Source organism: Chelonoidis abingdonii, chromosome 14, assembly GCF_003597395.2.
Source record: "Chelonoidis abingdonii isolate Lonesome George chromosome 14, CheloAbing_2.0, whole genome shotgun sequence".
NCBI lineage: Eukaryota > Metazoa > Chordata > Testudines > Testudinidae > Chelonoidis > Chelonoidis abingdonii.
In genome coordinates this window covers 10,445,126-10,703,514 of record NC_133782.1, presented here as the reverse complement: position 1 = coordinate 10,703,514, position 258,389 = coordinate 10,445,126, and the positions used below count along the sequence as shown (strand labels likewise).

The window sequence follows — 258,389 nt, the reverse complement described above, 5'->3', positions numbered from 1 at the left end:
TTGTTATAAAAGTGGATGGGTAGGGTTCTGTGGCCTGCTTTGTGCAGGAGGTCAGACTAGATGATCATATTGGTCCCTTCTGACCTACGAGTCTATGAGTCTATGAGTATAATGGTGCTTGTTTGAAAATGCATCAAGTGGGCAGTGGAGGCTAGCACCACATGGTGGGACCATGCCTCTGCAACCGTCCACTTGTGTTTGCGCAGGCTGTTGCGAGCTGCAACGACTGGAGAGATGGTAGAGGTGGAATCAACAGGGTTTTGCCATGAATGACAGATTGCTGGGAAATAAGAGAGCAGGGTATGGCCAGATGGCCCCGGGCAGCTCAGTTTGTTGGCAAGTGAGACAAAACCTAGAGTTTGTTACTAATCACACTGCGGCTCACGTGGCTGAAAAGGAGTTTGGCCACCCGTGATGATCTGTGATCTCAAAATGTACTGGTTATCAGATACATCAGAACGTTCATCTGATTTCCCAGCATATGTATTTGCTTGAGAACAAGCTGTCTAAATATTTTGTCAGTTTCTACTGCAACTGGCATGAGGACAACTTGGCTTTATGATGCCTCCTTGCATTAGATCATCTTAAAAGAGCAAGGAAATTAAAGTGGTCAGCGGATGTTTATATCTTTTTGGAGCAGCATTTCTACATCAAATCATGATTGTTTCATTGCATGATTATATTTTCTGCTTAACAATTACCATATCTGAAATTCATGCACTGAGGAGATATCATAGCATCTAAAACTTCACAGTTACTGAATTAAGTTTTACTGGACAGGGAAGAAATAACTTAGCAATTGTTCATAGTGTCAGCAATCGAGTCCAAAATAAAGACCATCATGAATGGAATGTTCCTTTAAAGAACCTGAAACAATCAACCTGGTATTGTACATACATGCTCCTATTCGTCTATATAAATCTACCAATTTAAGAGCCAAAATAGTTTTTCCAAAGGTCATTTGATCAACAAATTATAGCCCAGTCCCGCACAATAGCAGAAATGGAAAATAGTTGCACAATCTCATCAACTACTGTTTACCTCCTTCTGTGTACATTTCAGTTCTGGCACACTTGTATCCAAAAGGCCAGTCTGTTTGCATATTGCGATCTCACAACTGGTGTGAAATCATTTAAGCCAAAATGACTTACTAAGATAATCATTTTCTCAACAAATTTTAAAATGATAAATACAGAGCTCAAAAGTCCATTGCATGGGACGCCTGTAGTTATACAAAAGAAGTGTAAGACCTTTGTAATGGCTATATTGTAGGCCATATCTACAGAGACACTCAGGAAAGTTAAGGCGAATCAACAAAAGGCGAGAAGTCAATGCACATAATTTAAAGCATATTAAACCCTTGTATAGATGGAAAGTGATCCGAGTTCACTGTAACTTAATCCTCCTATGACAAACTTGCATTTTTAGTACCTTTACATACACTTGGTGATCAAGAAAGAAGCACCAGGAAATTGATTAGTCATAAAGAACAAGAATAAACACGCTGTGTACTAAGACTGTTCTCAGGCAGGTAAGAGGACACTGACATTGGTCTTTCATCTGAAATCACTTAAGGACTCCCAAGTCAGTTATCTGTTTCCCACCATTCAGAACTCTAACAACTTGCACCGGTTGTAGCAAGTTTAAATCTTTTTTTCTCTTCAGTTTAATAATTATATTTGATGACTCAAATGAGATACATTTTCCTACTCTTGCTCGAATGTTATTAATTGTCTTTTCATCTGGGCTCTATAATACTGTACACATTCCAGAGAATGACAAACACAAGTCAATGAGCTTTTTAAATTAGAGCTTCACTTATTAATGCAGAATTAAATTCATTTTCCACATTATGCCACGCTACATTCATAAACACAAACAGATAGCAGCAGTTATTTTGTTTCCTGTACGTCTCACACTTTCCTGGACTAAATCCCCTGCTGATATAAATGAGTGTAGCTCCGTTGACTTCAGTATGGTTTCAGCCCATGTAAACCAGCAGAGAATTTGACCACTGTTTTAGAAAGCTTCAAGCATCTTTTGCTGAAATGTTCTTGATCCAATGAGAGGAACACAAACTGGGGGGACTGAATGGAGGCTAATGAACTTCTGTATATTTAAGAGACAGTGTTTGACATCAGCTCAAATAATTGCTTGGTGAAGTTCAGCTGAACCTTGTTTGGAAGCTAGACAACACAACAAACGAAATTCTGAGGGGGTTTTTTCCTTAAACAGATGGAATTTAATAAATTGCTTTTTAAAAACCAAGACCAGATCATGTTTCATGGAAATCAGACACTGTTACAAACTATGTCTCTGATCTAAGTCTTCTAATAATTAACTACTCTGTTTCCAAGGCCAGATGAAGAATCAGCATCTCAGAAACATACCCATTTGATAGTGCAGTTTATAGGAATAGGGTAGCAGCCTTTTAAATAGTGTGAGAATGCCACTAGAGGGCTCACAAGCTATTTAAAGGGACACAACCCTATACTTATACTCTACATATAGTTATTCCAATTTAAGTAACAATTCTCCTTTAAGGATAGTTCCAAGCAGCAGTTAAAAATCCTGATATATTGCCCAAGTTGTAATCACCCTATGAGAACTGGACAAGGATATGGCCTACTGGTTACAGCACAGGACAAAGAATTAGGACTGCTGGATTTTATTGCGAGTCTCATTGTTTGACCCTAGGCAAGTAAGATAACAGTCTCCCTTTCCTTATACATAAAGAGATGGTAATAGTACTTCACAAGGGTACCAAGAGGCTGATTAGTATTAGCCCAAAGGTTCCAATCAGGATTAGGATTAGATTATTGTTAATATTTGCATTACAGTATCATTTAAAGACCTTAACTGAGTTCAGAGTCCTATTGTGTTGGTAAAAGTAAAAGTAAAAGACAGTCCATGCCCTGATAAACTTACAGTGTAATGGGCAAGGCAAACAATTGGTACAGAAACATAGAGACGTTAAATGACGTGACCAAGGTTACCTAGCAGGTTAGTGGCAGAGCCAGGAATAGAACCCAGTTTTCCATACTCCCACTCCATGTACTAATATGCCACAGTGTACAGCCCCACAGGGCTTACAACATAAAACACAAAACAGCTGAAGGGTTAAAGATGAGGATACGACAGGGGGTTAAATGTTTGAAAAGTGTGCTCAGTTCATCCGCAGAGAGGTGCTATAAAATCCTACATGTTATTGCCATAAGACCACAGTTAGGAAAGATGGGTAGGACCAGTTTAAATAATGATTTATGACACTTCAAAGAAAGCTGAAGAAGAGCTCTGTGTAAGCTTAAAGCAGGTCTCTCTCACCAATAGAAGTTGGTCCAATAACAGATATTACCTCATCCACCTTGTCTCTCTAATATCCTGGGATGACGTGGCTACAACTACACAAATGAAATGACACTTACTGTAGGTTAACAAGACAGAATGTATAGCATTTAATCAAGTCTGGAGAAAGCTTTGGCAATGAATTATGATGCCAATTATTTGCATGATTTCTTTTTCAAAATGAGTATTTATTTTTCAGTATTATAAATAAAGAAGGGGAAAGAAGAGGAAGCATTTAGATGTTCTCAAACCTAAAGATGAAAAGGACACTATCAAATGCTATTCCCAAACTCTAATGCCTTGATTCTCTATTCTTCTGTTCTTTTGCCAAGTACAAGAACTGGGGTGGGAGGTGGGAAGAGGAGAAAGTGGTGGAGGCAGAGGTGACTTTAATGTACCTTTGTGCCTCTTAATCCTCAGTCTTTCTTAGGGGCAGTCTGGGATTCAGGATAAATTAGAGCAGGCTCAGGACTGCTCTAATTTACACTCTGCCTGCAGCAGCCCCTTAGGGGTCCTCCCCAAGGTGAGACTATTTGGGGCATAGGGCAGTTTGGCCATATCCCTCTCTCTCTCCAAAGCTCATCCTACATCGAGGGATGCCAGGGTGGCGGTAATGGAAGATTGTACTAGCCAGGGAATGCCCTTATGCTGGGGGCCAGTTCCACTCCCTGTACATCCAAGTGAAATCAAATGCTGAATATTTAACTCCACTCCTCATTGTATATAACAAAAAAACCTAAGATCAATGACACAATTATAATGCTAAATTATTATATAATTTTACACAGAAAATGATGCATCTGTGATGGGTTCCCCTCCCCTCCCCTCCCCTTTCAGGGTGCCACCTAGGTCTGGGATACCACTGAGCCCACCTGATCTACCAGCCTGGGCTCCCTTTCACCCTGTAAAGCTGTGACAAGCTGCAGACACGCTCCTGGTCTCACACTTTCACCAGCACATGGATAGGGACACACCCAGTTGCAGAAACACACAGACACTGAAATCAGCTCTGCATAGAAGGCTCAGCTAAGGAGTTGCTCAGTTCTCAAGTGCACACATCCCTCTAGATGGTAAACCCAAAATTGTACCATCTTGCACTGCACAGAGAACAGTACAACATAAGCTCATGAAATTCACCCCTTTCCTCAAAGTGGAGAGGGATATACACAGCTTTCTGCCCAAAGTTATGATTTCCACACACACTGGTTTTAGACAAAACAAAACAAGTTTATTAACTACCAGAGATAGATTTTAAGTGATTATAAGGGACAGCAAACGGGTTAAATTAGATTACCTAGCAAATAAAACAAAAAAGCAATCTAAGCTTAATATACTAACAAAATTGGATATGAGCAGAAAATTCTCACCCTAAATGCTGTTCTAGGCATTTTGCAGAGAGTCTTGAAGGCAAGCTGCACTTGCTTGCAAGCTTAAAACTCCAGATATTCCATTCACAGGCTAGATACCCCTCTAGCTTGTGTACAGCCCTTCCCCTAGTTTGGTCTTTTTGTTTCTCAGCTGTTTCCAGCAGTCTTCTTTCTTGGAGGAGGAGTCAGGGACGAACCAAGCACGATGATGTCACTCCCCCGCCTTAAATAATTTTTGCATATGGCGGGAATCCTTTGTCTCCCCGTTTGATTCCCACCGGTCAGTGGAGAAACACTAGTATTATCTGGAGTCCAGTACCAGGTGACTTGGTCACATGCCCCCGGAGCCGTAACTCAGAGGTTGTTTGCTGCACCCCCAGGAAGGCCTCTCAGGAAGGCTTCCCAGTGGGCGATTAGCATCTTTTAAGACCTACTGCTCTCCCTAATGGCCCGTTCCCAGTGAGCCATCTAGACTGACTGAATTCTGTCTAGTGGGTGTTCCCTGTGTATAAAAACATGTGTAGTAGATGTATAGGCAATATTCCTAACTTCAGATACAAAAATGAGACATGCATGCAAATAGGATAATCATATTCAGTAAATCATAACTTTTTCAATGATATCTCACATGACCCATCTTGTATAAAACACGTCATAATTAGGCCATAATCATATCATAACAATATGAAGAATATGGGGCGTAATGTCACAGCGTCGTCTGCTTATACTTCTTTCTATCCATAGACATTTTTCCATACACTTAACATCTCTTGTGTCAAAGTTAAACTCAGGACTCACAGTTTATCAGACCACTCTGTTTTATTAGCACAGAGTTCTGCTAATACATCCAGATAATGTGAGCAGCCATGCAAGGCCTAAATAGTCTTATTTATACAGATAAAAGAGCGGGAATTAGACAAAGGGACAAAGAACGCAAAAACAGTAAAAATCACCTGGGCTACAGCATGCATATCCCACTTCCTTACTAACTGTTATCGATCTAAGGCTAATACTTCACCAATTGCCCTTAAATGGTGCAATTGTTCTATGTTAATGTCTGTATTCCTGACACCTGGATTGCAACATTCCAACAATTTTGCTTAAAGGTACAGACAACATTTCTTTAAACCTTTCTATTCTTATAATATAATTCATTCTACTTTCACACTTGCAATGGGAACTCTGGGAAAGGATATTTTATTGATGGCAAGAGGGCAATAAAAGGGCCCTCAAATCCGTCTTATTCCTCTCTTGCCAAAATATGCACATTCCCTTTGGCGTTATTTATCTCCCAGCTTATAAAAGTTTTCCTCTATTATTAGAGCCACATGTATTGTCTCCTTCATGCTATTCAAGGCAACAAAATAAAAACTTTCCTCCATAGCCTCAGTTGTATCACAAGTTGTTTTTATTGCACTGAAACAGCTAAGTGGGAGCCATTTCTCTGGGGGAGGCTCCAGAATGAGCCCGAACATCTACACTGCAAATAAACAGCACCTTAAGCCAGCTGACATGGGCCAGCCGCTGGTGTCGAACTGAAATGTAGACATACTCATGGAGAGCTGGGCATTGCTGCCCTAAAGCCAACCCAATTGTACTTCCATTGGACAGACAAACCTAAATCACAAGAGATGAAGAAAGCTTCCTTTGCCCTCTGCAGGCCATGCGCCATTCTGTCCAATGCATCAAGAAGAGAACATATTCCTAAAATCAGCTTGAGAAAGTCAGCATGGTGCCGTGCAAATACTGTTCTTGTCTGGATCTGTGTTTAAGAGTTTCAGTTTACCAGGTATCATAAAAGGAAGTGGGCATATTGGGGAAAAAAGTCATAATTCCATCACAACAGACACATGTAAGGCCAAATTTTGAGCTTTGGTGCTTATTTCAGTGGCAAGTCAAGCTGCTGGGGATTTTTTTTTTCTACTTAGGGCTAGATGGTGTCCTTACACACTGCCCCTTGTTCAGGGCTGTGCCTAATCTGCGCCAGTTCAGGAGTAGTCCCAGGAGACACAGAGTGAAATCTTGGCTCTATTGAAATAAATGGGAGTTTCACCATTGACTTCAATAAGGGGTGCCTTACAGATACCCCTCTGAGTCCCAAATATTTCCCTGCTTCCTCTTTTTTCTGATGGAGCAGGTAGAGAGGTAGGATGTACCGCTGGCCAATATCAGCAGAAAATTATGATAGTTCCTGGGCAGACTCAGCTGTACTTAGCCAGCAAGCTGGGTAAAGATCTCTTGTGGAACAGGCCAAAAGAAATGGAGCAAGCAAAAGATATTTGGAGTGAAGGAAAGATAAAAGAAAATCTGCATGTCTGTCACAGAACTTCTCCCCAGGATTATAGTCAAGAGTAATAAAGGAGAAGCTACCAAATGATCTCTTTGTGCACACCAGGAAGAGGGGAAGACTAGACTGTGAATATGTTACTTATATTGATAAGCATTTTCATGCAAAAATAGACCCCACTGAAGACAATGGGAGTAACTGTTCTCCAGTGTGAGAAAGGAGTTCACTACCTGGCCCTTTGCAACGTACAAAACACAGACTGAAATGCCTGTTGGTTTATATGCTATGTTTAAGTTTAAAGTGGAATGGAAACCCTGCCTTAATAAAAAACAGGCAACCTGAACAACCCTACGGTATTCCAAGGAATCAGGCATTCACAGAATAGCACCATACATGAAGGAGGAACCTCTGGCTAACACTGCACAAACTCATCCTTCATAATTTTCTGTCTTGTTTTACCCCAACCATAATCAAGCATTCTGCAACATTAGAATGTTTTTTTATTAGCTCTACTAATAGTTGCAGCTGGCCAGTGACAACAAAGACTAATTCAATCCTTTTGTAGTAGACTGGCAGGAAACTTGCCTTGAGGAAAAGCAGCAAGAAATCTGTTACACTGCTCTCTAATGAGTCCTCTGGCCATTTTTTGACATAGGTCCAGCCCTCCTTGACCATAGGGATGGTCATCGGGACAGAGTTCTTGAGAGTGGAGGAGAAGCAGAAGTGGGGGATTCCATTTATATTACTAGCTAAAAATAAAGAGTATATCCTCGAACTTTCAAATCAGCCATTGGAGCCAAATCCCTTACAATAAACTGCATGAATATTTTTTAAATAAATTAAGATGTGGTAATTACATCCCTTTAAGATTCTAATGTGATGCACAAAACAATTAACAGCATGTTCCTCATACCAGGATTGTGTGTCAGAACATGGCTCATAATAAACTGCTCTTTATCCTCTGGAATTACTAGGCATACCCAATTCTCAGCACTTTTGAAAATTGGGCCACCTATTTAGATGCTCTTATAAGGACTTAAGAGCCTATCATTTTAGGCACACAGATTTGACATTGTTTTCTAATGATCACCTATCCTAACAGCCAGTAAAATCTGAGTCCCAATGAGCGTTCTTCCACATTAAATTACATAACAGTATTGAGTCACCCTACTATAAAGCCCTAAATAGCAAATTCCTGGAATAGCTATTAACATATTTAGTAACATAGACTAGATTCCCTTCTCCTTTGAGCTACCAAAGCGAACCTATTATCTTAGCTTAAGAAAAACCAACAACCCAACAACCTTGCTCTTAAAAGGCTTGGCTCCGACCTGTTTTCAAAGGGCATTTAATCTTCACCTGCAGCCTGGCACTACCACTTCCATGCGACTTGTCAACAGGCTCACAGTGTTTGTATTTTTAGAAAGAGAAGATTATCTTGTTGTATATTGACTGAGCTGTCAAAATGGTTTTTCTAATCTCTCCAGTTAGTTATAACACTACCTCCAAAAAACTCTCATCAGATTTTTCTCAGAAGAAATGACAAATGAAACATGATCAAAAACCAAGTTAAAGGGAACGTTATTCTTGGCTTCAACTCCAGCTAACAAACAGAATACTCATTTTAAATTCACCATGTAGCACTGAAGAAAATCTACTGGAAATCTAAGGCCCTGATCTTTTATTTTGTTCTTGGGAAGTTCCACCTAAGACAATAAGAATGCCCGCATGGGTAAAATTAAGTGTGTGAGTCTTTGCAGGATTACAAACTAAATAGGTCAAATAATTTTGACTTGAGTACAGGGATTTAATTAAATCCAATAATTTCTTTTAAAATTTCTGGTAATTTTTATTTTTATTCATTCCAGCTAATATAGCTGAATTTAGGGCCTGATTCTGCTGCCTTTATTCAAGCAGTACTGCCAATGACAAGCCTTCAAAAATTGTGAGTCCAGCCCCTGAAACCACAAGATTGTCTTAAAAATAATGATGTTTTTAAAAAAAATTGAGTTTTTATTTGCTTCTCCCACTCCCTTTTAGACTTCATGTTTGAAGCTTTTCTCTGCAATCATGAAGGCTAGAAACTCATTTCTTTATTTTTTAAACAAAGATGGAGATCATCATGTAATCACAGGACTCCAGGAGCTGGAATTTGAATATGTACATTTGAGACTCATGCTAAAACTGAGGGAGCTGGCAATACTACTTTGCCTAGTACCCTAACTCCATAAGGCAGTGGTTCTCAACTTATTTATCAGTGTGGGCCACATATGTATTTCACCAGGTGGCAGGGCAGCGGCAGCCCGGATCCTGAGCCCAGACCCCCTCCACGTGGGGTGAGCCAGCTGCCCGCCCAGGCCAGCCAGCTGCCCGCCCCAGACCCTGAATCCCCACCGCACGGGGCCAGCCGACAGCCCTGAACTCCTGCTGTGTGGGGCCAACTGGTAGACCCCGACCTCCACTGCAAGCCGGCACCCTCGAAAAAGCAGTGACATCCTCTAAGCACCAGCTAAATTTTGGAGTATGTTAAAGCTCTTTGGGTCTATTTCAGATCACCAGTATGCTTGAGAGAAATAGTGGAAATAAATTATGTCTAGCACTCGCTACAACACAGTTTACATATTTAACTTCACACGCATCTCTACAATGATCAGAATAACAACAACTTTAAACAAAACATTTAGGACCAAAATTAGCATCCAAAATTCGATCATTTTTCAAAAACTCAAAAATTTTAAGTCAGTCTCATGAGTTTTGGACGCCTGGTTCATGATTTTTGATTTTCGGTTCATTTCCTTTGTGTCTTTAGAATTTTTTATGAGAGAACAAACAACAAAATAAGAGCCCAATCCTGCAGTTACTTACTACTGAACACCATGCTTACTCTCAGAATAGTCCCATTGAAAGTAATGAGACTACTCACAGTTGCAATCTCTGCACTTGATAGTAAGATTTCAGCTGGACTACATAGATCAGGTGTCGGCAACCTTTCAGAAGTGGTGTACTGAGTCTTCATTTATTCACTCTAATTTAAGGTTTTGCGTGACAGTCATACATTTTAACGTTTTTAGAAGCTCTCTTTCTATGTCAATAATATATAACTAAACTATTGTATGTAAAGTAAATAAGGTTTTTAAAATGTTTAAGAAGCTTCATTAAAAATTAAATTAAAATGCAGAACCATCTGGACTGGTGGCCAGAACCCGGGCAATGTGAGTGCCACTGAAAATCAGTTTGCATGTCACCTTCGGCACACGTGCCATAGGTTGCCTACCCCGACAGATTATCGAGCACCAACCCCATGGTCAGGAACTGCAGGAACAGGCCATATGATGCTAACAGCATTAAGGAGGAGGATATCATTTCTAGTTCTAATGTTATAATTTTACCACAGCTTGTTATCCTAGTCAAGAGTATACACAGATCTGAGATCAAACATCTCGTTTTCAGTAAGCCACCTGGTAAATACTCTACGACTTTTCTGGAAGCAGTGACAGAATGTATCTTTCCTCATCTCTCCAGGAAAGACCACCAGGCAAAGTTTCTGTTTTACAATGTGTTATGCAAAATTCCCTTTTTTTATTTATCTTATTTCCTCTGAGGAAGTTTAACAGGAATTCTCTTAAATCTTAGGGTCTGATTTTCAAAAATGTTTGGCACACATGTATGTGCCTAATGTGCATATGAAATTACCACAAGAAATGTGGGGCAAGGCTGTAACTGCATGCAAAAACCAATTAGTCAATGTAATTTGTGTGTATATTATTACTACAAGGGAAATCATGGTAATTGCATGCTCAGATCAGCACAAAATTGTCCCCCTAAACAGTCTTTAATATCATAGACATATAAACAGGTATCCCGTGTTTTTGTCCAATTTCGTCTGAAGAACTTTAATCTTTGGGGTCAGATTCAAAACAGGTGTTGCTCAGTACAGAGCTACCTGAAATCAAGAGTACTGCTGATTTACACCAGCTGAGGATCTAGCCCTTTGTGGGGTTTCCTGTCTAACAGATTGTAAAACAAAAATCTTGAACAAGCTACTCTTTTTAACTAGTCTGGAACATGTGAAACGTATCCTCTACCTTTACTGCAACAAACAGGTGGCCAATGAAAACTATGGCCGTAGCCCTCCAAGCTCCTCTGCGTTGAGTTCAGTGGGCCACCTCATAGGCGAAGGGTCTGGCTGAGTGGGTCATTTTTCAGGATTGGGGCCTGTGTGTTCAGTAGATGATCTTGGACTGGATGCAGAGTGGCAGGTCAATAAAGAGAGTTTCTGCAATCAGCTTGATCTTCTCTCTGCCCTCTGATTCTCTACTTGTAATCCACTGTAGGTTGGAGAAAGGGTATTGAGACCCTCAGTGCAGGAAGCAGGACGCAGGGATAGGGATGAGGAAAAAAGTGCAGACAATCAGAAGAGTCAAAAGAGGTGGCTGAGCCCCTCACAGTGGCTGGGGATGGTTGTGGTGACTTTGTCCAGTCACCTATTTCTTTAAACATGAACCTCCAGAGGAAGGGATGGACAGAAGAACTCAAAGACAACTACACTTTATCCACTCTCCCGTTCTGTGAATCCCAGCCCTGAATCATGACCATGAAACCTCAACCTCTGATGGCTTCTGTCAGGTCAATTGAGTCCTCCTCTAATCTTTCAGTTCCCCATCTCTTCCCATCTTGTATTACCATCTCTTCTGGCTCTTTGCTCCTGTTCTCCCAAGTCCTTCTGAGATTCTCTCTCTCTCAGTTCCCTTCAGAGTGTCTGTCTCTCACTGTACTCCTCCTACTAAAGCTATGTTCTTTTCCATCCTTGCAGTTCAAAGCACACAGACACTCTAGACAGTTCTTAAGTGGGGGGTAGGGCAGCATGAAGAGAGGATCCAGAGTAGTAGTAGTGTTTTGTTTGGTTTGGTCCAAAGATGGATTTGTAATACATCAGCCCTTTGGAGACTATGAACAGGGTGGACAGAATTTTCAAACATGGGTGCCTAAAGCCAGGCACCTAAATCTGTATTTCAGCAGCTACCCAGTGGCCTGATTTTCCAAAGACGCTGCACATTGATTCCCACTAACTCCCATTACTCCTATTGTGGAAGTTGGATGTTCTGCACCTGTGAAAGTCAGGCCTTTTATTCAAGCGTCCAAATATAGATCCAAGATGCCAAGCTTTTGTCACTCCAGTATGATAATGCTGGCATATATACAGCCACCTATTCTGTGTTAGATGTGTTCTTGTACTGCTCTGAGCACCATGGTATCAAAATGCTGAAAATTCATTTGATTGGCAGTCTGGAAAGCCCCAGTGTGTTCCAAGGGTTAATATACCTTATTACATAAGCACATCATTTTGTCTGTGATAGCATTATTACAAACATCATCTTTGCTCCCATGACAGACCTATCTACCATAAGACAATCCTGCTGGTATGTGTTAATTTAACTGATAGTAATAGTTGAACAGACAGGAAGGAATATAACAGGATGCATTGAAAAGAACTGAACGGTGGAGTTCACTATATCTTTCTGTTACACTTAGCCAGAATTACCCTGTTTTACACTTTTACGAAATTGCACTTATTTAATGACACTTGGCAAAAGACACACATGGGCCAGGACATTGAAAACTGACTAGTGACTCTGGGTGCCTCTATTTCCGGGGGCACACCTTGAGCCTGATTTTCAAAAGTGCTGAGCACTCTCCCTCTGAGAATCAGGCCCCTTTAAGGGTTGCCAGTTTGGGCAACCTCAAAAAACGGAGGGATCCAAGAATCACGAGTCACATCTGAAAATCTCAGCCAAGTTATTTACAAGGCTACCAGACTAACAACTATTCCCCTTCTGTACAAACAGAAGCCAGACAACAAGTATCATGGATAGAGAACAAGATGTTTATAGGCATAACAATGGACACCAACAAAAGGTCTGAGTAAAATACTGAATCACAGCAAAGTCAAAATACATCAAAAATCACCATACCTTAAACTCCTCTAAGCCCTTGTGCACAGCTCCCTTGGCCTCCATATAAATTCACTCTGTAGTTTAGCTAAAAGCATTTATAGCAGACCTTAGTGGCAGGCACCTGGGATACTCATGCTTTAATAAACTCCTTTTCTAAGTGAAATAAGAACAGTTCACAGAACCATGGATTTATATTTCTTTTTCACAGTTATTCCATGCTCCTTTTAAGCATTTATTTTCCCTGCAGTTTGTTTTTCTTTTCAAGGTATTTGTGGTCCATTATTTTCCTGCCATATTTTGCCTTTCTATTTCTTCTCTATACTTGGGTAACAAACCACAGGACCTAGTGGAACAACATACGGTAATTACTGGACCCTGGCCCAACTTTCACTCAAGCCAGGGGTCTTACAAAACCCCCACCCACCAACCCTGTCAAATTCACCATGGGGTTATAAAACAGCAGGATCCTCCTTTAAAGGAGAGTGCCAAATATCCTCCCCAGCTCTCTAACCCCTGCTTCCAAGGCCATCAGGTAAAGTGGGGCAATAAATAAGCTCCAGTGACAATACTCCATCCTCAGAAGTTCTTTGTATTTTGAAGAGGCCTTCAAATCTGGCACGAAGCTATTGGTGTAAATAATTCACTCTCAGGAATGGATTGTTTTCTCCACGTAAATAAAAGCAGCCCTGCTATGGCAGCTGTAAGCAAAACCTCTTCCGCATTGTACTTATGGTGTGGCTTCACCATTTACAGCTTAGAACCTAATCCCCTGTGACTCAGAACTGCCCCCACCCATATACACACTACTGTCACATAGTACACAAGGCTAGTGCCCAACTTTCCATATTGCCTGGAAGGATAACAACCATTACACAAAGGACTTTATTTAAAGGAAGTAGATGAAGGGGATCCATGTACAGATTAGGACTGGAAAGAGAACTCTCGGAGCTTGGCCATCACAGGATACTTCCCACCCCAGGCGCAGGAGTCCTCTGGGATCCCTATCATGAAGACCGCACTCAATGGTAAAATAGACTTCGTGCCACCTTAGGCATCCATATAGCTGCAGTCCAGCCAATGTTGTTCCAGATCAGCACCATACAAAAGATTGCGTGTGCCAGGAACAAATTCTGTCCTCAGCTTTCCTCTGTGTGGAGTTCTGCAGTGGTGCTATCCCGGCACCCTCTCTCGGTGTAAATTTTTTAAAGCCCCAAAGGGGTTTGGAAAGGCAGCCTCTGAGCCTGTGATGCAGCTCTATGCCCTGCTCTTTCAACGGAAGGAGGAGCACTTAGGGGCTTGACGCTGACTTGTCCCGGTCTGGACACTATATGGCTGTGCTGCACAGAGTGGGCACTGCCAGTCTTTCCATGACTGCACTCCACAATGCTGCACTGATGGGGCTTAACCCCCGGCCCCAGAAATAAAAGCCAGCCCCCCTTTCCCCCTCTCCCCACTGCTGCTATGTCCTTCTGGCTGCCATAGATTTTGTTGTTTAAAGGAATAAAACAGAAGATTTAATGGGGGAGGGAGTTAGCCCTGAGTGCCCTTTGTGACCAGCCTTTGCTGCCCACTGTCTCAAATGTGAAAAAACGATTCTTAAAAGTGCAGAACATCACACGTGATTAGAGAGGTTGAGGCTTGAGAACCAGAGGCACCTCCTTGATGGAGACTGAGACTAGTGCCATTGGGAATAGGGAACTGACAGATACACATGTTGTCAGTGTTAAAATTATATCTGGGCTCAGCCAGGGTTATTCCAAAGGGGACCCAACTGTACCTCTGTGACAGCAGCTCATGCTGTATGGGAGAAGGATATAAAAGCTACTTCTAATTGCTAAACGTCAACACCGATGGTAACTCAAATGTGTTGAAGCCTCAGCGTAATTATTGGTACTCACTGAAATATCAGCTTGTAATTACTAAAATAACTTGTTAGGTTTGTCCTTTTTTCTGGACACCCTCGTCTCATATGAATACGTCCCCATTCTCTTGGCACAGTCAGTAAAATGTAACCTGGGTGATTCCCACCCCCAGGTGAGTGAACAGAAAACAAAAAGCAGCAGTGTGCTCGGTACAGAGAAAAGCTCTTCCCCTGGCAAGCATCTTTGTTGGTTTTTGTGCTGAGGACTAGCATCTCATTCAAAGAGAGGCCAAAAGAGAAGAGCAGGTGTTGCTAAAAAGGTCTTGGAATAATTGTGCCATGTCTGAAAACGTGATCGAAAGACCTGTGCAACGGGAAACCCTGGACCTGTAACTGAGCTTATCAAGGGCCAGATCCTCAACCTCTCACACACCCACCTTGTGCCAAGCACTGCTTTGATGTGCCAGCCCTGCATGTAAATGGTTTTGCTCCCTACACAGGGAATCTAGCAAATCATTTTTTATCCTTCTAGATGCAAATCACAAGCATTTAAACTTCTCTTGAAGGATAAAAAAATGTGGTAACAGTCTAGGGTGACCAGATGTCCCAATTTTATAGGAACAGTCCTGATTTTTGGGTCTTTTTCTTATATAGGCTCCTATTATCCCCCACCCCCAACCCGATTTTTCACATTTGCTGTCTGGTCACCCTATAACAGTCAGATGTGCCACTCCCTGAACAGAGGCAAGTCAGGGCAAAGAGAGCAAAAAGATACATCCCTGCCCATGGAACAGGCTCAATGCTGGTCCATGCATTGTGTGATCCCAAGGATGCAGATTCTGCAGTTCTGCACCATGCTCAGGGCTAGTAATATCAAAGGGCAGTGGCAAGGGGATAGTTTTCTTCTATCATTCCCTACCAGCCAATGGAGCTGTCTTTATACCATGGGGTGCACATAGCAAAGGGGATAGCTGCAGCCACACTCCTGATTGCTCCCCGAGATACCATGCCGGCCTCCCAGCTCCAGACAGCACAGTATTCTCAAATTACAAAGAGACAGGCAAATTCTTCAGCTGGAGTAAATCAACACAGTTTCACTGCACTCCTGTGGATCCGGGCCAGAGACCAACTCACGGTGCGGAAAGGAATACTGCTTCATTACTTGTTCATTGTGCACAGGGGTAAGCTGAGTCACATAGGGCTAGAACAATAATTTGACGCATCTAGTCCTTTTCAGCCATTGATCAGAAAGCACATTAGCCTGCAAAGTAAGCATCATTATTCCTATTTAATGGACAAGGAAACTGAGGCGTGAAGCAGTAAGGTGCCTTGACCAAGGTCAGACAACAGATCAGTGGCAAAGCCAGCAACAGAATCCAGGTTTCCTGATCCCTATAACACTGTTCTCTCTACTGTGCAACAAAGAGAACAAAACCCTTTCTAGTAACAGATGTCTCCTCTTCACATCTATATCCCTCTGAAAATTGTGCTCAGTGCTTGCAGATAATTGTATTTAAGTAGACCATGATCCTGAAAATGTGACCTTGTAATCTTGAGATCATCCCAATTTCTATGGAGGAAAAAGGATGTTAAGGAGTGTTGGGTTAATACGTACAGTACACAGTTCCTCAAATTGATATTTTCATGGTTTTGTTTAATTAATTGGACATACTGGTTTCTACATGTTGTAATATTAATTGCAGCCTTCTTCTGCTTATTAATAACTATTATAAAAAAAAGCCCCTAGGCCAGTGGTTTTCAAACTGAGGGTTGTGGGCATCAACAATTTTATTCAACTGGGTGGCCAGAAAAAAAGTTTGAAAACCACTGCCCTAAGCTATGTAGGTAAAGCTTACAGCATTTAAAAATACCTCCCTCTCAATTAAGTATTTAAATAAACAAATGATACGTTTTAAATGCTAATTATTTACCCACTGGATTTTAAACAGCGCCTGTCTTCCTTGCAAAAATTTGTTCCTGCTCTCAATAAAACTTTATGAAATGTTACGTCAAGTCACTATTGTGGATACACGGTAAACCAGTTCTCAGAATTTAACATTTTTCTTTTTCACCAGCCAAGGTACAAAGTAAACACACAAAAAAGGAAGAGATTATTTGTATTTCCTTTCAGAATAGCTTCACTGGCAAGTTAAAAGCTGAAAATAGTTGGTGCCAACCTGGCCTGCAGTGACAGTGCTTTAGGGTTGGGGGAAAAAAGCCCTTTATTGGTTTGTTTCTTTTCCCTTCATTTCTTTTCTAGTGGTCATGTGATAAAGGGGCTATTCTCCATCTCTTTGCTGAGTCCAAAGGAAAGCAAGGTATTTAAATCCCTTCATCTTTCCTTCCTCCCACCATTCTCTTTGTACTCCCCAAGACAGTATAAGGGCTGTTCTTTTCTCTTCTGCTTCTGTCCTCCCACGATGTAATTCAGTGAGCCAGATCTCATCTTGCTACCTGGTGATCAGGAGGAGGGAGATGGGTATACCCGGATCTTCAATTTATCAAACCCTGGTAGCTGGCATAATGCCAGTTGGGACACTCAAAGAGCACACACAACTAGTGTACCTGCTTACTGGCACGTGCAAGTGGCTAGACAGATATTAAACTAGTCATTTGGCTGCACACAATCATGACAACTGCCTATGCAACTACACACATGTGCACGTATTTCTGCAGGTGGACTTGGCCCCTTGGGGCTTTGAGAATCAAGCCCTAAGTTTTATACAACCTTTAGAGTTCACCTTTTATGTACAACAAGCACTTCAAGGGCCTCAGTCACACTTCGCACTTGCACACTCTTGAACTTTTTAAAGAGCCAAATGGATGTGGTGTGCAGGGCTGAGCACCTGCAAACCAGGATTCAGCCTTCAAAGATGCACATAAAGAGGAGTTATAAAGACAATACTTAGCTCTCACATAGTGCTTTTTAGCCACATCTCCCAAAGAAGGATGTCATTATCCCTATTTTACAGATGGGAAAACTGAGGTGCAGACAGGTTATAGCAAGTCAGGCCTAGAATACTGTTCTCCTGATTCTCAGGCCAGCACCTTATCCATTTGTCATTACAAACTGAACAAATATAGAAGTTATTGCAGCAATATTAGCCAGCACTTATCTGTTGATCTCAAAGTGCTTTAACAGAGGTATTATTATCCGTTTTACAAATAAGGTAAAAGAGAAGTGAAATGATTTGCCCAATGCAGGCCCAGTGACAGAACCAGAGATGGAATCCAAATCTCCTGAGTCCCATCCAGTGGCCCTATCCATTGAGCCTTACTGTCTCTCTGCAAACTGACAGATACTTAACTATAGTCACACAAACATCGCCTTCTCAGGGTGTCCTTACACAAATCGTTAATATTCCTTGCAGATTAACCTACTGTCCTTCAATGGCTCCCCAACATAGATAGGTACAAGAAGGGCATATTTCATGCTATTCATTTTATAGGGAATGTGACTGGAGTTCCAGGAGAGCCAACTGAGGTCACTCAATTAGAGTGAACTGCAAAGAATGGGGCAGACAATCCCCAAAGCTGGTGGATATTCCAATGCTTAGATTTACCAAGTCAGCACAAAACAGCTTCTACAATACCTTACTGGCTATCCAGAAGCCATCAACACAGTTCCCTTAAAGTAACCCAGCCTCATGCCTCCCCCAGAGACCCAAGTCAAATATGATGAGGATTACTGAAAATCTTATTCCTTATATAAAAAACGTCTACCAATCCCAAAGGATCGGACACATTACCTCCCAGGTTAATGACTTTTCCAGATCTCACCCAAGTACATGCTTACAGCCAATTCTTATTGACTAAACTAAAATTTATTAAAACAGAAAAGAGAGAGTATGGATCAGTATACATACAGACATGAGTACAATCTTGAGATTCAGATTCATAGCAGAGACGGTGAGCTTTGCAGATGCAAAGAGTTCTTTCAGAAATAGTTTGTAGGTTATAGCCCAATATTTATACTCAGGGTAGTCCAGTCAGGACTGGGATCTCAGTCCTTATGGCTTAGGCTTCCTCTGCAGGAAGCCTCAAGCAGATCTGAGATAAAAAGGATCAGGACCCAAGTGTCTTTTATACAGTTTTCTAGCAGCCACTTGACCATACAGTCCTGGTGAACAATAGGCTTTTGATGTAACCTTCTGTTTCCTAAACCTCACCGATAATTAACTACATGGATTAACATATGATAATTTATCCATTAAGCAGTTTATCACAAACTTTAAAGAGACACCTAGACAATGACATTATTGCATGCAAGATTCATCTAAATGTTAATATTCTCTTTTGATCTCTGAATCAACAGTTATAGTGACAGACAGGAACTGTCTGTTTACATGGCGAACATTTAACCAGCTATAATTAAACACATACAATTACTATCACCTTTAATTCTCTAACAATACAGATTTGCATTTCAAAGTTCTAGCCAATCTAGCATCGAATGGCCCTAATTACCATTCACATACTTTCCAACATGTCTTTAAAGGTTGTCTTTGGGTTAGTTAGCCTGCAAGTTGTTGAACCCTTACACTTTGTATAAGATTTGTTGCAATTATATAACAGTGGTAGCAATAATGATTTGCATGATTATATTTTAATTAGATAACGTCCCAGGGAGTTGAAATTTTCATCCAGGTTTAGGGTATTTCGAGAATCCTTGTAATCACACTGGAGACCATTTAGCCATTATGTCATCTGGCAGAGTTTCTGCAGTCTTATTAAATTGACATATCTCTCTCACTGACTTTATCTCCCCCCTGCCCCCAGTGTTATCAGTAGGATGTAAAGCTCCATGGAGGCAAGCCTGTTAGCATGATTGAACAGGGTTCACGTATATTTGACCGTGTGTGTATATTTGATACATAAATCTTAATCCTGGCAGGATAAAAAGAACATCAGCAATCAAACAAAACCTAGTGTTCAGTCTATGGACATTAATCATTCAAAAACAATCGCAGTCCTAAGATAACTCTCTCTCCTTCCCTCTCCCACCAAGAATGACATGCACAAAAGTAAGTTGGAGTTCAGTCACTGTAGAGGGTGCCTGAAAGTCTCTTGCAAGAATTCCCAAGTAAGGAAAGGCAAGGCAACCCTGATTTTCCCTTTACACATTTGAAGACAAATTGAAGTGAGAGCAAAAGATACACAAGGGATGGACCAACAGCACAGATATGTGCAGATAACAGAACATCTGCCTTAGTTAACATTTCTCCTGGATTGCAGATGTGATAAATCTCTGTAAAAATTTGGTTTCAGATCTTTCCCACCTGTATTATCTTGTTGTCTGCCAAAGAAAAGACTTGTAAACAGGGTCATCATAAAAAGGAAATAACTGCGAAGATACAAAAACTTGTGCTTTTCTGGTATTTGACCTCCTCTCCAAAAGTTGAATGGAATGGAGAAAAAATGGTTACTAACCTTTCATAACTGTTGTTCTTCAAGATGCGTTGCTCATGTCCATGTGCCACATGCACTGGTGCTGGAAGTTTTTCCTTCAATGGTTTTCATAGGGGACCAGCTCTGGCACCCTATGGAGTGGTGCGCATATGCGCCGGCATAAGGGGTGCTGCTGGGCCCCGCCTTCCTGTAGTTCCTTCTTGCTAGAACTCTGACAGAGGCGAAGGAGGGCATATCATGGAATGGACATGAGCAACACCTCTCAAAGAACAACAGTTACAAAAGTTTAGTAACCGTTTTTTCTTCTTCGAGTGATCGCTCACATCTATTACATGTTAGGTGACTCCCAAGCAGTATTCCCGGAGATGGGTAGGAGTTCATGGATGTGTCTATTGCAATACAGCTCTGCCAAAGCCAGCATCATCTCTGGCCTGCTGGGTGATGGCATAGTAGGTCATGAAGGTAAGCATCAATAACCACGTTGCAGCCCTGCAGATATCCTGGATATGGACTTGCACCAGGAAGGCTGCCGACGATGCCTGAGCTCTGATTGACTGGGCCATCACTATCTGCGGAGGTACAACCTACGCCAGCTCATAACAAGTGTGAATGCAGGTGGTAATCCAAGACTAAAGCCTTTGAGAAGATACTGGGAGGCCTTTCACTCTGCCAGCCACTGTGATAAACAATTGAGTCGATTTACAGAAAGGCTTAGTATGTTCTAAGTAAAAGGCCTGAGCTTGTCTGATGTCAAGGATGTACATACGCCTCTCCTCATTCGATGAGTGAGGCTTCAGGCAGAAAACCAGAAGAAATATGTCCTGGTTAACATGGAAAGTCGACACCACCTTCAGCAGGAAAGCCGGATGGGGATGCAACCGAACCATATCCTTGCAGAACACAGTGTATGAGGGTTCCAGTGTAAGGACTTTCATCTTGGAGACTTGTATCATGGAAGTGATAGCCACAAGAAAGGCAACTTTGCACGATAGATGTGAAAGAGAACAGGAAGCTAACTGCTCGAAGGGAGGGCCAGTGAGTCTAGAAAGGTCTAGATTGAGGTTCCATTGAAGTTCAGGTTCTGGATCAATGGGAAGAGCCTTTCTAGGCTCTTAAGGAACCTGATCATCATCTCATGTGAGAACACTAATCTACTCTGGACATGGGGGTGAAATGGTGAAATGGCTACCAGGTGCACCTTGATCAAGGAGAAGACTAGGACCTGATGCTTTAAATGAAGCAGATAGTTTAGAATGGACTGCAGAGATGACTGGATAGAGGAGATCCACCACTCCAACGCCCAGCAGGAGAAGCGTTTCCACTTTGCCAGATAAGTCACTCTAGTAGAGGGTTTTCTACTTTCCAGCAGCACTCCTTGGACTTGAGTAGAGCAGGCCTGCTCCTCTGGGTTCAGCCATACAACATCCATGCTGTGAGATGGAGTAAGGGGAGCTTCGGGTGCAGTAACCTCCCAGCTGTACAGTCAGTCAACACCTGAACCACTTGAGGGATAGTCGAGGAAGGAACGCCTTACAAGCCAGACAAATGGCTCTGAGCTTCCTGATGTTGATGTGTAGTGTGAGTTCCTCCTGGGACCACAACTCCTGGGTCTTCAGTGATCCAAGGTGGGCTCCCCGCAGCCTAGGTCAGATATGTCCAACACTAGCACCTTTGTGGGTTTTGGGGTTGCAAAGGGTTTTCCTTTGGAAACATTTATTGGGTTTGACCACCATTTCAGAGCAGTAAGCACTTGCGACGGAATTGTGAGGACTCTGTTTGGTGGTGCCTGGCCGGGACGTAAACCAGCACTTACCACATCTGGAGGGGCCTGAGCCATAGATGTGCATGGCGAACTACATAAATGCATGCTGCTATATGTCCTAGTAGCCTGAGGCATACCCTGCCTGTGGTGACAGGGTGGTGGTGAGTTGGGTGATGAAAGCTGGCATTGCCTCAGATCTGGGCTCCAGGAGAAACGCTCTGGCCCGTGTCGAGTCCAGGACTGCCTCTATAAACCCTATTTTTTGCACTGGCTCTAATGTGGATTTTTGTTCATTTATCAACAGGCCCAGTGCCTGGCATGTGGCTTGTACCAACTACGGGTCTATGTTCTTCCCTGGATGTTCCTTTTCCCACACGGGATGTTGAGGAACACCCTCTCCCTGGGGTGCTTCCTTTGCTTCTTAGCCAGTACCAGCCTATGCCAATCAGCAACATTCATCAAAGTTGCTTGAAGAGTTTGGAAGAAGCTCACATTAGCAATAAGTTCGCATTTATAAAAGCTTCAAGCCCAGAACAAAAAGGAGCAGGACATAAGACAGAGCGCTCCTCATGGAGTCAGCCCTCATGCCGGTCTCTGAGCTGCCGAAATCAGACTCTGCTCAGAGTACAGCGGCATCGATGTGAAATGCATCTTTCGGTACTGGCCTCACGGTGCCGGTCCCAGTATATGGGGGGACACTAAGCACACTATGTGTGTCTGAGAACTGCAGGTTCCTTAATAACTTGTCTTGCTTATGCACCACAGGCCAGATCCTCAGCTAGTGCAATCCATAGCTGAGGATGTCACCCATTTAAATTTCCTATATAGAATGACACCACACACACTGACACACAGCAAAATACAGCCAGGCACACCCACAACAGATCCACTCTAATCCAGAGCAATGATTGGGCAACCCACTGCAGGTTATACAAATATTTCTAAATCAGCTAGTTTGTGAATAAATACTATTATAAAAAAAAACATGGATACTGCATAGCACAATGCACTATTTTTAATTTATTCTGAAAAGCGTAGTTTGGTTTAAATTATTTAGAAACATACTTCACAGGGGAGTAGTGATTATACTGCAGATTTTGTATACAAAAATCTCCCCAGTACGAGACCTCAGGACAGCTATTTCCTATCATGCTTGCTGAGAAATAGGGCAAGTTTCTTTTTAAAAGAGAATGATCCATTTTGTAAACAGCTCATTGAAATTTGCTGGAATTTGATTTCTCAATGAAACTTTTCAACACAAGTTTTTCTTTTTCACTGAAACAATTCACCAAAATCAAACACAAATTCACAAATGTTTCGGTTGATCATAATCTGTATTTTTCAGTGAAAAAAGAATTAGGGCTGAAAAATGCCACCCAGCTCTGTTTCTTACAGAAGCCACATCCCTAGTAGTTTGTTTCCCATAAAGGCAGAAATCTTGTCAAATATCACAACTGTGGCATACCAAGAGGCTGGCTTTGGAATGATTTCCTAAAACAGAGCAACAGCATGGCCATATGAATCAAATGTATATCTAGCAATCTCTCATCCATAGTGTGTGCTGCATTTGGCTATTGTGCAAATATAAACGATGGATCCATCAACAAGATGTTTTACTTCTATTTATTGCTAGACTGACTAGATATGATTTGCTTCTAGCTCTTGAAATCTATTGCTTACAGCTGAAGCTATGTTTTTCAGCTGAATTGTTAACCTGACCTAAAGCTTATTTCATTTCTGAATAAAGCCCTGCAAGGGTAGTGATAAAAGCAAAGGCTGCGAGAGCAGTCACTTACTCCACCAAGTAACATATCTGTACACTCTGATCTGTCAGCAAAATACCACAAAGAGCCAAAACACTGGCATGTTGAGATTTTTATTAATATGCTTCCACTGTCTCTTTCAGAAGAGAATATTGCAGTCAGGGACAGATGGTCTCCATGAAACTCAGATTCATTCTTTGGTTTCAGCTGGGAGCTCTTAGTGGTCTGAATACAGTTCTGAGAGCCATGAAGTCTTGAGTTCTAATCCCAGCTATGCCACTCATAGGCGCCGACTCCGTGGGTGTTCCGGGGCTGTAGCACACTCGGGGAAAAATTAGTGGATGCTTAGCACTCACTGGCAGCTCGCCACCCCACCCCAGCTTGCCTCTGCTCTGGCTCCGCTTCCTCACCTGAGCACGCCGTGTGCCCACCTTTTCCCCCGAGCTCCCAGCGCTTGCTCTGCGAAACAGCTGTTTCACGCGGCAAGCGCTGGGAGGGAGGGAGAATGCAGCATGCTCAAGGAAGAGGTGGGGCTGGGGTGGGGATTTGGGGAAGGGGTTGGAATGGGGGTGGGGCAGGAGTGGGGAAAGAGTGGAGGCAGGGCGAGGCCAGAGGCGGAGGGGCACGAGCACCCACCAACGCCAGGGACAGTTGACGCCTATGATGTCACTGACTTCTTCTGTGTTCTTACCCATACCGATCAGCCTCTCTGCCTTTGTTTTCTTCACTGTAAAACAACAGGGTAACATCCTACTCCTATTATTATTTGTTATTGGTAATGCAGTTGCACCTAGGAGTCCCAGTCTTGGACTTGAACCCCATGGTGAAGGGCTGGCCTTACCACGAGGCGACCACCTCAGGTGCCGGACCGTGGTGGGGCACCACTAGGACCCAGAGTGTAGAAAATTGTGTGCTGCTGGTGCATATGTATTCTCTCTGCTCTGGATGCACAGAGATGGTGGAGTGCTGGGCTGGAGGAAGGAGGGCACAAGAGACATAACGGGAAGGCAGGAGAAAAGGTGAGAGGAAATAACAGAAAGCAGCAGGAGCTGCAGGGAGAGAGAGGAGGAGGAGCCTCTTATGTACCTCTCTAGAACCTCCAGGAGCGTGGACTGATTCACACCAGCTTCTCAGAGAGCTTCCTGTTTCCTGCTGCTTCCCTGAACCCACTTGAGGAGAACAGGCAGTCACCTGAAGTGGTAGGAGCCAGTTAGGCACTTAAGACGCTGATATCTTCCCTCACTCAGGCCCTGGTACCAGCCTACTTATTTGTCCCCTTCAGCTGAGTGTTGAGAGCCGCTATAGCTGGCACAGGACAGCAGTCATGAGTGAAAGAAGAAAACACCCCTCTGGGGCAGCATTCAGAAAGAGAGAGAAAGCAAAAGAAGCTTTTCTATCCAAGCAGGAAGGAGCTCTCCTGAGATACATAGACACAGATGTTCACGGTGAGCCTTCTGGCCCCAGTGAGGATCTGAGTGGTGAGGAGATACCTGATCTTCCAGTTAGTCAGAGTGCAGGTGACCTGGCAGCTACTGCAGCATCCGTATCTCCATCCCAAATGGATGTAACCATGCACATGCCTGAAGAAAAGTGTGGATCAGAGAAGAGTGTGGTGGGAGCACAAGAAACAGCTGCTGCTGAGTTTAGTTCCTTAAGAGTAGATGATCCAGGACTGTGGACCCACATGAGCAGTAGTCCGAGGGACTTCCTTGCACTGCATGGGCCACAGGAAGTGAAAAACTTCATGTTCCCCAAAGACAATGAAAATAGAAGTTTCCATCCAACACATTCCTGGCATGAAATCCCCAATGATGACGAAGTGGAGAGGCCATGGCTTATGTACCCAAAAACCTCAGTTTGCCTCATGGTAAGGCCAGTCCTGCCCTTCAGCTTTTACAGCATGTCTGCCCAATGAACTTCATTTCAGGGCCAGACTTCCCTTGGAGATCATTATTAACACTGCAGCGCAAACTCCTGTTTCCTAATCTTGCTGCTCTTGGGCGCAGCGTTTTTACTTCATGTCAAGTTATTGCTACTTCTGCCATAGAATGGTCTGAGAGCCCACAGCAAACCCTCAGCACAAAGCCACAGGTCCTGTACCCTGGCTGTGAATCTTTCTCAATCAACAGACCCCAAGAACTAGTTAAGTATGAAGAAGAATAGGCTTGAGGGTCACACAAGCTTCAAGACAGCTTTAGTGGTCTAAAGGGAAATGTATAAACACTGTTTATCAAGTCCAATTAAGATTCTGGCTCCATAGGATTGGCAGAGGGAAAACAGAAAATATTTTATGACTTGCCAGAGCATGCATTGTATTATATTCTGGAGTCTGAAAACAGAATTACATTAACTCTTTAAGTTCATGGGAGTCAGTTCTTCTCAGCTGAGTTTGCATTCTGACTCTTTGCAAGCAATTTCCAGCACTGACGCCAGTATTCTGAATTGCTGCACAAAATCACAAAAATACTTCTCAGTGGTTAGTATTTAACATAGTATCAGCAGAGCTCTGCTGATATCACTCTTCCTTCCCCACCAGTACCCAGCCCATTATTCTTAGGATCCAGCCACACTCCAGAACTGGGCTCCCACACCATACACAGCAGGGTGATCATATACTTACTGTTAGAAAGGATCTCACTTTGAACAGCCTGTTTGAAGGATGCCATCTCTACCCACTGCTCAAGTGACAGTTAAAGCTCCCGTTGACTTTTCAAAAAGAGTAGGGAATAACTCTGCAATTGCCTAGCCAACATTCCCTCTTGCAATAATGCAGGTAGTATGCACATACACAAGGCCAGTATTAGCCATACATCCAGTGCCGGCGCTTTCATTTAGGTGACTTAGGCAGTTGCCTAGGGCGCCAGCATTATGGGGGGGGCGGCATTTTGCCGGGGGAGGGGTGGCAGGCGGCTCCGGTGGAGCTGCTGCAGTGGTGCCTCTGGAGGGTCCGCTGGTCCGCGGCTCCGGTGGAGCTGCCGCAGTCATACCTGCGGACGGTCCGCTGGTCCCACGGCTCCGGTGGACCTGCCGCAGGCATTTCTGCAGACGGTCCGCTGGTCCGCGGCTCCGGTGGACCTGCCGCAGGCATGCCTGCGGCAGCTCCACCAGAGCCGCAAGACCCGCGCACGAGGCGGCGAAATGGCCTGGCACCTAGGGCGCCAGAAACCCTGGCGCCGGTCCTGCATACATCTAGACGATTCTTCAATTTGCACACAAAACATAGCAAATGACCATGCAAATTAGGAGCATAACTGCATTCTCCTTTATGCTAAAAAAAACAACTTGAAACATTTAGCACACTGTATGTATGCATGTACACACACACACACACACACACACAGCAGACCTCAGAAAAAGTCATCTAAGTGGGACACTGGAGACCATCTCTCACATGATTTTGCTCCAAGTCTTGTGATAAACTAGGGAAACACGATAGAACCTCAGAGTTATGAACACTAGAATTATGAACTGACTAGTCAACCAAACACTTCATTTGGAACCAGAGGTATGCAATCAGGCAGCAGCAGAGAGAGAGAGAAAAAAAGCAAATACAGTACAAAACTATGTTAAATGTAAACTACTAAAAAAAATCAAAAAAGATTTGACAAGGTAAGGAAATGGTTTCTGTGCTTGTTTCATTTAAATTGAGATTGCTAAAAGCAGCATTTTTCTTCTGCACAGTGAAGTTTCAAAGCTGTATTAAGTCAATGTGGCCTGGAGCCAGCCCTGTTTATCACCAAAAAGAACAAGGAGTGTTTGTGGCACCTTAGAGACTAATAAATTATTTGAACATAAGCATTCGTGGGCTAAAACCCACTTCGTCAAATGCATGCAGTGGAAAATACAGTAGGAAGATATACATATACGGAGAACATGAAAAAATGAGTGTTACTATACCATCTGTAACGAGAGTAATCAATTAAGGTGGGCTATTATCAGCAGGAGAAAAAAACTTTTGTAGTGATAATCAGGATGGCTCATTTCCAACAGTTGACAAGAAGGTGAGAGTAACAGAAGGGGGGAAAAATTAGCATGGGGAAATAGGTTTTACTTTGTGTAATGACCCATCCACTCCTGGTCTTTATTCAAGCCTAATTTAATGGTGTTTGTAACTCTGAAGTTTTATTGTGCAACCTAGATGGAGCTTCTATAAGGTGGGTGCATAACTAGTTGGAAAACCGTTCACAGAGAGCATTTATCAATGGTTCACAGTCAAGCTGGAAGAGCATATCAAGTGAAGCCCTGCAGGGATCAGGTCTGGGTCTGGTTCTGTTCAATATCTTCATCAATGATTTAGATAATGATATAGAAAGTTCAATTATAAAGTTGGTAGACAATACCATGCTGGGAGGGCTTGCAAGTGCTTTGGAGGATAGGATTACAATTCAAAATGATCTGGACAAACTGGAGAAATGGTCTGAAGTGAATACAATGAAGTTCAATAAGGACAAATGCAAAGTACTCCACTTAGGAAGGAACAATCAGTTGTATATATAAAAAATGGGTAATTGCTGCCTAGGAAGGATGACTGTGGAAAGGGATCTGGGGGTCAGAGTGGATCACAAGCTAAATATGAGTCAACAACGTAACACTGTTGCAAAAAAAAGTGAACATCGTTCTGGGATATATTAGCAGGAGCGTTGTAAGCAAGACACGAGAAGTAATTCTTCTACTCTACTCTGCACTGATTAGGCCTCAACTGGGACACTATGTCCGGTTCTGGGCGCCACATTTCAGGAAGGATGAGGACAAATTGGAGAAAGTACAGAGAAGAGGAACAAAAATGATTAAAGGTCTAGAAAACGTGATCTATGAAACACTGGTTTTATGTAGCCTGGAAAAGAGAAGACTGAGAAGGGACCTGACAACAATTTTCAAGTACGTAAAAAGCTGTTACAAGGAGGAAGAAGAAAAATTGTTTTTCTTAATCTCTGAGGATAGGACAAGAAGCAATGGGCTTAAATTGCAGCAAGGGCGGTTTAGGTTGGACATTAGGAAAAACTTCCTAACTGTCAGGGTGGTTAAGCACTGGATTAAATTGCCTATGGAGGTTGTGGAATCTCTGTCATTGGAGATTTTGAAGAGCAGGTTGGACAAACACTTTTCAGGGATGGTCTAGGTCAGGGGTCGGCAACCTATGGCACGTGGGCCAAAGGCAGCACGTGAGTTGATTTTCAGTGGCACTCTGCTGCTGACCTGGGGTCCCGGCCGCTGGTCCCGCTCAGCCTGCTGCCAGCCTAGATGGATGGAACCCTGGGTCAGCATTGGGCTTAGCGGGGCCAGTGGCAGGGACTCTGGCTGGCAGGGACCGGCAGACAGAACCCCAGACCGGGAGAGAGCTTAGTGGCTCAGCCCGCTGCCGATCTGGGGTTCCATCTGCCGGCCTCTGTAAATATAAAATGTATTACTGGCACGCAAAACCTTAAATTACAGTGAATAAATGAAAGGTTGCCGACCCCTGGTCTAGGTAATACTTAGTCCTGCCTTGAGTGCAGGGTACTGCACTAGAGATCTCTTGAGGTTCCTTCCAGTCCTATGATTCTATGATATTTGGTGTTTTTCTTAAAGTCCCCAGTCCTAGAGTCAGCATTATGTGAGAATCACAGCTTTAATTTTTTTTTTTTTAAAGGAAGTTTCTAGACCTCAGGGTTGTGGAGAAAGACTCGAACACCCCCCCAAACCAGAAGGCAAATTTAAAAAAGGAGCCAAATTGTATTATTTTTAAAATATGATTTTGGGGGTCTGATTCATTGTTATTGAAGGTTTGGGTTGGAAGTTCTGCTTCCCCATTTTGGATAGCAACAGTCTGAGGTAGATTCTTTTTCAATAACAACAAGGTCTGTATTCCTTACAGTGTGAAAAAATAATATTCCCAGGGAACAGAAATTTTCTGAGCAAGTAACTTTGCAAGAAAAAAAACCTGGCCACAGTTTCTGAAGATAATAAAGTTGTCAAGGATAGGTGTTTTATTATGGCTGTTTTAACTTTGTACAGTTATTTGACCTTCCCACCCATATTCCCTCGGGGTGTCTCCCTGAACTACAGACGCCACACATTTTTGCTATTACACAATATAACCATCTATCCCAAAATGTGTGATAGAGAGTTCCTAAAAAAACCCAAACCAATGCAAAAAAACAAATACAAACAAACAACAACAAAAAACCCCACCAATCAACAAACCCTGGAAGTTTATGTTCTCAGAAATAGCTCAAATAGTTTTTGAGAGAGTAACTGGGAATTGTTGGAAAATAATGTTTGAAATGCTGTAGCAGCAATTCCATACCCTGAAATCAAAGCCAACACTCTAATCCTCATTCTTACTAGGACCTTATTGCCCTCTCCACCTCAAGGGATAGAGGGGATGATTATTCTCATGACATGGATGAGGAGGGTAGAATTCCACAGCACAATGCCCTCTTGCCCCAGGCCCTGTGGAGCTTCTCTTTGAGTGCTCTACTGAGTTTAGGTTGGCCAAGGACAGAGCATCTCCTCCCAAACCCATGAGACTCTAGTGTGAAGTTAATGCTGAGTGTTAGTGCTGCAAGGAAGCCCATTTACACATCTTCCTATAAGAGAAAGATGCAAAAAATAATGTATGGCTTTTATATTGATATTCAGGAACAAGTGCTGTCTCTGCATTGCACAGCTCACAGGAACCTCGCCCAGTTTGGGAAAACTTTGCGAGTTCCATACTCTCATGCTCAAAGTTAGGCCTGTGGGCAGGTATCTTTCGGAATCACTGCCCAAACGTGCAAACTGGACACTGTTGCACAGGGGCTTCGTGTGGCTATGTTTCTGGAAAATCAAGGTCAGACCATTTTACCTTCCTCAGTGAACATATGAATAGAATGTATTTATATACGTGGGGAAGATCTATGGTCTGGGTTACCCAGGAGGTCAGACTAGGTGGTCAGAACTGTCTCTTCTGGCCTTAGAATTTATTAATCTATACATGAACCTAATTTATAAAGGAAAGCTCATTGGCTTTCAGTCTTGGTGCTCTTGTGTGTCTTAAGATTCATAAGACTCAGGAATCACAAATAGTGATATAAACTCTACTTGTAGTACTTTTGGACATTTCTATCCTTTATTCTGTTTAAGATACTGACATTTCACTGCAAAGTCTTTAAAGGGCTGATTCTGTCATACTAATACTAATGAGAGTTGCACCACTGGCTTCAGTGGAAGGAGGATCTGGCCTCAATTCATGTTTTGCTAGCCTGCATGCCAATCAATGCGCCTAGGCAACGCCTCACAGCCAGGCTGCATGTGAGTCAGGCATGTGCAAAAGTGCCTTTTGAAGACTTGGCCTCAATGCCTTGTGGATTTTTTAGCTACTGTGGGATGACATGGACTTTATTCAACTGCCTAGGCTTTGTCAGTCATTTGCCCCTAACCTGAACGGTATTTATTTTAAGTAGCTTGAACAAATTGTCCTGGGCCTTGATTTTTTGTAATTTTTGTCACTTGGTTTAAACACAAGTAACACTTTCCACATGGCAAATGACTTCCTGACTTTGGCCTTTTGGTACTGAAAAAGCAAATTTAACTGTAAACTCCTACCAAAACATGTGCTGCAATGCAGTTTCAACTGTCACTTTGCCGTATTATACTCTTGATGGTCTGAGTTTATTTAAAGTAAATAGCTAGTTTCTTTAAAGTGTGAGAGATAGGGTACTTGGAGGGCTGGGCAGCTTAGTGGTTAATGTACCTGACACTCCCCCACTCCCAATCCCTTGCCTTTCTGTCAGGGCAGTAGAGGTGCCTGGTTCCTGACCTCAAGCCAGGGATCTTCTGACCTCAGAGGTGAAAGTAAGCCAGTCCGGTATGGTTTACTGGCTCTTGGCTCAGACAGGACCGGCTTCCGCGGCAGTGATTTAAAGGGCCCGGGGCTCCAGCTGCTGCGGGGAGACCCGGGCCATTTAAAGGGCCGCCGGAGCTCTGGCAGCTGGGCTTGGGTGGGGATTTAAAGGGCCTGGTGCTCCTGCCACTGCAGGGAGCCCAGGGCCCTTTAAATCCCTGCCGGAGTTCTGACAGCCGGGCTTCGGTGGGGATTTAAAGGGCCTGGTGCTCCGGCCGCTGTGGGGAGCCCCGGGCCCTTTAAATCTCCACCGAAGCTCCGGCAGCCTGGCTCCCACAGTGATTTAAAGGGCCTGAAGCTCCATGGAGGCCAGAGCCCCGGCCCTTTAATTCTCCCCTGAGCCCCAGGACTCCCAGCCATCTCTGCAGCTGGGAGCTCTGGGGTGATTTAAAGGCCCAGGGCTCCCAGCCACAGCCGGAGTCTCAGGGCCTTTAAATCTTGAAAGGCCCCACCTCTTCTGGTTGAGGCCATGTCTCTTCCAGTTGAGGCCACACCCCTGCTCAGGACGCCAGCATACCAGTAAGTCCTTTAACTTACTTTCACCCCTGTCTGACCTTCACTTGCATCTGGGCTTCAGCCCTCAAGGAGCTGTGGTTGGGGACCTAGGTTCTCCCTGTGGGAAGCCACGCTAGCAGGGTCCCTCTTGCAAAGAATGTGAGTCCACTCCCCTGGGCTACTTCCGACCTATATATCCCTTCATTTGGGATGTGGCCCCTATAGTCCAAACAATCAATCGCTCATAAGTGTCCAAGAGAGCAGGGGCCTGCAGGACCTGCTGGTTCTCAAAGAGGTGGGGTGGTGGTTACAGGCCCTACCTGCACTGTGGGTCCCCTTCTCAGGCTCAGCCTTCTGTCTGGCTTTCTGGAAAAGGATTCATCTCTCCTACTGCCCCCTACCACTCTTTGCCTGGGCTTCTGAGCTCCTTCTAATCCACTGCTCCAGTCAGAGCATGCTCAGCAGGCACCAGGGGGTGGGGTGGAGGAAGGGCTACCTGGGCCCAGTATTGCCTTGTAATCCCTTCAGGCCCAGCATGGGGTTGGTGTAATGCATCACAGTGTGGTTCTATGCAGAGAGGCGACTACAAAAGCAGCATCGTGGGATTCCAAGCTTGCATCTCAGCAATTCCAGGTCAAATTTGCTGAGTTTACAAGTATAAAGATGGTTTATCTAACTTCCAGACTTGCAACCTCAGTTTGGGACCTGAAAGTCAAGCTGAGTTGTTTTTATTCTATTCTTTCTGGTTCTTATGCCATGCCCACCACCAGGGGTTCTGCTTCCAACAACACCAGCTTTTTCTCCCTAAACAGCTAGTAAAATCATCCAAAGCACAGAACTTGTTGGTGATGGGGGACTTCAACTACCCAGACATCTGTTGGGAAAATAGATTAACCAAGAAGTTCTTGGAATGTACTGGAGACAATTTTTTATTTCAGAAGGTGGAAACAGCTACTAGGAGAGAAGCTGTTCTAGATTTGATTTTGACAAATAGGGAGGAACTGGTTGAGAATTAGAAAGTGGAAGGCAGCTTGGGTGAAAGTGATCACGAAATGATAAAAGTTCATGATTCTAAGGAATGGTAGGAGGGAGAACAGCACAATAAAGACAATGGATGTCAAGAAGGCAGAGTTTAGCAAACTCCGGGAGTTGGTAGGTAAGATCCCATGGGAAGCAAGTCTAAGAGGGAAAACAATAGAAGACAGCTGGCAGTTTTTCAAAGAGACATTATTAAGGGCATAAGAGCAAACTATCTCACTGTGTAGCAAAGATAGGCAGTATGGCAAGAGACCACCCTGGCTTGCCCAAGAGATCTTCAAGGATCTAAAAATTGTAAAAGAGTCCTGCAAAAAGTGGAAACAAGGTCAGATTACAAAGGATGAGTATTGTGTCTATTTCTGGGCACCACATTTCAGGAAGGATGTGGACAAATTGGAGGGAGTCCAGAGAAGAGCAACAAAAATGATTAAAGGTCTAGAAAACATGACCTGTGAGGGAAGATTGAAAAAAATGGATTTGTTTAATCTGGAAAAGAGAAGATCGAGAACGGACATGACAACAGTTTTCAAGTATGTGAAAGGTTGTTAGGAGGAGGAGGAAGAAAAATTGTTCTTCTTAATATCTGAGCCTAGGACAGGAAGCAATAGGCTTAAATTGCAGCAAGGGAGGTTTATGCTGGGCATTAGGAAAAATTTCATAACAGTCAGGGTGGTTAAGCACTGGAATAAATTGCCTAGCAAAGTTGTGGAGTCTCCGTCATTGGAGATTTTTAAAAGACAGTTAGACAAACACCTGTCAGGAATGGTCTAGATAAAACTTAGTCCTGCCATGAATGCAGGGGACTGGACTAGAAGATCTCTCGTGGTCCCTTCCAATTCTATGATTCTATGAATAGTAACATTTCTACAACTGGTCCTTGGCTAAGAATTCTAAGCCAGAATAGAATCCAGCATATTCTCCTATGGTACCAGTGCTGATAGAACTAGCAAAAACTTAGTTACACACTGGGAGCGGAGTTAAGTAAGAAGATACCATTCTGCCATAGGCACTTTTCTGACAGTAGCCACACTGACAGTCTGCTGTGGCAGTGATATGTTTTAACTGCAGGTCTAATGCTGAAAAGTTTGAACTCTGTAGCTGCTCCTTATCCTTAGAGGACATGCCCCTTATGCTAGCCATTGCAGGACTGCATACTGAATGCTACAGCCCGTCCTTGATCACACTAGGTGATGATTTGACATATGGAACTATACACAATCAGCAAGTCCGCCTTATCTTTCCCACAGCAGGGAAGGATTTTTGCCCCCTGACAAGCAAGGAACAATTTTAAAGGGATAGGACATAAAGTTATCAAGCTCTCACTGTCCGACAGCTCCATTTCAGAAGTTAGCCAGGAAAAGACAAAATAAAAAGCCATAGATTCCTCTACCCGCAACGAGAGGGGGGAAAAGGTCAGTTTTGCGTGACAGGGGAAAAAGAGATGGACCCAAACTAGGATTCTCCAGCAGCTCCCCAAAACCATAATGGAAACAAGAGGGGGGGAGCCCGATAGTGCTTAGACCATGAGGGGTAGGAAGGGCTGAATATATTCAGACAGTATTTTCTTTTATCCTTCAAAAGACATGAGCTAGCTCTCAGAGGTGGTAAACACATCCACAGTGATTCTGTCCCTGCTCTTGCTGAATCCTTCAGATGGTTTGCCATTGACTCCAGTGCCAGAAGGACTCGGCTTTCCATGAATTCTCCTACTTAGGACAGGCAGTAAGTTGGAATCCACCGAATTCGCTAAAGATTTCACCTCCAAATGGGAAAACACTGAGTTTCATGAGGGCAGGACCCCACTACCCTTCTGTGAAGTGCAACCCAAAGAGTAGTTCCCGTCGCTCAGTCTTTTTGTGGAAAAGGCCCATGTACACTTACAAAAGAACAGCAAAAAAACCACTCATCTTTACAAGGAGCTATTTTTCTGGCTATGATACAGTTTCTTGTGAAACCCTTAGAGTCAGCAAGGACAAAAATGTTGATATGCAAAGTCTTCTGCAAGGGTAACACATTTTGGTATTCAATATAAAATCCCTTAATCGCTTTGGCTGATTTACGATATCTTGGGCAAAATGATGTGCAGAGAGGTCTTCCCTATTTAATTTCAAGCCTGTACGGTTAACATGCCCCTGTTTGGGAAAAATACAATCAAATAGTGCCCTCTACTGGTTTATCGTAGTATTACCCTAAAGAGTTTCCCAAGCTGTAAAAAGACTGGCTATAAAAACCAACACAAGCAGATCAAAACGTTAAACCATAAGTGACTGAAACACTCGTTGTCTCAAAAATGCAAAACCACTACCGCAAATGGCAATTCCTGAATATCAACTCACTCTTCAAGATAGTCCCACCAGCTCAGAGCTGAGACACATTGCCAAGGTACAGCCCGGAATTCTGGCTCTTGAATATCTTGCTCTGTGCACATGAACCAATACAGGGCTTCAGTCTCCAGGCCTGCTGACCCTATGTCTTTCATAACCATGAACAGGATGGTCATCAGAACACAAAGGGTTTACACTCTCTCTGAATGCAAGGAAAACAAAGACAGTAACTGAACTCTTAACAGCTACGCAGAACTTTTTGGAAAGGAACAGAAAAATGAAGAATCTTTAATAAATGCAAGCTTACAGCTTTGTACAGAGTTCTTTAGGTGACCAGCAACTGTGCCATCTTAATGAGAAATGCTCATTAGCTAAGACCATTGCAGTTGAGGACCTGAGCTAAGATGCTTTTGTGCCCTTAAGCCTGTAGTATCTGAGCACATCAGAATTATTAATGTATTTAATCTCAGAACACTTCTGTGAGGTAGGGAAGTGCTATCCTCTCCATTTTGCAGATGGGGAATTGAGGCACAGAGAGACAAGGGCACGTCTACACTACAATAAAAGCCGTGTGGCACAGCCCCAGCTGGCCTGGGTCAGATGACTTGCACTTGAGGGGCTCAGGCTGTGGGGCTATAAAATTGCAGTGTAGATGTTTGGGCTTGGCCTGGAGTCTGGACAGTAAGATCCAGTGAGAAAGGAGGGTCTCAAAGCCCAGGCTCCAGTCCAAATCCGAACATTTTGAGCCCTTCTATTTTGAGCCCTGCAGCCTGAGCCCAAGTCAGCTGACCTGGGTTCTGAGACTTGGCACCGTGTGTTTTTTATAGCAGTGTAGACGTAAGGTAAGTGTGACCATTGGGCAAGTCACAAGATGTCATTGGAAGAGCAGGGAACCAAACATAGGTTTCTAGAGTCCCAATCTGAAACCTTAACCACAGGCCCCAAAGCCCACTGGAGTCAAGAGCAGTGCTTAATTTGCACCAGGGCTTGTCAGGGCTGAGCCCCGGCAGCCCTCCGGGCCTGGCAGTTCAGAGCCTCACCGCTCCTGGGCTTGCCACGTCAGTTATGAAAATTAAAAAAAAATTACTTGAGCCCAGCACCTCTTTCATTACAAATTAAGCACTGGTCAAGGGGAGCCTTTCCAGTGACTTCATGGCTTTGGATCAGGCCCACAGTACACAGTATATACAGATGGAACATACAGACTGGAGAACTATGAGTCTATGTATCCCTCTCAGTTACACTAGTGTAAACCCGGTGTGAGAGGGAAATCAGAGAGTCCCTAAGAGAATGGGAGCTTTACTGTTCTACAAACCCAAACACTTCTTTGAAAAACAAACATGGATTGTCACTAAAGGCTCTCCAGACCCTCTAAAAGATCAATCCACCTCGCTCTCAAATCTGAGGTGCTCTGCTGAGAGACTCCCCCAGCAGATTACTGGTTCTTTGAGCAGATCTGGCCCTTTCTTCCTCTCACCTGGTCTTCCTCCCAGATGAGGCAGTCCAGGCAGTTACCTTGCCTCTGACTCAGCACTCTCTCCTGCTGCCACCTCTGGGGCTGTGAGACACACGTCCCAGTGCTCCAGATCTAATCCAAACTGCTGACAAGGCTATATTGCAGCCTAAATTTGCCTCTCCAGCTGCCAGCTTATGGAGGGTGAAGTGACTGCTCCAGAGAACACTGCTCCTTTGAGGGCATTTTTCTAATGCCCATTTCAACCTTATGCAGCCATGGAAACTGGGCTCATTCCTAGGGACCCAGTCAGGGGGCTAATGTGAACGAGGCTGGGAATTACACAGACCACGGTCAGTGTGTTCCTTATGCATTAATACAGCTGATTTCTGGCTCATGGAAAGCTCCTTAACAGTCTTCCAGTCAGGCCTGAAGATTAAGAGATCAGAATGGCCCTGTGCATAGAAATCCTGAGACACTAAAGCTCCAGTTACACTCTAGTGCATTCAGTACATAGCCAGTCGTATCATGTTAATATCCAAATGATACTGATGAAACTCCTCACTTCTGCTGTGTCTGGGACAACCTCTCTGTGCCATTATGTCGGGTATCCATGGGAATATGGGGGACTCTCCAGGAAAGTTCAGACAGCACATGCAGCTGACAGGGACCTGCACCCCTGCCCCCACCTCAAAGGCTAAATATATTTGGGTCTAAAAATAGCAATGTTAAAGTTCAACTAAATCCTTTTGTTTATTTAAAAGGGTGGTTTTGTAAAACCTTTTGTATGCAGTGATCTACTTGGCTGTATTTTGAAAGCTAAACTAAATTCATCTCCAAAATATTTGTCTCCCTGTCCGTATTTCACAGCCCATTCCGCTCCACCAACACAGACAGCCAGGACGAAGCAAAGACAAATTCTGGGTATGTCCAAGACAACCATGTTTCTAAGAGTGTTCTAGAGCGAGTCTTCATTTTCACTGACTAGCTCACATTCCATTATACCGCCAAGCCAGAATAAGAGTTTAGGGAAATGGACTTTCTGAAAAAAACACCCTCCATTATTTTTAGAGTAATGCAACACTACAACACAAAGAAATGGGGCTTCTGCAGGCTTACGCGGCACTTAAGCCTGTGACAATAAAAGTAAAGGAACAGTAAAGTGCATGCTTTTTTATATTGACTTTTTTTACATTGTTTTATCTTTTAAAAAGCTTGAAAATAAACTCTCTTTTCTTACAGTTTGTCCTTCATTATTTTTCCTCCCTTTGTTTCTACTCCCCAGCCCAGTCTTCATGCTTTGTAAAATAAACCAACGCTTTGGAACACTTAATATGAAGAGATTTCCTTCAAAATATTTTTAAAGTTTTCCATGAAAACTGGGATTTGTTTGCACCCAAAACCTCTGCAGTAGTGGAAACCCAAACTCCCAGAGCATTCTGTGTAGAGCATGATTCCCACGATGTGAACCTGACTAGGGAAAAAAACCACAACCCAAGTCTGAAACCAATCAAACTAATTTCGTTGTTCCAGGTGAGTGAAATAAAAAGTGAACAAACAGGATATATCTGGGGAGGGGAACCATTTTTAAAATACTCTTTTCATTTTAATAAAGAAGGTGCTTTTATTAACAGAGATAAGGCTTTATTTTTGGAATATAATTTTTAACTATGCTTTCCACTTTGTAAGTTCTTAGTTGATGGCCCACATTTGGGGCCTTTGAAAAAGATGCAGAGAGAATTTGAACATTTCGTTCCTATAGGACTGGGAGTTAAATTTCTTCATGTGATTTATTTGTAAAATAACTGGGCTGGAAAGGATGAGAGGAGCCAAACAAAGTTCTCACTGCTAGAGGTTAACAAAGTCATCATAATATCTTTAGCAAATGAAACTGAAAACTACACAGTCAGCTGGGCTTGGGCAGCACTTTAAAGGGCCCAGGGCTCCCCGCAGGGGCTGGAGCTCCAGGATCTTTAAATCCCTGCTAGAGCCCGGCTGCTGGAGCTCCGGCGGTGATTTAAAGGGCCCGGGGCTCCCCACAGCGGCTGGAGCCCTGGGCCCTTTAAATCACTGCCGGAGAAGCCGGTCCAGTCCAGCGCGCCACACCAGCTCTTGCTAGTACGCCGTACCAGACCATACAAGCTTATTTTCACCTCTGTGAAACACTGACATATGCATGAATAAACCCCATGTGCTATATATCTAACTCATAAATAACTGCCAAGTATTGTTATTATGTAGTCTTGGGGACGGAAAGGTAGGAGATTTTATTAAGTCTCACTAAAAGGGAAAACGGTCAAGGGGAGACCCAGAAGATGGTGCTAATTTAGAATATGTGTGTGTAAAATTGTTGGGCGGTGGTGAGGTGAAGTGGGTTTTCAGGAGGAATCGGAATGAAGAGAACATGGATGCCCGGGATAATGGCACAGGAAGGTTGTCCAAGACACAGCAGGGGATGGGGGTTCATCAGCGTTTGGATGTCAGCATATTAGGCCTGTCCGTGTATCGAATACATTAGGGTGCAAGCAGAGCAATAGCTTCTAGGATTTATATGCACATGAGTCATTCTACTCTCTTAATAAATAACCTGCATCCTTTAATCTGATTGCCCAGTGATATCTATGTTAATTTGCTGGCGCCAACTCTCACTGTCAGCCTCCAGAGAGAGAGAGTTTATGTTTAATTCCATCCATCTTTCAATTTCAGACAAAACTATTTATTGTTATTGGCATTGTTCATTTCACTGTGCTCCAAAAGCCAGGCCAATTGCACTTAAGGAAATGCTTTCAGTGTTTCAGGCAAATTAATACAATCTAACCTCAGAAAACTGGAAGAAAAGAAAATCAGGACAAATGAGGGCTTGATCCTGGAAGAGACCGAAATCAATGAAGGCCCTCAGCACATCACAGGATTGGGACCCATAATTTAAACTGAAGAGGCATTAGTGTGACCTGACAGGATGTGATTTGAATCAAATAATTCCTTGAATTGTTTCCATGCTATATTTTATTTTCAGGTACAGTAATTCCCCACTTAATATCCTCTCACTTAACGTTGTTTCAATTTTACGTCTCTGCTCAGTTACAGAACATGCTCCATTAAAAGTTGTGCAATGCTTTGCTATAATGTCGTTTGGCTGCCTGTTTTGTCCACCACTGGCAGTCCCCCTATCAACTCCCCTGCGCTCCCCTCCACAGCGCCTCCCGTCAGCCGGCAGACCCCACAGAATGGCGCCTTCCCCCTCCTCTCCCCGGCTCCTGCCCGTGGCAATCACCTGGCTTGCAGTGTTCAAGAGGGAGGGGGGAGGAGTGAAGGACAGCACACCTCCCCCCTCCCTCCCCTGCATCTGTAGGCACCTAAATATCCAGCCTCTCTCTGGGCATCAATTCTCCCTCTCTAATGTGGGGATAACTGCACCTCCCAGCCTCGCAGGGGTGTTGAGAGGACACATACCTAAAAGATTATGAGATATTCAGCTACTACAGTAATGGTGGCCATATAAGGACCTAAGATAGACAGACAGGTTGGTGACCTTCTTAAGACACAGTATGGGCGCTTGTGTGCCAGGTTAACATAATTAGTCTGAAATGGAATTAATATCCTCTACTAGCACAGCCTGACATGATTCCACAGCTATTGGTACATTAATGTTTCTATTTTAAAATAGCCTAAGAAAAATTAGGGTTGAATATTCACTACTTTAGATGTTTGAAATAGATAAAGGTTAGATGGCAAAATTACCTTTAAACCAATCAAATAGTTTCCTAGGGCTCCCTGATGGCCATTTCACTAATTTCCTGTGGACAAAAACACTTCATAAATGTATGCTCACAGTTCCATCTGATACCTGCACAAATAGCTGTGAAGAAAGCCACTACAGAGCCCTCGCTGTATCATCCATTAGCCCCTCAATTTTCTTGACAGCACAAAGGACCATATTGTGTTGCTGATATTTAAGCAGCGCCTCCCACTGATTTTAAGTGGAGGGCTCCATTGATTCAAATAGGGAGCGTTGCTTTAAAAAAAAATCTATGACAGAATATGGCCCCAAGTAATTCCATTTTGCTGAATTTGGGGGGAAAATTGCCATAGAAAAACTGAAATGCTCTATGAGGTGTTTGTATTTTGCAGTATGCACAGGCTGTCAAATTCACATAAACTGACAGCTGGCTCCTTTATTCAAAAAGTCCAGTAGGGGGTTGCTATCAAAATTTATGAAGTAAATTCTGTATCATTCAGATGCTCAGTACATAACCTCTTTTCAAACGGAGAGAGAGATTCGTTTTGACAAGTTCAGTTCCTAATGCATCAATAAATAGAATTTTTACAATAGCTACAGACCCAACGGTGGAGGAAAGGAGAGAAAGGATAAATGTAAAAATAATTCATGTCTTCTGAATGATTCTTGAACAAACAAGAATAACTCCATTAATCCATCTAGTGGTCTCCTCTGTGCGTGACATGATTAGACTTGCAGTTTTCCAAAACTGATAACATATTTAAACTATTTTTTCCAGTAAAAAATAAGTTTGGCAATTAATTGGGGGAGAGTATAGGGGCCTGATTTTAAAAAACAAGGGGCATGCAATCACATGTGCAGTACGGGCATTCAGTCACAATAAATGTGCCCACAAATGACCAGTAAATTTTACAAGAGCTGATTTCTGTGCAGAATAGCATGCACAAGTTAGACATGCAAATTATCCCAGGTCCCTAAATCCCAGATCAAGTTACGTGAAAATGTTACATTTTAAATCTGAAGATAAAGAATTAAGACCCTGATTTTGCAACAGGACCCATGCTGCCAATTTTCAGTACTGGGGCCTAAAATATTTATGGTTTATCAAACTTATTAATTTGATTTTTATAATACTTTCCCAGCGTGCCGGCACTCAGGTACCGTGGCGATAGAACAGACAGACCGAATTCCAGTCAGATCTGTCAAACAGCACAGAATTCATGCACAGCCATGGCAATTGTTCTTACAAGTTAGATTAACAGTTTTTCCACGTGCAATACTAAATTGGGCTTAAAAGTGTAAACCTGTAGAACACCCCAAGGGCAAACATCAAAGGGCCTGATTCACAGCCCATTAAAATCAGTTGGACTCTTTCTATGGACTTCAAAGAGCTTTAGATCTGGGGTAAGTGAGACCTCTTTTTTTCTTGTGTAGCAAGGTCCCTTGGTTTTAACAACATTTTTGTAATCTTCCTACCGTGGTTGCTAATGTAAATTAGCACTTCTTATTAACTTAATACAGCCTTAATTTTGTACAGTGTCATTCACCCAATAAATGAGTTGGGTACGACTGAAATACTGAGACTTTACAATGCATGTTTTACCTGACACACTCTACTGAGACAAGTTTGGAACTATACCTGCATGTCGCTTCTTGCTCAGGCTTTGCACGGGATTATGCAATGGCCATAAAATGCTAGACACAATTGGAGCTTTTGCATGGTAGGCTGAGAGTTCCAAGACACATCCTCTTATTCTTATGTATACATTTTCATAAATATGTTCCTCGCTAGTGCATTTCCAGGGAATTATGGCACTTCTGAAATAGGTAAAGCTGTTTATTCCTATGTGCTATAATGTCACTTACATGGTGTGTTTACTAGGGGAAAAAAGTGTATTTTTAACTTATTTTTAACCCATGTTGCAATCATAGTGAAGAAAAGGCAGTTGCAGTTTTTACCCATGTTAGCTAGACAAGGTAAACCCGAGCAGACAGATTAAGGCTTACCTCGACCAGCTAACATAGGTTAAAACTAGAACTGCCTTGTCTTTAAGGTTGCCAGGTGTCCATTTTTTTGAACAAAACACTCGGTCGAAAACGGACCTTGGCGGCTTTTATCAGCACCACTCACCAAGCCAGTGAAAATCCGGTTGGCTAAGGCAGGCTCCCTGCCCGCCATGGGTCTGCACAGCTCCCGGAAGCAGTGACTTGTCCCTCTTCTGCATGCTGCCTTCAACCCAAGCGCTGGTTCCACAGCTCCCATTGGCTGGGAACCGCGGTCAACGGGGGCTGCGTGGGCAGTGCCTGCGGATAGGGCAGTGCATAGAGCCGCCTGGCTGTGCCTCCTTGTACGAGCTGGAGGAGGGACATGCCACTGCTTCCAGGAGCTGCTTGAAGTAAGTGTCGCTTGGAGTCTGCACCCTGACCCTCTCCTGTCCCCCACCTCTGATCCCCCTCCCACCCTCAGAACTCCTCAGTCCCAGCCTGGAGCACCCTCCAACACCCCAACCTTGTGCCCCAGCCCTCTTCTGCACCCCAAATCACTCATCCCCAGCCCCACCCTACAACCCACAGCCCCAGCCCAGAGCCCATACCTCCTCCCACACCACAAGTCCCTGCCTCAGCCTGGAGCCCCCTGCCATACTCCAAACCCCTCAGTTCCACCCCCCCGCCCAGAGCACTCTCCTACACTTCAAACCCTTCATCCCCAGACCCACCCCAAAGTCCCTACCCCCAGCAGGAGCTCTTACCCCCCTCCTGTACCCCGACTGCCTGCCCCAGCCTGGAGCTCCCTCCCACACTCTGAACCCCTCAGCCCCATCCTGGATCCCTCTCCTGCACTCCAAATCCATCATCCATGGCCCCACTCCAGAGCCCACACCCCTAGCTGGAGTCCTCACCCTACCCCAAATCCCAACCCACTAACTCAGCCCAGAGCTCCCTTCCACACCCTGAACTCCTCATTTCTGGCCCCACTCTGGAGCCTGCAACCCCCCAGCCTGAGCCCTCATCCCCTCCCACACCCCAACCCCCTGAGCCATCCCGATGAAAATGAGCGAGTGAGTGAGGGTGGGGAGAGTGAGCGACAGAGGGAGGTGGGGATGGAGGAAGGGGGGGACAGGGCCTCAGAGGAGGGGTGGGGCAAGCGTGTTCAGTTTTGTGTGGGTAGAAAGTTGGCAACCCTACTTGTCTTCATTAGGTTTCTAAAACGTTAGGTAATCTATTAATTTAACAGATTAAATATACACCTTTTCTCTTAGTGGCGATTAAGGCCTTACTGAGCTTCCCACTGGGTCATATAACTTAATAACCCCTAATAATCACTTCTCCACCAAGCACCTCAAAGCACTTTACAGACATTAATGCATTAAGGACCACAACCCCACCCCACGAGCAACGTGTCTCTCTTACCAACAGAAGTTGGTCCAATAAAAGATATTACCTCACTCACCTTCTCTCTCCAGTACCTGGGGACCACCAGAACTACAACAGCAGCTGTGTATATCATCCTCACTTAACAGTGGTGGAACTGAGACACAAAGAGATGAAGTTACTTGCCAAAGGAAACATTAGCAAAGCTAAAAGCAGAACTTGAGTCTCGTGTTTTTAGTTTAGAACCAAACCCCGAACAACGTCCTGTTTCTGCTACTTTTCAGCACACACGAATCAAAATTTTACCTCTTTTTCTGAGGCAATGGAAATCTTTCCCTAGAAGGTTTTTGCACCATGGCATCTTAAAGACCACACCAGAGGCAGCTCCTACTGCTCTCACTGGGAACAAATAGCCCCTTGCATAGCCCCATAGCTGCATTGACAAGGTCACTAGACAGCTGCATCCAGTCATCCTGAGTTAAAGGAGAGATCCCTCAACACGCAAAGGGAGAGATTTAGAAGTAGGGATTGCCAGAGATTCAAAAGGCTTCACACGTACCAGAATGGAATGTCAGACAATCATCATCATGATTTATGCTTTGGGGGGTGGAAAAATCACTTCACCCATAAAACGCTTCCACTTGGAATGCTCAGCATATTCTGTTCTATGTGACCTCCCTGAATCTTCCTTGTCTGCAGCTTGTTCCATCTCTAAAGCTATTCTTTTTCTGAGTACATTACGTACTGTGCAAGACAGCATGAAAGGATTACTGTACACATTTCCCCTGCAGCCACTTAAAGGGCATCCCAATATGTCAAAGTATTGAAACTGCTTTAAAAAATATAGCCAAGGTTGGTTCAGTGACAGATATTGGCCAGTTGTGTGTCACATTTCATTTAATTTCTTACTGTCCCTCTGCGGAAGAAAGTTACATTATATTAATTTATTATTATTAATTAATATTATTATTATAGCATTATAATAATATGTTCTCTCCCTAAGGCAGAGAACAAAAGAGAGGAATCAGAAAACAGAAGCTTGGGGGTGTTTGTCTTCCAGAGCACAGGCACAAATAGACTGACACAGTGCATTACATATATCAAATACAAACTATGATTATCATAGCTCTGTTAAAAAATAGCAGCCAACACCTTTTGCTTCGGGAAATGTGCATTTGCTGACAGGATTAAGACATTTTGGCTCTGTGTGTGTGTGCACGTGCGCTTGTGCATGTGTGTGTCTCTCTCATGTAATTATGATTGGGAATTGGGTATTTGACAAGCAGATTGGAAATCAAACTCCCAGTATCATAACTTGCATCTTTATTCTGACATGGTTATCTTCAGTACGGGAAGGGGCTTTGTATTGACCACATGAGTTTAGCTCACAGTTCCCAAAACAATAGAGGTCTGTCAGGCAAGAAATGCCTCTTGTCCTTGCTGCTGATGGTGTCAAGAGACCTCTATGTATTATGCATGAGATCACAGCATCCAGAAACACAACAATGTAACCTGAAAGTGTTTGCCTAACTGATTAGAGTCAGGTCTGTTGTCACAAAGCCGTCTCTGACACAGGGGTGTGTCTAACAACGGAATTGCTGTATGGATGATGTCAAGATGACTGAACTATTATGACTTCCCTTTCAGTGATGCTACAGTCCCCAGCTTAGAAGTCGCTGACTGGGGGACTCAGCTGATTCCATTTTGAACCAATCCAAAGCTTTGTCGGTTTGAAATTTACTCTTGGAATCAACTCTTGGAAGAAAAGCTGTTCCACAAACATGTTTCCTTTCAACTGCGGATGAAGCCCAGCTTTCCAAGTAACATGGCCGTGTGGCATCAGCACCATCAAAAAACCAAGCACATTTAACTGAAACACACTAGACTAGAAGAATTTTCTTTTTAAAGGAAGTTTGTTGTCGTGGCAACATACACTTCAACTGTCCTTACGCTATTAGTAAAAATGTTACCGTTAAAAAACAATTGAGTTCACTGTGTTTCTATTAAGGCCAAAGGCATGCTTGTTTCTCAGTGAGAAGTAACTATGAATTGTAAAGGGCCAGCAATACTTACTTGTATGCATTGTCCCAATCCTCCTGTGCATGCTCCTTATGTGGTTATATTCCCCTACTAAAGCAGACTTTACCAGCACCTTTAGGACTCTTGAGAGTAGTGGCTATTAGTAGATGGGGAATTCAGTCCCTATCTGCTTTAAAACTGAGCCGGAAATGTTTAAAAGTTGTTGTTAACTACTCCCCTTCCATCATCAGCTGTTGCACGAGGGATGGGGAGTGGGATCTGGAGTTGGTCAAATAGTGGGAACCAATTTGAGGTCTGTCCCCTCCTCAAAGGTAGATCAGGAGCCGGAAACACCAGACAGATAAGATGACATATGGTAGGAGTGGCAATGCTAGCGCTGAGACTTAGTGTTAAAGACCCTCCCAGTGATAACAGACACAGTAGGCATCATTCTTCTCTTACAACAGATTTGCAAAAGTTTATCTCCATTATCTCCACTGTTTTACCATTTAACTGAGCGGAGAATCAGATCAGGTCCTTCTTAGAAGTCATTTTAAAAACATACTAGTAAACTGACAGCACACAGGCTGCTGGTTTAATCCTTGTTAAGGATTCTGCTCTGTTTCTATCCTTTTGGTCATCAATCAGCTGTATAGATTTCCCACCTTCGCTTCCATGAACTTAGACCTCACTCAGAACCCAGTCCTGTAAGGTACTGAGTGCCTCTTTCCTGTGAGGTGCTGAGAAACTCTCACTCACATAGTCTTTAACGGGATGTGAGGCTGCTGAGCATCTTGCAGGATCAGGGTCCCAGAAGCCCCAATGTCTGATCCTGCTCCCACTGAGAAAAAGGAAACATTGCCATTGAGTTCACTAGGCATTAGATCAGGTCCCCAAGGCAGTTTGACTCTACAGGAACATAACTTCTAGTTACTGGGCTCAATGCAGGAATAACTAGGTGGAGTTCTGTGGTCTCTGTTAAAATATATAGGTGAAATCGTGACTGACCTCACTGAAGTGGGGAGCAAAACTCCTACTAACTTCAATGGTGCCAGCATTTCATCCTATGAATCTATGAATGTTGTATCAGAAATTCTACAGCATCCATCTAAGTAGCACAGAGCACCAAGTTTTTCTTCCCTACATGTGATGACAATTGACTGACCTTTTCTGGATTTAATCTGAAAGAGATACAGGTTAGAATTAAACCAGACTTGATAGCAATAGGATGTCAATCAGCAAGCATCACATAAACATTACAAATAATAAAAAGAGAACAAAAAAGGACAAATCTGATCAGGGTATAAATACCCACTTATCAAAACTGTGTCCTGCAAAAAATGTGAACACTTCAACATAAAGCATCAGCAAAATAAAGTTCATTTTAATCCTTGTGTGTGTATGTTTTATTTCCAAATTAAATTTACATGCTCAAAAATAGTTACTCAAAAAACGGGAATGTCTCTTTTATAAGTCAGCTTAACACTTGCAACCAGAAATCAAACATCCCTGCTGTAATTACAATATGTTTCTGTCTGTCTGTCTTACACCAGGTGCCCATAGCAGATGAAATGTCAGACCTGCTGCCGTACATGTGTGTGTGAGAGAGAGAGGACGTGTCACCACCTAGTGACAGCAGCTTGCATATGACAAACTAACACTACTGCACAAATACAGCTGGTTGAACTATGGTGAAAATCTCTTGCGATAATGTTAACATTTCAAATGTTCAGAAACAAAAAGTCAACCGGCTCTATATATCAGCAGGAGTGTTTGATTGGTTATCACTAGTTAAAACGTATTTTTATGTATCTGATTTCCTGAGCTACTCACCATTCTGCATCATAAGATACCCTCTTTGTTCCACAGTATACAGAGTAAAACAGAGAATAATCAAAATAATAAAGGGCTAGATCACATCCATGAGTATTCTAGATCAGTGTTTTCCAAACTTGGGACTCCACTTGTGTAGGGAAAGCCCCTGGTAGGCCGGGCCAGTTTGTTTACCTGCTGCGCCTGCAGGTCTGGCCGATCGCAGCTCCGGCCGATCGCAGCTCCCACTGGACGCGGTTCACTGCTCCAGGCCTATGGGAGCTGCTGGAAGCGGCGGCCAGTAGGTCCTTCGGCCCGCACCTCCCACTGAACTGGAGCAGCGAACCGCGGCCAGTGGGAGCCGTAATCGGCCAGACCTGTGGACGCAGCAGGTAAACAAACTGGCCCGGCCTGCCAGGGGCTTTCCCTACACAAGCAGGATCCCAAGTCTGGGAAACACTGTTCTAGATGATGAGAAAGTATGTTTTCCATTTCAGTTAGCTCACCAGAATGATCTTAATATGATTGAAAAGCTCCTTAACATCCATGTAAATACAGTAACACATTCACAAACGTGTTTAGTTGGTCATGTTGTAGCCTAGAAAGGAGCTCTCCTCAGGGTGGTCAGATGTCTCAATTTTATAGGGACAGTCCCGATACTCGGGGCTTTTTCTTATATAAGCACCTATTACCCCACACGCTCTGTCCTGATTTTTCAGACTTGCTATCTGAGCACCCTACCTCTCCTCCTTCTCTTTTCCAAGCCACAAATACTTTCCAGTATACAGCATTCACACATCAACATATCCTGGGATAGAGCATTCACACACCAACCCTTATTCAGGTTGAGCCTAAAGGCTCAATCGAGTGCAAAATAAACAACAAACCAAACAAAATTTATTCCAGTGATAGAAGACTCATATTTCTATTTAACCAGTGGGGCTATCTGATCATTCCACATTGCAGACTTTAAACAATCACTTTCATTTCTCCTTGACTGGAATGTTTAAAAGACCAAATTGCAATGTGTAGAAATTAACTCTCTGGTTTATCCTGGTAGGATAGAGTCATTTTATGATGAAGAAAGTTAGCCATAATGAACAGGGCTACATTCAGAAATTGTCAGATGAAATTTGTGCTTAAATTCCGAGGATGATTATTAAAACTGGGCAGATTAGTATCTTTGTTTGATACATCAAGCTACATGTACAATTCATAAACAACAAGACCACTTCATGTCAGTGTCCATTAATCATATCGAAGAACGTAGGCATATATTATCATAGTAGCTGTTATAAGAATAGTAGAGAGATGAATTCTTTGCAAGGTATTCAGTTTGCCTTCCTGATAAGTTCCAGACTCTAGCTTTTCATCTGCACATAAATAGGATATATTTGAAAAATCTCAAGTGTTTTTAAATCAAATTTCCATGTAATGCAATACAAGATTTTGACCAAAACAGCCACATTTATTGGTGGATAAAAGCAGGACAATGTTCATCCTTAAATAGTATACAAAACTTGATCTTCTTTCTGCAGCTCTTAGTGCAGAATTCTGTTGATGTTTTAAATTGATTTACTAACTACCGCCAATGTCATTTCAGCTGCCTACATGAAAATGTTTCCTGAGTGGCAACAACTCAGAAGATTGCCGAGGGTTATAAAAAACAAAGGTCTAATAAGGAATCCAATATAAGCATCAGCCAAATTACTTTGGGAGGGGGAAAAATCAACTGCTTTCAGTTTTCTTAACATTGCTTACTTACAAACTTGCGAGTACTTGATTGATTTTCATTTCCTGGATGGAAAGTACCTGAGTGATGGTAACAAAAGCGTAAAGGCAATGACACCATGTAGTTGATGCTTAGAAGAAGATAAGTCCAAGGGGCTTCAAGAACCTAAGAAGTTAAGAGCAGGTGGTAGTTTAAAACCAGTAGTCATTGGCATAAGTGACGGTCACGTTAACACCACCCTATACCAAAAACCCACCAACAGCTATGCCTACCTTCATGCCTCCAGCTTCCATCCTGGAAACACCACACGATCCATTGTCTACAGCCAAGCACTGAAGTACAACCACATCTGCTACAACCCCTCAGACAGAGACCAACACCTACAAAATCTTCACCAAGCATTCACAAAACTACAATACCCGCACAAGGAAATAAGGAAACAGATCAACAGAGCCAGACGTGTACCCAGAAGCCTCCTACTGCAAGACAAGCCCAAGAAAGAAACCAAAAGAACTCCACTAGCCGTCATATATAGTTCCCAGCTAAAACCTCTCCAATGCTTCATTAGTGATCTACAACCCATCCTGGACAATGATCACTCACTTTCACAGGCCTTGAGTGGCAGGCCAGTCCTCGCCCACCGCCAACCTGAAGCATATTCTCACCAGTAACTACACACCGCACCACAGTAACTCTAAATCTGAACCAATCCAAGCAACAAACCTTGATGCCAACTCTGCCCACATATCTACACCAGCGACACCATCACAGGACCTAACCAGATCAGCCACACCATCACCGGTTCATTCACCTGCACGTCCACCAATGTAATATACGCCATCATATGCCAGCAATGCCCCTCTGCTATGTACATCGGCCAAACTGGACAGTCTCTACGGAAAAGGATAAATGGACACAAATTATATATTAGGAATGGCAATACACAAAAACCTGTAGAAGAGCATTTCAACCTCCCTGGCCACACTATAGCAGACCTTAAGGTGGCCATCCTGCAGCAAAAAAACTTCAGGACCAGACTTCAAAGAAAAACTGCTGAGCTTCAGTTCATCTGCAAATTGGACACCATCAGGTCAGGATTAAACAAAGACTGTGAATGGCTAGCCAACTATAAAAGCAGTTTCTCCTCCCTTGGTGTTCACACCTCAACTGCTTGAAGAGGGCCTCATCCTCCCTGATTGAACTAACCTTGTTTTCTCTAGCCTGATTCTTACTTGCATATTTATACCTGCCTCTGGAAATTTCCACTACATGCATCCGACAAAGTTGGTATTCACCCACGAAAGCTCATGCTCCAATATGTCTGTTAGTCTATAAGGTGCCACAGGACTCCTTGCTGCTTTTATAGCTCCAGACTAACATGGCTACCCCTCTGATAATTGGCATTACTGATATCCTATGATGACTATTCCAGAATCTTTGGCCCTGTGATATTCGAATGACTCTGTACATCCATTTTACCATGAAAAAATTAAGGTACACCCCCTGCCCTCCCAAAAAAACATTTACTACTAGTTATTCATAGCACTATCTTGTTCCCATTGAAGCTAATGCCAACAACTTCAAGAGGAGCAGAAACAGACCCATTTGCAATTAACTACTTGAACATTTGAGAAGTGAGCATCACATAAATGATGGTGGTTCGATTATCAAGTGTAACATTTTGTATGTCCCTTGCATATGTGTGAGCTGGACATGTACAAAATGGCACCTTGGAAAATCTGAGCCAAAAATCATTTGGAAAAGAAGCATTTATGTAAAGGCTAATGTAGCATCTGGGATGAATGTTGCCTAGGATGCAGGGCCACCACCTATTCCCCCCTCCCTAGGCCAGTATCTATCAATCTGGCTCTCATTCTTTAATAGCCTACTCATTTGTTAAGTGGAGCACTCAAGTGCATGACAAATTGAAAGCCTGAAACTGAACCTGTCTTCTTGTTAATAGTAAGGTTCATATAGACCCGGGGTTAGCAACCTTTCAGAAGTGGTGTGCCGAGTCTTCATTTATTCACTCTAATTTGTTTCGCGTGCCAGTAATACATTTTAACATTTTTAGGTCTCTTTCTATAAGTCTGTAATACATAAATAAACTATTGTTGTATGTAAAGTAAATAAGGTTTTTAAAATGTATAAGAAGCTTCATTTAAAATTCAATTCAATTAAAATGCAGAGCCTCCTGAACCAGTGGCCAGGACCCAGGCAGTGTGAGTGCCACTGAAAATCAGCTCGTGTGCTGCCTTCAGCACACGTGCCATAGGTTGCCTATCGATATAGACCCTCTTTTTCTAATTCCAACATAATTAGCTACTATAGTCAAAAACTCCCATGGGGCCTGAATTATATGCCCTCCGCTTCACAGGGATGCAGTGCAGGCAGGAGAACTGTAATAAATGGAAGAGCGGGGAGGTGGCTCACAGGAAACCTTGAGAAACATTCCCTCTGGGAGCTCCACTCAGCTCAGACAGCTGGAACGTTATGCTGCTTCTGGGCTCTTAAAAGCCTGCACTGACTGGGAGAAGGTTCCGTTTACTATACTGTAAGGATTTAACTATCCCAGTATTTTACCCAGACATCAGTCCCTACAGGACAGGGAAAACAGCTGCCTTTCTGTGCATGCAGAGAACTAAGTGCCTATAGGCTGCACTGTGCACCTGGCTAAAGCCTTAAGAGTTGCTATTCCCAGGCTTCTTTCTCTGGTTTCTCCCACCCGTGTGCCCCACTAGTCCGATGGATAATTTGCAGAGGCGCCAGGATGGTTATGCGTAGTAACAGTAACTCGCCAGGCCCTCTGAAGAGCTTACTGCCTCCTTCCCTGTCCTGGGTGCCTTTTTCTGCAGCTCAGTTCCCCGTCACACCACCATAGTGAAGAACATCAGTCAACTCTTCCCCCAAGACCTTCTCTACTGGAGTCCCAATTAACAATAAACTTGATATATGTGGTGCTTCCAGTCTCTTTGAAAAGCTGGCCCAATCCTTAACACACTTATCCAAATCGTAAATGTGACAGTTGCAAAGCTCGCCTCCAGGACAGTCCCCTTTTTAAGCTCTCCCAGTTGGACCTGCTACACCTTAGTTACAGAACCAGTGTTCTGTCCAAAACAGCTATTTTATCCCCATTCCCATGACTCAGTCTATAAGCAAATAATTACTACTTGAAATCTGCTAATTTATACTCAGTATTAACAGTCGGACAATACGTATCAAATGTCTATTATCCATAGGATCTAAATTAAAAACCAACATTCCATTTCATCAAATACTCTCTGAAAGGCAAAGACAAAATGGAGGCAACATTCCAAGGCACGCTTTTCCAAACACAACCAGAACTAAATGCACATTATTAACGATGTGTCTTCCTGAGGTAAATCTACACTGCACTTGATTAACTAAATAAGATAAATTAATTCAAATTACAGTCAGCATTTTAGGATCTAAATGAAGTGTAATAGAGCTCCAATTATCTAAAGATTTCAGATTCCTCCCGCCCCTATTTTTAGGAGCCAAAGAAATTACCCCTTGTTTCACAGATATGGTTAGAGAAGGCTCTTTTGTAATAGCTACAGTGAACATAAAATAGAAGTCAAATCTGCAGAGAACACTTTGTAGAAATCAAAGTATGGAAAATTAGCAACTCAAGATTTTTCTCGGGCTTTAGCTTTTTGTCCTAATGCTCTCCAAGCACAGCTTAGTGAGCCTGAATCTCCTCATTGTTCCACCAGTTTTACATTAAGTTATACCCATGGAAAGTCGGTAATGGAGAGCAGACTCAGGCACTATGCACTTGTTTGCTCTTCTATGTGGTTTGAAGGTGTTAGGATCTACTCCATCGTTACTTCAACTATTATGACAACCAAGATATTACATTAACATATAAATTGGTTGGTATGTAAAAGCATGCAGATTACAGTCCAGAGTGGGGAAGGTAAAAAAGGAAAATGTGACTAAAGGAGGACCAGATAAAGAGAGTGTGGCTGGAATATACACATAAAACCAAATCCAGCAACCTTTACTCAGGTAAAACTTCCAGTGGCATCAAGCCTGCACCTTCCTCTTAACTCATTGAATTCAGAGGGAGCAAGACGACAGCCTTAACGTGGTGCTCCTGTTAAATGCTGGTGCTTTTCATACTTTGTGCAAATTCACTAACATTCCAGTGTCATCAACTGGCTCCGGGATTTCGCATTGCTGACCTCCCAGTGAAAGTAGCATCGAGTTCAGTGGGAGTTTTCCAGAATAAAAACTGCAGGATTTAGTCCACGTGCGACAAAAGGACAATGAATTAGTTTTAATTACTAATAGAGCTTGCTGATATTTGCTTGACGTAGCTAATATTAGAAATTATTTTACTTTATCCAGGTTCTTATATCTCAGTGGTTCTATAGGAACCTAAAATCATCTAGCAGTTAAATCACTGGTGGCCTGATACAGAGCTCACTGAAATCAGTAGGAATCTTTCTGTTGCTTTCAATGGGTTTAGATCAGCCCCTAAGCCTTGAGTACTGTGCAAATATTTGTGGTGGGATTTAATTATTATTTATGCAGTTAATGTCTCCACATCCATGTGTCTTCCTTATTGTAACAGAAAAGCGGATTTACAGTGTTTAATGTAAAATGTTATCTGTTCCATTACAAGATTTTTCTTTGTGCAATTCCATGTTGTATATATACAAATGGGCCCAGTTCTTCTTTTTATCTGTGGTCTGGTCTCAAAAGTCATGTGTTTGGTGCGGTAGAACACAGAGTTTGTTACAATGAAGGAGACACCTTGGATACATACACGGAATTCCTACTCATTGCAATGGGAGCTGTGTGCATGTACCAGAGGGAGTTTGACCTAGAGAGTTTATAATAACCTAATTAATTAGTTAATGTTCCCACAGTGTTTTGATGAAATGCGCGATTTAAATCCTATTATTATTGCTTCAGCAGAATGATGAATTACACCGCAGTAGCCTGATAAAAATAAAGCTTACGAAGAAGGAATGTTGTATTGCAATAATGCTATAGGGGCTTGGAATAATTTCTGGGTATGTTCTTGCCCTGGGGCTGAAGCTGTTTTTGCCTGAGCCCTGAAGCCAAAGCTCGTTCTTTCAATGTCTGAACTTGCTTGCTTCCTGCTTGAAGTCAGCTTTCCTTTGAAGCCTGAATCATGCCTGGGATCTGAACCTTTGAGCTGTGTCATCTGCAGCAGACGCCAGGACTTCAAAATATTTTGTTGGCCCATTGCCAGGTTCCCAGGGTACTATACACCCTGGACTTGTTGAGCTGGTTGAGAATTGTTTGATAAAACTTTGATTTTATTTCAAATGAAATGAACATTTTTGGGGAAAAACAAAACAATTTTTGTCAGAAAACTTTAAACTTGATAAAAGTGTTTCAATGAGGTTGGGGAAAATACATATACATAGGAAAAGGAAAGAAATTGTGACTGGGGAACAAAATAAATAAGAGTGACTGGCTAAAACACATAATGGATGGAGCCAAGGGATTAGAGATCTGGAGTGGAATCCTGACCCCAGTGACATTAATGGTAGCTCCCATTGGTTTCAGTGAAGCCAGAATTTCATCCCTGGTGTCTAGCTCTAGGAGCTTAGGGCTGGTTAAACCTCAGTTCAGGGCTTTCAGCTAAACTTTGTCTTATCCTGAAAAATGGGTTTCATGAAGGGCTGATTATTTCACATGGATGTTGGAACACGAAGTCCATGTATTTTTTATGAGACCTTAAACTAAAAGTCCCTTATGTTTGATATTTACAATAGACTGGTGTTTTCTTTGTGGAAGGATGGTCCAGTGGATAGGGAACTATCCTAGAAGATGCCAGTTCAATTTCCAGGTCTGCTACAGACTTTCTATGTAACCTTGGGTAAATCACTTTGGCCCAGATCCCTGCACGGACTCAGCTACCTAACTTCTAGTTTTTAGGTACCACTGTCAGGGGCGGCTCCAGGCACCAGCGCAGCAAGTGAGTGCCTGGGGCGGCAAGCTGCAGGGGGCGGCCTGCCGGTTGCTGTGAGGGCGCAGTCAGGCAGCCTCCCGAAGGCGCGGGACTGACAGATTGCCCACAGAAACGCCACCGAATCTGCCGAAGGCTGCCTGACTGCCGTGCTTGGGGCAGCAAAAACTATAGAACTCCCCTGACCACTCTGATCCACAAAACTCCTGCTTGGCTGCTGCCTAATCCTGTAGGCATCTGAGCTTACTTGGCACCTAACTTGCTGCTGTAAAAGTCCCTTAGATGTCTAAGTTTTTGCCTCTGGGGATACATGCTGCTGCCTCATTCTAGGTACCCAGAAACGTATTTCCCGCCTTTTCCTCAGTGCAATCCCAGAAAAATAAGTGTTTGCCCACTGATGATGGGCCCAATCTAGTAGATGTGCTCTGAGCACAAATACAATCTCAGGCCCCATTCAAAAATCCAGCCAGTGCTGAAGGTGCACACTCAATATATTTGAGCTTTGTGGTAAGAACATTCATCTGTGATGTAGGAGACTCAGGTTCAATTCTCTCCTGCTTGAGGAAGCAAAAAAAAAATTGAATCCACATCTTCCAGAAGAGGGCCCTAACCACTGAATTCTCAGATATACTGATGCAGGGCTCCTTCAGTCTCTCCTATTGAAACTGTTCCATTATGTGCCATTCAGTCCCAGGCAGACAATTGAACGTAGGTCTCCCATATCCCCGATGGCTGCTGTAACCACTGGGATAAAAGTTATAAGGTGGGCAGTGGCAGCACCTCCCTTTTCAGTTGCTTTGCATGGAGTGTGGCAGGCACGTCATTAATTCACACAGGAATAATTTAGACATCTAAACTGCTGACTCCAGGAGTAGGGAGAGCACAGATACGTGCCTCCCAGCAGCCCAATCTACATGCCTACCTCAGAGAGGGGCGGGGCTTAGGACATACCCTTCTTATTAGCATCTCCCATTGGGTAGCCTAGGCAGCTCCTGCCCAGCATATTGGCTTTTTTGGATTCATTCTAAGGTGCCTCTCTCTCCTCATTCATTGTATAGGATATAAGAAGTCTAGGCACATAACTCAGGCTTTGCAGATCCCATTGTCGTTTCAGTGATTTTTTAGGTGCCTGAAAGTTAGGCGCTGCAATGCCTTAGTCTCTCTGTGCCTCAGTTCCTCATCCGTAAAGTGGGGATAATAGTACTTGCCTGCCTCACAAGTGTGTTGTGAGGATAAGTACTGTGATACAGCATGGCCAGAAGGCAGCATAAGAGTGTTAGCAGGGGGCCTTATTCCCTGCCAAGGGAGGAAGGTTTGCTTTAGATTAACTAGAACAGCTGTGGCCAATTAGAGCACCTGACTCCAGTTAGAGCACCTGACTCCAGTCATGGGATATAAACCCCTGCTTCAGTCAGACAGGGGGTGGTAGTTGAAGGAGAAAGGTTGGATTGGAGCAGAGTGCAGATTGCAGAAGAGAAGAGTTTGTCCAGAGAGAAATAGAAGGTTTGGAGGAGTGCTGCGGTGGATTGGGAAGCCCAACAGAAACCCTAGGTAAGGGGCACCAGGCTTGTATAGAAGAGAGGCGAGAAGCCCTTCACAAGCTGACGGGTATGAGAGGGAAGTAACCCAGGGGAAGAAACCGCTAGTCAAGTGGTTCACCACAACCCCAGGGCCCCTGGGTTGGGACCTGGAGTAGAGGGCGGGCCCAGGTCCCTCCCTCTCCACTCCCCTCCTCCAAGGACACTAGGGGAATGATTAAGAACTGGTTCAGAGGCAAGCAATAGCGCCCTGAACCTACCCCAGAGAAGAGAAAGCGCGAGACCCAGCAGAACAGTACCGGCAATTTGCCACAGTACATTAAAGATTGTGAAGTGTTTTGATATCTATTGATGAAAAATACTATGCATTACTATTTGCTTTTCCTCTCGTTACTTTCTCCTTGAGTCTAGAGCCCCTATCTCCTATACTACAACTGTAACGTGCAAGCACTTCACCAGAGTTTGCAGCATTAATTATTATTCTGTTATAGGGTTGAACTATGTGGTTTGATCTCACTGTGAGTCCTCTTTTGGCTATGGCTTTCAGGTGCCTAAATCATCACTGATGTACCCCAATCTATTTCAGATTATGAAATATTTTGCAGATAAAAGTGGACACAACAGGTGTCTTTCAATCAAGTTATTTGAAATTGTTTATCCTTCTAGAGCAGTGCTTCTCAAAGTCAGGCCGCTGCTTGCTCAGGGAAAGCCCCTGGCGGGCCGGGCCGGTTTGTTTACCTGCCGCGTCGGCAGGTTCGGCCTATCGCGGCTCTCACTGGCCGTGGTTCGTTGCTCCAGGCCAATGAGGGCTGCGGGAAGCGGCGCAGGCTGAGGAATGCATAAATGCTGTCCCTCGCCATCACCCATAGGTGTCTTTTCTTTCCAGCTATTTGTTTCTTTCAAACATCTATGAATGTGGAAAAGAAAAAGATTTCCTCAAGCTGTTAGTAAATCTTACTCCCCACTCCTTGCTCATAATTACTGCAAGGCTACTAGGTCCCTGAAATTCCCCCTCAGCGTCTGCATGCTACAGCTCCTAGTTCCCCCTGCTTGATTGTCTATATTGATGTTGCTATTGTAAGCTGTGTGGTTTGGGATCATTACTGCAGTACAAGGGTTCCCCTTCTGTTTGTGATGGCATAGATGGCTGGGGCAGGGGACTTTTCTGAGCTGGAGCTGCGGGTTGGGCAGGCAGGCAGGCAGCTGAGCCGACTGTTCCTGTACACTGTCCCCTGGCTCTTCCCATTATTGGTCTCTCATTCTTCATAACATGACAAACTGAGGCAGAGCAGTGCAGCTAGAAGAGAAAGCAAATAAGGAAAATCAGCCCCCAGACTCAGGTGTGCAGCAGTGGGCAAATCCTAAAAGTAGTCAGAAGCACCACTGGAGCCAAAATCAGGAAACATAAAGGGTGCGAATACGTATGAGACCAATTCAGAGACCATCCCTGCCTATTACTATTTGGGTCCCTTATCCATAATTTATAGTAGCAAGTGGGACAGGCTCTTGTTTTGGAGAAGACTTCTTCCAATTCTTCAGTGCTATATGGAACACCCAGCAGTGATCATTTTTGATCTGTTCTTAATGGCGTAGGTTTATTTACCACCTTCTTGACACACGATTTCCCACAATGTTTCCCATGTCCTACTTACCAAGAATTGTCTGAGCGAAACCAGCACAGTATGTGGACACAGGAGCCTTTTGAGCATTAGAAGGGGGTAACATCAGCATCACTAACGTGAGCGTACCGAATTACAGCATGCTGGCCTCAAATCTAAAAAGCCAGGCAAGAACCACATGAGCCAGAAATTATGCTTTTTGTAGCTAGATCTGAAAACATTGCTCTAAGTAAAAAAATCATCTCCCATTGTCATCAAAACAACTGCAGCTTTAAAGCTGACATCATTATAATTCTAAATGTGTCCTGAGTAATTTTTTTCCCAAAGGAAGGAATAATGAAAAAGATTAGAGGTATGATCAGAAATCACATATGGGCTGTTGAGTAATGGAAATGAGGCTGTTTACTATTCTGCTGACTCAAGAAAAATTGGGTCAACACGACTCATCTCTTCTTTGTTTCTTCCCATCAAAGAAACATTTTTAGAATTCAAATATTGACATCAGGGTTTTTTTTTTTTGTTTAAATGGAACGTAAAACAAAAAATATCTGTTCACCTGTCTTCTATGGCATGGAAAGACAATTAATAGAATTGTACTGCTGCATTTTAATTATGTTTGGGTGTTAATTTTCTGTGTTAAGTTATGGATATGAAATCTAAAATGGATGGACAGGGAATTCTTTTTTTCGTGTTTGTGGGGTGCAAATATCTAAATAAGTATTGCTTATTTTAGTATTTATTGAATGGATATTTCATTTAAAAAAAGTTTAACCAATTTTAAAAATCTGAATGGAGAAAAATACAATGCCATTTTCTTTAAACTGAATACAATTCAAACTGAAATTATTATGATATTATCAAGGGAACAATCTGGACAGCTGAACAGCTGTGTCCATTCAGTTCTCCAACCTGGGAGGCCTTTTACACTGCTTCACTGTGACAGCAACCACTCCTGGTCTCCTTAGATGCAGCCTCCAGCATGTAAATCACTCTAGGTATACTGTATGAGTGCTATAATCAGCCACACGCAAATTACACTGCAGGGAAACACCAGCAAGATCCCAGTCCCAGACTTCCTGTCAGAAATGTGCATCTTGTACAACTCAGCATCTTGCTGGACAACACAAGCTCATATAAAATCCATCATTTCATTAATAGAAAATGATATGCGAAGATCTTGTTATCTCAACCCTTCAATCCAAACACACTGATTTAGATAAAACAATAAAACAAGTTTCTTAACTACAGATAGATTTTAAGTGACATAAAAGTAAGAGTTGGTTACAAGAAAATAAAAAGTAAAACGCAACTAATACCTAACTTAACAAGCTAAGTGAATTCAAAGTAAAAGATCTCTCTCACCACGTCTCTCCATCTTACTGACTATACTCCTTTCAGTCAGGATCTCTCCACCCACTCCAAAGCAATCTCTTTTGTTCTTCTAGTGTTGCTGATGTCACGAGTAGAGGTGAGGGAGAGATCATCTGGGGCATTTGTTCCCCCATTTTTATATCTTTTCCTCTTCCTTGAGAATCACCTCCGTCTGGGATTCAGGAGACAGCAAGTCTGTGGGGATGGGAACTTTCAGCTGTTTCTCTTTGCCAAGATGTAAATTTCTCATTCACACCCGTTTTCCTGCCAAAGAATGGTCACTGAATCTGGTGATGGTCCATTTAATTTCACTGACATCTGGCTAAGGCATCAGTTTGTCTTTTATCTCTGAGGAACTAGGTCGTGGTAGTTTCCCCAGATTTAGAATATGTGTTAGTAACATCATACAATGGAATCTTAAAATTTTACATATAATGTTGCCACACATATTTTTCCAGGACAATAATGATCAACAAATTATCTGAAAACTCATGACACCTTACAAGGTCTAGTTTGTACTAAATGTATCATAGTCTTGAAAAATGGGTGAACATAGGGTACAGACTGTCACAGTGATCTATGAAATTTGTCCTCTGATCAGTGAGATATAGGTTGTAATCCACAAAGAAAAAAAAGGTGTCAATTCCTTGTACTAAATTGGGAGATGTTGCAATGACAAGAGAAATATAAATAGGGAGCTAAAGGGATTGGAATTATGCTCAGGAAATATGCTAACAACTAATATTGCGTCTGATCCTGAAAGTGTTGTGTGTGTTTTCCTCCAAGGGGAGGAAATCTCTGTGAGATCCCCACATACCAGTCCTTTGGGGCTTAAACTTACCATAAACACAGCAGAACCCTCATAAAATAATCTCATGAAAGGTGCAATTGGATTCACTATTAATTATTATTTTGAGGATAACTGATAGAAGTTTCATATAAACCTGTCTCTTTTGCAAAATATGAAATGCTTTGTGCTAATGCTCAGTGTATTAATAATTGAACACAATTATTATTCCGAGCCTCCCCACCACAGACATGATGCCAGTGCTTTGAAAAATAACTAAGTGGCCTAAGGGCAGCTCTGGCAGAAAATACCTTTGATTCCCAGCCTGTTTCTTGCTGCTTGGATTGGCAGGGACCAAAGCAAATACAGAGGCAATTGACTCAGCCATAAGAAAGGAAGGGATCCAAGCACTGCTTTCCTCAAACAACTCCAAAAGAAACTCTACAACTTCAGCGCCCACAAACCCACCCACCTTCTCATGATACACAAACAAAGAACACACCATATCTAGCCTTTGCACTCTCATGGAAGGAACATCAGAACTTGGGAACAATCCTCAAACGACCGACCACACAAAGGGCCAGTTTCCTCCAGAACAGAACCAACTTCTGCCAGAAACTCTACAACATTAACAACCTCCCTCAGAATGCCATCCTTGTCACTGTGCATGACACCTCCCTAGACACCAACATAGCATTGCTGCCTGCCTCAAATATCTACAAGACAATAAAACACTCAGATAGCCACACCAAACACACAGCTAAACTCAGTCATTTCATCCTCACCTATAGTAGTTTTACATTCATCAAGCACTTTGTCCAGAAATTCTTCCTCAAGGTGGCTCATCAAGAGATTGGCATACTGGGGAACCATTCCAATACCCATGACTGTTCCCATGGTTTGGACAAATGCACCATGAAATCAGTGATAAACCTGAGATACATCAATGATCTTTTTATCTTCTGGACAGATGATAAACTCCCTCACAGATGTCCACCACAACTTCAGTAACCATCACCCATGCATCAAACTCTCTCTAGAAACACTCCCAGACCAGCATCAACTTCCTGAATGCCATGATTAGCTTCAACAATGGAACCCTATGAAAACTATATATGAGAAATTCATGGATCACCACACTTACTTCCACAGATCCAGTAACCAACCTGGACACACTAAGAAAACTACTGTATTCAGCCAGGCATTCAGGTATTAGAGAATATGCTCCAAGAAGAAAATCTGGGATACACACTTTAACCCAATTAAAACCACATTCACCAAACAAGGACACTCCACCAGAGAAGTAGATCACATCATGAAACAGGCCACCCAAATCCCCAAGAAAATCTGTTTCAATACAGACAAAACACCCCTGACAGCATGCCCATCGTAATCACCTACCACCCCATGCTGGAACTCATGAGGGGTATCATTAAGCAATTACACAGCCTCAAAGAAATCTTTCCCAAACCCCCTTTTCTGGCCTCCAAACACCATATTTGCTAGAATTTTTTTTTTAAAAAATCAGCCTGGAGCAGACATCTATGATGGACAATTTCAACCCAAATGGTTTAAGTTTCACAAAGTTATAAGCAATTTACACAGTCTTATAAGAGAACGTGTGCAGCAACCTTAAGTATAGGTGTTGCTACCAGCTATGCCTGCAACACAGAGGTGGGCAAACTATGGCCCATGGGCCACATCTGGCCCACGGGACCTTCCTGCCCGGCCCTTGAGCTCCCGGCCCCTCCTCTGCTATCCCCCCTCCCCTGCAGCCTCAGCTCACCATGCTGCCAGCGCTCTGGGCGGCGGCGCTGCGAGCTCCTGCCAGGTCACGCAGCTGCCAGTCCTACTGCTCTGAGTGGCATGGTAAGAGGGTGGGGAGCAGGGGGTTGGATAAGGAGCAGGGGGTCCTGGGGGGCAGTCAAGGGGACAGGGAGCAGAGGGATTTGGACAGGCATGGGAGTCCCAGGGGGCCTGTCACGGGGCAGTGGTGTGGAAAGGGGTCGGGGCAGTCAGGGAGCAGGGGGGTTGGATAGGGAGTGGGGTCCCGGGGGGGAGTTAGGGGTAGGGAGTACCAGGAGGGGGTGGTCTGGGGACAAGGAGCAGGGGGGGTTGGATGGGTGGGAGGTTCTGAGGGGTGTGGGAGGGGGAAGGGGCCAATCTCTTTGGAGAGGCACAGCCTTCCCTACCTGGCCCTCCATACAGTTTTGGAACCCCGATGTGGCCCTCAGGCCAAAATGTTTGCCCACCCCTGCTGCAGCATGTGCACATGTGTGTGCAAACCCCTAGCCCTTAAAGTTTGCTTTTGTGTCTAGTGTGTATTACACAAAATCCCAACAGCAGCTGCACCACTGGGGAGTGCTCTGTACAGACAAATGTGTGGGACTGAGACCACTGTGTATTCCAGGCAAGGGCTGCATGGACAAACTCAGTGCTATTCCACTAGCAGAGCAGTGTCTAGAAAGGGTTCCTGCTTCTCTAACCGGAACATCAATAACTTAAAAGTTTTAACAGGGAAGAAATAACACAGAGCACTGAAGCATATGCAGCAAGCAATTCACCCTGGTCATAGTTCTGGACAGGAACTGGATTTTTTGATACCTGAGAAATGCCACATATTTGAAAAAAAAATCCATTCGAGAATGAAAACATTTTTTTTTGAACTTTCCTCTAAAGTGATATTCCAAAGAAAACAATCATTTTGGGTCAACTGAAATGTTTGGTTCCGGTTTTGACTTTTTATTATGTTTTTGTTTTAATTTATAATATAAAAGATATTTCAAAAATAAAAAAAATGTTCCTTTGGAAAATTCCTGACCAGCTCTACTCCCCAGCCATAGAAAAGCAGCCTGCTCTGATTGTTCCAGTCCAAGATGAAGCCACCTTGTCCCTGAAATCAGGCTGTTAAGGAAAGCACTGATGGTACCACTGATTCATGCCCTCCTCCTTCCCCCACCAGTGTCAGGGCAGCTAGTGCCTAGCAAACTGGAAGCTGCCACAGCCTTTTTTCTTCTTTTTTTTGGAGGGCTGGGTTTTAGGCAGATCGTCAGCTGATATGAGCAGCAGCAGCTCACTGGGTCTGTCGTACCATCTGTTCTTTCTCCGCTTCTGGGGGAATGTAGTCTGGACAGGCTGGGCGGGAGTTCCGCGACAAAGGCAAAGGGGATAAGGCCAACAACAGGTACATCTGTAACCTAGTCAAGTGCCCAGATGAGAGAGGCCCCGCAAGGCAGCCACACTGCACACGCTAACACGCCCACACAGCGCACAATGCACACACACACTGCACATGCTGACTCGCCCACACAGCGCACAATGTACACACATATACACTGCACACGCTGACACGCCCACACAGCGCACAATGCACACACACACTGCACACGCTGACTCGCCCACACAGCGCACAATGCACACACATATACACTGCACACGCTGACTCGCCCACACAGCGCACAATGCACACACACACTGCACACGCTGACTCGCCCACACAGCACATAATGCACACACATATACGCTGCACATGCTGACACGCCCACACAGCGCACAATGCACACACATATACACTGCACACGCTGACTCGCCCATACAGCGCACAATGCACACACACACTGCACACGCTGACTCGCCCACACAGCGCACAATGCGCACACACACACACACACTGCACACGCTGACATGCCCACACAGCGCACAATGCACACACACATACACTGCACACACTGACACGCCCACACAGCGCACAATGCGCACACACACACTGCACACGCCCACACAGCGCATAGGCAGGTGCGCACAGTGCACACACGTATACACTGTACACGCTTGACGTGCTCTGTGCACAGAATGCACTCGCTGACACACGGTGCACATGCTCTCCACGTGCAGTCTGGCACACTAGCCTAGTACCCACTCACACGCGGCGCCCGGAGCAAGGCGAGACCCAGCCAGGGGAGCCCGAGCCGGAGCCAGCACCGGGTCCCAGCTGCAGCTCCCGGAAGGGGCAATGGTGAAGAGGGGAGGAATCTCGCTGGGATCCCCCGCGCTGGCCCAATTCCACGGCACCCGAACAGACCCCTGTGCCTGATCTGATTGGTCACATGACCAGCAGCCCCCCCCCCCACCGCCTCCAGCTGGAGTGAGGGGAGGGAGGAGGGGGTTCAATGCCAAACAAGGGCGCAGATGTAACAGTAGGACCCCCAGCTTCCTGCACCCCCCCGGGCCCCCTAGCCGCGCACACCTGCTGCTGCCCTCCCTTTGTGCAGTGCAGGTGGCCCCCCTCCCAACCCCACTGTGATGTCACACTCCCTTCTCGCGGCGTCATAATGGGAATCCCCAATGTTTCCATACAGATGCTCTAAGAAGAGCAGCAGAATTTAAGCAATTGCAGGAGCGAAGATTTTGTTATTGGGTGGCAGGGGGCGAGGGGGGAGCACGGGGGAGGGGGGAGCCCGGCCCCAGCTCATGCCAGCCCCCCCCGGGGCAGCACGAAAGCAGCCCCCTGAGCGGCGCCGAGAGAAAGTTCGCCAATGAGTGGCGACAGGCGCCCGCTGCACTAGCGGCATCTCTGCGGCTGCTGGATGGTGCAGGCGGGGAGCGCTGGCGGGAGCTGGCGGGAGGAGGCCGGGGAAGATGCTGCCGCGGCTGGGGCTGCCTGGCTGAAGCTGCTGGCGCTCTGGACTCCATCCCCCGCTTCTCCATTGTGACCTTGGCCGCCTCCCGTTCCATGAGCGCCTCGTCCTCCCCTCGCCTCTGAGACCCTCCCCACCTATGGCTGCAGCGGAAGAAGGGACTGGCTGTTTTCTCCCCAGAGGCAGGTCTCAGAGTGACCCCAGCATCCTCACGGACTGCGCTGCCTGCGCTGCCCCTGAAGCCGGAGAGAACCCAGGTAACACCCCCACCCCCACAACAGAGCCGGGGGAAGGTGGGAGTGGAAAGGGGGGGGGGCGCAGAGGGGTCCCGCTGCCATCTGCTGCAAACCTGCCCGCCCAGGCACGGCAGGAAATTAGGGGCATATTCCCCGCAGTAAATCCTGAAATGATGCAGGGGCTTAGCTGCAAACAGGGTTGCCTCGGAGCCTCCCGGGTGCCTGGCATCGCCACTGCCTGCAAACTCCGCGTGCAGCGGGGAGGGAGAAAGGGGGCTGAGATCAGAGCCTTGCCCCCACCCCACCTCTCTCTGACTGCATAGGAGAGGGACCTCGGGGCCCGCAGCTCTAGAGCTACCTGGAGCCCAGCATCGGCTGCTGGCAGGCATTTCTCAGCACAATAACCGCCCTTGTGTGGACCCACCCAGGTGGCAGCCTTGGGGAGAGCTGCAAGAGCTGCTTTAGCACAGGAGGCTTGACACTCTTTCCCCCTCCCCTCAGCCAGAGCTCCCCTGCCAGGAGGAAGCCAGGACTGACCTTCATGCACCCAGGAGAGGCCCTGGAGTGAGGAAGGTGGAGTGGCTGGATTTAGAAGCTACAGTACTAAATGCAGTAGGCAGTACTCCTACCTAGGCCAATGATTAATACTTCGATTCAGGCTTATGCATAGCTGATTTATTACTGCCTGGAGGGGGAGAAGAAGGTCCAATACAACAGAAGGGAACAGGCTGTTTGGATAGGATCACCATGGAGACAGGAGGAAGCAGAATAATAATAATTAAATCCCCCCCCCGAAGGTAATTTTCACTTCATACAGAGAAGTATAATCTTTTTATGAAGTGTAGTGGCAGAGGGGACTGAGGTACCAATATCCAATCACACTATTCTATTTATAAATGAAAACAGATTATTTCACCAGCACCAGCTAACAAACATGTTCAGCTTAGCTTCACTTTAAAGAATAGTTCTTCCAGAAGGAAGCCATGGGGCAAGCAGGGCAGGGATCCAGTCAGGACTGAAAGAATAGTTCTTCCATTAAATACGGGTGTCTTTAGTGGTGACCGTATCATTTCAAAGTGCCAATATCAAAGTGATGATGATCCTTTGGAATAAGGAAAAGGTTGGCTCTGCTGGGCGAAGATTTCCTCTAGTCAACTCAAAAACTCCACATAGCTTGAGTGTGATGTGACTGCAAGGAAAGGCCCAACAACAAGTAACTAGAAGCAGAGGCCATGCTCCAATTTGCCCTGGCTTTATATAAACAGTGGACCATTTATGAGCTGTAAGGTTTCTTTGTGAGGGCTACTGAATTATGGAATGATTAAACAAAACAGGGTAAGCTGTGTGGTTTTTACCACCCTGAGACAATGAAAGATGGGTAAATCCTAGTGGCCCAATATATTGAATTCTAAACATAGAACTCAAGGTCTGAACCCAAAGCTAAAGGAAGCCAGGAGAGAAGTGCATCTTGAATTAAATGGGTTTTAGATCAGGCCTTAGTCCCTCTTTTGCAGATTGTGATTAAACGCTCCCAGCCTTCTTTGATGGGTCTGCTTGCCAAAATCATTCCCAGAGAAGCAGACTATACGTTAATAATTATGACAATTTTAAGTTTGATTCGTTTTCCTTATCAAACAATTCTGAACATCTTTGTAGCTCTGCAACAAGATAAAATAATGAAATTAATGAAAACGATAGAAGATTTCTCTGATGCCCAATTGTGGCCATACCTCATGTAAAGGGAACAAAGGATGCCTCTAACATGAAGTGCTAGACTTTCTGCTTAAGGGACAATGCTGACTGAAAGCGAGGAATCTATGCTTCTGCTATTTGATTTCTGGAGGCAAAAGTGACTAGTGAAAGGAAAATTATATGCATACAATCTAATTTCAGCTCTTTCTTGTATATTTCAAAACAATCAATCCATGTGGAAACAGCAAATGTAACAGACAATCTAATTTTTAAAATCTATTTGATATAAGGGAAAATAAACACATGCATTTTTGAAAAGAGGTATTATTAACAGCACATTTTCTTCAATGAAAATTCCATAATTTAAGACCAAACATCCCAGTGGCATGGCAGCTGCTGCACAAAGTATGCAAAAAAATCTCCCCCTCTCCAAAAAATATACTGCAAAAGCATTATAAAAGGAAACAAAAGGCAACAATACCTACAGCCTGTGTATATTCTTCTATTATGTAGATTAAGGAAACCCTACCTAAATTTTATTTTTTCATGTAATTTACAGATATGGATTTTGTTAGCAAACAGTTACATTGTTTGGTAAACATTGGGTAGACCAGTACTAAATAGTGTGACTGTAGGTGACTGTCTTAGAATGTAAGAATGGTAAACATCTAATGTTTTCAGTTCTAGTATTGCTTTACCTGCAAAATTACAACATTTTTTGCCATCTAATTTGTGGACAAATTGTTTTTGTCTCCGTATTTCAAAGATTTAAGCATAATTTATGCCAACCTATGAATTAGCTGTCATCCTACATAGTTACATTTTCATCTTACTTTGTTGCTAATAGAAATAATTATAATTTGGTTTTATGTTTAGTTATAAAACCAAAACACACACAGTCAAAATAACTTAGACCTGATCATTCTACAATGTAATGTTTACATTTACATCCCAATCCTGCTTCCATTTAAGCCTTGCTTTAGACAACAGAGGAATAGAACCTAATTTCAACTTTTCGGTTTCTGAACTGTATTTCAAAGGAGTTTCCTAGTTTAAAAGTAGTGGCTTAGTTAAAAACTCAGGCCAAAAGAGACATTATTTATACCTCAAGTTATACAGACAAACTATGCCAATAGCAAAGCAGAATTCTATGAAATAATTTACAGTGTTTACATAAATATGATTTTAAGATATGCATGGCAAGCTAGCATCACAACATAAATCACGTACACAAAAAGTAATCAGCATGGGTGTGAAGTACTCTTTGAATGTATTAAGGGGGTTGTGATCTAATAAGAGTTAGAGGATGATGCTTAAAGAGAGCAGTTATCCATGTAATTGGGCAGTTAACCTAACTAAATGGCTTTTATAAAGGAAGATAACCCATATCACATCACTGACCTTGGCAAAAGCACAAGGGTAACATTTATTCAAGGATGAATTGTAGGGGAAAAAAAATCCAGTATGTTAGGCACAAACAGGCTTTCCTTCAGCACCTGGCATACAGATTTTGTTCTTGGATCAAACCCTTACTGAGGTCAGTACTGAAACGCTGTCACCCTGACCTTGTGGTTGTGTTCCACTGCTTTTTTTCTTGGCGGTGGGACACTGAGTATTCAATTTTTGGGGGGGGGGGGCACAAATACTTGGATTTAATTGAACTGGAGGGTTGAGCGGCCTTCTGCTCCAACATTTATTTGGCTGGGCCTACACTGGAAAAATGTATCATGATAGAAAATGTGGTAACAGATATTAGTTAATGTGTTTTCTAGAGTTTCCTTTCCCCCATGTAGGCACGGCCTTTGTTTAAGCAAGTTGCGTATCCCTCCTCTTGATCTATCAAGTCCCGGTATGAGTGGTTTTTGTCCCATCCTTAGCCAGGAGTACATGCAGTGACACTGACATGAGAAGATGCAGAGGCAATATCAGTTCTTCAGTGAGCTCCTGCTTTTTGCCTAATTTTACAGCCAAGTTAAATGAGGCACCGCAAGGTTATATAGTTGCCCAAGTCATATAGCGAATACGTGACTCAGCTGGGACAAGAGCCTGGAATGCTTCAGGTAATCACTAGACTAGATCTCCTTCTGGCTGGTTTGGACAAGTCAAATGGCAGACTCAGGGGCTTTCCTATGAACAGATTGTGCTGAAAGTCTTTTGCCGTATGTTAGGAAACATCTAGTTGGAACTGAAGTCTTGTCTTTTTGTGCTGGGATACTACTTGGAGCCAAATCCTCCAAAAGATTTCCCCAGGTCTGGGATAAGTTATCCATTTTTTCTTTATGTGGTTAAAAAACAAGCTCCTTCTTCCTGTATGAGGAAGGGACATCTAAAGTACCGAACTGGCCAGACTCCATGCAGATACTAAGAGAACTTGCTTGTGCAAATACATTCAGAACTTGATTTTCAGAAGTGCTGAGTACCCACAAGTCTGGCTGTTGCCATTTGAGTCGCAATTGCTCATTATCTCTGACAAAAATCAGGCCCATATTTATAGTGGGGTTTTTATTATACAGTATTCTCTGTACAAATGAAAAGTTATTACCTTGATTTACTACAAAATTACAGCAAATGCACAGGCCAGTGCTAAATTCTGTTCCAAAATCTGCTTTGTAAGATTGTTTTTAAAATGATATATTAACAGCATATTATAAAATGATCCTACAGCAAATAAAATACATGATGTTCAGTACATGTAGACAACAGGCTTAACAGTAACATGTGTTACTAAATAACAGGCCTACAAATCTGCTAATAATTAGACCCTTCACATGCCTTTAATGAATAACAGCTCCTTGCAGTGATCTTTTAGCATATGGTCTGAGAATGAAGTGTAGGTTTTGTCTGCAGTGGGCATCATTACCAAGTGGACATTTCCCAGCTGCAGTGGGTCGTTTAACAAGTTTAAATGTAAGGAATGCTGCAAGTAGTGTTGGTAAGAGTGATGGATTGTTCTTTTGGAGCCATCTGTATTTGAATTTTCTTTTTCACGATAAAATAAATGTATTTTGGGTTGAGATTCAGTGAACTCTTGTACCACCAGTGAGCTCAAGCGACTAGATTCTCTAAAGCTGGTGAGTTTCTCTGCCCTGGTGAGAATGAATACAATATTGCAAATTTAGGGCCTGATCTGTCAATCTTCACTCAGCCATGTCTGAGGCACTGGTCACTTGCTGGTTTGTACTAGAGTAACTGGTGGATTCTTTGCAACTTGAAGTCTTTCAGTCAAGATGGGAGGACTTTAGTAACTCATCCAGAGCTTATGGGCCTATTGCATGTGTGGGTGGGTGAGGTTCTATGGCCTGCAACATGCACGTGGTCAGACTGATAAACTTTAAGGCAGAAGGGACCATCATGGTTATGAGTCTATGTTGTCCCATTAAGATCAGTAGGACTTTTTTGCTGAGTAAGGAATGAAAGGGCCAGGTGATTAGGAGCACATTCTAAACTTGGGAGGCCCATAGAAATTCCTCTAACTTCACATGGAGCTTCCTTACACTAAGATTCCTGGGATCCAGTCCACCCTATTAATATTATGTACAGAACACATCTGCACCATGATCTCATTCAGAAAGAGAGTTTTGTTTGTTAATGCAGCATGCTCAGTGCTGGAGCAGTGCATCAGATAGAGAAGGACCACCCTCACCACCATTACCCATTAGGTTTTCAGATCCTCATATGACAGGTGTTTTCAACCATAAGACCAGTAGATGTTTAAACAGGGCAGAATTCTACAAAAGTGTTTAGAACATTAAGGAAAAACTACATAGCCTGTTGCAACTTCAGGGGCATTTAAGTAGACCGCACTTAATTATAACCTAAGTTGAAAGCTGTCAAAAACACTATGGTGAAACACCCTTGCTCAAGAGAAGATAAATAGTGAGGAAAATTTGATTTGAGTCACAGAAGATAGAATCACACAGGGAAAGATGGTGACAACAGTGACTCTGAAGCAATCCTATAAGTCATTTAGAGTGGCTTACACCCATTCCCCCCTCCCCCTCCCAAAAAAATGTTTGGGAGAAAGAGGCCATAGAAGAAGTCTGGAATTTCAGACACAAACCAGATCTTAAGATCCTGCAATTGTGTCTCAAACAGATGGTGAAGCTGAAATAGCTCCTTCATTGTACATTTCCAGCAATCCAAGGGAATAGGAGAAACTGATAGTCTCATTTGGGTCTTAGATCATTAAAAATGGAACTTCACAGAAAGAGAGAGCAAATTAATGTCAAAGCTTAACTAGTGAAGAAAGACAGACAACTATAATAAAATGAGAGTCTACCCACCCAAGAATTTAGATGCAGGGACTATGGGTGCTACAAAATGAAAGAAACTTAAATTTGTAGAAAGGCACTATTATGCAAGGCATCACTTACAAAACTACCAAGCTAAAGAATTCTTTTTCAGAATTGACACAATGTTCTTCTTCAGTAACAGATACTATTGATCCATCCCACTAACAGTCCATTGTACTTACCCTTCCTCCAGTGGAAAACCAAGGAGCTATTGTAGAACTAACAGTAGTGTTGGATCTCTCAGCTTCTGTGTCAGCTCAGCGCATCAGATTCCTGAGTTCTAGGTGTGGAAGAGATATGCCTCGTACATGTCAATATAAAACAGTGCTGTAGGCTCAAGCACTGAGCCTGTTGAAAACTCTTAGCCAGTAGACATGGTGAATTCTTCCAGTTGCACAATAACTCATGTTGATGTGTCCAAAATCTCACTATATATGGAACATCTGTGTTCCAGATATGCACAGTTGTGTGCATGCCAAAAGTTGGTCCAGCCACATAAATAAAAGCAACTGATGTGATCAACATTAAGGCTGGGATTGGAGGGAGATCCATTAGAAAGTCTACAATACAACCTCTTGTACTCCTCATTGTTTTCTTTTATCACCTGTCATCATTCAGAAGATGCTGTGGCAAGAGACCTTCGTGAAGTTAGGCAGTTACTTTGCCAGACTGCTCAAAAGGTGAGAGAAACTAGATTTTTTGCTCTTTTTATGTTGTCTCTTTTGGAAGAGGGAGGCATTTATTACTACTCAGCACAACACAATGGAAAACATTAGGACATCAGCTATAACTCAACCAACTCGTTAGGGAAAGTCAGGAGGAAACAATAGCCAGTACAGGGATACTCATCATCTGTCTGTCTGTTTTTATAAGCATAACATACACTGGATATGCCATTGCACTTCCTTTTACAACCCTACTGTGGATTCCCTTGGCCTCTTCTGGATTGATGCAGAGTGCTCAGGTTTTAGGTTAACATTCATTGCTGTTCTGATTTGTTCCTCCAAATTCATTTTGACGAGCCTGGAAGAATTGGAGAATGTTTTAGGTTAACATTAAACATGTGCTGAAGACCAATCAAAATCTATGGGAGGGTGAGTGTGTCAGGGATGGGAAGTTAGCGCATAGTGCTGTGCCAGATCTGTGGCTGGCACGACAGTCCCTTACACCAGGGACCATTTAGGTCAAATTCTGATCTGTCCAACACGTCAAATAGATTTTCGAATAGGTTACAATGGTCATAAATCACAGCTAATTTACAATTTAAATACTTCAGTCAACTATTAATTGCCTTCCCACCAAGCTCAATGATCGCTGTTTTATCAGGTTTCCATGAGCCAGTGCATTCTATTACTTTTGTTTCTTTGCCCTGCATTGTACTCCTTCCACCTTATCTATATTTTTCATCAATTAAATTGGCAAAAACTGGACCCTTTGCTCCAGATGTGGTGAAACAAGAGGCCTGTAAAGATTGTTTCTTTGGAAAGCAACATGCCCTTCAATATAGGCCAACATTTTAGCCTTCTTCATTGTCACTGTCCACTGAACTGAAAATGTCCCTGTCAAAATATCCTTTCCCTCCAGTTACTAATTCATTCCCATCGAAATTAAACTGCTTGGGCAACATCTTTACTTCAGTTTATTGGCACACAATTTTTAGATGTGTGAAATTTCATGATTCAACTCAGAGTCCTTTCACCTAGACTACAAATGTTCTTCTGGAACTCACCCACATGCCCATGTGTTTTAACCATACCACTGAGTTTAGGGACCACACCTACAAAGATTTTCTACTGCACCTCTCTTTTATTCCTGCATTTGAAGCCAGTGGAACTATGCCCAGAGTACAAATCTTCATAGGGCTTTACACACGAGTAAAAATATGCATGATAGTAATTTATCTGCATATTTTATAATCACATATTCCCTCTGCATCTAGCTTATTAATACACTCATTTTAAAATCCAGCTCCCCCTAGAGAATCCTGAAGAGCTCCTCCTTGCTGGTTTGCATGAATAGATACCCTTAACTCAAGACCTCTGTTTAATGCCCACTATCCAGTTTTTTTTATCCTCACCTAACTCATACTTAAGGAGTCAAGTCAGAACGGGGTGGAAGCTGTAGACTTGGACGTCTTAATGTTGCTTGTACAGCAGTTGAATGAGATTGATGAATATATATTATTCATGGGGTTTGTTATTTTAAAACTTATCCATGCTGGAACGGTTTCTGGAGTTGGAACATCAGGCAGTTAGGCAGATATTAGAGAAGTCTAGTGTTTTGTAAGTGAAATATAGAACTGCATGTAAGAAATGTGTTTTACATTCCTCTTTTATTCTAATCCCAAATTCGCCAGTAATTTGAAGATTATGGAGTAGCTATTTAATACATTTAAAACTTGATATCCAAGATGTGGAAATGCTGTATCATATCATTGCTGGTAACCAGAGTTTCAAATGTTAGCTCAGCACACACAATAGCCTCATGAAAATAGTTGTGATATTGTTTTATGATTTGTTTGCTTCTGTGGAGCCCTCTGCATCTGTAGTGACCCTTGACGAGCCTCTATTTTCAGTCACCCCCACACCTTTTCCTTTATATCACAACCAAATTTTTCAGTAACAGAAGGAAGACTGGACAGAGTGCTGCTGAAAGTATGTATTCCCCAACCCCGACCCCATGCAGGCACTGAGCATGCTGTTTCTTGGCTCAGTTACCCCCACTTTGACCACTCTCTTGCAAGCAAAGCATGTGGAGCATAGGATTGGGCCCAAATGTGGGTGTCTGAGATTGGACTAGGTAGCTCAATCCAGGCCCATCACATAGGGGTGAAAAAAAAAACGTTGTTTTTAGGCAACTGGGCTAGTAATTTTGAGCTCTAACATCATTTGTTTCCTTTGTTGGTTCAGATTTGATTTTGGCAAAAAACCAGTGTGAGTGCCTTTTGAATATTAAATCTCTCCTTGTTCCAGTTGCTGCCTTCTCCATGCACCATAAGAATGAACTCAGTCATGGGCATACAAGTGGCTTTCTTTTCCTTTACCTCTCAGCTGCAGCTTCAGTATTATGGCATTGATGCCAAAGGCAGCACGGATGGCATTACACACTAAAAACAATGCATGGTGTTTTCAAAAGCAGTCAGTGATGACGAAGAGATGCAGAGGATGTCTAGCTACTACATTTACATGTTTCAATGAAAATAAGTTCTTAACCCGAATCTTAACAGACAAGCTTCAAAATGAATATCAGATAAAAGCCCCTTTTCTTTCAAAGCTGCAATAATCACATACATCACACTCAAGGAATTACTGGCCTCTCCTGTGTAGTCCCCTACAAAGAGCTTTTCTGTCTGTTCCCCTACTTGAACACGTCAAAATGTTTCCATGCATCATAATAGGGAATGGTCAAAGCTGCAAAAATCAGATGATTTGGGGCCACATCCTGCAGACACAACTACTCTCATTGGTGGTGTTAATTATATTATACTATTATCAGAGGGGTAGCCATGTTAGTCTGGATCTGTAAAAGCAGCAAAGAGTCCCGTGGCACCTTACAGACTAACAGACGTATTGGAGCATGAGCTTTCGTGGGTGAATACACATGCATCCAACGACGTGAGTATTCACCCACGAAAGCTCATGCTCCAATATGTCTGTTAGTCTATAAGGTGCCACGGGACTCTTTGCTATATTACACTAGTGCCTCAACCAAGAGAAGACTGATTGTCCAGGTACTGTACAAACACATAGTAAGAGACAGTCCCTGCCATAAGTAGTTGCAATCTAAAGACAGCCCAAAGGGCGGAATAAATAAAGCCGTTCCTGCATTTTACAGATGGGAAACTGAGTTCCAGAGAGATTAAGCCATTTGCCCAAGGTCTCAGAGGCAGTCTGTGGTAGAGCTGGGAAAGGAAGCCTGGTTTCCTGAGTCTTAGTACAGTGCCTAAAACACAAGATCATCCTCACATCGAATGGGACTACTCACACAAGGAAAATTAATGACGTGCTTAGGTATCTGATGACTCTGGTCTATGTTTGTAACCCACAAATACATAACTTGTAAGAGAGAAATGGTGCTGAGGGGGAGGAGTGAGGAAAAGAAAAGAAAAACACTCAACACTGATCTCTCTCTCTCTCACACACACACATATATTATATATACATTACACACACACACTACATTTTCTGGTTCTGTGATTTCCAGCATGATTGATAAAAGGTCGAGAAGATTTGATTAGTTATGAAAGAAGAATTTATGGCATCTGCTCCCAAGAGTCTGATTCAGCATCAGAGAAGTCCATGAACATTCATGGGCAGGTATGTTTGTGAACAAGTTGTTGATCCCACACCACAAGGAAAATTAGAGCTGGGAAAAGCCAACTGCAAACTTTTTATTTGTTAAAACTCTATCTACAGATTCAGCCTCTGCTCAATATTATTGCATCTGCTTGAAAATAAGAAACCGGCAAGCACTATTGATAACATAATAAGAGTTGCAATTCAAAGGGCATTGGATCAATCTCACGCAAAGTATCTCGGGATCAGATCCCATGTGAGAGAGAACATAACAGAATGAAAGTTTCATACCCAAGCTGCAAGGGAGCTGTATCACTTTGTGAAATGTGTTTATATTAAAAAAAAAAAAAAAAAAAAAAAAAAAGCAATGTTCCCTAAAGCTACTATTTACATTCATTGCATCTTTAACCCCTTAAAATACTTGACTCCATGATATTTCAAATATTTTTTTTTTGAAGTTACATATTTTAATCCTGATTTTCATTTGATGACATATAGGGCATAAAAGTCAAAAATGAAAGTTAGAATAAATTGAATTTTGAAAGGCAAATGATTAGAAACAGGAATTTAAAATGGGCAATGGGGAAAATGGAATTTCAGACATTTATTAAAGCTAAGTACCATGTTTCTTTAAATGTGCATGTATATATGTTTGTACAGCACCTAGCACAATGGAATCCTGATCCATAACTGGGGCTACTACTGCAATACAATACTATATTATACACCGGACCAAGTTTTCCCCAGTGAATTCCAGCATCTAATGTTGTTGCTGATGTTTTTGTTTTCCTCTTTCAGAACCACCTTTGCAAAGCCCATTTTGTAAACTACTTGACCATTTCTTACACCTAGGTGGGTACGAAGGGCAAAGCTGACCATTTGCTGGGACAAGGTGCCTGAAATTAAGCATTTTTCATCCTCATCTCTGTACTCTGTTAAACTTAAACAAGGATGCATTCTAGGGAGTTCTGCTGAGTAGTTTAAATTCCTCTAAACATTAGCAGCAATTGTGTTCTTGTGACCATGTATTATTGGGCTTAATCCATGTGAGGTTCCACCACTGAATAAGGTAGATACATGGTTCATTAGCCAGTCACGGCCAGAAACTGGCCCTACATCTTGGGTTTGGCATCACTTGTTAGATTTAAATATATGACAAGATTTTGTATTTCAGTTTCAGGGATCTGATCCAACAGTGGTTTAATAAAACTATGTACAAACACCAGTTGATTAATTCTAACACTTTTGCAATTAGAAACTCATTTTAACAGAGCCTCTTCTGTGCAACAATCTGGTTCCAATTTTCAATCACAGGCCACCTAACGGTGAGGAAAAATTGCCATGAATCATTAAGGATGTAGACATATATATAGCATACTTGATCCTGTATGGAAAGCATTACAAAACATGTAATTAAAATGAAACAGGTGTTGGAGTGTAGGATGCTGCTTAACTTGACTTTAGTAGCAAAGGAGACAGAGTGATCAGCATTGATCTCACATACTGATATTAACTGGGTTAGACTGTAGAGGGGTTGAGGATTCATTTGTCTTCTCTGGAATTTTACTGTTTGAAACCTTTAAATAGGAACAAGTTATTGAAAAATTAATCATCAGGAGCCTGGCTTTTAAACAAGTTAGGCACAAAGCTTGATTGCACAAATGGTACACAAACCCACACTTAAATTGCAAATGCACAGTCATTTGATTTCATATACGAATTAGATTAATCAAATGCCTAATATTTCAAAATCAGGCTCTAGATAGAAATTAAGATTTTTTAGGATTAATGGGTCAATTATTATTTGTGCAGTAATTTGAACATGTAATGAGTTATCTAAGTGATGATAGATTTTTTTTTTTAGGAGTTAATAATTGTTTACCTTTGTCATTAGTTAAGTGACTATAATATTTTTCTACAACCTTTAGCTTTGAGAGTTTGTTCCAGATTGGTGTATTAATGCTGCAGTTAATGGGTTAAACAATTTATTTATTTAGAGCCTTCAGTCAATTGTTCCTTGCCAGATTGTGGTTTTTCAAAGTGCAAGGTAATATCTAGAATTAATTATCCTGCGTTCTCTAATCACGTCTGCCTTATAAATACCAATAAGTAAGTAAAGCGAAATGTGAGGGCCTCATATTGCGTCTTATCTAGCAAGAGTTTAAATAATAATGCAGTGGATCCTCTGTGCCCATTAAATCCACAGCCTTGGTCTCTGAAATCCACGTTGATTTATTGTCTGTAATGTATACACAATTTACACATGCCCTAGGGAGTGCAAAGACTAACCACAGAAGCAGGTCAATAATTTGATGCTTGAGTCCACATAAATATTTCAATGTGATGATCTTAATCAAAGAGTATCTGATCTTGCTTTTTGGAGTGCACTTTAACAGATGTAACTCAAACATGTAACCATAGAAACATATATAAGTAATACAAGTCCCCATGCAGAAAGGGCTGCATGGTGATTACATTTAAAGAAGATATGCTGCATAGGTAGGTTGGTCTGCAGAAGGCAGATTAGATAACCCTTCCCCAGTTCTATTCATTTGAGCACCCTCACTCCATTCTGCTGCTGTATAACCAGGAACAGGACTAGCTTGCAGTGGTGCAGTGCCTTGGGCCAGGCCTGTTCCTCCATTTCTCTCTTCCCTCCCCTCAAGTCAGATCCCTTTGGTCATCAAGGCTCCATGTCTGCCTTGCCCCCATTTATTTATTGTGAATGTGTCTGGTTTCATCCTGCTTCCCACTGTGACCAGGCCTCCTGCTTTCAGCCTGCACTGAACCTTCTTGTTGCTGTGGCACAACCTGGCAGCAGCCCTGGGGGACAATCACCCAAAGCAAACACTCAGTCTCAGTTCCTAACACTCCCTTCCCTGTACAAGTTCATTTGCCCACAGGACCAGCTCTGCTAACTCAGAGGCATGCAGACTAATGTCAGGTGAAGCCAGTCCTTTAAGAAGAGAACCTTTATGGCCAAACTCTCAGTCTCAGTCAGAAACGGGAAGTTCAGGCAGAGAAAAACTGCCTTAACGAGGGCAGCTAGGTAATCTCCTGATGGAGGGGAATTCCTACGGGCCATAAAGCCAGCCTGGCTAGCTCTGTCACACAATCTTCCCTTCAACCAGAGCCTGCAGTCAGGGTCAGATTTAGGGGTAGGTGACTGCCTAGGATGCTCTTTTTATTGTTAGCAATCACAGGGAAAATAAATGTTTGAAGTAAAATGTTTCGGTAATTCCATACGTGGATTCATTTTTCACTAACCTCCTAGAATGTTTTGGACCTTTGTAGAATCTTGTGGAACCTTCCAGACTTTGAGAAGTACATTTTCCTTGACCCTCCTGGAATTTGTCAGCCAGGACCTCATGGGTATACAAGGGGCGAGACATCGCCAGTCAGTCAGTGAGATATAAGAACAAATTGAAGTGAAGTGAGAGACGAGAGCGATATTGTTTTATTGTGCAATTGTGAAAGTGTACTTGTGTTTTAAGACTTGAAGAGCGTAAGTAGCAACTAATAAAGGACATATAATGAGATGCCAGAGATATCTATAGAAACCCTATCTACACAACAATATAAAAATACCTCTACTTCTTTTGCCATGCTTAACACGTAATGTTTGATTACTTTCTAAGACTGCGGAACATAGACTTTTGCTCTCCCTAATACAGCCTCCCACCCCGCCTAGAAAATAAAAGATGCCTTCTCGAGCTCAGTATAGGAAGCAAAAGCTCAACTGCAAGAGTGGCAAATCTGATCTACAGGTCTGGGTTAACATTCTAAGACAGTCACCTACAGTCACACTGTTTAGTACTGGTCTACCCAATGTCGGTGCGCAGTTCAATTTCTTGATGTTAGTACATTTCAGTTACTCTTAAAATTCAAAAGTCTCAGAGGAAAAGCTTAAAGGAAATGAATGTTTTTATTTGCTTATATATGGCATGAATAAATACAGATTTACAGATCCTAGCGTGAAAATGTAGTCTTATATGACAGGGGATAAATCACATATGTAAATTGTGCATTAAAGTCATGAAATGGGCTACAAATGCAATAAAAAATAAGGTATTCAAAAGTTTAACAAATAGGAGGTAGGGGGCACCAAAGATGCTCCTTGCCTGGGTCGCCATTTGGTCTAGGGCCAGCCCTGCCTGTAGCATAGGGGCTGTGCTGGGGTTGGCCCACAGTAGCAGTTCCCATGGCCAGAATACTTTATGCTTGAGCAAGCCTCAGCTACCAGAACAGTCCCTAGGAACCCTTGGGCTGTTTTGAGTTATGCTGGGGGAACTGGCTGTCAACTGGCCCCAAGATCGGAGGACTGGAAAGGTGGCAAAGAGGCATCTTCCCATTCCAACCCCCAGGATCCTGCTGGGTACAGTTTGGCTGGACTTGAAGATCCAGCCTGTTAGGAATGTGCATGGGGAGGGACCTAGAACAGGGTTTAGAGTTTCCCTTCAGGTAGTTCTACTGCACATTATGGGCAGCGGGATCACAGCATCCACTCAAGGGGCTGCCGTATTATTGTACATCTTGTAACTACGGCTTTTGTGTTTTAAAACCCAGTGAACTGAGTGGTTGTGAAGCTGCTGGGTGGTCAGTCCCTGAGTCAGACAGCCCCAGTTTGTCCACCGCACAGTGCGAGGGACTCATCACCCCAGCATTGTGCATCAGCTAGCTCCAAGGAGGAGAAGGTAGTTCAGACACTTGGTGGGATCTTCAGAAAGACTTAGGCGACTTTCATCGGCACTTGAGCAGCTTAGGAGCACTTGGAAATTCCCCCATCAGCAAACATGCTGGCTTTGGCCAAAAATGATCAAACCTGGGTGCCAAGAGTGAGGCATCACGTGTGGGATTTCCAGAGAAACCCATGGGAGTTAGGCACTCAGTATCCACTGAAAATCAAATGGAATAGCACCCTTGAATGCTTTGGAAAATCCCACCTCTAAATTAAGTGGTCTGATTTTCAAAGGTGTCAGAGCAAACATGCAAGCGTATGCCTGGCAAGTCACGTGCTGAGGAGATTAGTGTTCCATAGGATGGTGTGCTACCATTGCACACACTCGTAAACAGTGAATGCAGAGTCTCACAGGCTTTGTGACAAGGACTATCCATTTTCCCAACATGTAAAGCACGGCATTTTAGAGCTCCTGCATGTTGTCTCATAAGACAGTTATTTACATTAGTGTGAAAGTGCAATACAGTTCTGCTTTTGAGAGCCTGCTGATGTGACATGGAGCTGTAGAACTGAAATACCACCCCCACCGCCTCCCTAGGATGCTCTAGGATTTGTAGCATATTCCTAGTTGGGGGGTTATGTTTTTCTGTCATTTTCTGGATATTTTCCAGTTATTTTCTTAGGGTTTGATCCAGCACCCACTGAGGTCAATAGGGGTCTTTTCTTCATGGCCTAAACCTGCTGGAGATTCAGCATGGGCTGACACCTGCCCCAGAGTAGAACCCCATTGAAGACAGTGGGTCTCCATGTGGCATAGCACTCTGCACACATGAAGTCCATTACAGGAACAGGCCTGAAAGAGTCTAATCTCAGGACTTGAGTCTGTGTGTGTGTTCAGTGTCTAACATAATAGAACCTTGACTGGGGCCTCTGGGAGCTATGATCATAATTTTTTTCCTATCCTCTGCTCCATATTCAGTAGCTACTAGGTCTAGGATTATACCCTGTAGCTAGCAGAGTTAAGAGAAATTTTACTAGCAAAATCTCTGGCATGGCTAGCAATAGCTCTCCCCACTGAATGCCACTGTTTCTCTGTATTGCTGACTCTGCCTATTGATGTACAATCCAGGCTTGATAACAGCTGTTTTAGCTTAATTGGATTTCTCTGAAGTTTATATTTTTAAGATTGTCCTTTTTGACTTGTATGAAGTTTGCATTTACAATGGTGGAAGACAAACACATTCACTTGATTTCAATTTGATTTTGGTATAACAGCTATGCAGATTTGGGGTACCAGCTTCCCAGGATTACAGAGGTTTTAAGGAGAGAATGAAATATGTAGAATAGATTCTCAGACATGGAAACTCAGAACAGATTTGCTAGGAATGGTCTTTCTGTCACAATTGCTCATTTGATTTTGTTGTGGCTATTCAACCATGCCAGAACGCTGGGAACTTAATTTCCAGCACTGACTAATACTAGAGTATCTGCTATGCAGGGGATGCTCCAGGCAAGAGACAAGGTGGTCTGATTCTTCATTCATACCAATTCTCCATTCACTTAGAACAGACTTCACTGGAATTACTTCTGATTTACGGTGGTGCAAGGAATGGAGAGTAAGTACCAAAGTCACTTCTCTAGATGACTAAAACCTCTGGACTCACGTGAAAGGTATAGCTGTAGGGAGTCTAGCATCTTGTTGCACGGCACTCACAAGTAGTGAACGAAAGCAAGAGTATCACCAACTGGATTCCCTTATCATTAACGCATGCTACACGGGTCCTGGAGAATGACCTATTTTACTGTGAATGACTGAGAATAGTCCAAAGCTGAATGGGGTGAGCTCTTGCAGGATACACAAACATTTAAATCTCAACTGAAAATAGTGACACTGCTATACCTCTGATAGCAGACAAAAATCAACCATTGCTTGAACCCTCAAACTAGCTGTTAATGTAACAGATGCTGAAGTGTAAGAAATGCTTATTTTCTTAAGGCAAACACAGGGTATGTGAGCTGCAGCTGTCAGGACTCAAAACAAAAACATATATTCTTCATTGGTGCCATGGTGCACGTCTCCTATCATGTTCCAACCAGAAGCATCAGCTGCAATGAAGTGAAAGAATACATGCCAGCAAGCCTTAGAAATCCTGAATACTGTCCCTGGATGGGCTTGTTTAAAAAAAAAAAAAAAAAAAAAAGAGTCATTCATTGAAATCTAGCCCAATTTTACCTTCCTGATCCCAGGAAGGTGTATACTTAAATATCAATATTTGATTAACCTACTGTTAAAAAAAATCCATACAAATATTGCTGCAGTATTCACACAGCAATGGATGCTGCATATACTCCTGTAGCTGTACTATAATAACCCAGTGGTGTCCATGCCAAGTCCCCTTTGCATTCCACTCCCTCTCTCCCAGCATGGTTCCCTGTAGGCTGACTTCTGCTATACAGGACAGCAGACAATATTAGCAGGGAGCTGTGCAGAGACTGAGAGGCTGGTGGTGGCAGCCCAGCTGCTCCCCATGACCAGGTAGGTGGGCAACAGAGCCCTATTGGAGAGTCTGGCACTGCTCCAAAGAGCATCACCGCACAGGTTAGAAATCAGGTAGTAAGCTACAACCGTAGGGTCCAGTAGTGCAGAATAAGAAAGTAGAAAAATGAAGGCAAGCACCAGGCTTGCTATTAGCCAGATGGGAAGAACCTGTGGCCATGCAGTATCCTAGCCTGCTCACATTTCCATGCATTGAGTCACACAGTAGATCAGATCTAGGCCGCAGCAAATATTACTATTACAAAAACAAAACACATTGCTGGACTCATGACCGAGGGAGGTGTGCAGCTGTCACGGCAGGTCAGTATATGGGTCTTAAATATGTCCCTTGAACAACATATCAAGTCAGTACTTAGCCTGTTGGCAAACACAGCAGAAATGGGTTATATATGGTGTGCATGGCTGAGGACAATGAGATTTCTTGGTATCTGTACTAGGCAAAAGGCAGACACTCTTCAGAGTCAGAGGGCCAAATGCTACACCTCTTTTACCACACTGTTGATATAGGTGTAGCAGAAGGCAGAATTTGAGCCCTGATCTAGAAAGGTGATTGGAAAGGCCCAAAGAATTACAACTCCTGAGCTCTGTTCCTTCTCAACCATTAACTGTGTGTCCTTGGCAAGCCACTAACCTCCATTCTCTAGGTTTTTTCATCTGTAAATGAGGACAAAAGCCTTGCCCGGGTGTTGATAAGCTGGATACACTGATAAAGGAGAGCTTGAAGACCCTCAGATGAAGAACTGAAGAGGGAAAAAAACACACAGTTTTATGATGTGAAAAATCATGGACATAGGGAGGAAAAAGAAAATCTAAGGCAGGGGTTGGTTCACAGTGCCGGTGTGTAGAATGAGCGTATAGCATGGACTGGGAAACTATCTTCAGCCCCACTTTGCAGCAGCAGTCACTGTGGCTATCCCTGCTGTGAGTACAGGCAGAGAGAAAGGTCTGAGAAGGAATGGATTTTGGAGGCACATTGGTTTCACTAGCAGGGGAACAAACTGCAGTTCCCTAACAATCGTGATGCTCATAACCAAGTTAGTGAGGCAGGTGCTGGAAAGTTTGATGGTGTGTATCTCTCTGAAAGGTCTAGATAATACTTAGTCCTGCCATGAGCGCAGGGGACTGGAATAGATGACCTCTCGGGGCCCCTTCCAGTCCTATGATTCTGTAAGTACAGAGCTTAGAGGAGATCTCTGCACCTGGCAAGGAATCTAGAGGCACTTTAATACCATTAGAATGTAAGGCGCCTGTACTTTGGCAGGGCTGGGTCAAACAACATAAGGTTCCCTGTAGGGTTATGGGCTCAGATTCAATGTGACCTGCCTCCACCTGCCCCAAACTCCTCTGCCATGCAGCCTTCAGCAGGCTGTGCCCTTTAAGGGCTGAGAGGAGAAGAGAATGGAAACAATGACGAGTCCAAAATTGGTGCACGTGTTTGTGGAGAGAATCAATGGAGTAGCAGAAAGAGATTTCCTGTTAAACAGTGGGGAGTCTCTGATGTGACTGCCCATCTCTGTGAGATTTCCACAGGGGCTCAAATCATTGTCCCTATAGAGCGGTCAGCAAGAATGAAGCAGCTCACACCCAGTACCGTGTAGCACCAGGAGTAATGATCTCACTAACATCAGTTGAGCACCCCCATGAGTGGGAGCTCTCTGCAGCTATGGCTTTGACACCATTCTCTGAGCCATCCTTGCATTTGGGCCACTGCATTTTCCTTCCTCCACTCCCTCATCTCCCTTCTGTCTTCTCCTCTGATGGTTTTCTCCTTGCCAATGACACTTGCTCCTTTTCTGCTTCTCTATTTTCCTCCATTTCTCCATCACACTCTGACACCTGCAGAGAACCAAGTCTATAAAGGGGAAGGTGGTAGGCCAGTACCTTCAACAATGGGAATGGGCTGTTATTGCATGGCTCCAGTCACATGACAACAGTCAGGGTTCCAAAAGATTATACTTGTCAGATGTCCGGGGCCAGCATGGGCTCCAGTGGCTATGACGGTGATACTTTAGTCAGTGTTGGCATCTCTAGAGTCTTGTTTCCATCTCACATGAAAGATTTCCCTGACCAAGACTCATGTGGCAGTGAGAAAGTGCTAAAGAGCTGTGATTAGCTCTGACCCACAACCAAATACAACATGAACCTGGCTTGGTGTCTAGAGTGTGGAGTGCCCAGGGGCTATGAGTAGAGCTGAGAAAAATCTCACACATACACACCCCTGCGTAGTTTTCAGTGTCTTGGTGCACCACGTATATTCTTGCTGTTTTATCGCTCTTACTAGTAGTGGTTTGGTCTCGATTCTTATTAATGTAATTTTTAGACTGATGATGTCTCTTTAAATTGTAAGAAACAGCCTCAGAACCTACTTTTATGACAGAAAGAGGCAAATCTAAGCACATTTGGGCTGACAGGAATGCACGCAGTTTAGGGATTTTTTTGTTATCTATTATAATATTCTCATTATACAAGAAAGATTACAGAAGTGTGGGGTAGGTTTATTTTGTCAGACAAAGAAAGAAAGAAAGACTTAAAGGATTAGCCTTGATAACTTAGAATCACAGAATATCTGGGTTGGAAGGGACCTCACTGTTTATCCCTTTTTCCAGATCATTTATGTTGAACAGAACTAGGCCCAGTACAGATCCTTAGGGGATCCTACTATTTTCCTCTCTCCACTATGAAAACTGACCATTTATTCCTACCCTTTGTTTCCTATATTTTAGCCAGTTACTGATCCCTAAGAGGACCTTCCCTCTTATTCCATGACTGCTTATGTTGTTTAAGAGCCTTTGGTGAGGGACCTTGTCAAAGGCTTTCTGAAAGTCCAAATACACTATATGCACTGGATCACCCTTGTCCACGTTTGTGAGCACCATCAAAGAAGTCTAATAGATTAGTGAAGCATGATTTCTCTTTACAAAAGGTACATTGATTCTTTCCCAACAAATCGCGTTCATCTATGTGTCTGATAATTCTGTTCTTTATTATAGTTTCAACCAGTTTGCCTGGTACTGAAGTTAGCCTTACTGGCCTGTAATTGCTAGGATCGCCTCCGGAGCCTTTAAAAAAAAAATCAGCATTACATTAGCTATCTGCCAGTCAGATGGGACTGAGACTGATTTAAGTGATAGATTACATATCGCAGTTAGCAGTTCTGCTATTTCATAAATTGTCAAATCCTGGGTCAAGAGTACAGAATGACTATTGATAGCAACAGAAACTGAGTCAACAGGTGGAGGGTGTGGTATTGCTCTTAAAATCCAGATGAAAAGTGATGAGATTGTATCCTGGGATGCAGATTCCTCAAGCAGATTGTCCTCTTCCTGGTTCTCATACTGCTAGAAAATCCTACAGGGAAGTTCTGAACCCCAGACTACCAGACCCCAGATACTATTACTTTATATCTACATAATGCAATGTTTATGTGGGTTACCACTCCCATTCCTTAGGCACAGCAATGAGAGAGAGAGCCTGCCAATCTCATAATGGAGAGGAAAACCTGTGCAAAATGTAGATATGAGTTTGTCCTCTACTTGTTTCTTACTGCATCTGTATTGAAAATATTTGATATATTCATCTGAAAGTGGTAGAAGAAAACAGCAACTCTTTGCTTGTGTTATTACATTGTGTCTCTCAATATAATCACCCACGAAGTATGCAATAAGTGATACCACATTAGCCTACATCTTATTATTGTACTTATATCTGTAACAAATGCTTTTAGAAAGACAACCAAGCATCATTTTTAGCCAGTTAATATTTAGCACAGGGGTGGGCAAACTTTTTGGCCCAAGGGCCACATCTGGGTGAGGAAATTGCATGCAGGGTCATGAATGTAGGGCTGGGGCAGGGGGTTGGGGTGCAGGAGGGAGTGCGGGGTGTGGGAGGGGGTGCGGTGTGCAGGAAGGAGCTCAGGGCAAGGGATTGGGGCAGAGGAGGGGTGCAGGATGTACGAAGGGGCTCAGGGAAGGGGGTTGGGTGCAGGACGGGGTGTACAGTGTGGGAGGGGGCTCAGGGCAGTAGTGCAGGGAGGGCGGGCAGAGGGCTTAGCATGCTGCCCTTGCCTGTGGGTACCTCCCCCGAAGCTCCCATTGGCCGCGGTTCCCCATTCCCAGCCAATGGGAGCTTCAGGGGAGGTACCCACAGGCAAGGGCAGTGCGCGGAGCCCTCTGCCCCCGCCCCCAGGGGCCACAGGGACATGGTGCCGGCTGCTTCCTGGAGTGGCATAGGGCCCACAGCACCACGAGGGTGGCAATCCGGCAGGCCAGATCCAAAGCCCTGAGGGGCCAGATCTGGCCTGCAGGCCATAGTTTGCCCACCGCAATTTAGCACCATGTAGGATATATCTAGGAAACCATGAGAATTAATTTCCAGCCAAGAATCTCAAAAGTACATTTTTGGTACTATATGCACAGCTGATGGCTCCTATTGCATTACAAATCCTCCTATTATGCCTTTAGAAAATTCAGATGACACTGCCTAACACTGCCTACTGTATATACTGCATATGAAGGTCAGTGCTGAATAATACATTTACACTTGACATGGGAACAAAAGGGTTATTTGTTCATTTATTAAATCATGGGCAAATCTAAATTCAGAGAACCAGCTAATGTAGCAGGAGAACATAGAAAGTTTATAGCTATATTGATTACATGGTTCTGCAGTTTCCTACTGCAGCTGGGCTTTTTTCGGTTAGAGGAATGACTCACTGCAGGAAAGACAAGGGCTGTCAATGGCCAGAGAGATCTAGATGACTTGTAGTGTGCAAAAGTATCAATCCATTATATTCTGCTCTCATTTTATTAAAGTCCTTCATTTGCCCATGCACAATCAATTAAACCTTGTAGAAATTCTTACTGTGTCCCTATTCCCTTTGCTGACAATAAAGGTATCTATCCTTGATTAAAACCACTGTAACAATTCAGTCCTTTTAAGGATCCAAAACAGATCGTCCTCTACAAGCATCACCTAAGGCTTTGATGCTATCATTAAAATGTTCTCCAGTGGACTATGAGTGACCTCCTACAGTGCTCACTTCTTAGTCCTCTGTGATCCTATTCCAAATTAATAATTGCTACGAGCCAATCCAGATCAATCCCCAAACTGTCTCACTTCTCACTATGCACTCATAACTGAACATACTGAGTCAGCCTGAGCTGGAGTGAAGCGAGTATTAAAAACTGGTATTGCCCATGATTATCTGAATCACAAAATTTTTTTTTTCTTAGGCCTGGTCAACACTGGGAGTGGGGGGTGGGGAAATATATCTAAGTTATGCAACTTTAGCTATGTGAATAATGTAGCTAAAGTTAACGTACTTAAGAGTCGACTGCTGCCACTCCCCCATCAACTCTGCCTGCAGTGGAGTACAGGAGTCAACGAGAGAGCACTCGGGGGTCAATTTATCACGTCTAGACTAGATGCAAAAAAATCGACCCCCACTGGGTCGATTGCTGCCCCCCGACCCGGCGGGTAGTGTAGACATACCTCCAAGAAAGTGGAAGGTTAAAATTTCAGAGCATTATATGGTGATACAGCAAGGCAAGTCTCATCAATACCAATGACCATCTTGGTTTAGAAATGCATCCCAGCACGCTGCTGAAGATGAATCCCTATAGTCTCACTCCATCTACTGGGTCAACTTCTTCTCTTAGTTACACTGCTGCAATCCCATGGAACCAATATTGTGAAATACCCATGGGAAGCAAGTTTTGAATGTGTAAACATGAATCTTGCACTGGAAACCTGATTTAAAGGAGTTGTACTCAGCCCTTGAGGGAAACAAATCCACCACTTGACACATGTATTAAATCAGAGCTACATTCAAGCTGTGTTGGCTGGCTATTGAAGTCACTTACGCAATCTACAGATCAAGCATTTGTAACAGAAATAATCTGAAAAATGTTTTTCAACACAAATTCAAGAAAACTAAGCCATTCATGGCATGGAACAACTTGCAAACAGAAAATAAGGCAAAATTCTGTCAAATAAATTACTCATTAGGAATTATTTGCCCAGTTGTAATGAAGAACAGTGTGTCCAACTAAAACTATGAATGCTTTAAAAATCTATGTATTATACATAAATGTTAACAAATCAATTTTAAATAGTCACATTCATAATTACTAATTGGTATTAAAACTGCCAATATTCATTTCCCTCCGAATAAGCAAACAAAGACCACATTCGTGGAGCACCCCAGCTGAATCGTATAGGCATCAGTGAAGACTGCATTAAAACATTGCAAGGCAGCATCAGTCACAGGAACAAATTCTATTTAGCTCAAAAAGATATGCAAAAAATAGCTAATCAAAAAATGAGAACCCAGAAAGAAAACATTCTCTTTATACCTTTCATAATCACAGTTTGACAGTTGTGCGTGGCAGCAGCTCTCAGGTACTATCTATTAGATCATTTTTAGCTCTACCTATTATCTGAGCTGGTCAGGGGAAAGAAAAAACCTAATGGGTATATTTTAAGATAAAAGGAAAAACATGAACACAGCATTGGAATATGTGCCAACAACTGCATCAGTAACACTATGGGATAACAACATTCACAACCAACCAACCAACACAGAGCCCGTATTCACAGCCTGATCCATTATGGCAGAAAGTGCCAGACCTTAATGTATGCAGCTGTTGTTTAGTCTCAGTGGTAGGGTTGGAAGATTGGCAGTGGTGCATCCAAGCCCCCAGTGATTCATTCCTCTGTCCAAATGATACTAGTTTCCACCAATCACAACATTCCAATGGTACATTTTTATGTTTGAAACAGTTAAGTGTCCTGTTGTGACAGCATTGCCAGTATTCAAACATTAAATGTCTGCCATCTGTGGACTCCAATGGGCTGGATCCTCAGCTGATGGAAATCAGTGAAGCCGTACTGAAGTTAGTGAGGTTATGTTGATTTACATAGGCTGGGATCTGGCTGGAACACGAGGAACATTTATTTTTTCAAATCTATTTTAACTGCTTACATTGAGGAGAAGGAAGGGGGGAGAGAAGTCAGCGTGTTGTAAAATTAATTGTTTCATGTTATATTTAAACTGAGCTGAAAGGCCTATCTACCTCCCCATATTTAGAAATGAAATCTTGGTTTTGTTACTAAAAGACGACGACTTGGAAAATCATGCACCATAAACACAAATGGAGTGGTATGCAGGAAGGCTGCTAGCCTGTTACCTTTACAAAGGGCCACTGTGTTCTGAAAATAACCAGGACTGCACCCATACCTGGGTTTGCTGGTACAACCATTATCTCCTGCTGCATTGTGGGATACTAGGGTGGTCTCCTGCAGTTAGTGCTTGTTAGTACAAGCTCCTGGGGAGCAGGGAGTGCCCATGTCAAAAACAGAACACTAGTTACAATTGATTAGGCCAGATGCTCAGCTGCTGAAAATCAGAGTTGACATCAGTAACATGATGCCAATACACACCAACGAAGGATCTGGCCCCTTAGTCCCAAAGTCAAGATTTATTTATGGTGGGACTACTTCAGTTCTTTAGGTGTTATAGAAACAGTACCTGATGCACCAAAACCACAAGTTGTGCCAGAGAAAAATCCAGTTTTCCTTCTTGAGCTATAGGCTGTTTTGCTGATGAACATATTGAAGCATTTATTTTTACTTTGAATTTAAAGTGAATATGGATTGTTCAAAAGCATTATGTAAAGCTTCTACTGCACACCTTCATCAATGGCATTTTGCTTCTCCCTAAACTTTAAGGCCTAAAGGGATATGTTAAGGACTGAAAAATCAAAGGCTACATGAAGAACTGTAATTCTCTCTCAAAGACTGAGGAAAATATGACTTTGATTTAGAATAAATCACTAATATGAGCACATCATTGTTATTAACTAATTAGTTCTTAATGGAGAGTTACAGAAAATATCATATGCATTTAGAATGCGTCCCTCCTAACAATTACATGAAACCTTGACAAAAAAATTTTTTTTTATACAAAAATAAGTTACCCCATCAAACACAAACTTTGATAATTTACTTTGACATTTTAATTTTCTACTTGTTAAAGGGAGCAAGTGACAACCCAGGCTAGAGCCAGGTGCAGTGAAGAGTCTTCCAAAAGCCCAACTAATCAACTCATTAGAACTACATCCTTGCGCGTCTCCAAATTGGGGTTACTAGTTGTACCAGATTATGGAGTGGTTTTGTATGGTGGACAAATGTTCGTTCAGGTCTACAGTAGAGATCACACTCACTGTCACATTTGATTGATCAGATTTCAAACCTCCAAGAAGTGAAAGCCTAGCAATGTCAGTCGCTTAACTCATTGTGCTACCTAGCCCCCTTAGAAGCCAAACGACACTGCAGCACATATTTCTGTGGTCTTTCTAGAGCACCAGTGTCCATAAGGAGTGCCTGAACCAGTGTCAGACGTTACTATTGGTGTTTTAACGAAGGCTGCATACTCCCCACAGTTAGGTGTGTAGGAGTTAGAGAGAGAGAGAGACACAGACAGACAGACAGACAGACAGACTAACTAGTGGGGAAGGTTCAACCAGAGTCCTACATCTTGTGTTCATAATTGGGTTGCTCTGCTGACTCCATGCTTGTGATTGCCTGGGTCCTGGAGAGAGGGGAAGTTGTGGGGGGGGGGGCATGCAGCAGCAGACATGGGGGGAGCATGCAGGGTCATGTGCCCTCCCACCTCAGATTTGCTGCTTGGCTTATACTGAGCAAGATCACACGGACCAAGAATGCTCAGTAACACCGCTGAAGCCAGCTGCCCTCAGTCTGCCCCCTCACTATTGGCAGACATGGATCATCTCTGGTTCTGTTCCACATCTTTTAGAACAGAATCATAGGAATGAAAGGGAGCTTGAGAGGTCATTTAGTCCAGTCCCCTGCACTCATGGCAGGACTAAGTTTTATCTAGACCATTCCTGACAGGTGTTTGTCTAACCTTCTCTTAAAAACCTTCAGTGATGGAGATTCCACAACCTCCCTAGGCAATTTATTCCAGTGCTTAACCACCCTGACAGTTAGGAAGTTTTTCCTCATGTCCAACCTAAACCTCCCTGGTTGCAATTTAAGCCCATTGCTTCTTGTCCTATCCTCAGAGATTAAGAACAACAATTTTTCTCCCTCCTCCTTGTAACAACCTTTTACATACTTGAAAACTGTTATGTCCCCTCTCAGCCTTCTCTTTTTCAGACTAAACAAACCCAGTTTTTTCAATCTTCTCTCACAGGTCATGTTTTCTAGACCTTTAATCATTTTTGTTGCTCTTCTATGGACTCTCTCCAATTTGTCCGAATCCTTCCTGAAATGTGGCTCCCAGAACTGGACACAATACTCCAGTTGAGGCCTAATCAGCGCAGAGTAGAGTGGAAATATTACTTCTCATATCTTTCTTACAACACTCCTGCTAATACATCCCAGAATGATGTTCGCTTTTTTTGCAACAACATTACGCTGTTGACTCATATTTAGCTTGTGGTCCACTATGACCTCCAGATCCTTTTATCCTATCCTCCAAAGCACTTGTAATCTCTCTCAGCTTTATATCACCTGCAAACTTTATAAGTGTGTACTCTGTGCCACTATCTAAATCATTGATGAAGATACTGAACAGAACCGGACTGAGAACTGATCCCTGCGGAACCTCACTTGTTATGTCCTTCCAGCATGACTGTGAACCACTGATAACTACTCTCTGGGAATGGTTTTCCAACCAGTTTTGCACCCACCTTATAGTAGCTCCATCTACATTCCGTTTCCTTTGGCCGCTAGTCCTCCATCTTTTCTAATGGTGAAAAGCCTGTTTCATATGGACTGGACAGCGTTAATTAAGCCACAATGAGAGGATCAGGCCCAGAATCAGATTTCTGTTTTTAAAACATTTTAAGATAGAAAGATTCAGGCAACAATATAATCTTCAACCTGTTTTCATCTCACAGCCCCTAAGAGCCGCACACATGTAGTGTTTTGCATATAGCATCAAAGAATTCAAAGGGCCTGATTACCAGCTCATGCAAATTGGCGTCTGACATCACTGGAGCGGCACCTGTTTACACCGACTGAGGATCTGGCCCCAAACTTACAAGGAAAGGTTATGTAACCTGTTTATATAGTTGAGAATAAGAATTTTTGAAGAGAACGGAGACAGTTTGAGCATCCCCAATGCCTAAAAGTGAACCAAAATAGAATGGTCTTGAAATAGCAATATAATCGCAAGCTTAGGCTCTCACAGTGAAAGACTCCCAGGCTGAAACTCCTCCGTGTGAAGTGTTACGTCAGTTTGATCCTTTAGGAAATAAGTCTATGTTTTACTTTTCTAACTGAGGGATGGAAAGCTCTATTTTTGCAACATTTTTAGAAAACCTGAGGTCATGTGAGTTTCATATGTGAAGCTGCACATTAAGAGCCACCTTCACCTAAATGAGAAGGTATTCAGGGCACAAGCTAACCTCACTGCAGTTATCGCACTTCTCCTGGAGTCCTCTACTCACCCAACCCTATTATTTTAGGTCTTCAGAGAAGCTGTGCATTGGGCTGATGGTGTAAGGTTTTATGCTGTGGCTTCCAAAGCTTTCTTAGCCAGTGGCTGCTACAGGTCATTTCTGTCAATATTCTCCCTTTGCCTCAAGATACCACTCCTGTACAAATACAGCACTATTTCGCATGGCATTTGATAGGTCATATTGCACCTCATTTGTCACTTTTCACATATGGAAAATGCATAAAGATGTGGGTCCCTCGTATATTGCTCTTCACTCTAATTGTGATGTATTGATTTGGGCCAAAAATCTATGAACACCCACTTACTAGTCCCTCCCCGAGAATGGATAGCTAGGGAATAGGCAAAGGGAAGTGGAAACAAGGTTCTGCCCCCCACAACGCACTGTCCAGTGCATCTGTGCCATCACAGACATGTTGTAATTAGCTGCCATTGTAGGCCAGCCACAAATTACTATCCCCAATCCCACAAAGCAAGGTGGAGCAAAGAGAGAGCTGTGCTTTGGTGGTATGTTTAAGGCCTCTTCCGGGGTGGTGCAGCATCAAGCCTAGAGGCACAATCTACCCTAAAGTTTGTATACATTCACATTCCAAGGAACAATTCAAATAGTCATTTAGTGTCCAGTTCTGCCACCCTTTTTCCTGCCAAGTATTACCTTTACTAGGCACACACTCCTGTTGTGTAGTGAGGCGCTACTACCTGTCATTACAGCTGAATGTAGCTCAAAGAACGTACATCTTGTATTGCATTGCATTGAAGTATTGTATTCTCTTCGAAAGGGGAGTTTGATGTGCGTACACAACTTAAGCTATAATCTAATATCTGTAAAGTCTCTCACAATACAATTGTTTTGTTCCACCAATAGTTACCCACTTCCAAATTATGAAAAGCATTGCCTTGTTAATCAATTTAGAGTCTTTTAAAGATGGTATGATTCTGAGCTGGCCTTGGTGCTGAATATAGGTCTGTTCTTTAATTAAAGGGTAGCATAAAACACTGTCAGGCCCTCAGTATGAACTGAAGGAGACACCTATGTTAGTTGTCATATGTTGATACATTTCAATCTTATTACCCAATACGTCCAATTCCACACTGCAAAATCTCGCTGGGATTTTTGTGTGAGGGCTCCAAGAAGCATCACTATGCAACAAATTATAAAAAGCATGATAGTGGGGAAAATTGGACAATTTCTGTCAGCCTGGCTTGGATGTATCTGTACTCTTATTTTAGAATCAGTCTATCACACATAACTGCAATAATTCTCACAGCTTTTAATTCTCATCGCAATTGCAATATGTTCCACAGACTACATCCCATGAAACAAAATAATAATTTCCTATGCTCAGTTGTACAGTGATCTACATTGTGGCCCAGATTTTCACAACTGCATGCATATGAATTCAAGCACCAACTGATTTCTAACTGGTTGTTTTCTTTCTATATCACTACAGTTCCATGTGAAAAATGCAGTAAATTCACATGTGAATTTTGCACACAAATGAGGGCCAATTTTTACATATGTACATACAAAAAAATCCTCCTCCTGCTGAAGTCAAAGGCAGTTGTATGAAGCCCTTTGCTGGACAGGTAACCAAGTAAGCCTCAAGGGTGCTATAAATTATACCAGCTGTAGTACAGGCTATTAGAAATAAGGAGCTTCTTGCACGATTTTGAAGGATAGAGGAGAAATACAGCATTATAACAGTTAAACCCTAACCTTTCAGGTACAATGATACAAATCCACCCCAAGAAGCTGGTTAAGGCATACTGTTGGGCACCAGGCACTGAAAATCATTAATGTTCTGTATGTGTTCAGATTATTCCTGGTATTCAGACAAAATGGATCTGGTTTTGCTATTTCTTGGTTTACACAAGTTATTCTACCAGCCTTAAATGAATACTTGATAATACATAGACTTTCAACCTTTTCAAACTTAGGTCAAGTGAGATTTCTTTGTGTGCTTGAATGTTTCTGCTTGAAGGTCAAAAGCATACATTTGGGACTCTGTCAAAATATAGATGAATAATTGATGGATGAGGATATATATTTTATTTGTATGGGTTACATAAAGAGATGCAAAGATTCCTAGTAAGGGAATTGAGATTCTGATTTTGAATGAGAATGCAATGATTGGAGTAACAGATAACAAGATGGAATTATGTCTTGTACAGTAGTTTGGTTATTTTCCAACCCCGATAACTTCTCTTTTTTCTCTCAAAATAACTAAAGGCTTGCTGCTGCTTTTGTTGAAGTCGATGATAGTAATAGCCTTTGCCTTATTACAGAACATAAGAATTACTTGCATGTAGTAAATTTAGGGCTAGATTGTTCCACTCTTTCTCATATTAAGTAGTGCCTTATTCAGTAATCCCACTAAATCAGTGGAACTATATGCAGAGCAAGAAACAACTTAATGTAAGCAAATCTGACCCTTCTATTAATTACAGCCCCCTCCTCCAAAAACACCTGTGTTAGAAAAACATTAAGGTTGCAAAGTCAAGTTCTCAAAAGTGAAGAAATGACACAATTAAGGCTGCCTGTACAACCTTAATTTGCCCCTTTGTATGTATGCATTATGACAGTCTGATTATATGATCACATATTTCCTCTCACCCCCCCAAACCCAGATCCCTTCTAAATTCTGGGGCAATCTGTGAACTGTAGCATTCACAGTATGTAACTATTGCTAATACCTTACTTCCTGCCCATTGTATTCATTTTGGATTACAGAAGTGACTGATAGAAAATCAAATCTGTGATATTGTTTGCAGACAAGATTACTGGGCCTTATTGTCTCTCACTTACACCAGATAAGAGTTAGGTGCGACTCCACTTAACAGCGCACCATAATGGAAATATGGCATGAAAGAGTGGTTGCATTATGAAGAACAAGCCAGTGAATGGAATGGATAATAGGCTATTATTTAAATAGGTACTTTAGAAATGTCAAAGACACAGAGGAAGAATGTTGTGCCTTAGAATCTAAGCATACTGTGCAGTTTTGAGGGCTTCGAGTGACATTTAAGCACCCTCCTCTGTCCCCTTGCCTCCAAAGGTAATATGAAAAGGTTCTCACATCTGCTATTGGGTTTAATTAGTTTAATGGGAGTTTTGCATGAGTGCAGAATGCAGGATTTGGAATTATGAAGCATGCTAACACTATAAACAATTTTTGACTGCCATGTTGGACGATACACATGAAAGCTAATGTGGGGTTTTTGGCTCACTTTGCTATGAACAGCATCTGCCTGGGCTTCATTGACCCTTTGGTTCCAGCCCTATGGAAGGGATGTTGCATAGTTGTGGCAGGTTAATGAAGGAGCGTGCCCCCCTGCTTCTCTACTCTTGCTCTTGGAGTAATATATTACCGGCCCCTGACTATGGGCTGTTTACAACACCTTCCAGCCTGTCTCAGCTATGCTGGTGAGCGTGGTTGGAGCATAGCCTGCATGGGATGCACCAGGCAAACAACCCTTCCTTTTCTCTTGGCTGTCTGGAGTGGCTCACAACTGTGAGTGCCTATCTCAGGGCAGACTGTCAGAAAACAGGACAGATGCCCAAAGCTGGTGGTATGTTCTATAATTAGATTTCACCAACTCCTGGATCACTATACCGGTCTTACTATGGAATTACAGACAGCCCCTTAGACTGGAGAGTCTTTCTTGCTACCCAAAAAACTTTGTGATAAAAAGGTCACTTAAACAAAACAAAACCAATCACACCACATCAGGTTGTTCCCAATCCCAAGAGGTCACTCACTCACTCCAGATCTATTGGTACTTTAGATATTATACCAAGACTATGCTGGTAGCCAGTTCTAGAGTAAACTAAAGATTTATTAACTAAGAAAAAGAAATGAGAGTTATTGAGATGCTAAAGGAAGTAAAGTATATGTACAGATGAATCAGAATTTGTAATTCCAAATGGTGGCAGTGATGTAATAAACTGCCAGCTTCCCAAAAGTCTTTTTCAGGGTACCCAGATTGTCTCTGGAGATCTCTGCTTTGCATCTGGTACAGTTCCCTGTAAGAGTCTAAACAGTCCAGAGATGAAGGATGTTTCCCTGAATCCATATTTATAGCTTCTTCTGACAGAAACCAAGCTGACAGCGTCTCTGCCCATGTGGCAGAGGAATGCACTTTGTGCTGCTGAGGAATGCACTTTGAGTCTTTGACCTTTAGTCATCACACACAATAGCCATTTGCTTTGAAATCAGCACTTTTCTATTAAAGCCCTTAAGTCCTTCATTAGGATTTCACAAGATTTCTTTGATGGGTTATTTAGTTATGGGGGTATACACAATGTAAGTATTTGCTGCTACATTATAATAGGATACAGATAAGGGAAAACGATGCAAGTTATGGACCATTAGTTTTATGAAGGCTAAACACCAAATACACTCTTCCACCATCACTTTGATGTATACTAATACACAAGTGAATTGGCCTGAATACACTGTGGCATGACCTGGTCTGCCAGCGTCACATACCCCAGACATCCACTGGAGATAAGAGGAGGCTGCATAGTGGTCTAGTTCCTGCACAGCCATATCTGGCCAGATGTTGGCATGGCCTAAGTCAGAGTCCACCAAGAACTTTCACACCGTATAACACACAAATCATGATTCATATTTTCCAGTGATTATTTGCCCATGAACTTGAATGTAAGATAGGCAATAGCAAGGGACAGGCTAGAATGCAGAAAGTTATATTTGGCGTGACTTTTTTTGTGAGTAAATACAGTGTGCAGTGCCACTATAGAAACTTGTGCAATTTTCTTACACTATTTGCATGTCTGAAAACCCAATCTTTTGACATTTTTCATTTTCTCCTTCTTATGGTGATTGTTAAGCCTGGAGAAGAGTCTTTGTGATTAAAGTTGCCTAATGACCACATTAGTGATCCACTGCAATTGCCTACAAGTATAGCAAATTTATAAGACATACCAGAAGATAAGAGAGCCAAGAAGAAACAAGCATTATTGAAAAAGTGAGGCTATAGGGGGTTTTATTAAAAAAAAAAACCAAACCCCACAAATTCTAGCTAGATAAGAAGGGATAAAGCGGGAGGGCCATGTGATGTGTGTACAGTGTGGAGTCCTTTAAGATGTTTTTAGGAATACATTGGTGAAATATCAGAGTTACATCTGATCCCCTTTTCTGCTAACTACTATATAATTTTTTTCTAATTTGGAATGAATAAGTGTTCATTACTGAAGTAGCTAATGTAACAGTACAAGCACTATAAGTGTACCTAAATGAAAAAGCTTTTGGAAAACAGAAATGTCTCTTCAAGTCGGTGACAATCGGAGAACAAAGCTTTTTTTTATTCTGCGGTCTAAGAGTAATCTCATAGATAACTACCAATTTTATGGGCTAAAGGAGCAATTGTTCCAGTCTTCATTAATATGCCTCTTTATGCAGGTATTCATTGAACCAATATAAGAAAAAAGTCAAAATTAAATCCAAAAACCATTTAAAAGTAGAGTAGTTAAGAAATGCTGAATAAGTTATAGGTATTTCTTTGTCATTTTTGAGGGATTTCTCAAATGCCAAATTTTCCTTAGCCTTAATATGTTTTTTAAAAGTATTGCTTTCTATTTCAGGCATTCTAAAGGTATTTTTTTTTTTGTAAAAACATCAAACATTGTACACACACATCTGATGGCACATGCATTGTTTTGCTTCTAAACAATCTGTACTGGCAGATGCCAAATCAGGCAATTGGGAAACTCCTCAAAAAAACAACCACCCCAAAAACCAAACACACCCCTGCAAATCAGGCCTCTGAGCATCTAAACTGGGTGCATACCCACAACAAGTTTGTGCAAAAGAGTGTAAGATCTGAGACTGAGGCTGATTCCATATCTCTAGAATGTGGCATGTGACTGCAAATGAACTAGAGTAGTTAACTTTCACAACCTGACCTTCCTTTCTATTTAAGAGCCTTTTTTTCTATTGCCTGATAAGTATTCTTTGGTATAGTTGTGAGGAACACTGCTTGACTTCAATGGAGGTTCAGACATTTGCACCAGCAACAGCTCTGACTGTTTACACCTTAGATACAATCCAAAGAAACATCCCGTCTGCCAAAAGATTTGCCTCAGGTGTCCAACCCAGAAATCCTTTAGCAGATTAGATGCCCATCCCCAAGTGAAAAGTTTACATGAAGGATATTTGTTTCCTTGCACTTTAGTAAACTCACTCAAAATATATTTGCACAGAACATCTAAGCAAAAACTTTACTCCCCAGTACTGAAAAGTTCCTTTGTAAGAAAGAAAAGCCATAACGTATCAGGGGATTTCAGCTTATTAAGATCTTTTAGGGAATGAACTTGCTTTAGAGATGATTTATCCCATTTAATGTAAATTGCCAGAGGTACTGTAAAGATGGAAACACATACAGTGGACAGTTCTAAATCTCCTGCAAAAGCCAAAACTAAAAAGCCTGGTTTCTGTTAATGGTGGAAATTTCCATTTTATTTAAATTTGCTATCATGGAAAACCTGACACTAAACTAGTCCAAATCATTTTGGGGTTTTCCTCATCACCAGCAGCAGGTGCTCAAAAAATATGGATTTAGGCCCCAGATCAGCAAAGCAGTTGAGCACGAGGAGTCCTATTGATTTTAATGAGATACTGACATGATTAAAAATAAACATATGCTTAAGCACTTTGCTGTGTCGGGGTCTTCGTTGCCCAAATACAGATAGGGGTGCTTAAACTTCAGGCAACTACATTTGAAAACTGGGCCTTCGCATTTCATGTGATTTCTCAAGACAGATCAGTATGAGAGAGAAAGCTATGTGCATATTACACACAGAAGGAGGGACAAAGATATATAACTATATTTTAATAAGACTATTTAAAAATATTTTGGAAGATGGCCAATATCTTAAATGTATTTTAACAGAACATATGCTTTTCACTTGCACATCCTGGGAGTAGCAGTGCTCTCTCTTCTACCTGTCTTTCCACTATCCCCTGCCTTAGAGAATCACCCACTATTATATGATCATGGAATATCAGGGTTGGAAGGGACCTCAGGAAGTCATCTAGGCCAACCCCCTGCTCAGAGCAGGACCAATCCCCAGACTCCTAAATGACCCCCTTGAGGATTGAACTCACAACCCCGGGTTTAGCAGACCAACACTCAAACCACTGAACTAACCCTCCCCCCCTTATGACCTGAGGCTCAACCACCAGGCCAGTTGCAGCCTCCCTCCATTCAGGAATTATCGATTTGTCAGCTGGCTCTACAAGGAGAGGAGCCTTGTAAAATGGCTCTCCAGCCTTCTTTCCCTGAGATCCATAACAGAGCAGGAAGCCCTAAACTCAGCAGTATGTTCTTGGGAGATTAGAACACAAGAGTATTTCCTGAGTAGCAAGTTAGATCAATGGCCTGAAAGAAGTGGCAATTGATAACCTGAACAACAAGATTATCTCATCACATGAACAAGCTATGAAATAAGGGAGAAGGCTCATATTCAAAAGCAAACAGCTTCTTTGAAATTGCCTGGGGGGGGAAAAATCTGTCATTGCATTTATTCCTCAAAGAACTTTATTTCTTCTATGGAAGAATATTAAAGTTGTATTAACAAAAACAAAAACCTCTGACCGTACTAAAAATGAAACTCCCACGTTTCAGTGTAAACTACACCTATTTGGGAGTGGGGGGTGGGTGGGGAGGGGATGCAAAGAGCATATCTGAAAAATATAAGTGACCTCAACTGGGCATCACCTTTGTGTAACAGTCACTTCTTAACGCATGGTCCAAAGCCTATTGAAGTCCATGGAAACTCCAGCTGACATCAAAGGGCTTTGTACCATGCTGCTCTTTAGTGGCACTCCCAGTGAGTAAGACGCAGGCTGTTTATTAATGGATTTATTCAAGTAGTTGGCGTTTATGGTTCTGAAATGGATAGAATCTGCGATGGCCATTGATCTGAGGTGTCTGCAGCTATTTGGCTGAGGCTTGTTATATGTGCATGTTCCTTGCATGCCCCAAAAAAGTAGTTAACCAATATTTGCATCATCCATGTGATACTTGCAGTTTTACCAGAATGGGTGATTTGTCAGTATCAAAGTGGTCAATCAGCCTGTACATCAGAGGTGGGCAAACTATGGCCTGCAGGCCTCATCCGGCCTGCGGAACTGTTCTGCCCAGCCCCCAAGCTCCTGGGCCAAGAGGCTAGCCCCTGGCCCCTTCCCTACTGTCCCCCCTGCCACCTCAACTCGTTCGCTCCGCTGCCAGCGCAATGCTTTGGATGGCAGGGCTGCGAGTTCCTGGGGCAATGAAGCTGCAGAGCCTGGCCTGATCTGATGCTCTGTGCTGTGTGTGGCAACAGCAGTGTGGCCTGGCTCCAGCCGGGCGGTGCGGCTGTAGTGCCACCAGCCACCGGTGCTCCAGTAAGGGAGCATGGAGCAGAGGGGTTGAATAGAGGGCAGGGGAATTTGTGGTGGTGGTCAGGGAGCGGGGGTTCGGATAGGGATTGGGGTGGTTGTCGGGAACAGAGGGTTGAATGGGGGCAGGGGTCCCGGGGGGCAGTCAGGAAGGAGGGAGGTTAGATGCGGGGGCAGTCAGGGGCAGGGGTTCTGGGAGCAGTCAGGGGACAGAGAGAAGGGGTAGTTGAATGGGGGCAGGAGTCCTGGGGGGGCTGTCAGGAATGAGAGGAGGGGTTGGATGGGGCAGCAGGCATCTGGGGGCAATCAGGACAGGGAGAGAGGGTGTGTGGATGGGGCAGGGGTTTTCGGGGGGGGGGGCCGTCAGGGAATGGGGAGGGTTGGATGGGGCAGGAGTCCTGGGGCGGGGCAGATAGGAGGTGGGGACCAGGCCACAACCCCCTCCCCAACCGGCCCTCCATACAATTTACGAAACCTGATGCAGCCAAAAAGGCCAAAAAATTTGCCCACCCTGCTGTACACAGTCACTGACCAATGGGACAGTTTTCATTGTCACTATGGCCAACAAAAGGAGGAAGCTTTAGAAAAGACACCAAGGACACTGAGGAACCTTGGAAAAATTTACATGTTCAGCTAGACAAGGGCCTAGGAACACCTATCTCACAGTGAGCATAATGACAGGGGTTTATTTTAGGCCTGGGATAAAATTTTCAAGAGCACCCAAGTAATTTAGACACTTGGCAAATTTTATCCTTAGATTTTAGAAAAGCATTTAGATTAATAGTTCTAGTGTGCTAATCTGCTTGAGATGTCTTGCAATTTCTTGTTGCTGTAAATTGCAGATCTTTTCCAGAACTGTTTGAAGTACTATATTTTGATTATTACATATAATCGGTGAAATATGTTCATAGTCTATTGAACTTGATGCTAAATATTTAGGATTCTTCCTTTATTAAAAAAAAAAAAAATCAAAGAAACGAACATATTGTGGTATAGAAAACAGATACTTTCCTTTCTCACTTTGACAGATGCCAGTAGTGGAGGATACTGAGTAGAGCTGGTCAAGAAGTGCGCCTGCTCTCCCCAACCCCCACCAAAGACAAATTTCTACAAAAACGAAAAAACTAAAAAAAAATTGTTTTCAAAGCTTTCCATGGAAATTTCATCTTTTAGTTGAAAAGAATCTAGCTCAAAGATTATTTAGACTGTAAAGGAAATCAGTCCAAACGTGGCAAGGAGGCGTTATGAAAATATGTCTTGCTTGTGCTTTTTCAGCCTGTATTGATAGTGTTTTTGTTGATCTGGTTAACAAAATTTACCCAAGATATTTTTAACCCATTTTCCCCACCATAATTTATGCTCTTCCAAGTGTCCCACCTTGTATATGGGGGGCTTTAGAGTGAAAAAAAAAGTAATCTTGAATACATGGAGCAAGTATCCAATATTTCCTCTCCACTAACACACTCAAGAGAAAGGTGCTCATTAATAGGAACAAGGTCTTTTGTGGACAGTCTGTAGGGAGCTGGAGCAGCTGGGAGAATTAGATGTCAGCAGAGAAACATGAATATTGATTAATCCCATAAAGTGCACAAGAATTCCTGTCTCTCTCTTTGGCTGATTCTGTATCTACACCTTGCAAGCACATACACCATCAAACCAGAAGGTTGTGGTTTTACCCATTTGTACTTATTTTCCGTGTTGGAGCAGTAGAAAGAACAGAGAGGTCAGTGGTTGTGGATTCAGGTCTGCATTTGCCCTAGTGCAGGAAAGAAGCAGTGATTTTAAATTTAGACGGTAATAATACATTCCCAGTGACAAAACAATGTACAAAACTGTTCTGGTATATTGCTTGCTTGAAGCACAGAGCTGTGCAGCTGTTCAGAGGGCGTCTTCCTTTTTTCTGCTTCTTTGCTCTAATGCTGGAGCTTCTGCCTTTCCAACACATTTTAATGCTGAGTCCCCCTAACGAAGGCATTTAAAATTGGAAGAGGAAAGCAAAGCTTTGTTTGCTTACATTGCAGGGAGCTTGTGAAGATCACATGGGGAGTATGATATTCTAGGGGGAAAAAAGCAAGCATGACGCCTTGAGTGGGCTTTCACTACTGTAATTTAGGTTGGAATCCGTTCAAACAGTGGCTGCAGCAGTTTGCTGACAGTGCTATAAAACAAAATTGCCTAGGGAGAAGGGAATCGGGTTTAACGTGGGAGCTGAGTAACGGCTACTGTGGGATTGACAGAGGCACCTCAGTGAGCTATAATATACATAGGGAGTATGGTTTCAGCACTAAGATGGTTCTGGGCCTTTCAATACCCTCCTTTTCTTCTTCAACGTCTCCAGTTAAAAAGCTTTGTGGAATAAACAGTGACTTTCAGCTTCTTCTACAGGAAAGAGAAACTTGCAGGATGAAGACAAGTTGACTTGCAGCTTTTCATCAGGTCCTCCATCTGGAAAAGCCAGCTTGATTTTGAACATTGCATAGGATTTTACTGTCACACACAGGATAATATAAATGATCCAGGCAGCTGTCAGCAGGGACGTGATTTTCCTGATTAAAATAGGAAATGCATTCATTCTTTGTACATAATGTAAACAGAATCCATCTAGACCCTGAAGGGGTCTGCCTTTATATTTTTATGTGACTTGAAAAGAAGAGGTGAAGAAATTTCAAGTGATAACAATAAGAAAGGCTGAAAGGAAACTAATCGTTTTCCTCCTTGGATCAAGCTGCTGCATTCAATGTGCTCTGAGCAAGAGGCAGCACTCAGGGGTGAGTAACAAAGAATAGAAGAAATGAAAGGAAGGTCACTAAATGTTTACTCCATGTTATTGGTGCCATTTCTTTTAAAGATACCATAGATTCTTTTGTAAATATGCTAGCCTCGGTTAATCAGCAGTTTTAACGGAGGTGGACATTGTAGAAATAGTCAAGATTTTAGATTACATATTTTATCCTTGGTGTCTATACTTTTGTTTACATGTTCAATATAAATTGTCAGACAGTGTACTATACCTGGGGTGTGGAGCTGGCTTTTAGTGATTTTTTTTTAAAGCATCCATAAGCAATTTGGAATATTGACTTGATGGTAATTTGTTCTGATATTTTCCTTACCAGTAGCGCTCATAGGAGATAGAAGAGACCTATTAGGTTATTCTGCCCATCCCCCTGCTAATAATTCAGGATTGTTCTTCTCAGCTTGTGCTGCACACGTAAAAAAAGGTTTTTTAGTTAAAGAATGTTTTTTCTCCAAAACTGCAAATATCTAAGGTGTTAGATTCATTGTGGAACTGTTTGTTGCATGTGTTTGGCTTCACTGTTATTGGCCAGACAGCAAAAGTTACAGTGCTGGGGAACAAGGAACCTCAGGGGAACAAGGAACACTGATTTACTGATATTTGGGAAATCAAGGTTTTTCAGATAAGTGTTGCCTGGCTTTTCAGTTCAGTGTTGTGTCAGTGTAGCATTGGGCAGCAAGCTTCTCAGTTTGGAGCAATGATGGGGAAGTTGTTGCCTGATTTCCCAGCATCAGTCCTCTTATTTCTAGAAAAACCTTTAAATGAACATAGCGTAACGTAGCAGTTGTCTAGCATTTGCATGAATGCATTTTGCAGTGTTGTAAGGATGAAGCATTAAAATGATGACATTCAGTAACAAAGCTAATGAGACACACCTGTTCAATCCACACTAGAAAAACAAAGGAATTTCCTATATTGTACATGCAGACCTTTTTATTTGCATATGATGAAGTGTTGAGACCTTCAATAGGAGTATTTATAATTTGGACACACGATGCTGAAATCAAACACCAATAAAATGAAATGCACACACTAAAAAAGAAACTGATTCTTTCCCACCCCCACTCCTCTGAGATTCATCTGGTATATGAAAAGCTGTTCTGAAATCTGTCTGTGGCTTCCATGCACAAGCAGACCAAAAGAGAAACCGAAGATGTTTTAGTTAAGTAACTATTCTTTCTGACTTTTTCTAAAGAACACTTAGTGCTGCACTTTGAGAATACATAACACAGTCTTACATAAGTATGTATTACACACAAATGTACAGGCAACCTTGATTTTCAGACCTTAATGAACTTTTAACACAGTATTTTTGTGTTTAAATTCCTCGGTTTATAAAAATCAAATTAAAATTCATATTCTTCATGTGGTATCATATTGACACCCACATGAGTTGTCAGCCTGGTCGGAAACTTTTGCTCGTCCTCACAGGCCTGAGTCACTGGAGCTAACGAGGTAACCAATAGCAGTAATATGTTGTCATTCCATATGCGAGCCAGCACCAGAGGGGGGATGGGACACATTCTGCTGGTCAGTTTCACAGCATTAGCTGACAGCAGAGAAATGGTGAAACTCTGGAATCTTGGGTTCCATTCCGGACTCTGGAGAGGGGTGCCACAGGACTCTTTGCTGCTTTTACAGATCCAAACTAACATGGCTACCCTTCTGATACCTGGTTACAAAGGTATATAAGATAAGACAGTGCAGGCCTCATTAACAAGCAATTGAAGGTTTCAAAACTAGAGTTTTAGTGCATAGTCAATATGCATAACACATACAGCTGGTAGTCACGTTAAGCCACATCCTATCATATGTTCTGATGGCTCTGCTGCAATCATTATGGTTCATGCTAGAAATGTATATTAAGAATAATATAGCAGAGGCCAACACATCAAAATCAGTTAATCTATTTGCACTCAACTCTGCAGAAGTCTTATACCTCACAGGATCAGAAGGAAATTTCTCTCCCCTTGTGTAAATAGTATCATGATACACACATGGTCTTCCTTAACAAAAGGTCAGAGGTTCAGTTGGGTTTCTTCACCTGCACATGCCTTGCTGTGAGTAAGCAAGCAGTGATTTGACACATACTTTAGCATGGGTAAGACAGATATTCAGCTTTGCCTTAGAATTTTCTTGCCTAGTGGTTTTGAGCCAGACACTTAACATAGATTTTTGTGGTTTACAGAGTTAGTGACGGTGAATGGCTGGTTGGAGAAGGAAGAGATCTGCTAACCTGAAGGATATAAATGCCTCTCTTTATGAATGGGCACTGTGAAATCTAACTAACAGACTGTGTTGTGTTTTATGGAAGTCCCAGAGGCCCCAGTGGTAAATTGGGTTAGTTTGTTATTTAATTTGTAGCTGGAATCAGTTCACATTGTTATTTTGATTTACTTTTTATTTTTGAATTCTAAGGACATTTTTTTTTGTGTCTGTGTGGAGGCGAAAGGCAGTGGCAGGGGGAGAGGATTGGGCAATGGGAATGAAAGGCTACTGCCCTCACTTTATGTTGTAGGAGAGACCATCATCTACCTTCCTCTGAAGCAGCTGGTAGCCACAGCTGGAGAAAGGAGACTAGATGGACCACTAGTCTGATCCAATCTGGCGAGTCTTTGTCAAAAGCAGCAAGGTAGAATGAAGGAATCTGTCCTCAGAGTAAAACATTCATGGAACTTGGCATCTGAGTACAGAGAACTAGGCTTCCTGCCACCTTTTTGCCCAACTTCAGATTCCCTGAGAACACACATCCTGTGAATGAAGGCTTAACGGCTGCCTCGATCTTATGCGAGGCCTCCACAACTTCTTCTGCTACCAAGTCAATGCATCACCATCTGAGCAGAAAGCACAAGAGTGAAGTGAACACCTTCGCTCCTAGATTTCTTCTGCCCATAGCGCAAAGCTTGGCTTAATTTTCTACAAAACGCTCAGGAGTAAAATCTCAACATCAATTGTAAATAATGCATTCATGAAACAGGCAAATACACCAAACATGAGTACTGTACTGTATTTTCTTACAGTACTTCCCCCTTGCTTCCCAACTTCAGTTCATGTTAATACTCTCTGGAGTAGATAAGCCACGGAGTGAGTGCTGGGTATAACAAGTTCTGTCTGTAGTGATGTTTTTAAGAGTCCCCTATTTCTTTGATTCACGATGATGGTTCATCTCTTTGAGGCATGGAGAATACTATAAGATCAGCTTAGGACCTGCCCCATAAAGATTGCTCTTTGAAGTACTTAATTTTCTGTGGCAGGAACAATGTCTTGTAGTTCAAACACTGAACTAGGATACAGGAGATCTGGGTTCACTACCTAGCTTGGCAAAGTGTCTTGTAACACCTTGAATAAGTTATAAAGTCTGTGCCTCCATTTCCCCTAATAAAATAGCGATACTAGGCTTTCTGGCACCCTTTTATCTGACTGGCCTATTTAGATTTGTAATTACTTGAGGGCAGAGACTCGTGTACTTTGTGTCTGTGCAGCACCTATACAACGGGCCCCCTATCTCAGTTATAGCTTCTGGCACTATTGCAATAGAAATAGGGTGGTATTTTCATAAGCATTTAAGAAAATTGGATGGATGACTCCCTCAGCTACTTATGCAACTCCCATGCATAAACGATACTAACAGTGACATCAATTGCACCCTTAGAAATATTACTGCTGAATAAATTTCACCTACAGAGACATCTTCAATTCTCCCACTTGTCCTAACTTTATATAGCAAACATTTTTTGGCTACTTTTCCTGTCTGCTCTTAAGATGCTGTTTTACTGGCTACTAATACTGTTAGTGGTCTCATTTTTTTTTTAAAGAAAGATTTTGAAACATTAAGGCATGTGCAAAATCCAAAAGTGGAGGCTACAGACAATGCCGCTTTCTGTTTGGTGTGTTTGTGGGAACACGTACCTTTTAAAGATAAAGCTGTGCTGTACATAAATGGGCTTTCTGCTTTGCTGTGAATGAAGATTGCAACAATATTGTCATCCACTCAAAACTAAAACTAGAATGAAGATGTCAGAGATATCCAATACCACATGTAAATTTGATCATAAGACAGAGTACATTTAGTATGTTTTTTAGTGGTTTATTCCCACAGATGCTAATTAGAAAGTGATATTATACAAAGAGTTTGTGGGTAAATGAGTTGTTGGTTTTTGTTCTAAATGGTCCTAGGGGCTGTAAGGCAAGATTGAGGAGTAGTTTCTTTATGTGGTCACTTTTTGTAGCCATGTATAAACACATTATTAATATGTGCAAAATTATCTGAATGAGTAAAAGAAAAATTTACTTCGATGCCCCATAGACCTCTGCTCTCTTCACAAAAGAATCTGAGAATCTACAGTATTGTCAGCCCCACACATTGAACGATCATGAATCTAGGCCCAGAAAATTAGGAGATTGGTTTAAAATTTATGAGATTTTAAAAAACATAATCTGGTTCTTTATTTGCCTTCTGGTTATTGAGTCTTTACAGAGAATGTTTAACATGAATTCTAAAGAGGAGGGCTAGATTTATTTTTTTAAATGAAAGCAGAGATTCTCACATGACTCCAGGAGCTGGGGTTTTAGGGAAAAATACCAAATATTATGAGACTCAAAATGTCAAGTTACCAAAATTGGGTATTTTACACAGATAATGTCTGAATATTACATGGAGTCAAGTGAATGACTGTTCATGAGACCTGTTATAGAGATACCTCAGGCCACACAGATTATGTTTTCAGTTTCTGCTAGGGAGCTACACACTTCAGTACTGTCAGGTCATTTTGCTAGTCCTTAGTGGCTGAGGAAAAATCATCTGAGATAACTGCCTACATGTACCACTAGCTAGTACTTTATGCAGCACACTCCCTACAGTCATGAACCTCCCTTCCATGTGGATCACCATCCTACAGAAGCTGTCTCAGGAAACCAGCCATTCTCCTGCTTTACAGTTCTTGATCAAGAGTACACTCAGAAATGAACAGCTACCCACAAAAGTTTAAAAATGCAAAGAACACAGCATACAGGGAGGTTTGCTTCAGAATATTCTTCAGACACCCACTACTGGGAAAGTGCTGGCCATGCATCAAAGCTATTGTAACACAAATGGGGAAACTGAGGCCCAGAAGGCACCATACATTGCTCAAGGTGATAGAGAAAGTCAGTGGCAGAACCATGTTGAGAATACAGGTGTTTCACCCTTTCTAAATGTGAATGGGATATAGAAGCGTTACAGCCTGTGTCTAATAGTCATTTCACCTGGTCTGCAGAACACTCTTGGATCAATGCACAGCAGGCTGTCATCCCATAATGCCATAAGCAGCATAGCCTCCAAACAACAGTGCATTAGCTTAGGAAGATGAATAACTTTGACAAATTTCAGTTCAGGACCTGGATTTCAAAGACACCTTTATTTGGTGCCTAGTGTCTTGTGATCCATACTCAGTAAGGATCTGATCGAGTACTTCTTAGTAGCTAACGAGCCTGTTTTTGGGCAACAACTGTGCAAAGGATCATGCACTATAATACAAATATGATTTTGTACCAGATGGAGCAGCTGCTATTGTTATATAAGGATGACTGGTATAGTGGAAGTTCAAAGGGTTGCCCTGCACATAGCATCCAGGCAGGTCTCTGATGATCTGAGCGGAGAGCTGCCCGCTGCAGCTGAGACCAGCTTTTGGTTTGTGTGCTGGTAGGTGGAAATTTTATCACAAGCTCTCCTTGCCTTAGTATGGATAATGAACCATGGATATAATGTTGTGAGGTGCTGTTCCATTAAAATTAGACTGTCTAGGGCTTGTTGAAATTTTTCATCAAAAGTATGATGGAAAATTTGGTTTGACAATTTTTTTTTTGAGAAAAGTGACTGTTTTCTGTGAAATTTTTTTTTACTTTTAATTGAAAACCAAAATATTTCAATTTTATTTGATGTACTCTGACCAGGGACACCTATGATACATCAGAGTGGCTCAGTAAGACTGTAGTGAATTAGGGAAGATGTAGACCAGGTCTCAAACATGTGGCCGGTGGAGTTATTTGCTGTGGCCCACCAAGCTCCCTGGCCCCCTGGAGTTATTTCCTGCAGCCGCCAAGTTCCCCTCACCCACTGCCACCCATCCCCTGCAGCGCACTGTGTCCTCACTCCTCTGCCAAACATCTGTTTGGGGGCACTCAGTGCTTTCCAGGAGGAAGGGGGAGGAGTGGGGAGCCGCGCGCTCAGGGGAGGAGGTGGAGAAGAGGTGGGGCCAGGGCGGCGATTTGGGGAAGGAGTTGGAAGAGGTGGGGCAGGGGTGGGGCCTCATGGAAGCGGTGGAGTGGGGACGAGTCCAGGGGAAGAGACAGGGCTTTGGTATCTTTATATGAAAAGGTGTCAGTGATGCGGCCCTTGGGCCAATGTACTAGTTGTCATGTAGCCCTCATGGTGACTTGAGTTTGAGATCCCTGATGTAGATTGTCCTAGGCACCCGAGCCAGAGAAGACAACAGGGGCAAGAGGCTCCTGAACAAAAAGCCCAATAAGGCACCACAGTGGCATTTCAGAATCGAGTTTTTGGCTTTCAGCTGTAAGATTTTGGGCTGAAAGTTTTTGGTTTTTCACAAAACCCTCCCAAGTTTTGGGGAGGAACAAAAATATTTTCTGACCAGTTGTGTCTGTCCTCTATTTCACAGATGCCGAGGCCATAAGTGACCATAGTGATTGTCTAGTCTGACCTATATAGCAGGCCACAGAATGTCCCCAAAATAATTTCCAGAGCACATCTTTTAGAAAAATAACCAGTCTTGATTTAAAATTGTTACTGATGGAGAATCCACCACAGACCATAGTAAGTTCTAAAGTTAAATTATTATGTTAAGAATTGCACCCTATTTCCAGTCTGAATTTGTCTAGCTTCAACTTCCAGCCATTAGATCATGTTATACCTTTCTCTGATAGAGCAAAAAGCCCATTATTAAATATTTGTTCTCCTTGCAGGTACTTAGACTAATCAAGTCAAGTCACTCCTTAACCTTCTCTTTGTAATGCTAAATAGATTGAGCTCTTTGAGCCTATCACTGTAAACCAAGTTTTCTAATCATTCTTGGGGCTCCTCTCTGAATCTGCTCTAGTTTTTCAACATCCTTCTTGAATTGTGGACACCAGAACTGGACACAGAATTCCCACTGTAGTTGCCCTGGTGCCAAATGCAGAGGTTAAATAACCTCTCTACTTCTGTAAGATTCCCCTGTTTATGTGTCTATGATTGCATTAGCGCCTTTGGGCTTAGAGTCACACTGGGAGCTCATGTTGAGATTATCCACCACAAACCCCAAATCTTTTTCCAGAGTTACTGCTTCTGAGGACAGAGTCCCCCATCCTGTAAGCATGGCCTGCATTCTTTGTTCCTAAATATATGTATTTGCATTTAGCCGTATTAAAACACGTTATTGTTAGTGTGCGCCCAGCAAACCAAGTGATCCTGATCACTCTGGATCAGTGACCTGTCCTCTTCATTATTTACCACTCCCCCAATTTGTGTGTCAGCTGCAAACTTTCAGTGACAATTTTACATTTTTTTCCATGTCATTAATAAAAATGTTAAATAGCATAAAGCCAAGAACCGATCCCTGTGGGAATCCAGTAGACATATACCCTCTCAATGATCATTCCCTGTTTATAATTACATTTTGAAACCTATCAGTTAGCCAGCTTTTAATCCATTCCTATATTAATTTTATATCTTCCTACTTTTTTAATCAAAATGTCATTGTATATTACATCAACACTATTATCTTTATCAATCAAGCCTGTAATCTCATCAAAAAAGAGATCAAGTTAGTTTGACAGCATCTATTTTCCATAAGCCCATGTTGTTTGGCATTAATTATATTACCCTCCTTTAATTCTTTATTAAAAGAGTCCCATATCAGCTGCTCCATTGTCTTGTCTAGTATTGATGTCAGGGTGACTGGCGTTTCATTATCTGGGTCATCCCATTTACCCCTTTTAAATATTGTCACAACATTAGCTTTCTTCAAGCCTTCTGGAACTTCCCCAGTGTTCCAAGAGTTATTGAAAAATCAACATTAATGGTCCAAAGACCTCCTCAGCCAGCTTTTTTAAAACTCTTGGATGCAAGCTGTCTGGACCTGCTGATTTAAACATGTCTGGCTTTAGCAGCTACTGTTTTAAGATCCTCCTGTGATACTAGTGGAAAGGAAAAAGTGTAATAGGATATGACTAGATCATCTATTTTTATTCCCAAATACAGAACAGAAATATTTACTGAACACTGCTGCCTTTTCTACATGATTGATAATTTTAGCCATTTCCATCTAAGAATCGACCAACACCACTGTCAGGATTCTTTTTTTTTTTTCCTAATATAATTAGAAAACTCTCTGATTGTCCTTATCTCTGCTGGTCATAAGTTTCTCTTTGTGCCCCTTTTCTTCCCATATCAATTTTCTACAGTTCTTAGCTTGTGATTTAAATTCGTTACTATCAACTTCCTCTTTCTTCCATTTGTTACACAATTTTTTATAGCTGCCTTCACTTCCCCTCTAAACCAGTTCAGCTTTTTAAACCAATACAGTCTTATTTCTCAGTTGTGGCTTTCAAGCATCTAGTAAAGTGTTCTTAAACAATGCCCAGCCATCATTCAAATTTTTCTGATTAAGTTGTTCCTCCCAGCTGATCTGGCTCATATATAGACAGCATACAGATAGCTGCAGGTCCATACCGTATTCTATATATGGAACCAGCAGTGCAAATAGGGCAGTATGGTATGATACGCCATATCAGCAAGATATCTATAGATGGTACAGTGTACCAGAAAGAGCAGTCCCACACCTGCAGCTCCTCCAGGGCAGCTGTACCATCCTTCCAAACAGGGTCTCCTCCATCTGTACCTCCATCCAACCCTGCTGGAGGATAGGGCTGGGGAAGGTACAGCCGTGCCAGAGGAGCTGCAGGCGTGGGACTGCCTGGTGGCCCCATGTTTTGCTCCTTTCCCTGCTGCGGTTCCCAGGAGAGCCTTGTGGTTCAGGGCTCTCCCAGAAACTGCAGCAGGGAAAGGGGTAAAACCACCATCCCTGCCGCCTGCCCTTCCACGGAGCTGCATCTCTTCCGGCTCCCACCAGCAGCCTCGCCAGAGGACAGGGATGGGGGCGGAGCTGGGGCGATACAAGTGCCGGAATAGCTGCCAATGTTCTGCTCCTTTCCTAGGGATGGGGGGGTGGGCTCTGTCCTCCTCCTGCTGCACCTTCAGAACATGGGGAGGGGATGAGGAGAGCATGGGGGCCCCAGGATGGGGGCAGGGAGGAGTCATGTGGAGGGTCACACCCTGTGGCCTATTCCCCTGAACCAGTAAGAAATGGATTTCACTTGCACCTCTGTATGACAAGCCACAAAGAGTTGGATTCCAATCTCTGGATACCCAGAGCCAGATGTTTGAAAAAGCTAGGCCCCACTTGCACATTTCCAATTTGTACATAGAGCTGTGTGCCTAACAGGTGGCCACAATTGTGACAGTTATGCATACAAATTTGATCACTGAAACAGCAAAAGTATCTCATTAAACACTTGTATTTGTAGTTTTGCATGTAAAATTATGTATTAGTGTATACTAGTTCCCAAACTAGGAGCGTTGCTTGTTCAGAGTAAGCCCCTGGCAGGCCAGGACGGTTTGTTTACCTGCCGCGTCTGCAGGTTCAGCCAATCGCAGCTCCCAGTGGCCGCGGTTCTTCGTTCTCAGCCAATGGGAGCTTCAGGAAGTGATGCGGGCCGAGGGACGTGCTGGCCACTGCTTCCTGCAGCCCCCATTGGCCTGGAGCGTAATGTGCTATGTAGGCCGCATCCAACACTACCTGTGTGGCTCTGAGGATGTGACATGGGCCGCAGCTCTGTGCTGAATGAGACCCACTCCTTTAGGGATTTACGTTTTCAAGCTGTTTGCTGCAACCTTGAGGGCTAGAATGTCATTTTGTTTGTTTTTTTTAAATGAAAGCTGAGATTCTCACATTCACATGACTGCAGAAGTTAGAGCTTTCACAAGAAATACCAAATATCACAATACTGCAAATAACACCTCATAATAGATGTTCCACACACTTGTTAACAAATACAAGCTACCTTAAATTTCATTATTTGGTGAATGCTTTCAATTTTTCACTAGAAAAACTCCCTATACGTAGAATTCACTGTACTGTTGTTAGCAACTCCCACAATGTTATCATGGTTCTCCATATTTGATGTTTTTCCTCAGAGCCACTGGTGTAGTGGACTCGTTACATGGGAATTTCAACTTTAATTTTATGGAGTAGGGGGAAAGGATAAGTTTCTGGCCCTCGTTGTGGAGAAAAGTTTGACACAAGTGCATCCTAAAGGCTTGTAATAAAGCCTCCTGTCCCAAACCTGGACTTTAGCGTCCAAAATCTGGGGCTTTATTGAAACTCCCCCAAGCTCACTACCAGCTTGGATATTCTCGCTGCCACCAGGTCAGGAATTATAGGGCCTGACCCCCCTTTCCTCTCCTGGTGTCCCCACCCTTCCTTTGGGGGACCCCCAAGACCCAGACCCCGGGTCTCCTCTCTCTCCTCCTCTCCAGCTTCCCCCCTTTCCTGGGTTAGGCAGTGCAATGCTAATACTTCCTCCTTGAATACAACCGGAGAGGCAATCTAGCTTCCCCGAGGCTAGGCATTCACCTAGTCAGCGCACACAAGAGATTCCCCCTCCCTTTGTGCTGCACGCTTTTCTCACCCTGGACAATAGGAAAGGTGAGCCACAGAGTTTGGCTTTCCCCCCTCTTGCCTCACTAGGAAAAGAAACTTCCACAAGGTTTAAAAGAAAACTTTATTAGAAAAAAAAGACAATAGATAAATATAATAACAATAATCTTGCATTAAGAAACGATCAATACAGGCCCCATGCTTGCCTTATAAGAAAAGATGCATAGTAACAGTCTGATTTAAAAGAATAGCCGATTAAGAACCTCCAACAATCCAACTACATGCAATACAAACAAAAGCTCATCATACACCGAAGATTACTTGCTTTCCTTTGTACTCCAAGATGTTATGAGAGAAATTGAGATAAGATGGAGTTAGGAGAAGCTTGTCCTCACAGCCGACGAAGCAAAACAGGCACAACAATCCACATCTTAATACAACACAAAGCTCTTCATAGCCGAATTACTTTGCTTTTCCTTGTGTATCACAATGTTTTAGGAGAAATATTTTGATGAAAGAGAAGGGAGATAGAAGGAAACTTGTTTATCACCATTACCCGAGAAAACAACAAAGACCCTCAGTATACAAATTCCCGCCCCTGACTTTTAAACAATCCAGTTCTCTGATTGGTCCTCTGGTCAGGTGTTTGGTTACCCTTTCCAGGTAAAAGAAACTTAACCCTTACCTTACCTATCTACTTATGACACTGGCCCTCGTTGTGGAGAAAAGTTTGACACAAGTGCATCCTAAAGGCTTAAATAACCAGTGGGAAGAGAATAAGAACCTTAGATTTAAACATATATTTATAAAGAGTCTCATAATAATTTTGTGCAACAATGAACCTTGAGTTTCAACTATGACACGATTGACCTTTGTTTTCATGGTTATACCCAGCGCTGCCCATTCTTTTAATTTTATCATCAATCTTACAGTATCTGGCATTTCTGTTAAAAAAAAAATCATATGATTACATAAGGATTTGAATTTTCACTTAAAATTTGTAGCCCTCATAGATTACAGAGAAAAGCTTGAAAATGCAAACCCTAATGACCGAAAGCTAATACATGTAGGGGAGGGGTATTATTTTTAAAATCTCATGATTTTTGGGAGAGGAGTGACTCATGATTTAAAACTTGGGGTTAACAATACCCATGACCTGCCAAATAGGTAGAAACATATGGACTATTTCACAACCTTAACAACTAAAGCAAGTGCAACCTTGGCTTCCATATATTCTGTTTTCACGTGGAAGTGAATATTATGTGATAAATAGCTGAACCAAGTACATTACATTTATTATGGACCTTTGATCATTTCACCAGCTACATAGCAGAACATCCCTGCTTGAAATTGTAGAATTACTGCTGAAAATTACAGCTCTCCTTGTTCACATTCGCGGTTTGCACTAGCACAGTTACACCAACTGCATAGACCTAACTGCTTGCATTGAAATCAGTGGGAATTTTACCAAACACTAAGGGTATGTCTACATGGCGCACTGAAACCTGCAACAGCGAGTTTCAGAACCTGGGTCTACAAACGCCAGTTTGTGCTATGGTGCTAAAAATGGCTGTGTAAAATTTGGGGCTTGGGCTGGCGCTCGGGCTCTGAAACCCAGGGTGGGGTCCAGATCCTGAGCCTGAACGTGTACACAGCTATTTTTAGAGCAGTGGTGCAGGCCCAAGTCTGTAGACCCAGGCTCTAAGACTTGCTGCTGAAAATTTGTGATTGCCGTGTAGACATACCTTAAGTGTTTTAGCAAATCTCTCCCTTAATAACCTCACCTTTTCAGCAGGAAGAGAGAACTGATTTTCTCATTGAGCAAAAATTAATTGTCATTCAATGGAATTCATCTTGCAGCAAAACCTTGCAGGACATATGGATTTGTAAGGCTTCAGGTCCGAATACAAATACAGCGGCATCCACAGAATATATCCACAACTTGATTACACTCTGGCCTATGTTGTTCTGACATTCTTCCCCTTAAACTAATATTCGTTTTTACTAACCCTCGCTATTTAACTGGGAATAAAGTAGGGCCATAAGACAGCGAAGGAACAACCTTCCTACCTTCTCCTGAAAACTAAAGCCCAGTTTATTTAAAGAGGAAAGTCCCAGGAAAATTGCATACCTTCCCACAGTGTACTTGAATATTGCAACAGATTAAAAAAAAAATTCCTAGGGTTCTTGTGCAGTTGTCTGACTGAAATATTGAAAGTGGGTCTAAAATGCACTCTGGTTATTTGAAAGGAATAATGAATAAAGAAAATTAGCATTATTGTAAATGACAAAGGGGACCCATTAATTTTTCATGGTCTGTGCTCATTAAGAGTGTGATTAAATGGGAGCAGGCAAGATGACAGGGACCATATGTCATATTTCCACTCAAGACATATAGCAATATCAAATTGCTTCAAAATGGATTCCCCAGAATCTGGTTGGATGGTGGCTGAATGTTATTGCATTAAATACTGCATCAGCAGCTATCAGTTGGCTGTATTTACATGGCATAACTAAAGGGGCTGTCCTGCCTGTGCCTTGACCTCCCACTATCTCTTGCATCTTCCACAAAAATTAATGCTTTCAGAAAAAAACAAGGCCAGGGAAATTATGCTTGTACAGAATGTAAAACATCACAAAACATCACAAATCTGAAAAAGGCACAGACGCACCAGCCCTTGCCTGTGTAATTAGGTGTTTATACATGCATGGTCAGAAGTGGCCATTTGTACAGCCAGTTACTGGATTCATACATACAGCTTCAGCAACTATGAATGCAGATTAGATCCACAATTATGCATATACTTGTTGTGCAGCTGCATACTAAACTCTGAAAATATGTTTCTCTGTAACTAACTACCTGGCTGCAAACACAGTTATTTCACTGGCAACTGTAGGTTGTTCACTTACTTAGTAGCTGCATATGATGCATTTGCACATCTACAGCTTACATCTGGCCCAGGTCATGGTGACAAGACTGCACTACTGAATTCTTCATGCATTGTCACAGGATGATATATCTTGTCCCACCACAGATGAACTCCATCGTACTGACATGTTATTGCAATTAGAATTCCCAGGATTAAGGGTCTGGTCTGATGTAGCTACTGAAAGATACTGAGCTATTTTCATGAGTTAGGTCAGGAAGTGGGTTCTTGTCACCACTATGTACACATTATAGTTTACAGAATAAATTGGCAAGGATTCTTTACCATGATGCTTTATGTATCTTTGGCTGGCTTTTAAAAAAAAAAAAAAGCTATCTCAATGATAGGTTCTTTGGTAAAGTTTGTTTTTTCCTGAATACCAGAGGGCTCAGCTGAGTATTATTTCCCTTCTTAAGTGGCTGAAACATAAGTAAAAGCTGCCTTTAGACAGGCTCAGTGCACCCTGTAGCCTTGCTGGAACATTTTCAATGAATAAGCAAAGTTTGCACATTTGAAACAGGAAGATTTGTTTTTCAGCTGACTTCACCAGTTCTTTGGCTCGGGGAGTCATACAGGCTACAGTTAGGTTTTCGCATACAGTGGAAAGGGAGTTGACTAAATACGAAAAAATATTCCCCTGTTCCCACAACCCCTGTGCCAACTCCACGAGAAACCTGCATAGAACTAGGGAAAACAGTGGGCAAAAAATTAGAGACTATTACAATATGAATTTTCAGTTCAACTGTGTTCACAACCCTTTCACCTGGGTTTGAGCAGCTGAGCGTTAGGAACACCAATTTTCACAGAGTAGTGCTTTAATTGTTGCCAAAATTTGATGTCTAATTTTTATCTTTGATTGTACTATTTGAAAAATCCGATGTGCACTGGTGGGATGAGTTAAATCCATAATACAACAAAGGGCCAGAAGCAGTGTGGCTGAACTTTTCAGTGTCTTGTAGACACGCAGTCAGAACGTGCACCCGAATACCTGTGACATTGGACACTACAGGTGGGACACGAAGGGACTTAGGCATTGCAGTGCTGAGCATTTAGGTGCCTAAAAGTTAGGCACCACAAAAAAATCACAGGAACACTACTCCAAGCCACAAAGCCTGATTTAGGCACTGCCCCCCCAGCTACGGCCAATGGGAGTGCAGAGCCAGTGCTCAGGGCGGATGGCCCCCTTGCCTTGGAGCCGGACCTGCTGGCCACTTCTGCAGCACAGCACGGTGCCAGGAGAGATAGAGACTAGCCTGCCTTAGAACCTCAGCACCACCGACTGGACTTTTAACAGCCTGGTCGGTGGTGCTGACCGGAGGCACTAGGGTCCCTTTTCAACCAGGCGTTTCAGTCGAAAACTGGACGCCTGGCAACCCTAGATGAGCACTTAAATCCAGGCAGCAAAGAATCACCTGGTTCTGCTTGGGATCCACAAACCGGACAGAAAACAGGCATTTCGCCACCTAAGTTGCTTGCAGGTCCTGAAACAAAATTGATGAGGAGTGGAGATGGTGGGTAGAGGAAGAGAAAGCTCTCCTTTATAATTTTTAGCCTAGTTGATGGGATACTCACCAAAGGTGTGGGAGACTCCACTGCCCAGTTCAAATTCCAGAGAAGGGATTTGAACGGGGATCAGCCACCTCAGGTGACTGTCTGGGCCTCTGGGCTATGGAGTCAGTCTAATTTTATCACTGGCCTAATTTAATATTTAATTATTCAATTGTTTAATTAAAGCGGAACAACTTTAATAGGAGAGACTGAGGGGCCCCCACGTCAGAATACTCCATAATCCCTGGTTGTTTTGTGTGAACTCCCCTGAGGGGCCTGATCTGATAGGCGTGCTCAGAGACCCCTGACCAAATCAGGCCCCAGCACTTGACTTAGGTGGCTGAATGCTTATCTTTCCTGGTTTGTGAATTGCTGTGGGGCTTAGGCAGGAGCTGGGCACCTTGCATGAGGTAGCAGTGTGCATACTCAAGCAGGAGATAGGTGCCTAGAGTGAGGCTGCAATATACATGCCCAGAGGAAAAAATCTTAGGCACCAGCTGAGATTAGGCACCTCCAAGGTTAGGTGGCAGCCAAGCAGGAGTTCTGTGGATTGCAGAGGTGCCTAAAAACTGGACTCAGGCACCCAAGTACTTTTCTGTCTCACACGCTATGTGCCTGAAAGACAGGCACGCACAGAAGCATGCATGCACTTTGAAAATCTGGCCCCATGTCTATCATGGTATTAGAACAGGTGTTTTGGATATGAGTGAAGCATGAAGAACCTGCAGTACTGAACTGAAACCAAATAACTAGTTTAATTGTGGCCTCCTGGGTGCATATGAATAATGGGAACTCAGGGACCTGTTTCATTTTTAATTCCATTTAAAAATTATCACTGTTTGAAACCATAAGTCTGTATGCTTCTGAGTAGAGAGGGAGTAAGAGCCTAGCATGAAAAGCTTAGACCCATCCCTTTAGCCTGAGCTACTGTAGCTTGTCCGCATTGTAGAATGTTTTCTGGATGGTTTTTATCCTGGTTTCCAAAGATGAAAACACTCTGCCACAACTCAGCTGAAGCTGGTTGGGTACTAGCTTAACTTTTCAAAGCAGCTGCAGTCTTTCCTTAGCAGGCTAGGATCCTGGTCCCATAGAAATCAATAGCAATTTTGCAAGAAGGACCTCTTGCCCCCCAGAAGTTATAAAAATACTTTCAACCCTGTAACCTACATGAGAGAGAAAGGAAAGAGAGGCAGGGGGAAGGTATACAGACATATGTATGTCTCATGGTTGAAGCAAATCCCCTCCCCCCCCAACCCTTTCACACTGCTCACCAACAGAATACAGGCCATTTAAAAAAAAAACAAAACACTCCAGACTTTGTAACTGGATCAATACACTGACCTCTTTCAACTCTGTGCATCAGTTTCCTCTGCTCACAGAATGCAGCCCTATACCAAGGGACTAGGCTTCTCACTCTAGCCAAGACCCTGTGTGACCCTGGATATGTCATTTTACCAGCCTGTTCCTCAGTTAATACACCATCAGATCAAGTACAATAATACTGACCTACCTCACAGCAAAGTCTGCAGCACACCTTGCAATCCTTGACTGAAGGGCAGAATATTTGTGACAGGGCAGCTAACCTCATCCCAGCATCAAGTTACAGGGATTCCTTAATGTCCCTCAGTGGTCCACAATCTTCTACTGGCAATTATAGTTTATTCGGGGTTTTCAGGCAATTTGTGTACTGTGAGTTGAGCCTCCAGCCAAAGGAAGCGCCTCTCCTTCCAGGGTAACAAACAGTCTCAGCAACACAGACATTTTGCCCTTATCAGGCTGAACATTTCCCCAAGGTCCACACAAGTCTCCCTTCTTGCAGGGAAGCAATAGCAGGCTGCCCCCAGTTCTCTCCGGAAGACACAGCCTAGGGCTCCTAAGCAAGTGTAAGCAGTGGGGTGCACCATTACCGTGTGTGCCATTACATGTAGCCTCAGACTCTTCCTTTCACTTGCTCCTGTAACCAGCTCCTCCGAGGCTTCCTCCAAGCTACTTCTTTAGGACTCTAATTACCTCTCTCACCAAAACCACACCCATACTGCTGGCTGGCACTTCTTTTATAGCCTAAGTCCCTACTCCCAAGAGGCCTTGCTGTAGCTACAATCACATGATCCCACAAGGAAACTACAAATCCCAGAATACTTGTTCTTAAAGAGATAGTACTTGGAGCATGGGTGGGCTTGGCTGGATCCTTTGACAATGTTTTTCTGATTCCTGACTATGGCCAGGCATAAAACCCAAGGCTACAGAAAATAGTTCAGTGGTTTGGGGTTGCTTCAGTAGAGACCAAATTAGTTGAACTGCTTCAATAGACTGGTAATCAGTAGAACAGGACTGTTCTTGAGAATGGGAGACTGAGACAGAGGAAGTCTGAGTAATTGGGAATGTATTTCTTGTCTCTGTTCATTGTTTAAATTCACCACACATAAACGCTGTAAAGGAGGTGTGTTCTCCCTGGTGTAATGTTATTGTTTTCATTGCTTTGGGAAATTCTCTGAAGACGATGTTTCCTTTAAATGTGCATTTTAAGCCAAGTGCTGCTCTCCGTTGCAGTGGTGTAGTGTATTGCCAACCCCATGGTTTCAAAAATTATGAGGCCGGCCCCCAAAATCATGAGACTAGCTTAAAAATCATGGGATTTTAGAAATAAATACATCTGAAGTTCTTTTTATTTGCCTTCTGGGTTTTGAACCTTTATGCTTTACATTCTCAAGCCTTCTGTACAATAATAAAGGCTTTTTATTAATAATATTTACAGGTGATAATAAAAAAGACTTTTTGTTTCAACTGAAAATTATGTAATAACAGGATTCCAGCAGCTGAGTCTTTTTTTTAAAAAAAAGCCAGATATCATGATATTCACAATAAAATCATGAGAGTTAGCAACACTGGTAAAGATCCAGAGAAACTTGGTTGTCTAAATTGGAGCTACTCTTGAATTATACTCACATATAACTGAGAACAGAATAGCACCTACTTCTCTGTTTCTCTCTCTAAAATATTCTGGAATAGCATCAGGGTGAAGACAAAGCCAAAACATATTAATATTGTTTGTGGTCAAGATTTTCAAACAGAGGTGCCCAAAGTTCCTAAATCCCTATGTACAAACCTAAATAGGGGTGGCCTTGTGCCATACATGTTGACTGTGTTTTGGAGTAGAGAAGGCATATCACTTGCTCAGAGATAGGATAATATGTCATGCAAGGTGACTTTCATAATGGCTTAAAATGTCTCTAAACTGACATCTAGGAGACTGAAAATACAGCCATAGAAAGAAAACAACCTGTCAGAGTATCAGCTGACCCTGGATGTTCCCTCTCATTTATTACAGACCTGAAGGACTTCTGGAACACCAGCAAGCTACGCATCACTAAGCAGGCAGGAATGAGATAGTCTAACAGATGTACTGAGCCGCACTCGCTGGAATCTGGTAGACATGAGACTGGTGTTATCTAATACATATCCATCTATCTTCTTATATGGCCCATCACCATGGCATTGGGGCACCTCCCAAGTGCATAAGAATACAAAAAACAAATTCTTCCTGTCTTCCTTCCCAGCCTGTTGGAGAAAAAGCTTGATTTATTCATAGGCTTTTTGTTTATTGACGTGTGTGCATGTTTGTGCGCACACACACAAAGAAACTGAGGAACGCGAATGTGAGGAAATGAGTGTCACATTGTGTTATGAAAGTGGGCCATTCCGTGGTCACCCTTACATCTTGCAGCCTGGAGTTGCATAGCTTAGGTTCAGCTCCTGCAAACATTGTCTTCAGTGTTCTTGAACCTCTTCCATTTGGTGAATAGCTTTATGTTCCAGTGGAAAGTAGTTGCTATTGAATGTCTTGGTTACGGAGCGGAGATGATCTCTCAGGTAGCTACAGTCAAAATACCATCGCTCCCTTCCCAACCCCATCATGCCCCCTAGGCCAGGACCTGTGATTACAGCCATTCCTGTAATCCTGTACATTATGCAGAGAAGCCCCTCCTCCCCCTTATGACAATGGATTTCTGCAGTGGTATGGAGGGATCGCAGAGTGAAGCAGAAGCTGTCCCTTTGTGGCTTTCTATTTTGTTTGTGTTTGTAACTTCCAAGTAACATTTCCCTTAGTAAATAAATAAAAGAATCAAATAACCAGACCATGACACGCAGCTGGGTTTGAGCGATGAGAGCCTGATCTAGGTTGCTGTGGGAATTACCTGGTTTTATTGTGAATCAGATGTTTCAGTGACTTACACATATTTTTTTAATAAACATGATCTACAAGAAACTTCCATCAGGAATACATGTGCCATATGAATTACACAGGTGAAATAGCCAAACTGCACATGAAACACATGGTCAATGTGTACACTCATTGACTTTCAGCCCATGTCAATTGAATATAGCATCATAACTAAGGTGACTGGTGTCCTATTTAAACTGATGTGTGGTGTGATATAAATTGTTCATCTTAGGCTAGTGTCCACATCACATAAAATATAATCATAGCTACTACCAATTCATACCCCTTAGGAACCTTTGCGGGAAGACCAAAGAGTGAAAGGGCCCAGGGAGACTGAATAACAGTTACCACTAAGCATGGTCGCTTTAGATCAGTATCAAGGACCAGTGACAAGCAGCATGGGGAAGCTTGCACTGCGGCATCGCTAGTGAAGGAAGGTGGTGTCCATTTCTGTAGCTGAATGAGCACCAGCGTTATCAGTGCTGCCCAGCTGGCATTTTTTATTATCACTTGGTTTTAAAGGGAAGCTATAAAAAAGGGGAGGGGGGAAATTGGGTGAACCTATAATTCCCCCCAACTCAAGTTGCGTTCCATATCCCCACAAACAAATTTGTGGCAGAAGAAACAAGGGTCATTTAGAAACAGAAATGGACACCTGCTTCTTCCACTGATAATACAGCAGTGCAAACTTGTCAGAGGTCCTTGATCCTGACCTAAAATGACCCTGATTAGTGGTGACAGTGTTATTCAGTATCCATGGTCCCATTCAATCTTTAGTCTTCCTGCAGACGTCCCCAAGAGGTGTGAAATTGGTAGACCAAGATGAACAATGTATATCACACAGGACATCAGACAGTAACTCCTCTCAATCCCCATCAGTTTAAATAGGACATCAGTGATTAGGATACTAGCATAGAATTTGGGAGAACTGCACAGTAGTTGACTTTTTGCAATCTGTAATCTCTTTTTTCCTTAGTGCCCTATAAGGTTCCCTTAGGATTTGTTTATTCTTCAGCTGATTATCCCTTCTTGAATGAGAACAATGTGGAATCCCTCATAAACTTGTTTGTTTGCAGCATTTCCTAAGACTTAGCAAGACCTTTTCCCATTTTCCTGCTGGGAATCACTGCCAGAAACACACTTTCTTGTGCTGTGACTCACCAGGCATTGCTGCATGTTTAGGACTATCCATTTATTGTGATAATTTGCTACTGAAATAAACACATTTATTTTAGTCCCACAGACTAATATAGTAATTCAAAAGGCAATTCAAATAGGCAAATATCAGGCTTACATTTTTTATTTTTTCAATCCATCCTATTGTAAACTGCTTTAAACAAAAGGAAAGATCACCAGAAGAAGAGCTTTTCCATAGAGACAGGCCCTGCTATTAATAAAATTGCGAGATGGTTTGAGCACATGAAAAGAATGAGAAATTACATCTATGTGTGTCTCCCTTGAATATTCCATATTACTTTATTGTCAAGGGGATAGAGCCTGCCTTCAGAATTGCATTTAATATTGAATTGTTAGGGAGAACTCTTTCTTCCTTCTCTTCTGTGTGAGAAAGCAAGTATCATACACAAAACTGTATGAAATGATCTAAGATAAATGTCGTTTTCAAACAGTCTGGACGTACTTGTCAGTTCCTCTCTGGTACTTTGGAGCAAGCTCTGTTTAGTTGTGACAGATTTATATAGATCACATGGGATGCCTGAGGGTGGTTGGGAGGCATTTGGGTTATCCAGTGCAGTCAACTGGAAACACTGGGCCAAATTTTGACATCAGGTACAAAGGTGAAACTGCAATAGACCTTCTCATTATATGGCGAGAACAGAGCAGAATTTGACCAACTGCATTTCCCTTGAACCACTGGGTCTTGATCTTATCAGTCTAATATTTAATTACACTCTGGGTTCAGGAGAAAGAAAAGGGATGCCTCAAGCTTCTCTGCATTTTCCAAATAAACTTTGTTATCCTCTTATGTAAAACACTAAGAGGATCTTCCAAGTAGCAAAGAGCTTTATATGCTGCTTCACTTAAAAGCAGAGATGTAAAACACGGTTTTGTTCTGTGGTCACAGCCAATTCAGTCATTTATTGCAATGAATGGGCAATGTCAAGGCAGCATCCGGTATTTTTAACTCTGCTTCATTACCCAATGTGGTAAACCAATTTTGAACTCTTGTAATATCTAAATGCTTTCTTTAAAGAAAGTACTTTCTTGCATAGTCTTGATTAAAATCAGGCTTTCATGGCCCAGAGGCTCAATAAGCACTTCTGAGCAGACAGAAGACTGTGGGTAGGAGTTGGATATCTGCAATGAGTGAAGTATGGGAGGTACCAAAGGCTGTAATAGGAGTGAAAACCTGCATACTTGCATAGGAGAAGGATGGACTCATGGGTAGGGCACTAGTCTGGACTTGGGAGGTTCTGGATTCAGTTTTTTGCTTTACTATAGATCGGGGTAGGCAACCTATGGCACGTGTGCCAAAGGCGGCACATGAGCTGATTTTCAGTGGCACTCACACTGCCCGGGTCCTGATCACCAGTCTGGGGGGCTCTGCATTTTAATTTAATTTTAAATGAAGCTTCTTAAACATTTTAAAAACCTTATTTACTTACAACAATAGTTTAGTTATATATTATAAACTTATAGAAAGAGACCTAAAAATGTTAAAATGTGTTACTGGCACGCGAAACCTTAAATTACAGTGAATAAATGAAGACTTGGCACACCACTTCTGAAAGGTTGCCGACCGCTGCTATAGACCTTCTGTGTGATCATATCTACATGCACTTAGGGCAGAAACTTCAAGCTAGAAGGAGGTAAGCTTGAGATGACAAGAAAAATCTAGTTTCTGTAACCTGTGATTAATACAGAACAATGTGAGATATGGCTATGCATGCCTGTAGGTACAGCGTAGCCACTGGACGAATGTGAGTGATATTTGATACATTTTCCCTGGTTATGTCTCACTCCATTTTTTTATTCCCATATTTGTTATATGTATCTATTTGACCTGGATGTAAACTCAGCTTATCTCATGTTTGACTAAGCTGACCTTGTTTTTATTCCTACCATTGTTGCATGAAACCCTTGACCTGGATACATACTTTCTTCAGTCTAGACTTAAACTGAAATGCTAGGGGCCTTGGTTTGTAGTGAACAAAGCCAGGACACTGAGAACGAAGGATGGGACTCTGTCCTGAACCTGCCCTACCATCCATACATACTGTACTGTAGGCAGCTCCAAACAGCAGGTGATTTTACATACCGTTTATGCTGCAATAACACATCACTGAGGTTGAGTTGGGGACAGCATTTAAACCTTAACTTGAAATGCCATCTATTAACCTCAGGCAGAGCCTTGCAAGGCACTAAAGGCATCATAATTTGAGGTCACTCACAAGCACCTCACAAGATCAGGCCCAAATGATGCCTAAGACAAATAAGCACATATGCCATGATATGTAAAATCACTACAGTTCTGAAGTCTGTACAAATGCCTAGATGCAATGGAATGAAGCTAAGGACGCAGTGGCAGTATAAATCCTGACTATTTTAGCTTTAGTGACTTTAGTAAGTAATCAGTTGTTACCTATCCAATATTATCATTTTAATAGCACACCCTCTCCTAATTCTCATTTCAGGTTACTGGTACTGAATAGCTTCTTACTGTTTTATGCTATATGCACCATCATTGGAAGGATGAGGGAAGGGTTAGTAGCTTTTTCTGTATGTACAGAACATTCATAGTGTTCTTCATTAGAAAGCACCTATTATGGATATTGAGGGAGTCTTTTGTTTCCAGCCCTTAATGACTCATGCAAAGAGCAAGAGTGCAGCTTAAATCTGACAGTCGAAAGGAAAATGAGAGCGAGAGAGAAAGGGAGGGGAAAAACAGTTTTTCTGCTTCATCTTCTTTTTAAAGAACTTAAAATTACAGCCTTTGGGTCAGACATGCTCTTAGTATTCCACACCCATTTCCCTCCCTGTCCTGCTCCCGCCCCTGCCCAGCCCCCTTACATGAGCCACTGAGAGACTTCTCAATGGAGTCATGGTAGGACTAAAATGGACAAGAATCTACTTGTCTTCACATCTGTTTGATAAAACACCTTCCTATTGGGATAGAAATTCAGTGTGTGTTCTCTGGCCTCTTAAAATGTAAGTTTTCTCTGAGATCTAGTCATCTCTTTTGCAGTCAAAGAAAAACCCTAAGAGAAGGAAAAAACAGAAACAGCCCCAATATTCCTGCTGATGAAACTGAAAATTCCATAGAAAAAAATTATTTGACGCTTCCTTCCCCAAACTTGACCTTTTGGATGAAAACCATGAGCTATTTGGAACTAACGAACCAACTGTCCTGGATGGGGAGTGTTTCCTTTTTTAACACCTTTGAGTTTCTTCTCACCTAACACAGACACTCAGCTGTCACTAATGTTAATGGCAGTTATATATGCATAGAAAAGATAATAGAACCCTTCTCTTAACATAGTATTAATGTTGAAAGGACGTTGTTGTTGTTTTTTTAATCTTTCAAGCCTTTTGTATAGCCACCATCACCAGCAAACTGCAAACACATAGAATAGGACCTTCAATATTGCTGAAGCTCCCTGAATTTTACATACTATTGCATTATAGATTAAAGCCCACAACTCCGGGACTGACATATTCTTACCAGCAGAGCCATAATATACAGGGCAGGATTTTAATGGGCAAGAGGATTCCAAAACCCCACAGTGTCTGTTGCATTTGAAACACAATATGTACAAGGGCCCGATTCTCCCAAATGCTTTATACTGCCCCCCCTCCCCTTCCCACACACACCACCACCAAGCTGCCTTAAAGCTGCTGGATGATTCCTGCAGCAACTGGAACTCCTTGGATGGCACAGAGCTGCCAGAGCATCTCCTACACCATCCATAGGCTGATCTGCGGGTTCTAGAGTGGCTCGTTGGGGAACTAGGCAGCTGGTGTAAATTACAGCGATCTCCAGGTTGCTCCAGCTCAGTCCAGGGGACTGGACTGCCATCAGAACAGCCCCTCAGCTTCAGCTCAGCATATGAGCCTGAGAATAGGGGTCTGTTTTTGTTTTTAATTTTTTGCTCCGCTGGCAGCACTCCGTTTTGTTGTTGTTGTTTTTTGCTCCAGTGGCAAACTCCCCCGCCCCTGTTGTCCCGATATTTTCTTCCTCTCCTCTGGTCACTCTAGAATCAGGTCTAAGATCTTATTTTTTTGCTAAATTACCTATGTGCATTGACCATAATCTAGGAAGAGGGCCAGTTTAATGTTATTGCACTGGTCAATACAATTGACTCAGTCCAATGAGTCAATCCAATACAACTATTGTGTTCCCTGCGAGCCCATCCTGAATGGTGTAACTATGGAAAAATGGATCAGTTACAGAGGGAAGTGTGAGGTAAATGCGGACATTAACAGAAGAATGCATTGTGTGCATTCACTGGGGAGAATAACATTAGAATACTTTTTATGAGCTGGTATTGTGCAAGCAGTGGGGCTTCTTGCAGTAGTGGGGGTGAACCTCTGAGGTTGCCTTCAGGGAGTCTCGCAGATGGAGCGGCAATTTGTTGCTTCTCACTGCTTCTATGCTGGATGTTGTTGACTTGTGCTCTCGTTGCTGCCAATTGCATTAGCAGCCAGAAATGATAGGGAGGAAGCATGTTAGGCAGGACAGGAGATCTTCTGTAGCAAGTGACTTTTACATGTAAAAATCTATCAACTTCCATGAAAGTACCTGACCAGATTACTACTTCAATAGTGTGTGTAGGTGCTGTATTTAGAGAAGTATTTTGTCTGGGATTTTTTTTTTTGCACTTTCTTGCTGAATTCTTTTCTTTCTATTAATGTGCATTACTTTTTGTCTGGAACTATTTGAGCTGCACTTTGTTGCTTGCCTTTTGTTGCTTGCCTTTTGTTTTTCAGCTGTAATCCTAGTTTAATTAACCTTTACTGCTGCTGGTAATTAGCAGGCGTTTGGAATATAAAGGAAGACATTTCTCAGCATTAATAATTTCCATTTTAATTCAGCTTGGGAGATACTGTACATACTTTGAGTACTTTTATTTGCTACTTCCTTTTACCTTTGGCAACCCTGTACTTGTACTTTAGTTTAAGGCCAAATTTCCAAAAGAGATGGCAGTGCATGCCCAGGTATCCATCATCATAATAAAAGTCCATATTTGTGTACACATTTTCCAGTTAGTCTAATCAAATCACTGTCTGCACACACCACTGCAGAGTTTCCCAGGTGTAACAGGTGCATGTGAATTTTTGCAGGTGCACCCATTCACTGCACTATCCCTTGAAAATCCAATCCCCATAGTTTTTCTGGGGAAATGGAGTGTCTAGGTAGAAATAGTATAAATAAACTTTTCAAACACTTTAGATACACAATTGTATGTGCAAAAAGCTTTTGCAATTTTATTTGTAATTTCCAGTGATGGAACCCTGTGATGGAATGCACACATTTTTCATGCAAATAGTGCATGCCTTATATTTGCAATCATGATAATCATCTGTGCAAATTAGGTACACAGCTGGGCATGCATTTTGCACCTAAACTATTGGATAGGTCCTAGGATGCTAAAATTACCACAATCATGGAGGGCTGCACAACCAAACTTCAAACAATAATTCATATGTAAAAGGATGTCTAAAAATGATATACTAATTAATACTTTGCAATTCTATAACACCTTTTCGCAAAGGATCTCAAAACACTGTATGAACATCAGTAATGTAAAACTTAGCTTACCTCACAGAGGTGCTTTAAGTATTATCAACAATTCAAATTAGGATATAAACCCCTTGTAGGTTCAAGTGACATGTCCAATATCAGACTAAGTCGATACCAGCCCAGAGATAAAAGATAGATTCCTCAATCATATAATTTGACAACGCTTTCTCCCCTTCCTCCCCTCCCCCACAATTTAGGATTAGAACCCACAGGTCCCAAAGAAGTTATTGCTCATGATGAGGGCAAAAATTCAGAAGACTTCTAAAAACAGGCTCACTCCTGAATACTGAGATTTGCCAATATAAATAGACGCATCCACAAATAATATAGGCATCTTATTGGAGCCCAGATGAACATTTGGCTTTGAGAGAGAGAGAGCCCATTTGTGCGTGTGTTTGTATTGCAATCTTATACAGTAAAATAAAATAATTTTGAAAAGGAACACATTAAAAATTAAATTTAACTCCCTGCTTGAGGTTTCAACTTATAGCATTTTTAAAATAAATGGTTCATTTAAAGACCTCTAAAAATATGCTTATGTCAGGATAAGCTTAACATATAGAAATAGCAGAGGACACTGAGACAAGAACATATCAATGTCTATGAAATTTTAATGTGTATGTAGAGTTGAACGAGGGGGTTTTAAAAATTGAATTAGGATGCAATGCTTTGTAGCATCAGGCTAATAAATTAGTAATACTGCATCCCCAGTTGTCTGTCTGCTTGGCTCAGGGCCCACTCAGTGGAAATTAACGTTTCTATTACTTGTAATCATCATTAGAGGGAAATACCTGCATTTCCGATTTGTTTTCTCAGGCATCTGTATTGCTAATAGGCATGCAAAATAGCTTGTTAGGACACACAGAGCTGACTTTATTATACAAGATGCTGGAAGGATACGTCTAGTGTTTTGGAAGTGAGAAAGTCATTGTTAGAGGTAGGTGAATCTGCAATATTCAACCTGATTTTGGTTGGGGAAGGGTAGAGAGGGTTGATTTTAATATGGACTCCCTTCCCTCCGCCAGAGTTCAACCTTTGAAATAGATTTTACTTGAACAAAGTTTACAAATAGAGTAATTTCTCCTACGGGATTATCATTTAAAGAACATTATTATTTAATATGCAGCCTTTCATGTTGTTCATCACTCTGTTTGTATCCTGAAATGGAACACAAAATCCGCTGCTATGCTTTGTTTTAAAACACTGCAAGACCCCAGCATAAAATCCTATATGTCTGGTTAGCTTTATCAAAGTATATTGTTTCTTCCATATTTCCTTTGATGTGCAGCTTCCTTAAGGCTTTTGAAAATAATTATACCTCTTCAAAGCCCTTTGGAAAAAAATCAGCTGCGAAGTACCCACAAAGTGGTCTGTTTTCATGAGCATGAGCCAGCCACTGCGCCTGTCCCATGGAGCGCTTTATGGATTTCTGATGGAAGGAGATCACAATTTATTTCCCTTTGTCTCCTCTCCCCTGTTTTCTATAATGGCACTGAGGATTGCATGTATTTATTACTGTTTCTGTATTTGCTCCCAAATCAATGCACAGCTGGTATTCTCATCGCTGTCATTTTATTATTATTATAATTACTCATTGTTTCTTAAGTGTTGACAGTGTGCTTGTATCAGTGCAAAAACATAACCAAAGTCATTATCCCTGCTCTATGGATATTCTTAATCGGCACACAAGGACAGTTAGAGAAATGTCCTCAGAATGCTGTAGCTGATTTAACTTAAGAATCTATTTATGGCAGTTCTAAAAGGTAGTTCTAAATGTATTTTTTAAGGTGTGTGTAACAGAACATCCGATGTATCTGTATTTTACACTGCATGCATCCGATGAAGTGGGCTGTAGCCCACGAAAGCTTATGCTCAAATAAATTTGTTATTCTCTAAGGTGCCACAAGTACTGCTGTTCTTTTTGTGGATACAGACTAACACAGCTGCTACTCTGAAACCTGTTCTCCTATGTTAGTTTAGTTCAGATTACATTCATCTTGTACAACCATCTATCTTGTTACCTGTATGATTCTCAGCACGGGGCAGTGTCTGAGGGTCTGAGATTGCAACTCGTAAGTGAATAGGAGTTTTGCCATTAACTTAAATGGGAGAAAGATTGAGTCCTGAGACCCCTAGTTACCTTCTTCCTGAGGTATACTTTGCTGGCTGACGCTACTGTGTATGTCCTTTGCTTTTCTTAGCGGTGGGGTAGCCTTTTTTTACAACTGTAAGCTACCTGGGGCAGCTCCCGTATTTTTCCACCGTTTAAATACTAGCACTGTTTACTGACACATGGGAACCATAAGTTCAGTTCCTAGTACTGGCCTTTCACACCCACGAGGGGCAAGTGGTGCAGAGACACCGGGACCAAATTCTACTTTCATGTCCAGGTGTCCTATTATGCTGCGGCAAAGCAGTCTGGAAAAATCAGCTGTGACATACCAACATTGGGATTTGTTTTCATGAGTTTCTCTGTGTTTCTGATGGAAGACAATCAAGATTTTCTGCCAGGTTTAGCATCTATGTGTTTTGGTAGAACCCTCACTGACAGTTACGTGTTTATTACTGTCTCGAATGTAACTGACAGCAGAATTTGCCCGAGAGCATTCAGGTAGGGTGACCAGATAGCAAGTGTGAAAAATCGGGACAGGGGCAGAGTGGGTAATAGGAACCCATATAAAAAAAAGCCCCAAATATCGGGACATCTGGTCACCTACATTCAGGTCCCAGGTGGGGTCAACAGAACTTTTTGCATTACTCTTAGTGACCCCCCCTGAGACATTAAGAGCTGGTACTGAGGCGCTCTGAAGGGACCGTCAGTTACCCTCACTTACCGTTGAGGATGGTAGGGAAGATTTAAGACCTCCATGGTAGCACCAAGTTGAAGCATGGATCAATTTACTGAGAGATCTTTTTGATTTGTCTAAGAAGCAGAGGACTCTGAGTAGGAAAAAAAATGAGACGAGGTGTGGCAGGATAGGAGTAAAACCCCCTTTAAAGCCCTGCCAAAATGCTGGGTGCAGCCTGCTCTCTGGCCAGGAAGCCAGGTGTACTGATCCAGGTATTCAGCAGGGAGCCCAGCTGCAAGCCCTAATGAAGGCTGGCTCAGAGGAACATACCAAGCTAAGTAGTGACAGCTGGGCTGGAGCAGGAAAGGGCTATAAAAGCCCTAGGCAAACCTCAGTGAGGAGGCTAGCTTGGGAGGAGACAGGAGGGCAGTATCTCTGTCTTCTTGCCAACAAGGAAGCCTCAAGGGCCAGAAGACCCTGGGGAGGGTCTGTGGGGCACTGTTGTGGGATCTGGGAACTGCATGAGCACTGTAAATAAAGATACTTGGGTGATCCAACAAAAGAAGGAGTGAACAATCTTTATTATACCAGCCTAAACACAGCGTGCAGGCACAAAAGTGGGAGAGCCTGCACGGGACCCTGTGACACAAGGTTACAGTTCCCATGTAAGAAAGCCTCAAATATATGTAAACAAGGGCTGGTAAATGTTACAAAAAGCCAGTGTACTGAAGTTGCTCAAACACAGGCTCATCAAGAGAAGCTGCATGCTGACGATCCCGCACCATTACAGCCAATGAACTCTGTGTGCCATGTGCCATCTGGGTACATGGTTGGAGCCTTCACAAAAGCAGAGAGCTCGTCATTAGTCTCATTCCCTTAGTGGACAGGAAAGATGACGATGTTTGTGCCAGGGAGCAGAGAGCTCCCCAGAGGCACTTTGCTTTGTTGCTGTATTTAACTCTCCTTCCATAAATTCGTCTGCTTGGTTGTGCAGCAAAATTGAAATTCGTTTATGTTCATTCCAAGCAGTGATGAAAACCATTTAAAATTACACAAAGGAGATTGAATGGAAAGCTTTCATTGATTAGACATGCTCTCTCCTCCTTGGAGTCCCAAGTGATACAAGTACAGTAGCAACACTGGCGACTGGTGAAAACTCACCAGTTGCTTTTGATAACAGAATAAGTATTTGCAGTTATAATAACCTCACCCTGAATACTGTAGGTTCTATTTCCCATTGCAAACACAGGGGGACACAAGGGAATGGGTCACCAATATTTGGCCTCTTTATTTAAAGTTAGTTAACTGGCACCGTGTTTTGGCTATGACTATAGACTGATGTCATACACATCAGCATTTGCAATACTGTCAACATAACAATTTATAATTAAGTGGTTAAGCAACTGGTACCGTTTTTACTTGGTCACAACATCTACAGAATAAAGGATGCTGGTTTTGCCAGTTCCTAACCAGCATCCTACATTGGATTGAAAACTATTCATTACAGGATTCTTGGAATATGATGTGATCTTTGCAGCAGTTCACATACTGCTAGGCATCAAACACATAACTTAACTAGCCCCAAAAGAGGATTTCTCCTAAAAAAATGTGAAAATGAAATTTTTTTTTTTTAAAAAATTCCATTTATTTTAAATGTAATCTTTTAAAAATACAGAGAACCACAGTAATAGTCACCGATGAGTTTGCTGATTTGCCTTAAATTGTTGATAATTGTTGAACAAAAAATCTCTGATGCTATTTTATGAAGCAAGAAATTAACAACTAAGGCCCTGACCCTGCAACAAACTCCTTAGGGGAAGACTCCAAATAAAAGTCAATAGAAGGGGCTTTGTTTAGGTGCAGGATCAAAGCTAAAAAGAGAAGACGCTAAATGCATTTTGTCAGACTCCCCCTCACTCCCCTACCCCCTGTTCCACAAAATCAGCAATACTTAATACAAGGCATTACATTGGCTTGTAAATAAAGTTCTAAATGGCAATTTATTCCATCACCATGTGTTGACAAGTAATTCATTTCACACCTTTGTTTCCAGTTAGATGATCTGGAATGGCAACATTTAGAAGCCAATAATATTTTAGCAAACTGAACTATGGGAAGTCCTAAGGAGTCGTTAATGGCATTTTGAATGACCCTTTCAGTAGACTTGCTACAAGCTTTCCCAAGAACTGCTGGATTGGTCACACTCTTCTACTAACACTAGTAGAGGGGGAAAACACAGCAGAATTTGAATTCCGTACTATTTCATTTTGTTCTGTCACTGGAAGTTGCTGGAATGCAGGAGACTTGCTACATGTGGCCTTCAAATTGTGCTAGAGAACTATAGACAGCTGAAGGGTCCTTATTCTGGAAAGCATCCCTATTCAGCAAGAGGTCATGGGGACTTAAGCATATATTTAAAAGTTAAGTATGGGTTTAAGTGCTTTTCTAAATTGTGAAGAAAGGCATTCAGTAAGGAAAATCTGCTTGTAATACGCAGCAATTGGGCTTCCTTTTCTAAAATATTGCAGCGTCATTCCCTGCTGATGTTAAAACTCATCTGTTATCCATCATGGGGATGGTACAGGTTCCCCTCAGCACAACAAAATGACAAATGTTCAAAATATTGGCCCCCAAAAGCTTTGTAATTTAAAGGTTTTTCCTCTTCTGCTTGATAAATCACTGTTATTTTCTGCTAGCTAAATAAGTGTAATTCAAGATATACTCTTTTCTCTAGCTGAGCAAAAATGACAGGGATTCTACATTTACTTTTTGGGAAAAGGTTCTCACTTTCTCCCCCTCCCCCACCATGATAATCTTTTTTCCTTGGCTTTCAGAAAAGAAACAAACCATTCAGTGTCAGGTTAGAGAATCATGGACACTCAGCTGCCAACAGAGCAGTAATCATGCTGGCCTAGCAAGAGACTACTTATATGCATTTCCAGATGGAGTTATGGTAGGGTGTGCCGCATCTAAGGGAAGCATTGGTTAAATATGGTATTTGACATCCAGGGATGAAAACTCTTTCCTGGGGCTGGGACTGGAGAAGTGGAATTGTGTACAGACCATCCCAGTAAAATTTCCCTTGATAGACAGAATCAGTCTGTATTACTATCTCTTTTCCTGCTTCCTAGTCTGTTCAGGTAAGAGCTGTTCAGAGGCTGGAAAATTAGCCACCAGCTCTTCATCTTTCTCAAAAGCAGTTACTTTCTTGGCAGTTCTCTCTGCTTGGCTGATGGGTGACATGGAAGCTAATGATTACGGAACTTTGCCATTCTCCTCCATCATTTCCTTGTAAGGCAAGTAGCATTTTATCTCCACTGCAGGACCAGGATTATAGCTATGTAGTTGTTTCGTCCCACTAATCATAAAAGAAGTGCAAGCACCTTCTTGTGTAGTGGTTGTGAAACCTGCATGAGAAACATTTTATATAGCTTAATATTTTGTGAATATTTTCTGTTTTCATTCTGTGTGTGAGGGGTCCCTACCATTCCCATTAGAAATCTCCTGTGCATTTTTGATAAAAAAGCAATAATTAGCACAATAAACTGATATGCACTTGCAAGTTGTTCTAACCTCAGTCATCAGTGGTTGAAATGTTCAAAAGCACCTTAGTGCCTTAGGATCTATGAAAAGGTTTCACAGATATGCATGGATGTTGGCAACAATAGCCAAAAGATTGGTCTTGGAATCTCCATTTTCAAAGTATGGGCCGCTAGGAATTCTCATTTATATTTGAACACAGTCAGGTCAGTGTTTAAGCTTAGGGATATTACAATTCAATTAGACAAGTGCTTTCAAGCTGATCTGAGCCTCAAGATAAAGAGTAGAAACTGTGAACTTTATCATGAGATGTGATAGCTGAGTATTACCACAGCCCCTTTGGAACTGTTTGAGATACTTTATTCTCTCTCTCTCTCTCTCTTTTGGGGGAGGGGAGGAAAGAGGGGAAAAGGAGAGCTAGGAGGAAAGCAATGGGTCATCGTGATTGTTTATTGAGTTCTGAAGAGCATTTCTGAAGATTATTGTCATTGCTGTTTCAGAAAACAAACACTCTCAGACTTGAAGTAACAGAGCATCCTAACAGGAAGGACTTCAGCAGGGTTTTCATACAACCAAAGCAGGAGTAGCAGAGACCCACTGTGAAGGGATCATCCACCTTTAAGCGCTCCTTTGTGGCCTGATGTCACTGCAGATGGTCTGCCTCAGTTCTCCACTTTTCAGAGCTCTCTCAATGAAGCCCTCTCCTCTTTGGGGCTGGATTTATTTAAATAATAAACTCATTTCCAAAAGCAAGTTCTCAAATCTCCATCAAGTCCATACTCCCTGTCTTTCTTGCTAAGAGCTCCCAGGCCTTCCCTCTCTGGAACTTTTACTCTCATACCAGAGGTTCTCTGCTGGAGTCCACTTGCTCCCAGCAGCCATTCCCTGCCTTGGCAAGGCTCCACTAAACTCTCTCACCCCAGCTTCACCCTGGTTCTCTTCCCCCACACCCCAGCTGCTCTTTACAGGGGAATCAGCGCCTCCATCCCCAGCTGGTTCTACTGATTAAACCCCACATCCATCCCAGGGGTGGCAGCCAGGGCTAATTGGAACAGGGTTCACTGGCTCTGGCCCCTGAAGAGGCCCAGTACCTCAGTACACCCACAAAGGGTCACATTCTATTCTAGATTAGATGGATGCATCCCCACTAGAAGAAGATTCAAATTGGTCTATTAGATCCATTTTCATGCATCTTTTTCAATCACCGCTCTATTTTATCTTCTGTCTTATGTTTGCACTCAAATATTTCCACTATCTCCAAGGCCTGGTGTCCTCTAAGAAGACATTAGATCTAAAATTTGCACCGAAGATGCTCGATTTATGCCTATTTATGGATATAAATTAGCAACAGAGGCAGGGGAGTTGTGGTGCAGGGGCGGCCAGCAGAGTAGAGAATAAGGATGGGCGATTTTGACTTCCATCAGGCAGGCAAATTTTTATAGCAGATGCAGCAATAGCATAATGGTGACGTGGTGCAGCACAAATAAGACATTGAGAAAAGAAGGGAATTATGCTGTAAAGCGCATGTGCAAAAAATTGCACAGAAGAGAGGTCCTTGGTTATCAGTCTGATTTACAGGTTTGGATTGAATATAAAATTGAGAGCTGACCATATGTCTGGCAGACATGGTTCCCATTGGCAGAATGAGAAAGGCAGCACTAGACAGATGGGTTTCTGGGTGATGAATTTCATTCTTTTTTTCCCAAGGAAAATAAGACAAAAATAATTTTAACAACTCCACTCCCAAGTTGCTGTTGAGCAGGGGACTCTTAGATTAAACGTCTCCCATTTCTTTAATGTGATGTCTCTTCTGTAAGATGCACGTGGTATCATGAAGAAACATCGCTGCAGTAGTTTGGAGAGACCCTTTATGAAAGTAACACAGGATATGTATACACTGCAGTTACAATTCCATGGCTGGCCCGTGCCAGCTGACTGGGGCTCACGCAGCTCAGGCTGTGGGGCTGTTTAATTGCAGAGTAGACATCCGGGTTCAGGCAGGAGGGGAGAGATCCCAGCGCTCAGGCTGCAGCCTCAGCCAGAATGCGTACACCTTGATTAAACAGCCCTGCAGCCTGAGCTCCATGAGCATGAGGCAGGTGGCACGGGCCAGCCATGGGCATCTAATTGCAGTGTAGACATACCCACAGTAAGAAAGGAATGCTGTTGAGGGGCTGCAGATTCCCTCATAGGGCCATACGTGCATCATTCCAACAGCATTGGTGCCTGACTGCTGCTGGCTATGCCAGTGCAGCTATTACAATACCCAGTCTCCCGTAGCACACCGTTATCTGCTCCACTTTGTTCATCGCTAGGAAGGCCAGTGATAACAGGCTGTTAAACTGGGAGGGAAGGGAACTGAACCACTCAGCGTAGGCCCTGGCATTAAAAAAGCTTCTCTGCCAACACTTTCCCAACCTCTTTATTTATTTATTTTTGTAATAAAAGTATCCAAATAATTGTTCCTGGTACAAATGGTAATAGTGCATTATGGAAATTAGTCCTAACCTCAAGTCCCTAGCCGTGGAGCACCAGGACGAGAGGTTTTTGAGGAGAGTCTGCAATGCCCATGTGGCACGGAGTCCTTTTTGGGGAAACCTCATAGGGCAGGGGGAAGGAGCTGGCAGTGGTTGTCCCACACTGTGCTCTCCAATCCTCTATTCCACAAGGTGCGTGTGAGGGGAGCAGCAGGCCACACCAGCCTGTTGAGCTATTTGTTTTCCTCCTGGGACCCACAGCTCTGGGTGGCTAAATTCTTGCTGGGTGCAAATGCTTCACCTGTCATGCTTTACCTGCCAAAACAAGGCATTGCAGAGGTGGAGATAACTGAATTAGCCTTGATTATACAACGATCCTTCAGTGGTTTCATTTTCTTACTGTCAGTAGGTTTCCTTCTTCTCCAAGTAAAGGAGAGGAAACCACATTTTGGATTCCTCTATTACCTCTGGCATAAATTATTTTTTGTCAAAAATTCTTGCTCAAGATTTAGCCAGGGCCCAGACTCCAGAGAAAAAATACTAAAAACAATAATGACAATAAATAAATAAAAAAGATTTCAGGGTCCGTTCAAAAGCATCTGGTGATCCGGGTTTGGCCCACAGTCTGCCTATCGAGTACCCCTGCTTTACACAAACTTTGTAAAACTAATTTTGTTAATGAACCACTAGTGTCAGACCATGCATTATAAATGATAAGAAGTGTTACCAGGACTTGACACATTGATCCAAAAGGCATGAAAGGTTCCCGATTAATTTCTTTGCACCTCTGCTTCTATTAAAGTAATGCTGTTAAGTGATATGTCAACTTCCTAGAGGAACATTTTCTGAAAGAAATCACAAGCCTCAAATATATACAGTATATTTATGTCACAGAGATTTAGCTTGAGTTGCCACTCACATATTCTTTTCTTTGATGACAGTAATCTGTTCCTTCGTTATTTCAGCTAAAGCCATTTCTGAAATTCAAATACTTTGATGGGAAGCTCAGCATGACAGAATGGAAATAAACTTTCCTGACAAGAGCAGCCCGCTCCTGTCAGCCACAGGTTTTTTTCTCCTCTCCTTGAGTTCAAAAATAAAAATAAGAAGGAAATCCTTAATTTCATAAAGATGAGTGGAAATTTTCAAATAGGGATGGGTGGAAAAATTAGATTTTGGTCCACAGTAGCTTTGGTAACCCCCCCTCCCCTTCAGAAGTAGAGCTGGGCAAATAAAGAAAATTGGGTTATTTGGTGTTTTTTGTTTTTTTTTCCTCTCTGGGAGTTCAAGGAGGCGAGAGGAGAACATTCCAATTTTTTTTTTGGCAAATCTTAAAAGTTGACAGAAGCTTCTTTTTGGCTTAAACAAAATGTTTTATTCTACCTGAAATGGCCCATTTGATTTCTAGTTCTGGGCAGTTTGAAAATAAAGCAAAGGAAATGGCTGCAGAAGGAGGAGGAGCTGCTGTTGTCACCTCCCTTATAACTTTCAGCCAGTTGGTTAGGGCACTTGCTTGACATATGGGAGACCCAAGTTTAATGGGAGAGATTGAGAGTGCCTTGTGCTAGATGACCCCATAGCACAGTGGATTAGGGCACTCTCCTACTACATCAGGCAGAGGGGCAATTGAACTTGGGTTTCCGATATCACAGGTGAGTGCCCTAACAACTGGGCTAAAAGTCAAGGGCAGCTCCCGTCTCAGTGATTTTCAGAAAGGTGCCCCAGGCCCAAGAAATGTTTTTTGGTCAGAATGATTTGGCAAATGATTATCAAATTCGCAAATAGCTTCAGATCAGCCAAACCTGCGTTTGTTTGGTAAATCAGCTATTTGCTGAAAATATTTCACCCAGCTTTACTCAGGAGACTTGGTAACAAGTAGCAGGGCAAGGAGTCCTGGTAACTAGTAGCACTTACCTAAAGGGAGGTGTGAAATGCTAGACCAATCAGCAGCCAGGCATCAAGGCTAGGAGTCAGGTGGTGTGGCCAGAAATAAAGCTTGCTTTGATTGGGGGCTCAGGGCTATTTTGTGCATGATGTTCATGGAGGCATCAGTTCTCCTTCGTCATTCAGCCACTCTTCTTAAGGCTTTTCCTCTACCTTCGTGTCCCGATGCACAGATTTGCTAGACCAGACTCATCCCTGAAGTAACTCCGTGAATGGAGAGTTTACCCCAGAGATGAATCTGGCCCATGGTTTGTCTGTTTTTATTATTTTAAAGATGCTGAACTCTGGGGTGAGAGTGTGTCTGAGATGGGAAATCTTGAACAGAGGATACCTTAAATGAAAGTAGCAACGGACTAGGAGAAGTAGCACCGCTTACGCCTACCTGTCGGCCAACACATATACCCTGCTCACTGATATGACAAAGTTTAGGATGTAGTCCATGTCTGAATTTGATCTTGACACAGCTATTTGCTGTTCCCTACTTTGAATATTTTTCTGGTGTGCCAAATGGTGTCTGTTAGAGCATCAGCCTACCTAATCCCAGCATCTGATTATCTAGGCCTCAGTTTACCATCTTGCTCAACGTATTATACACACTCCACATGCTGCAAATAAGCACAGTTGGGCAGAAACTGGATTTTCTACTTCATAGGAAATTACTTCCATTTTGAAACATGGTTCCTATTCCGAAACAAAACAGAAAACAAAACATAACAACTGAAATCATCTACCAAACAAATTCCAAAAATAATTCCAGGTTTTGGGTCAATCAAAATGGCTCATTTTGATAAAATCAAAGTGGTTAATTCCAATTTTGACCTTTTAAATATTATATAATAAAAAAAATTGAAACAAAAGGTCACTTTGAAGAAGAACACAAACATTCCTTTGCAAAAAGGGTGAGACAGCTTATTTACCATAATATTCTGTTCCATTTCCCATCCCCCCCAAACAAAACGTCATCAGAACTAAAATTTCTGCACAACATTTTGCTTTTGACCAATCAGCATTTTCTGACCACTTACAATTTATGGAAAATTTACAATCATACCTACAAATAAGATTTCCTGGTTTGGAGGCTGGTTAATTGGAGCATAAAACAAATAGTTTACATGGCTGTCCCAGGCACAAATATTTCCTCCCCTTGTCAGAAGGGTTCAAAATTTGTGCAACCTTTCACAGCCCTGCAGGCATAGTCCTTCCTGTTCCTGGGACACCAAGTTAAGTTCATAGGTTCCTTCTCTCATTCCTACCACCAGTTGGCTCTCCCCCAGCCAAGCACAGTCCTCACCCCACACCCAGACCACTTCCCAGCATTCCCTGCTGCCAGGGGCGGCTCCAGGCCTCAGCATGTCAAGTGCGTGCTTGGGGCGACAAGCTGTGGGGGGTGCTTTGCCGGTGCCGTGAGGGCGGCAGGCAGGCTGCCCTCGGCAGCTTGCCTGTGGAGGGTCCAGTGGTCCCGCGGCTTCAAAGTGGACCGTCCGCAGGCAAGCCGTAGAAGGCAGCCTGCCTCCCATGCTTGGGGCGGCAAAATTCCTAGAACCGCCCCTGCCTGCCGCCTACAGGTCATTCCCACTGGTTGGGAAGCAACTTCTCTTATAATTGTACCACTTCCAGGCTGCTGTCATATGACTCTTGGACACCCGATTCATGCACCATTCATAGCCAGCTGTGGACATTAACCCTTTACAGGCCCAGTTTGCCCTGAAACGGGGTCCTCCTTAGCATTATTTTTAGTTAGACACAGACTTCAACATGATAAAGAGGACTCTGCCACTAACAATGGAAAGTTATGTCTGTATCAGAAGCCTAAAGGTCATTACAATTCTTCCCACAGTGTCTTTGGCCAAAGGGTCAATTCATTTCAGAGGGAACCTCCTCTTCCATTATTAACTCTGTGGCTGAGGTACAAAGACAGATACAATGACAATAAAGGAGAGAGGCCCCAGAGCTGCATTACAAACCAATTCATCAGGAAGCAGAGCATGCCTTGCCTCACAAATTTGCCTGCCGTTTTTGTCTGCTGCGTTATTTTTCCACTGCTTTCAGGTTGCAGCTTTTCAGGGTTCTTCTTGCAGTGATGCAGCGGCGATTTGTTCAGGCATGATTCCGCTTATCATTAATGGAAGTTACCTAAATGCCCAACAAGTTGATAGGCTCTAGACCCTTTGGCAATTGCATAAACACCACAGGGTGACTTCCCTGTGTCCACTTTGAATATTCACAACTGTACTTCCAAGGGCTCTCACAGCTCCTCTCTGCAGCAAGGCTCGCATCTCAGCTCTGGTTCCTGATGTGCTGAACAGCCATACAGATTCCACACTGTGAATTACAGCAGTCTAGGCATCAAACTATAGTCTCTTTGGCTCAGTAGGAAAAATCCAAAAATGTAACAGCCAACCTGCAGAACCCAGACACACTCACAACATAGTTAACACTGGAGATAATAAAATATGAAGCATGTTTATGTTGGGAAATAGCTAGTCCTCACCTCCCTCTCTCGGGAGAGGTCCCCCAAGCAGAGCACATGGACATCTTACCACGAAATCCCACAGGACTGGGGCTTGTCAGGAATGAGTCGATTTGCTTCAACCCCAGCCAACAAGATTTTAAATGACAAAGGAATAAGACAAGGGGGGACTATTCTATTGGATCTGAGTTGCAGAGGTGCTAAGCACCTCCAGCTCTAGCTCAAGCCAAGCGGGACTGCAGGTAATCAGCACCTCTGGCATATCAGGCCCTGGCAGTTCTCTCTTAATTCAACTAACATAATTGTTCTGATCTGATCTCTCATTAAAAGCTTTCTCCCCTCTTGCCTGGTTTATTCTGCGAATCCATTGGTCACTTCAGAATCCCTTCCATGGCTTTGAGTTGAGATATCCTGGATATCAGACTGCTGCCACTGATGACTGAACATGTAGGAAGGGCATGCTGATTAACAGAACCTCAATCTCTACTGTACTTAACTGTCCATTTTTGCACCTTCCTCTGAAGCATTTGGAACAGGCCACTATCCAGGACAGGATACTTGCCTGAGATAACCATTGGCCCGATCTGGTCTGGAAATATCTTATTTTCCTTGTGAGTATGCTCACTATCTACCACACCTATAAAGGAAAAATGACAGTGCACAGTGTGAAAGGTGAGATAACCACCGAACAGTCCAAGCAGCAACTGTGTTCATTTTTAACCATGTCTGGTTGCAGGATGTGGTACCTTCATTAACAGAGGTCTGGAAATCAAATCATAACAGCCTTCTCCAGTCCATGTTTCTGGTGCAAGTGTATCATTTCCAGAATCCAAAAGCTCCACTGTTGGGACCATTACTTCTAGGAGTGGTGTCAAAGGGCCATGTGCTGGCCACAGAGAAACTGCCAGACGTCTCTAGGTGGAGGGGTGCAGATTTGACTGTCTAGTTGTGACTTGCAGAACAGCAATCAGCCCTACTTATGTTAAGTCCCTGCTATGGGCTAAGCTTGTGCTTACATGCGCTTGTGTAAAGGTTCTCTCATGTCCTTCCACACTGGAGTGCTCTTCAAGCTGTTGCTCACGGTCACTTTCCCTGATTATGAGAATCTGATCTGGCTTCCAGTTGTTTACATTTCCTGTGCATCTTTTACATAATCATGCAGACCAGCCCCAGGCAATCTGACTCAAAAAAAAAAGAGAAATAACCACATTATATTTAATATAATTAAAATATTAACTGCAGATCCAAAAATGTGCTGAATGCTTCAGAAAATGGTTGGAGAGTTGGCAAACCCGGGCCGCTTGCTGGCTGCAGGTTCTGGCTGATATTTAGGTGTGTGCGCTACTTCAGTAGTCGCTGCAGCATGTGGGAACTGGTTACATTCTGTGTGGTAGTCTTCTTATCTCCCAAATAGCCAACCCACAAAAAAGAAAAAATGATTTGAGTAAAGGTGAAGAGCTCTGAGGGCTTTCACATGGTTCTTATTGCCAAGACGACCATTCCCTTGATATTTATGACTTCAGGACATCTGTCTTATGTTGGTTCCATTTAAAATTTTTCTCCCTCTCAGTCGGATGGTGCAAAATTTGAGAACTGCACACAGTAAGAAGATATTAGGCAATTAAATCAGTTTCCTTAGACCTGTATGTGCCTTGTTACAAATATTTAGATCAATAAAGTTAGAAGACATACCAAAGTCTGCAGTGGAGGAATGGTCTTACCCACCCTAAAATTAGTCTTCCCTTTCCAGCCTTCATCCTCTGTGTCCATATTTCAAGGAGTTTTAACTTCAATTTAAAGGACTAAATCTTGAGTCTGGCTAAGCAGTGCCCAGTACAGGACCTGAGGGGCTGGAGGAAGATGCTACATTTATACCCCCTGTTCCTAGTGGACAGGCAGGCTCCAGTGTAACCCCAGCATAATTTTGAGCAGCCTCAAGGCTGCTCTAAATTATGTCACCTAGAATGGCCTCCTAGGGGCTGCTACATTTTCACATAAAAGAAAACAAACAATTGAGTTAACTCTCTATCCTCCCTGCATTATCAAAGTTTCCTCCAATCCAAAGCAAAGCCAAGCTCACAGTACAGACTTCCCTGTCTCAGTTTGTCGTTCTCCTGCTCCCGTTGCTCTTCAGTCCTCATCTCCTGCCCTTTTGTGGGCCAAGCTCTCCAATTCCATCGCACCGCTGCACCTTTGCTTTTCCCGGTGCCAGCTGTTTTCTGAGAGCAGCCCTCTATAACACTATGGTCAATAACTTTGCTTTTACTCCCCCCACTAAGCATACTGATTTCTTCTAATTATTCTTCAAAACTAAAATGAACCGAAACTCACCCCATGTGCAAAGCTAAGAACCAGGCAATAAGACAGTTATCAAGTTAACTCAATTCAATACCCTTTGGAGACCTCAAGGTTGTAGAGTGGATGCCTCATTATCCCATCCAAGCTTAACGCTTTGTCAAACACCTCTTCTTCCTTGCTAGACCCACCTCCTGCTTCTTCATTAGAGAAATATAAGTGGGGTCTGAACACTGGAACTGTTCCTTCTGGCTACCATTAATTAAAAAGCCCAAGAGTAACAGGCAAGAGTAAATAGGGATATTGCAATCAACTTTGGGAGGAACACTAGCAACTGCACAACTCCTAATAGCTACTGGTTCCCCTTTTTTGAGAGTCCTTGTAAACTCCTCCACTGTCGGCTTTGAAGACGATCCCAGGGGAGTAAGTAAACATTGTTAGAGATGCATCAAATTTGGGATGAGGTTTATTTCCTAGGCTTGCCTTGATTTCCTGGTTTCAGACAAAGATGCTACAGTGATGTTATGCTAGAGGTGGTCAGTGAAACATGTGGGTGATGTCTAAATCCTGAATGAATTGCAGCGGCGTCAGCAACCTGCCAAGACATCCTCTAAAATCAGTTGGCTCATCTAATCTCCACTTACATGCTTGAAAAACTCCCAGGACAATGGGAATTGCTCAAGCAGTGGTGCATAAGAGTGTAGGCAAGCACAAGGATAGGTTGTTGAAATTGCCCTGACCCCCACAGTAGCTTCCATCCCACTACTGAGAATCTGATTTGCAGCCTTAGGAATGAGAGGAGCTAATTTTGTAAATGTTCACATTCCCATTACAATGGCTGTCACGAAGAAGGGCTAAATGCCATTTTCTGCTGCATCTGTTATAGCTTTAAAATCATCATAATAGCAGACCCACTGTGTGTCTTTTCTGTTATCACTGCTGGCTCCATAACAAGGAAAAGATGCAATGCCTCACAGTTTTATTTTCACTGTGCTGCTTATTTTCAAATATATCATTGGGAAAAAAACAGCCCATGAGATTCCTGCATTCTGGTGGCAGTTAAAAGGTTGCCATGCTGCGGTTCCCCTCAGGTGCTATGCCTCATTGCTGTTTCCTGATCTTTACTCAGCATATACTTCCAGACTGAAATTCACAAAGTCTATCTTGTTTAGACAACGTAAGAACGCCCATACTGGGTCAGACCAAAGGTCCATCCAGTCCAGTATCTTGTCTTCCAGTGGCCAATGCCAGGTGCCCCAGAACAAATGAACAGAACACAATCATCAAGTGATCCATCTCCTATTGCTCATTCCCAGCTTCTGACAAACAGAGGCTAGCGACAGCATCCTTGCCTGTTCTGGCTAATAGCCATTAATGGATCTCTCCTCCATGAATTTGTCTAGTTCTTTTTTGAACCCTGTTATAGTCTTGGCCTTCACAACATCCTCTGGCATAGAGTTCCACAGGGTGACTGTGTGTTGTGTGAAAAAATACTTCCTTTTGTTTGTTTTAAACCTGCTGCCTATTAATTTTAGTTGGTGACTCCTAATTCTTGTGTTATGAGGAGTAAACAACACTTCCTTATTTACTTTCTCCACACCAGTCAAGATCTTATAAACCTCAATCATATCCCCCCTTAGTCTTCTCTTTTCCAAGCTGAAACATCCCAGTCTTATTAATCTCTCTTCCTACAGAAGCCGTTCTATACCCCTAATAATTTTTGTTGCCCTTTTCTGAACCTTTTCCAAATTCCAATATATCTTTTTTCATAGAATATCAGGGTTGGAAAGGACCTCGGAGGGGGGAGAAGGGGTCATCTATCCAACCCCCTGCTCAAAGCAGGGCCAATCCGTAACTAAATCATGGGATTTGAGATGGGGCAACCACATCTGCACGCAGTATTCAAGATGTGGACATACCATGGATTTATATAGAGGCAATATGATATTTTCCATCTTACTATCTATTCCTTTTGTAATGATTCACAACATTCTGTTCGCTTTTTTGACTGCCGCTGCACATTGAGTGGATGTTTTCAGAGAACCATCCACAATGATTCCAAGATCTCCTTCTTGAGTGGTAACAGTTAATTTAGACTCCATAATTTTATATGTATAGTTGGAATTATGTTTTCCAATGTGCATTACTTTGCATTTATGAATATTGAATTTCATCTGCCATTTTGTTGCCCAGTCACCCATGTGATTCCCAGCTCACATACACATACCTGCGCAAGCTCTGCTCCAGCTAACATGCTAAAAATAGCAGTGTAGTCAGGGTAGCATGGGCAGTGGGTACGTAGCTGAGCAGCTAGCCTGAGCCTCCACCCATGCTAGTGGGGCTGTTTGACCAATCTGTTCTTAAAAACCTCCAGTGATAGGGATTCCAACACCTCCTTTGGCAAGGCATTCCTGTCTTTAACTCCTTATAGTCAGAAAGTTTTTCCTAATATCTAACCAAGCCTCTCTTGTTGCACATTAAGCCAATTACTTCTTGTCCTGCATTCAGTGAACATGGAGAACAATTGATCATTATCCTCTTTGTAACAGCACTTAACATAGTTGAAGTCTTCTTTTCTCAAAGACTCAGTCTTCCAGTGATCACAAAAGTAGTAGACCACATTTGTCCAATGAACAAGAAGGAAACAAGAGATTAACATCTCAAGATGTGGGACATTCCATAGTGGAACAGCAAAAAATCCAGTTATTTATTAGAAACATTTCATTTGCTTCTGATCTGCTGGATGAATAAGGGTGCTCATTCAGTGCAGTGGTAAACCGGAAAATCCATTTAACACTGAGGAAGATGAGAAAGCTTCCATCAAGTAGCTTTTAATTTTTTTCTTTTCTCTTGATTTTACCTGTCATTACATTTTCACTTTATGATGTAACTATGTTTCAAGTGGCACTGATCATACTCAAAGAACATGACTCCTGAGTTACAAGGTGAATCACAAACTGAGTCTTTTCGGTCAAATAGTGAAATTAGCACTGTATCTCCTCAACCTCCCTTAATGACAGGTGAACAAATTGTGCCCATACTCACGTAGCAAGTTTTGAGTGTTTTAACTGTTTCTTTATTTCATGTGCTTATACGACACAGAAGAAAAAAAAAGTGTTTTTACATCCATTGTTCAGTTCTGCTAACTAATGTGACAAAGTATTTAACTTTTCTGTTTAAAGTTCATCGGCAATATCAATATTTAATACCAATATTTTCAAAATTAAATGAAAAAGAAGAATAAGTTCTTCCCCTCTCTGTGTTGAATTTTTTTTCAAAATTATTTCCTGTTCTCTTGGAAATCCCCACCTTTACACTGACATTTATGTATTTGCGCCCTGTCAACTTGTTTTTAAAACCCATTAAAATACCATATTTAGTTTTCTTGTCCACTAGTCACAAAGCAAAATTATTGTCATTTTATTATCCCAGAGACCAGTGGCTCAGAAATGTTCATATACTCATTGTTCCACACTGTCATTTAAATTGCAAAGGATTGTTGGAAAAGATATGCAAATCATCTTATAATTTGCACTCTCATGACATGGCTGGGTGACGGATAAAAGCATCACTCTTGGGAATTAGTATATTGGTGTCCAAATGCACATCTCAACAATGTCATCAATATCCTTGTTTATGGAGCTGTGCTATCATCTTTCATGGTAATGGCTGGCAGAAGCCTGTCATTATTCAATCTTTATTGTTCCGTGCAAAGCTTGGCTATAAACAAAATGAACAGTCATGTGAAGACAAAATATTGAAAATGTCTGAACCAGTTGCCCACCTGAAGCATTATCTGCATGCTCCTGTGGTTTTGCTGGATGAAATGGCTTCGCATTTTCCCGTCTCCCCCAATTTCCTTAAGGAACATATCAGCGTAATAGCTGTTGGCGATTTTCTTAAGTACTACATGCCAAACAATCTAGCCTCATATGCAAAAATCTGAGCCAGTTCATACAAACAGATGTGTTCTATAGTAGTTAGGGGAGGACAGTTCATTTTCAGGAGAGTATCTTATTAATTGATTAACTATTATTATTGATTTGCATTAGCATAGCACCTAGGAGCCCTGCTCATGGGCCAGCACTCCATTGTGCTAGGCACTGCACAAAGACAGTCCCTCCCTGTGGTTTCAGCACAGAATTGGGATCCAGGAAGTCCCCTCCTGGGAGCTCATCCTAGCTAAGTCACGAACTTCCTCTCTGACTTTCAGCAAGCTGCCTCTTAGACCTAAATATTCCAAAATGGCCAATGGTTTTAGGTGCTTAACTTGAGACCATGTGGGCCTGATTCACACAAAAGTGCTGCGTATCCAGTGTGTCTGCTGAAGTCATTAGGAGCTGCAGTTCCTCAGCACCTCTGAAAGTCAGACTCAAGGTGTCTCATGTTGGGCACCCAAAAATCAGCAGTCACTTGTAAAAATGTCTCTTTTAACCTTTCTGTGCCTCGATTTCTGCACTGGTAGACTGGAACTAACACTCACCTACCACACAGGCATGGTGTAAATTAATGAGTTTTTATAAACCACTTAAAAGCTGGAAAAAGCTGTGCAAGTGTTAGGTGTTGTTGCAGCACTTATTATTACGGTCTACCGACTCGGGTACTTATGGGGCCCGCATTACACCAGCATTTGAGCACTTATTCCCCATAATCTCCCATGTGAGATAGAGAAGTGCCATCATCTACAGGGGTAACAAGCAGAGAGAGAAAGTAACTTGCCCAATCTCACACTGGAAACATGACAGAGCAGGAAACCGAGTCTCGGTCTCGTGTGTTACGAGGTAGTGTCCCACCCCTTAGGCCATCCTGACTCACCAATTCAGCCTGTGACTAACAATTCTTGTTGTTTGCTAGCACGAGGCTCCTTCCTTTCACTTCACTTCCAGTTTGATCCCTTCATAGGCCAAGGAAGAAAGTGAGCTCCCAAGTCCAACATAACATTTAAAACTACAGCCTCCCCCTCTCTCACACAGGTGCTTTTGTTGGAGTAAGATCCTGGCAGAGGATGCTCTCATTGAGCAAGCATGAGATAGTCTGTTGTGGAGGGAAGGGGAGTTATGAGGTCAACACATCCCTTGGGCAGGGGAGAGGGCTGTCGGGAATCACGCCAAAAAGTGAGCATCCCTGGCCAGGATGGGAGCATGGCCAAGGCAGACTGGGGATGCGCAAATTCAGTACATCTCCTTCACTGGAGCTTAAACTCCATGGAACTAGCCCCCGATGGACTCCTTGAAGGGGGCCTCAAGAGAGTCACTCAGATACCAGATGCTTGGAGTCAGTGGTGACGGGTGAGATACAAAGCCAAGAAAGGTCCCCCCTGCAATACAAAAAGCTATGCTGGCACATACCCTGCTCAGCATCCGTGAATCTGGTGCCCCTACTTTAAGGATTCCAATTATTTCATTTCCCTGTCTTGCACTACAGTGCTTGGTAACTAAATCAAATGCTCTTTTAGCTGGAATAACCACCATACCTCCCCCCACCTTACTAAGACTCTTCTGAAACACTTGGTCTTATTTTCTTTTAACCAGCAGCCTTGTTCTGTTTTTGCCTCTCAGATGAGATGGAGCAGTCCCCTGCAATGCATTCTGAATATCTGGTCTCAGGGATTAGAACTCCTCCTGTGAGAAGGAACAGCAAGCTGGCAACACTGGGCAGGATCTTCAAACCATGGAAGTGGAGGAAAAAGAAAAACGAGAAACTAAAGCAAACATCAGCAGGTATGGGAAGAGCAACAGCTTGATTCAGTGCAAGGCAAAGTCCACCCTGTGAAAAAAAATGAGCAGAGTTTGCTGAAGTAGGGCAGGTTATTGATAAGCTATTTCTAAATGGAAGTGTAAGAATCTGGCCTGTCATAGAGTCAGACACTTTAAGGTCAGAAGGAACCATTAGGATTTGACCTCTTGGTCACAGGATTTCTACCAATCCAGTGAGCAAAGAACAAAATCCAAAACTTGATTTATCAGGCTGTCCACTGTCTTACCTCCCCGCTTCTGCCCTTCACTGATCTTTGTAAGGGACGAAGATGCTGCAGCATTAGCAGGGACTGCTAATTTAAAGGCCAGACTGTGATACTTTAGATTGAATAGTACCTTAGATATGAATAGTGCAACTGAAGTCAGAGGACCACTCGTGGAGTTAGATACCCTCACTCATTTTCAGTAGCACCTAATCCTGGCCCTTCTGGTAAAGCCAAGTACAGAAGGGATTTCATTACTATTCCTTCCAATCTACCTAAAATCCCCAGAAAAGCTAAGAGAACATTCCATGAATACTTGGAACTAGCCCCTCATCAGATGCATCTCAAAGTAATTACCAGCTGCTGGGCTCTTCGTGGCCTTTGTGAAATAAGTCAATGGTATCAATCCAGGTCCACAACTTCATAACTGATCCCTGTGTTGGCACTTAGCGGAGAGGTGATGGACTAACATGAGCTCAAGTACTTCCAAGAGATAGATTCTCCAGCTCAGGGTTAATGCACATCAGAGGGACAGTGTGAGGAAGCCTACACTGTGACAGCTCTGTGGCTATATGGTGGTACTAATCTGGCCCCTTGCATTCAGAATTCAATAACAAAAAGAAGAACACTAGGTTAAATACTGAAAAAAAATGAATTACTCAGATAAATTACTTAACATAAATATTAAAATCCATTAAATAATGCCTCTGAATAATAGTATATGACCAGCTCTACTTCCTATAGCTTAGCAACATCTCCCAAAGCTTTGCATCTAAATGGTAGCCATACACCACATAATTGAGGTTTCTGGTCGCTAGCGATTTTTTCAATTTTCTAAACATGGATTTTTGTACATGTACGTTGTATTTAAACTTATTTTTAAATTCTTGTTTTTGGGCAGGGAATTTATCAGGAACTCTAAACATAGCATATTATTCAACTGTATTAGTCACCAGTGACAGATATAATGGAAAATGAATGTTATGATCAGAAAGAGAAAACACAGTTTTCTTGTTTCAGCCAAAGCAAAACACCAAGATCATCTTTTGACCCAGACACCTTTAGTTTATTACCAACAGGGCATAGAAATGAATCCTAGCAATTCTTGATACAACTAGTTCAGTAAGTTCAGTGGCAGTCAAACGACTACTGGGTGTCTTCTCTGTAACGTGCAAACTTAAATGAAGTTTGCAGTCATTATTTCACTCCTCGGGGACTTTCTGTGCATGAGAACAGTTGCTAGAAACACGACTCCATGTTTTGTTCTGCCTTTCTGGGAGGTGGGTCACACTGACATGGAAAATGACAAGAGGGAGCTACTCTGACTGGTAGGGCTGGACTCTTAACCAGAACACTCTACAGAATGTAAATATTCCTTCCTGAAAGTGTCAGCCACTGTATTAAAGATATGCTCAGCAGACCAGAGTGTGAGGGACAGTGTCTGCTCTCTCGAATCTCTGAAGACACCCCCAGGAGTACAGCAGTCAGAAACAAGAATCACTTGTCTTTTCCTGAGATTCTAAGGAGTGACTCCTTGTACCTGTGCATGGGCTGATGCAAACTGGATGGGCACATGGGGGCTCTGTGCAGATCATATGAGAAGGAACACGCTCTGCAAGGCGGCTCCACGCTTGCTACTGCACCATCAAGAGTATAGTACCTACCAGATGACGTGCATTCCTGCGCCTTGGTAGGAATGACTGCTGCATCTTGTTAGCCTTGAATCTGTTTGCCAGTCTTTCACTCATCCCCTGAAATACCATTTTTACTCTAAGACAGAGGGAGCCTCTTCTCTGGGGACTAGGGAGCATGAATCCCTGGTGTGAAATGTTGCACATTTCCTGTGTGGGCTCCAAGCATCCCTCTTCCTACACTGTGCAGAGCAGAACCATTCCAATTCCAATTCCATTGCATGAAGACTCTACTTCTTCTGCCGAAGAGGATGTGTGCAGGACTTGCCCCTGACTGTGGAAGCTAAAGTGCTATCAGGAGACAGGACACAGTGATATTGCCACCATTCTCAACACCATGCAGCTGCATTTCTCTGGTGGTTTGATAAATCTAGAAAAGGAAACACTGAGTTAAATCAGATTCACTCCTCTCAAACTTGGCAAATTCCTCTGCTACATAGAAGGGGCTGATTCACAGAATGGAAGGTAGTTAGAGATATAGGAAACAGCAAGAGAGAGATTGGAAACCCCCTTTTTCATTCTGTGACTAGAATTAGCTGGTGATTTACTAGAGAAATTCGTAAGCAAGGAGGGCACATATAGGCCTTGGCTTTGTGGATGAAGATCAGTCAGGTGCGATAATATATTCAACAAATACAAATTACATGGTTCAAGAGAGGGGCACATTGGTTAGTGAGCAAGAAAGCTTGGTAGGGATGGTTTCATTGTCTTGCCCCTGCAAATCAGTCACACACTAACTTTTTTTCCTATTGCTTTGCACAGGGAGGTCTGAACCCAAACCAGGACCTGAACATCTCCCAAATTTGGGGAAAGTTTAGACTGAAAACCAGACCGCTGGCACCTATGTGTAATAGGTCCAATCAAAGACCTGGTCTGCAACACTCTTGGACTTTGGATCTGGATATGAACATGATTGTTCAAACCCCTTTTGGAAGCTTTGATCTTTTCAGCATCGTGCATCTTGGCTAGCAATACTACCACTGCTCTAGCAATGAAAACACACTGAACTGGCCAGCTGGTCACAAACCACACTTGCCCCCTAAAACTCTAACTGTGTAGTCCTCCTCTGGTCAGCTCACTACATGTGGGACTAGAGAGCACCCACCTGTTGCAGCTTTCATATTGAGTTGTCTCATGTGTCTACTTCCATCCATTGTTTGCTCTGATTTTCTATGTTCTGCTATCACTTTCTGCAGTGTTAGAGAAGAAGATTACTGCAAGGCCAGGTCGGGATGAACTCATTAAGAAAGGTCTTCTGGAGATGATGGAACAAGGCAAGTAAACTCCGTCTTCATTTTTTATTGTTGTCCTTTACATGAGGGCTGGAAGCATATGATGGCAAGAAATGATAAGAACCCACAGTCAGGGGAAAAAAAAAATCTGTGACCAGTTTGAACAGTCTTTGGATCAGTTTCATACCCGGTGTCTCTCAACATATCCAGCGTGGTTTATGGTGTAACTATCTTGGGTGCCATTCCACTGTCGGGTTTACACAAGACATGAATTCAATCATATTTAGTGCAATTGCTATAAGCCCTTCTACTCAGATTGCCAAGAAACTCAGTAAAGTTTATATGAATATAAACTCAGCTATACAGAACTATTCAGCAATGAAGCTAGCAAGTACAATCCATGAATTCAGATCTCCTAGACTGAGATTAATCCATATTTTCTGCTGTCTTTCTGGTAAACCAGGTTTAGTACAAGGTGTATTCTAATTATATGAGTTCTTCATTCCTACAGAAGAGTGAGGCATCAAGTACTGTTATTTTTACAAGCTTACCTGAATACAAAACAAGTGTGAAGCAATGACTAACTGCAAGATGATAACTTGCCATACATATGCTGGAAGGTTTGTGATTCTGTATGTTACTCGTCTAAGGCCCCCAAACAGATGCTTCTAAATGAACAAAAGACCTGTTCCTGAGAGAGTTTAGCATTCTACCAGGTTAGAAGTGATGCTGGGAGCACACCAAAACAGCCATTTTTTTCCCCTAAAAAGATAGCTTTAAAAAAAAAAAAAAAAAGCCTTTCCCTCTTGAGGCTGAGAACTTTGTAACAGATGGTGTTATGAAGGAAGAGGGGCCAGCTGAGTCAGTTCAATTGGAGAGGTGGAATATTTTATTGAAACTAATAGGAGCGATAATTATATTCCCTTGTTTAAAACAAAATTCCAAATCTATAAATAACTCTCATAATGATACTTGATGAGGCTGTGATGGAGAGTAACTGAACAGAAAGTGAGCATTTTAAACAGAGAAACCTGTCATAACTGCAGAAAAGCTACATGTATGATGCTTAAGTACAAGTTATAAACCTACATGGCCAACTTACTTTAAAATAGAAGTTTTTTCATAATTTTGGCTGTTAAATATGAGGAGTTTTTCACTGAACTCTTTTGCTCTTAATTCTAGACCAATATTTGGTCTGGTAGCATATTGGTACTACTAGATAGATAAATCTAAGTCTGAGGGCTTCTCTACATGGTGGGGTAACGTGCTTTCCAGGGCTCTGACTTCTAAAGCACATTAATTGTTCTGTGTAGACTCCACAGGTGTGCACAAAAGGTTCCCTGGTGCACTTTCAAGTAGTACTGAGCACTTTCAAATAGTTTGTTTAAATGGTCAGCATAAATCCTGCTGATGCACTTTATGTGCAACATGTTAGAGCGCTTTCAAAATTACACCTGTGCAGCGCATTAGCCCACCGCATAGCAAAGCCCTGAGAAATCTACTAGGGGTGTGTATATGTATGTGTGTACACACACACGTGTACATGTGTATGTATATCTAGTAGACTTCTCAGGGCTTGTCTCCATGGTTTTCAGTGATTTCTGAATCTGAAAACACTGGAAGTTATGGGTTTTTAAGAGAGCAGTACAGACAAGTGATATAGAGCACATCAAAGTCAATAGCAGTAGGATTGGATCAGCTTTTCACTTGTCACTGAGAACTGGTTCAATGGGGGCTATGTATTAAAATAATTTTAGCAAAAAGCAGATAAGCCTAGTTTAATAAACAGGAGTGGGGTTTTTAAAGGTCAGTTGGAAATGGACTGGCTGGGTATTTCCCTTCACATACACACACACACTCCCCACCGCCACCCCCCTTTTTTTAAAAAAAAAAAAAAAGTCTTTTTGTTACTTTTACATGGAGCCTATAAAACCATCAGGCAAATTTACAATGCCACACAACTGTCTAGATGGGAGAGTGTGAGTTATGGGCAACCAAAGGACAATATAATATGCTCCGTGTTATTTCCTTCCAACACAATGGATGTTTTGAATCTCCGAGGCTATTTTATGGCTTTAACAACATATGCCATTTATTAACAGCTGTTAAAAATTGCCCAGGATGTCTTTTAATAACTGATGAGAAGCCTACTCAGACTACAATAATGCTGTGGCAGTTGCATTCTAATCTTTTCCGTCAATCCTCTTTTTAATGGACACTCACTGCAATAAACTGCAATTGTTAGAGCAGCAGCATTGTGCTAAGCACACCACAGTAAATCTCTAAGTCCTGGGCTTTTCTTTGGGACTCTGCTCTCATGCTGAACATCTGGGGAGGGATTCACAAAGGTATTTATCTGCCTACCACCCCACCCTGGTACCTGCTCACATCAGTAAAGTAATCCAAACAGTGAGAGACGGAGATCAAGTCTGAGAAACCTGCTAACCTGCCCTCACATCTTTCCATCAGCAGCGACACACTCCATCGGCACAGCATGCTCCTCTGCTAACTCACATACCGCACTACGCCAGGCTGCAGAAACCGTGCAGCATCTCTTGCAGGGCCGTTCGGCCCAGCTCTGGGTAAGGTCCGGAGCAGGAGCTGCTTCAACTCAAGAGCAGCCCAGGGAGGAACTATCATCAGAGCAGTTCCTCTCCTGTGCCTGCCTTGCTTTGCAGATAGGTGATAAGTTACCGCCCGCTTTCTCAAAGGACAGTTTATTCTCCTACTACTTCTGGGCACAGCCAAGGCCCACTCAGCGCTGCCCAGAGGATTCAGGGGGCCTGGGGCAAAGCAATTTTGGGGGCCCCTTCCATAACAAAAAGTTGCAATACTATATTCTTGTGGGAGCCCCTGTGGCCAGGGGCAAATTGCCCATTTATCCCCACCCCCGGGCAGCGCTGGGCCCACTTACACTTAGAGGGGAACAGCCAGCAAGGAACCCCTGCTCACCCCGTCCCAGGGCTGGTGCCACAATATGAGCAGCCTCACTTCTCTTTCCTCCCCAGCGTGGCTGAGTACGGCCGAGGAACAGGGTAGCCATGTTGACAGCAGTGGGCACTACTGGAAATGATGCAGCAGCTTTCATTAACCATGGGTTGCTGTCTCCTGTTAACTCTGCCCGACCTGTGCCACTTCTGAGGCTTTTGTTCATCACTGGGGGGTGCACGTGCTCCCCAGGGCTTCTGCAGTGGCAGGAGCAAGTTAATGGATAAGGTTTGTTCCTTGACTGTATTGCACTGTAGCGGACTGATTACTCCAGCATGAAAGAGCATTGCTTCCTCCTGAGATCACTTTCCATGGTGTTCTGGTGGTGTAGATTCTTTTGTGTTTTCCTCATCTGTAGGTATAAAGTTACCTTCTTCCCCCACCCTCGCTCAAAAATCTATGGGGTCAATATCTCCCCTGCAAATCAATGCACTTCCTTCCAGCTCTGGCAACATCTCTATAGTGCTCTGAGGATGTGATGTCCACCTCTGACCAGGGACCTCATAGTTCTCAGTCCTAGACACTCCTCATTAGAAGGTCATCGACAGTGCTGGCTTCTGCTTATTTCATAAGTTATTACAGTTTTCTTAGGCAATGATTTAAAGGAGCTAACGTTCTGTCTCGGTATCTTTATTATTGTGGCACAGCAGCAGCTCTCTCTTGGAGAACACAGGGCACTTACAAAGCAGAGCCACCCATTCTGCTCCTGGGAAACATTTATGGAGTTTTTCCCCTTTTAGCTGTGAAGCGTAGATTTGATCAAATGTAAAATGTTTTACAGCACTGGAAGAAAAGCTCTGTCTTACAAATAGTGCAGACAGCTGTTAATATGCCAGCGATTATGTATAGGCTGGCTTCACGATCAGCTGAAACATAGGCAATGAACTTCCCCCCCCCCACTTTCCTTGTATCATAGCAACTGTGCTACTGCAGGGGCTATTTTAAGAACAGTAACTTTTCACCAAACATGATTATGAGGCAGATTGGATGAGCTCAGCCTATAAAATATTGCATTAGCTCTGCAGCATTTGTAGGCTGACTTCTGATACTCTGCAAGTGGTCTCCATATTAAAAAATAAAAAGTGGTCTGTGAACGTTAACTCCTTTAAATCACTGTTTAAGAAACTTGTAATAAAATCATTACAAAGGAGAAGACAGGCTTGTCATGAACTTCTAATGAGAAGCGTCTAGGACTGAGAAATATAAGTTATCTGGTCAGAGGTGGACTCTGTACACACATATCATTGGAGAGAGCTGGCTCAAGCTGGAAGTAATTGCTTGATTTTGCAATGGTGGTGTTGAGCCAGTAATTGCTGAGAGAGGATCAGGGAAGTGAGAGACAGCATAGTTTGTATTCCCAGTGAGGAATGTTCCCTGGGTTGGAAAATACTTAAGAAGCTAAAAAGGTGTCAGAATGCTTACAGCTGATGGGATTATTGGCAGAGGACCTCACTCCTCAGTGGGAGAGTATCAGAATCTGGCCCTATGTCAAGAGAGGTTTGGATTTCAATTGTGCCCCAACATTTTGAAAGATTGGTGTCTAAAACAGAGCCCCTAAATGCACACTGAGGCACCCAAATATCAGTGGCCTGATCTTCAGAGGAGGTGAGCATCTACAAGGCCTGCTGATGTCAGTGGGAGCTGTAGGCACTCAGCACCTCTGGAAATGACAGATGCTGCCAAAGTGAGCTCTTGCAAGGAACGCTGCAGGATAAGTGATAGGCTATCTGTGCATACGCTAATGAATGAGAATGGCAGGATGTTTTCACTTTTGCAGCTGATGACTTAATTAAGATTAAGTGATGTGGTGTTTTAGATGCTGGAGGCAAAGTATGCGCTGCTGATGGTGCCACCAGATCAATGCAGAGTGACCCTTCATCCCCTGTATGCCAGGCACTTACCTCAGAAGAGATGCAGCAGGAAAGTACAGAAGCAGCAACAACAAATGCAACCTCACTTGGCGAGGAGCTGCACTCAGAGGAGCTGAAAGACGATGCAGGTATTGGACAGAACATGCTAACGTGGTTCTATTGAGCTGCCATGCGATGAGTCCAATAAATTGGTGCATCAGAGAGCCAGAGCATTGTGTTCAGTTCAGTCCCTCCAGACCAGCTTAGCAATCAATCAACCCTGTAAGAATAGTGATTTTTGAGACCTTCATTTTACTGAGGAACACAAAGCCAGGAGTATTGGGATGAGTTGCACACATAAGAGAGACTGCTTTGACACCATGCCATGTTGGTGTTAGGAGAGTTCTTTCCTATACCAAGAATCCGGCTGAATGTCAGGGGATGGGTAGCAGTACAATGGCATGTGGACTGTAAGAGACACCAGCCCATCTTCCTTTAGATGCATGTTTGTGCATGCGGGGGCACACACATTGCTGTTGTCACCCCAGCTGGGATTAGGGAACAATCTTTACAAGATATTTCAATTACTACAACGAGCAGGCCTGTATCAATCGTACAGATAAACACAAACCAAATTCCCTTCATCTAATCACCCATATATTTTGACCTAGCTCAGAATACAAACCAGGATTTGGACCTGGTTAAGTCTGCTTTGCACTGTTCTAGCAGTGAAAAGCTGATGTAAAGCTCACCTAAACGGCTGGCTGAGGATATCTTTCGGGGTAGGATAATCTTTCATTGGCATAATTCTGCCTGAATTCTGACATTTCTTAAATGTCAGGCGTGTGACTTTGCTGACATAATGTTCTTTTAACATAGTGTTTTGTATATACTTTCCTAGGCTTTTATAAAAACAAAATGGGGAAAAAAAACCCAGAAATTTCATCCTGCAGAACCATAACAACTCAGAGGGGTTAAAACCTTTAGAGCCACCACACAGACCTTGGTCACTTGAGCTAACAGAGTAACTGGTAGCAGTAGGTTGTCATCTCTATGTGGGTCAACCACTAGAAGGAGAAGAGTTGCACATTTTGCCAGTGGATTGCAAAGTTTGCTGCTGACAGGAGAAGAATCTTGCTATTTAGGAATCTTATTACGGCTCCTGAGGGAGTGGTTACAGACCCTTCTGCCTTTGTCTCTTCCAGGCTGCCCCATTCCCAGTCTCCTGCCAAACCCTAGCCTCCTCATCCCATTTCCCATACCAGGCCTCTCATTCCAGATCCTCACCCCCTACTTTCCTTGGCTCCTTCTCCCAGTCCCTCCACTGCCCCCTTTCATAGAATACCAGGGTTGGAAGGGACCTCAGGAGCTCATCTAGTCCAACCCCCTGCTCAAAGCAGGACCAATCCCCAGACAGATTTTTGCCCCAGATTCCTAAAGGGCCCCCTCCAGGATTGAACTCACAATGCTGCTTTGAGCAGGCCAATGTTCAAACCACTGAGCTATCCCTCCCCACAGCCCTTCTCCTTTACCCCACTGCAGCTCTAAACACAACTTCAGTTTTCCACTTCTGTCCCTTACACATTCCCAGCTCTCTCTTACTCTGTGGTCTATTCTCCAGGACCACTGTTGTTTTGCGTTTTTCACGATATATCAGATTGTTCCTCTGGTGCTTGTGGTAACTCCACTCCCTCCTAAATGGTTTCCCCTCAGGTCTCCCCTCAGATATTTCAGCCCTTCTCCTACTTGCCCATTGGAGACAGATGATTTATGTGTTATTGTATCAACCCATTTCTTTAAACCTAACTTATCTTCTCTATTTCAACACGGTGTGTTATTTCATCATGAACAGTCCCAAAACAGATTTGTTATTCATGGGGCATCTAACATTTGTGCTTTCACCCTTCTGTGTATCTTACAATAAAAACTAAACAAACAGACTCAAAACACTCTAGCCCTGCATATAGTTGGCTTATATTAACCCACACTCTTATTGCTGTTTTCCTCCCTCCTGCAGCCATTCCTACTGTGTAGTTTATCCACTGATGTGTCTTGTCTTGAATGAGACTGCATGCTTGATAGGGCAGGGACTGTCCATGTCTCTGTGTCTGAACAGTGCCTAGTACAAAGGAGTCTCAGTCCTAATTGGAGTCTTCCAGGCACTACTGTGATTAATAATAAACTTCCTCTATTGGACTGTGGCATCTGTGTCTCTGTACATCTGTTTCTCATCACTGTTTCCTTCACAATTGAAATCCCATTTGCAGAGTCCTAGTTTCTTGAATCGTTTCCATCTCGTTTCTGAATTGTGGATATAGCTATTAATTTCTTTCCAGATCTTCCCTATTTCCAGTGACCCTTACTAATGCCAGTTCTGTTCACCATCTCTCTGGCCTAACCTTTACTGTCGTCTGCATTTCCTTGTCTTCCCTTGGGGTATGTATCAGTTCTCCAGCCTCAATACGCTGAAAGGTGGAATTTAATTTTCCTAAACAGCTTACTTCCTATGCAGCAATACCCACTCCTGTTTGTTACATGTCCTTTTAGCTCCTCTTTACCAACCTCTGGCAAATCCTCCATTCTAGACCCTATCCTGTTTCCACTGAAGTTAGTAACAAAAGGTGTGTATTGGAGAAAGCCTCCTGCATTGGCTTGAATTGGAGTGTTGGATAGTTAAGAAATAAAATGGTCCAAGCCTGTCCATGTGCACGTGTACATATTTCACCATTGTGTGTATTTAATTTTGTGTTATTTAGATAAAAGGTCTACTGTGCATATATTAAAAAAAAGGAGACCAGGCCAGCAACACAGGATTTCATTTAAAATTTTTAAACTTGTCTAGCTTGCTGGAGTTCAAATGTAAAATTAAGCTCAAACAAAAACAAAGAAACCTAGACACACACACACACACACACACATTCCAAAACTTGGAAATACCATGGTGTATTCTGAATGTTTCTGGGTTTCTAGACTTGTGGTATTCAGATAGAAATGTGTTCTTCTGGATTAATCAGCTGACAGTTTTTCATGGCAGTATCACCCAAAGGTTCCCAGCCCAGTGGAAAACAGAAAAACTTTGGTTTTGAAAATTGTACTCTGGGAATTTTGTCGTGGTCTCAAGGCCAAAGCCCAGGACGAGGAACTTGGAGTTCTGGATTCTAGTCCCTCCTCTGCCACTGCCTCACTTTGCAACATCAGGACAGTTACATCCTGCTATTGCTAAGTGCATAGCTCACACCTCAGCCACGGCAGGATCCTTGAACTAAGAGTTCCCCTGATTATCTCATCTGCTAGGCCTAATCTGGTAGGTGTGCTCAGAGCATGCCTAACCCACATAAACACTACTGTGGTAGTGCTGCCCCCTTCCTTTGTACCACAACTCAGTGGTTAGAAAACTCACCCAGGATGCAGGAGGCCCCAGTTAAAGTCACTGCTTCAAATAAGGCCTAGCAGGGATTTGAACCAGCATCTTCAACATCTCAGAGGAATACTTTAAGCCTGTCCGCAGCTTGTTCAGTGAAAGCCCCTGCTGGCTGGGCCAGTTTGTTCACCTGCTGCATCCACAGGTTTGGCCGATCGCGGCTCCCACTGGCCGCAGTTCGCTGCTGCAGGGTAACGGGGGCTTGCAAGAAATGGTGCGGGCTGAGAGATGTGCTGGATGCCCTTCTTGCAGCCCCCATTGGCCTGGAGCGGCGAACCGCAGCCAGTGGGAGCCACAATCAGCTGAACCTGCGGATGCGGCAGGTAAACAAACTGGCCTGGACCGCCAGGGGCTTTCCCTGCACAAGCGACAGACTGGCTTTGAGAAGCACTGCTCTAAGCACTAGTCTGTTGGCTATAAGAGGTGGGAGAGGAAATCACCACCACCACTATTTTTTGCAAAATAATGTCTGACCTAACTTAGGCACCTGTCTCCACGAGATGGTTCGCGACCGTGAACCCTGAGTGGAGTTAGGTGGGAACTACCTTTGAAGGGTGGGGCTAGTTTCAGCAGCTCGCTTCTTGCTCACCTTGCTGGCTTTCTGTGACTCCCATAGACTCTCCCCATTTATTGTATAGGGAGCATGGACACCTAACTTGGGACTGAGGATTCCACTAGGTGGCAGAGTGCCTGAAGTTAGGTCTTGCAATTCTGAGCCTCAGTCTCCTTTGTGGATCTAGCCCAGGGGCCAGCAACTTTTCAGAAGTGCTGTGCCGAGTCTTCATTTATTCACTCTAATTTCAGGTTTCACGTGCCAATAATACATTTTAACATTTTTAGAAGGCCTCTTTCTATAAATCTATAATATATAACTAAACTATTATTGTATGTAAAGTAAATAAGGTTTTAAAAATGTTTAAGAAGCTTCATTTAAAATTAAATTAAAATGCAGAGTCCCCTGGACCGGTGGCCAGGGCCCAGGCAGTCTGAGTGCCACTGAAAATCAGCTTGCATGCTGCCTTCGGCGCGTGTGCCATAGGTTGCCTACCCCTGATCTAGCCCAATTGACTAGCAACACCCTCCCTTTTATCACTCTCACAGCTTCCCATCAGCAGCATTCCTGGGTCCCCAGAATTGAAACTCTATTGTCTTGATTCACTGCATTTCCTGGTTCTTGAATAATACTTGGAATTTCACCCCTTCAGGGATACCTAACATCACTCATGAGTGGCTTCCTTTTGCTCTACTTCACGTGGCTTAAGTGGTCATCAAAATAAAGGATTGTGCTGCTTTTCACCTTAGCATTTGGCCCCTGCTGTATACATAGCAAATGATCTTTGAGGGCAACCTTCACAAAATCCTGATTTAACAAATAAAGAATATATACAGCAATTGCAATGACTTCCTTGAAAACCGAGGTGATTATTTCACAAGTGAGGCAACTTTTCTTTCTATTCAGCAAAATTTTGCAACAGTAATCTCTGACTAACGCTGAGTATTTATTTTACTCCCCCAACTTTCCCAAACAATAAATACTCATTACTCCACTTCTAGACATACACATTAATCTGTTTGTCAACAAATTAAACACTATTATCTTGCCAAGGCTATTGTGTCCTACTGCCTCACTGCTTTGGAGCCTTCTGTTTGCATTCTAAAAGCAAGGATGCAAATTGTCTGGAAAGCTGCTGAGTGCTTCAGCACTTATCGACTTCCTTGGAATTGAGTGCACTCAACACCACTCAGGAGGCATTTCGTAGCTTATAGCATCAGCCCCTTCGAGATAGCGATTTCTTCTGCACTACATCCCAATGTCTATTCCCTGTTGTAGCACTGTTATTGTTATCCAAGGGAAGGTCTTCTTATATCAGGTTGCTTCAATCTTGGTTCCTAACATCATCCCCAAGAAAGACTGAGCCACCCTGGCATCAGGTGGAATAGAGAGGAACTGGGCTGCAAGCTGAAGTCACATTTTAATAGGATTAAAATAAAAATTGCCAGGAAATCCTGCAGAGAGCAATCATAGAGAGATCTGTGAGGCTATATTAAAAGTTAATCATTCCTTACCCTTCATTTGTGTTCCTAGCAAGAAGTGCTCATGTGGTAACTAAATCATTGCAGCTGGGTTCTACAAGATAATCAATTGCAGTTCTCAAAAACCACTATACTTTGCTGTCCTCATTATAAAAAAGAACATAAGACTTTTTTGTGGGGGAGGGGAAGGGAAATGAGTAAAAGGGTATTTGGCCCTTCAAGACTCATCAGTTTCCTTAGGAACATAGTATCTAACTCTTTCTTCAGTTACCCCAGTGTGTTTTATTTTTATCTCAACAACCTTGGCTGGTAGGCTATTGCACACATTCATTATTTTCACTGTGGAAAAGAAGTGCTGCCAGCTGTATGCCACGAATTCTATTCTCTTGAATCTTCCTGGTATGGCCCCTTGGTTTATCATCATCATCATTAATTTCATGTCTCATTAATTCTACTGCTTCTGATCCTTTTACTAGCCAAGAAACCTTCAGTGTCCACTGAAGACCTAGAAGATGCCTGCCTGCCAGTAACCGAAGAGACTCCGCAAGCCTTACTTATTTCTGAATCCACAGATTCCCCACAGAAACCAATGGAAAGAAACCTAGCACAGCTCCCCAGCCCCCCTTCACTTCCAATTCCACTACCTAAGGCAATCTCCAAAGTCAAGAGTGTAACAGGTTAGTCATGTTGGTCAATAAAGTCTCTTCCATCCCATCGACATTGTCCTCTCCGTGTATATCATTTTTCTCCTATATATATTTTGGGCCAGTTACTTAGTTGGTGTAAATCAATGTCATACCATTGATGTGAATGGAGCGTTAATGATTTACACCAGCTGAGGATCTTGCCCCCGAACTAGAAGCACTGAGTCTTTGCATGTTGCACATATATCAGCCCTGTCCTGGTTAGTTTATCGCAGGAGGCTGCAGTAAGTCCACCTGCACTAATCCATGTAAAGCAGATGACATTGACAGCAAACAGCTACCCAATCAGCATCTTGTGTATGACTTGCCACAAGTCGCTATGAAACCAAGGAAGGTTTAAATGCTTTTTGCAATACAGAATCACAGTGTGATAACAGTCCAGAAGCAGTGAACTCAGCTGTCAGCTGCAAAGTTCAAGTCAATAGATCCTTCAAAGCTTTCTGCCTGAAGGATTTGCTCATTAGGGTAGTTAAATTAGAGCTGTGCAAGCTCCTCTAATGACATATGAGCAGTTCAACCAAACTTTCACAACCCACTCCTGCACCTCAGGTTTCACTCTGAATTTCAGGTTCAAACACACACAGCCTGATTCTCTGATGTGCCACAATGGTGATCTTACACCTTTCACCACTTCCAGGGGTGCAAAGGAGTTTAAAGGGAGTATAATGGTGATTTATTCCCACTGCCAGGCTCCTTTACACTGCCAGAGTGCGCCCATAATCAGGCATCTAAGCTGCTAACTGACAACCTTTGTTCCTGCAATCATTTGCACCCCCAACTTACTGGTATGAAAAAAGAGGCCCCATTTGCAGAGTCACTAGGAAGCAGAAGATCACAGGGTGCTGCACTAATGACTAAGACTGACAGAAAGTTTTCTGTCTCAACTGTTTTTCAATGGAAAACTGGGTTTTCACCAAAATTACTTTTCTTGCTAAAAGTATCTGCTTTCCATGGAAAACTTTTTAAAAAAACAAAATATAATGGCCAAAACCAAAATATTGTGTGTTTTCAGCTGAAAACTGAAATATTTCAATTCAAACTGGTATTGTGGTGCTTCATGGAAGTTGTAGTTCAGATGCCTTTTGTTTCCATTCTTCTTTATGGGCCAGGCTTTCTGGCCAGACTACAGGTACCATGATGCACCATGGCCCAGGACTCCTATGACTCACCTCTTCCCCTCATCACATGGGAGATATAGTCCATCCTGAGAGCTCAACCCATACAGGAGAATGGGTGCATATGGCACCCAAAGTACAACTCCCATGAGGCACTTTGCAATACCATTTTGAATAGAAATGTTGTTTGCCAAAAACATTTCATTTTTAGGTGAAATATTTTCATTTTGATATTTCATTTTTGTCTAAATTTTTTTGGGGGGAAAGTGATTTTTCACCAGCTCTAATAATGGCACATCTTCAGTTCTGCTTCTGGGAGTGGGAGTAATTGTAAGCCCAGATTGAACAAATACCATCAGTGGGATAGGGCAACGGGGTGGAGGTGGGGAGAGGGAGAGAGAGTGACATGAGAGAAAAACAGAGGGGTTTGGAAAGCCCTTTATTTTTTTTTTTTTCCCTAACAGTGTTGGAGGTGCTGATGGTGGAGGGGGGAGAGGGGAATAAGCCAAGCACTAATTAATCCCAAAAGGGGGGGATGTGGCAAGGTACAAGATACCATTTCATAAGATTATTCCCTGAACAGCTCTCATTAGGACAAACAAAGTGTGATTAACAAAAAAGCGCTCAATATTAGCCTAAGCTGTGTCCAGGCTGAACTGGTGCCTGTGAGACTCTGGGATCAAGGTAGCATAAAAGGTGACAGTGAAGTCCCTCAGCAGCTTGGCTAGACCAGAACATCCTTCCCTATTGCACAGAGATAGAGTATGAATTAGGAGGTGTTCTATGGCCCTTCAAGCTGCGATTCAGTGGAGAGTGGAATGATCATAAATATCCATTGTGTGTTTCCAGGGTGGCACCTAATCAAAATCCCCTTGAGCTCAGATATATGCCTCCTGGTAGCTGAGGCTCTCTGCCCTCTGGGTATGGAGAAAGCCTGCTGATCAGTTAAAGGGGAAGGAATTTAGATGCCACTGCTCTGGTATACAGCCTTATTGCTGTTGCTTTGTGGCAGTGTACTTTGCCTACTAGACACTCCAGTAGATGCTCCTATGCTTTAAAGTGTTCCAGGTTTGAGAAAATAGATCACCTATGTGGTTCTGATTCACTCTTTTAGCTGTACGTATACATGCATACAGAGAGAGAAGGAGGATTATCTGTTTGTTAGGGCAACATCATGGGAGACATGGATTTGATTCCCTGCTCTAACACAGACTTTGTGTAACCCTTCCCAAGTCACTTAACCTCTTTTTGCCTCCATTTCCCATCTGTAAAATGTAGCACTGCCTTCCCTCAGCATGGGGAGGGAAGTGTTGTAAGGCTAAATACAATAAAGATTGTGAGGTGCTCATATCTAAACGCCAGAGATAGCATACATTTTGTCTTGTTAAATTACACACCCGGGGCCTGGTTTACAATGCGAGATTTCTACTTGTGCACACACACATACAAGCAAACATCTCTCTGAGCACTAGACCAACACCAACAGTTGCACATACACAAGTGTTGTGTTATGCAGGTGTAACACGCATTTCCTGGTTGCAAATTCTTGCACATGCCGGTACCAGAGTTTTAAAAGTGCACACTGTAATTTTTGTGGCTGCAAAGTGCAGGCCCATGAACATCCTTACCCACATATGGGCTCTGGGTAGAAACCCAACTCAAAATTTAACCCATAATGCCATAGAGTTTCACCAGGTATCAAAAAATTTTGTATATTATTATATTGCATGTTCGTAACTAACCACGTATTTCAAACATTCAGGATTTCATTTTACACTCTTGATTTTCTATCTAATAATTTGTACTATAATTCGATACTTTGGTAATTTTATTATTTTTAATTTGAAACTTGAAAAAAAATCGATTTTTTGTTTAAAAAAAATCTACTCAAATATGTGCACACTGGACAAAATTCTGTCCTGGGTTACATCATTGACTTTGTGAGTTATGCCAGATTTTCACCAGTGTCCTTGAGAGCAGAGTTTGGGAACCGTGTAGGGTACCATGCAGCACAATTGTCCTGGAAGGAAATATCTTGATAACCTATGTTTATTATTATCATCCTTAAAGTGCTCTACCTCATTTTGAACATCTCCTCTTTTTTCTTGCAAGTTTCTGGGCTAGTCAAGAGCCAATTCTTGAAATCCTTGCACAGAAATGTCAGGATGCCACTGATAGCAGTGGGAGTTTTGACTGGATAACGGCAACAGAATTACCTCACAGAACATTAGAATGGTAAGGAGGGCCTGTAGAGAGACAAGGTGGGTGAGGTAATATCCATTGTTGGATCAACTTCTGCTGGTGAAAGAGACAAGCTTTCAAGCTACACAGGTCATATCTGCAGAAGAGGTCTGTGCAGCTTGGAGGGTCTCTCTTTCACCAACAAAAGTTGGTCCAATAAAAGATATTACCTCACCCAGATTGTCTCGCTAATATCCTTGAACCAGGATCAGCTACAACGCAACATTGCAAACAAAAAAGGTGTGTGTCAGTTTAAATTCATATCATCAACACTAGGTGGCAACAAGAGAAAAGGAATAGCCTTCTACACAATCCAACTAAACAGATCTCCTGTGCTGGTGTGTCTCCAGTGTAGAAAAGTAGCACAACTCAGGACAGATATGTGACCAGGAAAGTGCAGTGAAAAGAATAATTGAACTGCAGAAGAGAAAAGTGAAGGAACATCTTTATCAAACAAGGGCTCTTACCCCAGCTTCTTCCATGCAGTCTTAACCAGAGTGAGGGAAATATCAGAGGCCCAGCAACAGAAGAGGCAGGTGTTTGTTGCACTGGGGTGATAGATATGAGTGATGGGATTGGAGAGAAGAATCACCTCAGCCCAGAACTTAAAAGGAGACTGGCTATAAAGATATTAGTGTAAGATTTCCAAGCTCCATTAGGGGTTTGGATGCCCAACTCCCACTAAAAAACAATCCAAATCCCCTAGGTGGTTTGGAAAATAATCTCAGTTTTGGGTACAAAAAGCATCAGTTAAACATCCTCCCACTCCTCTTCCCCTCTCCTGTTCTTTGCTGAAATGCTTTTGAAACAGATCTGCTCTGGCAAGTTTGGCTGAACTAGCTACCACCACCATATCTCACAAGCTCTGATGTTTCCCTATACGGGGTGAGAGACTTGGGCCCATTATGGGGCAGGAGGAGAAGGTCAGAGAATGGATCCTGGCACATTTTTACCTCGGTGAAAACCAGATTTACTTAAAATTTACACAATCATCTGGAGCTCAGCAGAGATTGGAAAGCCTGGCTAGTGGCCATCAGGGTTCATTAGAGATCAGGGAGAAGGGGTTGGAGGTGTGTTCCCTCTAATTTTTAATGTCCATGTGTGGAATGAATTTTGTTATATGCACCAATATGGAAGTGGTGGGGGTCGGGCAAGAGGTTCAGAGTGTAGGAGGGGGCTCAGGGCTGGAGCAGAGGGTTGGGGTGTGGGAGGTGAGGGCTCTGGCTGGGGGTGAAGGCTTTGGAGTGGTGCCAGGGATGAGAGGTCCGGGGTACAAGAGGGGGCTCAGGGCTGGGGCAGAGGGTTGGAGTGTGAGGGCTCTAGGGTGGACCCAGGAATGCAGGGTGCCCCAGGGCTGTGGCAGGGAGAGATGACTCCCCCTAGGCGTCTTTTGCTGCAGCAGCTCGGGGCGGGGGGAGAGGCTCCTGCCATGATCGTGGTAGCTCCGGCTGGGCCAGACTTGGGGAGAGGTGCTTCTCCCCCGCTATGGCAGCTCCAGCAGGGTTGGGCTGGACTAGGGGAGGGGCACCTTCTCCCCGCCTGCATGGCCCTTTATAGCCTGCTGCACACCCGCACAGCTTAGAGGGAACTTAGATGGGGAGTCAGGAATGGATTGGTGATTTTGGGCAGAAAGAAAGAAAGAAGAATCCAATTGGAAGAGGGGAGTAAAATGGGAAGGTGGCCCATTTTTCCAGGCTAACTCTTTGCAGCCTGAGTCCTTGGGCTTCAGATTGTTTGACTACACAAGTCTCACCACATCCCCACTATGCAATGGCACAACAACAGCACCATTTTTATCTGTCCAGCATGCAGAATTAATCTCAACCCAGGCTCCGTGTGCCACAATTAAAGACTCAGTGTGACTTTTTAATCACTTTGTTTTCAGCAGCGGGAAGTGAAGTAGATGAGCCAGCAGTGAAATCCCCTCCTTCCACTATCCTGAAGAATTATGTCATTGTTGGTTCCTCCCAAATCTCAGGACAAGCTGCCCTCTTCCATCCATCAGGCCAGAAAGGCTCCGAACCCCATGTCAGAGGACAGCTACCAACACCAACCGGTTCCCCTCATCCCACTGCTGTCCACCTGCCTTTACCGCCCAGCAGAGTCATTGAGGAGCTCCACAGGGCTCTGGCCACCAAACATCGGCAGGATAGGTAAGTATAGCACATAGAGGCACACCAAATACCAGGAAACAGTCCTTTCAGTGAAAATATTTTTCATAATACAAATTCCTGGTAAGAAAATATTTTTTCCTGTTGTTAACACTCCACCCATTTAATCTGATTAAAATCAGGTTGGTTCTGCCTGCACACTGCTTGGTGGCCCTAGTTCCAGCATTGATCCATGGTTAAAATGGAAGTTTCAGCTGTTACTTTATAATATGCTACTTTATGACAGGAAAGCTACTGCAACATGGAAATAAGGGATCAAGGAGGTGGAATCATTTGCTAATCCTCAGCTCAGTGTATGAGGTGGCTCGTCACAAAAGCAGGATATCGAAATTTAGTAATTTAGACAGTGAAGTCCTCCTAAAAGAACTGCACCCTTTCAGACCACACATGCCACTTTCATCCTGTTAGAGAGGAACTGATGTGAGGTCAAATGTTAAAACTGCACACATGCACAACAACGCACGACTACTCTGCAGGCAAAATTTCCCAAGGTTGCATGCACAAACCAGGTAATTGCATCTGCAAACGGTCAGTTCCGATCACGGTGTACAAAATTATCTGATCTGAAAAATTACCTGATTTTGCTGGAAACAGCCATGGCCTTCTCTCTAGCCTCCTGAAGCTATCCTGATCATAGCTTTGCTGTTGGCCCATGGCTTCTCTGAATTGTTCCTCGGCCATGCTCTCCCCAAGTCCTCTTGATCTCTTCTGTCTGTCCTCTTTATCAACTGATGCTATAACTTTATAAGCATGAACTGACCTACCAATGAGATGATCCTCTTCCCAATGAAAGACTTTGACCCCTTTTCATTTCCCCATCTGCGAAGTGAATTTAAGAATAACCTACCCCAGAAGATTAACTGGTTACTGCTTACTGGAGCGCTGTGAAGATGCTGTACAAGTGCTCAGTATTATTACTTTAGCATGTGACTCTTGGCTTCTGCGTGAGCATATATGGTACCTTGTTTTGCAATACACATGGCTATGTAGGACTGTGTTGAGTACATTGTCTGCTTTTCATTAGAAACTCTCCACTGCAGTAGTAGAGAAAGACAAAGCTAATTCCAAAGCTATAGGATTGGTAACGTTTCTCAATGCCACAACAATCTTTCTCACAGGAAACGGATTAATACAATGCCCTTTCCAGGCCCTGTTAAATCCTTGTCAGGATCACAAACTTTTAGAAGGGCAATGTTTCATACAATGTATGTTTTATATTAGAAGCACATGCTGTGTTCTTTAAAGAGGTCAGTATGGTACAGCACACAACTATACATCAAAAAACACATTAATCATTCCCCTCCTGTACCTTATTCTTGCGATTCTGAGAATGCAGTCCAATGATGTCCCTTGTACATCTCACTGAAGACATGATGCCTGTGTTCATCTAATGCTAGGTTTTTATTATGGCTTTAAAATGGACTTGTTTGTCAACCCAGGTGTGTGCCTTCCATCCACAGCTTTCACAGCAGAGAAAGCAAAGCGTCTCCCAAAAAAAGAGTGGATGTCCGTCCATCCAGAACATCTAGCATCGAGGGCAACAAAGAAAAGCAGGAGAACGCACTGAGCCACAGTAATGATCCGGAGAACAAGCGAAACTCAGTCAAAGAGTCAGATGAGAACAAAGAAAACCTGATCATGAACTCAGAACACAAGGATAACTTGGTTTTTTATCAGGATGAAGAGGTGTTGAATGACTCCATCATTTCTGGTAAGGAAAGTTAATTTATTATCCTTATAAAAATATACCATTTCAGTCAACAGGAAAGGTCCAAAATATCTCAGTGTATGAGTGTGAAAATGCAATGTTATGGCAGATTTTTTGTGCATGGATTCTCAGTGAATAGATAGTGCTAAAGTTATGCCTGCATGACACGGTTTGTGCTCATGTCTGTCTTGGTAACTACAGCATACCAAAAATGGCATTTAGAGATACATAGATAACTCAGTAGGTGCTGTCCTTTCAGTTCTGCCTACACCACTTTGTACCATCTCACCTGAATGGCAGTGCTTCCAGAAGGGGCATCTCATCATCAGTGAATGAGGATTTCTGAGTCTGGTGCAGACAAATCACTTTTGGAAATGCCCCAGTCTAGAAGCAATGCAGTGATGGAGTATAGGAGGCTATTTGGCAATGAGTAGCAGACCTGTCTTGGAGGGACACATGTCCATAGGCTGGGATCTGAAGAACTGAACCCCAGCGCCCCTGAAGATCTTTTAGCAAATCTCTGACAGCTCAGTGAATTCTTTCTACCCATCTGCCAAATTGTGTCTATACTGGATTACACTGAACTCTCTACAGCTCTGGTATGCCTACAACACACAAAAATGTGTCTCCCTCTGGAAGGTTTCGGAAGGGGTAATTTATTTACTCCATCGTTTATGAAGTTAGGTCATAGATTAAATTCTCTCTTGGAAGCACTGTTCTGTGCTTATCTGAACCGTATGACCTCTTAGCAAAATATTATGGGAACAATTATTATCCAGGCCCATTGTTTTATTGAGCTGAGCCACTGAAGCTCTCTGCTGTTTGGAGAAATCATATTTCAATCAAGTTTTCAGTTCAGCAGGACCACATTCTATTTTAAATGAGTTTCAGTAGATTGGAACAGGACAGGCTTAGAGAGAGCCCACTGCAAAAGTAACCAGTGCAGCAGCGTAGTGTAGCAGATTGAGAAGGAATTTAAAAAGGAAATGTATTTAAGGGTAAGTAATGAACTGGATTATCGGGTTCTGATCCTAGCTCTGCTGCTGACTCTGGTATCTTATTGAAGGGTTGTTGTAGCCATGTTGGTCCCGGGATTTTAGAGAGACAAGATTGGTGAGGTATGAAACACAAAGTTGAGATAAAATAGAGGAAATAAAAGATAAATCTTTTGCAGAATTTCCCTGCATTTAAGTGAAATTTCTCTTTTTAAAAAAAACAAACAAAATCTCCAGATAAATTTTTCCACATCCCCCTGGGAATAGCGATTGTCCATGATTATAAGAAGTCCACTGAGTTTGGTGTAAATTCTTGTAGATTAATTTGTCTAACACAGGCCATGCAGTCCTCCTATAACACAAATAAAGGTGTTTATTCTACCGTTGAAGACGTGTGTCATATATTTAATTAGACATGATTTTTGCTTACACAATTAGTAGAAAATTGTGATGATGGCAAGAAACTAGTGACTGTAGAAGCTTATGTGGCATCCAGAAGCAGCTCTTAAAAATAAAAAGTGCTTCAGAATATTTCATCTTATTATGGCTTAAGGTATCTGCTTAGGGTAAGCCCTCTAAAGGGTTAAAAGGTTATTTTGCTCAGTAAAAGTTAATTCGAGAAAAATGTCAAATGGCATGTAAATACCAGACAAATCACAGAAGTTAAGTTTTTCCATACTTATTAGGTTATGGAGTCTGTCCGCCAGTCAAAGTGGAATTCCTACAATACGTATATTAGCATTTTGTCAAGTTTTATGACTTTTTTTAAAAAAAATTCCTAAGGCCTACGGCCATGTAAAAACATGCTTGTCCAGCTACCAGGACTGCGTGTGCAGGTGAGATATTTGCACACACAGATGGACAGTTAGATACCAGTTTATTCACACATCCAATTTTTATGATCAATCTATAATCCAATAATTTCATGCACAAACTAGCACTCAGTTGTGGATGTATTTTTTATGTGAGCCACAGGTGCCTGGCCTTTTGACATCAAGCTTTGCATATCCCAGGCTAAGAATACTTCCCCATGTCCTTTGGAGGACTAACCCACAGCCTTACCAGATCTCACTATCAAGTTTTTCCTTCTGTTCCATTACTCCTAATTGTATACCCAGCTACCATCCTACATCATTTATTTCACTCCTTGCTGCTCAGATAAGGGACAGGATCAAAATGAAAACCCCAGATATGATCACAGCCAACCTCTGGGAAAGGTTGTGTCAGGTCACAGACTCTGTAATAGGCTGAACCATAGGCCTGAATCCAAGTACCTCCAAACTTTAGGGTTAGCTCCAAACCATTAAGAGCCAAACTTTGTGCACTGGCCCATCTGTAGTTAAAAATCTGTAAATACTCAACAGGTACTCACCTAGTCATTGCTGAGCTGTCTGTCCATATTGAGAATATGCAACCATAAAAGACGCATGCACAAAAACCCCAGATAGTTGCCTACGCAAAGCACATAGCTTGCTGTGTTCCGTTCAAGAGCATGCATGTTTTATTCTAACTAAAGCACTAAACTTTTCAAAAGTTCTAGCCATTACTGTATGGTGTGTAAGGAGGTTGCAATGGGATAAACGGAAATTCAGTGATGAAAGTGAATGACAATCCTCTGAAATGCAGGGGGAAAAGTCTTACCAGTGAGAATGATTGGCAAAGAAATGGAAATACAACACAACAAAACAAATACAGCCCATTGTAGATAGAGAGTAATTAATATGGAGCAGGTGGGATATTTTAATGAATTCACTTCTGTGAGTTCCCCCTTTGTGTTCGTTGTCTGTGAATATTCTAGTGAATGACAGGAAGTTGGAGTGTTAGCACTGATGTGGAAACAGCAGCAATTAAACAAATATCAAAGACTAATTATTCCTTGATTCTCAGAGTTATGCTCTGCCAGTCAGGGGACAGAATTATGCCAAATCATTTACGTCCAATCCAAACTAACCAGAGGTTGAGTATTGATGAGTTCAGTATAAAAACCTATATAGAATAGAACAGAACACTCCCAACAAATTGCTTGAGAACAAGCCCTTTGCCAACCATTATCCACAGCGATTGGTGAATAATAATTACATCTGATATTGTAACCTGTCTGTGGGCAGTTTGTGAACAACAAGAAGGATGGAATGTGTCAGATGAATTATGCAATCAGGTCCAGAATGGAGGAACAACGGCAGAGAGATTCAGCGATTCATTAAGCTACAGGATGGAAAGAGACCATCTTAGGACCTCAGGGATGACAACTCTGCTGCCACTGTTTTCTCATGTGTTCTCTGTATCCGAAAGGATGTCAATGAGATATTTTTGTTCTTGACACTGCACACACTTGCACTGGCTGACAGACATTTAAGAAATACACAGTAACAAGAAAGGTAGCAGCAACATAATTCTCTGCAATTCTCCTGCTTTCAGAAGTCTGCGTTGGCTGGCAGCTTAGAAAGAATCTAAGCATCCAAGGTGCTTACATGGTCCCCACTACTAACATATGTGAGAACCTCTCAGTCTTTGATGTATGTATCCTCACACCACCCATCTAAGATAGGACAGTGCTATTATCCCCATTTCGCCAGATGTGGAACAGTCACCCAGATCCCTCCAAGGCATTTCAGTGCCTAACTCCCACTGAAATATCTTGAGGATCTGGGCCAGAGAAACATAGGGTCTATCTATACTGCAGCCAGTGTAGAGATACCTGAGCTAGCTTTAATCTAGCTAGCTCAAGTGACAATGGTAGTGAAGCTGTGGAAGTACAGACAGCAGCATGGGCTGTTAGCCCAGGACAGAGGGTCTGTACTCAAGCGGCTAGCCTCAGTTCCTGGTTCTTACACGGCATGGATTACTCTCTCTCTCTCTTTCCCCTAGCACTCAATAATCTCTGATCGGGGCTGTATATAGGGCTGCATAAAAGCTGCACATTAATGTTGCTCTTACATTGTGTATCTGCACATTGTACCTAAATTTGAACCATAGATGCCAGCTTTTGAAAACAGAGAGTGGAGGGGTGAGATCTTCAAAAGCACTTGGCATTGATCCCACATTGCTCCCATTGGGAGTGCAGGTAGCCCAAGGCAGAGCACTTCTGAAATCCCACTTGAGATATTGGTGGTTATGGGGCAGAGGGGAAATAGATGCATGTCAGCCCCAGGAAGAACTACTTTTAGGAAGATGTTTAAATAAAAGGTACTGGTAATTAAATCATAGCAGATACACTGATTAGCACAGTGGTCAGGAAGGAATTTCCCATCACGGCGCACTGTTGGCTAGGCGCAGGGTCAGAGCTAGTGTGGGCTTTTTATTCCCTCTTTGTTGGTTTTTGTCTTTTCTCTGAAGCATCAGATATTGGTATCTGCTGGAGGCAGGATATCAGTTTTGGTGAACAAATGGTCCCCTCAATAGGGCAGAGAATGGACCAATTACAAAGTGTTCACCCACAAAATAGGCATTATCCTCCTTAAAGGATAATCTATATCTTTTTTTCCTCCTGACTTTGTCAGTCAGGTATTTTCCAAAATTAATCAAATTGGCCAGTCACTGACGGTGGCTCCTAATACGGACAGCTCAGATTAAACCAGCTCTCTTGGTTCAACTGCATTTTTATTTGGATTTTGCAACACCACAAAGATTAATCAGTGCACAGTGCGTACGGACCCTGGGAGTGGTTACCATGCAAGCCTTGTTAGAAACCCGGACATCTGGATGAAGCAAGTATGGCTGAGCTGGGGTGGGCTGAATGCTGTCTGCTCCTTTAATACAACAAGTAGGATTTGGGTTAAAGGTAGGATTTTTCAGACTGCACTTGCTTCTTTTAATTTCACAGAGCAGGAGTTTTTTTTTTCTCCTCCTTTTAAGGGCATGGATTGAGCTCTGTGAGCAGAGGCAGGCCTCTAAGTGCACCTCCAGAATAGGCATTAGATGACAAATTGGCAGCATTTTATTTATAACGAGCTGTTGCATTGCTACAGTGTGTTCTATTGCATCTTAGAATACAGGGCTCTGGGTCAGATCCTCAGCTGGTGTGAAATGATGTAAAGGTCCATTGACCTTAAAGCCTGACTCTTTTAAAGGCCTGGATCCCTTTGTACTGAAAAGAGAGCTTTCAGCTTGTCCTGAATGACCACATGAGATGGGGGGAAAGCACCAAAAGAGCCCTGAGCCCACATATAAGGGAACAGTATAAGGAGGGTGGGAGTTACAGAACTGCCCCCAGTTTTATACACCCCAAAGATCATGGGGAGGGGTTATCATTCTGCTTTCTGCACCAGCTACCACGTCAGCCTCTGGTCAGGGGGATGATACCCATCCTGCAGGTGCAGTTTGCAGTGTTAGATCTGCTCCCACGGCTGCCGGATGCAATTCACCTGCGCACGTGCTGGTCCCATAGAATACTCCATGTGGTGCCATGGCCCTCTGCATCCACCTGCGCTGCGGCTGTGCTCGAAAAGCCATGACACAACCCCAAGGGTTTGGTCTAGTAGTCAGAGCACGTCATGCGGGAGGCATGCTTCTAGTTTGGACACTTACTTGTGTGACTTCAGGCAACTGACTTTGCCACTTTGGGCCTTATTTTACCCCATTTAAAACCATTAAACGAATACTTAACATCGCACATGAGTGCTGTGGGGCTTCATTAATTTATGTTTGCAAAGCGCTTTGAGTGGAAGAGTCAGCGTATTATTATAGCGTGTCCGCAGTCAGATTCTGGTTGGGGAGGGTTGGTTTGATCACAGTTTCAGAAAGCTCTAATTTTGCAACTGTCAGGGACTCAGGGTGTGATATTAGGCAACTTGCTCGACTTCTCTCTGCCTCAGTTTCCCTACCTGTATGCCAGGGATAACGGTGTTCACCTTCCTTTATAAAGCACTTGGAGATCACCAAGTGAGTAGTGTCCTAAAAGACACATCCTAAAGGTGAACCTGTTATTTACAGGTAGCAGACTTACTGGGGCATGCCAACCTGCAGAGCACCCCTTTACAAAACAGCCTTTATTCACTCTCAAATGCCAGACAAAAACTACCTAAAAATCTAATTTCAGTCTTCTTTAAGAATTGGATGATTTTTTTTAAAAGAGAGCTCAAGTATTAAAATAAAACAGGCTCCCTTATGATTTTTACCACATACTATACATTCAATAGAGCACTCCAAGACAAGTAGATACACAAATTTAAGTGTACTTCTTGTGTAGCCAGACAATGGGTCAACTTCTGTCTTAAAGGGACTATTCCACACTGATTGTGCACTCAAAACTCTGTGTTTTGTGTAGGACATTAACTACACTTAATGAATATATTAACAAGAGTGTCAAATAGAAGACACAGGAGGTAATTGTCCTGCTCTGCTCTGCACTGCACTGGTAAAACTTCAGCAGAAGTTCTGTCCAGTTTTAGGCACTGCACTTTAATAAAAATATGGACAAACTGGAGAAAGTCCAAAAAAGAGCAATAAAAGTGAGAAAAGATTTAGAAAATCTGATGGATGAGGAAAGATTTAACCAAACAAACCAAACACACCACACACACACACACAAGAGGGTATGTTTAGTCTTGAGAAAAGACGACTGAGGGAAGACCTTTTAACAGTCTTCAAATATGTTAAGGGCTGTTATAAAAAGAGGATGGTGATCAATTGTTCTCCATGTCCACTAAAAGTAGGAAAAAAGTAATGGCCTAAATCTACAGCAAGGGAGATTTAGGTTAGATATTGGGAAAACTTCTCACTGTATGAATTGTCCAGTCTGGGTCTGGTTGATGATCTAAAAACCTGACAAACTTGATACCAAGGGGGCAAACCCAATTGTGAGTTTGAAAAACTGACACGGACCAATGCTCTAGGCTGGAGTTGGTGGGGGGGGGTGCGCGGGCGGAATCACCTCTGTTAAGCTTTTCACTTGCAGGTAGGTTCTTTTATTGGTATTTTTAAAAAAATAGGTTCTCTCTGTAATGCATTTACCTTAAGAATAAATGTGCTTGCCTAGAAACAGCTGTGTACACTTGTACACTGCTGGCAATGGACTGTGCATAGCCCTTGGTGAGAAAGCAAAGCACAGGCCTTTAGGCAGATTGTTTGGCTGGGGATACTATAGCATAAGGCAAGGAGCAGACTTAAAACCCCCAGTCAGAGGAGAGTGGGACAAGGGCCCCTACCCAGAGAGAGGTGATGGCAGAAGACCCGAGACCTGACTGAGGACTCCTGGATTGGACCATGGAGAGGGGGGTACAGATGTAATTACCCTGAAGCTGTGACACCCGTCACTGTAGGTTTTTAAGAACAGGTTGACAAACACCTGCCAGGGATGGTCTAGGTTTTCTTGGTCCTGCCTCAGCTCACGAGGATGAACTCTCTGACCGCTCAAAGTCCCTTCTAGTCCTACGACTCCGTACAAGGAAGGTATTCGGTATAACTGCCATATGTTACAGTAAACTTGTTACAGGATTGCTTATTCTAGACAGAGATTCAGAAAAGAGAAGCTCTACTCAAACCAATGAAACTGGTGAGCCAGACGGAGACTGTGGTGCTTTTCTTTTAGCAACTCAACCTCAAGCAACCTGGGACTTTCCCAGCTATGACTCGCAGTCTACATTTTACTGTCGTTTAAAAAAAGATAAAGTACAGTGAAAGGTGTTGGGTTTCCATTCTGTAAGCAGTTTAAATTTAGAAACCTTATTAACATATACCTTCCAGTTAGCATTGCAAGATGGTTTAATTAGTTAAGGAGCCAATTTCAACCCTTCACTAAGCCCATGGAAGTCAAGACCCCAAGGCGTTCTCTCAGAGTGAAAGGTTGTTTCAAATGCCGTTGGGTGACAGCCTCAGAAGAGTAATGAAATATTACCCAGAACAGTTGCTGTACCTTTCCTTATGGGAATTCCTCTTGTAAACCTCACCAACAATATTTCAGGCCAGGATTTTCCTGCATGTGCATGTTTTGCAGTTACCACAGTAGATCATGCCATTGTGAGAAGTATGCATACCTCCCACTGCCAAAATATCTTACCAACTTACATCCATTGCATACACCATTCTGAAAATCTGACCCTTTATTTCATTCCTTGGAATGGTTTTCTTGAAGTCTCTCCAGAGGGGAAACCCTGAATACAGGTCTGCACTTTTACTGTGGCATTCTAAGGCTGGTCTACACAGTGGGGGAGAGGGGGAAAATCGCTCTAAGTTACACAACTTCAGCTACGTGAATAATGTAACTGAAGTTGACGTACTTGGAGCTACTCATCGCAGTGTCTTCAATGTGGTGAGTCGACTGCTGCTGCTCCCCCACTCACTCTGCCTGTGCCTCTCATGACAGTGGAGTACAGGAGTCAACGGGAGAGGGCTCGGGAGTCGATTTATTGGGTCTAGACTAGACACGATAAATCGACTCCTGCCCTCCAATTCAGCGGGTAGCATAGACATACCCTAAGACAACTTAATGGGATAGATTCATCAATAATGGCTCGTATCTTGTGACCTACGGGCACCCTCCAGACTGACTATTCCTGATTCTCCATCTTTTGAATTGTTTGTTCAAAATTGAGTGAAATGTTCAAAAAGTTTAATATGCTGATTCAGAAACCTGCACATTCAGGCCAAAGGCACAAATAATCACCCACTTCACCTGGAACTATTGCAGGTGTAAGTGGCTAGTTTAAAGTGATCAGTGCTGGACTGTCAGTCCTGGTCATTAAGAATAGGATTTTCAGATCAGTCTGATTCTGTTCACACTGAAACAAATGGTATAACTCCCATTGATTTCAAGGGGAACAAAGCTCAGCATTTTTCAAAAAATTCTTCTGCTGTCCACCAAATGGTACAGGAAACATCAGCAAACGTTTCCCACAACTCCTCACCAGCTGCACCTTAAAACCCCTTTGTGGAGATATCATGCAAGGGTGAGACTAAAGTGCAGTCTGCAAAGCCAGTTCATTCCTTGGCTTCTTTGTTAAGACCGTTTGCAAGAATGCCAATGAGTGCTGGTGTTTTTTATGCTCTATCAGCTAACCGGTGGGTTGAGACCATCTGTAGCACACCTTTCAGTAACTCCCAACGAGCCTGGATTTGAGCTGGAAATCCAGAGGGGAAAGGATCTCCATCCCAGCCACTCCCATTCTCCTGGACTACCTAATCCTAATACAAAATGCTCCAGATGTAGCTTTGCTCTGGGACATGGGAGGCTCAGAGGACTGATGATGTGCACCCCCTTTGACTCCTACATTAGTGGTTTGAACCTTGCCTCAGCTGATGGCTATGACTCTTGGTAACTATCTGAGAACATTATCCTGGTCTAGAATAGTACAATGAAATGATAATCTCAAGCATTTCTGAATGGACCATTACCCGCAGCTGTGTTGGCAATCTCAGCCCTAGAACGACTTATTAATAAATACAAAGCTGCCTATCCCATACAGGTTCAGATTTCACAGACATACATCCTCCGTTGCCCACTCCTTACTCGCTCATTTATCAGCTTTAAAAAAAGGCAGGAATTCCAAGCTCTCCTTCTGACATTTTTTCATTTCAATGCGTGTCCCAGGTACCTTGCCAAGAAAATGCAAGAAAGAGCTGCTGGCAGTAAAGCTACGGAACAGGCCAAGCAAACAGGAACTGGAAGACAGGAACATTTTCCCAAGAAGGACAGATGAGGAACGACAGGAGATCCGGCAGCAAATCGAAATGAAACTTTCAAAGTAAGTCAGTTTAAGAGACGGAGGGGGGCAATCTTTATAATGACATCTCCTTTGCACCTCACCTCACTATACACATGTCCCTTAGCCCATTTCCCATGGGAAGTCATGCAGAAAGGGACAACGTCAACACCAGACAGCAACCTTGGCTTCAGAGCTATGCTTTGCATTTGATCTCTGAGCTCACACACTTTGTGCAGGTCACCCGATCTCCTCCTTGAATCAGGCTATTCCACCCTAAAATAAAAAGCAAAACTTAATGCAGTGAGTTCGATTCTAGCCCTAGAATGTATGCCTTCACCTCCCCTTGAAGTCACGTGATTGTTCTAGCTCCTATCTTTCAGGAGCACTAAATTAACCAAACTTTTCAGCTTTGTCTGCACTTGCACTTACCCTTGATTGCAGCCATCAGTGTATCTGCAAACCCACACTATAGGCAGGGAAAGCTGCAGAGTGCACTGGTGGGGCTTAACTGACCCTGTTTCAAATAAGGGTCAGCTTCAGCAGAGCTTTCTTTGCCAGGGCTAGAGATTCGCAGAGGTGCAGCTCCACAGATGGCTGAATTCTGGGCTAATTGCAAAGGTAGGAAAGACCTGTTTTCTTTGAGTAAATGGCTTATAAACACTTAACCAGGGCATGAGGGCTCAGCTGTATAGGAGAAACCACTATTGCAGTTAGATAGTGTAAGCAAAGATTTACAGAAACCATTAGATTCAAATTGCATTGGGGTTGTTTCTTTAAATAGCTAAATTTAGATAATTTGCAAACCTGAATATTTTAGTTGTGACAAACTGGATTGTTAAATAATCTATGCTGGGTGCTCCCACGCTAGAATAGGCAGTTCTGAATAGCAGCCAAAATGGTTGAAATCCAACTGTGAAAGCTGAACAAGAGTTCATATTGGAGGCTTTTTAAATATTAATCATTGGAATCTGCTTTTTCAAGAAACAGTTGCTGTTATTCAAGCAAGAGCTGGGCCAACTCTTCAGTCTGTACATTTAATAAACTTTTGTTTTAGATCAGGGATCAGCATCCTTTGGCACACGGCCCATCAGGGAAATCTGTGGGCTGGGATGGTCCGTTTATCTGCAGCATCTGCAGGTTCGGCCGATCGCAGCTCCCACTAGCCAGTGGGGGCTGCGGGAAGCAGTGTGGGCTGAGGGACGTGCTGGCTGCCGCTTCCCGCAGCCCCCATTGGCCTGGAACGGCAAACTGCAGCCTGCCAGCAGATTTCCCTGATGGGCCACATGCCAAAAGTTGCCAATCCCTGTGCTAGAGGATTGGGAATGAGGTTGATAGATCAGAATGCAATTCATAACGGACAGATGTCTACATCATAAAACACTCCATCACATTTGGCCCCTCTGCTAAAAAGAGACCGGTGATTGAACATTAAGAATACAATATCTTAGAGTACTTTACAAATGTTAGTTAAGCTTCACAGTGCCCCGGGATGCTGATAATGGATACTGAGGATTCATTTTACTTTGTCTTTGTTTATTATCTTTATTTAATATTTGTATTATGGTAGCACTTAGAAGCCAACAGATAATGGGACTATATTGTACTAGGTACAGCAGAAACAAACACAATGGATTTAACATGCCAGTAGAGTGAACAATGTGATGGTTGACCGTCACCACATTAGTGCCCAGATGTGAACCCATCATGGGAGACGTTCCACCATATATAACTGTCTTGCCAACAGCTTAGGACAGAAAGTGAGGAATGCATGGGCCTGATCCTGTAAGCCCTGCACATGTGAAACGTCCATTTGCCTTCCTGAGCTATTGGAAGTGTAGGTGCATTTTAGGCAGTCAGAAGTCCCTGAGTTGCCAAGATACTGGGCTTAACTGTCTTAGTGGCATGTGCAAAATTATGATGTGATCTGTAATAGGCGGTCAGGAGCCTGATTTTACAACTCATCTGAAACACTTGGAAAAGTGCCTCCCCCGATGCTAGACTGGGACATTTGTACAGTCTTCACTCAGTGTGAAGGTGTCATCTAGTGAATCTCAAACATCTCTTCCTACTGTAACACTTGGGTGCTCCATGGAGGTCTCCTCTCTAACTACCAGCCCAGCCTAGGGTGACTAAATAGCAAGTGTGAAAAATCGGGATGGGGGTTTGGGGGCGGGGGGTAATAGGAGCCCATATAAAAAAAGCCCCAAATATCGGGACTGTCCCTATAAAAAGAAGGACATCTGGTCACCTTAACCCATCCTGACCTTACTTCGCTTGTGCTGAGATTCCGCTAGCTCTCACAACATAGGATAGCTACAGGCCATTCCCCTTTCTTTGTGGGTACCATTTAGCCACTTTGTGGTGGAAAAGGAAAATAAGTTTAAGAAATTATGCCTAAAATTAGTCTCACTATAAGGGCTTATGGCATAAGTGTCTCTGCCTACCAGAGGAGCATAATCCGTGATCATGACTGGAAGTTGGAAGGAAAGGTTTGGTGTCCAAATATAAAGACAACAGCTGATAAGACGCAGTCTATGTTGTAAATTGTTAATCTGGTAGGTAATGTCTACAGATGGCTGAAAGGACATGCTCATTTAGTGTAACTGAAGACATGCTTTCATTTACCACCTCCTTCTTCCCAGAACTCAGCAGCCTGAGTGCCACTCATGAAACAGAAGGTGCAGAGATTGCTAGAACAGCCTACCATACAAAACCGATTGGAGCCAGTCCCCCACACAATTTCTGAGCATATATGAGCACTGGGACAGCTTGTTCTTTGCTCATCAACCAGAATAGAACATGACAATGCAAACAAGCTCAGCCAGCAGACATATCATGGGAAAATATTTTCATGATGAAAGGCACACTCGTCAAGAATAACCCCATTTTGAAAATACAGAAATATGTAGTGTCCTGGGGATATCCCCTCTGAATGTCCGACTCCCACTTTGGGAAGAACCACAGAAAAAATGGACTTCTCCCCAAAAACCTATGCCATGTTTTACACTAAACTTGGTGCATACTTTGACAGGAGTAAGTAACTTTAGTTAAGGTGGTGGCCTATGCAAAGATGCATTGAGATTTTCAAATAGCCTTAAATCCATTTCAATGGGAGTCTGTGGCTAAATTCCTTAGTTGGCTTTGAAAATCTCAGTGGTGATCGCTGAAGCTTATACATTCTTATAGAATATTTCCCGGATCCACCTCCCTGCCCCCCAAATACTATAAAAACTACAGGGAAGTGGAAAATATTTACCTGAGCTCTACTCTGGACAACTCTGGCTGAATTTAAGTCCTGAGTTTATAGATGTGGAACTCACTAGTGAGTTCTCAGATTTAAGGAACTCCCTTTATTTTAGGATCCAGCATCTGGTTTCAGTGGAAATTGCTAATCTGTGTGCAGTCTGATTACCACATAGATGAATTTCAGCACACAGCAGCCACTGTTCCAATGATAGGATTGTGACGATAATGCTGAGTGGGGCCGGTGCAATGCTGTTTCGCGCCCTAGGCGAAACTTCCACCTTGTACCTCCCCCACACCCCTGCTCTGAGGCGCCCCCCCTGCAGCAGCTCCCCACCTCCCACCCCTCAGGTACCCCCTCACCCCAGCTCACCCCTGCTCTGCGCACGAGCACCCTGAGCACGCCGTGGCCGCTTTACTTCTCCCACCTCCCAGGCTTCCAGCGCCAAAGCTGATGTGTGGGTTACACTTCCATCTCACCTTTAAATCCCTAGTTTTACCTGACAACATTCTTCCATCTGGAAGGAGACCTGTGCTTATGTGTTTTGTGAAAATACTGAAATAATTATTTTAGAGTTAGTCAAAAACTGGGAAAAAAAACTTTTCATGAAAAATGGGTCCCGTTGCTTCACCAAAAAAATGTCAACATTCAAAGATTCTGGATCAATTCTAACTGATAGATATAATAGCTGGAGAGAAAGTGGATGTTCAGCTTTTGCACGGATAAATAGTTCCGCAGCCAGAACCACAGCACCCTTCCTCACTTCAACTTATCAGGTGGCCTCCTCACTCCCCGTCAGAACTGAATCCTGAAAACTCCTTAAGCAGATTCTGCTCTTATTTCAGTATAAATCCATTGACTTCAGTGGAATTGCTCCTGACTGACATCAGTGTGGGGCAGAATCCCTCTCTTTTCCCCCCCATTTCTAATCAAATAAGTCAGTCACTTGTTGCAATGGAAATATGCCCCTCCCCAAATGGCAGTATTCCATATTTCCCCAGATTGCCTCATTCAATCACATTCATCCCTTACTAATTTATCTGTCCCTGATGCTTCAGGCCATGGCAGACACTGGTAATAATCTATTGTGCGCTAGACAATTGAGGTTCTAGTGTGCCAGGCTCCTGACATTCTTTGTTCGCTTTCACTATGTGTTCTGAGTGCAGATAATAAGACCTCAATGGCATTAAAATGAGCTGAGCCCATTATGTCAAGAGGTAAAAAAAATTAAAAAAAAACCCACATTTGCAAATACGATTATTTGCAATAACTGCTCTCTGTATGACAGATGTACTTCATTCGAGAAGGGATTTAAGCGGAAACCCAGAGGAACAAAATGATCTTTAAAATGAAGAGCAATGTGTAGAAAGACTGTTTAATTTAGGACATTATTTAGACTCTTTCGAAAGTTAATATCCGAACTGCCAGGGTGGCTGTTACTTCCATAGTACGCCTTGTACAGGAACACTCAGAAACACTCTTTTATTACTTAAATGTTTCAGTGAAAACATGAATTCCTAGAACAAATTATACTTGTAATTTTCACTTCATGTTCCGCTTTGCTTCCTCAGGAGTTTGCATAAGTAGACACGACGCATTAAGTAGTATTCAGCAGAGATGTGCAGCAACAGGGAGCTCAGCTGGTATGGTGCTGAGGGCTATGTAAGGACTTATTAAAGCAGACAGCCGTAGATAGTCACTGGCCCCAAAAATTCCATATGTGGATGCTTAGCACTAAATGGCCCCAATTTGGAAGTTTGGGCACCGGTACACTGAAGCATGCTAAGAGCATTTCTCATCAATGCAAACTCTGGAAGGCAGTTTTCCTTATGCATTTACTGTCTGGTGCCAGGAACTTTGTAGTTCCAGGACTGTCCTGTGGTTCCTCAAAGTGCGCCTCTGAGTGGGGGGGCACAAAATATCCCTCATCCAGCCACAAAGCTGCAGATGTCACAAACTGCTCACCCTTGCCACCAGTTGGTTTGTACCACTGTATCCTTCATGGCACTACACAATAATGAAAAGATGACAAACCAACAACAGCTTGGAGTCTAAAGGCAAAAAGCAAGCACAGAGGGCCAAATTCTCATGTTTACACCATGCCATCAGCAGTAAAAATACCAGTAGATTACACTGAGAATCAAGCCCACAGTGCCTAATTTATCTGATCTTAACTGTATTGTGATGGGGCTAGGATGAAATAATGGAATTGGCCCAGAGGAGAGGTCCCTAGCAAATAGTGCTTATCCACCAAACCAAGGTTGTGATTGCTTTCCCAGAACTGCACATCCCACCTGAGGAGACACTTGAGAGAGGAAATCACAACACTGCCTGGCACAAAGACATGGGTCTTTCGAGGAGAAACATGGATTCTATTTTCCCCTCAGTGTGCATACAACAAGTTTTTTTCGTGCACCATGCTGCGAGAGAATTGAGAAACCCCCATCACATTAGACCTCCACACTGCCACCTGCCTATTTTCGTGGCTGATAACTTTTTGTTTGTTCAGAAACGTTGAAAATAACACAAAGTCTTCCAGGGTCTATAAAGTTCCATCCCATCTTGAATGTGAAATGGCAGAGAAGGTGGGGCCACAGCATCAGTGTTCCAGCTTCTTCCTGGTGAAAGCATCAGGTTTGATTTGGGAAGTGTGTAGCTACGCGACTTTGGTCAAGGCTTCAGATGACTGTTTTCTTTGGTTTCAGTCAGAGAAGGATCTGAGTTACTACAGCACTGATGTCAGACTGAATTTACCCACATGCTTAGCTTTAAACATGTGCTTGAAGCTTCCTTGGGATACTTTCTGGAACTGGCCACTCTGTTTGGAAAATCGGCCCAGGTTCAAATGGATTTTAGTGAGCCTTTTGATAAACCTCAGCGAAGTCCCAGGCTCCCTGCAAAGAGAAGTGGGTGGGTGGATTCCCCCAGCCTGCACAGAATTTCACTGATTTCAAACCACACAGTGGTTTGTGATTTTGTTGGGAACATTTAGCACTGAGCTTTGTTCACGAGAGAGAGAGAGAGAGACTGGCATAAACACTGAGATCTACTGTCACAGCTAATTAACTATATACAATGTGACAAATGGTGTCCTTTTTTGGTAGAAGTTATCTTCAGGTAAGCATGTCACTGATGCTAAAAATAATCAGTCAGAGAATGCAGCGTGGGTGTCTGTACAAGCCCATGCTTGTTGCTCAGGCAGCAAGAGCTATATATAAGGCTGTAATTTAACTCCGTAGAAGCGCATGTAAATTAACAGAGGCTCCCCTTCTTGTTGTTCGACGTTGACTCAGACATTTCTAATGAAGATGTTTATTTGCGGTTGCTTTATTTATTCCATGATGTTTTGGATGGTGGCTATATTTTATTAAGGGTTTGTACAGTATCTCAAGTGCTTTGGCAGGCTGGTGCTTTATAGACAACCTTTAATTATTAATGTTTTATTGTTTCTCTTTCACGATGGAGAACTGAGCCTGAAAAGGAGATGAGGTGAGGGAAGGTCAGGGCTGAGAGTTTTCAAAGCTACCTGAAGGATGTAGATGCCGGAGTCCCATAAATGTTAATGTTTTACCTGTGTGCTGCTTGATGTTGGCAGACTACCAGGTAGTAGCATATTCCATCCATAGGTGCTGGAGCTAGGGGTGCTGCCACACCTGCTGGCTTGAAGTGGTTTCCACATATCCAGGGTTTACAGTTTAATTCAATGACTCTCAGCACCCCCCCTGTACAAATTGTTCCAGTGCCCCGATTCCATCCAGCAGTGTCCAGAATCCCTTGCAGGCAGAAGGCTGCATGCATGTCGAAGGTGGCATAATTCAGGTAGGTGCTTTGTAAATATGGCCCTGTGTATTCTAGTGTTATAATCAATAGAACACAGTCAGCATACCAAGAGCACAAGTTTACATAAGTAAACAGTTACGAGGTAAACCCTGAAATTTAGGAGATTCCTACCGTGAAAGTGAACACAACGGAGATTGTGCAAAAAAGCAGTTCATGAGGCTGGGATGTTGGTTCTCACACCCTGATAAACTGAACCCAAAACACACTTTTGCATATTTCAATGATTTACCAAACAGCTTTATAAACATGTCAGGCCTGATTTTCAAAATATAAGAAACCCACAATCACATGGAAACTTGCATATGGCCGAATGGGCTTAATTTGCACATCGTTTGTTATGTAGATAAGATATTTGTAGATGCAAAATAGCCCATGAGATTCCTACCTTCCTAGGACTCAGATCAGGTGAACTCTATTCCAGCTCCAACATCGGCTTCCTGAGCTACTTTGAGGAAGTCACCTACTCTGTACCACCATTCCCCCATCTGTTAAACGGGGATAAAGAGACTTCTGGATCAAAAGAGAGGAGGCTCAATTGTGTTTCATGGCTATGTAATTGACACATTAGGTTAGCCTCTGATTTGTGGCTCCTCTCAGACCTGATGAAGCTACAAATGAATCAGAAAAGAATATACTGTATGTTGCTCTTCTGGCTCCACATATACACGACACATATGGACAAGCTTCTTTCCTTAAGAAGCAGAGAACTTTTTGTGAGGAGCAGATCTTACTCCCTATAGTTTAAACAGGATTCTATTCTATTACCCAAACCATCTTTGAATGAATAATGATGATCTCCTGTGAACGTATACTGTCCTTTGGACCCTCCAGATGCTAGTAATCTACAAGCAGAAGTGCATGCATGTCCCCCTAGTGGACTACACTTCATATATTAAGTAATTATGAAGCATGCTGGCAGCTCCAGGTGAGAACTGTGATCTCCGATTCCACAGAGGGTCTGCTCCACTGCTCAGCTAAAAGAGCAGCTCACCAGCTCAGGCCAGCCCGCAGAGCGTCCGATAGCCTTAACTCAAACCTCCTTCCACATACACCAGAACATAGATAGGCTGCACCTGTGTGAAAGGGTGAAAGATGGGGAGCGCCTAACCTCGTGAATTTCCTATTTATTTAAATGGGAAGTATATGGCTCGTATCTGCTTTCACAGCATACCCACATCTGTAGAAATTTTGAGATGTAGATACAGTATATTCCTGTGGTACCACAACCATATGATGAGAGGGGCAGCCATTGATTATGTATTACACCCACTGCAGGAGTATGTTATTACTGATTTATTGGGCAAGATAGCATTTAGTGAATCACCCACTCCTTCGGCTGCAGAACTCTGGTGTTTCCTTGGAGTTCTCTGTAAGAACCGGCCAAGCCTAACTGTTCATCTCATGAGAGTTGATTAGATCCCAGCCTAAGCTGGTAGGACTGGCAGCCATCAGTAAATATTGTAAGCACTACAATCTCCTCCTTCCGCAACACAGAGCGCGACTGTACCATTGCATTTCATTCAGACTCAAAGACAGAATCTCGTTTCCCCTAGGCTGTGGCTTCCCTGCTGCAAAACTGGGTCAGTGCAAAAAAGCACAGTTTCTACTGTACAGAAGTTACCTTAGGGATGCTGGGGAGTGAAAGAGGAAGAAAATTAATATTTAGGAAAAAGAATGCAGAAAGAAAGAAATCATAAAAATACGAGGCACTTCTTGCTTTAAACAGAACAATATTTAATAAATGTTCATATGGGCTTGTAAATCATTGATTTAGTTCTAGCTAAATCTGTCTTATTCCATTCCCTTTTCCATCCTGGCAAATTGTATTGGGTCTAATCATGCCTTCTTGTTTTCTGTACTTAAAAGCAGCTTAGGTCAAATACAGGACAGAGCTATTTTCTATTGATTGTTCACCTTTCAGTAACCTCTCTCTTGACTCGTTGGTGCTTGGTAGAAGTTACCTCCCAAGAGGAACCAAGTGTATGTTTGCGGATGCATATTGTGTATCAAGGGGTCAAAAGGAACCCTTGGGTTTACAAATACACTGTGAAGAATTTATCTAGTGAAATGGAAAAAAAAGTGAAATGTAATGTTGAAATCTGACAGGGAAGCACTTGTATTAAACAGCAGGTAGATGGTTTAATGTAAAATGTACTATATTAAAAAGGACTCCAAGATGGTTTAGTTTTTCAAAGGACAGTTATAGTTAGGGAGACCAGACAGCAAATGTGAAAAATCAGGACAGGAAGTGGACAGTAATAGGAGCCTATATAGGAAAAAGACTCCAAAAATCAAGACTGTCCCTGTTGCCGGCACAAAATGCCCGAGGGGGGCAACAGCAGGGGGGTCCTTCGCCCGGTGTGCACCACGCCAATAAACACACCAGGGTAGAGAAGCAAACCAAGTTTATTTGAGATCTCAAAGTGGTGCTGGGAGACTTGACATGCCTCAAATCCAGCACACCTAAAACAAGCAGTCTGTTCCTTTATATCCATGAGAACTTTTCTCGCTGACAAGCAAGCCCCCGTTTCCCCTCCCTCTTCTGTCCGGCTGCAGCATTCTTTTCTCACACACTTCTTTGTCTTCCCCCTCCCTCTTCTCCTTCCTCCCCCTGTAGCAGTTACGTAAGCGCAGGTGCATTAAGTAATCTTGGCCGCGGCAGCTCATTAGTAAGTTTTCCTTCTGCAAGTTATCTTGTCCTTCTGCTAAAGGTGCACAGGCCTCATTATTTCTGCTTTAGACCAGTTTGAGCTGTATGGCAACTGATAAGGGACGTTGCACCTGGCCTTTTCTATTTATTGGCCTGTTAGGTCAATTAGAGTTTAAACATGGAAGAACTTCTGCTCATCTGAGGCCTAAACAGGGAGACTGTATATCCTTATTGCCTTTTACCTTTTAAGTTACTTAGGATTATCCTTAGTGACACCAACATCCCTATAAAAATCAGGACATCTCGTCACCCTAGTTATAGTCAGGCTGTATGATGGAATTGCCCACAGGAGAAATAGTCATTGCCTTCTGAGGCTGGAGCCAGTACTCCGTGCAAAGACCCAGCTTTTCAGCAGACTGTATCCAGGCAACCAGAAAACATGTTGGCTTGCAAAATCAGCATGCTGGTAAAATCTGAGTCTTAAACTGCATTGCAATGAGGTCCATCCCATCTAGCTCAACTGATATGCTACAAAGAGGTGAGATTTGCTTTTTGTCCTTAAACAAAATCATTCTGCCAAGATGCAAACTGCAAAAGACAAGCTGGTGACTCAGTATAGAAATCATCAATTTCAAAATGGTTATTTTGTTTTACAGCAGTCATGTTCCAAGGAAAAATCTATTCTGTATAAATAGCCAACAGTGCATTGCAAAGAGAAAAGGCTGATGCGATAGCAAGCTGTGAATGCCTTGTATCAGACAGGATCTCTCTCTAATAAGAATGCTGCTGTATCAGATAACATGGTCAGACTTCTTCAAAATAACAGCCATTAAAGGGAGAGAAGAGTTATCTTCTTTCTGAAAAAAATCAAGTGAAACACCCTGTACCATTGGAAGGAAAATGACTTTTAATCCACCATTTAGTTAACTACATTTAAAAAAAAAAAAAGTGTTGGCAACCTGTTCAATACAAAGAATATAATGTAGAGTGTGATTAATATAGGCAGGGTGTTTAGCATACTCCTGATTAGAACAGGACTGGGTAGGCGAGGTTCTGTGGCCTGCAAGGTGCAGGAGGTCAGTCTAGGTGATCATGATGGTCCCTTCTGGCCCTAGAGTCTATGAGTCTGGAGGCCAGGACTCCTGGCTTCCACTCTCATTTTTACTAGTGAGACCTTAAGTCCATTGCTTAGCTTCACTGCACCACATTTTACTCATGGCTGCTGAGGCTGCTCCTATACCCAGAGTGGGGTGGGAGGGTCACATTCTAATAAATGGAGCAAATTGGTGCCCCCAGTGTACCAGCCCCTCTCCACAGACTGGGTGGGAGCAGAAGGAAAGGGATAGAGGAAGAGATGTAGCCTCTGTTCTTCCCAGCCCCCATTCTGGCAATTTGTTCACGGTCAGGAGGAGGAGCAGATATCCCCATTGATGGGCTGCTCTCGGGCTCTGCCCTGCTATCAGCCACACAAGGTGTGGAAAGGCTCTGGGTGTGCTCCCACTCACCAGGTACATGCACACTTATGCATGGGCTGATCAGTCTAGCCCAATATATGCATTAAAGGAACATACTCCCAAGAGGCCACACCTGCAGCACTAGGACTAGCATGCGGCTGCTTGATGGAGTGATAGATCACGGGAGGATGCGCTTATAAAGAAATAACCAGCATTGCTTTTTCTAGCTTGCTGAGGAACTACCAGGGATGGAGCGGGGGGGGCAGGCAGGCTTTCACTGCTCTGCTTAGCTCCTCCATGGGGTTTGGTTGTGTGTGTCATAGGAGTGGGCCTGAATACTGATGAAACAGCATTTGGTCCAATCAGGCAGTGGTATTATCTCAGCTGGTGCTAGTCAGCATAGCCTCACTGACTTAGGTGGAGTAAATTGGCACAGCTCCACTGGAGATTATGGCCCCCAACCTTTCCTGGAAAGGCAACGGAGCAGGTCAACCAAAGGGCGTTCTGGTGCACATGGGGTTTCTGAGCACAGTGGATATTCTTCAGCACACATACATTTCAATTTGGAACCCTCTGGATCCTAAAAGGCCAAGGACTTTTCCTGGATGTTGATCTTTAAGCCAATCTTAAAGATATCAATGGAGCTATCAGTTATTCAGGAGATACAGAGCCTAGCTAAAGGGACAGTTATTCTTTTTGATGAAACTTTGAAAGTGACATGCAGGAATACACGTTGCTTTGCAAAGGTTCAGTTAAGCTCCCACATGCTGTTCCTGTGGTGAGATATATGACCTATAACAAAATAAATGTGACAGTTTGGCAGGCTGGTGTTGGGGGAACAAGCATATTTTACTTTGAAACGGTTTGTTCTGTCTCAGTTGTAAGACCTGGGTTTGTCACAATTGGCGAGAGCTTTAAAACAGGCCAGACAGCTAAGAACAAAGCTGGATTCTAGCTAAAGCAATGGAGGTTTTAAGCAAAGTACTTTCACAACCTCATATGGTAACAAAAGGGGCAGTAAGGCTGATATATTTTGAAAGAACACAAGGTTACAAACAGGTTTGCAAGAAAGTCTTTCCCTGTGTTGAAAATATAAAGATCAGATTCTGATCTTAGCTACATAGATATAAATCTAGATAGGGGTGGCCCTACGCATTTTGCCGCCCCAAGCACGGCAGGCAGGCTGCCTTCGGCGGCTTGCCTGTGGAGGGTCTGCTGGTCCCGCGGCTTCAGCGGACCTCCCACAGACCCTCCGCAGGCAAGCCTGCGGGAGGTCCACCAAAGCCGCAGGACCAGCGGACCCTCCACAGGCAAGCCGCCCAAGGCAGCCTGCCTGCCGCCCTCGCAGCGACCGGCAGAGCGCCCCCAGTGGCTTGCCGCCCCAAGCACGCACTTGGCGTGCTGGGGCCTGGAACTGCCCTCAATCTAGAACACCACCATTGAAGTCAATGGCTGAATTCTCATTTACACGAGGGACCCTGGATGCTTTGGCTGCACCAAGTGGTCTTAAAGTGAGCGTAAATTACATCTATGCATGCTATACACTGCCCCGTGATGTAAAATGGGAGATGGACAGCAAGGCCCAGTTACTCCAGACTAGTGCTGGTCAAGATTTTTTTACTGGAACAGTTCTCCATCAGAAAATATTGATTTGACTACACCGAAACATTTCCTGAGAACGTATCAAGTTCACTAAAGTTTTTGACAGGACATTGTCAATGTGGATCATTTCAATAAGGTTGAAATGTTTCATTTTGTAATCTTCTAACGAGTCAAGGCAATTCAGTCAAAACTAAGTGTTTAGATAAGAACCACCAACATATATTGGTATATTTGTGCTGTGAAAATTTGAGGTTTCAACTTTTCAACCTGACTTGGTGAAACCAAGTTTAAAAAACAAAAAAGCCACAAACCTGGAATGCTCCATAAGATAGGAATTCCATTCTTTTACCTGCTCTATTTTAGATTTACACCACCATAACTGAGCTCAGACTCTGGCCCAAAAATGTGGATCCAGGAGATGATGTGTACTGAAGAGCACGGAGTGAATAGCTCACATTTAAATTCAGATCTATTCAGAGGGGACCTAGTCATAATGATCTAAATTCTGATACGTTGGGTGGAATGTCATGTGGTGAGTAACAGCCAGTGTCATTTACTTAATGGAACTATCTGAGGAGTAAGATATGAAACAGGTAAGGGTGGCAGACTCTTAAATTCTGGCCATATCTCATCCTTGAGTTCTCTGTGGAACTTGTTAGGGAGCTCCATGCAGAGCCCCCCCATGCTGATGGCAGGGTGTACTCCAAATACACCGTAATAAGAGTGTTACATTAAGAGAGAGGTCTTTCTAAGCGCATGCCATATAACAGATTAAACTGGCACTGCACTCCAAAGAAAGCCACAATGCACTGTCAGAACCTGTTATATGAGAGGGATGGATGGCTCAGGTCTGCTTTGCACCCTGCTGACACTAACTGAGCTGTGAGATACCATGGTCCAGGAGGAACCCAGTGTCTGTGAGAGAATGAGAAAGCAGTGCAGCATATGCTCTTGCCACCCAGCTGGTGACATGCTGTCTGCAAGCAGGGATACCCCATCCTTTGAAAATGCTGCGTGGGTGGATGAAGGGAGAGGCCTTGGTGGGTTTTGGTTACAAAGGAGAATATACCCAGAAAGATCTCTGTAGTTCTAACAAGGGTATGATTGTACATATGGCATCAAGTGGGGCTATTTGTTCCAGAAGCATCTGCAGTTTTAGGAATCACATCTCATTTTGTGCTTTGCTTTCGGGATTATACAAAAACATAACAGCATCATGTTTTCACAGACTTACTATCAGAACTGAGAAAGTTCACTGTTTGCCAGAGAAACTGACACCCCAGCCAGCACCTGCTGACTGCAGCTAGGATTAGGGCTGGGTTAGCTGGACCATTTGTGTAGAGGCTATAGCCTGGTTGTTCCTTCAAGCCACCAGTGCTGTAACTTCTCACTGGCTGTAATTACAGAGATGCTTCTAATACTTCAAAGGCTTCGCAGATTGCCAAGAGCTTCCTTTATAAATAGTTCAGCTCACAGGGGGAAACAATATTTCTCTTGAGAGCTTGCATCACGCAGGGAAATTCTCAGCATTTTGCATCAGTGAAAAGAATTGTCATCCTCAAAGATTTTTGCATTAATTGAGAAGAGCAGGGGAAGGAGATTTCTGCAGATGCTTGTCAACACAGATTAGTGAGCAGTGCTTCTCAGCATCTTCTCCAGCTGACCAATCACGCTGGGGTTTCTTCCTGTATCCCAAATCTCACTCTAGGGGCACCTGGACCACAGTTTGTGAGTTAAGTGTGCAGAATTTCAGGATCTCAAAACTAGCTGGAGAGCTACCTGTGCATCCTGGCTGAACTGGAACAGACTTTAGTACATTAGGGTACTGTTCATGCCAGCCAGTTCAGTGGCTGCCGAGTTCTCTGTGAATGAGGAATCGATTCCACAGGCTGTTTACACAGGCTAAACTCACCCTTGTACAGCACATTAAACCTAGAAGGCCCTTCTGTGCATAGGCCCTTAAAGAAACATTGACACTTAGTAACCCACAAATACATTCAGAATCTCTCTTGCCTAATTGCAAATTAACCCTATACGGCTTTGCTGGAAAGCCCAACCACTGCAGCCGCTTGCTACCACTCTGCTCATGCCACGCATGCTGGATTTGAACCCATGGAGCAGAGAGTTTCCAAAGTGATTAACAGAGAGGCTGCTCCTAGCACTCTGCTGCACTCCAGAGGCAGAGGCCTCCAGGAGATATACAGCTGTCATAAACTGATAGTAGGAGTTAATAGAACAGAAGTACTTTATATCTCTTTTGACTGTAAAGGGTTAAGAAGTTCAGTAAGCCTGGCTGTCGCCTGATCAGAGAACCAATCAGGGGACAGGATACTTTCAAATCTGGAGGGAGGGAAGTTTCTGTGTGTGCTGTTAGTTTTTGGTTGTTGTTCTCTTTGGGTTCTGAGAGTGACCAGATGTGCAACCAGGTTTCTTTCCAATCTCTCCAATACAGGCTTTTATCAGTTCAAAATATTGAGTACTTGGTAGATAAGGCGAGTTAGGTTTTTGTTTGTTTTCTTTATTTGCGAATGTGCATTTGGCTGGAAGGAGTTCAATTTGTACTGGCATACTTAGGCTGGGAGGGTATTCCCAGTGTCTACAGCTGAAAGACCCTATACCTATTCCATCTTAAATTTACAAAGATAAAGAGAGAAAAACAGTAAAAATTAATTAAAAGCTTTTCTTGTTTAAGAACCTGATTGTTTTTTTATTCGGGTGAGACCCCAGAGGACTGGGTCTGGATTCACCAGGGACTTGGTGGGGAGAAAGGAGGGAAGGGGGAAGAGAAAGGTAAATTTCTCTCTGTGTTAGGATTACTGTCTCTCTCAAGGAGAGTCTGGGAGGGGGAGAGAGAAGGAGGGGGGAAGGTGAATTTTCCTCTCGTTTTGTAATTCCAGGAGTTTAAGTACAGTAATCTTCCAGGGTAACCCAGGGAGGGGAAGCCTGGGAGAGGCAATGGTGGGGGAAAGGGTTTACTTTCCTTGTGTTAAGATCCAGAGGGTCTGGGTCTTGGGGTTCCCGGGCAAGGTTTTGGGGGGACCAGTGTACCAGGCACTGGAATTCCTGGTTGGTGGCAGCACTACAAGTACTAAGCTGGTAATTGAGCTTAGAGGAATTCATGCTGGTACCCCATCTTTTGGGCGCTAAGGTTCAGAGTGGGGAATTGTACCATGACAAGAGCACATTGGCCAGAGCATTTGAAAGCTCTTGTTAACTACCAAGAGGAGAGAAATGGAGAAACAGATGGGGTTTGCTCCTCTTTCTGTACCCTCCAATTCCCTGCTGTTTGGAAATAGATTCTATATTGTGCTTTTTGCTTTCTCACTCATTACTGTGCATATTGCCTATGTGTTTAATGGTTTTTCTCTCAGTTTTTCCTGCTGTTTCAGTGACAGATGTCTCTATTTTAAAATCCCACATATTATGCAGTAAGAATTAATCCCAGGGATTTACATTGCAGGCGTTTGTTTGCTTGGAAGCACCAACCTGCTTACATTTTAGACATGCTGGTAACTTGTCTGAAACATTGGTTCGTTCTCCTCTTCTTGGGCATGCTGGGCTTCCAGTTTTACTGTAGCTTCAAAACAAAGACTAGCATGGGTAGGCAACCTACGGCACGCGTGCCAAAGGCAGCGCGCGAGCCAATTTTCAGTGGCACTCACGCTGTCCGGGTCCTGGCCACCGGTCCAGGGGGCTTTGCATTTTAAATTTTAAATGACGCTTCTTAAACATTTTAAAAACCTTATTTACATACAACAATTTATATATTATAGAAAGAGAGCTTCTAAAAACATTAAAATGTATTACTGGCCAGGACCGCCCAGAGGATTCAGGGGGCCTGGGGTCTTCGGCGGTAATTTGGCAGTGGGGGGGTCCTTCCGCTCTGGGACCCGCTACCAAAGTGCCCCGAAGACCTGCGACGGGGCCCCCCCGCTACTGAATTACCACCAAAGTGCGATCCGCTGCCGAAGAGCTGGGTCTTTGGCGGTAATTCGGCAGTGGGTTCCAGAGCAGAAGGACCCTCCGCCGCCGAAGACCCGGAACGGAAAAAGCTCCAGGGGCCTGGGCCCCGCAAGAGTTTTCCGGGGGCCCTGGAATGAGTGAAGGACCCCGCTCCAGGGGCCCTGAAAAACTCTCATGGCGGCCCCTGTGGGACCTGGGGCGAATTGCCCCACTTGCCACACCCCACCCTCCCCCCGGGCGACCCTGTTACTCGCATGCGAAACCTTAAATTAGAGTGACTAAATGAAGACTCGGCACAGCACTGCTGAAAGGTTGCCGATCCCCGGACTAGCGTTTCATGGCTAAGCAAGTTGCCTCTTTTGTCCACCTGCAAGCAGATGACAGACTTAGAGGTGAGCTCCTGGTATGCGTGTACCTTATGGAGCTCAGGAGGGTGCTATCTAAGTCATTCACTGGTTCACTTTCTTCCCACAGGCTGCTCACCAGACATTTAAATGAAAATCCTGGGCCTCATGCTAGGAGATACTAAATGCCTTCAACATTCACTGGGGGTTCAATGTGTGCCTACAGTTGAATGTTTGTTGAGTTGTGGTTTAACACATGTGAATTAACACGACTGTAAATTCCAGACAGAAAACAAACATTATTTGCTAGTTGTGTTTAACCCTAGGCTGGGAGCAGAGATGTGTGTCCTGAAACAGATGTTTATATTGACTACACTAGAATTTATAGTCATGTTAGCCAACTCAATTAACAATTCAAGGGTAGTCATAACCTAGGGGCCTTTGAGAATTGGCCCTGATCCTGGGAGGTGCCCAGAGATCCTGCAACTCCCATTGAATTCAATGCTCAGAACCTCTTAAGAACAGGCCATTGATGCCGGCAAGGACTTTTTGCCCTAAAAATCATGCAAACTGTTTCCTTTTCGTGGTGGCAAACTAGCAATTATGCGACTATAAAATGCAAAACTCAGATTTGCTAAAGTAAAAAGTAGAGCATCATCCCAGTACAAGCTCCAACAGGAATCTATGGCTATTGAGAAAAAAATATATATATGTTTAGCGAGAGTACTTAAAATTCAGATGAGTCAATCACTCCCTCTCTGGAAACTATTACCCAAGGATACTGTATACAACCCTCCTTAGTACTGCTTCATGCTTCTGCTTTGCAGATGAAAATATCCCGCTAACTGCACAACAATAAGGATGAGAGCAAGACTGGATCAGCCAAATCAGGTCACAGCTGCCTCAGCAGCACAGCTTCAGAATGTTATTGCGCCACGCAGGAGACTTTGGATTCTCTCTTCCCTAGGCTGGCAAAGACTGAACATTTCGGGGACGGCTCATGCCTCCACATGTGTCAAGCCCAACCAAGTCAATGGGAAGATTTCCATTGACTTCTATGGGCTTTGGATTGGGCCCTTGGAATGCAGAGGTAGAGAGACAGTTGCTGCTCAGCTGCTCCGAGTAGCCTTCCCTTTAACAGATCTAGAGAACTCGGATATCAATTAGGGTGACCAGATGTCTCTATTTTTGTGTCTTTTTCTTATATAGGCTCCTATTCTCTCCCAACCCATCCTAGTTTCTCACACTTGCTATCTGGTCACCCTAGGATCAATGGTCAAGTACTCTAGGGTTTTCACATGGGAGAAAACAGCGATTACTTTGTAGCATTCTCCATCTGAATCCTCCCACCTAATTAGACAGTGGTGCTCTGACTGTGTATTTCAGCCCCCACACAGCGTATCTTTATATAGTACTGTGCAAAAACAGACCAGCCTAAGGACTATCAGTCATCCAGGGAGGATGGGTTGCAGTGTGTGGATGGCAGGTTTTCTATTCTGCACTCATCTGTAGTATCTGAGCACCATACTGTGGGGCTTCTATGTGATTGGGATCATAGTGTTGCTAAACTATAACTCAGTGGTGGGGGGAGTGGGATGGGAACATAATCAAACACATACATTCGGCCAAACACCACTCTGATTTACAGCCTTGGAGAGTCAGGACAGAATTCAGGACGGTGTCCTAAATGGGACAAAAATATCTGTAACTTATGTTGGTTGTATGGCATTTGTATAACGGTTTGATGTATTGGACTTATGAGATGTAGATTGGTAACACCACAGTGGCTCCTTTCCTCTGGATGAGAGAGGTATTTTGTGGGCAATACTGTAGTAGGTATGACATGGCCCATGATACAGTATAACGTGCAATTTGAAACCTACCATGTGCTGCAGCCCTACATTACGTAAGACTTGCATAGTGCTGTTAGCATAACGTATTTTGAAAATATTTTTATTTAGTAAAGTAGCCAAAGGTCAAATTTTGTTTTTAATTAGGGCTTATGGCTCAGTTACACCAACCTCATGTTCAACATAGTTGCAGTTGGGGAGGCAAAAGTGGCTCTGAGCTACTTTCCTGGCTCCCTTATCCTGGTGCTGGACCAGCCCTGGTCACAACCTAGAGCGGTCATAACGTTGTTCTAGTTTATGATCGTGTAACAACTCACTCGCTCTTGTTCCTCCATTTCAGGATCATTGTAGCACAATGCATTCATGCCAAAACCCATCTAGGGTATGCCCCCTATGTGCAACTAGGATACAGTAGGTGGTATAAGATTGTGTCTCTGGAGTTCTCTCATTAGGGCAGAGTTAAGTTCTCGTACACTACTGGAGCAGCACAAAAGAGTGACTCTAAGCCAATAGTTCTCAAACTTTTGTACTGGTGACCCCTTTCACATAGCAAGCCTCTGAGTGCGACCCCATTTAAAAATATATAAAAAAGTGTTTTTAATTTATAATGCTGTTATGAATGCTGGAGGCAAAGCAGGATTTGGGGTGGAAATTGACAGCTTGTGACCCCCTGAGGGGTCCCAACACCCAGTTTGGGAACCCCTGCCCTAGGCTGAGGTTCTGGCTGATAATTATCATGATTGCAACACCAATCAGAAATTGCACATCAAGTGACTAATTAGGTTTATCTGCGCACATGTCTAAATTGCACTACAAGTGCAAATTAGGCTCATGTTTTGCATGAACAGTTGCATACTTAAAAAAACCAAACAACCAACCTGTCCCCCTAATTCTTTCAAAACCAAAATGCATTTAATCTGCCTGTGCAATTTTTCTAGTCAACGTATAACATTATTAAAGGGACTATTATTCAGGTACCACTTTTAAGCATAGGCGTACTGTGACTTGTATTTTGTGGGGGGCAGCATCAGTCAGGCCAGTGGGGCCACATGTGAGGTGGAGGCAAATTCAACGCCTGCCGGAGATTTGCAGTTCAAGACAGCAGTGCCCTCCTCCTCCAATTACACCCATGCTTTTAAGCTGTTTCCATAACTTACTCTGTTTGGACAAGCAAACAGAATAGCAGTGGCCACATTTAAAATCTTCTCTTTCCAAATACCCTGATTTACATGTTTCTGCCAGGATCCACACCCACCCTGTAGCCACAGTATGCCATGTGCTTTAAAAATATAGCCCAGTTAAATAAATTGGCAGTCACAATTGTTAGATGACTCAGGCTACATGGCAGAACATACAGTAACATTCACCCTCTTCCTTCTGCTCTTTAGCCGATTGTTGTCACAGAGCAGCAGTAGTTGCTCTTCTAGGTTTTTCCAACAAGATATGTCACCCACACACCACTTTATGCTCCTAAAATTACCCAGGGAAAGAACAAGCTCATGTCTTTGGTGCCCACCTAATTTTGTATACAGGCTTCTACTAACAGGCAAGCATCTCCCACCAAAGATTTACTACTACCCATAATTGTACATTGAAAACAGTACTGCAGCACCTGTCTCAGTGAAATACAGGGATGACTCAAAGGCCTGGCATGCACTCTTTACAGCTACTAACAGGAAGGATAAAAATAAACTCTGTTGAATTGTGCTTGATGTTCTGATAATAGAGATGCCCATTTAAAATTCAGACATTTCCTCCTGATGTTCAGCATTGGCACATGTCTCATAGGAGCACCAGCCCTCCGATACTTTATGCTGACATACTGAACTCACTTCACTTTTCTATACATTCTAGCGCACTGTTTTTTCCCTAGTGCAGAATAAGAATTTTACACAAGGGTGGAATCAGGGACACACCCAAACGGGTTCCCCTTAACCTTCCTGAGAAATCCACTTTATAACACTTAATACAACACCAAAAATACATGATTGTTTGACACAGGTGGCTCATGCAAAGCCAGAGTCATCTCTCATTGTCAATCCAGAGTAAGTAATGAAATCAGAGGAGTTCACGCTCAATTTACATTGGTGTAAACGAATGCTGAATTTGGCTCCATGGTCTTTAGGGAAGCATTGATAGTAGGCTGACTTTAAAAAAAAAAAAAAAAAAAAAATCTTCAGAAAATCCTTGCAAGAGCCATTATTTTTCTTAGGTCCTTGTACTCAGGGGTGGCTCTAGCACGACACGCAGGCTTGCCTACGGGAGGTCTGCCAGTCCCGCAGATTCGGCATACCTGCCGCCGAATTGCCACTGAATCCGCGGGACCGGCGGACCTCCCACAGGCAAGCCACCGAAGGCTGCCTAACTGTTGCCTTTGCAGGGACCAGCAGGGTGTCCTCCGCAGCTTGCCATCCCAGGCACAGGCTTGGAGCACTGGTGCCTGGAGCTGCCGCTGCTTCCACTTAAAAAATACTTATTTCCTGTTTGCCTCAGGCAGGTGAGGAAGGCCCATCCCCTGGTGAAACAGCTCACATGAGTGTCATGGTGCCCAGTGTGTTTCCTGCAAAGGGTGTCCCAACTTTGCTAGCTTCCCTTAAGCTCTAGCTCCTACTCCTGGCTAACATATGCATATTACCCCCCTCCCACACCCGTGCAAATGTCTCTCTTTCAGCCCAGCTACAGGGGCATATTTGTAAGACACAGGGTGGGTGGAGGGGCAACTAAAAATTCTATTTTCCACAATTCAGTACAAATGAGACATTAATCCATCTCAAGGAAAGATCTTGCTAGATCATGCAAAATTTCTCAACTGAAGAAAAACAAAAAACTCCGTGCAGGTGAGAAATCAGATGACATGGACCAGCAGATATGTTTACACCAAACTTTGCAAAACCAAAAATATGGAGGTTACCAGGCTCTTGTGTTCAGGCTCTGCCTGTCTACAACAACCGCAGCAGCAGCTTTCAACAGCTCCGTTTGCTACAGTGACTTAGGAACAGAAGGCCAGCTCCTCAGCTGGTGTAATCACTGTCGCACTATTGGTTTCAATGGAGCTCTGCCTATTTATTCTAGATAAAGATCCAGCCAACACTTTAACATGCCTTCTGCGCATGCAGCTGCTACACCTCAGATCATGTCATAATCAAGTGTCCAAAGATCCTAGCCAGGATACATATCCTGCAGATGGATGGTGCAGATCCTGTGAAGAACTCAATTTAGGGAGTACAAAGGAAAGTGTACTAGGCAATTTCCTCCCAGGTCTGAAACATGCTGGCTCCACTCTCTCAACTCCTGCCTGGAAGTCGAGTAAAGTAACCAGCAAATCCCTGGAGTGCTCTGGATGTTTATCACTGTCTGATTGATCTGCAGCAGCACAATGTCATTCACTTTGATACTAAACTAGTCCTCAGGTTAATTCCCTGCATCGTGAAGAGAATCTCTATGTGTGAAGTAAGTATTGACCTATTGATTGATACACATATGCACCTACATGTGTATTGCTGAACTGACCATATGTGACCTGGCACTGGAGGAGACAGTCAATTAGTGATTTCCCCTGCAAGCTGGAGCCAGTGACTGTATGTGCGTGTTTGTCCTGCGACTCCTGCACGTTACCTTAGCTGGGCCTCAAACTGGGAATCTCGTGGTAAAAGACAGTGACAGCTCTACCAAGTGAGCTGGTAAAGTATCTCTCACTGACGAGCTAGTAGGAGCTATGGTAATTGTCTCCACAGGCAGCCTGGTCTTGCATGCGTGATGCTTTCACCGGTGCATCAAGAGAGAAAGAGCAGAATCAGTGTTTCCTTCTCACTGTCAGCAAGCGGCCTCTAGGAACCTCACAGGATTCACATATGCACATTAAGGGGAAAACAGCCCAGAGCCACCTCCAAATTCTCATAAATTAGCACAAGAGCTATATGATTTATTTGTTTAGTTCACTGGCTGCTCAAAAAACAAAAATAAAAAAATTCTCAACGAAATGAACAGTGGAAAAAAGTTTGTTTGGTGTCAAACTAAACATTTGTTTCATTTGAATTTCTAATTAAAATTTTTTAAATAAAACTGAAGTAAGTTTCAAGACAGTCATTTTGAATTAAAGAGATCAAAAGATTTTGTTTTGAAATTGTGAAAATTTTTGTCCGTTTTTGAGACTTTCCTCCCCGACCAAAACAATTTGGTGAAATCAACACAAATTCATAAAATGTTGAAAGTCTGCATTTTTCAGTGAAAAGAATTTCAGCTGGGAAGCGTCACCATCTCTATTCAGCATCTGAATTATACTCACACAGTGCTAGTGCGATTTGGCCCATGCAGAGTAGGTTGTTGTGCAGGCCAGTTTGTAATGACGTGTTTGGCACCAATTGTGTTCCCCTTACTCACATGCATAGCCCCGCTGACTTCAGTGGAAATACGGCTGAGAGTAAGCAAAGGACTTGGCCACAGGTGGGTACAAACATATGCAATTAACTGTTGGCTAGTGCAATTTTGCTTTGTTTTTATGAAAATGTGGCCCTGAGCATTAAAGCTGAATATTAGTAAATAGCAGAAGAACATCTGGGTTTTGATGGTTCATTTTGCCCCATGCCAGGTTAATGTGAGTTTTGTAACCTCTTCTGAGCTTCAGAAAAATCACACTTTTCTCATAACGGAGGAGGGGGATAGGAGAGGGTGGTTGTGAAAGAGTAACAAAATGCTTGCATTTTAGATCAGATTATTTGGTCTTTATCAAACTGGAGTTAGTTACCCAGAGATGCCGAGCCAGATTTGCTATGGTGATCACAAGGAGATACCACTGCAGCCTTGCACTTCTGCTCAGTGTTTCATATCTAGCTGCATTTTGGTAAAATAAAGTACACAGGCCGAACGCTGCCTCTGTCACACTTGTGACAGCCCTTGAGATGCTCATGGGTGTAAATCAGGAAAGAATTTGACTCTGAGCTACATCCTCAGCTGGTGTAAATCACCATAAACATTTCAAGGAGATTACACCACTTTACACCGGCTGAGGATGAGGCTCAATAGATGTTACTTTCCTGAAAGCTCTCAGAAACATGTAGGTGTTAAACGGAATGAAGGAAAGGTAACTTTACATCAGAAATGGCTTGCTATGTATGGTACCTAGAGCAAAGAGAGGCGGCATTTACTGAGGCAGGGACTAATTCAGATACTGACACTAAGATTTCAGTGCATTTACAGTACATAATGGGCCCAGATTGGATGCTCTTTCTGGTGGTCAGAAATAGGTAGGTGTCTAAAATTAACTAGTCAATGTGAAAATCATATCATCAAGGATAGCAGCTCTTCCATCCTTTACAAATCAATTGAACTCTTAAAATTTGGTTCTTCACTCTTTCAGGGAGATCTTGCACAGACACTACAGTTAATCTGGCTAAGTCCACTGGCTGCTCAGTTTCAGCCTCTTCATAGGCTTCAACTTGGTTGCCATCTCGTCCTCCAAAATTACAAAGCAAGAGCTCCCCAGCTGTGGCCTGAAATCTGCTTTTAGCCTATAAGCTGCTGGAGATGTTAAAGCCTACAGAGGATATTAGTGTTTCCTGTAACAAGTCCTCATCTTTGACGGCACCTGCTCCCTCTAATAGTGGGTGAAAAAAGAAAAAAAACCCAAGTCCCCAAGACAAGTCATTTCTCAGGCCAAGTTACACTTGACTGCCTTGTACAGAGAGGAGATTCTAAGGCAGTAATGCTGCCATCCTGAGGATCGAGCTGATCTCTTTTTGGGGAGGCTCACAGAGCTCATGGAAAATGGGATTTTTATTTTATTTTATTTTATTTTTTAAGGTTGAGGGGAAAAATCCAAAGAGTGCTACTAAGTTCTCAGCATGGACTACCAAGTAGGGAAGGGATGGCTCCTTGCTTACAGAGCCTGAAGTGGAATTCTCCCCAGCAGAGATGTTAACAGGTTCAGAACACAGACCTAGGGTTGTTAACTTTGGTTGGACAAATTCCTGGAGATTTCGTCACAGGACAATCTTTATTCAAGATGAATCATTAATTCCTGGTGACTCCAGGACAATCCTGGATGGTTGGCAACCCTACAGACAGCTAAAATACACTTTAAAAAAAGAAACACTCCTCTGACCAAGGCACCTCCTTAGCTCGCTCCACACCATGCTGAGTCACTGACAGTGGAGGCGTCTGCAGTTCAGAACCACAGTTGTTCCTTGTTTACTCTTAGTCCCACTGAGGTGAAACAAGGCAGAGGGCCTCAGGCAGGGGCAGCCTGCCAAGGAGAGGCCACATCAGGGTAAAAGATGGCTGCAACCCCCCCTTTGGAGAAATGGAGTGCTGCTGGCTGGGTTGAGGGCCTGGCCAGTGTGGCTGAAAGCTTGGCTGATCTGGTAAGGGCCTACAGAGCACCCAGGGAAAACTTCTGTGGGTCCCCCTGCACCGGGCTAGCTGTGCTTACACAGCTGAGGTGAGCATAGCCCTCAGTACTGAAAAAGCAACTGGAATTTCTTGGGCCTAGGAATGGCTAAGTGCTGTGCAGAAGGCCCAGGACATATGCAAAGTCAGGAAGTTCTCAGCTCACCCCCAGCTTTCTGTTTCAAAGCAGAAAAGTCCCCTCCTGCAGGAGGCCTAGTGAAACATTTCAGTAGAGAGAAAAGGGAGCAAGCCTCAGTACTCACAATACAGACTGCTCCAGAGCAGCCTGCAACAGCATCAAGAAGCAGTTCAGCCCTTTGAGAACCTCTCAGCTAGGAAAGCTTCTCTCTCTTCAATCTCTCCCCTTTCTGAAGAGGGCTTCTACAGTTAGAGATACCCTCTTCTCCCTGACTGGGCTACACACAGCTGCCATCTCTCCTTTCCAATCAGAGCAAAGGGAGGGAAGCAGCTGGACCCATTAACCTTTGCTGGCTGACTGCCCTTCTCCCGTATGTGTGTGAGTGCAGCTGTAATGAAAGCGGCCTTTACATTCCACTATATGTTCAGAAACCATGGAAGTATTCACATGCCACAGTGATGGACTACAAATAAAGATAAATATCCCACCTGAGCAGTATATATAACAGCTGCATGGAATGACACCAGGGTACTCACACATCAATAATGTTAACATTGCTGACAATGTTATAATAAGGATTTGGATATATAGTTTTCTTCTTAAAGCCCCAGCTTGTGGAATCATGTCATTTCATGAGACTTTCAACTTTTGTTTTAAGAACAAGTGAGTTTCTAGCACTCATGGCTGTGGAGAGAAGCTTGCAAATTTGGTCCAAGTGCACTCTAAAGGCTCAAAAACAAGATGACAAATAAAATATTTTTAAGCCAATTTCATGATTTTTTGGGGAGGGGGCTTACTCTTGATCACTGAATATTTGAGGTTGTCAGTACTGTATGAAGGGTTTGTTAGCTGCCTGCCTGGTCATGTCTATGTGTATTTACATGTGCAGTTTCTGTAATTACATATGCAGATTTGATGTGTGTTCACACAACTGTGAAAATCTGGTCCTGCATCATGTGGTAGTGAATTTAGGCACTAGTGCTTTGAAGAAAACTGGTTTCAACTGTCTGATTGTCAATGGAGACTTGACTCTGTCACAAACCATTTTTTTTCTAGTGAGAGATTTACAGGTTTTATTTGTGGGTGCAAAAAAGGGGAGGGTGGATTTTAAAAAGTCCAGGATTACCATAACACATCAATATTCATAAGCACTCAGAACACTGCTTTAATTGCTTTGATATTCTTGGTTAGATTTTTTAATCCTCTAGTTTAAAGGTCCTTCAGAATCTAATGTACAGTTCCTAGGAGAATCTATAACATCACATGGACGTGGTGTAATTAAAAATGGTTTGACAGAGAGACGTGTGAACAGCAGGCCTGGTGGCCCTTTGATTTACAGGTAAACTCACAGAGTAAGTCACTCTTCCCTGATCTGGATTGTGAAGAGCATGTTAATCTCTCTGAAACAAAACATCCTCAGGGACTTGTATCAGTGCTGAGACATACAGTGATGGGATGGGGAGGGGCAAGGAGGGCCAACAGGAATTAAAACAGAGGTGGGCAAACTACGGCCAGCGGGCCACATCCAGCCCACGGGACCATCCTTCCCGGCCCCTGAGCTCCTGGCCTGGGAGGCTAGCCCCGGACTTTCCCCTGCTGTTTCCCCTCCCACGCAGCCTCAGCTCGCTCACTCCGCCTCTGGCGCCATGCTCTGGGCGACGGGGCTGTGAGCTCCTGGGGCAGTGCGGCTGCAGAGCTTGGCCTGACCCGGTCTCTGCGCCGTCTGGTGGTGGCAGCATGGCCCAGCTCCAGCCAGGCGGCGCAGCTGTAGTGCCACCAGCCACCAGTGCTCCAGGCAGTGCGGTAAGGGGGCACGGAGCAGGGGGGTTGGATAGAGGGCAGGGGAGTTCAGGGTGGTGGTTGGGAGTGGGGGTGTGGATAGGGGTTGGGGTGGTTGGGGGGAATCAGGGGGTTGAATGGGGGCAGGGGTCCCAGGGGAGCCGTCGGGAAGGGGGGGGTTGGATGGAGCAGCAGGGGGCAGTCAGGGGCAGTCAGGGGATAGGGAGAAGGAGTAGTTGAATGGGGCAGGGGTCCTGGGGGGGGGCATCAGGAATGAGAGGAGGGGTTGGATGGGGTGGCGTGAGGTGCAGGGGTGGTCAGGGAACAGGCAGTGGGTGTGTGTGGATGGAGCAGGAGTCCCGGGGGGGGCAGATAGGAGGTGGGGGCTGGGCCACGACCCCCTCCCCTAACCAGCCCTCCATATAATTTATGAAACCCAATGTGGGCCTCAGGCCAAAAAGTTTGCCCACCCGTGAATTAAAAACGTGGTCACATTCTCAACTGGTGCATTTCTGCATAGCTCCATTCACTTCAGTAGAATTAGGCTGAGGTATAGGACCTGCTCCATTAAGTCTAAGGAGAAATCAAAGACACCCACAAAAAATCTTTGGGGGTAGAAAGAAGCATGGCTGGAGTTGGGTACAGGGGTTGTTACTGAAGCACTAAAGCTCATGGGGCCATATCTTGCTACCATTTACATTGGAGTAAATCAGGAGTAGCTATACCGAGCTCAGTGGAGTTACTCCACATTTACACCTCTGATACTGAGAGTAGATTTGGCCCTGTCAGTGGTTTTAGGGGAATAAATAAACAAAAAGGAAAGGAGGTGCGTTCATGAAGGCTGCCAGGGTTCATTTTGTGCTTGAATCCTGATGCTGCCAAGAAAATCCAAGGAACTGATTTCAGTAGTGAATTTGATCAGGTGACAAATGCTAGGGGGACACCTAGCATCAGAGACGTTAGTTCATCATTTTAGTGTCTGTTCTCTTTTGTATTCGACACAGTGCTATGTTATAAGATCATTTTAGAATTCTGCCCTTTATTTACTGTGATACTAAAATCACTCTCCTGGTGCCTGCAAGTCTCCGTGTTAGCCCGTTGCTGGCAATCACGTTGGCTTTGGAACCTCCAGACTCCTACTGTGTAACATCTATTTCAGGCAGGAAGCGAGGATCCTTAATATCACCAGAAATCAGTAGAAACCTTTTCATATCGCTGTTGGCTGGATTATTGTTTGAAAGCTAGCAAATGCAGTAACTATAAATGCTTGTGTGTGGGTGTTCAATTACCTGAGATTCTCTGCAGATATTAGCAGCATCTCTTGGGGAAGTCTCATTTGGTATGCAAGATAAAATCGCTCTGGCACTGATCATATGATTTGAAGACTCAATCCTGAGGCAGCACTACTGAAAGGGGAGGTGAAGCTGCAGAAGACATTCACTCAGTTCAGACAGCAGGAAGCTGTGAGCAGCACATGAATTTTATTCGCCAGGCACCAGTAAAGCTAGTGGACTCCTCTGTCATATCTGTAACCAGGAAACCACCCTGCATAGAGAGGCTTTATTTCTAGCAAGGCGATGGTTTTTCCAGGATGTATCATTGTCAATGCTAGAAAAGGGGCGCCCATTACTACATGAGCGGAGGCAGTAATTGCTCCAGAAGATTTCTAAGAACCCCATTTGATTCTCAGGGTAAATGCCTCCTCAAGAATGAATTTAACGGTAGTGGGGCACTATTTTCAGCTGACTTTGTTTGGAAATAGGATGAAAAGGATATATACATCAGGGAAAGATAACTCTTATAGCAGAGCAAACTAGAGGAAAACTTCCACTTGCACTGCTGGCATTTGGGAAGAATAAAAGGACTAAATATCCAGCTTTTAGGATTCCCTTCCTTCACTGACCAGAGATGATTTTCTAAGGAAAATCCCAACAGCCCAGTACAGACTTTTGCAAGAACAAACATGGTACAAAATGTGATTTTGGTATTTTTCCGCAGGCGTCTGAGCCAAAGACCTGCCGTCGAGGAACTTGAAAGAAGAAATATACTTAAACGTGAGTACTTCAAAAAAATAATAGCATTTTGTGTGTTTGTTTAGAAACTACTGAATACATTTCTCAGAGCCATTTCTCCGCTATAGACAAGTTCATGCCCTCCCTTTGGGAATGGATTTGTAACCAATGGAATTTTCACTGGGGTGTTTTCTGGTGTCTGATATGTGTACTTGTCTGAAGGCATCCCCCTTAATGCAGAAAAAACAATAATACAAAAGCAGTTTTTCAAATAATTCCTGCTGTTATGGCTGCATGAGAAAGGAAGCACAGTCTGGTTTTGTCAGTTTAGCAATCACCTCGATTATCATTTTGCATAGAGAGTCAGGGCACACTGTCAATTAAAATCCATCAATGCCAAAGTGAAGCGCACAGGCATCCTTGCAGAACAGTGACTTTCCTAGCAAGTAAATTGCATCAGATCCATTCCTGACCTTTCTAATTTAAACAGAAACTGAATTAAAGACAGGAAAAGGCAAGCTGAGACAGTGCCAGGGTATCAAACTCCTTGCCTGTTACTATTGTCTGAGCAGCTGGAGACATTTGCTGAACTTCCTTTAGATGGCCGGGGAATCCCCAAAATGATGAGAACAGGGGAATCCTAAAAATTGTTTCTGTTGTCATATGGGGTAAGCTAGATGGAAAAGGTGGAGTACCACTGCTTTAAGGAAAAATATCACACATTCTGCTGTATTTATGATGTATCTTAGCACCAAAAATGTAAAAGACATTATTATATGAAAAATAACCAATTACTTGTTCAAACAAGCTTGAACAATTTAATGGAGTATGTGTTTGCATTCTATGAAAGCAATGCTGTCTTTGTCTTTTAAATCAGATCTGATAATTTCGAGGGTTGTATTTCACTAGTACACAAAATTGATGAAGAAAGAAGGTCCTGAGAAAATGGGGGACATTAGTTTTCCAGAATGGTTTAGATTTAGGAAGGGTCGTCTTTACAAAATTAAATTGTGCCTCCCAATTTTTCTCCTGAAGGAGAAAACTAGAAATGTATAGGCAAATTATACTAACAAAGAGGAAAATAGCAGCATGACAGCAAAGATTACAGTGTCAACTTAATTTCTGAGGATTTGGATTGCATGCTGCTTTTTCTTTCTTATCAGTTTATACAAGAGGGCCTGATGCTGCTGTCATTGAAGTCAATAGGCTTTGGAGACAGAGGGGACTCAAGGGGACTCCTTGGTCATCTTCAGTTGGTTCAGTTATTGAAGTACATCAAACCATTTACTTTGTTAATAGTTCTTGTGGTATGTAAATTAATTACCCACTCAACGCATACACAGTCATTTACACATATTCAAATTACAAATAACACATAACACAAATTCTTGTGACCTGTAAACATATTAACCCAATTTAACCTCAACCCCCAGCCATCAAAAGGAAAAGCAATTGAGCTAAAATTTCTCTCTCAGATGGGGCCAGATTTGCAAAAGAGTGAACACACTGCATCTCCCATTGAAAACTTGCTCCCTTCGTTCTCTGGTCTAAATCAGAGCCCAGCTTCTCTGAGAATCTGGTCCTTCATGTTTGTTACTTTCTGATGTAAGCTGGCTACATCCTTAATCTAGGTTAAACTGACCAGCTTTAATATAAAAAAAACCATTGCGTTACATTTATATAATGAGCTTACAGAGGGAGCTAAAGCAGAACAGAAGATGAAGCAGAATTAAAGATATGTCCACAATGCCAGCTAAACATACTGGGTTAGATTTACCATGCATAAATTTGGACTAACTCTGTCAGCTTCAGTGCAGTTTCTCTGGGTTTGCATGGGATGCACTTGGATCAGAAACTGCACAATTGTGCTTATGTTACCTTTTTCATTACATAAAAATGTCAGCTACATTGCAAAGAACCCAGGTCATCACTGAGCCAGGAGGGACATTAGAACGGGTGACAAAGAAGGGTAAATAATTTGACTGCAACAGTTGAAAAGTCAGTGTTCAAGTTAGTGATAGAGAGATACTGACACTGTTCCCAATGACTTTAATGAGAGCATGATTGGATCTGATCCTGCCAAACCATGATTATGTTAATACCCCCATTGAAATCAGTATGACCTTATGACTTGTAAGTGCTATTATGATGTTACTTTTTTAAAATATTCAGGAAATGAAGAGAAATATTTTTTTTTTACTCTCCCTCGTAGAGGTGACTCTTGGATAAGAGAGGTACTTAAAAAAACCCCCAGCACTTACTTATAATCTTATTGATTTTATTCATTCCTCTGTCTTTAAATATAGAACACTGCTTGTCCAGTACAGGGCATGACTGCCACAGTAACTGTGTGTTCAAACCTAAAAATCAGTCCCGGGAGTTCAGATGGGTTCTCTATGATATTCTGAGAGCAAGCCATTGATATTCATGTACAAAGAGGCAGCTTCTCTTACATTGGATTGTACAGTCCCTGCTTCATTCTTAACACTGGTGATTGCTTCCGTGTCATGCATAGTTTAGAATTCCCTGCATAACTCATACAGAGCAAGGTTGTGAGTTTCACTACTGCACGTGACACTGTGTAACGGGACTGTTACTCCATTGAGATGTGTAGTGTTAAAGTCAGCCATTTACTAATAAACGGATCCAAATACAGCAATACGAGGTTGCTGTGAAAAGCTCTCTAGTTCTTCTTTGTACTAATGTTTGCATTCTGTAATATCCCTGCTGACACTTCCTTCCATCAGATAGGTAAAGTTTACCAAGATCTTGCATTTGCTTCCTCATGAATTGCTTTTTATACTTCCACAATTGTTAAGCAAAACGAGTTTAACTTTATCTAAATCTAGATGTGCCATTATCGATACGGACCATGATGTTTGCTTAGCATTTCAAACTGACAAAAAGCAATCTTCAGACCAGATAGGCATATTCGTGTTTCTATCTTAGAAAACCACCCAGTGCCCATGTAGAGTGCATCATGACTATATTCTTGTGGACATTTAAATTGATGGAGAACAGCTTTTTTTTTTTTTTTTAAAAGTCAAAATACAACCATAAAGGTCTAATCAAAAAGGGACTAATACATATTTAACTAGGCACGTTAGTTACGTCCTGGAGGCATCTTTTTTTTTTCCATATTTCTCCCTCAGATACTGCAGCCAAGTGCTATCTAAATCTTTGGTCATCTCACTGACATTTCTGAAGCACTGCCATATCATCAGTCTCGTGTACTCTACTTCAAAGTCATATACACCACCATTCTAGTGTACTGTGTAATTTTAAGTTCTCTGATTTACATTTTCTGTTTACCTAGTTGCAGATATGTTGCTACAATACTTCTTTAAAATAGATCCATGTGTCTTTATTTCAATGTAATCTAAAGAATACAGAAAAAGGGAGGGGCAAGAAAAGGCTCATTTCCAAAAATAGCCTTTTAAGACACAGTAGTTTAACACTGACAACATTTAACAGAATATGACTTTTGCTTAACTGAGAGAGGATGATAACACCGTTATCCATAGCAGTTGTTTTCAACCTGTGGTCCACAGACCCCTGGGGGGCTGCAGACTATGTATAAGATTTCCAAAGGGGTCTGCATCACCATACAAATTTTTTTAGCAAATGAAAAAAGGTTGAAAACCACTGATCTCTAGGCTCACTGAATGGTTAAGCATCTTTTCCCTAGGTCTCTAGCATTGTTTAGGTCATGGACTTGAGTCTAAATTTAGTAACAGAAAGCACTAGAAATAGAAAATCCATTAAGTAGTATCCCAAGGCAAAGACTATATTTCATACAATGGTACAGGACTCGAGTCTATCTTTAGATCCAGTGTGTAGGCGTTATCACGGCTTGAATGTTAATGGAACACACATAAGCAAACTGGCTTAGGTTAGAACAGAAGATCACAAAAGAAAACTTGTGAGTATAAAAAGGCTCTAATACAACTGGCATATCTTGAATAGTAGAGGGAAAAGGATATCCTGTAAGTCAAGGATGAATAGTATAGCAACGTGACCAACTAAATATGAAGCCTGAGAACATGCTTTCTCTGAAGTACGTACAGGAAAATGTTTCAGCATCTTAATGCAAGTGTGACAGGACTCTAACAAAGACATGGCATAACAATCCTTCATTCATAATTTTAAAGGTATTGCTTTTCCCTCTAAATTTTTATCTAGCTGAAGAATTGGACTGGCTGCTTTGTGTTTATTAAAGCTCATTGTAACTGGAGGTTATGTCACAAGAAAAGCTGACATTGGCATACGTGCTTCTGTGTCCTCATTGAAAGGTAGCTGTATATTCTGGCAATGCACCAAGCAGGCATAGTAAGGACTGAGCTAGGACTAAGGAACAGCACCACGCTTCTCCATATTGTAACTTTTATTGCCTGGATATATTGGAAACAGCTGATCTTCCTACATGAGGAAAGTCATCTCTTTTTTTGTTTTTTCTGCAGAAAGAAATGATCAAACAGAGCAGGAAGAAAGAAGGGAAATTAAGCAGAGGCTGACAAGAAAGGTAAAATCTTGAAATGTTTTCAGTGACATTTAAAAAGCTGAGTGCAAACTAATAACAGAGAGCCCAGAGTAAAAACAGTATCTAAATATTTTAAATAATTTTAAAGACAAACAGCCATAGTGGTCACCATTAAAAGTCAACATGTATACACAATGATATGTGAGATAGTAGTATTTAATAACTAGAATAGAAAATAACTACAATATCTCAGATAATTATCCACAAATGTTGGCTTTTAAAATGGCATTCACTGTATTTGAGAGGCTAATGGAAAATTTACACAAGAACCTAAAATCAGCTAATTTGAGATTTGCCTCATACTGCAGATTTTGCAACTATATTGCTAGGAAAGCAGTTCCTTTCCACTGTTCGTACCAGTGAGAATCCCAGAGTAAGCTGCCTCCTTGCTGAGCAGCAGGTGCATTCCTGCCTGAAATTTCTGTTTGCAGATCTTTTCATTTGAAGGTTTATCAGATTCTAGGCCTGATCCTGTCACTTGCCCTGTTTGCAGAAATCCCCGCGAGAGTCAGTGGTAACACAATGCAATATTCAAAAGGCATATTGTGATGATAGTTTGCTAAGCCTTGGGACTATAGTTCTTACACTTGGCCCAATACTGAAGCCCTTATTCAGACCCCAAAGTTATGAGAATTTTGCAAGATTGAACCCTTACATTGTAATTCATTGTGGTTACTTGAAATATATTGCAACTTCAGCTTTAGAAAGCTGTGTGTGACAAGATGTTCCATTATAAAGCCACTGAACAATAGCCCTCAGCTCCATTTACCCCATTATTACTGTTTAACAATAATACTCAGAAGCGTTTCAGTAGCTCCTTGAGATAAAGGCACGTGGAAAGCGAAGTCTACTTAATAGAAAAATGCCTGTGTAGAAAGACGACTAAAGATAGCACAGTATTAAAATTAATTGTTTTCCTTTACAAAAACTATCCTAATGTTTCTAATGATAGATAACTTTCACTCACTGACTGTAGGACAGATTCTGAACCCAGTTATAACACTGTGAATCTGGAATGATGGTGTTACCCATGTAAATAAGATCAGAATCTGGCTCTATATCTCAGTGTTCCTGTGCATTTAAGACGAATTAATCAATTTCAAATCTTTTCAGATGTATATTTGTGTATACAAAATATACAATACACAAAATGAAGATGGGGACTAAAATGCATGTGATTCCATTTTTGTGCTGTTGAATGTATGTCTCAATTTTACTTCCTATTCATACTGATCTACTTCTTTACAAAACTTATTGATACAGCTCAATCAGAGACCTACCGTTGATGAACTGAGAGACAGAAAAATTTTAATTCGATTCAGCGATTATGTAGAGGTGGCAAAAGCACAGGACTACGATAGACGAGCAGACAAACCATGGACAAGACTATCAGCAGCCGATAAGGTACAGACATACTTACAAATATAATTAAGACTACTGTTTTTTTGTTTGCTTTGCTTGTAAGCGGTACCTCAGGTCATGTAAACAGTGATATTACTAGACAAGTCTCGATAGTCTAAGGAAATACATCTTGGAGTGAGTGAGTGCTCTCGGTGAAAGTGACACACCATACTTCCCATGAGCCAAATTTTGTACTCTAGAGTTACATACACAAACACACACACACACTCTCTCTCTCTCTCTCAGTGAGGTACTAATAGCTGATGCAGATTTAAGTACTTTAAATGTTCCTGCACTTTCAGCATACAGAAGCCACACTGACCATGGGATGTAAACCATACCTTTTAATAGTGAAAAGGCTTTTTTTAAAAAAAAACAAACAATTATTAGAAAAAGTATGGAGTGCAGTATACTACACGATCTATCATAGATCTTTGCCACCCATTACTGTAGTGTCTGAGAAATTTAGGACCAAGCTTGATCCCCAAAAGTTACTCAGTACAAAATCTTTGTTACAAACATGTACACATCACTACTTTATTCTCTACTGATGAACTCCCAAGGAAAGCACTTTTTCGCTTGCCATGAGAGTGGCCAGTCTAGAGTACACACATTTTCACTTTATTACATGCTTACCATATATCTGATTTATTGTTTTTGCCTTATTGCTTGGCCCTGTTGGTCCCAGGCCATGAGAGAGGTGGTGGTGCGGTAATATCCTTTATTGGCCCAACTTCTGTTGGTGAAAGGGACAAGCTTTTGAGCTTCAAAGAGCTTGTCCTTTCCACTAACAGAAGTTGGGCTAATAAAAGATATTACCGCACCCACCTTGTTTCTCTCATATATTTGATTTACAGTATTAAATGATCCTAGACTTCATACTTAAGTGGCTGGGTAGTAGGGTGTCCAGATGTCCCAATTTTATAGGGAGAGTCCCAATATTCAAGGCTTTTGCTTATATGGGCTCCTATTACCCTCCACACTCTGTCCCAATTTTTCATACTTGCTGTCTGGTCATCCTACTGGGTAGTAAGGAAATGGCTTATGATGAATCAGGCTAGATTGGTTGCTGAATGAGAAGTTTTAAAGTTTTGGCTAAGGGGGCTGGGAAAACAACTGGGGATGTTGAGCTAATTATTGGATACAATGGCAAATATAGGACTAGATTGCTCACTGCTTGATCATGGGCTAAGGAAATCAGATGTCTTTCTCACTCCCACATCTGCTGAAGAGTTTCCCAACAAGAAGGTAGAAAATATATGAATCGTGTAATAAATGGTTTTAGAGAACTCTAACATTTAGGATTTATTTTTAATTTGCCATCTTTGTCTTACCTGCCTTCCCGAATTCATTTAAAAGTGCTTATAGGGAGTATTATGTTGAACAGTATTATGTGATAATCAGTGCTGTAAAGCAGAAGTTTTATTGGTAGTTTGGGATAATCAACATCCAGATCTACATGTTTGAGTTGTATAGATTTGGGGCTGAAGGGATCTCATATCAGTGTGTGTATGCGTGTAGTGTTTTTAAAGTGGGAGCAGAGCCCAAGGCTGTTATGTTTTGTTGTGCTTTTCCTGAAGACACTTATCAATATATATATATATATGACATATTTGGTTTCTAACAGAACTCCCACTCATTGGGTTACATCCCCTGTACACACAATTATTCTGCAAGGTATTATCTGAAATTGGAGCTGAGAGTCATAAGAATTTAAGCCCGATTCCACCCTTAGATGTGTACTGCAGCCCATTGAATCCAAGAGTGGATTTTGTGTCAATCATTAGGCCGAAGTGAATCATGGTGTAAATGGTGCATCTCCATAGAAATCAGTAATGTTGCACCTGCTCACCCTAGTTCTTAATCTAGTGTGAAACATGAGAGTCATTGTCTGACCCTTTCAAGGAACCCTTTGTCCTGTCCTGTGAGCTATTAATTTTTAAGTAAGCATAGAATTAAACTTTTAGCTCTCTCATTCACTTGACAAACTTACATTCACATCTTAGGGGCTGAAAAAATCCATTTATTGCTTGGCAAAAGATATAGTACTTTCCCCCACATTTTTATTTCTTCCAATAAACCACATCTCTGATCTGACACATGCCTGTGTGTTACAGCTTCACAAGTTTAGGTAGCTAAATTACATAGTAGTAGTATGTACAAATTTACAAAATCACTCCAATCTGATCCAGGCCATTGCCAGTAGTCATTTGGGGGAAAGGAACAAATCAGTTTACAGCTGTTTTGGATTTTATGGAGTGTAATGTACCAAGACAGAAAATGTTCCCCTCAGATATGATTGTGTAACACCACACATGTAAATGACTATAACATCTGGTCCATTATTTGCATATTGTGACAATGCAGTCTGATTTTTATTTTGAAATGGGCCAGTACTGAAATTCTCCACATTTCAACTGTCCAGTTGCTGGATAAGGAACCTCTGCTTTTGCTCATTAACTTAACCAGAGTGTCATTCAGTGTTGGGGAGTGAGCATTATGATTTTATGTTCCTCTTAGGACTGCTTCTATAAAAGTGTCTTAGCATTAGCTAGTCAGTGATGACTGATGATGTGGAGTAATCCTTTGCAATAAGGGTTTTGATGATAGTATTTATGTCAATGTCTTTAAAAGACAGTGACCAGTATGCATGGAGAGAAGCTGAATATTGGCTCTCCTCAATACTGGCTGGCCACATGTCCTTTGTTTGTAGCCACACTTTACATGGAATTGGCTGTTTTGATTATTTTTAAGGGCTCTTATTTGCTATTTTAAAAAAAAATGTTTACAAATGCAAAATGATTTTTTAACCTTACTTCCATTTTCAATTCCTAGGCAGCAATTCGTAAAGAGCTAAATGAATACAAAAGTAATGAAATGGAGGTACATGCATCAAGCAAGCATTTGACAAGGTCAGTCATCCAGATATTTGTTCATTTTCCTTTACTTGCAGTATCAATTCTTTTGAGCCCTGAATCTGCAGAATATATTGTTCTTGCATGGCTCTAAAATCTGCAGAAAAAGCTTTACCTTGGGGGAAAAAAAATATAAAAGTGCTTCTGCTTCATCTCAGAGTATATTTGCTGTTAGATTATCATCTATTGACAAGCAACTCCCTCTCAAAACCCCCAACCCTCAAAATATATTGTTTGTACCAGTGATTTAAAAGGCCATGACTAGAGAAGGAACACAGGATGTACTGTACAGAGAACATGACGTGATTTAACGCAGCAGAATAGGCAAAGTATTTACATTTGCAGTCTCATCATTCAGCTGTAATACCAGTGCTGAACAATAAAAAGACAAAGTGTTTGTACTATAGTACATAAGAGAAGGCCTTTACTGATTATAAATACACAAAGGATTCACTCTGCTGGATTTTAAAAGAAAAAGCTCTGCTTGAAGGTTTCAGTATCATTCACGCACTCACGGTCTTGCCAGCTTTTTCAATGGAAAGTAGATGTTTTAGTGGCCTATGTAAAATGTTTAGTGAGTCTCAGTCCAGTTACCAGTGGAAGGGAGTCAGCATCATAAAACGCACCATCACAATAACCCTGAATTGGCAACCCTGTGTCAACTCAGCAGAGAAGCCAACCGTCAGATAATGAGAGCACAGACCCCCAAATTACTGTCACTTCTAGAGGGGCAGAAGCCGAATGGTGAGGCAGTGTGCCGATGCCTGTAAGCACATATACTCTGCTGACACAGAAGAGTCCTCACTCAGCAGCACTGTTAATCTAGCACCATTCACAATTACTATATTCACATGGAAATTTAAATGCATGTGTAGATCTATATTGATTAGAAAGTATAAATTAAAAGACAAGGCACTTGCTGATAGGTGGCACTGAAATCTACTCCACATCATCTGGTTAAAAACAGAAGGGATTTAAGGGTAAGGAAAGTGGCAAGAGAGGCAGTGGACCAGTAGGTGAGAAGGAAGAGGCAGAACGTTACCTTTGTTACTGCAAAGATGATATTGGAGGAAAGTCACTTTGATGAATAGCAACAGTAATGGTCAAATTCTGCCCTTTGATTTCTATTAGCATCTCATTGGCTCTCAAATGGGACATATCTGAGGGATGAAACTGACCCAAAGTTTTATATTAACCATTAGATAATTCCAGACTGCATATACAGAACTGGGAATTTGTCACAGTTCTTGTGACATTACAGAACCTGAGCTTCAGCCATGTGGTTTATGTCACTGGCTTCTGACAAAATAATAGCTACAATAATGGGAGGCTGTGGCTTAGGTCTGGCAGTGAAGGATAGTTTATTTAATTGAAGCTACTTGAGGAGTTGAATTAGGCAGATTAAAATGACACATTTTGAAATGTGGCCAGGACACCAGGGTTAAATACTCCTAACCACTTTCAGCTAGTGCCATCGTGCCACTAGTGTTTAGGAATTTATTTTTACATCTTATCCAAGAGAAAAAGAACTGTCCAATGCCTCAGGGTATTTCTTCTGTACAGATTCAGAGGAAAGAGTGCCACCTAGTATATCAACAATACCTCTAGTGGCAGTACCTGGTTGGTTGGGTATTTTTTTTAAAAAGGTGCACATCAAAATACCAACTCAGTGTTGCTTATTTTCTGAAAGCTGACAGGAGCACAGCATATCATTGTATACTATTAGCAACAAACAAAATGATGGCCCATATCTTTAAAAAAAATTCCTGCACAACTGTGTTTGCATGCTCAAATAATTATACATGCTAATGATTTTTCAGACAGCTAACTGATGACATGTGCATGCAGTTACTGTCTGGTCATGCAATCATGGCAAATGAACACACAATGTACACATATTTTCAAACACACACATACACTTTTCGGAAAATGTAGGCTATCAACAGAGGGATCAGCCTGAGCACTATTCTAGCTTGTTCACATTTTTTGCCATTATTGTAGGAGTTAAAACAGTAAACAGGTGTAGTAAAACAATCAGATATAAACATCCATTAGATACTTTTGAGGTACACAAGTCAAAGGGTATCAGAACATATGAAGATATCTAATTTCACTACCACACCTCCTAAAAAGGCATTAATAAAAAGGTTTTGAATAATCTCATGATAGATTTTAAAATAATTCTATGCATTATACCAAGTCTTGCTTGCTGTGGAATTACTGTCACGATCACATCCCCTTGCTATGTATTTTCAGGTATATGGCATTTACCAATTATGAGTTGAACAGTAACTGTTAAACCCAGAAGATTATGTGTCTACTAGCATAATTTTCATATTTAATGGGTATGCCCAAAATGATATTCTAATTAATTCATAATTATGCTGAAAACATTGTCTGATACTGTAAACTGCTTGTTACATCATTAAAATCCTTTTAAAGATGCCACTTGAGTTCTACAACCACAGTAATGTACTACAAACATGCTGGAATGAGTCAGGTGTTTTGCTACTATTGTCATGTCAAAATTGCATTCTGCCTATCTATTACTACTATTTAGATAATAGTAGAAGCCAAACTGTGGCAGGCACTTTGCAAAGACACAGCTCACAGCCTCAAAGGTATTTAGGTGGCTAGATCCTATTTAAATCAATCAGTGATATGCCTAAATATCTTTGAAGATCTGCACCACAGTCATTGTTTTGGAGAGTATGTTCTAAAAAAGGCAGAGAAAGAATGAAGTAAAGAGAAGCAATTAACATACAAGCAAAGTGGTAAGGGTGATGACAGGAACATCCTGTTAGTTCATTTTTTTTTTGTTTTCTTTCCAAAGTTAAACTCCTGAAGTATCCCTTTCTTCACAACTCCTAGTCTTTCTCCCACACCAATTCCCAGCCTCACTTCCATCCTCCTTACTGTAAATACATGATGGGGAGATTTGGAAGTGGGAGTCAATGAAGAACGAAAAGAACATAACAGAACTCAAGGAAGAGAGAATTTGTAGTTGAGGAAGCCCACGTGCAGAGAGGACTTTCACCAGAGGCACTCAGTAGCACAGGACCAAAACCAAAAGGATAAAATGCTATGAACCTTAGTATATTATTAGTCATATTGGCCTTATATGTAGAACATGTTGGGGATCTTTCATAAAAAAAGGTGCTCTAGAAATGTGATTCAATGGTATTAAACAAAATGGACACATTTTAAATAGTACTATTTCTTATTGCAATAATATATTTTAAAAAATGCTGTTATAAAGTTATTTTTAAAATGTCTTTTTTTATAACCTTCTAGATTTCACAGGCCATAGAGATTTTCTTCTGAGAAGAATTGGTCTTCACTTTTGATACTGCTGCTGAACACACATCAGGGAATGTATAAAGGTCTTTCCCTGAAGTTCAGTACACGATAACCTGACGTTCGTGTGAGAGAAGGACTGTGAGGTGAAATCTCTGCAGCATGTACACACAGGAGCTACCAGAGGACGTACTTCGCTCTTTGATGCCTGAAGAGTGATGGCCTGTGGGGTGGGAGGATCAGTTGAAAACAAATGAAGTAAAGCTACTGGAAGGAACTGACTGCTCTCCTTTAACACTTGTTTTAAACTGTTTTGCAGCATATCTTGGAAAAGGAGATGCTGTGCATGTACTGGCTTTACCATTCCAGGGCCTCTGACATAATGGACATGACGCACTGTCATTCAGTGTTATGTTGACAAGACATTTTGAACTAATCACAATTAGTTTGTAAAAAACTTACGTTCATGTTATACAAAATGATTTAATGTATTATAATTTTTCTTTTTTATATAATGTAACGAAAACACAGCTGCAACATTTTTGATTCCTGTTATTTTTGTTCTTTAATTAAATGATTACTTATTGCAAGAAATGAGCGCACTTCTTTTAAATTACTTTTTTTCCAGGGGGGATTGAAAGGGAGGGGGATTTGTAATTATTATGGGCCAGATTTCCTGCACCACAAAAGTCAGCACACAGTCTGGGAGACCACGATCAGTGGAATTTAGACAATGGGCTTCCTATCTTGTGGAGGAAAGATATTGGACCAGATGTTTACAACTGGAGTTACAGTAAGCTGAGCTACAACATCTGAGGACTTTGTAAGAAATGTGATCCATCACTACAGTAAAAAATTACTAAGCTTTGGTAAATTTAAACATGACATAGGTAAACTCTTAAATACACTTTATTAACTATCAAACTATTGATAGTTGTATTCTTTTTCTAGTAAAATGTATTTGAGATTTGAGAACTTCCCGATGAGGAAAAAAGATCCTTCTACTAATAAATAATTACTAAAAACAAACCTAACAGAAATGATTATAAGCAGGATAGGCCACAACACTTAACAAAATCCAGAAACAATGAGAATATTTGCCTAAGTAAGGAATACAGGATTTGGCTAAAAATCATAAATATGTAAGCGATAATGTTAACAGTAGATAATATTGATGAAAGTGTGAGAGATACTTGCATAAGATATTCTGTTTCTTTATATCAGAGGGGTAGCTGTGTTTGTTTTTCTGTTTCTTTAGTGACTGTAATAGAAGTGCCACATACACATACAAAGCAAAATTTTGTCCATAGATGTTTAAAGTTCTATCCTTTGTAAAAGTTTTAAAAGTAAAAAATTTTGGGTAGGACATGTCAACCTCAAGCCAGCAGAAAGGACCCCAATGAAGACATGAAAACAAATAAGCAAACAGATAAAAGGTAAAGGGAATTACGGATATAGACTCCTGGTAAATGACTGCAGGATGGTGTGCAGAATTAATACATCTAATGGACGGACTAATTGCTTTTGGTCCTCCAGTGATCAGCACTAGAGTGAAATGTCTCATTTAACTACAATGATCTATTGTACTCCCTCCACAATAATAGGATTTATGAATGTACAGAACATACTGATAATATACATAGTTGCAGCCATTGCTAGAAGCCATTTGTGGATCTTTGCAGGGCATGTGTCCAAGGCATGATTAAGCACCTGCTGAACAGTTCAGATTAATGTCTAGCTAGATTTAATTTTGTATAACCTTATAAATATTGGTCACATAGACCTATGTCTAACTGCTTGAGTAACCATCATGATTTAATCCAATGATTTGTCTCTTTAATTACCCGCTTTAAGAACTTGCTAGCCTCATCGTGGAAATCTATATCATCATGCTAACTGGTATTTTAACATTTTTATTAGAATAATCCAACCACAAGTTCTGGTATTTGACAGTCATAAGATGAATGAAAATTCAGGAGTAATACAAGGAAAGAGTGAAAACATCAAGTAAAGAAACACCTCTCAGTAAGAAAAAGACGGTTACTCACCTTTGTAACTGTTGTTCTTCAAGATGTGTTGCTCATATCCATTCCAGTTAGGTGTGCGCGCTGCGTGTGCACACTTGTCAGAAGATTTTTACCCTAGCAACTCCAGTGGGGCGGCAGGGTCGCCCCCTGGAGTGGTGCAGCCATGGCGCCGGATATATATCTCTGCCGACCCGACCGCTCCTCAGTTCCTTCTTGCCGGCTACTCTGACAGTGGGGAAGGAGGGCGGGTTTGGAATGGATATGAGCAACACATCTAGAAGAACAACAGTTACAAAGGTGAGTAACCGTCTTTTCCTCTTCGAGTGATTGCTCATATCCATCCAGTTAGGTGATTCCCAAGCCTTACCTAGGCGGTGGGGTCGGAGTGAGATGTCGCAGAGTGTAACCCTGCGGAGCCGAAGACTGCGTCATCCCTAGACTGCTGAACCAGGGCATAGTGGGAGGCAAAGGTATGGACCGAGGACCAGCTAGCTGCTCGACAAATTTCATGAATGGGCACGTGAGCGAGGAAAGCAGCCGATGAGGCCTGAGCCCTGGTAGAGTGCGCAGTCACGTGGCTCGATGGGACGTGAGCCAAGTCGTAACAGGTGCGGATGCACGACATTACCCAGGAGGAAATCTGCTGCGAGGAGATAGGTAGGCCTTTGATACGCTCAGCCACCGCGACAAAGAGTTGGGGGGGGTTCTGCGAAATGGCTTGGTTCGCTTGATATAAAAAGCAAGCGCTCCACAGTCGTCTAGGGAGTATAGCTGCTGCTCCCTGCGAGACGAATGTGGCTTTGGGAAGATGACAGGTAGGAAGATCTCCTGGTTAACATGGAAGGCTGATACCACTTTGGGGAGAAAGGCCGGATGTGGTCGCAACTGCACCTTGTCCCTGTTGAACATAGTATATGGGGGATCTACCGTGAGGCCCCGAAGCTTGGAGACTTGTCTCACTGATGTGATAGCCACCAGGAAAGCAGTTTTCCATGAGAGGTAGAGAAGGGAGCAAGTTGCTAACGGCTCGAATGGGGCGGATATGAGTCTGGCAAGAACCAGGGTTAAGGTCCCATGTGGGGGTATAGGGCGGCGTACCTGGGGGTAGAGGCGCTCTAGGCCCTTAAGGAATCTAGACACCATCGGGTATGAGAAACCGAGCGGGCCATTCTCCCCCTGGGTGGAAGGTAGAGATGGCGCCACCAAATGGACCCTCAGAGATGATACCGCTAGGCCCTGTTGTTTGAGGGACTAGAGGTAATCCAAGATGTTGGGAATGGAGACCTCAGTGGGAAAGGAAGTTCCGCTCCACGCACCAGCACGTGAAACGCTTCCACTTGGCCAAATATGACGCTCTAGTGGAAGGCTTCCTGCTACCAGGAGCACCTGTTGCACTGGGGCAGAGCAATGCAGCTCAGACTGGGTCAGCCACTCAGGAGCCATGCCGTGAGGTGGAGGGACTGAAGGTCCGGGTGACGCAGTTTGCCGTGGTCCTGAGTGATCAGGTCCAAGTGAAGAGGCAGGGGACAGGGTTGGCTATGGATAGGTCTAGCAACATGGTGTACCAGTGCTGCCGAGGCCACGGCTGACTGGAGCTATCATGATTAAGCGGGCTTTGTCCCTGCGTACTTTCAGTAGGACCCTGTGGATAGCAGAAATGGTGGAAAGGCATAGCAGGTGCGTCATCCACGGTATAGAGGAAGGCGTCTGCCACTGAACCCAGTGAGAGGCCTTGAAAGGAGAACCTCTGGCATTTCCTGTTCCCGCGGGATGCAAAGAGGTCTATGCGGGGAAACCCCGACCTCCGGAAGAGCGAAAGAGCAAGTCCAGGCAAAGTGCCATTCGTGGGAAAGGCAGGATTTGCTGAGGCGATCCGCCAGTGTGTTTCCGAACTCCCCGGGAGAAAGGACGCAATGAGCCGTATAGAGTGGGCTATGCAAAGTCCCAGAATCGTAAGGCCTCTCGACATAGGGGTGAAGACCTCGTGCCACCCTGCTTATTTATATAGTGCATGGTCGTTGTGTTGTCGGTGAATACTGACACACAACGGCCCCTATAAGTGCTGTCGGAACGTCTGGCAACTGAGGTGGACCACTCTCAGCTCCCGGACGTTGATGTGGAGGGGTCAGCTCTTTGAGATGACCAAAGGCCTGGGTGCGTAGGTGTCCGAGGTGAGCCCCCCAACCCGGGATGATGCGTCCGTTGTCAGGGACGCCGAGGGCTGGGGACGGATGGAACGGGAGCCCTGCACACACCATGGAGGGATCCAGCCACCACTCTAAGGAGTCTAGGACGGTCGGGAGAATGGTGACGACCATGTCCATAGGATCCCTGGCTGGTCAAGTATGTGAGTTGAGCCACGACTGGAGGGGCCGGAGGCGCAGTCTAGCGTATTTCGTTACGAACGTACAGGCCGCCATGTGCGCCCAGGACTGAGCGAGGCAGTGCGTACCGAAAGTCAATGGCGCTGCTCACAGCCTCTGGATGATGGCTACCATAGTCTGGACCCGTGGCAGTGGTAGACAGGCTCTGGCAAGAGTGGAGTCCAGGGTTGGCGCCAATAAATTCTATCCTCTGAGTGGGGATCAGAGTCGATTTTTCCGCATTGATCATTAGACCTAGATGTAGGAAAAGGTCCTTGGCAATGTGGACGTGACTGAGGACTCGCGCCTCGGAGGTCCCGTCAGATGAGCCAGTCGTCTAGATAAGGAAACGTGTATCCGACTGCGGTGGAGGTGGGCGGCGACTACAGCCATACATTTAGTGAATAACTCTTGGGGCTGTAGAAGGCCAAACAGGAGGACCGCGAACTGAAAATGTTGCGGTTGGCCACGAACTGGAGGAACCCTCCTGTTGAGGGTGGGAAGATGGCTATGTGGAAGTAGGCATCTTTCATGTCGAGGGGCGGCATACCAGTCTCCAGGATCCAGGGATGGGATAATGGTCCCCAGGGATACCATATGGAACTTCAACTTTATCATGTATCTGTTGGAGTTCCCGCAGATCGAGGATAGCTCTGAGACCTCCCTTGCCTTGGGGATTAGGAAGTAGCGGGAGTAACACCCTTGCCCGCTCGTGCTCGGTACGTCCTCTATGGCTCCTTTGGCGAGAGCGTTTTGCACCTCCTGTAGGAGGAGTTGCTCGTGAGAGGGGTCCTGAAGAGGGGACGAGGGTGGAAGAGGAGATTTTGAAATAAATTGGAGGTGGTATCTAAATTCCAGCATGCGTAAAGCCCAGCGATCTGATGTTAGCTGGGACCTATCGAGGGGAGGAAAAAGGAAAGACGGTTGGAGAAAGTGAGGGACGCGATCCTTTAAAGAAACTGGTACACGCCCCTGGGTGCCCTTAAAAGGAAGGCTTTTCGCCCTGAGGAAGGCTTGGAGGAGCTTTGGTTTTGGCCTCCTTGGTTGCCCGATTGCTTCGGCGACCGGGTTCTGGCCTCGCCATCTGGCGAAGTCTTGCCTCTTGCCGGGGCTGAGGGTAAGGGCGGTGCGGTTGGGGCCCGGAAGGCCTGCGTTGAATCACCAACGTGTGCATGCCTAATGAGCGCATAAGACCCTGTTGTCTTTTAGGCTCTGCAGCCTAGGGGTCAGTTTATCCGAGAACAAGCCCTTGGCCCTCAAATGGAAGATCCCTGGATAGTGTTGTTGGAGAATCGGGGGGAGCTGAGACCTGCAGCCACGAGATACGGCGCATAGTCACCCAGAGGCCAGAGTCCTGGCAGATCCATTCCAAGTAGGTGTGCGTGCACCCGCATGCACGTTTCGTCGAAGAATTTTCCCCTAGCAACACCCGGCGGGTCGGCTGGGCACCCCCTGGCGTGGCGCCGCTACGGCACCGATATATACCCCTGCCGACCCGTCCGCTCCTCAGTTCCTTCTTGCCGGCTTACTCCGACAGTGGGGAAGGAGGGCGGGTGTGGAATGGATATGAGCAACACATCTCGAAGAACAACAGTTACAAAGGTGAGTAACCTCTTTTCTTCTTCGAGTGCTTGCTCATATCCATTCCAAGTAGGTGAATCCCAAGCCTTACCTAGGCGGTGGGGTCGGAGTTGGACACTGCCAAATGCAACACTGCCAAGCCAAGGGCTGCATCGTCTCTGGATTGCTGTACCAAGGCGTAATGGGAAGTAAAGGTGTGTACCGAAGACCATGCAGCTGCTCGGCATATCTCCTGGATAGGCACTCGAGCTAAAAAGGCAGTCGACGAGGCCTGAGCCCTGGTGGAATGTGCAGTAACGCGGCCTGGAGAGGCGTGAGCTAGATCATAGCAAGCCCTAATGCATGCCGTGACCCAGGAAGAAATTCTCTGGGAAGAGACAGGCTGACCTTTCATCCTGTCCGCCACGGCAACAAAGAGTTGGGGGGTCTTATGGAAAGATCTGGTGTGGTCAATGTAGAATACGAGCACCCTACGGACGTCCAGCGAGTGCAACTGCTGCTCCCTACGCGATGCGTGCGGTTTGGGAAAGAAGACCGGGAGGAATATGTTCTGGTTGAGGTGAAAGGATGAAATCACCTTGGGAAGGAATGCCGGATGTGGGCATAACTGCACCTTGTCCTTGTGGAATATCGTGTAAGGCGGGTCCACCATGAGAGCCCGAAGCTCCGAAACTCTCCTAGCCGATGTAATGGCTACAAGGAACGCTGCTTTCCACGATAAATACAGGAGAGAGCAGGTTGCCAAGGGTTCGAACGGAGGGGCCATAAGTCTTGACAGAACCAAACCTGCATAAAAAGACGCTCCAGCCCCTTGAGGAACCTGGAGACCATAGGGTAGGAGAAAACGGAGTAAGCACCTTCTCCGGGATGAAAGGTCGAGATGGCGGCTAGGTGTACACCCAAAGATGAGAGTGCGAGACCCTGCTGCTTGAGATGCCAGAGATATTCCAATATTATGTGAATAAGAACCTGCGCAGGTGCCGCCTGCTGCGCTTGACACCAGCAAGAGAACCACTTCCACTTGGCTAAGTACGTAGCCCTAGTGGAGGGTTTTCTGCTACCCAGGAGTACCCGTTGCACTGGGGGGAGCAGCTTAGCTCCGAGTGACTCAACCACGCAGGAGCCAAGCCGTGAGGTGGAGGGATTGCAAGTCGGGATGGAGAAGCCTGCCGTGGTCCTGGGTTATTAGATCCTGATGGAGAGGCAGGGGAACCGGGTTGGCTATCGAGCGGTCCAGCAACGTGGTGTACCAATGCTGGCGGGGCCACACGGGGGCGATCAGAATCACTCGACCCCTGTCCCTGCGAAGCTTTACGAGGACCTTGTGCACCAACGGAAAGGGTGGGAAGGCGTACAGCAGGTGGGTCGACCATGACATGAGGAAGGCGTCCGATATCAAGCCCGGGGCGAGACCCTGCAAGGAGCAGAACCTGTGACACTTCCGGTTGCTGCGGGAGGCGAAGAGGTCTATGTGGGGAAAGCCCCACTTCTGGAAGAGGGAATGAGCTACGTCCGGTCGAAGTGACCACTCGTGGGCGAGAAATGACCTGCTGAGGTGGTCCGCTAACGTGTTCTGGACCCCTGGGAGGAAGGATGCCACCAGGTCTATAGAGTGGGCTATACAGAATTCCCACAGTCGGATCGCCTCCTGACAAAGGGGGAGAGAGCGGGTTCCTCCCTGCCTGTTTATGTAGTGCATTGCGGTGGTGTTGTCTGTGAGCACTAGAACACAACGGCCCTGCAGGTGGTGAAGAAAGGTCTGACAGGCAAGGTGGACTGCCCATAGCTCCCGGATGTTTATGTGTAATGACAACTCCTGGGCGGACCAGAGGCCTTGCGTGCGACGACCGCCCATGTGAGCCCCCCAGCCCAGAGATGACGCGTCCGTCATTAGGGACGTAGATGGTTGTCTGGGGTGGAACGGCATGCCTGCACACACCAGGGAGGGGGTTAGCCACCAATGGAGGGAGCGTAAGATGCTCTGAGGAACCATGACGACGACGTCTATGGTGTCCCTGTGCGGGCGGTAAACGGAGGCCAGCCAGATTTGAAGGGGGCGAAGGCGAAGTTTGGCGTGCTTGGTGATGAAAGTGCAGGCAGCCATATGGCCGAGGCGGCTGAGGCAGGCCCGGGCTGAGGTCGTCGGGAAGGTCTGCAGGCTCTCTGTGGCAGTGACTATTGCCTGAAACCGGCTCAGCGGGAGGTAGGCTGCTGCGAGCGTGGAGTCCAGGACAGCCCCAATGAATTCTATTCTTTGAGTGGCCACGAGAGTGGACTTGGCCATATTGACCATCAGGCCCAATCGCTCGAACAGTTCCATGATGATGGCTACGTAGGTGGCGACCTGGGTCTCGGAGGTCCCGCAAATAAGCCAGTCGTCGAGGTAAGGGAAGACGCATATGCGCCGACGACGGAGGAAGGCGGCCACCACTGCCATACACTTCGTGAAGACACGTGGGGCAGTGGAAAGGCCGAAGGGAAGGACCGTGAATTGGAAGTGACGATTTTGCACCATAAAACGTAGGTACCGTCTGTGCGGAGGGTAAATAGAGATATGAAGGTATGCGTCCTTCATGTCGAGAGCAGCGAACCAGTCCCCCGGATCCAGGGATGGGATAATAGTCCCCAAGGATACCATCCAGAACTTCAACTTCTTTAGGAAGACGTTGAGCCCGCGGAGGTCTAGGATGGGTTGAAGACCTCCTTTCGACTTGGGGATTAAGTAGTAACGGGAATAAAACCCCCTGCCCCTGAACTCCTGCGGTACCTCCTCTATGACTCCGATTTCGAGAAGCGTATAGATCTCCTGCCAGAGGAGATGCTCGTGAGAGGGTCCCTGAAGAGGGACGGGATGGGGAGGGTGGGGGGGGCGAAATAAACTGGAGATGGTAACCAAACTCCACCGTGCGTAGGACCAACGATCTGAGTTAGTCGGGTCCATGCCGGGAGGAAGGAGGAAAGATGGTTGGAGAACTGGATAGGATTCCGGGAAAGGACTGGTGCTCTGCTCTCGGTCGCACCTTCAAAGTTTCTGCTTTGGTCCCGCCGGTGGCTTGGCGGAACCATTATTCTGGCCCCCTGAGAACCGGACTGCTCTGCGGTTCACACGACCACGCCTCCTAGTAAAGTCCTGTCGAGGCCGTGGTGGGGGGTAGGGACGTTGAGGTTGGGCTCGGAAGGACCTGCGTTGGGTCTGCGGAGTGTGCATCCCAAGGGAAGGCATGATGACACGGTTATCCTTGAGGCTCTGGAGTCTAGGGTCCGTTCTCTTGCAGAAAAGGCCCTGGCCTTCGAACGGAAGGTCCTGAATCATGTGTTGCAGTTCAGGGGGTAGGCCGGAAACCTGCAACCATGATATTCTCCGCATTGCAACTCCCGAGGCCACGGTCCTGGCCGCCGAATCTGCAGCGTCGAGAGAGGCCTGCAGGGAAGTCTGGGATATCTTCTTTCCTTCTTCGAGGAGGCTCTGGAACTCTGGACGGGAGTCCAGCAGGACCAGCTCGGTGAACTTGTCCATGGACTGCCAGGTATTAAAATTGTACCTGCTGAGAAGGGCCTGCTGGTTAGCTACATGCAACTGTAGGCCCCCTGCGGAGTATACTTTGCGTCCAAGTAGGTCCATGTGTTTAGCCTCCCGCGATTTTGGGGCGGGGACTAGCTGGCCATGGCGCTCCCTCTCGTTCACAGACTGCACGACCACAGAGCACGGAGGAGGATGGGTATAAAGATATTCGTACCCTTTAGATGGTACCATATATTTCCTCGCCACGCCTCTGGCCGTAGGAGGGATAGACACTGGGGATTGCCAAATCGAGTCCGCTTTGGCCTGGATGGAGCGGATAAACGGCAGGGCTACACGAGTCGGGGCATCTGAAGATAGTATGTCCACGACCGGGTCCTCCACCTCCGGGACTTCCTCCACCTGAAGGAAGATGCTCAACGCAATGCGGCGGAGAAGGTCCTGGTGGGCTCGTAGGTCGATGGGGGGTGGGCCCGAGGTTGATGTACCCGCTACCGCCTCATCTGGGGAGGAGGAGGACGAGAGACCCGGAACCAGTGGTTCGGGTTGTGACTCCTGGTCCAGAGGGGGGTCGGTGTCTGCGGGGCCCTGAGGGTCCTGGGTCACGGCTGAAGCATCTGTATCAGCCTGAGGAGGATGACTAATAGTGGCCTCTGGTGCCCGACGGACCGACATGGCAGACTGCGACGTTACCGTAGGATCGTCTTGGGCTTGGTGGTATGCCCAAGGTGTCCAGAAGGACCACTGTGGTGCTTGCTCCAATCCCTGGGACTCTGGGAAGGCACGGGCCTGGGGGTCCAAATCTCCATAAACAGCACTATCTGCTCGGGACGATCCGGATGGGTGTCTCGATGGCCAGGGCGGAGCAGATATTCCATAAGGTGGGTACCGGACGTCATGCCTGGCCGGAGAGCGGTACCGGGAGTCATACCGGTGCCGAGACATGGACCGGGACCTGTGACCAGCGTGGTGCCGGGAGGTCGACCGGGACCTAAAGGAGCGGCGGTGTGATCGACTGCGCCAGGAACGGTGCCAGGAGCTAGACTGCCGTGCTGAATACCGGTCCGGAGATCGAGATCTGGACTGGTGCCGCGACTGCGAGAGGCGGCTGGATATTGACCGGTGATAAGAGCGGGAGCGGTGTCGGGATCTCGACCGCGAATGGTGTCTGCCTGCTGCGTCGATGGACGGTGGTCTGACCATGGCAGGCTTCCCGCTGATGGAAGGACCCGCACCGGCGGTGCCGGGGGTTGAGGCAGGATGGGCTCCGTAAGAGCAATGAGTTCCCTCGCCGTCGAGAAGGTCTCCGGCGAGCTCAACAGAGGCGCGTGCCAGGGAGCTGTCATGCATCGGACTCAAGGGCTCTTGCCTGGCCGGAATCAACGGTGCGGAGATTACCGGCGCTGTGGCAGTTGTCAATGACGGACGGCTCGGTTTGGTGTGCTCAGACTGCGGTGCCGAGGTTGGAGCCGCAGGAGCCTTAGCCTTTTTGGCCCTCAGAGAGAGGGAGCGATGCCGGGCTGGCTTCTGCGCCAGAGATGGTTGGTGCCGGGGTGTCCCGACGGTGCCGGCGGTCTCCGGTGCCAATGAAGCACTTCTCCCCGGTGTGGACTGCGCGGCACTCGGTGCCGGAGCTGGAGGGGTGAGGGCCACCTCCAGCAGGAGCTACTTCAAGCAAGAGTCCCACTCCTTTTTTGTCCGCAGCTTGAAGGACTTAAAAATACGGCACTTGTCCGTAAGATGGGATTCCCCCAGGCACTTCAGGCAGCGATCATCGGAGTCTCCCGTTGGCATCGGCCGGCGGCAGGCCGAGCACTCTTTGAAACTGGGTGAGCCAGGCATGAGCCCGGGCCCTGGGAGAGGTGAAGGGGGGTAAAGCCCAGCCCTCTAACTATATACACTAACTATACTAACAACTATTACAAATTAACAACAACTATAACTCTAAAACTACAAACTATATATATACACAATAAGTAGAAGAACGGGTGAAGAGCTAGGGAAGTGGAGGTCAGCTAAGTCACACTCCACTGTTCCAACGACCGACATGGGCGGTAAGAAGGAACTGAGGAGCGGACGGGTCGGCAGGGGTATATATCCAGTGCCGTAGCGGCGCCACACCAGGGGGCGCCCAGCCGACCCGCCGGGTGTTGCTAGGGGAAAATTCTTCCGACGAACGTGCACGCGGCGCACGCACACCTACTTGGAATGGATATGAGCAAGCACTCGAAGAACTCCTGTCGTGTGTCCTGCGGAATTTGTCTGCTGCCGCCCAGGTGTTATAACTATAGCGGCTAAGGAGGGCTTGCTGATTGGACACGTGGAGTTGGAGTGCCTCTGAGGAATAGATTTTGCGCCCTAGCAAGGCCATGCGTCTCGCGTCCTTTGATTTAGGGGCTGGAGCCTGCTGGCCATGGCGCTCCCTCTCGTTAACCGACTGGACAATGAGGGAGCAAAGAGGATGGTGGACATAGAGATATTCATAGCCCTTGGAGGGCACCATGTATTTACGCTCTACACCTCGCGCAGCAGGTGGGACAGAGGCCAGAGACTGCCAGATTGTAGTGGCATTGGCCTGTATGGTCTTAATGAAGCGAAGAGCCACTCCTAGTGGGTGCATCTGATGACAAAACGTCCACCACTGGATCCTGTACCTCTGGGACCTCCTTGGCCTCCAAGTTCATATTTTGTGCAACATGCCTGAGGAGGTCCTGGTGGGCCCTGAGGTCAATTGGTGGAGGGCCGATAGATGAGGTTCCAGCTGCAGCCTCATCAGGGAAGGATGAAGAGGAGAGACCTGGAACAAGCGGGTCTGATGAGGGCTCTGCCTGGTGGATCATTTCTGTATCCCTGGGAAGCTCGGAGTCCTGAGGCTGGGTCAACCCTTCCTCAGGTCAGCAGGGGTATATATCCGGCGCCATGGCGGCGCCACTCCAGGGGGCGACCCTGCCGACCTGACCGCTTCCTCCACACCTTCGACGCAGACTCATTTGGATCGTCCGGCACCTACTCCTGCTGCGACACTGACGACTGTGGTACCGTCGACTCTGGTCCTGTGAGGGCCGTTGAGTCCGGTCCTTGAGAGCTCCCCGCTGAGACCTGTGGTTGAGCTTACAGTCCCCTCCACACCGGAGACAGTCTCCTCAGCAAGGGACTTGCTAAGGTAAAAATCTTCCGACGAGCGTGCACGCACGGCACGCACACCTAACTGGAATGGCTATGAGCAATCACTTGAAGAAGAATACTTTTTCTAATTTGAGAGGGAAAACAGATAAGCCTTGCAGTATAAACTAGATCATGGGTTGTACACTTATTATTATTATCATCTACATTATCATAATGCCTCATAGCCCTAGTCAAAGACCATGACTTCATCTTCTGTACAAACAGCACAAAAAGACAATCCCTGCCCCTAAGCGCTAGCAATCCAGGTACCAGGTTTGGAGTTGAGCAAAACATTTTAGTTTACCAGTGATTCACCTTCCCACTAAGCCCTCATTAATAAATACTACTTTGATAAGAAAATGGTTCTGAAAAATAATATAAGCACAAAGGAATATTAACGATACATTAGTCAGGGCAGCTTTTTTTAAAAATAATGCAACTATATGTGTATTATTTTTACAACAAACAGAGGCAAAGTAAAAAAAAGCATTTGTATTTTATACAATCTTCAAAACTTTGCAATTTTGTCAAAGAAAATATTAGTTTAATGCATTCTTGAATAATTCAAGCGTGCTGGTAAGAAATCTTTGATTCATATCAAAAGGTCCACCTAGTGGAAATGACAAGCAATCACATATTAGGTCTGAGAGAATTTACCAGTTGATTTATGACTTAATCATAAACTATAACCAACGGAGATATTAATCAACATTTGTTAACCTACACTGACAATCATGAACTAATTTCAAGATCAATCAGATAACCTGCAAAGAATTTTTTTTAAAATTGGCTTCTGCATTTTTTTCCTTCTTTATTATACTTAAAGAACTACTGGAAGGATGACATCACAAGAGCTAAGAAAGTGAAAGCTGATTGTCTAAAAGGGAAAGGAATTTTTAATTGGACTGTTTAAAGCTCTTTTTTTAATTAATTCCTAGTTAAGTTTAATAACTAATATTTTGGATAAAATAATTCTTTGTGAAATACTTGGTACGCTCACCCCTTGACTTAATTCTTTAGCTCACAAAAGACTTCCCTGAGGCATCCCCGAATTCCTCTAGCTAAAAGGAAGGACCATACTTGTCATTCCTGATATACTGATGTCAAACAAAAGCAATTCCTTCACTCAACTTTTTGGTCTTTTATATACATACTAAAGACGCAAATACCAGCACAAGCCCATTTTTTATTAAATACTTGATTGGTCACCTTTTAAGAACTACTCTGGTCCACCACATGGATATTTCAGACAAAACAAGCTTCCTAAAAGCATTAAACCTTTGCATGTGGTGGAAGAGGCAGAATGATTACTGACAAGGGGACAACAGAATTTTTCACTTCTAGGTCACTGGTGAAAATCGAGGCCTGGGTCTTCCATGACTAACAGTTATCATCTGATCATTGTTTGGTGGCCCATGTGATGTAGAGACTGTCACTATAGAAAGAACATATCCATTGTTAGCAGAGTGTAACCACCACCAAGTATATTCAAAGCTCAAAGGTTAAATATTATAAGTGAATAGCCATATCTTCTGGAGTGCTGAGCTGTTGTCTCCCACAGAAGTTCATGAGAGTTAACAGCTCAGTTCCTTAAAGCAGTGGTTCCCAAACTTGGGCCACTGCTTGTTCAGGGAAAACCCCTGGCAGGTCGGGCAGGTTTGTTTACCTGCCGTGTCCGCAAGTTCGGCTGATCGCGGCTCCCACTGGCTGCAGTTTGCCGCTCCAGACCAATGGGGGCTGCAGGAAGGGCAGCCAGCATGTACCTTGGCCTGCGCTGCTTCCTGCAGCCCCCATTGGCCTGGAGAGGCGATCCACGGTCAGTGGGACCCGCAATCGGCCGAACCTTCGGGCGCGGCAGGAAAACAAACCTGCTCGACCCGCCAGGGGCTTTCCCTGAACAAGTGGTGGCTCAAGTTTGAGAACCACTGCCTTAAAGGATCAGACCTATAATCAATTCATTCATATATCTCCTCTAAATAAAGAAGCAAACATAACACCAAATAAATAATACAAAATTAGTAGCAGCTAGTGGAAGGCACAGCACCTTAATGAAGTTGGTATTTATTGATATGACCACCAATGCAAAATTAACTGAAACTCACCGTGTGCAGTAAGAGTAGTTCTTCAAAAGGTGTTGTCTTATGGGTGCTCCATTGCAGTGCACATGTGCTTTTGAGAAGAGATTTTAAGTAGTACTGCTTGTTCAGTACACACATGAACCCTACACAACCCCATGCGCCACACCAAGACTAAATAGAGCTGCATGAGCAAACCACCCTCAGTTACTTCTCTACTGTGAAGTTCCATAGCAGAAACTCCAAAGCAGAAGGGAAGGAGGGCAGGTAGTGAAGCATTGCTAGGGACACACATCTCGAAGAACTAGTTACTCCACAGGGTGAGTAACCTCTCCTTCTCTGAGTAGTGTCCCCCTGGGTACTCCACTTGAGGTGACTACTGAGCGATACCCTCTAGTGGAATGGGAACAGACTTAGGAATAGAGTTCAAAAGTGAAGATAGTATAGTAGAGGCAAACACAGAATCTAAAGCTGAGTCTGAATTACTGCAAAATGTTTAGGAAAAGTGCATATGGAGGTACAAGTTGCAGCTCTACAGAGCTCAGTTATAAGGACATTCTTAAGCAAGGCAGCTGAAGCAGAAAGAGATCTAGTACTTTAGGAGGAGGCTGGAGATTATTAGAATGATAGCAAAAGATAGTGCAACCAGATATCCATCCAGAGAGTTTTTGATTGCAAACTGGGGATTCCTTGGACCTGTCAGCAATAGACAAAAACAACATGGGAGATTTTCTAAATGGCTTAGTCCTGTCCAGGTAAAAAGCTAATGTCCTCTTGACACTGAGTGTGTATAATACTGTATCATCTTTAGTCAGGTTTGGTTTAGGGGGAAAAAAAGGAAGATGCATAGTCTGGTTAATGTGATGTATTTCTATACAAATGGCAGGCCATCCTGGACTATCTGTTTTAGAGAGCTTTACCAACCATAGATTTACAGAGACCCTGAGTTCAAAATGGCCTAAAATATTCACCACTTTGCTTAGGCCTTGTGATAATGCCACAAATTTGTAAATTGTGAAAAAAAAAAAAGACAAAGCATATTTTTTCTCAAATGTTTAATACACATTTTCAATATGGTTAAAACATATATATGTACTTTTACAAAACATTTTTAGTCAATGACAAATTCCAGCTGAAAGCTAATACCATAAGTAAACAGATACAACTTTCAAAAATGCCATTTGATCTCCTTTTCATGTGCTAAAGAACGTATGGTCAAATTCTGTGTCTGCGTATGTACAACACAGCTCCTATTAATTGCTATAGAAATCCTATGTACACATGCAAATCCAAAACATGACGCTTGCTTCAGTTTTAATTGCAAATTACTCCTTTTTTCTATGTCAATTAAATAAACCATTTAAAATGACCCCTTGTTAATAAATATTCCTAATTTATTATGTGAAGATCCTTTTAAAATAGCACTTCTTTACAAAGCTTTCAGTAAATATGCAATTGTCAAAGCTTCCCATTAATGAAAAGTAATCTTAATATAAACAAACATTTTCAAAATATATGAATTTACCATATTAGAATTTTCTCCCTTCTGACAGAAACAGTGTCTGCAATCCTCTGCGAACATTAAACAGCTCCTCTTCATGCTATGGTAGAACAGTATCGCATTTATTATACACTTTAAAATAAACTTTTTAAAAGTATCACAGAATTCAGAGAGATATTGCAACATGAAAATGATCTTTTTCGTTCTCGTGCTAATATTAACTCTATTAAAATACAAATGAGGCAGTACATAAGCATAAAACTAAAAGAGCATATACCTATATCACTTTTAATGTATTAAAAGTTAAGCATTGTTTTAATGATATTACACCTTTACCCTGATATAACGCTGTCCTCGGGAGCCAAAAAATCTTACCGCGTTATAGGTGAAACTGTGTTATATCGAACTTGCTTTGATCTGCTGGAGCGCGCAGCCCCGCTGCCGTGGACTGCTGCTTTACCGCGTTATATCCAAATTCGTGTTATATCAGGTCACGTTATATCGGGATAAAAGTGTACTTAACAGTATTTCCATTTGTGCTTCAAATGACAGTGTACTAGATATTGCATCTTGAATAGAACTTTTTAAAAAGTGAATGTGCAGATAATTATGTTCTTTTAGGAAAGCATACAAAAACAAATTGAGACAAAACAACATTATTTACCATTTCTTTAAGAAGCTTCTCTTGAAGCCCTTTCATATCTTCTTTCATTAGATTCATCTATAAAAATTGGCAACATATGTCATATACACACATTTTCTTTTCACAATTGACAATACATTTTAACGAAGACAATTATTTCCTCAAATTAAATGTAAAATCAGATTGTACTAATGCTCAGTCTTCCCATTGGTCAAAATAAGGCTGTCTAGGAAACTGGTGGGAAATATTTATCTTTTTAGGGCAGAAGCACCTAGGTGCTATGGCATCTACTCCAAATTCTCATATTAGCATCAGCTTGGGTGCCACAAGTATGCAAACATTTACATCTTCTCTATTGCACTCAGACAACTTTTCCCCTCAGATTGGCTGAGACAGAGGTTTAGGGATTGATCCTGCAAGGAGCAGGCATTTATGCAACAAAGCACTTAAGCAACTTAATTTTAAATACATATGTATTTCCACTTACTTCAATGGGATTACATACACGAGTAAAAGATAAGCACACACTTAAGTGTTTTCAAGATCAGGGCCCTAGATATGATTGAGTCTCAACCAATTCTATCTACATATAACAAAGATGTTGAATAAAGGGAAACATCTAGAGATCCCCCCTTATTGAGGAAGCATAGCAGCCCTTTGTCAAAGGGGTTAACAACTTAAAGTTAATTCTGGATCTTCCAGATCTTTCATTATTTCAGAGACCTTGTGTGACCTTTGTAGCCACAAGTGACATTTTTTTCATCTGTTTGTGAGTACCCATTTCTCTCCAATATGGATATTGTCATTTATGATTTTCAGATTAGATTATTGTAATGATCTCTATATAGATTTCAAGATTAGCCCCACTCAGGAGGTACACCAAGTGCACAATACAGTGTCCTGTTCACTGAGCAGTGTTGGTTACAAGGAACATATTACACCAATACTCCAAAAGACTTCAATTACTTACCGCTCACTCCTCCTCTGGTGAAATTCAAGATATTAATTATATTCCCCAAAGAACTACAAGTTTGGGTGCCTTAAGCTAGAGGTGCTTGCCATTTTCTTAATTGTGAGGCAGGAAAAAACTTGAGGAAGAGGGGAAAACTAAGAGGACAGTTGCCAAACTGCTTGTTTCCAATTGGTTCTTTCCTGCATAGTTGAAATACTAGGAAGTAAAGCTGCAGAATATAATATAAACTATACTGCCTGGCCATGAAATTTCTGCCTTGATTATCAAGTTAACTGTTCATCTCTTCTAAAAGGGCAAAATTAGGCCCTTAATGTCACACAAGTTATGGTCAAATTAACGAAAAAAGTTATTAACAAGTATCTAGAGGACATTAGTATAATGCTGAAGGTAAAGACTTGGCCTATAATGTAAGAAATAAAAAGAAAACTAAAGAGAACAAATGTCATACCTCAGAAGTAAAAATATTTTCCTCATAGTTAACACTGTGGGAGATGTGCTTTTCAAATGAAGTTTTAAGAATCTGAATCCTAAAAACAACAAAAATGCAAATTAAAGATCTTTGCCGTATATGAAAATCCCACAAAGATCTTGAATTTGGCAATTCAACTTTTAGTCTAACATACTATTTAAAAACATTGATGATCATTATTATCCCTATTAGTTAATATTGCACTAGACTTTGGCAGAAAATTCTGTGGATAACAATATTATTTATTAATATTTTCATATACAGCACTTTTCATCCATAGATTTCAATAAGTTTTACATATAAATGAGCAAGGATTATTATCCTCATTTTACAGATGAGGAAACGAAGGTGTAGAGTGTTAAGTTACTTGGCTCAAAGTCACATATTAAGTAAACTGCAGAGCCATGAATAGAATACAGGTCTCATAACAACATTAACAAACCCCACTAACCTCCGCTGTTCATTTTTCTTGCATGCACTAAACGTAAGTGCATGTTTTTTCCAAAAGTTCTAAAAAGAAACATAATAATTAACTGAACCAGTAAGAAATTAATCCACAGAATGTAGGACTTTTTAAAAAAATAGGTTTCTCCTGTTCCCAAATAACCTATAATGAGATTGAGAACAGAATGATTAGGCATTCTACAACAGCCCATATCCTCAGGTGTTTTAAAAAATTAAAGGCTCAGTGAGGCAGGATCAAACAGTAAAGCACTCACCTTTAACTCAACCAGCAATTTCAGCCCATATTTCCCAAAATCTGTTGTGAATGGCTGTTTCCCCTACTGGCAAATAGAAGGCCTGAGACACTTTGATCAGACATTCCAAATAGGGTTCAATGTGGTTAAAATGAGACTAAATTTGTTCTAATGTGTGATTTAAGTTTGATTTTAAAGCTCTTTCCAGAGTAAAAACCTATTGTACTACTCTATTCTGTCTTCACCTTAATATTAATATTCTTAATGCTACTTTTACATTAGAGCTAGCAGCAGACTCATGAAGTCCAAGGTGAGCATTTTGATACTAAATAAGTTTACATCTGAATTAACTAAGGCCTATGGAGGCTAGGTGTTTATTTAGAATACACAGTAATTAAATTTCAAAGGCTGGATTTGTTTGCCTGAAACATCCTAACCACTTAGTAGTGTTGATCATTCTGGGAAAGGATTAGCCTTACGCAGTGAGACAGGTGGCTTCTTTATGGAGGTGGGAGTGGTTCTCTGTAGAGCAGGAGTCAGCAACCTTACAGAAGTGGTGTGCCGAGTCTTCATTTATTCACTCTAATTTAAGGTTTCGCGTGCCAGTAATACATTTTAACGTTTTTAGAAGGTCTCTTTCTATAAGTTTATAGTATATAACTAAATGATTGTTGTATGTAAAGTAAATAAACATTTTAAAAACCTTAAGAAACTTCATTTAAAATTAAATTAAAATGTAGAGCCTCTCGGACTGGTGGCCAGGACTCAGGCAGCGAGTGCCACTGAAAATCAACTTGCATGCCACCTTCGGCATCTGCGCCATAGGTTGCCTACCCCTGCTCCAGAGAGTCAATCTGGAATTGGGACTGAGCAACTAAGTGCACAGCAGTAGCTAAGCTTAAAAAGGACTGAATAAACTATTTGTAATTTGACTGTTAATTTCTCTGAAAATAAAAATAAAGCCAAATGGCAGGAAGATGGTAAATGTTTTTACTTTACACAAAATGTTTAGCTTTTTTTTTTTTTATAGCAAGTTATAAAACACATCTTCTCAGAACCATTAGTAATGGTCCACAGATAAACGCCAAATTAAAATAAAAGGGAAAAATCCAATATTTTTAGAAAACAGATTTTTCCAGTAAATAATTTAAATACAAACCAATAATTCTTTCTCCATGTTTTTCAAAGATTGGGAATCTTTTTCAAAATTCTCAAGTTCCTCTACGATGGTGAAATGAAATTTGTCCAGCTGCTTGATCCTACCAAAACAGAAATAAACTAAAAGTAAAAAAGCATTTATGTCATTCAAATAAGTTTTCGAATAAGTATTCTGCTACAGACCTGCATTCATGCAACTGACAACTCATTGTTGTCAAATGCTGCTGAGCTGTTTTCAAGGATTGCTTGGTAAAGTAGTCCATTCTTCTTGAGCGGCTCTAGAAAGATATGCATTAAGATTACTTTCAGTTTAATTAACTAACTGAGAGGAGAATGATAAAATACTGTATTATAAAACATAACAATAGTAATTACTTATATAAGATCATAGGTTATAGTGGACAAAAATCAACATTAACCTTCATATCAGGGACATTCCTTTTGCTTTTCCTTGAAAATGCACCAAAATTTAGTTGATTATAAAAGTCTCTGAAAAATCACTGTTTGCATATACTTACTAGAGAGTAGTTAGAGGCTGACAGCAAAATTCTACAAGCATTCTATCTTCACTGAGCATGCTCCACCTCCAGAGAGCTCACTGAGCATGCTGTAGCCTAGACTGAGCAGGTCTTTCTTTCTGTTTGTTCATGTCAGGGGCTGCTGCACACCAGACTTGAGAGTGGGGAGACTCTCTCTCCTATGCTCTCAATGTTCCCCTGCATTGCACAAGTGAGTAGAAAAGGAGGAAGTACCAGGACTTGAATGCAGAGAAGGCGCTACAAGGCAGCAGAAGATTGGAACTGGAGAAGGAGGAACAAGGACAGGCTGGGAGGGGACAAGAGCAGAGAGGGACAGACACATGAGACACAAGCTGGAGGAAGACATACTAGGGGACACAGGGACAAAAGGGTCCAATCACTGGAACATACTCCCCTCTAGAACCCGGAATGGAAGTCAGGATTCAGTCTGAACATTCCTCTGTTGTCAGCATCCATTGTGAAATTCACTGGCAAAGTGTCTCTCATTTCCCTCTAGTAAGTATCAACTACTCCATAACTCACAGAGGTCTTTGCTGTGGATTTAAAGGTTCCAACTCTGGTGATGGACCCATATGTAGGATAAACAACTCCGCATAATGGAATTTGTTTTTTCATTTTGTGTTTTTTAAAAAGCTAGGAAATTACACTGGGGAAAAAAAAAAAAACCTATGTAATCTGAACATTGTTTTATCAAAGTCAAGTCATGCCAGAACTGAGATTTCCTGATGAACCTTAATTTGCCTGTCCTATGCATATATATTATGATACAATCTTTATTACATGATCACATACAATTTTTTCCACAGGACCCATGCTTCATTCAATGCACAGGATGAACAGAACTCAGGCAGTGAAACAAGGTTGTTGAAATATATGAGGTTGCTGTCTATATGGACAACTGTCCATCAATCTCAGTTCAGCACATTGGGGATAACAACATTACCTCAGCCAGGTGAATTGTGAAGATAAATGCACGAATGTTTCTGAAGCACTCGGATGCAACAGTGATGAGTGCCAAAAAAAAACAAGAAGAAAAAAAAACATCTAGAAGAAATTAATAATTTTGAATGCTGGGCAGGGTTTGAATGGTGTGTAGTAAATGTAACATGGGACCACCACTGAAGGATAAAAAGAAATATTGAAGAATTGCCACAATCCTTGAGCAGAGTCCATCCCGTGCACTGAATGAGGAAGAGGTCCTGAGGAATGATCATGTAATTAAAAGAATGTATCCCAATGCATATGCAAAAAGGATGCCATATAAAGGTTGCACAGACAACCTTTATTCTGGAATTTACTAACTTCTCAGTCTTTGACATAACGACCTTAACATTCTTTTCATATTTATTCTTGTATGCAATAATATATAAGGCAGCTCTGTTAATGATGTTTCTAGTTAAGAGTATCATATATGAGAATGAATGAATGAATGAAACTGTATATTTTTCTATACATATATATGCCTTACCTGAATTTTCCTAGTAAATTCCTTATGGAGCTTCTGACCTATCCCTATACTTGAACAACTAGGGTCCCAGACCTCTCCATCAATAACAGACAGCTCATTTACAGACACAGTGGATATGCTCTCGGACACTGAAAATTTGTAAAAGATCGTATGTAAAGTTAGCAAAGTAGGAACATATTAATGTATCATCTGTACAATATGTTATTGCAGTTCTGATGGCTGGGTTTATAAATCCCAAGACTAGGGCTCATATCAACTTCTTTTGCATCCAGTTTAATTTCAGAAACTAAACTCCTGACCTTCTATATATTTTACTAACTGCTTTGTCTTTAACAGATTTCATTTGTATATGTTTGATCTGTTTCTTTCTAATTTTTTTTAAACATGTTACATTTTGCATGAGACATTATTTACCAGAGATTTGAAATTTATAATTATTAAGTATACTATTTAGAAATTTGGTGAAAAGCCTATTATCCACCCAGTTACTAAAACATCTTGAGATTTATCAAGTACACATGTATTACATACACACTCTCTCTCCCCCACCTCTTCAGTTTACAGGGGCAACACCACTCTAAATACATAAATGACATTATATCAAAACTTTAAAAAAAGTTGAGCATGAAAAAAGCAGGCCAATATTAGACCATTTGAAAATCTGCCCAAAAACATTGCACATACAAATTTGGCATGTCATTGCATACTTAATGTTTTAAAATTAGGACCCAAATGGGTAGATTTCTCAGAAGGTAAAATGTTATGTCCGAAGGAGATATCCTGAAGTCTTTATGCAGGCTATGACCAAACCATACCTTGAATTTGCATACCATCCTTACTACTAAAGGATTTCAAAATGCTTTAAAAATTTAAACCTATACCAATACAAACATAAAACAGACATTGTTATTTCCATCAAAGAGACTGCAACGACTTCTTGAATGAAACGCAGCTACTATTATATCGCACACAACAATTTAACATATAGCAATTTAGTAAAGAAAGTGATGACAGATCTCGTACCAGTTATTTCGTTTGTTGCAGCCCGCTTCTTCCCTTTTTTGGAAAAGGAATGAGTCCTTGCACACTGCATTATGGATTTATCTAGCAGAAAGCAAGGACACAACAAATTCTATTAGCCAGTGAGGGTTTAAAAGTGCCCTCCCCAAGTCTAAGTCTTCTTTGCCTCCACTCTTATTGCAAGCATTGAATCCATGCTTCAGCAAATTTCCCTAATTTTGCATCTTCTTCTTCAGGTCTGATGAAAGATGGTGAGGAGGAAGAAAGAAGAAGAGACAAGATAAAGCAAGAAAGGAGAACAAGCAGAAGAAGAGGGACAAAGGAGCTAGACTGTCATCCAGCTCTAGTTCCCAGAATTCAGGACCTTCAGTTGTGTCTCTCTATTGGCCTTTGGGATGGGAGTGAGACCCTTAGCAATGTGGTCTTCTACTAGAGTATCTTATGTCCATGGGCTTGACCTCTAGCTATTCTCAATGTTAACTCCTCCTCTTCTAGGAGTCCTAGGTGAAGCTCATGGTCAGCCCTGCTGTCCCAGGCCACCAGTTTCACTGTTGTACGACTGAGCATGATGGAGCCTTTTATCTTCTACTACTTGTTTTTCCTTCCAGTTAGTGCTCTTTTCCTTATTCCCAACAAGTCTCATGCCAAGGAACTGGTTGAGGGAAGTACACAGAGTAGGGGACGCTCGTTTATCTGATATACCTGCAGTGACTCCAAATTATTTGCCTCTTTACTTCCTAATAGGTAGAGACATAACACAGTCTATGGAGAATGTGTTCCTGTTTCAGGAAGAGGAAGAAGTGATCTCAGACAACACCTTATCAACTGGTAAACTATTACAAATTTAGATAGGCAAAATATAAACAAACATTCAGATTCCAATTTGGAGAGAATACTGAGATGCATCTCTTGTGAAACATGCAATTAGCTCTTTATTGACCGTAAGTGATCAAACTTCTGTTTGTTTATTCATCTGAATGATAAGAAGTTGACTGCTGCGTTTCTTGAACATTTATGTTATTAGTTAAAGAAAGAAATTTTCCACAGCATTCTGTATCAATGTCTCAGAAAAGAACAGGTAATGCTCTTTTCTTAAATGTCTGCAATAAAAATGGAGCTTATTAAGATATTCCAAAGTAGGATGACCAGATAGCAAGTGTGAAAAATCAGGACTGGGGGTGGGGATGGAGGTAATAGGCACCTATTTAAGAAAAAGCCCCAAATATCAGGACTGTCCATATAAAATTGGGACATCTGGTCACCCTATCCTAAGGGTTTTAATTAGGATTGCAGTATTATTGTTCATGGTTAAAACTTTAAGCAGTTTTCTGGTTTACATTTATTGTATGACTATAGCTCCAGCTAACCTTTATACACAGTATCATCATCTGCTTTAAATAATTTTCTAGGGAGAAGCTTTGTTTTTCTCTGTTCTTCTTCCTTCCTCATTTCCACTTCATCAGAATCACTTTCTGCATCACTATGGTACATTCGTTTGAGATTCACTTGTACTGTAGGCCCTTTAAAGTATGACAAACATATTTAATTTCAGAGCTATAGAGAAATCAATGAATGTTGCATTTGCAAGAGGACTTGTGCACAGCCCTGGATGTTTGAAGGTGATTGTGGCAACAGCCCCTTATATTGAAATGCACCAGTGTCTTTAGGCCATATACCATGCAAAGACTCCAATGAAGCAGAAAAGGATGGATGATACGGTTAGTGTGGGTCTGCTGACATAATATACTTGGAGAACATCTGTTAAAATAAGTATGCTTCCTTTCTCCACTGGGAATTGCTTCTGCAGATTCCTTACTCCTGACAGACTGATGGGCAGAAAAACCTTCTGGAGAAAGGTTGAGTACTTAATTAAATCAAGATGAAGGGACTATTCTCACAAAAAGCACTAAATTTGGCTCCTAAATTAAGTGTGGCAATGGGGTTCCAAGGGATATATTAGCCTCCACATATATCTATATATATATATATATATATATATATATGACTCCCAATTGATGCTTCTAAAGCTTAAGTGAAAAAACATTCACATCTAAAAGTAGCTTCCTATCAACAACAACAAAGATTAACACTAACTTTAGGAACCGAATAAACTGAGTATATATGAAAAGAGAAATACACTGGTAAAAAATGCTAAATAAAGTTTATAGGAGTTCCGTTTCCATGTGTAGGGCTTGAAGAATGGGGCCATATTTTTGTATCTAAGACAAGTTTTTCATTAACTATTTACAGATATCCAAAGAAAGTGCTTTTTCATAAGAGACACTTACATACCGGATTCATGTATGGTGCCACAGGGATCTTCACACCATGACTGTTCTTTGCTTCCACTGGAAGAGCATAATTGAGATGGAGGTACAGATTCCTAAAAAAAAAAAAAAAAAAAAATATATATTAACAACCTCCAGGACAGTGAACCCATTCAGACAGTCTTCATCATAAATGAACATTTACATGTTTATTAAAAACTAGAAATATAAATATCAAAATACTAAGGTACAGTTATGATGAACAAATCAGTCTGCACATGCCAGTTTTGTCAAAGTACTTTGGTTCGGTGGCAAAAATTTTAATAATTATTAATTCTCTAGGACATATATTAATAGCCTATGGCTAAAAGTACAAGAAACTACCTAATTTTATTTTATAAGTTTCTGCACGCAGAAGTGACAAGTCATTTTCTTCTTGATTTTTTTTTCCATTTTAAAAAAATTCAAGGCAAAAGCAAAGATATGTTTTGTGTTTTTTTGTTAAAATACAAATTATCGGTGCTATTGCTGGGATGAGAGATTATTTCCTTACAGTTATAAACACAGGCAAAGTCTCAATGACATCCCAGACAACAGTGTTTTTATACTAAACTGAAATATGCAGGCAAGATAACAAGAAAATGTTTGAAAAGAAAGTTAAAAATTTAAAGCAATATACATACATGTTTTCCTAATGCCACCAATTGTAAAATAAACAAACATACAAAACTGCAGCTTTTCAAATGGGTCTCTATCATACCTCTCCTTTATTTTGCATATTTTTAGTAAGATCTTTCATTTCTGCATTAATGGAGAGTTTGTCTGAAAGGTAATTTGTAACATTCACTGCCTCACTAATATCACATATTTCCACCTCAGGGTCAGTAACCTTTATGTCTTTTCCACTCATGACAGCTTTGTCCATAGTTACTGGAGTCAGATTAGGCTACACAAAAGAAAATAAAAATTGTTGAAAATGGATATTCAAATGTACTAATTTTATAGCTCATGTGTACTCCGTACCTGAGTACTGTGCATCGGTATGGACCAGAAGTAGCCATACTTGACTTGTTGATGTCCAGCTAAACCCTGCAATGTGGTGCATCACTGGAACCCTCAATTCAACCCTAACACCCTGGCTGCCAGTGCTGTTGCACATTGCTCCCCCACACATTTTCTGTGATGCCACAACTCTTTGGGAATTTCAGAGGATCATGGAAAATGAACATCTTCTTTCCACCAGGACCTTAACAACATCTCTCACCACTGCTTGAAGTCATGTAAGCCCTTTTGGACCCACACATTTAACCTTCAATAATGCAACTTTAACCCTGATGAAGCATGGAAAGCTGAATGGAGTTCACAAGAAGTCACAAATACCACATGAAAGACCCAATGCAGAAAATCCCTGGCTTCGATCTCCCACGAAGCTCATAGACAACCCTAAACCATATCCACACAAAACATGGCAGATGTGGATACTTGTTGCAAAAATGGAAAATTAAAGATTCTTCAGTGTGTGACTGGTCACCCAGAACAGGCATCACAGCAATACACTCTGCTACTCCAGACGCAATTATCTGGCTTAACCATCTAAATGTAAAATTACAGTTGTTGCTCTACATTTACAATCAGCCAAATGGAGATGATTTTATCAGTTTATAGGAAATCTAAACAGAAGTTTACAAAACAAAAAAAATCTCAGCACATACCAGGATGCATAATTAAAATAAAAATGACTGTAAACATGTACATAATCCTATGAAAGTGTGATATAAAGATGAGCTAGTTGTCTTTACTTTTCTGATAATTAAGGGACAGATCATAACCTAAGTGTCTATGAATGAAGAGGACAGAGATCCAAGAAGTCAGAGACTCAGACTTGAGATGGGGACATAGAAGAAGAAAGTGCCTACTCTGTGATATTCCCATCTCCCACCTTAACACCCCTCTGAGAGTGTACTCGAGGAACTGAAACCTTTCACAAGGGAGCACGCTTTCCACAGAGTTCACCCCTTCAACCATGCAGGAATCCCCTGATTGAGTTAATGCCATAGTCTATTAATTTAAATGTGTTCCCCCTTCATGATCTGAAATCCCTAAAGCAGGACTCCACTAATCTAATATCCACACGGAATTTAATGTATTCATGGATTATGTGGGCCCAACCTACTGCCAAGTAAACAGGACTTCCAAAAGCTCCATGAGTGAAAACGTAGAGTTGTCATGCTCCCACACGAGTGTAACACATACTGGTGAGAACCTAGACTGAGCAATCTGGAATGTGTCTGTGGGTTAGGAAAAACCTCAAATTCATGTCCCCAGCTGGAGATAAAGAAAAGTATACATACAGGAGAATATTTTCATTGGCACCTTTTTACTGAAATGGACATGTGCAACTGAATGATAATTCTGATTAATACAAATGTCTATAAATACATTGTGTGGAAGATATTCAGTATTATTTCTCTTAGGGAAATCAGTGTTTGTTTCTACTGACCAATGAGTAAACAGAGATGTGAGGGAGAAGAAAGGATGGTTTGGTGGGTAAGGCACTGGCCTGGGTCTCAGGAGTTCTGAATGCAGGTCCCAACTCTGCTACAGACTTCCTGTATGACCTTGAGCAACTCACTTAATTTCTTGCTGCCTCAGTTCCTCATCTGTAAAATGGGAATAATTTCTTTTCTCCCATTCTTTGTCTTGTCTATTTAGATGGCAAGTTCTTTGAAGCAGGGACTACTTCTTACTATGTATACATAAAGCATCTAAAAGAAGGGGGCCGGCCCCAGTCTTGGTTGGGACCTCTTAGCAATACTATTTGTATTACTATAAATTTCCTCCCATGATTATTATACTTGTATTCCTGATTAGAACAGCCTATTTCACTATTTGATTTTCTTAATTATGCATCTGTCCTAATCATGACATCAAGTAAAAGAGAGAGAATACAACAAATCTTAAAGTTAAATACTTGAACCACATAAATATAAAATAATATAAATTATATTTATCATATCTGTGCTTTAATGTTCCATCTTTTAAATCTCTTTTTGGATACTTCTGTTTTGAAAAAGAGCGTGGAATTTTGCACTTACAAAAGTACCTGGTTGAACACAATGTAACCACCTTCTACAGGCCTGCTTTCTTGTTAGAATGGCATACTAATTCTATTCCTATTAAACAGAAGTAATTCTCATTCACTATAAATAGACTAAATCAGTTCCCCTGAAAACACCCAAATGAAGCTGTTCTGATTAATTAATAAATACTATATACTTTACTTAAGATAATGCAGACATTGAAATAATTGTAAAGAGTAACTTTAAATTCTTACCAAAGACATTGGACTTAAAACTGGTGATAAACTTTCATTTCCAAATACCAACTTTTTGACATTTTCAGGAGATTGTTTTAGATGTATACTTTGATTATTCTTTTTTATTGCATAAAGCTTGTTATCTGAAATTCCTTTCACAATGCTTAAGGATTCCCTCTTTTCTGGTGTTGAGTCCTGAAGATACGATGATGTTGATCTTTTCAAGGAAACACGTTCCTGAGTAAATGCTTCCTCTGGTACTTTTTCAGCACCTAGTAAGTATAAACACTTAATTGACGATATTAGGTCTTAACACCTTTTTCTTTTATACCTCGTATCACAAGTCTTCTCTGTGTACAGAATTCCCATTGATGTCATTGAGAGTTCCATGGAAGGATGGCCACAAAGTCATGTTGCTGGCTTTCAAAGGGTTGTCTTGAATGTCTTTGAGAACCTGCAACTCCAGTTACCTTGAACAGGAGTTGTGGGTGCTCAACGGTCTGGATTTGACCTAAGAACTATATTACTTTTTAGAAAATACAGTCCATAGTGTTAGAAAAAAAGAATTGCAAAACTGAATGGACGGGGATTTCCCCATGAAAATCCTATCCTTTAATAAGGCATACCTTCATATTAAAAACTGTCCTTGAAACTGAATAAGCAGTCAAGTAAAATGCATACTGGAACTTGCAGTGTTGACCATATAAGGAAAAAACATGTATTTGCCCATGACCACATAATATTTGGGTTTTGTAATAAAATGCTATACCTTTCATATGGTACAGATGGATATTTAGAATATATGCATAGGATATATGTTCATATCACAATTGAGTTACTCTCATGCAAGTGCTTTGCCCTTAAAGTCTACACAAGATGAAATAAATTGCTTTTACTTAGCATTGCTCATCATTATAGTATATTTTAATAGAAAGTAAATTACAAACTGTTCTTTTCACTGATACATTGTATTTCTATTACACTCTGGTATGACATATCAACCATAATATCTATAACAATGATGAAAGCACACCTATGTATTTTCTGCATTTTAACATATAATGTACATTAAATGCATGTAAAGAGGGTATAGTGTATAAATAATTTAAAGCAATTATTTGGAATTAATTGATATTACAGAGAGACATTAATTAATTCATATCCAAAACTAGAGCTGACAACTTTAAAAATGAATACACAAAATAATACACACATCTCATCGTCTCAACAGATGCCGGGCTTTCAGGTGAAGCTACTGGTGACATTTCTAATTTTCTTTGTTTTATAGGATCTTTTGATTTAGTAAATATTTGCTGTTGATTTCTTGATATTCCCTTTTTTGGCTCTGTAGAAACATTGTTCTGTAGTTCCTTGTGTTGATTCACAGCTTTGTTTTGGCCATTTTTGTTCTCTTGCTAGAGGTACACAAATCTACATAAGCATTACATTTAAACACACTAGATTTAAAGAACATGTGTATATATAGATAAGTATACAGTACAATATATCTACTTGTCCAGTCAGACACATGGTCTAATCTGGAGAGGTGGCGAGTTCCCCCTTTAGTTCTAAAGTATTTAGGTGCCTAAAGATGCAGATAGGCACCGAGTGGGATTTTCAAACGTGCCTAGTTGTCTTCAGCTCCCATAGACTTCACTGGAATTTGAGCATATTTGTCATGTTGCAGAAACTGTTTAATCCAGTGTATAAATTTTATTTGATATATTAAAATTTTATTTAAAAAAAAGAAAGAGTGAAACATCTCTTTTTCACTTCGACAGTACTTTATTAAAACACACCATTGCTTAATTGATCCCATACTGATTTAGGCATTCAACAAATGTATTCTTCTTTTTAGGGCTGTCAAGAGATTAAAAAAATTAACCGTGATTAATCACACTGTTTAACAAAAATAGAATACCATTTATTTAAATATTTTTGAATGTCTTCTACATTTTCAAATATATTGATTTCAATTATAACACAGAATACAAAGTGTACAGTGCTCACATATTTTTATTACAAATATTTGCTCTGTAAAAAAACAAGAAATAGTATTTTTCAATTCACCTAATACAAGTACTGTAGTGCAATCCCTTTATCATGAAAGTTGAGCTTACAAATGTACAAAAAACCTGCATTCTAAAATAAAATGATGTCAAATTTTAGAGCCTGCAAGTCCACTCAGTCCTACTTCTTGTTTAGCCAATCGCTCAGACAAACAAGCTCGTTTAATTGCAGCGGTTGATTGTCCCGCTTCGTGATCGCGAGGGTCACCTGAATGGGAACTAGGCGGTTCGCATGCAGTTTTGTAGCCAGTGTCACAAGATATGTACGCGTGCGGCGGCTGCGTGAAAGATTCTTATGGTCCCTCATGCTTCAACCACCATTCCAGAAGCCATGGCATCAATGCCTGAGGAGGTTTGGTCGATACCAATCCAAGCAAGCAGTATGCCACAGCAGAAGATTGATTTTCTTTTTTGGTGTTTCTGTAGTTTCCCACCTGTGGAATCTTGTTCTTTTAGATTCTGGAAGCGATGCTCCCACCTCCCCCCTCTCAGATTTCAGATAGGCACTTCAGATTCTTAAACCTGGTCGAGTGCTGTAGCTTCATCTTTAGAAATCTCACATTGGTTATCTTCTTTTATTTTGTCAACCTCTGCAACAGTAAGTGTTCTTAATATGAACATGTGTGCTGCGTGTGCCATTCTGAGACTGCTCTCCCTGCCTCTATGGCCAGAATGCGGGTAAACAGCATGAGGGACATGAACTCTCCCCTCAAAGTCCATCACAATTTCTTTAATGCATTTTTTTTAATGAGCGTCATCAGCATGGAAGCATGTCCTCCGGAATCGTGGCTATAGCATGAAAGAGCATACCAATGTTTAGCATATCTGGCATGTAAATACCTTGTAATGCCGGCTACAAAAGTGCCATGCTAATGCCTGTTCTCACTTTCTGGTGACATTGTAAATAAGACGCGGGCAACATTATCTCCTGTAAATGTAAATAAACTTGTTTGTTTCAGAGACTGGCTGAACAAGAAGTAGGAGTGAGTGGACGGACTTGTAGGAGCTGAAGTTTTACACTGTTTTGTTTGAGTACAGTTATGTAACAAAAAAAAAAAAATCTACATTTGTAATTCGCACTTTCAGACAAAGATTGCACTACAGTTCTTGTATGAGAGGAATTGAAAAATACTATTTATCATTTTTTCAGAGCAAATATTTGTAATAAAAATATACACGATTTCAATTACAACACAGAATACAATATATATGAAAATGTAGAAAAATATCCAAAATATTTAATAAATTTCAATTGGTATTTTATTGTTTAACAGTGCAATTAAAACTACTTTTTTTTTAGTTAATCGCCTGAGTTAACTGCCATAATCGACAGCCTTACTTCTTTTATGAGGTCAACATATTTTCTGTTTTAACGAGATTAAATGACTTAGACACTTTTTTGAAATTTTAACATTAAACAAGCCAACTTAGGAACTTTTAGGCTCCTACGCAGCTTAGGTGCTTTTAAAATAAAATTAAAAACCCCACTAAAACATATGTTTTTGGAGTACAGAAGGTTCTAAATGTATAAATCAACGTACTACTTTAGAGTAGGGAAAAAAGAAATAGGGAGTAATTTCCAGAGGGCCTGAGCACCGGAAGGGAAGCGTTGAGGCCACCGCAGCCCAGGTGTCGGGCGACAGGTCGGCAGCAGTACCTATTGTACTTGCTGCCCATGAGCTCAAGGTTCTCCAACTTGGGCACTCAAAATCGGAAGCACCTCAAATCAGTGGCCACTTTTGAAAATTAGGCCCCTAGTTTCATAAAGATGGTGCAGAAGATCAATAATACCGTTTACCTGTACTCTTAATTTTTCTTTCCTATGTAAGCACTGTGAAGATTCCTGTTCACTCTCTGACTCTGAATTTGAGTAATCCTTATAACTTTTTTTTGCTAATGCTGCTCTTCGAGGCCATTTTGGTCTGGTTGTCTGTTTTAGTCTCTCATCAGCTTTTGTATTTTGTTTTTTACTAATGGGTACCTTTGGAAGAAATAATGTTGCTGTAAACTGAAGATTCTAATGACAAGAACTATGGAAAATAACCAATTGCACAGCACCATGTTGTATGTACCAGGAACTAGCTACAGTATTTTGAAAAAAGGAAGCACATATTAGCCTTAGAATTTTACATGTTTATTGTAAAGAACATAGGAGCAATAATATACCTCTTACGTAGCTCCACTGACTTCAGGAGGGATGAATTTAGCAAGTAATCTTTAATGGTAGTTTAGCACTGGCCAAGACAAAATCTGAAAGGTTAACAAGCTAAAGAATAATTATTCATTGAAAAGGTTCCCTCTTCTCCATTCTCCTGGCTAGAGAAGGATCAGAATATACTTATTGAACTGGACAACCTAGAAGTTCCATGGACTTCTAAATGGAACAGATGAAAATGTAAGTTGTGATAACTGAAGGATAATGATCTACTGCTAGGTGTTATACGTAAGTAAAAAGACGAGCCAAGAAAAACAACAGAAGACTTCAGGATGGGAGTAGAATGAATGTTTCTCCATCCTCCTTCTTAGTTATGACAATATAGTCTCTATAGGCCTGATACTCCTGTCCTGATCTATAAAAGAAAACATGGTTACTTACCTTGTAACTCTTGTTCTTCGAGATGTGTTGCTCATATCCATTCCAGTAGGTGTACGCGCCGCGCGTGCACGTTCGTCGGAAACTTTTACCCTAGCAACTCAAGCGGGCCGGCAGGTCGCCCCCTAGAGTGGCGCCGCTATGGCGGGTGATATATACCCCTGC

At 42.7% G+C, this 258,389-nt stretch overlaps 2 protein-coding genes across 2 annotated transcripts in view; one reads left to right on the top strand and one right to left on the bottom strand.

Moving 5' to 3' along the window:
- The first annotated feature begins 65,357 nt into the window (after positions 1 to 65,357).
- On the top strand, positions 65,358 to 225,325 carry PHACTR3 (phosphatase and actin regulator 3). The gene is made up of 13 exons (XM_032782626.2): positions 65,358 to 65,776; positions 152,173 to 152,334; positions 155,461 to 155,538; positions 160,301 to 160,483; positions 166,266 to 166,466; positions 171,735 to 172,002; positions 173,481 to 173,731; positions 183,251 to 183,404; positions 212,613 to 212,668; positions 217,087 to 217,148; positions 218,430 to 218,570; positions 221,403 to 221,479; positions 224,777 to 225,325. The coding sequence occupies exons 1-13, from the start codon at positions 65,659 to 65,661 to the stop codon at positions 224,790 to 224,792; spliced, it is 1,767 nt and encodes a 588-aa protein (XP_032638517.1). The 5' UTR covers positions 65,358 to 65,658; the 3' UTR covers positions 224,793 to 225,325.
- A 15,714-nt stretch (positions 225,326 to 241,039) lies between these two features.
- SYCP2 (synaptonemal complex protein 2) overlaps positions 241,040 to 258,389 on the bottom strand; it is an 86,045-nt gene continuing 68,695 nt past the window's right edge. The window contains exons 32-45 of the mRNA XM_075072454.1: positions 257,430 to 257,612; positions 254,776 to 254,977; positions 253,581 to 253,834; positions 251,007 to 251,192; positions 250,272 to 250,362; positions 249,347 to 249,499; positions 247,983 to 248,063; positions 246,960 to 247,087; positions 245,136 to 245,230; positions 244,954 to 245,053; positions 243,548 to 243,606; positions 243,076 to 243,154; positions 241,676 to 241,732; positions 241,040 to 241,111 (exon numbers count right to left, since the gene is read on the bottom strand). Coding sequence (XP_074928555.1) covers positions 241,040 to 241,111; positions 241,676 to 241,732; positions 243,076 to 243,154; positions 243,548 to 243,606; positions 244,954 to 245,053; positions 245,136 to 245,230; positions 246,960 to 247,087; positions 247,983 to 248,063; positions 249,347 to 249,499; positions 250,272 to 250,362; positions 251,007 to 251,192; positions 253,581 to 253,834; positions 254,776 to 254,977; positions 257,430 to 257,612 — 1,740 coding nt within the window. The remainder of the gene's footprint in view (positions 241,112 to 241,675; positions 241,733 to 243,075; positions 243,155 to 243,547; positions 243,607 to 244,953; positions 245,054 to 245,135; positions 245,231 to 246,959; positions 247,088 to 247,982; positions 248,064 to 249,346; positions 249,500 to 250,271; positions 250,363 to 251,006; positions 251,193 to 253,580; positions 253,835 to 254,775; positions 254,978 to 257,429; positions 257,613 to 258,389) is intronic.

What these genes read in the sequence shown, in the direction of transcription:
- PHACTR3 (XM_032782626.2), top strand. Translation starts at nt 65,659, where the DNA reads ATGGCTGCAGCGGAAGAAGGGACTGGCTGTTTTCTCCCCAGAGGCAGG. An exon ending in TGAAGCCGGAGAGAACCCAG is followed by an intron (nt 65,777 to 152,172) that starts GTAACACCCCCA and finishes TTTGCCTCTCAG; the next exon opens with ATGAGATGGAGCAGTCCCCT. An exon ending in AGCAGAGGCTGACAAGAAAG is followed by an intron (nt 217,149 to 218,429) that starts GTAAAATCTTGA and finishes TTATTGATACAG; the next exon opens with CTCAATCAGAGACCTACCGT.